At 42.2% G+C, this 243,793-nt stretch overlaps 4 protein-coding genes across 6 annotated transcripts; 1 reads left to right on the top strand and 3 right to left on the bottom strand.

The window, feature by feature from the left end:
* Positions 1–3,114: 3,114 nt before the first annotated feature.
* On the bottom strand, positions 3,115–16,585 carry LOC145342570 (tubulin polymerization-promoting protein family member 3-like). Its single transcript, XM_080188125.1, has 3 exons — positions 16,389–16,585; positions 9,693–9,846; positions 3,115–3,303 (listed from the first exon to the last, which is right to left on the bottom strand). The coding sequence occupies exons 1-3, from the start codon at positions 16,577–16,579 to the stop codon at positions 3,115–3,117; spliced, it is 534 nt and encodes a 177-aa protein (XP_080044251.1). The 5' UTR covers positions 16,580–16,585.
* Positions 16,586–28,286: 11,701 nt separating this feature from the next.
* On the bottom strand, positions 28,287–47,032 carry tppp3 (tubulin polymerization-promoting protein family member 3). The gene is made up of 4 exons (XM_080187095.1): positions 46,926–47,032; positions 37,964–38,171; positions 35,957–36,110; positions 28,287–30,122 (listed from the first exon to the last, which is right to left on the bottom strand). The coding sequence occupies exons 2-4, from the start codon at positions 38,158–38,160 to the stop codon at positions 29,931–29,933; spliced, it is 543 nt and encodes a 180-aa protein (XP_080043221.1). The 5' UTR covers positions 38,161–38,171; positions 46,926–47,032; the 3' UTR covers positions 28,287–29,930.
* A 6,772-nt stretch (positions 47,033–53,804) lies between these two features.
* On the bottom strand, positions 53,805–135,719 carry zdhhc1 (zDHHC palmitoyltransferase 1). 3 transcript variants are annotated; one of them, XM_080187093.1, is made up of 11 exons: positions 135,639–135,719; positions 119,668–119,886; positions 117,650–117,825; positions 115,495–115,596; positions 102,607–102,731; positions 98,599–98,754; positions 94,320–94,432; positions 89,749–89,834; positions 68,356–68,473; positions 61,702–61,801; positions 53,805–55,063 (listed from the first exon to the last, which is right to left on the bottom strand). In XM_080187093.1, the coding sequence occupies exons 2-11, from the start codon at positions 119,884–119,886 to the stop codon at positions 54,555–54,557; spliced, it is 1,704 nt and encodes a 567-aa protein (XP_080043219.1). In that variant the 5' UTR covers positions 135,639–135,719; the 3' UTR covers positions 53,805–54,554. The 3 variants fall into 3 exon arrangements, with proteins under 3 accessions (XP_080043219.1, XP_080043217.1, XP_080043220.1); XM_080187091.1 differs by lacking the exon at positions 135,639–135,719 and adding an exon at positions 135,290–135,629; XM_080187094.1 differs by lacking the exon at positions 135,639–135,719 and adding an exon at positions 135,290–135,629 and having other exon boundaries at positions 68,374–68,473.
* A 19,365-nt stretch (positions 135,720–155,084) lies between these two features.
* Positions 155,085–226,438, top strand: LOC145341979 (11-beta-hydroxysteroid dehydrogenase type 2-like). Its single transcript, XM_080187096.1, has 5 exons — positions 155,085–155,379; positions 159,469–159,681; positions 179,667–179,852; positions 223,337–223,474; positions 225,644–226,438. Exons 1-5 carry the CDS (start codon positions 155,097–155,099, stop codon positions 225,991–225,993), a joined length of 1,170 nt encoding a protein of 389 aa, XP_080043222.1. The 5' UTR covers positions 155,085–155,096; the 3' UTR covers positions 225,994–226,438.
* Positions 226,439–243,793: the final 17,355 nt, after the last annotated feature.

Genomic DNA, 243,793 nt, shown 5'->3' with positions numbered 1-243,793 from the left:
CCCAGTGCTTGCAGCAGTTAAGTTGTTGTGGGGCAGGGGAATCAAAGGGAGCACACTGCTGGAGCGGTGTGATCTTCATGGTCATAATAATTATTACTAATCTGGCGTAAAATTTGGTCTGAAAACACACCGGTGCCATCAGCAGGCAGTATTCCGTTTCTCATGCCAGAACAAATACTCTGCCATTTTTTCAAATTTTCGAATTATGTCCCCTATTTCTAAATACCCCTACAAGTGTAAATACCCTCTCAGTATTCACCACTCTATCAACTCCTCTTGGGGTCTCATCATTTTAATTAACAACCCCTCATAAGTTTGTATTTTATAAGACATATGCGGCCCATGGAGTCTGCTCCGCCATTCAATCATGGCTGATATGCTCCTCATCCCTATTTTCCTGCCTTCCCCCCATAACCCTTCAACCTATTACCAATTAAAAATCTGTCTAACTCCTCACTGTCCCAGCATCTACCTCATTCTTCTAAACTCCAATGGATATAGGCCCAATCTGCTCAACCTTTTCTCATGAGGTAATTCCTTCATCCCAGGAATCAGTCAAGTTCAGGACAACTCAAGTATTTTATAGTCGACATGTAGTAACAGTTGTAACGTAAGAAATGTGGCAGACAATTTTCACACACCAAAGTCCACTAAATGACAATGGGATAATAACTAGATAATTGGTTTTTGTGATGTTGGATGAGGGGTAAATATTTGCCGAAATCTGGCGGTGTCCAGTTCTGACTGAAACCTGGTGTGTACCTCTCTGGATGCACACCCAAGTTTCCAGTCCAGATTTTCTGGCACTCAGTGCACAACGAATCAGAGTGTGTGGTTTTCGCTGTCACTCTGATGGGCAGGGCCTATTAGAGCCAGCAAGGCTGGCTCCACAGAGATTGGGACACTATGTTTAAAAGTAAGAGTGATACCACAGTCAAGTTAAATTGAACTTTAAAAAAATTCTTTCACAGGATGTGGGATGAATTGCCTTTGAGAATGTACTGGTGAGCTGCTTTCTTGAACCACTGTGATCCATATGGTGTAGATACATCCACAGTGCTGTTAGGGAGTTCCAGGATTTTGACCCAGCGACAGTGAAGGAACTGTCTTTGATATAATTCCAAATCAGGATGGTATGTGGCTAGGAGGGAAGCTTGCAGGAGATGGTGTTCCCATGCATCTGTTCAATTCAAGTAAAGCAAGCTGAAAAGAGCTTTACTGGCCGATTGATAAGGTTTATCCTTCTAGATTTGGTGAATGGGATTCAAAATGGTCTTGAACATTTCCCTTGAATTCAGCTTTACTAATATCTGAACCTACAGTTGACAGAATATTTTCTACATTGGGCAAAGGAACAATTTTGAGTTTTTCTAAGAATTTACACCTCACTAAATAATTCAAAGAGAGCGGTCTTGTGGTGCAGCGGCTAGCATCCCTACCTCTGCACCAGAAGCTCTGGGTTCAAGTACCACCATAGGACCTGATGACCAAAGGAAAAAAAGGTGCTTTCATAATGTGGCCAAACAGGTTGCGTGTAACAATCTGCAAGATCTTCCCAACATGTCAATAGCTGGCAATAAGAGTGGGAGAAATGTCAGGAAATGACCATCACCAATAAGAGACACTCTTACCACTGCCCCTTGACATTTAATGGGATTACCATCACTGAATTCCCCCGCTGTCAACATCCTTGGGATTACCATTGATCAGAAATTCAACTGGACTCACCACATAAACGCAATGGCTACAAGAGCAGGTCAGAGGCTAGGAATACTGCGGCAAGTAACTCACTTTCAGACTGCCCAAATCCTATCTGCCATCTACAAGGCACAAGTCAGAAGTGTGATGGATTACTCTGAACTTGACTGGATGGGTACAGTTCCAACAACACTCAAGAAGCTTGATACCATCCAGCACAAAGCAGCCCGCTTGATTGGCACCACATCGACAAACATCCACTCCCTCCAACACCAACACTCTATAGCAGCAGTGTGTACTATCTACAAGATGCACTTCAGCAATTCAGCAAAGATCCTTAGACAGCATGTTACAAACCCACGACCACTTCCATTTAGAAGGATTAGGTCAGCAAGTACATAGGAACACCACCACCTGCAAGTTCCCCTCCAGCCATTCACCATCCTGACTTGGAAATATATCACCATTTTCATGCAGTCGCTGGATCAAAATCCTGGAATTCCCTCCCTAACCCACAGAACATGGACTGCAGCGATTCAAGAAGAAGCTCACTGCCACCTTCCCAAGGACAATTAAGGATGGGCAATAAATACTTGCTAGCCAGTGACACCCATGTCCCACAAATGAATAAAAAAAAGACTCCTGGTCAGCCATGCTTGATGTGGGGTGACACTCCTCAAGCTATAAGCCTCTGGTGACAGACTGGCAGCCTGTTCTGGAATAGCTAACTATGGAGACAGACAGAAGTCTGCCTTACTGCACCACCAGGTGAGGGAAAATAATTTGAATTAATGTATTAGTGTGACAAAAACATCACAAGAGCAAATAACATTTTGAAAACAGGAGGTATGCATTAATGTATTTCACAAACCAATGACTGGGTAAAGGAGAGGAAGCTGTGCTTTACCGAACCTGGAAATGTTTTATGCTGCTATTAAGTATATAAGCAGGAAAGTGCTCCACTCAGCACTTCAGCCTGACCAACATTAATAAAAAACTGTCAACGTAAACTTGCATTTCCTACACGTCTGTACTTGGAACAGTTCATGTTTTAACTCAGTAGATAAATTGCTTGAGAGTAGAACTTTAGAATGGGATGTTTTCTGTCAATAAAGAGTGAACTGGGCATCATTTCATAAGGTCTGTAGTAGGAAATTCTCCTCTCAAATCCAGTTTTGTCTATTCCATATCAATTGAAAAAATACAGCCTGTGGGTGAGTGTAGCGCCGTCGTCAGCCCTTTGTTTCTCACAGTTATGACTCTGTTGCGCTTGTTACATAGAAAGTAGCAGAAATTAAAGTAAAAATACAGATGTAATTTGGTTATTTTATTGAAAACACCGGAGGACCTTGAGCAAATTAACAAAGGGCGATTGAATCATTTACTGACAATGTTCTGGCGAGCATTTTATGTTCGTTATTTTCTCACTTTATCATCGTAGGTTCCAGCTCCTTTGTAATTCCTCACATAACCTGTGTTTTCTGCTATGTCCTCCCTACCACTTATCCCTTTCCCTTTGCCACTTTCATCAAAGCGTTCTTTGTGGGATCCAGTGTACTTAGAGGTGTCTGTGAGTCTTTCAACACCGCCTCCTTTTTGTGCAACCTAAAAGAAGAAATGCTTTATTCGACTTGAAGATACAGGTACAGATAGATATCTGGTCTACTTACAAAATTTGGAGCCGGTCAGTTTTATAACAAACTTGCGTTGCGCTCATATAAGATGCTCTGGATTCAATCATTTCATGACTACAAAGCACTTCAAAAATGAAAATAAATGATTGAAGCAACCATGTGCACTAGAAAGGCAAGATGCCGTCTTGTAATTATGCCAAATACGTCAGGTTTTCAATTTAAGATAACTAGAATTTTTGTAGACATATTGCACAATGGGTAAAATAAAAACTGAAAATGCTGCAAATACTCAGGTCAGCATCTGTCAAAAAGAGACCAGATTTAAACGTAGTATTAGGGTTAGTGAAGGTCAGCCATGGTCATAACGAATGGTGGAGCAGGCTCCAAGGGCCAAACAGCCTGCTCCTGCTTCTATTTTTAATGTTTTGATGGTGATTAAGTATCACCATTGGAGGAAAGGATACTAAAGAGGTCAGAAACAAGATCTGTATTAATAGTCTCCCATAGGCATCAGCAACATGGAAATAAGCATAGAGCCTAAAAGATTGTTACTCAGTCCGACACTTATTTACACAGTTAAACATTACAAGCAAACATCTCCGAACTCAACCACACCATAGTTTCAAGACGTGTTTCATTGTATGTGCTTACATAACTCCAGTTAATGCCCATCACTTGCATTCAATTAATATACAAATAACACACTCCAGTAGTTAGCTTTGCTCTCCTCATAGCTATGCACCAGGTCCTTCCCACTTATGAAATAATGTTGCCACTATGATTGCTATAAACTAAAGGGATCTTGAAGCTGTCCAGATCGCAGGCTTTAGCTTGTTTGAATCTGTACCCAGTTGTGTGGTTGTTGCAGATCTGTGGTCAGACCAATTGTACCTGTCTCATCCTGTTGAGGTGAAATTTAGAAGGCCCATTTGCCACCACAGGCGCAAACTCCATTATTGCTGTTAAATGTCACGAGACAGCCATAACAGGATTTCTGCTAGAGAAATCTCAGTTTGAGATTTTCCCCGCACCAGCCCACTGATGTGATCAGGTTCATGCCTAGAAAGGTTTGCATTGATTTGCATGGATTTAAATGCATTTAAGTATAATTAAACTGCTTTATACCATAGCATCCAGCCCTACTCAATGCTTCATAGAGTGAGAAAGGAGAATCCCTTCTGCTGAATGGAGTGCTGCTGGGATTTGGAAGTACGCCAGGATTTCAAGGGAGATGGAGATTAAAGTGAACAGGCCACCTCAAAGTTTTCACAGTTGACAGACATGAATGAAGATTTTGATTAGCAAGATGCCTGAAATCACCATGACAGGAGTGATGTTCAGGTTTCCCAGGGTTAGAAGGGGCAGTCTAACCACTAGAACCCCATCCTGTGGGAGATGCTGTAGAGAAGGTGGACGCCGTGGAGGGATTGTCCACAGAGTCTCTGTGGGTGGAAGTTCAGAACAAGAAGGGGTCAATCATTTTACTGGGTGTTTTCTATAGGCCGCCCAGTAGTAACAGGGTTGTTGAGGAGCAGATAGGAAAATAGATCCTTGAGAGATATAATAATAACAGAGTTGCCATGATGGGAGACTTTAATTTCCCCAATATTTATAGGAATATCCCTATGGTAAGGGATTTGGATGGGGAGGAGTTTGTTAGGTGTGTTCAGGAGGGTTTCCTAACACAGTATGTGTATAAGCCAACAAGAGGAGAGGCTGTACTTGATCTGGTATTGGGTAATGAACCTGGACAGGTGTCAGATCTCTCGATGGGAGGGCATTTTGGGGATAGTGATCATAACTCTGTCTCCTTTACACTAGCATTGCAGAGAGATAGGATCAGGCAAGCTAGGAGAGTGTTTGTTTGGAGAAAGGGGAAATATGAAGCCATCAGGCAGGAATTTAGAGGCATAAATTGAAAAAAGGTTTTCTCAGGGAAATGTACTGAAGTAAGGTGGCAGATTTTCAAGGAATGTTTGTCTGGAGTTCTGCACGACAATGTTCCGATGAGATATGGAAGTTCTGATAGGCTACAGGAACCGTGATGCATGAAAGTTGTGATGAAACTAGTCAAAAAGAAAAACGTACAAAAGGTTCAGGGAGCTAGGTAGTGTTAGGGATCTAAAGGAGTTTACGGCTTGTAGGAAGGAACTTAAAGAAGGAAATTAGGAGAGCCAGAAGGGGTCATGAGAAGGCCTTGGCAGGTAAGATTAAGGAAAATAATAACTTTTAACTTTTAATAACTGAATAACATTTTTGTTTCTGTCTTCACGGAGGAGGACGTGAATAATTTGCCGGGTGTTAGAGATGGAAAGGTGGTAGAACTGGAGGGTCTTAATGCCATTACTATTACTAGAGAGGGGGTGCTCGACAGACTGGAGGGACTGATTGTGGACAAGTCCCCAGGACCGGATGGAATGCATCCGAGGGTTCTGAAGGAAATGGCGGAGGTGATAGTGGATGCCTTGGTGGTTATTTTCCAGACGTCGCTGGATTCCGGGGAAGTGCCAGAAGATTGGAAAGTGGCTAATGTTACGCCGTTGTTTAAGAAGGGTGCCAGGCAAAAGGCAGGGAATTATAGGCCAGTTAGTTTAACGTCTGTTGTAGGTAAAATGTTAGAATCCGTCATCAAGGAGGAAATAGCAAGGCATCTTGAGAGGAATTGCTTGATAGAGCAGACGCAGCACGGTTTCGTTAAAGGGAAGTCGTGTCTGACAAATTTACTGGAGTTCTATGAGGATGTGTCTAGGGCGGTGGATAGAGGAGAGCCGGTGGATGTGGTCTTTCTGGATTTTCAGAAGGCATTTGACAAGGTACCTCACAGGAGGTTATTGCAGAAGGTCAGGGGACAGGGAGTTGGGGGTAGGGTGTTAGCGTGGATAGAGGACTGGTTGTCAAATAGGAGGCAGAGAGTGGGAGTCAATGGGTGCTATTCGGATTGGCAGATGGTGACTAGTGGAGTGCCTCAGGGGTCGGTGCTGGGGCCTCAGCTATTTACCATTTATATAGATGATCTGGAGGAGGGAACCGAGTGTAGGGTGTCGAAATTTGCTGATGACACCAAGATTGGAGGAAAGGCAAATTGTGCGGAGGGTGTGGAGAGTCTACAGAAGGATCTAGATAGGCTGGGCGAATGGGCCAGGAAATGGCAAATGGAATTTAATGTTGGCAAGTGCGAGGTGATCCACTTTGATAGGAATAATGGTAGGAAGGATTATCACTTACGTGGCGAAAAACTGCAGCAGGCGACAGTGCAGAGGGACCTCGGGGTCCTTGTGCATGAGTCGCAAAAACCCAGCTTGCAGGTGATCAGGAAGGCGAATGGGATGCTGGCCTTCATAGCGAGGGGGATTGAATATAAAAGTAGGGAGGTCTTGCTGCGGCTGTATAGAGCATTGGTGAGGCCGCAGCTGGAGTACTGTGTGCAGTTTTGGGCGCCGTACTTACGCAAGGATTTTTGGCCTTGGAGGGAGTGCAGAGGAGGTTTACTAGGCTGATGCCGGAGTTGAGGGGGTTGAGCTATGAGGAGAGGCTGAATAAACTAGGCTTGTACTCGTTAGAGTTTAGAAGAATGAGGGGAGATCTGATTGAGACGTATAAGATGATGAATGGGATGGATAGGATAGAGGTGGAGAGACTCTTCCCGCTCAGAAAGGACAATAGGACTAGGGGGCACAGCCTCAAGATAAAGGGGGGTGCGGTTTAGAACGGAGTTGAGGAGGAACTTCTTCACTCAAAGGGTGGTGAATCTCTGGAATTCTCTGCCCGTTGAAGTGGTGGAGGCTACCTTGCTAAATATTTTTAAGACACGGGTTGATGGGTTTTTGATAAGAGAGGGGATTAAGGGTTATGGGGAGAGGGCGGGAATGTGGAACTGAGCCACGACAGATCAGCCATGATTTTATTGAATGGCGGGGCAGGCTCGAAGGGCCAGATGGCCTACTCCTGCTCCTATTTCTTATGTTCTTATGTTCTTAAAACCCTAAGGCATTCTACAAGTATGTGAAGAGCAAAAGGATGAGATGTGAAGGAATTGGACCTATAAAATGTGACAGTGGGAACGTTTGTATAGAACCGGTAGAAATAACAGGGGTGCTCAATGAATACTTTACTTCAGTATTCATGGTGGAAAAGGATCTTGGTGGTTATAGTGCAGGCTTGCGGTGGACTGAAAAGCTTGAGTATGTGGACATTAAGAAAGAGGATGTGTTGGAGCTTTTGAATAGCATCAAGATAGATAAGTCGCTGGGACCAGATGGGATGTACCCCAGGTTACTGTGGGAGGTGAGGGAAGAGATTGCACAGCCCCTGGTGATGATCTTTATATCATCAATGGAGACGGGAGAGGTTCCAGAGGATTGGATGATTGCGGATGTGGTTCCTATATTCAAGAAAGCGAGTAGAGATAGCCCAGGAAATTATCGACCGGTGAGTCTAGCCTCAGTGGTTGGTAAGTTGATGGCGAAGATCCTGAAAGACAGGATTTATGAACGTTTAGAGAAGTATCGTGTGATCAAAAGTAGTCAGCAAGGCTTTGTCAAAGGCAGATCGTGCCTTACGAGCCTGGTTGAGTTTTTTGAAAATGTGACTAAACACATTAACAAAGGAAGAGTGGCAGATGTGGTTTATATGGACTTCAGCAAGGCATTCGATAAGGTCCCCCATGCAAGGCTTATTGAGAAAGTGAGGGGGCATGGGATCCAAGGGGACGTTGCTTTGTGGATCCAGAACTGGCTTGCCCACAGAAGGCAGAGAGTGGTGGGAGATGGGTCTTTTTCTGCATGGAGGTCAGTCACCAGTGGAGTGCCTCAGGGATCTGTTCTGGGACTCTTGCTGTTTGTGATTTTTATAAATGACCTGGATGAGGAAGTGGAGGGATGGGTTGGTAAGTTTGCCGATGACACGAATAGTTTGATAGTGGATAGTTTGGAGGGATGTCAGAAGTTGCATTGTGACATAGTTAGGATGCAATTCTGGGCAGAGAAGTGGCAGATGGACTTCAACCCGGGTAAGTGTGCAGTGGTTCATTTTGGTAGGTCAGATGGGATGAAGGAATATAATATGAAGGGCAAGACTCTTAGCAGTGTGGAAGATCAGAAGGATCTTGGGGTCCAGGTTCATAGGACTCTCAAATTGGCTTTGCAAGTAGAGGATGTGGCTCAGAAGGCATATGGTGTACTGGCCTTCATCAATCGAGGAATTGAGTTTAGGAGTCGGGAGATAATGCTGCAGCTGTATAAGACCCTGGTCAGACCCCACAGAGTACTGTGCTCAGTTCTGGTCACCTTATTACACAAAGGATGGAAGCCATTGAAAGGGTGCAGAGGAGATTTACAAGGATGTTGCCTGGATTGGGTGGCATGCCTTATGAGGATAGGTTGAGGGAGCTCAGTCTTTTCTCCTTGGAGAGACTAAGGATGAGAGGTGACCTGATAGACATGTGTAAGAGAGGTATTGATCAGGTGGATTCGCAGAGGCTTTTCCTCAGGGCTGAAATGGCTGCCACAAGAAGACACAAGTTTAGGACGCTGGGGAGTAGGTACAGAGGAGATGTCAGGGGTAAGTTTTTCACTCAGAGGGTGGTCGGTGAGTGGAATCGTCTGCCGATGGTGGTGGTGGAGGCAGATTCGATAGGGTCTTTTGAGAGACTTCCGGATGAGTACATAGGAGTTAGTAGGATTGACGGTTATAGCTAAGCTTAGTAGGTAGAGATATGTTCGGCGCAACTTGTGGGCCAAAGGGCCTGTTTGTGTTGTAGTTTTTCTATGTTCTATGTTCTATGTCAACCTCTTGCCTGCAGCCCAACCCCAGATCTTTGGGTGGATCCTCCCTCTTCAGCCTGGCAGTAGCTGCATTTATCTACTTGATGCCCCTCAAGGTCCAATGCACCAATGTCCACAATGCTCATGGACAGCAACAAAGCCCATCCGGTGCAAATCCCACTGGGGAGGCGGATGAATGGCAGGAGGGCTTTGAATCGGGCTTTAAGCTCACTAATTACATTAAAACGAGCTGTTTGGAATAATCAATGGGTTCCCGCCTGGTCTAGGCAGGAACCTGAGTGGGGGCTGGGGAGGGTGGGGGGATGGTGCAGACGGGGTAAATGATGACAGGATTGACGTCAAAAATCCCAATTTAGCCCCAACACCCCATTCAGCTGGATTCCCACCAGTGGGGAACAGGGTCAGTGAATTCATCATCCACCCCGACCACCACCCCACCACCGGAGTTCAGGAATTTTAGAATAAAGTTTAGCAACCCAATAAAACTGAAGATCCAGTAAGGAAACTGACTGGAATCTCAATGACATTTAAATAAAAATGATGTAATAATTCCAGACCTGAGCTTTGATTTGCTTACCGTCACTCCTGCATTAGTTGGATCTCTCCCAGCAATCAGAGCATAAATTGATGCCAATGCTTCCTCTTGACTTTTGCCTTTAAATCTCTTTGGAGCAAGTTCTGCCAGAGCCATTTTAAACTCTTCAAAGGTAATTACTCGCGCTGACTTGGATCTGAAATTAAAACATGATTAACCCCCTCTATTCAGCTTCTAAGACATCCTGGATACCTTTATTTCTTTTCCACTAGCAGGCAACCTGCATCCTGCAGGTCTGGATTTTAGATTAGAGGTGTTTTCCATGTCTGGATGCTGTCTTGAAATTTGGGAATTCCAGAATTATGGGCTTCCTGAACATCCTTTAGATTTTAACTGCAAGTAGTCTTTAATTTTGTTTTTCTCTATTTTCAGGCCATAACCAGCCTGAATGGAGGCCTAGCGGGCAAGAAATCCTGCACTACAAAGCCACACCTGAGCCTACCTGAGAATAAGTGAGTCTAGTTGTGAGAGATTATGGGGAAGTGTCTGAGAATTCGAATCGGGGGCTAGGAGCCTGATGATGGGGGAAGTGCAGGCAGTTGGCAAAGGCAGTTTGTTAGATCTGGAGCAGACCCTTCACTTCATCCCAGCCCACAAGCAGTGCTGTAAAGGCTTTCCAAATATTGTGCACTTCCTTTTTGAGAGATTTCTTAACATTAGTCCTAAAATTGTTTTAATTATTAAAAACCTGTCACCCCCAAGCTCTACTTCCATAGCTTAATGTAAAGTATTATTCTAATTAATCTTTTTGACTTGCTATTTTGTATACCTTGTTATGACCTAGTTAGGAGGGATAAGCTGACTCCTACCCTAGTCCCTTTCTTGGATTAGTTATATGAGAGAGTTTGAATTTAAATGAAATGTGATATAATCAATTCAGTCTGTATTTAACTGCATACAGTCATGTGTAAGAATTAAGCCAGCCAGATTCCCGGAGTTAACAAGAGGTTTGTTTTATTAATAAAACTCACTTGGGGAAAGATATGGAAAATATTAACAAAAAGGTTTAAAACGTACAGATACGTCCAACCACTCACCAATGCACAAAGCACATACGACTTCCCCAGGCATGCACAAAAAGCAATAAAAACTTCACAGAGTATCAGATATTAAAACATGGCCAAGGAAAGAAGGTAAGGTCAGAAAGATGGCTTGTCCAAATGCTGGAGGTTGACATTCCATGGTGGCTGCTTTTTTTTTATTTACTCTTTTTAATGGAATGTGAACATCGCTGGGAAGGCCAGCACTTGTTGCTCACTCCTAACTGTCCTCGAGTTGAGTGGCTTCCTAGTCCATTTCAGAGGGCAATTAGAAGTCAACCATATTGCTGTGGGTTGTATTCACGTGTAGGCCAGACCAGGAAGGGACAGCAGAATTCCTTCCCTAAAGGACATTTAATGAAGCAGATGAGACTTCACAACAGTTGACAATGGTTTCATCATCACCACTACTGAGACTAGCTGTTTAATTCTAGATTTTTATGAACTGAATTTAAATTCCAGCAGCTACCATGAATATTCTCTGAACTGCTTCCAGTGCACACGGACATGTAGACCAAACTGTCCTCAGTACTCTATGTAGTCTCGCCAATACCCTGTGCAGTTGCAGCAATACTTCCTCACTTTTATGCTCTATTCCCCCCTTGCAATCAAGGCCAGCATTCCATTTGATATTTTCCTAAGTACTTGCTATACCTGCAATGCCAACTTTTTGTGATTAATGTTTGAGGATTTCTCCCTTTAAATAATTTCCCCCCTTAAATAAACTGGAGGAATAGAATGCATTTTGCCCCATTATATTCCATCTCCCAAATTTTTGTCCACTCACTTATCATATCTATGTTCCTTTTGCAAATTCTTTATATCATCCTCCCAACTTGCTTTCCTATCTGTTTTTGTAACATCAGAAAATCTGGCTTCAATACATTAAGTCCCTTCATCCAGATCATTAATATGGATTGTAAATCATTGAGGCTGCTGCACTAATCCCTGTGGCACTCCACTAGTTACAGTTTACCAATTGAAAATGACATATTTATCCCAAACGTGTTTCCTTTTAGCTAAAACATCCATTGCTAATATATTACCCCAACACCTTGAGCTCTTATCTCGTTTAGTTATTTTTTATGTGGCACGTTATTGAACGTCTTTTGTAAATTCCTACATCTACTGGTCCTCCTTTATCCACCCTCCTTGTTGCATCCTCAAAGAATACCAATAAATTTATAAGTACCATTTCCCTCTCTGCCTGACTGACTGACTTATGATTTTCTAAATGTCCTGCTATTCCTTCCTTAATCATAAAATCATACAATGTAGAAGAGGCCCTTTGGCCCATTGAGTGCACTGAAATACAAGAAACACCTGAACTCCCAGCCTCGCTTGCCCTAATGCCAGAAAATCCCACCTGAGGTCAACGAACTTTAACATGGTTCGTGTCCTACCTGCTCTGATTCCTGCGGTGGGAAAATTCTGCCCTATGGACCTGACAACTTCCAGGTACCAGTACTGAAGACTTGTACTCCAGAAATAACTGTACCTCTAGCCAAGCTGCAGCATTGTCATCTAACTGGCAACGTGGGAAGTTGCCCAAAAATGTCCTGACCACTAAAATCACTAAATCCAATCAACCAATTATTGCCTCATCCTTCTACTCTCAATTATCAATAAAGTGATGGAAGGTGTCATCAACAGTGCAAATAAGCAGCAATTATTCAGCATTGACCTGTTCAATGATGCTCAGTTTGAATTCCAACTGAGCCATTCAACTCCTGACCCCATTACAGCCTTGTTCCAAATGTGCACAAAGGAGCTGAGCTGAGGTTGACTGCCCTTGATGTCACAACAGCATTTCACAGAATGTAGACTCAAGGAGCTTTAGGCAAACTGAAGTCAATGAGAATCAGAGGAGTAATTCTTGAGGGTGGAGTCATCCCTAGCACAAAGGAAAATGTTTGTGGTTATTGGAGGCTAATCATCTCAGACCCAGAATATCACAGCTGGAGTGCCTCCAGGCATCATCCTCAGCCTAATCACCTTCAGATGCTTTATCAATAATTGTTCCTCAATCAACTGCAGAAGTGGGAACATCTCTAATAATTGCACAGTGTTGAGTTCGATTTGTAATTCTTCAGATAGTGAAGCACTTCATGTTCATCTGCAGTAAATCATCATAGAAATCCTACAGTGCAGAAGCCTTTTGACCCATCAAGTCTGCGCCAATCACAATCCCACCCAGACCCACCCCCATATCCCTGCATATTTTACTCACTAATCCCTCTAACCTATGCATCTCAGGACTCTAAGGGGAAATTTTAGCATGGCCAATCAACCTAACCTGCACATCTTTGGACTATGGGAGGAAACTGGAGCACCCAGAGGAAACCCATGCAGACACAGGAAGAATGTGCAAACTTCACACAGACAGTGACCAAAGTCAGGAATCGAACCCAGGTCCCTGGAGCTGTGAAGCAGCTCTGCTAACCACTGTGCTGCCGTGCTGCCCGTAAGATCTGGACAACATTCAGGCTTGAGCTGGTAAGTAACAAGTAACATTTGCTTCATACAAGTGTCAGGCAATGACCATCTTGAACAAGAGAGAGTTTAACCATCTCCTGTTCTCATTCAATGGCATTGCCATGATCAAATCCCCTGCCATCAACATCCTGGAGTCATCACAGACCAGAAATCAGCCACATAAATACTTTTGGCTACAGAAGCAGAAGAAGCTGGGGTGAAAACCTGTGGAATTCTGTGGTAAGTGACCAAATCTTTTCTACAAAATTACAATACAGAAATCAAGAGTATGATGGAATACTCCTCCTTTGCCTTGATGAACTCCAATGACCCTCAAGAAGATCAATATCATCCAAGCCAAAGCAGCCCATGTGATTGGTATCTCATCCATCACCTTAAACACCCTGCGTCCACCACCAGCACACAGTGGCAGCAGTGTCTACCATCTGGAGGTTGCACTGCAGCAACTTGCCAAAGGTTTCTTATACATCACCTGCAAAACTCACCAACCTGGGAGGATAGTAGCTCATGGGTACATCACCACCCGCAAGTTCCCATCACGTCACACACCTTCCTAACATCAAATACATCACTTCCTTTATTATTGTCACGTTAAAATCCCTCCCTAATATCATTATTGGAAGTATCTTCACCGCACAAACTGCAGTGGATCAAGAAAGTGACTTAGACCACCTTTTTGGGAATTAGGGATAGCCAATTAATTCTAGCCTTGCCAGCAAGAAAAGCAAAAAGGACATTCAAAATATTGTTGGATGTTCAGCTGGGTGTGTTAAAGCAATAGATGGAAGTGCCGGAAGATTGGAAAACGGCTAATGTTACGCCATTGTTTAAGAAGGGTGCCAGGCAAAAGGCGGGGAATTATAGGCCGGTTAGTTTAACGTCTGTTGTAGGTAAAATGTTAGAATCCGTCATCAAGGAGGAAATAGCGAGGCATCTTGAGGGGAACTGCTTGATAGAGCAGACGCAGCATGGTTTCGTTAAAGGGAAGTCGTGTCTGACAAATTTACTGGAGTTCTATGAGGATGTGTCTAGGGCAGTGGATAGAGGAGAGCCGGTGGATGTGGTCTTTCTTGATTTTCAGAAGGCGTTTGACAAGGTACCTCACAAGAGGTTATTGCAGAAGGTCAGGGGGCATGGAGTTGGGGGTAGGGTGTTAGCGTGGATAGAGGACTGGTTGTCAAATAGGAGGCAGAGAGTGGGGGTCAATGGGTGCTATTCAGATTGGCGGATGGTGACTAGTGGAGTGCCCCAGGGGTCTGTGCTGGGGCCTCAGCTATTTACCATTTATATAGATGATCTGGAGGAGGGAACCGAGTGTAGGGTGTCGAAATTTGCTGATGACACCAAAATTGGTGGAAAGGCAAATTGTGTGGAGGGTGGGGAGAGTCTACAGAAGGATCTAGATAGGCTGGGCGAATGGGCCAGGAAATGGCAAATGGAATTTAATGTTGGCAAGCGCGAGGTGATCCACTTTGGTAGGAATAATGGTAGGAAGGATTATTACTTACGTGGAGAAAAACTGCAGCAGGCGACGGTGCAGAGGGACCTCGGGGTCTTTGTGATGAGTCGCAAAAACCCAGCTCGCAGGTGCAGCAGGTGGTCAGGAAGGCGAATGGGATGCTGGCCTTCATCGCGAGGGGGATTGAATATAAAAGTAGGGAGGTCTTGCTGCGGCTGTATAGGGCATTGGTGAGGCCGCAGCTGGAGTACTGTGTGCAGTTTTGGTCGCCGTACTTATGCAAGGATATTTTGGCCTTGGAGGCAGTGCAGAGGAGGTTTTACTAGGCTGATGCCGGAGTTGAGGGGGTTGAGCTATGAGGAGAGGCTGAATAAATTAGGCTTGTACTCATTAGAGTTTAGAAGAATGAGGGGAGATCTCATTGAGACGTATAAGATGATGAATGGGATGGATAGGATAGAGGTGGAGAGACTCTTCCCGCTCAGAAAGGATAGTAGGACTAGGGGGCACAGCCTCAAGATAAAGGGGGGGCGGTTTAGAACGGAGTTGAGGAGGAACTTCTTCACTCAAAGGGTGGTGAATCTCTGGAATTCTCTGCCCGTTGAAGTGGTGGAGGCTACCTTGCTAAATATTTTTAAGACGCGGGTTGATGGGTTTTTGATAAGTGAGGGGATTAAGGGTTATGGGGAGAGGGCGGGAAAGTGGAACTGAGCCACGACAGATCAGCCATGATCTTATTGAATGGCGGGGCAGGTTCGAAGGGCCTGTTGGCCTACTCCTGCTCCTATTTCTTATGTTCTTATGTAATTTTTTTTATTACTTGTCTTGTTCTTTTCAGATGTGTGACCATGATTGTAAGTATAAAAGTAGTTGGTTCTGTTTTTGGAAGGCAATCATCTCAGTTCCAGGGCATCAGTCAGAGTTCCTCAGGTTATGTCCTAGGCCCAACCATTTTCAGCTGCTTCAACAATGATCTTCCCTCTATCATCTCAGAAAAGGAAATGTTCACTGATGATTGCAGTGTTCAGTACCACTCCCAGCCCCTGAAACAATGAAGCATTCTGTGCCCATATGCAGCAGGACAGACAACTTTCAGACTTGGACTGAAAGTAATATTTGCACCACACAATTGTCAGGCAGTGATTCTCAAACAACAGAGAATCTTATCATCTTGCCTATTGAAGGACAAAGGCAGGAGACACATTGGAACACTATTCTGCAAGTTTTCCTCTAAGTCATCATTCGGACTTGACAATATATTGTCATTCCTTCTTCATCAGTGAAACAAAATCCTGGAACTTCCTATGAAACAGCACTGTCCTGGTGCCTTCACCACATGGACCGCAGCAGTTCAAGAATGCAGCTCACCACCACCTTCTCATGGACAACTGGGGATGGAAAATGAAAACTATCTTTGTCAGCAATGCCCACATCCTTTTGAAAGAATAAAAAGAATGATGGTATAGAACTCTGTCGATTAGATAACTACTGTACTACATCAGTATGTTTGGTGATCTGTATGAAGATAGAACAGTAATCATGATCTTCCTGATAGCCTCACTGGGGCTGGAAATGACCATAACTACATCAATGACTGAGTCACTGAACTGGCTTATAACATTATCTTATATGAAGGCATAAATTAGAAGAAAATCATATTGTTAGTCAATACCTGGTACCTACTTTACTTTTGAAAAGAGAATGTCCACGTCAGTTGAAGTGACTGTTTTGCCATCGATGACTTTGCAATCTTTGCAGATTTTGGACCAGTTTTTCCCATTCATTTCATTGCCAGTGGCACCAGTGTCCCCATGCGTTGCAAACCTTCGAAATGACTCATGCAGAGCTGCCATATCGTTTGATGTTCCTGCCATTTTTGAGGCCCCACAGCTTGCATAAGTTATCCTGCGTTGAATATGAAGAGAGGGTTTAATGTTTAGGCAATGGGTTCCATTGCAAGCTGCGGCGAAGGGCTTGCATATAGCGATTGAAGGTGGTGAGAAATTGTTCTGGCTAATCCATTAACACAACATTAGTGTTTGGTTTAGTCGTATGGTAATAGTCTCACCTTTAATTTAGAAGGTTGTAGGTTGAAGCCCCGTTCTGGAGGCTTGAGGACATAATCAAGTCTGACACTCTTGTGCAATACTGTGGGAGTGAAGTATTGTTGGAGGTACTGTCTTTCAATGAGACATTAACGCAAAGCTGTGTCTGCTCTTTGAGATGGATGCACACTTTTTGACAAAATGGGGTGTTCTCCCTTTAATCTAGCCAACATTTATCCACTAGCATTGACAACAAATGATCCAGCCACTTATTTCATTGCTGCTTGAGGGACATTGCTCAAAAATTACTATATATATATGTACAAGTCTTTCTTTTTTATCTTTTAAAACATTTAATTCATTCATAATTCAGATAATACAATAATATCTGGAGACGACTGTCATTAACAGAACTGGTGGGGACCAGTTATGTGCAGTGTACATCATTTTCATCACAGACTTAATCAAAGCCATGGATAGAAAGAGCTGAAGATGTGAGAGTAGCTGACCATGATATTGAGTCAATGTTCATCTGAGCAAGGCCCCAAGCACATCTGGCTGAGATCAGTGAAGGTCAATGGGAAAACTCTTCAGTTGTTGGAGTTAAACCTGATACACACAGAAATTATTGTGCATGTTGCGGGTAGGACATAGCTCATGTTTCTGCATCATTCGTCTAGCTTTCTGGGTAACTAGCCCAATAACACAAGCATTGTGAAATCATATTTCTTACACATAAATATATTAAAGGAAAGTAATTATTGGGAAATAAAACCGATTCCTACATTAATGTGGCATCTTTACTTTTGATCCCTTGTAGTTCACTGTCGTAGTAGGAATTGTCAAACACTGTCATTTTACGGGTAAAAATACCCATCTTTTAAAACAGTTAAACTGGAATCATTCTTGTTTTGACTACTGTGAGGTTGCTCACCTAATGTCCTATAGTGTCTACCGAAAGGTCCCTTTCTTCCCTCAATGTTTTAAGGTGCAGCATTTATATTGCAAGTACCAGAGTGACCATGGCAACACCTAATATGACATCAAAGTAGTGTAATAAATAAGATGTCCACTGACATCATTGAATTAGATCACATTTCAGTGAAAGCTGATTTGCTGTTACGTATTGCCACCAATGTGATGATCCCTTTTCACGCAGTAATCTCCCACTCTGCATGATTTTGATATAGGTGGCATAGTGGTTAGCACTGCTGCCTCATAGCACTAGGGATCCAGGTTCGATTCCCAGCTTGGGTCACTTGTAGAGTTTGCACATTCTCCCTGTGTCTGTGTGGGTTTCCTCTAGTGCTCTGGTTTCCTCCCACAATCCAAAAATGTGTGGGTTAGGTGGATAGGCCATGCTAAATTGCCCCTTAGTGTCTGAGGGATTAGCAGGGTATTACGGGTATAGGATCTGGGTGGGACTGTGATGGGGGCAGACTGTATGGGCTGAATGGCTTCCTTCTGCACTGTAGGGATTCTATCATCATGAAGGAAACAACTAAGCAGCTAATTTATTAATATGTTATCTGGATGCACACCAGTCATGTCATTAAATCAGTTCACTCAGCAGCAATGAGAAGCTGATGCACTGAAGCCGGTATTATTGTAAATCAGAATGAGTCTTTTTGTTTCAATGACTTTCTAAATGTTATTCCCTAACTTAGCTAATAAACAAACATCCAATTCAGAGATCAGCACTACTGAGCAAGGAGTTTGATGAGGAAAGAATGAACAGCTGAGTTTATTATGAAAAGAGAAGGCTGAAGGGTAACCTAATTGAGATCCTTAACATTATGTTTTAAAAGCATAGAATATAGAACAGTATAGCACAGTACAGGCCCTTTGGCCCTCAATGTTGTGCCAAGCTATGTCCAAACCCAAAATCAAGCTATCCCACTCCCTATCATTCTGGAGTGCTCCTTGTGCCTATCCAATAACCGCTTGAAAGTTTCTAAAGTGTCCGACTTCACTATCACAGCAGGCAGTCCATTCCACACCCCAACCACTCTCTGAGTAAAGAATCTACCTTGGACATCCCTCCTATATCTCCCACCAACCTTACAGTTATGCCCCCTAGTAACAGCTACATCCACCGAGGAAATAGTCTCTGCACGTCCACTCTATCTATTCCCCTCATCATCTTATAAACTTCTATTAAGTTCCCTTTCATCCTCCTCTGCTCTAAAGAGAAAAGCCCCAGCTCCCTCAAGCTTTCCTCATAAGTCCTACCCTCCAAACCAGGCAGCATCCTGGTAAATCTCCTCTGCACCCTCTCCAATGCTTCCATATCCTTCTTATAGTGAGGTGAATAGAACAGCACAGAATATTCCAAATGTGGTCTCTCCAAGGTCCGGTACAGTTGCAGAATAACTCCACGGCTCTTAAACTCAAACCTCCTGTTATTAAACACTAACACACTATAAGCCTTCGTCACAGCTCTATCCACTTGAGTGGCAACCTTCAGAGATCTGTGGATATGAACCCCAAGATCTCTCTGTTCCTCCACATTCCTCAGAACCCTGCCATTGACCCTGTATTCAAGTTTGTCCTACCAAAATGAGTCACCTCGCACTTATCAGGGTTAAACTCCATCTGCCACTTTTCTGCCCAGCTCTGCATCCTATCAATGTCTTTTCGCAGCCTACAAGTGCCCTCCACCTCATCCACTAGTCCACCATTCTTGGTGTCATCAGCAAATTTATTAACACACTCTTCAGCCCCTTCTTCCAAGTCATTGATAAAAATCACAAGTCGCAGAGGACCCAGCACCGATCCATGTGGTACACCGCTGGTAACTGGCCTCCAGTCTGAAAATTTTCCCTCCACCACCATCCTCTGTCTTCTATGAGACAGCCAGTTACTTATCCAATCGGCCAAATTTCCTTCAATCCCACACCTCCTTACTTTCTTCATGAGCCTACCATTGGGAACCTTATCAAACGCCTTACTAAAATCCATGTATATGACATCAACTGCTCTACCTTCGTCTACACACTTAGTTACTTCCTCAAATAATTCAATCAAATTTGTGAGGCAGGACTTACCCCTCACAAAACCGTGCTGACTATCCTGGATTAAACTGCATCTTTCCAAATGGTCATAAATCCTGTCTCTCAGGACCCTTTCCATTAACTTACCGACCACTGAAGTAAGACTAACCGGCCTACAATTACCAGGGTCATTCCTATTTCCTTTCTTGAAGAGATGAACAACATTCGCCACTCTCCAGTTCTCTGGCACAATTCCCGTGGACAGTGAGGACCCAAAGATCAAAGCTAAAGGCTCCGCAATCTCATCCCTTGCCTCTGCTATTTTGACACAGCAGGCACAGAGAGAGAGTTGGGGCCAGAATTCTCTGACCTTGCCCGCAGCTGAGATTCTCTGATCCTGCTGTGGTGAATTGAGATTTGGCTGAGCGTCAAATTCCTGCTGTTAGCGGTGGTAGGCATGAACAGCCAGAAAATTCCAGCCTTCATTAGGCTCAATATGGAGCAAGGGGGGACATTGTGATGCACAACTGCCCTGTTCCTGGCCCCTTTGAGAATGGTAACACTTGAACTTCATGTTGCCTGCTTATCTGCATGATTGTAGCATGCAGCCCAGGGTGGGAGAACTGCTAACTGGCATCTCACATTACCTAGCCTTGGTATCTTAAAGGCAGTCTACCCCTTTTAAGGTGCAGTAATGCTACAACAGACATTTGAACAATCTCACATAAACATTGATAGAAGGTAGAGGATAGAGGCATGAGGCTATTTTGATGCAGTTCTAGAGGTCTTAGTGATGGTGGGTAAAAAGAGGAAATGCATGTTTCATATCAATCATGTTTCTACAGTGGGCCAGGATGTCTGAGGAACGTACCCTGAAAGGGAATGGAAGTGTGTCTGCAAAGACGATAACTTCTGGCGTCTGGTCCTGAGGACTTGGGTGCAGTGCGTATAAAACCTCAATGACCTGACACAGATAATAAAAGTCAGTGAATGAACCTTCCAGGACAACTAATACTTTCCCAAACCATCAACATCTTGCACCATTATCAATCAGGACTCATAGCTGTTGTTATAATCCCCATAGGCACCAATATTTTTTAAAAGTAAGATGCATATTCACACCACTGCACCATCACTTGCTCTAATACTATCAGCCATCAGTAAAAATTCTGGCACTGTCCACTTTGACAGACTTTGACTTGGAAGCAGTACAGTAGAAGGAGAACGTGCCCCTGTCTACATCAGTGGAGATGAAGTAGGAAGGATCAAGAGCTTCAAGTTTTTAGGTGTTTAAATCACCAACAACCTGTCCTGGTTTCCTCTCGCCCATGCCAACACTATAGTGAACAAAGCCCACCAACGCCTCTACTTTCTTAGAAGATGAAGGAAATTTGGCATGTCAGTTATGACTCTCACCAGCCTTTACAGGTGCAACTTAGAAAGCACTCTTTCTGGTTGTATCACAGCTTGGTATGGCTCCTGCTCTGCCCAAGACCGCAAGGAACTACAAAAGATTGGGAGTGTAGCCCAATCCATCACTCAAACCAGCCTACCATCCATTAACTCTGTCTACACTTCCCGCTGCCTCAGTAAAGCAGCCAGCATAACTAAGGACCCCATACACCTCGGACATTGTCTTTTCTATCTTCTTCCATTGGGAAAAAGATACAAAGTCTGAGGTCACATATCAAACGATTCAAGAACAGCTTCTTCCCTGCTGCCACCAGACTTTTGAAAGACATATTTTGCATTAAGTTGATCCTTCTCTACACCCTAGCTATAACTGTAACAGTACATTCTGCACTCTTTCATTTCCTTCTCTATGACTGGTATGCTTTGTCTGCGTAGTACGCAAAAAAAAACTTCTCAATGTCTGCTAATATATGTGACAATAATAAATCAAATCAACCAGCTACAGAAAATTTAACATTTCTTTAACATCTGTAGAATTTGTAACTGTTTTAATAATGTTTGAACTTGAGTTTTACAAAATCTGCTTAAATTGGCTCGTTGTAAGACATAAATTCATTTGGACTGGAAAAAGGTAACCACAAGGGGAGAATTCTTTCTAAATTAACCTGGATATCACCAACTGAGAGGGTTGAATAATGAAGGAGGACCATTCATCACCCTTCATCTGGTAACACAAAACCAACTGGGGTTATCTCATCTGGCATCATAACAAATTAGGGGGACTTTGCCCCAGGGCCAGTCGTAAAAGATGTCACCAGACTACATGGACAAATGTCTTTTATTAAAAAAATATAAATGATCCCTTTACCATTGATTTAAGCAGATTTTCTTGAGTTTAAAAAAAAGGTAAGACTTTTAGTTACTAAAACATTGGAAGAAAATAACAAAATATAGCACACTACATAATAAATGAGAAGTGAATCCAAAAATAAAAGTGAAAAAGATATGTACAAATCAGTCTTTGGCTTGTCCATGAGGGGTAGATTGTGGAACATTGTAACTATTAAGTTGGGTGATTCCAGTAGTGCTGGGTTTGGCAGTTGAGTGTTTGGTTTGGAGATTTTTGGTTCTGCAGGTTAGCTGAAAGGAGTTGTCCTGTTTCCTTTGCAATTGTGATTATACTGAACTTGCTTCCAGCAATCAAAGAGAGAGGGAGAGACAGAAAGAGAGAGAGACTTTTTTAACCTGTAAACGCAGGGATGCCTAGTAGATGTATTTCAGCTCCGACTTTTACAGCATACACTAACACAGTGGAACTAGAACACCAGACTAGCACGAAGAGACCAGGATCCAGTTAATTTTTAACCCCTTTTTCTTGTGTATTCCTGGAAAGGATAAAACACAAACAAGTATTTCATTCAGAGTTGCTTTCTTTCAATTCATGTCACGTCCACAGTCTAGGATGGCACGGTGGCACAGTGGTTAGCACTGCTGCCTGACAGTGCCAGGGACCTGGGTTCAATCCCTGGCTTGGGTCACTTTCTGTGTGGAGTTTCCACATTCTCCCCGTGTCTGTGTGGGTTTCCTCCAGGTGCTCTAGTTTCCTCCCACAGTCCAAAGATGTGTGGATTAACAATGTTAAATTGCTGCTTAATGTCAGGGGGCTAGCTAGAGTAAATACATGGGGTTATGGGGACAGGGCCTGGGTGGGACTGTCTTTGGTACAGATTTGATGGGTGAATGGCCTCCTTCTGCACTGTAGGATTCTATGATGTAACTATGATGCAGGCGACGGTGCAGAGGGACCTTGGGGTCCTTGTGCAAAAACCCAGCTTGCAGGTGCAGCAGGTGGTCAGGAAGGCGAATGGGATGCTGGCCTTCATAGCGAGGGGGATTGAATATAAAAGTAGGGAGGTCTTGCTGCAGCTGTATAGGGCATTGGTGAGGCCGCAGCTGGAGTACTGTGTGCAGTTTTGGGCGCCGCACCTGCGCAAAGATATTTTGGCCTTGGAGGGAGTGCAGAGGAGGTTTACTAGGCTGATACCGGAGTGAGGGGGTTGAGCTATGAGGAGAGGCTGAATAAACTAGGCTTGTACTCGTTAGAGTTTAGAAGAATGAGGGGAGATCTCATTGAGACATACAAGATGATGAATGGGATGGATAGGATAGAGGTGGAAAGACTCTTCCCACTCAAAAAAGACAGTAGGACTAGGGGGCACAGCCTCAAGATAAAAGGGGGGCGGTTTAGAACGGAGTTGAGGAGGAACTTCTTCACTCAAAGGGTGGTGAATCTCTGGAATTCTCTGCCCGTTGAAGTGGTGGAGGCTGCCTCGCTAAATATTTTTAAGACGCGGGTTGATGGGTTTTTGATAGGAGAGGGGATTAAGGGTTATGGGGAGAGGGCAGGAAAGTGGAACTGAGCAGCGACAGATCAGCCATGATCTTATTGAATGGTGGGGCAGGCTCGAAGGGCTGGATGGCCTACTCCTGCTCCTATTTCTTATGTTCTTATGTTCTTATAACTCACAGGAGATGGTTGCTGCAGAGATGGTAATCAGCCTCCATTGTCTCCACAACAGGAAATTACATGTCAGTTTTTGCATTGCTCCTCTTCCTTTGAAGTGTCTTTGTCTGGAAAAATGTGCAATATTCCATTTTCTCTGGATTAGTTGGTCAAGTATAATCCACATTGGAATTTTCCAGCATGTGGTTACTTTACAGTTTCAGTTCTTGCTTATAAAGCACATCTTACTTAAAAGTCAATATGTCCATCAGTAATGCAAGGCTATGATCCGTTGTCATGACACCTTTGACTCAGAAGCAGTACCAGCAGGAAGGAATTTAAGTAAAAAGCTGGAAGGCACAAAGAAGAGGTGCAAAGACGAGTTATGAACAGAGGAGCTGGAGAATGAAGACCTTGAGTGCACAGATGCAAACACAAAGAGCAAGCAGACAGAGACAGAAAGAGGAACATAAGGAATTCCTGTGAGGCAAAGCAGCAAATTGCTGCTTGGGAACCCATGCAGACACAGGGAGAATGTGCAAACTCCACACAGACAGTGACCCAAGTCAGGAATCAAACCTAGATCCCTGGTGCTGTGAGGCAGCAGTGCTAATCACTGTGCCGCCCCTATAACAATGGTGGGATGAGAGAGCATTGGATTTGGGGTGGGGGTAGATTTATTGGTGTGGGGATGATGGAAAGATAATTTGTAGTGGATCGCTAAATAGAATGAAAGATATTTTTACTTGCAGGGTGGATTGGTAGTGGGGAAGAGATATGGATAGACAGAAGCAATAGGTGAAAATGAGCAGATCAGTGGGTCTGCTCATCCTAAAAGGAAATGTTGCGGGGGGGAGGAAAAGGGGTGCACGCACAGAATTGGGGTATCCAATCATGATTGGTAAAATCTAGTGGTGATCGTGGAGCATTAGTGGAGGTCCAAGTCACAGATGTTGTGTTTCTAGCTGCAGTGAAGAGCAAACTTGAAATTTTTCAGGATTTTAATTTGGAGCTATCTGAAGCAGTTACCACTGAATGCGGTGCGATTAAAGTCTGGAGAAATGTTGCAAATGGAACAAACAAGCACAACATTATTAAATATGCTGTACCAGTTCATCAATCAACATAATCCTTGCCCAACAATTCCATGATTTGGGCAGATTTTCTCTGGGGAAGTGAATAGCTGCAAATACATTTAGAATGCCTACAATCAAGAAGGACTCAGCCTTTCAAAACCTATGCTATCACTTATTAAATATATTAATAGAGATATTAAAGATCATCAACCTCAACCATTCATTTTGTTACTTTGCAGGTACTACCTGATCTACTGAGTGTTTCCAGCACTTTGATTCTTATTTCAGGAATATTACAACATGGAATACAGCCTCCCTGTAGAACCTATGATGAAAGATGGAGGCTGAAAGGACCAACACTACCCTGGCCACAGCAGGGGCTGGTTGGGGAAGCAAGAAGCTATAATTGTAAAAAGTGATCAGACTAGTAGGAAGCACATTTGTTTTGCAGTGCTGTGGATGAAGAAGTGGAGGTGGTCGAGATCTTCAAGTTATTAGGTGCTCAGATCATCAACAACCTGTCCTGGTCAACACTATAGTTAAGAAAGCCCCTCAATGCCTCTACATTCTCAGAAGGCTAAGAAAATTCAGCATGTCGGCTATGGCTCTCACCAGTTTTTACAGATGCACCATAGAAAGCTTTTTTTCGGGATGCGTCACAGCTTGGTATGGCTCCGGCTCTGTCCAAGACTGCAAGAAACTACAAAGAATAGTCCATCACGCAAACCAGCCTCCCATCCATTGACTCCATCTACACTTCCCATTGCCTTGGGAAAGCAATCAGCATAATCAAGGACCCCACGCAACCTGGACATATTCTCTTCCACCTTCTTCTGTTGGGAAAAAGATACAAAAGTCTGAAAATGTGTACAAACCTACTCAAGAACAGCTTCTTCTCTGCTGCCATCAGGCTTTTGAATGGTCCTTTCACATATTAAGCTGACCTTTCTCTACACCCTATTGGTAACTGCAACACTATATTCTGTATCTTCTTTTCTTCTCCCCTATGAATAGTATGTTTTTTCTGTATAGTTTGCAAGAAGCAATACATTTCACTGTCTCCCAATATGTGTAATAACGATAAATCAATTCAATAGTATCCCACTCTCTGAGATAGAAACTCTGGGTTCGAGACTCAGCCCTGGAGTTGAGGGCCAAGAAAGATGTGGATGTAACATGGCCAAACAGGTTAAGTATCAACCTGCAAGTCCATCCAATGGCAGGAAGTAAGAGCAGGAGAGATTCCTGATAAGCTACATAGAAAGAATGGAAAGGGTGTTGGAGGCACTACAATCGCTATCAGACATCACTGAACAAGCTCTCTGTCCTAAAAGTCACCTGACTGTGTAAATAGAGAATATATTGTGCAGCAGTGTCAGAAGTGATACCTCATGAGTTTTGCTCCTTTCACTTAGCTACTTAGATGAGATATTGTGCAATCCACAACTGAGTTAACAAATTGAATGAGTTGCAAATCAGTCAAACAGCTTATCAGAGATTTGAGGACTATTATTATTAGTTTGCATAATAATTGGCTGTATTTTCATATTCCCACCATCAAAATTGCTTGTTCAAAAAATTTCTGCGGTTTTATTGGCCGCTATAAACTTTGAATGAAATCAGAGGCTGCTCCACATATTTATTGAATAATTGCATTCTTAATTCAGCATGTGGAAGTAAAAATGTACAGTTAGTGAGCTTGATTGCATGATCTTGAACTCTTAAATCAATTCACTGAACTCTTTACATACGCAAGCACAGCAACTGTCTGTCTGCAAACAGCCATTACCTTGAAACCATGGAAATAGGCAAGATTTTATTAAATGCAGCTGTTTAATAGTTTGTGTGGTGCTGTAGTTTCCATAGAGCTATGCACACAGACATTGCCAACTTACTGCCTGCCGTAGTCATGACCTGGTTGTAGCTAAAACTTTCATTTCCTTTTGGGAGGTTCACCCAAAAGAACTCAATGAATGCTATTCAGTCGTAGCCAGAAAACATGTTGGTTTTATCACTGATCAGTCATAGTTTACAGTTATTTAAGATTATTTTAACTTTGAAGAATATTCCAAGAGTGAAGATAATTTGGTTGCATACCTAAAGTAGCTGTGTTTACTTCCCTCAGCCTGGAGGCATTTGCTGTCTTTTATCATAACCAATTTCCCCATAAATTCCCTGCTGCATACAAAGTGTTGGCAGTGATATTGTGGTGTAAATTTTCACCATTGTGCCGAATAGCAAACCTGTGTTAGGTGCTTTTCTCCAACTGAAAGAGAAAGCAGGTCAAATATCAGGAATCATTTAGTACAAAATAATTTATTGATAGCAACAGTTAATAATAAAGTTAAAAACAGAATATATAGATACAAACTTGAATCACTGTAAATAGCACTGTGGTACTTTTGCACCATGTTAATATTTGGGTACGTTAATAGCTACTTTTATCAGAAATATTGTGAAGATTATTATGGTTAATAAACTGCATGCCATTTTAGCTCATTTCTGTTCATGTTGAATGAAGGAATAGTGATATCATTTATAGTGTACATTGTATTTGGAAAGTCAAACAAAGTTGTATGTAAGACTCTGGGGAACGTTTGTAAAAACTATTAATTGAAATAGTTTGCTCTCATTGCAAGTTTCAGCTTATGATGTGAGGACAATGATAATTTTCAAATGACAAAATCTAGTTAAAATGAGCACACCTTCCCAATCCACAAGTCACATTACTAGATGGGTGATGCCAGATTATGGTGGACTCAGGGATTCTGTATATTAAGTACATTTTGTGAAGAAAACATCCTTGTTTTTTGGTGTTTATTCACCACAATAGGGGTGGAGCCTTGTAACACATGTTCAACTTGTCTAATTCGCAGCACATGGGCCACAATCTAGCCCATCATGCCATTCTATCCAGTCAATGTTTAAGACACAGGGAAGAGCAAGTTAAAGATTCAGCAAGGAGATGCTCCTCCCATAACTGGTTCATTGTCTTCCATGTTTGCTGCTCACAGACTGCAGTGAGCCCTTCGGCAACAAATGCAGGACAGAAACTCTGTGACTGGAGGAGCAACAAATAGTGCAACTCATCCAGCCAAGGCCTGAACATCAGGACAGTCGGCTGGGGAGGAAGTGAGGCTTTCAAGGAGGGGAGGGGAGAAAGAAAGAGAGACAAGACCCCATGCACAAGTCAAGATGGCAGAGACAGTGGATGCAGCAACAGTGGGGAGGAGTCTTGGTACTTTAGCCATCTGAACCTCTTAGCATTTTAATCTTCAAACCACCCACACTCAACAGGCATCAGTGAATGAATGTGAGAGAGAGAGAGAGCGAGAGGGGGGGAGGGAGTGAGCATATGTGTGAGAGAGAGTGAATGTGTATGAGAAAGGAAGTGAGAGAGAATGAGTGAGTGTGTGAATGAGAGAGAGAGAGAGAAAGGAAGAGGGGAAGAGGAAGAGAATAAGAGGGTATATGTGTGTGGGAGAGAAGGAGAAAAGGAGTGTGTGTGTATGAGAGAGAACATAAGCAACAGAGAGGGAACTTGTGTGAGAGTGAGCATGTGTGTGTGTGAGAGAGGGAGAAAAAGAGTGAGAGTGATTGAGCGTGATAGAGGGAGAGTGAAACAGTGTATTGTTGGTGCTAGTGAGCACTCTGAGATTAGGAGTGAGGTAGACATAATCACTTTTGCTCTCTTACACTATAATGATCATCTTTATTAATTGCTCATTTTTAAAATCAATTTATTGCTTTAACTTTTTTTTGATGAGCAAGCTACTTATTTTCTTCATAACCCAATTTAAAAAAAAATCATATTGTGCCAAATCTTATCTTTCCAAAATTTGCTTCTCGGCACCTTGAGTGAAACAAAATTGAAATGTGGCATTGGACGAATAATTGGCACTATTGGTTCTTATGGAGGGTAAACACCGACATGGATGAAATTAGCTGAATGCAATGTTTCAGTGTATTTCTATGGGACTGTTGTATTGAGGAATAATAAAGGGTGGGTTCATTTCATGTAACAACTTGCACAAAACCAAACCTCAACAATGCTGTACTAGATGGAGGGAAAGACTGAAATGCAAAAAACAGTTTGGACTTTACAAATTGATTTTCAAGCATTAAGTCTACTTTTCATTCATTAATCAATAAAACTTTATTATGGCAAAAAAATAGCTGACAATCTGATTACATCATTACCAAATCTTGCAACATACCAAAAGTAGTAATAATAATGCCCCTTAACAAATACTTCTGACATGCACAGGGAATGCACAAGGCAATACCGTTTATTAAAGATAACGGCTGCAAGATCGCAGACCAGTGAACTGTTTTGTGATAATGAATGCCTGACATATCAAGAGGAGATTGCATCAGAAATTGGTAATATGGGTGACACAGTCTTTAGCATTGCTGCCTCACAGTGCCAAGGACCTGGGTTTAATTCTGGCCTCAGATGACTATCTGCATGGAGGCTCCATGTCCTCCCCGTGTCTGTGTGGGTTTCCTCCAGGTGCTCCAGTTTCCTCCCACACTCCAATGATGTGTGGATTAGGTTCATTGGCCTTGCTAAATTGCCCCTTAGTGTCAGGGAGACAAGCAGAATAAATACATAGGGCTTGGATGGGATTGTTTTCAGCACAGGCTCGATTGGCCGAATGGCCTCTTTCTACACTGTAGGGATTCTCTGATTTTTATAATTTCTATGAAATTTTATGCTGTGGTCTTTTTTTCATGTGGTTTAATTAAGAACTCTGCAGTCCAAGGCTAATGTTAAGACAGCTGATTTGTAACAAGTATGTTTAAAATTAAGATATTCTTTCCATACAATGCAAATAGTATGAAATGCTGCTTCCAGTATCATAGAAGTATTTTATCATTGACTTACAGAGTGTAGTGAATACTTTTATGGCTTCTTTAGTTCAGTACTAGAGTGCTGCCTGTATTAAACTGATCAGTATTTTGTTTTGAAACATAGACATTAACCTGGTTATTTTAAATACAATAGCATCTACACAAAAGATGGTAAAATATTTAGCATGATGGAACAACATTTGTACAGGAAAATATATAAAACATTGATTCTGAAATTCAAACTTTAGGTTAAGAAGAGTGACTTAATTTTCTGTGCCTTAAGTAGGATAAGCAAAAGGTTCCCCTTTGCTTACAACCAACCAAGAGAGCACATTTTGAAATTATTTCTCTTTAGCTTTCTCACTGTAAGTCCCAGCACCTTTGTAAGCTCCCACATAGCCTGTATTTTCTGCAATATCTTCTCGGCCAGTCTTCCCTTTGCCTTTGCCATCTTGATCAAAGCGTTCTTTATGGGAGCCGGTATACTTAGAAGCATCCGTTAGTCTGTCAACAGCACCAGCCTTTGTTACTTTCTAGGAAGGAAATATTATTGCATTGAGACAGAAAGGTGCAGTTGATCCAAGTCGTTATTTCTGATTGTAAGTCCAGACTTCACATTTGCTCTTCCTACTGAGTTAAGTGAAACATACAGACAGCCCATTCAAATACAACGTACATTTATATTGCTGCAGAAAAGTCAAAGGACGAGATTCACAACCCGATAAAAACTATTATTGAAAAAATGTAATAAATCAGTTCCATGGAATCACGTGATTTACATGGACAAATGGGATAAGCAACATAAGACCATAAGAAATAGGAGCAGGAGTAGGCCATCTAGCCCTTTGAGTCTGCCCCGCCATTCAATAAGATCATGGCTGATCTGTCGAGGCTCAGTTCCACATTCCTGCCCTCTCCCCATAACCCTTAATCCCCTCGCTTATCAAAAACCCATCAACCCGCGTCTTAAAAATATTTAGTGAGGCAGCCTCCACCACTTCAGCGGGCAGAGAATTCCAGAGATTCACCACCCTTTGAGTGAAGAAGTTCCTCCTCAACTCCGTTCTAAACCGCCCCCCCCCCCCCCCTTTATCTTGAGGCTGTGCCCCCTAGTCCTACTGTCCTTTCTGAACGGGAAGAGTCTCTCCACCTCTATCCTATCCATCCCATTCATCATCTTATATGTCTCAATGAGATCTCCCTTGCGATCTCTCAACGGTTGCCATGGCTTCAATTTTTAATTTTATTTATTCATCCACGGGATCTGGACCTTGCCGAGAAGGTTCTTAGCCAGTCCTGATCATCTTTGGGAAGGTGATGGGGAGCAGCCTTCTTCATCTGCTGCAGTCCCATTGTGCAGTTAGGGAGGGAGTTCCAGCAATATGACCAGGCAGCATTGAAGAAACAACATTGTATTTCTGAGTCAGGGTATCGTGGGACTTGAAGGTGAGACGTTTCCATGCAGTTACTATCCTTGCCCTTTGCGGCAATAGAGGTTGTAGGTTTGAGAGATTCTGGTGGAGAAGCTTTAGTGAATTGCTCAGTGTATCTTGTAGATGAAACACTCTGCAGCCATGATGAGCTGTGATAGAGACAGTGAAGGTTTAAGGTGTTGGGGTGCCACTTAAACAGACTGCTTTCCTCTGGATTAGTATCAAGCTTACTAGGTGTTGGCAGTGCAATTCAATAGGAGCTCCCAAGTACCATCTGGATAATAAGTCAATTTTACGAGAGGTTAATGTCTCTTGCTGTTTTTGATTTAATTTATTACTGTCACATGTATTGGGCTACAGTGAAAAGTAGTGCTCTTGCACGCTTTACAGACAAAACATACTGTTCAGACAGGACATAAGGAAGATGGAAAGGAGAAGATGCAGAATAGAATGTTACAGTCACAGATACGATGTAGAGAAAGATCAGCTTAATATATGGTAGATCCGTTCAAAAGTCTGGTAGCAGGGAAAAAGTTGTTCCTGAGTCATGTAGTGATCTTTGACAGTCACTGCAGATTCAATGGGCTGAATGTTCCCTTTTCTATGTTTCTATGAATCTCATCTAGGAAAAAGCAGTCCACTTGTTTGATATGCCATTCACCAATTTAAACAATCACTTTCTCCACCACTGACACCTCCCATGCACCTGACCAAAGCAATGTACCATGTGAAAACCTATGAGCCAGCCCTTCCTTCTTGTGCCATCTTCTGCCTTTCCAAAGTCAGATTCAGCTCCACTGGACTGCCAGCACCTGGCTCAACCACAATGCATATATTCTTTAAAGGTTGCAGCCTAGCTTTATTTGATGTCAGCTGCTTAGGTGTCCAGCAAATCAACAGTGTGCATAGCACTGGCTGAATGCTGAAATCATTTTTTTTATAAAAAGGTAGCATGAAGCTCATATGCTGCCTGCATTGAGATCCCCACGTTGGTTTTGAAGATATTCACACAGAGGGTGTGAGTGTCTGGAACAAGCTGTCAGAGATAGTATAGAGGAGAATACAATTGTATCTTTTAAAAAACATTTAGATAGTTACATAGGTACGATGGGTATAGAGGGATATGGGCCAAATATGGGCAATTGGGATTAGCTTAGGGGTTTTAAAAAATAAGGCGGCATAGAAACATAGAAAAACTACAGCACAATACAGGCCCTTCAGCCCACAAAGTTGTGCTGAACATGTTCCTACTTAGAGGATTATAGGTAAGCCTAGTAATCCCTAAGTTCCATGTACTTATCTAAAAGTCTCTTAAAAGACCCTATCATAGCCACCCCCACCACCGTTGCCAGCAGCCCATTCTGCACACAAACCACTCTGAGTGAAAAACTTACCCCTAACATCTCTGCACCTACACCCCAGCACCTTAAACCTGTGTCCTCTTGTGGTAACCATTTCAGCCCTGGGAAAAAGTGTCTGACTGTCCACTCGATCAATACCTCTCAACATCTTATACACCTCTATCAGGTCACCCCTCATCCTTCGTCTCTCCAAGGAGAAAAGACTAAGCTCCCTCAATCTATCCTCATAAGGCATGCTCTCTAATCCAGGCAACATCCTTGTAAATCTCCTCTGCACCCTTTCTATGGCTTCTACATCCTTCCTGTAATGAGGTGACCAGAACTGGAATCTGACCAGGGTGCAACATTATCTCTCAACTCCTAAACTCAATTCCTTGATTGATGAAGGCCAGTACACCATACGCCTTCTTAACCACAGCTTCAACCTTCACAGCTGCATTGAGTGTCCTATGAACTCAGACCCCAAGATCCTTCTGATCTACCACACTGCCAAGAGTCCTACCATTAATATTATATTGTCATCCTATTTGACCTGCCAAAATGAACCACTTCACACTTATCTCGGTTGAACTTCATCTGCCAATTCTCCACCCAGTCTTGCATCCTATCAAATGTCTTGCTGCAACTTCTGACATCCTTCCATGCTATTCACAACACCTCCAACCTTTGTGTCATCAGCAAACTTACCAGCCCATCCCTCCACTTCCTCATCCAGGTCATTTATAAAAATCACAAAGAGTAAAGGTCCCAGGAACAGATCCCTGGGGCACTCCACTGGTGACCGACCTCCATGCAGAATATGACCCCTCTATAACCAGTCTTTGCCTTCTGAGGGCAAACCAGTTCTGGATCCACAAAGCTTGTGCTTTGTGGATGTCCCCTTGGATCCCATACCCCCTCACTTTCTCAATAAGCCTTCCATGGGGCACCTTACCAAATGCCTTGCTGAAGTCCATATATACTACATTTACTGCTCTTCATCAATGTGTTTAGTCACATCTTCAAAAAATTCAGTCAGGCTCGTAAGGCATGATCTGCCTTTGACAAAGCCATGCTGACTATTCTTAATCATATTATACCTCTCCAAATGTTCATAAACCCTGCCTCTCAGGATCTTCTCCATCAACTTACCAACCACTGAGGTTAGACTCACTGGTCGATAATTTCAAGGGCTATCTCTACTCACTTTCTTGGATAAAGGAAAATATCCGCAATCCTCCGGAACCTCTCCCGTCTCCACTGATGATGCAAAGATCATCGCCAGAGGCTCTGCAATCTCCTCCCTTGCCTCCCACAGTAGCCTGGGGTACATTCCATCCGGTCCCGGTGACTTATCTAACGATGCTTTTCAAAAGCTCCAACACATCCTCTTTCTTAATATCTACACGCTCAAGCTTTTTAGTCCGCTGCAAGTCTGCACTACAACCACCAAGATCCTTTTCCATAGTGAATACTAAAGTAAAGTATTCATTCTGGTTCCATACAAACTTTCCCACCATCACACTTGATAGGTCCTATTCTTTCACATCTTATCTTCTTGCTCTTCACATACTTGTAAAATGCCTTGGGGTTTTCCTTAATCCTGCCTGCCAAGGCCTTCTCATGACCCCTTCTGGCTCTAATTTCCTTCTTAAGGTCCTTCCTATTAGCCGTATACTCTTCTAGATCCCTTACGTTAGCTAGCTCTCTGAACCTTCTGTAAACTTTTCTTTTCTTCTTGACTAGATTTATTACGGCCTTTGTATACTATGGTTCCTGTAACCTACCATAACTTCCCTGTCTCATTGGAACGTTGCTATGCAGAACTCCAGACAAATATTCCCTGAAAATTTGTCACATTTCTTCCATACATTTCCCTGAGAAAACCTCTTTCCAACTTAAGCCTCCAATTTCCTGCCTGATAGCCTCATAATACCCCTTATTCCAATTAAACAATTTTCCAACTTGTCTGATCCTATCTCTCTCCAATGCTATTGTAAAGGAGATAGAATTATGATCACTATCTCCAAAATGCTCTCCCACTGAGAGATCTGACACCTGACCAGGTTCATTTCCCAACAGCAAATCAAGTAGAGCCTCTCCTCTTGTAGGCTTATCCACATACTGTGTCAAGAAACTCTCTGAACACACCTAACAAACTCCTCCCCATCTAAACTTCTTACCCTAGGGAGATTCCAATCAATATTTGGGAAATTAAAATTTCCCATCACGACAACTCTGTTATTATTACACCTTTCCAGGATCTGCTTCCCAATCCGCTCCTCAACATCCCTGTTACTATTGGGCGGCCTGTAGAAAACACCCAGTAAAGTTACTGACCCCTTCCTGTTCCTAACCTCCACCAACAGAGACTCCGTAGACAATCCCTCCACGGCGTCCATCTTTTCTGCAGCTGTGACACTATCTCTAATCAACAGTGCCACTCCCCCACCTCTTTTGCCTCCCTCCCTGTCCCTTCTGAAACCTGGCACTTGAAGTAACCAGTCCTGTCCCTGAGTCATCCAAGTCTCTGTAATGGCCACCACACCACATTTCCAAGTAGTGATCCACGCTCTAAGCCCATTCACTTTGTTCACAACACTCCTTGCGTTAAAATAGACATATCTCAAACTTTCAGTCTGAGTGCTCGCCTTCTCATGGACAAGTTGGGCCAAAGGGCCTGTTTCCATGCTGTAAATCTCTATGACTCTATGACACAATGGCAGCAGTGTGTACCACCTACATGATGCACAGCAGCAACTCACCAATACGTGTCTGACAGCTCCTTCCAAACTTGCAATCTCTACTACTTAAAAGAACAAGGGCAGCAGACACATGGTAACACCACCACCCGCAAGTTATCTTCCAAGTCCCACACCGTCCTGTCTTGAAACTATATTGCAGTTCCTTCACTGTCGCTGGGTTGCTATGAGGAACTCCAATCCTAATAGCACTGTGGGCATTTCTAAAATACATGGTTTGAGATGGCAGCAAACTACCATCTTCGAGCAATTAGTGATGGACAATAAATGCTGGCTTAGCCAGTGATGTACACATTCCATGACAAAATAAAAAAGTCTGTTTTCAGAAATGGCAAAACAAATTATAAAACTGCTTTGGTGATACACCAACAAGAATAGGGTGAAAGAATGTGTGATTTTCTGTGGCGTGCACTACCTTGTGCAATGCTACTGATGGTGATCTGCAGTTGTTTACATTTATAATCTGCATATGATGTAGCAAATGCAAACTTTCCAACTACTTGATGAGTGACAGGGCAGTGCACTCTAAAGGAATGCAGACTGATTTGATTGAGGTGTTTAAAATTATGACAGGATTAGACTATGTTTGTATAGATAAATTGTCTCAAGCAGGTAGATTGTAAAGAACAAAGGATCATACCTAAATTACCCAAGCATAGAACAAGGTTGTGTATTGGTAGATCCTTCTTTTCCCAGCGCAGTAGTTGAATTGTTCTGGTCCTATCATTTTCATTGGTGCATTCCCAACAACACCCTGTGCCTGACAATTGTTTATCTGTCCAGATATGTGATGTTTCCATCCTTGCCAGTGAATTTGTGCTGATTCACTTACCGTTATGCCAACATTTGCTGGCTCTTTTCCAGCAATCAGCTTGTAGGCTGCCTCAATCGCTTCCTCTTTACTTTTGCCTTTGAATCTTTTGGGGGCGAGCTCTACCAGAGCATTTTTAAACTCTGCAAAGGTGATGACTCGAGCTGTCTTGGCTCTGTGCGTAAATGTAATTAAAATGCTACATTACTGATGAAACAATAGGCAAGGTGAATTCTGCAGCTATTCAACAGTTACAAAGTTCAGTTACAAACAGATAAGCTTCAAGTTTAAATTACTGCAGGATTGTGCCAGGAATAAAATGCAAAGGAATGTGGCTGGTGTTTATCTTTCTGATCTATGTTTTCTTATGTTTACAAGAAACCTGATTAATAAATAATTTAATATTTATTTTACATGCAATGTTCTGCACTTAACACATTGGTAGTATTGCAGACGTAGAACAGATTAACACTGAAAATCATATGCATTAAATCAAAATAATTTTAATTTAATTTTTACATCAAATGATTTCTAAATTTGGTTGGGAAAGGTTTGATGTCTTTGAATTGTGCTGTCTCTCTAGATTGCATTTTCAGCCATTGTTACTTCAGTAGTATTCCAGCAAGGTGAGGTGACAATAGTAAATACTTCTTTCTAATCACCTGAGGGCTCATTTCCATGTGGCATTGCTCCTGTTTGGCAGAAAATTCACTTGATTTTAACTCATGGTAGATTTAAGAGAGACGGTCTCAAAATTACAGCATTGTCATTAATAAGTTACTATACATGTGGGTTGGTATAGCACTCTTTGTCAGAGGAAATTGGATTTACCTTTATATTAACCTGAGACTACAGATTAAATGAACATAACACCTTTCAACCATAATGCACCGAAGGGTTGGAAACTGTGTGGAACCTCTCAGACTGTATACTTGACACAGAATGTGTATTGTATGCATTAATAATATTGCAAATATATTCAGGTACCTCCAGAGTGAAACATGCTATATGGAGACAAGCTGTATTTTATTGCACTTTCTATAATATTCAATGTGAAATGTTTTAGAATGTACTTACACAAATTTTATTAATAAAATATATATTTTGGTTAAAATTAAATAAGTCAGTTTGGTTTTTCAAAAACTTGATCATTCTAAAAATCTGAACAAAAGCAGCAAGTGCTGAAATGCAGAGGTCAGCTATTGCCTCAAAAGAGGTAGGCAGATTAATAGATTGCTGATCAGGGGTGGCACAGTAGTACAGTGATTAGTACTGCAGCTTTACAGTCCCAGAAACTCATGTTTGATTCCCGGCTTGGGTCATTGTGTGGAGTTTGTACGTTCTCCCTGTGTCTGCATGGGTTTCCTCCAGGTGCTCCGCTTTCCTCCCACAGTCTGAAAGACACGCTAGATAAGTGGATTAGCCATGCTAAAATTCTCCCTCTATGTACCCAAACAGTGCTGGAGTGTGGTGGATTAAGGGATTTTCACAGTAACTTCAATGCAGTATTAATGAAAGCCTACTTGTGACACTAATAAATAAGCTTAAACAGTCAATAATCTGGGAGCAAATATTTCACTTTAAGGTCTGAATTAACAGCATTAAATACCTTCTGGTTAAACGCAGATTGGATAAAAATTTGATTTGAGTTGTCACAAATCTTGTATAGCGCATTCACTGATACATGAGGTGACAGAGATAGCCCAGTGTTGTTGAACAATGGGCAGTGGTGGACTTATGAAGTTTGAGTGTTGGATTGAGATAGCTCATACCAATTTACTTAGACTTTTAAAAACGAACCCCTTGACAGAATGCCCAATAAAGCTTTATTTCATTTGTTTGAACTAAATACAAGGGGGTTCAAAATTGAAAGGAAAGTGTTTTGTATTATTCATACTCCATCAAAATTTTACTTGTAGTAATCATGCATTATATTTTTATTTTCTGGACCTTGGATAGTGATTTGATGCCAGATTACTCAATAAGGATTTGCAACGTTTCAAATTAAAATAAATATCTTGTACCTACTTCACTTTTGAAAAGACAATGTCCACATCAGTTGAGGTGACTGCTTTGCCATCAGTGATTTTACAGTCCTTACACAGCTTGGCCCAGTTTTTCCCAGTCATTTCATTACCAGTTGCTTTGGTGTCTCCATATGCTGCAAACTTTTTAAATGATTCCTGCAGAGATTCCATGTTGACTGAGCTTCCTTCTGCCATCATCCAGATTATAGCTAAATAATTGAAATATAAAGGGAAAAGAATAAACTACTGGAAAGTAGGTTTGGGGATCAGTACCCTCCACAATTTAAATTGCCCCAATTTCCAGGACAAATCTTGTCTTCGTTTTAATTAAGATTCTGCCAGAATGTTAACTTGTAAATTTGTTTGGCTGTATAATTAGTTGCATAATCAGCATTGAGATGTCAGTATTAGGGAAATGAAGGTTGAATACTTTGACCATCAGAGCAATATTGAAGAAATCCCAATTAGCAGTGTGGGAGTAGATTTGCATTCTTTATCAATGATTCTTTATCAATTAACCCTTATTCTCTCCACTAATGCTACCACTGATAAGGGGTGCACAGGGACAAGCACTGTGGCTCATCACAGCGCCAGGGACCCTGATTCATTTCTTATTCTCCCCATGACTGTGGGGATTACCACCAAGTGCTTCAGTTTCCTTCCACAGTCCAAAGATGTGCAGTTTAGGTTGACTGGCCATGCTAATTTGCCCCTTAGTGTCAGGGGACCAGCAAGGCAAATATATGGGGTTACAGGGATAGAGCCTGGATGGAATTCTTGTTAGTGCAAGCTTGATGGGCTGAATGGCCAGCTATTGCACTGCAGGATTCTACCTGACCTGCTGTACGTCCAAGATTTTCTGTTTTGATTTCAGATTTCCAGCATCTGCAGTATTTTGCTTTTGCTTCATCGGTAGATTATTCATTTCATTTAACATAATATGCAGAGGGAATATCCCTCCAAAAGAGTTGTATTTGTTTTATTACTTGTTTGTATTTTCTTGCAAAAAAAAACCACATTTATATAAAGCTTTTCATGATCACCAGACATGTGGCAGTGCTTTGTAGCAATGAAGTACTCTTTGAAATGATGTTACCTTTGTAACTTAGGAAATACAATTGCCAATATATGCACAACAAAGTCTCTAAAAGTGACCAGTTAATCTATTTTTGTGATGTTGATTGAGGGATCAATATTGGTCAGGACTGCTTTAGGTCAACAGGAGCAGGCAGATAGAATCCTAGTTTAATGTCTCATTAAAAGACAGTACCTACAAATTTGCCAGACTCCCTTCCTCAGTAATGCAATGGCTTTTATTTGTACTCAAGCACAGAAGTTGGACTTGAACCTGAAATTTATGACAGAGGAACAGGGTGCTACCAACTGAGCCATGGTGACACAGAATGAACAATTATAAAGAAAAAGTATAAAAGTTGGCATGTGATGTTGCAGTTACATAGAACGTTGGTTAGGCCACATCTGGAATACTGCATCCAGTTCTGGTCACCACACTACCGGAAGGACGTGGAAGCTTTGGAGAGAGTGCAGAAAAAGTTTACCAGGATGTTGCGTGGTATGAAGGGTATTAGCTATGAGGTGAGATTGAGTAAACTAGGGTTGTTCTCCCTGGAAAGACGGAGGTTGAGGAGCGACCTAATAGAAGTTTATAAAATTATGAGCTATGAGGAGAGGCTGAATAAACTAGGCTTGTACTCGTTAGAGTTTAGAAGAATGAGGGGAGATCTCATTGAGACGTACAAGATGATGAATGGGATAGATAGGATAGAGGTGGAGAGACTCTTCCCGCTCAGGAAGGATAGTAGGACTAGGGGGCACAGCCTCAAGATAAAGGGGGGGCGGTTTAGAACAGAGTTGAGGAGGAACTTCTTCACTCAAAGGGTGGTGAATCTCTGGAATTCTCTGCCCGTTGAAGTGGTGGAGGCTGCCTCGCTAAATATTTTTAAGACGCGGGTTGATGGGTTTTTGATAGGCAAGGGGATTAAGGGTTAAGGGGAGAGGGCGGGAATGTGGAACTGAGCCACGACAGATCAGCCATGATCTTATTGAATGGCGGGGCAGGCTTGAAGGGCTAGATGGCCTACTCCTGCTCCTATTTCTTATGTTCTTATGAAGGGCATAGATAGGGTGAACAGTTGGAAGCTTTTTCCCAGGTCAAGAAATGACAAACACAAGGGGTCACAAGTTCAAGGTAAGGGGGGCGGGGGGCAAGGTTTGATACAGATGTGCGGGGGACATATTTTACACAGAGGGTGGTGGGGGCCTGGAATGCACTACCAAGTAAGGTGGTAGAGACAGACACGCTAGGATCATTTAAGACTTATTTAGATAGCCACATGAACAGACTGGGTATGGGGGGATACAAACAGATGGTCTAATTAGGAATATATGATCGGTGTAGGTTTGGAGGGCCAAAAGGCCTGTTCCTGTGCTCTATTGTTCTTTGTTCTTTTGTTGCTCTTTGATTGTCACTCCTAATGAACAATACTCAATAGATCTAATTGTGCCACTAAATTGGAAATTTTCAACAAGACTGCATCAGTTCAATTAATTCTACTATTTCAATGAGCTTAGATAGTATACCAGTGTTTAAGACAGCTGTTTACAAAATTGTCTATAATGTGACTACACTTTAACTACAGTCCTTTAAGATTTTAGAGTCACAAAAGTCTATAGCACAGAAAAAGATAAATCTTGTCTGCATTGGACAAAGACAAACCGTCTATTTTAATCCCATTTTCCAGCACATGGTCCATAGCCTTGTATGTTTCAGCTTCACAAATGCACATTTAAATACTTCCTAAATGTTATGAGGGTCTCTGCCTCCACCACCCTTTCAGGCAGTGAGTTCTGGACTCCCACCACCCTTTGGGTAAAAATCTTTATTCCTCACGTTCCCTTTTAACCTCCTGCCCCTTACCTTAAATCTATGCTCCCTTGTCATCGATCCCTCCACCAAGGGGAGAAATTTCTTCCCATCTACTCTATCTATGCCCCTCAATTTTATACATCACAATCATGCCCTCCACAGTTTCCTCTCCTCCAAGGAAAACAAGCCCAGTCAATCCAATCTCCCTTCATAATTAAACTCTCCATCCAGGCAACCTCTTGGTCAATCTCCTCTGCATGCTTTCCAATGCCATCACATCCCTTCTATAATGTGGATTCTCGAACTGCACACAATACTCTAGCTGTGGCTGAATCAACATTTTATATAGTTCCAGCAGAACTTCCCAGCTCTCAAACTCTATGTCACAGTTGGTAAAGTCAAGTATACCAAATTAGTTAGAGGAAATGTTATAAGAACAAATATCTCCTTTTTAAAAATTAAAATTGCAGAAAAAATAGCAGTGCTCTCTGAACGAATAATGGAGCAAATTGGAGAAAAAGAAAGGTCATTATATTGACACACTGCTAAATGGTGGCAGAATATATGAAGCCTTTGTCAGTGGACAACAATAGTTGCAAGCATGAGATGCAACTACCAGCAATGGCGTGGTAGCCAAGACTCAGTAAGCAAGTGAGTTGTGTGGGGACTGTAGCCCACTGCACCGACCATAAAGCTGTCCTGTGTTTCAAAATCTTGTAAGTTATGCATTGTAAAAGGACATTTGACTTTCCTATGCAGGAAATCTGTGTCTGGAGGTGTGACTGGAACTAAGATGCATCCAAGCAAAATGTATGTTGCCAGTACACTGCACAACAGAGAGTGTACCATACACCCAGATAAATACAAACGATAAATACACAAGATTTGAACCTAGATAGACAAGGGAAAAATGCAGAGCAGAAAGATTTTCAACTGGAAAACAAACAGACTTTCCATATTGCGGATCTATGGATTAAGTCAAACTGTTAGAAGCTTTTGTTACTATTTTGCCCAGGTGAATGTGGGTCATATTATTTTTTGGTGTTATCTATTCAAGTTCCAGGACATGTCCTGACCGAGGCAAATTCAAAGATGTACAAAATGTGCCTATTCTCCATGACAAAGGGGACTTGCAGAGATGCCACAGATTTTTCTATCATATGATACCCAACTTTGCTAATAGAGCATCATAACTGTCAAGGAAGGATGTTCCACGTGTACAGTAGGACTCACTTACACTTGCATTGTTAGGAGAAACATGTGTTCTACAATACTAACATGCAAGAATAGAGACAACCTTAGAGGTTGATGCATCTCCAAATGATTAGGGGCATGCATAATGCAACACTAGGCTATCTCTGTCACCTCATGTATCAGTAATCCCTCAACCCACCCTACTTGGTAGTGTATTTAGTTCCAAAAATCTATCAGAAGCGCAATCTAATTATTCAAACATAGCGCATGAGACATTTGCTCTGGTATTTGATATTCACAAGGTTGATCACATACTTATTTGGTAAATGATTCAGTGTGTGGAAACCGACCATAAACCATTGGAAATTATTTGGCGTAAGCCACTGTCAATGGCTTCTGATAAATATACAGGGCTATGACTTTGATGTTCATTACAAACCTGGCAGCAAATTGATTACTTCAGACACATTGAGCACGTTACCCAATCCAAAAAAACTGTGGAAATCTCATTGGACCTATAAGTGTGGACATTGACATAGAAGATGTGCTTAGTATCATTTATGATCAAATTCGATCAATTCAAGAGCAGCTAACTTCAGGAGGAGACAGCAAATAATCCACACCTGAGGGTATTATGAAGAATCATTGTAGAAGGTTGGCCTGACATGATATCAGCAATGGCAGACACTCTTGGATGTTTCTGGCTGTACAGAGATGGACTATGTATTTCAAGAGTATGTGATTCAAAGGAAAATAGGTGGTTGCACCTGAAGTTCTTCGTCAGGACATATTATCACAGTTAGACCAGAACATACGGGCATAGAGCGAACAACGCACCCAGCAAAGTACACTGGCCCAGGTTCAACAACGATATTGAGAAGACATTGAGGATGTGTGCAGCACGCCAGGGGCACCAGCCACATCAATGCAAAGAACAAGGCACATTATATCCTTGGTCTAAAATCGTTATGGGCTTATTCACTATCAATGGCAATGACTTTCTCCTAGTCATTGACTATTTTTCCAAGTTTTCACTCATCAGGCAATTGAAGGAAACCTCAAGTGTGTTTGTGGCAGACATAATGAGTTCAATTTTCAGTGTGTTGGTATGTCTGAAAGGATTATATTGGACAACGGGTCACAGTACACTGGCAGATCTTTTAGGGACAATATTCTAAATGGTGTATACATGACAGCTTCACCACACTATACCAAATCCGGCTGTCTCACTAAGCAAATGATGTACACTGTTAAGTCATTAATCAAAGTGCAGGGAAATAAAACAAAATCTCTGCATTATTACATTTAAGAGCAACACCTTAAACCATGAGCTTACTTTATGGACATCTGTCCATAAAGTATATATTCGGAAGGCAGGTTAGGACAAATTTGCCAGGCCATCATCTGTCCCATTTCTCAGAAATTTCTCAAAAAACAAGAGAAAATGAAGATGATGTGTGACTGACATACAGCTGTGGAATTGCCTGAAGTGCACATAGGACAAAAGGTTAGAATCATACATCCTACAATGGAACTTGGCTATCTACAGAAGTATCTAAAGTGTGTAAAAATCCTGGATCCTATAAAGTAAAACACCAAATGGAATAAACGAAGATGGGCAGACGCCAGCTAAGGCGCACTCTATAACACCTAGCAGTCCAAATGTACCCAGAATACATCCTAAGATGGACTTGGAGGAGTGAAATGGTAGGAGGACCACCATGAAAACCATCAGCACTCTGACAATACACAAGATACCAACACATTTACAGGTCAAGAACACCCAAGATGATAAATCTAGAACTGAGGGAGGGCATACCATTATAACGGCTTGGAGGATTGTTAAACCACCTATATGTTATAAAGACTCTTAAAACTCTTAAATCCTTAAATTCTTGAACAAGAGTATTATTTTTTATGTAAGTAAAAATGTATTTTTAATTATTGGATATAATGTTATCTTGGAATAAAAGGGAATGCAGTGATATTGTGTAAAAGAGAATATGTGAATGAACAAGTAGCCAGGATGTAAATCATGTGATCAGCTGATAATCTTCAGAAAAGCTTACAGTTTAGCTCATGGCATGTGGTGTGAAGGAGTTGCAGTTGTATTTTCCTGTTAATAATAGTGATTGAACTTTTATAGTAAATCTGTCTGCTGAACAATCTGTATCGTATCTTCAAATAAACTGAATCTATGTTTAGTTTACCAATTCCATTGAGACAGGTAAGTTTGTATTAAGCACATATGTTGTATAAATACAACAGTTACCATTGATATCAATCTGAACAGGTGTCAGCTATTCACTTTGGTCAAAGATACTCTTGTGTACTCGTAAATTAGAGGCAAACAAACAAGGAGGTGGCATGGCTAAAAATATTAATGTTTTCGCACTGTCAATAAAGATATTTAAGTATCACCAGTGGCTCAGTTGGTAGTACTCATTGCATTGTGCCTGTTTTTAGGCACAAAAACTTGGTAAAATTGGGTGTGAGGCGAATGGCACCATCCGCACCTGCCTCCATGCCGGTTCCCTCTTTATCAAGGCCTGAAAATGGCTGCAATTGGGACCGCACCCAAAATAGGCACAACACCCATTTAAATTGACTTAATGGGCTGCATGCCCACTTTACCACTGCATTCGCCCATCTGGAATCGACGTGAAACAGACATGCTCCATACAAGTCTGATTTGGGCGCTCCATCAGTGAGGGTAGTGGGGGGAGGGATGGAGGGGGGGAAAAAGATGGGTCCAACTGCTCTCTGCTTGAGATCGGTTGGCGGGGGGGGGGAGGGGGGGGTGGTGTGAGGTGGGTTCGACGGTTCTCTGCTTGAGATCAGAGAGGGGAGGTGAAAGGGGGGTCCGCTACACTCTGCATGTGATCAGTGAAGGACAGAGGGATCCAGAGCCACTCTGCCTGTGATCAGTGGAGGAAAGGAGGTTCGTACTGTCTCTCTGTCGGAGATCAGTAGGATGGGCGGAAGGGGCCCATGGGGGGGGTGGGGTGGCTTGTGCAACATGATTCAGACTCGCTGATATTTCTTCAGGCACCGTGCGTATGGGGGTGCCTCAGAACAGGTCTAAAAGTCAGATCTGAAACACCCAGCACTTAGAATCAAAATGGTAAAATAGGGTCCTCTGAGTCAAAAGGGGTGACCTTATGAAAAAATTTTAAGTTCAGGACGAGCATGAAAATAGGAGAGTTTCTGCTCCATTTTTTGGGCAAGTCCAAATCTGCAATCTGATGCACTCAGTGCATGAAAAATCAGCAAAATCTGTTTCTCACCTGTAGGGGTGGGGGCAGGGCTTAAATTGCTGGCTGAGAGCAGCAGTGGGTGCAATTGCGCAGACGCACATCCCTATGCTCTTGGCCAATCTTACCAGCTCACCCTACCTATCAGGGTGTGATCGTAAGATTGCCCCCAAGGATTATAAGCTAAAGTTCCACTCCAGAACTTGAGCACAAAAATCAAGGCTGATGCTTCAGTGCAGTCCTAAGACAATACTGCACCTTTGCTGTCTTTAGTGTCGGACAATAAATGCCTCATCTACTCTCTCAGATCGATATTAAAAAAAACCTCATGGCACAATTTTGAAGAAAACCAAGACAGTCATTGCCAAAGTCCTGACCAATATGTATCCCTTGATCTCAGCTCCAGGCACTCACCTTCAATTCTGGCCTTCAGTGACTGTCTGCATGGAGTTTGCACGATCTCCCAATATCTGTATGGGTTTCCTCCACAGTCCAAAGATGTGCAAATTAGGTGGATTGCCATGTTAAATTGTCTCTTAGTGTTCCAAGATGTGTAGGTTAGGGGATTAACCATGGTAAAGTATGGGGTTACAGGGATGGTAGTGGTGGAGGGAGAAAAAGGGGCTGGATAAGACCCGATGGGCCAAATGGCCTCTTCTGCGCTGTAGTGATTCTATTATACTTCATTGGTTATAACACGTTTTGAGATGTCCTATGGTCATGAATGCATGACATAAATGTAAACCTTTCTTTTTGAAGAGAATGCTTTATCTTCAGTTTCTATCATCTTTTGCTTTCTTTGCTTGGAGACATGGAAAAGTTTCTAAAAAGATTCTTACTAGTTTTGATTCAATTCAGGTCCATGTAATATTTCAATTTATGTCAACCTGCAGCACTCCTGGCTCTATGTCCAAAAGATTGCGGTTCACAGCCCATTATTACAGCAATAATCTGCATTTATATCACATGATTATTACAACAATAATTAATATTTACCAGCAATGTCAAAAGCACTGTCTTCTGGATTACTTCTTGAACTGCTAGCTCAGGTTAACATAATAGATCTTGTGGGACAATTTTAAGAGTAAGGTGTCCTGTCCTCGATGCTCAATGTGGCCAACATTCCTTCATAGACAAACTGCACCAAATACAGTTGCTTACTATGTTGCATTGGCTATACTGTGAATGGACTTCAAAAGCAGTCCTTTGTTAAAAGTTTATATGTACATGGTATAATGCAAGTTCTAAGTGGAGTTAAAAGCTCTAATATAAACGTCTACTGAAATAATTATGAGTCGTCCCTGGAAACAAATGACTGCAATTCCTCAAATATTTTAGTTTCTGCATGCAATTGAAGGACTTAGGACAAGTGGTTCTTTTGTTGGCTGGAAGATGCACATTATGAAGATAACAATACAGTTTGTACAAAGAGGTGAAAAATAATGCAAATAGGTCATAATTTGCACTATATAACTTGAAATATTTTAGCATATTTAACAGTTCCGGTTAATACATTGAAGTCTGGAAACAAGTTAATGTTGCTTATTTGTTTAATCTGTTTAGACATTCCTCACATATTACAGACATTTAAATTTATCATGTTAAACAGGGAGAAATTAGTACCTTACCTCTGAGTTTCCTCAGCTTTGTTCCGGAAACCTTGTCACAAAGTCCTTCAGTTCCCTTTCTGTAACAAAATGTTCCTTTAAAGAGCTGAAGAGATGTTATTTTCTGTTTTTCCTGTGGCCATAGCAACAAACTGTGTAACATCAGGAGGGCGTGATAAAATAGCACAACACAATAACGGGTCATTAATTATAGCTGTAGTTGCAACAGCTTTGTTTCAATAATAGTTCATGTTAGTTTATAGAAGCTTGTTCAATAATTGTTAAATTCTCTACATGAATAGGTGCAACAATTGTTATAAATAGCAGTGTGGAGGCACTTATCCTTTTTTAAAAAAAGTTAATTTAGTGAACATTTTTACATTCAAATTATCAGGGAATCTATCATTAAATCAGTTTATTCAGGATTTATCCACCCTCTCTCATTAGCTGGAGTAACTTTTTCTTAAAAATAGGTTTAATTGAGAAATCAATGCAATGGGCCAAAGGCCTAATTGCAGGAAACTACCAAAGTTGAAAAAGTACCTGGAAGTCAAAACAAAACTGAAGTGATGATTAAGTGATGCTAAATTTGGGATTTAGAAACTTTTAAGATTACAGGAGTGAGTGAGGAAGGGGAAGAGCTTCATAGTTCTCAGATTCTAGGACAGAATAAGTTACAGAAGGAAAGTAAGTTCAGTTTTCATTTTACACCATTGTTACAATTTGGTTTCTCCTGCTACTTTCTCTCTCAGGAAAGCCTGTGCTTGCTACAATCCAAAGCAAGGCCAATTTTTCATCCATCTCCAGCTCTGCATCAACCCCACCCTCATGTTTCAGTGAAAGTTTGACAGACCTTTTCGTAAGTACCCACTGTGGTTTCCACTGAATCCTACAACTCATCAGAGTTCAGTCAAATTAAATACTCATCAGGAGAGCACCAAGCGAGTCTACTGTCTCAGATTGGCTTGCTCTCCATTGCAAGAGAGACTCCTGGTCAGCCATGCTCGATGTGGAGTGGCACCCCTCAAGCTACAAGCCCCTGGTGATAGACTAGTGATCTGTTCTGGGAATTACTAGCTCTGGAAACAAATGAAAATCTGCCTTAGTGCACAACTAGGTATGGGAAGACAATTGGAATTGTACAATGCAGTGACTGGGAATTGGGGTTGGATTGCACGTGAATGAGAAAACAAAGTAGAAGCAAATCTTTACACGTAGCTAACTTAAATGAATGGAACATGGAATGATATCTCTTTATATGATGGCATGATGGTGATAGAATTTCAAAATCATTGAATTTAGCCCCAGCAAAACTTAAAACAGTTGAGGCAAATTGCATAGATGCCTTTAAGGGAAAGTTGGATAAACACATGGGGAAGAAAGAGGGATATGCTGGGATGAGATGAACGAGGAAGTAGGGTTGTGTGGAGCATAAACAGAGGCATAGACAACTTGAAACAAATGGTCTGTTTCTATGTGTAAAATACTATGTCACTACTATTAAGATCAAATTAAGAGAGAGGTCTCTTTCACATGTCAATATAGCTTAAATCAGTTAAGTATAAATAATTGTTTAAACTCATTGTAGTTTTTTGGATTTTATTATACTCATGTCTCCATGAACAGCAGCACAGGCTGTGATCTGCTTTCAGCCCAGGAGATGTTTCTCTGTAACAATCCACTAGTAATTAGGCTTGATAACCAGCTTACTAAATTTCTTTTCCTTCCTCCCAAAGAGGATGTTGGTTCTAATTCAGAAAATCACTATGTGAGCGATTATGACAGCTCCCCGGTATTTATTGCAATATGCACATCACAGCGTACAGCAAAGTGGTGCAGCTCTCCAGCATTAGAGAATATACCTTGTAATAAATCAGTCTGATCATCAACTGTCATCTAACCTTTAAAGGAATCCTTATTTAAATGAAACTGCTCAATTTAAAATCAAGCAATTTTCAGACATTATAGTGGACATAGGCCCACGGCATAACACTGCCCTTAATTCAGCATTTGGTGACTGAAAATTGCAGTCTCATTGAGAGAATTAACTGGATAGCTGAAGTAGGAAATGGAATTGGAAAATGTCATAACTGCTTTTAAGGGGAAGCTGGATAAAGATGGGAGGAAGGGTAAGTTGATGGAATGAAAATGGGAGGGAGGGTTATGTGGAGCATAGACATCAGCATGGACAAGTTAGGTTGAAAATTCTATTTCTGTGCTGTAAAATACTTTGTCATAACTATAAAACCAAATTAAAAGAGAGCGTAGGAAATGAAAAAAGAAATGGATCACAGTTGAAATAATCTTATCGACTGAGGCCCAGTCATGTTGTGGGAACTTAATTTTGCAACCCAATCCAATGCATTATCAAAGCATGCAACTTACCAAGCAAAACAAATCTCAGGTAATATAGAATATTGGCATTTGTTGCCCATCCTTAATTGCCCTTGAACTGGATGGCTTGTTAGGCTATTTCAGAGGGTAGTTAGAGTCAACCACCTTGCTGTTTGGAAATGCACGTGGGCCAGATTGGGTAAAGACGGCAAATTTTCTTCCCTAAAGGGTGGGTTTCCTCCAGGTGCTCCTATTCCCTTCCGCGGTCCAGAGATGTGCAGGTTGGGTTGATTGGCCATGCTAAATTGACTCTAGTATCAGGGAATATTAGCAGGGTAAATATGTGGGTTATGGGAATAGGGCCTGGGTGGGATTGTAGTCTTGATGGGCTGAATGACCTCTTTCTGCACTACAGGACTTCTATGGATTCTAGTGACCCAGACTTTTTTTTTTAAACAAGGCGATAGTTTCATGGTCACTATTACTGAGAATGGGTTCAATTCCACCAGATGCTGTGGTGGGATTTTAAGCCCAGAGTATTCAGCTCTAGATTATTCATCCAGTGACATTACCACAATGCCATCTATTACAGGTGTGACCCACAAAATGTCAAACCTACCTTAATTTTTCAGATACCGATCAGCCTATTTTGTAATTGTAGCAATTTCCATTTTATAATTTCAAGCTTCCATCATATGTAATTACTGTCTCTACTGGCAACTTTGTATAACAGAACAACCATTAGAGACATTGGCCGGAATTTTACTGCCACATCCACCCCAGAATTGGAGCGGGCATGGCTTGCAGAATGGAATTCTCAGTTGGCCTCGGGCGGAATTTTATGAGCACCGGCAATTGGGCGGGATTTTCTGGCTGCGCTTGCCTCAAAAACAGGAGAATGCTGCCTGAGATCAATAGACCTTTCCACAGTCTGCCCTTCGTCCACCCCAATTCCCGTGGTGGGAAGATTTGCCCCATTATGTTTCAACTAGTGCTTAACTCCACAACAATGTGTATCAAAAAATGCAAGGAACCTTAAAGAAATGTGAGGAGTTTATAAATTACTGATTTTATGCTAGTGTCAAACAAGATCCGCAATTAATTATGTAATATAGCTGGTGCATTTTCATATCAAAATGATGAATTAGTTGAATTTGGCTGTGGTGCTGCATCTATGTATATAAAGCTAACCAAAACTAGGTGGATGATCAAATAGATTCAGCAAAGAGTTCCTTCATGATCATAAGTGTGGAGCTGCTGCCAACAGCTCCTAAATCATGCAAGGTTTAGAGCTTACATAATGTCTGCATTAAAAATCATGCAGCCTTATCCACCAGCAATTTAGACACACCACTTGATTGCTCACAACAAAGGGCCAAAAACTGTTGTTACCAAGGTAGTAGCAAGATGACCACAGAAATAGCAAGGAATTTATGACCCAGTTACTCAACTTTATAAAGCTTACTGGAGACAGCCACATCAACTTGAAAATGCAACATATAGACTTGACTCATATGTATTGTGGAACTTTGTATTGACCGGTCAAAAGAACTCTACTCTTCAAATGGAGATAACAATCTTTAACACCTGAGTTAATAAGCAAATATACATTATTTTGTGTTAAGAAATCAGTGTCAGTGTCAATGAATCCCTGCATCTTGCAACTGATTTTAAAAAAGCCAGTATTAAAAATACTACACTCATCTTGTAAGGATGAGGTGACACACCATGCTGCAGCAAATCAGAACTACCTTAATACATGCTGGGATATTCTGCAAACTGTACAAGCTCAGTTTGGGGAAGTTTTATGTTCGTTACCTCTGCATCTTCTCATGCCAACCTGCCATTTCCATAAGGTATCAATGGCAGTCTAGGATTTTTAAATAAGCTGGCACAAGTACCCTGCTTAAGAGCTCTTGCGTTCAGCATAATTCAGTCTGGCCACTTCCCACAAATAGCATTTCAATTCTCTATTTTACTGGTGTTTGGGAGGATCAGATGGAAGGCGAGACAGGAGGATGTCAGGACCAATTAAATCATTGTCCCTAGAATGCCATACCAAAATGCTGTGTTCACTATCATTAACAACCTCTAATGCTAGGTTTTAAAAACACATTTTGAACTGCGTAGCAGGTTGGCCCACAATTAAAAGAGAAAATACAGATTTAAAGTTTGGAAATAAGCTGTCATCAGTTCTAAGTTTGGTTTGATGGCTGATAGTATTTCAGGTACAGCATGATTGTCGTCTAAGCTGAACAATTTAGGATTAAGCAAAGTATTGGTCTGTTTATGCTCAGTATTAAAAACTCAGTCTACACTGTGCTGTTTTGCTATATTATTTAGCATTATTTTTCATAATTACATTGCCCAAAGAACATTCATTATCCAAGGATATTGTCAGTACAAAGAAAGTACATGGTCCATTCTCACCTCCAATTTTTTTCTGTAGACGTTTGACTTCTTGACTAGTAAGATGCTGCTCAGGTTTTGCTCTGATGAAGTGGTCCAATCCTCACGTGTGACCCTTGATTGTGAGTGACAACAAACTATTCAGTCGCATGGGGGATTCAATAGCTCATTGTTGAATTTGGAAACTCAAAATAGCAGCTGAGAACATGAAATTAAAACATATCCCAGAATGTCAGAAAACATTCTGAAAATTGACTCAATTTTAGATTGAATAAGGAACTTGTAATCCTGTTGCCCGTTACTTTCAGTGTTACTGCAATTAAGAAGTACTCATTTATAAATCATTTTTACTAGACGATTCAAATTATCCATGCAACGAGATATCTCTTTTCAATTGTACCTTACTTGCAATTGAGTTTAAAGCCAGCTCCATAAAAATGTTAATAAACTTGCGCAGTACTCTTGATGAGGAGTCATGAGATACATTATAAAAAGGACAGAGAAAGTTTATAAGGATGATACCAGAAATGGGTGAGTATCCATATCAGGAAAGGATTGAAAAGCTGGGTCTTTTTTCTCTTAAAAAAATTGCTGAGGTGTGAGGAATGTTTCCTGTTGTGGGGAAGAGCATTACTACAGGTCATCAATATAAGATTGTCATCAAAACATTCAGAGGGGGATTCAGTAAAATCCCCAAAGAGTGGAAAGAACATGGGCCTCCCTTACCACAGTGATGTGTAAATATATTTAAGGGAAAACTAGACAAGCAAACGAGGGAGAAGGGAATACATGGTTACGATAGTAGATTTATATTAGAAAAATCAGGAGAAGATACAAATGGAGCAGAAACACTGGCATGGATTGACTGAGCCAAATGGCCTGCTTCTGTGCCACATATCCTCTGTAATCCTATGCATATAATTCTTTCAAATCTTTCATGCCAACAACTATCCACCAGGTTAAAGTCCAACATGTTTATTTGGCATTAGCTTTTGGAATCTCAGGCTCAGGCGAAGGAGCCTGAGACTCTGAAAGCTAGTGCCAAATAAACCTGTCGGACTTTAACCTGGTGTTGTGAGATTTCTTACTGTGCTTACCCCAGTCCAACGCTGGCATCTCCACATCATAAGAACTATCCAAACATGATGGGGCATTAACTATATTTTTACCAATGGTATACAGCAATGGACAGGCAGGCTAACTTTATTTCTGTTTTGCCTTTCTCACTTGCTGTGTGGAAGCTGATGACTTCTCCTCGGCAATTTTGCATAATAAAATGTGCCAAGACACTTCACCGGACTGTAATCACACAAAAGTTTGACAAAGATATTCAGATAGGTAACCAAAACCTTGGTCAAAGGGGTTGGTTTTAAGGAATTTCTTAAAGGAAGAAAGCAAGATGAAGAGTTTTAGGGAAGGAATTCCAGAGCTTAATGTCTATGTAACTGAAGGCATGGCAAACATTGGCAGAACGATGATGAAAATCAGGGATTTGAAAGAGGCAAGAATCGGAGGATCACAGAAATAGTGAAAGTTGACAGGTTGGAGGAGAATGTAGAGATAGAGGGGAACAAAGCCATGGAGGGATTTGAACTCAAGGCTAAGAATTTTAAGATCAAGGTTTTGCCAATTGTGCATTCAATGAAGATCAGCTAGTATAGGGGTGATGGGGAAACGAGGTGTTGTACATGCTAAAATAGAGGCAGTGTTTTGGATAAGCTTAAGTTTATGACAGCTGCAAAGTAAGAAACTGGCCAGAACAGTGGGATGTTTGAAGCTAGTGGCAATAAGGGCTTTCAGGAGTTCAGCAGTAGATGAGATGAAGCAACTGTGGAGACTGGCCACATTACGGAGACAGAAGTAGACAGTCCTGTTGATGGACAGAATATGGGATCAGCTCAGCTGAGAATCAAATAGGACAACAAGGTTGTGAACAGTCTGGCTCGGTCTCAAGCAGCTGCCAGGGAAAGGGACTTTTGACTATGTTTGTGGCAGAACTGAAGTCAATTTCTTCAGTCTTCTCAATAATTAATTTCATACACTGCAGAAAACATACAGGAAGACAGTAGGTGCAATCCATGTTGTGAAAATCTGTAATATACCATTTCAGTAATGCAGATATCCGATAGTAATATCTGAATAAACTTTTAAAAACTATGCAACTTAAAGTGCTTTATTTCAGTACAGAAATAGTACTGTGGTCTTGAAAAGATTAAACAGAAATTACATCTGTAGGGTGACTGGCACTTAAGAGAATAAACCATCGAGTAACATTTTAACAAACCGGACACAATGAAAGTTTAATATCAGATTACCTGTAAAAGAATTTTAAGGCCACAAACAGCAAATTATATGTTTCCAGGAAAATCTATTTAAAGGATCTCCATTAAATTACAAGTTTATAAACTTTTTCCAGATTGTTACAGCCTCCCATCACACAAAATTACATAAATTAAATGGTAGCCAGAATTTTTAAAAAATTGATGTAACATGTCCAAAACATTGCATTGAAACTGTCCCTGAGAAACATAGTTTCATTTCTGGATTGGCCTAATGATTTATATTTAATGCCAAAGAGAATTTATATAAAAATAACAAAACAAAAATATACTAAAACCTCTGTAAGAGGGATATTTTCACAGAACATATCAACCCTCATTTATATATGTATATATAAAAAAGGAAAAAATACTGATTAAATGTTCAAATCCAATGATGTGCCAAAAGTTAAGCCACAATAGATGACCTCTGGATAGAAACTCTTAGCATCAAGTACCTCTTCTTGTGGCTGCCAATCAGCTCACTTTCTTCATTCCCCAAAAATGGATGATGGCTAGGAGCCCAGTTTTAATACTTATGGGTTGAAAGCAATTGAGCATTTCAATAATTAAAAGTAGGTCCTAAGATTCACGCTGATGTTGTGTTTGTTCTTGAGTCCAAGTTATCCCTGGTATGGAGAAAGAACACAGGCAAATCTGGGTACTTTTTACAGGACACCTTCCTTTTTCCAGACTCAGAATGGTCTATTTTAGCTCGAGGACTTTGCAATAGTTCTGGTAATTCCAAGCTCGCAAATCTTTTAGAGTTCTTCCTAATGTTTGGTTGCACTGGAGAGAATGGCTTTGGTCCTTCACCATGGTGCTGTGGTTTGGGAATCAGACTCTGAAGGGAATTTCCAAGGCTGCTCATTGTGCTGTGAAGGATTGTGTTGGTGTAGTCAACCATTGCTGCACTGCCAAGTCTTGTCTGGATCACTGGGATTTCATCCATGGACTCTGCAGAATCAGAATGATACTCAGCTGGAGGGCCTGCGGCCTGCACATGGTTAATGCCATTTAGCATTAAGGGAGGTAGAGTAGCCCTTGGTGGGAAAGCTGGGACGGGGATCATTGCACTCTGGAAAGCAACAGCATGATCTGTGGGATGAAACAAGAAAGTGGAGTTATATAATTAAAGTAACACTAGTCATTACAGAAACTGTACTTATTACTGTAGTTCTTAAAATGCTAAATGACTGCACAGATAAATGATATGAAACTTTGAATATTTGGAACTGTTCTAAAGTTATAGTTTATTTATTAATCACATTAGGCTTACATTCACACTGCAATTAAGTTACTGTGAAAATCCCCTAGTCACCACACTTCAGCACCTATTCGGGTCAATGCACCTAACCAGCACATCTTTCGAGTATGGAGGGAAACTGGATCATCCAGAGGAAACCCAAGCAGACACAGGGAGAAGGTGCAAACTCCACACACTGACCCAAGCCAAGATTTGAACCCAGGTCCGTGGTGCTGAGGCAGTAGTCCTAACCATTGTGCCACCATGCTCAGTCTCGCAGCTGTTTTGCTTTCCGTTTCCTGGTCAGGCTCATGAAATTCAATTTTTATATCTAACCTCCCCGTAGTTACCATTGTCATCTGAACTTGGATATGCACTGAAGTTAGGTTGTAGAAAAGTCTTTCTTCAACTTTATTCCCCTCTCAGCTCAAAAGGCTCCAGAGGTAGAGGTAGGAAACAGGAGATGCGATTACAGGCAAACATTTGGGGAATAACGGCAAAACAAAAAAACTGAAACACCAGAAGAAAATAGTACCAACTCAATCTTGCATAAACTGCTCAATTTCATAAATTTTCTATTATTTCATTGTGAACTTGTATCATCAAACTTGCAATCTATAGCAGCAATTAACTATCATCCAGCTCACTCTTCAAAGCTATTTTACCTTTTATTAATTTGGGCAATTAAGTCTTGTTTGTCTGCCATAATAGAGAGGGACACCCCTCCCCCACCCCCACACACATATAATGTAAAACAAAGGAATGAAACTGAGTCTGATTGAACATAAGAAATAGGAGCAGGAGTAGGCCATCTAGCCCTTCGAGCCTGCCCCGCCATTCAATAAGATCATGGCTGATCTGTCGTGGCTCAGTTCCACATTCCCGCCCTCTCCCCATAACCCTTAATCCCCTCTCTTATCAAAAACCCATCAACCCGCGTCTTAAAAATATTTAGCGAGGCAGCCTCCACCACTTCAATGGGCAGAGAATTCCAGAGATTCACCACCCTTTGAGTGAAGAAGTTCTTCCTCAACTCCGTTCTAAACCGCCCCCCCTTTATCCTGAGGCTGTGCCCCCTAGTCCTACTGTCCTTTCTGAGCAGGAAGAGTCTCTCCACCTCTATCCTATCCATCCCATTCATCATCTTATATGTCTCAATGAGATCTCCCCTCATTCTTCTAAACTCTAATGAGTACAAGCCTAGTTTATTCAGCCTCTCCTCATAGCTCAACCCCCTCAACTCCGGCATCAGCCTAGTAAACCTCCTCTGCACTCCCTCCAAGGCCAAAATATCCTTGCGTAAGTACGGCGCCCAAAACTGCATACAGTACTCCAGCTGCGGCCTCACCAATGCCCTATACAGCCGCAGCAAGACCTCCCTACTTTTATATTCAATCCCCCTCGCTATGAAGGCCAGCATCCCATTCGCCTTCCTGACCACTTGCTGCACCTGCAAGCTGGGTTTTTGCGACTCATGCACAAGGACCCCGAGGTCCCTCTGCACCGTCGCCTGCTGCAGTTTTTCACCACGTAAGTAATAATCCTTCCTACCATTATTCCTACCAAAGTGGACCACCTCGCACTTGCTGACATTAAATTCCATTTGCCAGTTCCTGGCCCATTCGCCCAGCCTATCTAGATCCTTCTGCAGACTCTCCACACCCTCCGCGCAATTTGCCGTTCCACCAATCTTGGTGTCATCAGCAAATTTCGACACCATACACTTGGTTCCCTCCTCCAGATCATCTATATAAATGGTAAATAGCTGAGGCCCCAGCACCGACCCCTGGGGCACTCCACTAGTCACCAACCGCCAATCCGAATAGCACCCATTGACCCCCACTCTCTGCCTCCTATTTGACAACCAATCCTCTATCCACGCTAACACCCTACCCCCAACTCCATGTCCCCTAACCTTCTGCAATAACCTCGTGAGGTACCTTGTCAAATGCCTTCTGAAAATCAAGAAAGACCACATCCACCGGCTGTCCTTTATCCACCGCCCTAGACACATAAGCACATAAGAACATAAGAAATAGGAGCAGGAGTAGGCCATCTGGCCCTTCGAGCCTGCCCCGCCATTCAATAAGATCATGGCTGATCTGTCGTGGCTCAGTTCCACTTTCCCGCCCTCTCTCATAGAACTCCAGTAAGTTTGTCAGTCACGACTTCCCCTTAACAAAACCGTGCTGCGTCTGCTCTATCAAGCAATTCCCCTCAAGATGCCTCGCTATTTCCTGCTTGATGATAGATTCTAACACTTTACCTACAACAGACGTTAAACTAACCGGCCTATAATTCCCTGCCTTTTGCCTGGCACCCTTCTTAAACAACGGCGTAACATTAGCCGTTTTCCAATCTTCCGGCATTTCCCCGCAATCCAGCGACGTCTGGAAAATAACCACCAAGGCATCCACTATCACCTCCGCCATTTCTTTCAGAACCCTCGAACCCTCGGATGCATTCCATCCGGTCCTGGGGACTTGTCCACAATCAGCCCCTCCAGTCTGTCGAGCACCGCCTCTCTAGTAACAATAATGTCATTGAGACCCTCCAGTCCTACCACCTTTCCATCTCTAACACCCAGCAAATTATTCACGTCCTCCTCCATGAAGACCGAAACAAAAATGTTATTCAAGATTGACACTTGTCTCTTTCTTTCTCATTGGGTTGGTTAACATGAACTGTTAAATTTCACAATCACTCACTCTGCTCTAGACCAATTTCAGCCTCCATATATTTGAGAGTCTCTAGATTACGCTATCGATTGCTTATTATGTTGAATGTATTGTTGCTCCCTACCTTCCTCAGTCCTCCCGGTTGTGTGGATTTAAGATTTAAATCACGTTGCACTTGACCAAAGTTATCAGTTCAGTGGTATATCTTTGTCTCCTCTCCATACGGCATATTCTGTTATGAATGTGAAACTTTTGAAGATGTTTTAAACTACCTCCTTTAATTCAAGGTAAAATGAAGCAGTCTGGGGAGGGGAATGATACCTCATACAAAATCTGCTTGGAGACCTGGTGGGGGCGGGGGGGTGTGCAGGGTCGCAGGGGGGTGGCAGGGCCCAGGTCAAATACTATTGAAAGTAGATGTGCAAGTTCTAAATCTGGACATGAAGGATGAGGAAACAGTTGGTCTTATTGCACACTGACTCAGAGTCAGTCAGATAGGGAGATTTGGGGAAGACAACCAAAAACAGGTGCAGCTATACCAAGCAGAAGGAAAAGATTGATTTTGGATTCACCACCTAGTGGAGTGTCGGCAAGAAAGGATTTTCTGTTTGAAAAGCTGAGCTTCTAGACAATTAATGATCAATGAGTTCCTATATGGTGCCTTGTTATTAGAAGTCCATTTGATTATGCTAAAAAGGTTGAGTGAAGGTGTGAGGGTTCCATATTGGTATTTAAAAAAACTAAGTTGTTAATGAGGCAGGCTCAATCAGAGCCCCCCCTACCAGTGTGATATACTGGGACCTGCCCCTTGAACTTCTATGCACCAAGTTCCTAGCAATATGGTGGAGAAAGTGGCTTTTCCCACCTGCTGCCCCACACTGCACAAAAAAAGGTAACGTTCCGCCCAAAGTGTTTGCACTAAAGACGATACAAGACCCTCAGAAGGATGTTGTCAGGACTGGAAAATTGCAGCTACAAGGAAAGCTGGAGTATTTTGGTTCAAACAGAGGGGATTGAGTTATTTGATTTGTACAATGTTGTGCGGGGCCTAGATAGAGTGGATGGGAAGGATCCATTTTCCTGAACAAAATGGATCCTTCCTGTTGATGTCAAACTCAATTTGGGCCTCTTGTGCTTTTCTGCTCCAGTCACCAAACCTGTTCAAAAATAACTGGAGTGGAAATTTCTAGTCATTGTCTTCCATCCTGTGGATGTGCCTGAGCTAATGAAGCCATCTCTGTTGATGGTGCAAACAAACTTGGGGACTCTGCTTTTGAGAGGAAGGATTGTTGCATTTATGATCTTGTGCTGTGAGATATACCCATAATGCATCAGATATGCATAATGAGAATAATAAAGGGGATAATGGGATAATAAAGCAGACAGACAATCTTCATAGGCACAGTTTCCCCAAAAACAATTGGAGCACATATATTGAAAGCAAACTTTGGCAGTTCTGATTTTGGCATTTATTAGCATATGTATTTATAACGTCATCTAGTCTTATGCAGCCATTTGAGTGATCTTAATTATGTTTAGCTTTTCTTGAATTTATGTAAAATATGTTGCACAGGACAAAGGTTTACTTTGAATATAATGGCCAGAATTTTAGCGCCCCGCCTGCCATGCAAATTGGAGCAGGCGAAGGGTGGACCAATGGAAAGGCCCGTTGACCTCGGGCAGGATTTTATGGTTCCCAGACGAGCAAGACTATAAAATCCCGCCCAATGTCTTGAATTGCTTTTAAATGTTAACTTGACTACAAGGTTAAGATTAAACAAGTAGTGCAACCAAAAAATGAACATGGAACAAGGCAAGTTTCAAAAGTGTCATAAGCTCAAGTTAGCTTGATTTTTCCATGTTTATCACAATTTGGTCACTAAGGGGGCAATCTCACCAAAAACAATTCTAAATACAGGATAGGTGTGAAAATGGAAGAGTTTCAGATCCGCTTGTTGAGCGATTTTCAATCTGCTATTTTATGCATTTAGTGCACGAAAAAATAGCAGAAATGATTTCTCATCTGTAAAGGGAGGGGATGGAGCCTAAGTTGCCAGAATGCTGGCTGAGAGCAGCAGAGGGTGTTATGGTGCACGTGCAGCAGAGACCTGTCACACAGCACCCGCACCCCCCCTCCCCCCCCCCCCAATCAAAAGCTACCACAGGGGCCTGGGGTCTATTGGGACATCCCCCACCCACTGGAATGATCTCCCGCCCCTCCTCTGCAATTGCCGGCCCAACACCACCCACCCCCCCATCCCCACGGCCAGCCCTGATCGCCCCCCCTTCCCCCAATGATCCCTCGTGCAGAGTGGCAGTGGGCCCTCCCTCTCCACTGATCACTAGCTCACAGTGCACAGGTCATCCTCTCAACCTCAACTGGCCTTCCACAGTGTTTCCCCCCAGTCGGCCCTACCCCCACCAACAAAGACCCTGCTCCCTTGGCACTGTCCAGTGGGCACTGCCAAAGGGGCACCACCCCCTTGCTTCTGACCCAAAGAGGCCTCAATAACCTCTGGTTCTACTGGTGAGATCATCACAATCAGTCCCCATTGTTGGGGACCAGCTGTAATTCTCACTGGAGAGAACCTCTCCAGGTAAAGCCACAGAGACCAGTGAACCTGGATGATAACATCCTGGGCTCATTAAATCAATGTAAATTTAGATTTAAATAATTTAAATAAATTATTCAGCCTCATGCCGAAAATGGGTGCGGGTTAATCATGCCAGATATCTGGTGCTGGTAAGGACGTGAGACGTGAGAGATCAGGCGCAAACTTGAATTCTCAGTTCTCTCATGATCTTGCTGGCTTGCCTCGCTCATCGGGGCACAACGGTAAGATCACTCCCAAAGTTTTCCTGTATATGCAAAAATTCTAACATTTGAAATACAATACTTTTAACTGCTGTTGTTTTCCCCCTCCACTTCTGAAAATATTGACTTTTACTAAGGCATCAGTGCTAGTAATCCTCCAGTAACTTGTCCAAATGATCATTCCTCATATAGTGAGCTCAGAAAATATCATAGGTGTTTGATTATAGAGAATATCATAATAAAATTGAATTCTCCTCTCATTGACATCCATTTTCCTGCAGAGGTCACTAGATAGAAATCATGATCAGATTTTCCCCTCCTTTACCCAAGCTGGTAAAGGCCAATGGAAGGTAACTCAGCTGAAACCAAGCAAATTAGCACAAGGAGGAAATGAAATAAGACCTTCTGGCTCATATGGCTGGATATTAAAAGTAATCATAATGTCTTATATACCAGGTAAAATACATTGATACACAATATAACAGTAAAAAACGTTTTCACACAAGTGGTTCGGGTCTGGAATGCACTGCCTGTAAATGTGGTGGAGGCAGGCTCAATCAAGACATTCAAGAGCGCATAAGATGATTACTTGAACATAAAACAATATGCAGAGATACAGGGAAAATGCAGGGGAATGGCACGAAACCATAATGCTTGCTTGGACAGCCAGTGCGGACCCAATGGGCCAAATGGCCTCCTTCTGCACTATAACAATTCTGCAATTCTATATGAAACATGATGAGTTAGGTATCTGTATTAATTAAAACAAATCACAACATTTATATTAATTTCATTGTGGTATGTTGACACTAATGACAAAGGTTTTCCCTACTGATATTAATGCATCTTCAAATTATAATAAATATTAAAGTTTAGAAAATTGGGCTGTTGGGAATGTCCAATAGTTTACAAATCCTTAAGTCTACCATATGCATCTCCCAAAAAAAGCACAAAGTTGCTTTAAAGGTTTCCATATCATTTACAAACTAATCCTTACCTGGTTCTGATACAGGAGGAACAGATGACAACTTAATGGTGCTGGATGATGACTTGTCATTAATCATGTCTGCAGGAACTTTGTGTATTCTCTTCTTTTTCTTTAATTACAGAAATATTAGTTACCCATGATTTTAAACCACTTTAAAAGCTGCCCAAAGGAGATGTACATTGTAGTTAGAAATGGAACACAGGTACTCGCATGCAAAACAAACACTATTTTATATATTCTTAAAAATACCATATCAGACCTACTTGAAAAAACAGTGATTTTTGAACCGCCAAGCCGATTTGAAATCATTTCAATAATTCCTGTGATGTTGTATAAGGAACAGGAATTTATTGGCCATGAACTTTACAGCATTGACTATAGCACTCTACAGCTTTAATGCTGCAGCAAGGCAGCTGCTTCATGGATACTTACTGAATGAATATTTTGCTGCTTACCATTAAAACTAATAACTTCCAATATAGTCACAAAAAGCAAAATTCCAAACTTTTTAGCTTTGTCCACCTCTCCCCCAACTGAAATAAATATTGCTGAGCTAAGATAGATAATAAAACAGTGGGTGATTAATAAAATAAGTCATAATTATGGTTGCCATACAGACTGTTACATCAAATCAAGCATCATCATCAATTTAGAACTAATATAATCCAAGCTAATCTTATTCAACTCCCAATTATACTACTCAATGCAAGAAAAAAAGTACCACAGGTCTCTTTCAGCAAACTTAGATCAGGTCAGTATGACGCAAATGAGATTGTTGTTTGGATGCAGAAAAGGTAATTGTTTTGCATGCATAATTTTAATTTAACATCAGTGATGTGTAATTGAGTTACTATTGTGGTTGAATACTATTCAAGATATGGTTTATATTAATCTCATGGCTCGGCATATTCCCTATTCTGCTATTACCATCAAACCAAGGGATTAACCCTGGTTCAATGAAAAGCACAGGAGAGTGTGTCAGGAGCAAAACCAAGCATACCTAAAAATGAAGTGTCAACCTGATGAAGCTACAACACGGAATTGGCCACTGGGACACGATTTATTGGATATCCATATCGCTGTTACAAGGCGATTGTTTCTTGACCTTTTGGCTAAGTCAAGTGCAAGATCAGGTGCAATGCCCTATCTTTCAGCTTGATCTTGTTTGTCCCTCTTGAGGGTCTGACACACCGATCTGTCGGACTTAAACCTGGTGTTGTCAGACTTCTTACTGTGTTTACCCCAGTCCAACGCCGACATCTCCACATCATAGCCACTTCTTGAGGGGGCCATGAATTGGATTCAATTTGAATTTGGTCTTTGAAGCAAGCAAGGAGATGGAATTGGATTTGCTTAGTCCATTCTGCACATTGGTTTTGGAATTTTAAGAACGGAGGAAAAAAATTTGCTTTGTGGCCTTTTGGCTAAGATCAAGTGAGGGGTTACCTGGCAGGCAAGATCATGTGGCAGGGGTGTGTCTCTTGGCCTTTTGGCTAAGTTAAGTGTCAGATCAAACCCAAGATCAGGAGCAAGCTTTTTCTTGTCAGCTTGGGTCTTGTTTATCCCCTCTTGCGGGGACTTTGAAATGGATTCAATTTGAGTTGCTTTTGGAGCAAGCAAGGAGTTGATTTAAGGGTTTGCCTCGTCTGCTCTGTGCACTGGCTTTGTGACTTTAAGAATGGAGTAAACTGTAAAAAAATCTGCAAGTGAAATTTGAAGATATTGACACTGATAACCGGGAGACAGTTGCTGACGGCTGTGACCTCTGGAGGCTGACTGCTTATAAAGGCATTTGAAGAGATGAGCAGAAACGAAAGGCTAAACTGAATGAGAAGAAGGTGCAGAGAAAACAGGGGCTTGTGAATTCTGCAGTCTCTCAGCCCAGTGACCTCCTCTGCAGCAAATGTGGCAGAGACTGTCATACGATACTGAGACTCCTGAGCCAGACAGACTATGCCTAACATTGGAATGTCTGCCACAACGCAAACAACAAAACTATGAGATGGAAGGCTGCCATTTTGATTGTGACTACGATAGTCTTTTAGACTAGACGGGATTGAGGTACTTAAGGAGGAGGTGTTAGCAATTCTTGAGAGGATGAAAATAGATAAGTCCCCTGGGCCGGATGGGATTTACCCTAGGATTCTCTGGGAGGCTAGGGAGGAGACTGCAGAGTCTTTGGCTTTGATCTTCATGTCGTCATTGGCTACAGGTACAGTGCCGGAAGACTGGAGGATAGCAAATGTTGTCCCCTTGTTCAAGAAGGGGAGTAGAGACCATCCTGGGAATTATAGACCAGTGAGCCTTACTTCTGTTGTCGGCAAAGATTTGGAAAGAATTATAAGGGATAGGATTTATTATCATCTAGAGAGAAATAAATTGATTAGGGATAGTCAACATGGTTTTGTGAAGGGTAGGTCGTGCCTCACAAACCTTTGAAAAGGTGACGGGATAGTTTCCTTGAACAGTGTGTGTTGGAGCCGACGAGGGAGCGAGCTATCTTGGATCTGGTATTATGTAATGAGGCGGGTAGAATTAGGGACCTTGCAGTGAAGGATCCTCTTGGGGAGAGTGATCATTGTATGGTGGAGTTTCTGGTGCAGATGGAGGAGGAGAAAGTGGGTTCCCGGACACGCGTCCTTTGTTTGAACAGAGGTGAGTACGGTAGGATGAGAGAAGAATTGGCGAATGTGGACTGGGGGAGCGCGTTGGAAGGTAGGTCTGCTGAGGAGCAGTGGAGGATCTTTAAGGAGATCTTTCTTGATGCTCAGCAGAAATTTATTCCAATGGTCAAAAAGGACCATAGGAGGAGAGGTAATAAGCCGTGGATAACGAAGGAGGTGAAGGAAAGTGTTAAATTAAAAGCGGAAGCGTTTAGAGTAGCTAAGAGTAGTGGGCGAGAAGAGGATTGGGAGAGGTTTAAATGTCAACAAAGATTGACAAAGAATTTGATAAAGAAGGGTAGGAGAAACTATGAAGCTGGGCTAGCGCTTAATATAAAAAAGGATAGCAAGAGTTTTTATAAATATATAAAAAAGGAAGAGGCTGGCTAGGGTGAACGTTGGACCCTTAGAGGATGAGAAGGGGGACATAGTGGTAGTGGATGGGGAAATGGCTGAGGTCTTGAATAACTTTTTTGTTTCAGTCTTCACGGAGGAGGATGTGAATACTTTGCTGGGTGTTAGAGATGGAAAGGTGGTAGGACTGGAGGGTCTCAATGACATTATTGTTACTAGAGAGGCGGTGCTCGACAGACTGGAGGGACTGATTGTGGACAAGTCCCCAGGACCGGATGGAATGCATCCGAGGGTTCTGAAGGAAATGGCGGAGGTGATAGTGGATGCCTTGGTGGTTATTTTCCAAACGTCGCTGGATTCCGGGGAAGTGCCGGAAGATTGGAAAACGGCTAATGTTACGCCGTTGTTTAAGAAGGGTGCCAGGCAAAAGGCAGGGAATTATAGGCCGGTTAGTTTAACGTCTGTTGTAGGTAAAATGTTAGAATCCGTCATCAAGGAGGAAATAGCGAGGCATCTTGAGGGGAATTGCTTGATAGAGCAGACGCAGCACGGTTTCGTTAAGGGGAAGTCGCGTCTGACAAATTTACTGGAGTTCTATGAGGATGTGTCTAGGGCAGTGGATAGAGGAGAGCCGGTGGATGTGGTCTTTCTTGATTTTCAGAAGGCATTCGACAAGGTACCTCACAAGAGGTTATTGCAGAAGGTCAGGGGACATGGAGTTGGGGGTAGGGTGTTAGCGTGGATAGAGGATTGGTTGTCAAATAGGAGGCAGAGAGTGGGGGTCAATGGGTGTTATTCGGATTGGCGGGTGGCGACTAGTGGAGTGCCCCAGGGGTCGGTGCTGGGGCCTCAGCTATTTACCATTTATATAGATGATCTGGAGGAGGGAACCAAGTGTGTGGTGTTGAAATTTGCTGATGACACCAAGATTGGTGGAACGGCAAATTGCGCGGAGGGTGTGGAGAGTCTGCAGAAGAATCTAGATAGGTTGGGCGAATGGGCCAGGAACTGGCAAATGGAATTTAATGTTGGCAAGTACGAGGTGGTCCACTTTCGTAGGAATAATGGAAGGAAGGATTATTACTTACGTGGTGAAAAACTGCAGCAGGCGACGGTGCAGAGGGACCTCGGGGTCCTTGTGCATGAGTCGCAAAAACCCAGCCTGCAGGTGCAGCAGGTGGTCAGGAAGGCTAATGGGATGCTGGCCTTCATAGCGAAGGGGATTGAATATAAAAGTAGGGAGGTCTTGCTGCGGCTGTATAGGGCATTGGTGAGGCCGCAGCTGGAGTACTGTGTGCAGTTTTGGTCGCCGTACTTACGCAAGGATATTTTGGCCTTGGAGGGAGTGCAGAGGAGGTTTACTAGGCTGATGCCGGAGTTGAAGGGGTTGAGCTGTGAGGAGAGGCTGAATAAACTAGGCTTGTACTCGTTAGAGTTTAGAAGAATGAGGGGAGATCTCATTGAGACATATAAGATGATGAATGGGATGGATAGGATAGAGGTGGAGAGACTCTTCCCGCTCAGAAAGGACAGTAGGTCTAGGGGGCACAGCCTCAAGATAGAGGGGGGGGCGGTTTAGAACGGAGTTGAGGAGGAACTTCTTCACTCAAAGGGTGGTGAATCTCTGGAATTCTCTGCCCGTTGAAGTGGTGGAGGCTGCCTCGCTAAATATTTTTAAGACGCGGGTTGATGGGTTTTTGATAAGAGAGGGGATTAAGGGTTATGGGGAGAGGGCGGGAATGTGGAACTGAGCCACGACAGATCAGCCATGATCTTATTGAATGGCGGGGCAGACTCGAAGGGCTAGATGGCCTACTCCTGCTCCTATTTCTTATGTTCTTATGTTCTTATGTGACCAACGAGGTGGATAAGGCTAAGGCAGTTGATGTGGTGTATATGGATTTTAGCAAAGCGTTTGATAAGGTTCCCCATGGTAAGCTACTGCAGAAAATGCAGATGCATGGGATTGAGTGTGATTTAGCAGTTTGGATCAGGCATTGGCTAGCTGATAGAAGACAGAGGGTGGTGGTTGATGGGAAATATTCAACTTGGAGTTCAGTTACTAGTGGTGTACCTCAGGGATCTGTTTTGAGGCCACTGCTGTTTGTCATTTTAATAAATGACCTAGATGAGGGTGTAGAAGGATGGGTTAGTAAATTTGCTGACGACACCAAAGTCGGAGGAGTTGTAGACAGTGAGGACAGATGTTACAGTTTGCAGAGGGACGTAGATAAGCTGCAGAGCTGGGCCGAGAGGTGGCAAATGGAGTTTAATGTGGAAAAGTGTGAGGTGATTCACTTTGGTAAGAGTAACAGAAGTACAGAGTATAGAGCTAGTAGTGTCGACGAGCAGAGAGATCTCGGTATACATGTGCATAGATCCTTGAAAGTTGGCACCCAGGTTGATAAGGTTGTTAAGAAGGTGTACGGTGTGTTAGCTTTTATTGGTAGAGGGATTGAATTTCGGAGCCGTGAGGTCACGTTGCAACTGTACAAAACTCTGGTGCGGCCGCACTTGGAGTATTGCGTACAGTTCTGGTCGCCGCATTATAAGAAAGATGTGGAGGCATTGGAAAGGGTGCAGAGGAGGTTTACCAGGATGTTGCCTGGTATGGTGGGAAGGTCTTATGAGGAAAGACTGAGGGATTTGAGGTTGTTTTCGTTAGAAAGAAGGCTGAGAGGTGACCTAATTGAGGCATACAAGATGATGATCAGAGGGTTAGATAGGGTGGATAGTGAGAGCCTTTTTCCTCGGATGGTGACAGATAGCACGAGGGGACATAGCTTTAAATTAAGGGGTGGTAATTATAGGACGGATGTCAGAGGTAGGTTCTTCACTCAGAGGGTAGTAAGGGCGTGGAATGCCCTGCCTGCAGCAGTTGTGGACTCGCCAACTTTAAAGGGTGTTCAAATGGTCAGTGGATAGGCATATGGATAATATTGGAATAGTTTAGGTTAGAGGGTCATTAGATTGGTTCCACTGGTCGGCGCAACATCGAGGGCCGAAGGGCCTGTACTGCGCTGTAATGTTCTATGTTCTATATGTAATTCTGTTAACTTCTGCTTTTGAAAGAGAGAAAAATTATCAATGCTTAGCTGAGAGCCCAACAAAACAATTCTCAGGCCTCTTGTGCCCTGAAACTTCACAATTCTCAGTGCTGGCTAAACATATCTACCACCATGCGCAGGAACAGCACAGAAAGTCCCCTCCAAGTCACACACCATCCTGACTTGGAACTACATCACCATTCTTTTACTGTTGTTAGAACATTCCAGCTTTGTGGGTGCACCTAGAAATATGGTCTGCAGTAGTTCAAGGAGTCAGTTCACCATCACCTCTCAACAATTAGGCCTTGCCAATGATACTCACATCCCAGGAATAAATAAGAAAAGGTTTCTTATTTATGACTTGACCAATTAAGTTGTTTTCCCTACTTCAAATTGAATGCATCACTTTTACTTAGCAACCTGCAGCTGAAATCATGAACTGATTAAATATAAATGATTGATGTTCCCATGTCTGTCTTAATGATTTGTTCCTTCAATTATCTTAAATGTGGCACCTTCAATTTGGAAAGCAGGTGCTTCAGGTGCACCTGAATTCTTAAATACATGTATTTCAAATTCTGTACATCAAACTCCTTTACCTGCAAAGTCTTCTTTACCTTGGCTTGCTGAAGATGGGAAGAAATTGTAGGCAAAGAATCATCTTCTTGCTTACTACCGGACAATTTCACATCACCATTTTGGTAATGTTCTGGTGCTCTAAATGAAACAGAAGACAGTTAGGCAGTGACAGAAGAATGGAAATATTTGTTGGTGGTGTAGCCTAGAGAGACTGAAAGATTCCGTTACAAAAGTACTGGGGACAATTCTCCCATCTGCTTTTTCAGTGCAACAGGCTGTTAAGACGCTAGTGGCAGCCAACTCGTGCTGGGTGTCTAGGCCTTCATGCATCTCCCAGTGCCAGATTTCCCTCACTTTCAACTCCGTGCTGGAAATCAGCACAGAGCTGCCTAATCGACGCAGCCTCTCATTTAAATATATTTTGAATATTGTATATCATTAGCAGGCTTGGGAATGAAGTCTACAGGCCTGCTAGCCTCTCCCCTCTGCCAGGAGCGGTTCAGTCCAGGAGGGTTTAATATAGCTCCCCATTCGTGGGGAGCTGGGGCCTGACACCACTGCCAAGGTGCCAATGCCAGCCTTGGCCCACTTTGCAAATGGGGCAGGGAAAATCTTGGTACTGCCACCAGGCATGGGCCAAGACGACAGGGCCTCTGGGGCAATTGGTGTGGGGATGGGGCGGTCCCACTCCACTCTGCAGTTGGGATCAATGGAGGAGGGAAGAAGGCCAGTGATTGGGGTGATGGGAAAGGGGTCAGGGGCCCTTACATGTCTGGGCGACCAGCCATCAAGCCGCGAGGCGAGGCAGGACGGCAGCGGGTGTCATACGGCCTGCAATCAAACTGGCCAGCAATTAGGAGGCCAGCAGACTGGCCGATGATAGATCAACACATGCTCAATGGCCAGCTTAGCACTATGCCTCTCCAAGAGGAATGGGCCCAGCCCACTGAATTGCATTGCATGTAGTTGTTGGGTAAAGATGATATCAAATGATGCCCTGCCCATGATTAATTAATCAGTATACCCTATGGATGTCACAGTGGCACAATAGTTAGCACTGCTGCCTCACAGTACCAGGGACATAAGAACATAAGAAATAGGAGCAGGAGTAGGCCATCTAGCTCTTCGAGCCTGTCCCGCCATTCAACAACATCATGGCTGACCTGAAGTGGATCAGTTCCACTTTCCCGCTTTCTCCCCATAACCCTTAATTCCCTTGTCGATCAGAAACCTATCTACCCATGACTTAAATATATTCAGTGAGATAGCCTCCACCACTTCAATGGGCAGAGAAGTTCCCCCTCAATGCCGATCTAAACTGCCCCCCTCTTATTTTGAGGCTGTCCTTTCTAAGCGGGACGAATCTCTCTACCTGTACCCTATCTAGCCCCTTCATTATCTTATATGTCTCTATAAGATCCCCCCTCAGCCTTCTAAACTCTAACGAGTACAGACCCAGTCTATTCAATCTCTCCTCATAGGCTAGCCTCCTCATCTCCGGGATCAGCCTAGTGAACCTTCTCTGCACTCCCTCCAAGGCCAATATATCCTTTCGCAAATGTGGTGACCAAAACTGCACACAGTACTCCAGTTGCAGCCTCACCAGTGCCTTGTACAGTTGCAGCAAGACCTCCTTGCTTTTATATTCTATCCCCCTCACTATGAAGGCCAACATTCCATTCGCCTTCTTGATCACCTGCTGCACCTGCAGATTGGCTTTTTGTGATTTGTGCACAAGGACCCCCAGGTCCCTCTGCACCGTAGCATGCTGCAGCTTTTTGCCCTTTAAATAATAATCCCTCCTGCTATTATTTCTACCAAAGTGGATAACCTCACATTTGCTGACATTATACTCCATCTGCCAGGTCCTTGCCCACTCACTCAGCCTATCCAGATCTCTCTGCAGACTTTCTGCATCTTCCACGCAATTTGCTTTTCCACTCACCTTTGTGTCATCAGCAAATTTCGTTACCCTACACTCAGCTCCCTCCTCCAGATCGTCTATGTAAATGGTAAACAGTTGAGGCCCCAGCACCGATCCCTGCGGCACTCCACTAGTCACCAACTGTCAACCAGAATAGCACCCATTGATTCCAACTCTCTGCTTCCTATTAGACAACCAATCCTCTATCCACGCTAACACCTTACCCCCAACTCCGTGCACCCTAACCTTTTGCAGCAACCTTTTGTGGGGCACCTTATCAAATGCCTTCTGGAAATCTAAAAACACCACATCCACCGGTTCCCCTCTGTCTACCGCACTAGTCACATCCTCATAGAAATCCAATAAATTCGTTAAACACGACTTCCCCTTCATGAATCCGTGCTGCGTCTGCTTGATCAAACCGTTCTTTTCTAGGTGCCTCGCTATTTCTTCTTTGATGACGAATTCTAGCATTTTTCCAAATACGGACGTTAAATTAACCAGCCTATAATGCCCTGCCTTTTGTCTGCTACCTTTTCTAAACAGCGGCATAACATTAGCTGTTTTCCAATCTTCCGGCACTTCCCCAGAGCCCAGCGAATTTTGATAAATAATTACTAAGGCATCAGCTATCACCTCTGCCATTTCTTTCAGACCCTGGGATGCATTCCATCCAGTCCCGGGGATTATCTGTGTGGAGTTTGCACATTCTCCCTATGTCTGCATTGGTTTCCTCCGGGTGCTCCAGTTTCCTCCAAAGATGTGCGGGTTATGTGAATTGTTCATACTAAATTGCCCCTTTGATAGGAGGACTAGCTAGGATAAATACATGGGGTTATTGGGATAGGGCCTACGTGGAATTGTGGTCAGTACAGACTCAATAGGCCAACTGGCCTTCTTCTGCACTGTAGGATTCAATGGTTCTATGTCATATCTCAATTCTACAAAAGGAATGACCACTCATTTCAAGGGCAATTAAAGATGGACAATAAAAGTGATGCTCACATCCCCTGAATGCAAAAAGACATAATTCAGCTTCGCACTATCGCTGTGATACTGGTTAAAATACATTAAAAATAATGTCTATATGAATCAGTCATTCACACCATAATGTTGCAGAGTCCATTCAAATTACAGCAATAAAAAGAAACTTGCATCACATCAGTCTGAACTGGTTTCAAATCTGGTCCCAAAGATAAAAAGGCACAGTTCACTGCACTAAAATGTCCCCAAAGTTTTCTGGATTTTAGAAGAACCATTAAGGATTGTCTTCTATAACCAATATTATTAAAAAATCATAAGTAATTAAAACATGGGTACTTAGTGTGTTTGACATTAATATTTGATGACAATATTTAAAATAACTAATTTGTTAGGTTTTAAACTTGTGATGCCATTGTGTGTGGATACCATGCTAGCTAATTGTAGACATTTTATCGCAACAATCTCAGATCCGAAATTGAATTAAAGTCAAATTCATCACAGTTAAACCTTTAGCTGATTTCCCACTTGATTGAACTTCAAATGATTCAGATCAAGTTGAGAATTTAGATTATTACTATCACAGACTATATCAGTCTATTTGCGGACAATGCCTCTTTCATAACATTGTTACCCCAGTGCCTTTGTTATGAACCTGATAACCTTAAAGCTTTGTGGTCATTTTTTAAAAAAACTGGAGTGGCATGGTGGCACAGTGGCTAGCCTCACAGTGCCAGGGAATCAGGTTCAATTCCTGGCTTGGGTCACTGTTTGTGCGTTCTCCCTGTGTTTTCTCCGGGTGCTCTGGTTTCCTTTCACAGTCTGGTTGGGTGCATTGGTCATGCTAAATTCTCCCTCAGTGTATCTGAACAGACGCTGGAATGTGGTGACTAGGGGATTTTCACAGTATCTTCATTGCAGTGTTAGTGCAAACCTACTTGTGACACTAATACACCTTTGTGATCGTTTTTTTAAACTGATTCCAATTTTTTATTTCCAGATTAGTTCTTAAACCACATTAAAACTCAGGGTTCAGTTAGAAGCTTTTTGGGCAGAAGTACCAAGTCACTTTTTAATTGGGGGAGGACTAACTTAAATGGGTGAAAGCAGGTAAAATTGGAAAAAAAAGATTGGTAGGCAAAATTTAATTGAACAATAGATAATCCAAGGTATGTTCCCAAAACCAGGAAAGCTGGTTTTACAAAGTAAGCCAGAGCTCCATGAATGATGAAAAAGTTAAGAGAGCAAATGTTACATATCTGTCCCTTTTGACTCAGCAGAGAGCCATGCTATAGCAATACATGCTAGGAAGTGATTCAATGCAATGTAATGTGGAAATCCGAGAAGCAATAGGTACGAGAGAGAACACACCGCAATAAAGTTACGTTTGTTTATCGAGTGTTCCGGACTATAATTAAATGCACAACAAAACTGGCATTGAGATAATGGACATTCGCTTGCTATATCACTCATAAGTTGTTGTTTAAGCAAAGTCTGAAAAAGGGAAACTTCTCACACATGCATGCCACTTTGTTGTTTATGGAGAAAATCAGTTGGCTAACATGGACATAATTAAAAGATACTCTGAAAAACAGATTCTAAAGCTGGCTGTAGTAAATGACAGACCAAAGTTCAAATTAATACTGTGATTGCAAAATACACATACAGAAATCTGCATGAGTAAAAATGGTGGGAGGTTTTGGCATTGTTGGAGCTTTTGATGAGAATATGGAGCAGTGGAGCTCTATACTGAGCATTTTGATTATTTTGCACTGGCAAACAAAATAGATGAAGACATGGTGTCCACTTTCCTGAGACCGATGAGAGGTAAACCTTTTAATCTGCTGCACACATTTGTGCAACTTAATAAGCCAGGTACTAAATTAATTATCTAGAGATGAGACTTCTGCCATGCAGACAGTTTGGGGACACTGGGGCTGCTCTCCACAAAGACTGAGAGGAAATTTGACAAAGGTATTCGAAAATTATGAGGTGACTGGTCAGAGCAGACAGAGAAAAACTGTTCCTATTGGTGAAAGGGAAGAGAACTAGAGGATTTAATGTGAACGGAACATTTTTTTTTAAATACAGTGAGTAGTTAAGAAGAGGAATGCACTGCCTGTGAGTGTAGTGGAGGAAAACTCAATTTCAGAAGGAAATTGGATAATTACCTATGAGCAAAAAGTCTGCAGGGTTGCAGTGAAAAGACAGGAGAATGGGATTGGCTGAGTAACTTGGAGACTGGCATGGACAGGATGGGTTGTCCTTCATCTTTACTGTAACCATTCTACAATTCTAATTGTAGCAAATACATTTTGCTTTTGCATATATCAAATAGAGTATAATTACATGCAGATGGAAGGCATTAACTTGGAGTCTAACTTGAGCAGATATAAAGAGAGACTCACTGAAACTTGAGGTGTAGTTGAGTTAGGTGGTGTATGTTTGTAATGTTTTACTCTAAATAAATGTTAAGATTGAGTAAAGATTTGGTGCAGTTTTATACTTCATCAATGGGCTTTATGAAATATAACAGTGATTTTGTTATTGGACTGAAGCCTGAGCTAATAATCTACGGGATCAGAGATCAAATTCACATGTTGCTTTCAGAATTTTAATTTGATTAAAAATATATGGAAATAAAAAGCTGACATCACTAAAGTGGAGTGGCCAAAAGCTTTAAAAATTATCTCGAAAATCTAAGTGTTCACCAATTCCTTTCCAGGAAGGAAACCTGCCATCCAGACAGTTTAGCCTTTACTTTCAAGTAGATAAGTAATCATGTCTGGATGGGGTGCATCCAAAGATGGTGAGGGAAGCAAGGATAGAAATTGTGGGGCCCTGGCCATAATCATCCAATTTTTCATAGATGTGGAGGTGAAGATGAAACAAAACTTAGAAGAGGAATAAACTGTGAGGAAGATAGTGATAGATTTTAGGAGGATGTAGAAAAGCTGGTAATATTGGGGGTATGCAGCAAATAAAATTTTAACACAGAGAAGCGCAAAGTGATTAATATTTACAGGAAGGAAGAGGAGAGGGAATGCAAAATAAAGGATATAATTCTAAAAAGGGGGTGTAGGAAGAGTGAGCACTGTGGATACATGTGTAATTCATTAAAATTGGTAGGGCAGGTTGAGAGTACAGTTAGATTCTGAGGTTTATGAATAGAGGCAAAGTATAAAACTTAAGGAAGTTATAATGCACTTGATAAAACACTCTTTCAGCCCCAATATATTCAAGGGAGGAAATGGCGTTATTCATTGAATTAGAAATCCAGAATCCCAGGATAACACTCTAGGGACCCAGGCTTGAAATCCACCACAGGAGATGCTGAAATTTGAATTCAATAATAAAAAAAATCTGGGATTAAAAGGTACAATGATGATCATGAAACTACTGTCAATTGTTGTACAAACGTATCTAGTCCACTAATGTCCCTTTAGGGAAAGAAATCTGCTGTTCTTACCCAGTCTGACCTATGTGACTCCAGGCCATTCTGAAATGGCCCAGCGAGACATTCAGTTCAAGAGGCAATTAGGGATGGGCAATAAATGCTAATGTCGCCAGCACCTCATGAATGAAGAATAAGAAAGCGTCAAATTCTGGGCATTACACTTTAGAAAGGATACAAAATTATTAGAGAGGGTGCTGAAAAGATGAGGGAATTCAGTTAGATGGATAGATTGGAGATGCTGGGATTTGAACTCCTTAGAATTGATGATTGAGAGAAGATAAAATAGAGATGTCCAAAATCATGAGCGGTGTGGACAGAGTAGATAGGAGGATTCTGTTCCCCTTAGCAGATGGGTCAACAACAAATGGTGGAAGATGGCATATTCCAAAACATCTCCTGTATGCAGAACTTGCAGATGCTTCAATGCTGCTAGATGACAGGCCACAATGGAGGGTTGTGCTACAATAAAAGGAGCCAGAAGAGGCCAAAGAGGTGGCTGAAGGAGAGCAAAGAGCATACTTCACAAATTTCAATCACCACCAAATGGGTTTCATTATCTGACCTCATGATTTATGCCATCTGTAGCAAGCAATGTTGTTGATAATATGATTCTTCAGTGATACACAATGTTGCAGCATAGCAAAGAATTTTAACGACTGGGAGATTACTGGCTTGCCCTACCCATCGATGGGCAGAATGAGCCGATGAAATCGCGAGAGCCAAGAAATCAGGGCCACACCTGATTTCTCGGCTCTCGCGATTTTACGAGAGTTTGATTCCAGCAAGTTCAGCTTCTCGACGGAAGTGGCCGAGAAGCTGAATAATTTATTCAAATGTTAATTTACATCTGTTTAGTGAGCCAGGCCCTGAATTGTCCAGGTTCATTAGTCTTTATGGCCTCATGAGGGCCATGATCGGAGAACAGTCACATTGGCCTCGCCAGTGGAACCGGAGGCCGTTGAGGCACTCCGGAATGGCTGTGGCACCTTGGTTAAGCCCACTAGGAACCTTGGCACTGCTCACCAGGCAGGGCCTATGGGATGGCCCAATCGTGGAGGCTCGCTGCCACTCTGCATCGCAATTGGATCATGGAGGGAGGGAGGGCCTGCTACCACTCAGCATTGTGACTGGATTTGGGCTGGGGTTAGGGGGTGCGGGGGGAGGCCTGACTGGTGGCGGGGGAAAGGAGAGGGTGGCAGGGGCTAGATCGCCATGCAGTGTCTGGCTCATGATCGCCAGGTTGGGGGAATGGGGGGAAAAAGAGTCTGTGAAGCTGGAGCAATAGCAGGGGCCCAACAGCTTTGTCGGTCAGACCCCTGCTGTTGAAATTGTGCATGTGCAGCATCAGAAGTCTGCACATGCTCAGTAGCTTCTTCTGCAGGCTTGCTGGCAAATTAAGCCCAGCCCACTGCCTGCAGCAGCTATAAGCTGTCTTGCCCATATTTTCAATCTCTATGTCCATAAGATTGGGCATGAAAATGGATCAGAAACGCTCCCATTTTCACATTAGCTGGACACTCGGAATCATTGTCATAAAATTCTGCCATAAAATTCGAGAGAGATGGCTGGGAATTGTACTATTGAACTCTTATCCAGAAATGGAGAGGCAACTAATAAAACTACGCGCATAATCAGAATGAGCACTTCACAGTGTTCGTATGCACTAGCTACACACTCAACACCCTCAAATCATAATGCAATTATAGCTTAGGACTCAAGTCTGGTTTAATTCATGAATAACCCGCCATCTTAAAACTCCTATCAGAAAGAATTGTAACTACTCTTGTGCCTCTGGGACTCTATTAGTTTGGAAAGAAACAACATTAGTCATTTTCCAAGTTACGAGCCAAAGTCTGGAAGCAGGGTTGGACACGTGTCTTACAATTGCTTCCTGAACCAATTGTTCATAACTTGCAGAGGAAATAATTAAACATTTGAGAAGGTTAACTATTCTTTTTAATCACTGGACTTCTTGGCCTGCTGTTTAGTTGCCTGACAGCTTAAACGCCAATGGAGTCAGGTTGAAAATGTTATCAAATCCTGACCCCTGCAATTCCCCCACCATACCGCTCCTCTCAAAAACCATATTTTGTATTCAAGCTGGCTTGTTAGCCAAAATTACTGATGGGTAGAATTTCAGCCCCTAGATTTTTGCTTTGTGATTCACAAACAATAAATTGTAAGATTTTTACAAGTCTAATAATATTAACACCAAACTGAACTTACAATATACACAACTAATTTATTTTTCATTTGTGGATTTAGGAGTTGTCCCAAATATTAAGGACTAACATAACTTGTTAAACAGCAAAATGTGAATTTTGGAGCTTGTCTAGCAAACAGCATTTTTAAAAATAATGAATGCTAATAGATGATGGAATCAATCATTTTCATTTGGCTACCCTATAATCACAATCCAGTAATCCTAAATAAATTATAGCAAGGTTCCCTGCAAAATAAAACTCCCATTACACCACCCTGACAATGTCCCTAAGTGCCAAATTCAGAAGAATAACAACTATCCTGTTGACCAGAACTTCTTTGTGTCCTCTCATGTTAAAAATACAAAGCCAGTCACAACTGACAATTGCTAAACACAGTTGCTAAAAGTGGAGGTGGTTAAATGGCTCCATTGCAGCTTGTTAAGCTTCCTGGGCCTGGAAAATTGGAAAATTTTGCTCCTTATTTGCTGAATTTAACACTTTTAGGAAATTGCTTTTTTGCACAAACTACACCTTGAACTTAATGTTTATGAGAGTTTAGGCTAAATCTTGAATAAAAACAGAAAACGCTGGAAATACTCAGCAGGTCAGGCAGGTGAGAGAGAAATAGATTATCTACGATAAAGCTTGAAAAATGGAAGATTTTGGCTTAATGGGAAAGAAAGATAGGGAATTACAGAAGGGAGACAAAAATAAGAGGAAGCAACCTTGATTTTGTCTTCGTTTTCGAATTAGTTTTTTTGTGTGAGAAAATCTGACAGTCAAGAATCAACTGTGTGTGTGTGTGTGTAACAGGTGCTCTTTTTTTGTGTACGCCAACCTGATTTCTCTTGTTTGTGGAACCTCACAATCTATGTGCATGGGAGTGTTTGAATTCTCAGTACATCGGACAATCCACTAATCAATTTCAATAGTCTCCTGCACCTAAAAGCTGGATGTTTCTCATGTAAAATGTTTCAGTGAGTTTGCCAATTTTGTGCCTGGACAGTTGCACCAAATCCACTAGGATTGGCTGGACTCAAGTGCCAGAGGTGAAACATATTGCAATAGTCAATACCTTGTGATATTACATAAGAACGTAAGAAATAGGAGCAGGAGTAGGCCATCAAGCCCCTTGAGCCTGCCCCGCCATTCAATAAGTTCCACTTACCCGCCTGCTCCCCATAACCCTTAATGATCATAAATCTATCTACCTGTGACTTAAACATTTTCAATGAGGTTGCCTCCACCACTTCAAGGGGCAGAGAATTCCAGAGATTCACTACCCTCTGAGTGAAGAAGTTCCTCCTCAACTGACCCCCCCTTATTTTGAGGCTGTGTCCTCTAGTTCTTGTTTCCTTTCTAAGTGGAAAGAATCTAGCCTCTTCATTATCTTATATGTCTCTATAAGATCACCCCTCAGCCTTCTAAATGCCAATGAGTACAGGCCCCATCCACTCAATCTTTCCTCATAACCTAACCCCTCATCTCTGGAGTCAACCTGGCGAACCTTCTCTGTACTCCCTCCAAGGCCAATATATCCTTTCGCAAATAAGGGGACCAAAATTGTACACAGTACTTTAGTTGCGGCCTCACCAGTACCTTGTATAATTTCAGCAAGACCTCCCTGCTTTTATACTCCATCCCCCTTGCGATAAAGGCCAACATTCCATTTGCCTTCTTGATCACCTGCTGCACCTGCAGACTGAGTTTTTGCGATTCATGCACAAGGACCCCCAGATCCCTCTGCACAGTAGCATGTTGTAATTTTTCACCGTTTAAATAATATTCCACTTTACTATTGTTCCTTCCAAAGTGGATAACCTCACACTTGCCAATGTTATACTCCATCTGCCAGATCCTCACCCACTCACTCAGCCTATCCAAATCTCTGCAGACTTTCCACGTCCTCCATGCAATTCGCTTTCCCACTCATCTTCGTGTCATCAGCAAACTTTGTTACTCTACACTCGGTCCCCTCCTCCAGGTCATCTATGTATATGGTAAACAGTTGAGGCCCTAGCACTGATCCCTGCGGCACACCACTAGTCACCAACTGCCAACCAGGAAAGCACCCGCTTATTCCAACTCTCTGCTTCCTATTAGATAGCCAATCCTCAATCCACGCTAACACTTTACCCCCAACTCTGTGTACCCCAATCTTCTGCAGCAACCTTTTGTGAGGCATCTTATCGAACGCCTTCTGGAAATCTAAAATCACCACATCTATTGGCTCCCCTCTCAACTGCACTCATTACATCCTCATAGAAATCCAGTAAATTCATCAAACACGACTTTCCCTTCATGGATCTATGCTGCATCTGCTTGATCAAACCACTCTTCTTCAGGTGTCCTGCTATTTCTTTTTTAATGATGGATTCAAGCATTTTTCCAACTACGGACGTTAAGCTAACCGGCCTGTAGGTAGCCGCCTTTTGTCTACTTCCTTTTTTAAACAGTGGCGTAACAGTAGCTGTTTTCCAATCAGCCGGCACTTCCCCAGAGTCCAGTGAATTTTGATAACTCATTACTAACGCATCTGCTATTACTTCTACCATTTCTTTTAGTACCCTGGGATGCATTCCATCCGGGCCTGGAGACTTGTCTACCTTGAGTCCCATTAGTACCAAGCACTACCTCTTTAGTAACAGTAATCGTTTTAAGGACCTCACCCCCTACAGTCCCTTGACCATTAATGTTCGGTAAGCTATTTGTGCCCTCAACTGTGAGGACTGACACAAAAATCTTGTTTAAGGCCTCAGCCATTTCCTCGTTTCCCATTACTAAATCCCCCTTCTTGTCTTCTAAGGGTCTAACATTTACCTTAGCCACTCTTTTCCTTTCTATATATTTGTAAAAACTTTTACTATCTGTTTTTATATTTTGTGCTAGTTTAGTTTCATAATGCATCTTTCTTTTCTTTATCGCTTTCTTAGACGTTCTTTGTTTTTTTTAAAGTTTTCCCAATCTTCTAATTCCCCACTAGTTTTGGCCACTCTGTATGCATCGGTTTTTAATTTAATACTCTCCTTTATTTCCTTTGTTATCCACAGTTGGTTATCCCTTTTCTTACGTTCCTTCTTTATCACCGGAATTTTTTTTGCTGAGTACTGAGAAAAATCTCCTTAAAAATCCTCCACTGTTCCTCAGCTGTCCTACCAAGTAGTCTGTGCTCCCAGTCCACATTAGCCAATTCCGCCCTCATCCTATTGTACTCCCCTCTGTTCAAGCGGAGGACATTGGTTTGGGACCCTACTTTCTCACCCCCATCTGTATTAGAAATTCAACCATATTGTGATCACTCATCCCAAGAGGATCCCTCACAAGAATATCTTTAATTCTACCTGTCTCGTTACACAGGACCAGATCCAAGATAACTCGCTCCCTCGTAGGTTCTGTAATATACCATTCGAGGAAACTATCCTGACAGCATTCTAAGAACTCTTCCTCAAGTCCACTGTGTCCGACTTGAGTCGACCAATCATTTTTGCATGCATCCATTATTTGCTTATTTATAGCCATCCCCACCTCAAAAGTTATTATTTGGGGGCCTATAGACCACGCCCACCAGTGACTTTCTCCCCTTAGTATTCCTCATCTCCACCCACAATGATTCCACATTTTGCTCCTTAGACCCTATATCGTCTCTCACTACTGCCCTGATGTTTTTTATTAACAGAACTACCTCGCCTCCTTTTCCTTCCTGTGTACCCTTCCTAAATGTCTGATACCCCTGGATATTCAGTTCCCAGTCCCAGTCACCCTGCAATCACGTTTCTGTAATGGTCACTAGATCATTTGTACTGATATGTGCCATCAACTCATTCACTTCTTTACAAAATTTTTACAAGTTGTACTGGAAAACTCAAAGTATGAATGTCATGCCGGAACTCGGTTCGTTAAAAGAAGCAAAACTACTTGCTGAAATTATTCTATTAACTGGAGTGCATTCCAGTTAATAGAACAATTTCAGCAAGTAGTTTTGCTTCCTTTATTTCCACTTGCATCAATGGAATGCTGTTCCTTCTAATATGATACTTTGTCACAAAGGTTCAACTGTTTATTACTGTGCATCACAGGTCAAACTTCGTAAGATGATACAGTTTCAAAGAAGAGAGTAAGGAGAGGAAAGAGCAATTTTTACATCATGTAGATGATTGGATTTGGACAGAAAGTGTGTTTGGAGCCAGATCAAACTCCAGTTTATGTCAGTGAAAGGGGAGCACAACATGAAACTGAAATGCGCCAATTCAACCAAACAATTTCCGTGGCATCATAATTTTCATTTGGATATATTCTATATTAACACAATAGATTCACTCAAAAATAAAATATAAATCATAATAAAAACAGAAAATACTGGAAATACTCAGCAGATCTAGCAACATCGATGTAAATAGAAACAGATTTAATATTTCAGATCTAGGGTTTATTGTCAGAAAGTTCTGTAGAAAAATAGTTGAACTGAAATATGAACTGTTCTCTCTCCTCAGATGTTGCCAGATCTGAACGTCTTCAGCATTTTCTGTTTTAAATTTGCGACTTCCAGCATCGGTGATATTTTACTGTTACATTAAGGTTATTATTATTTAAGAATACATTATTTAAGAATATGCAGTACATTCTGTAGTTAACAATTTTTAACCTATTACAAGTTCTTGTTCAATAATCTAATGACTTTCATTTCGCTATGAGACCCTTCAAAAATCCATATCTGAATACTATCATGCAATGCATCAAGATTTTGAGGTGCCATGCAGCATCTCCCCCAGACAATTCATAATTTACATTCAAGCTTCTGAAATCCAGTTTAGTTTGCTTTTAAACAAAGATAGTGGCTTATCAAAGCAGTAAAAGTAATTATTTATCAATTAGCAAGTCTATCTAACAAATATATACATGATTTTAATAAACATCCTAGTCTAAGGTTTAGATCAGGCTGTGTTTCTACGTATACAGTAACTGAGCAAATTAACAGCACTAGAGAGTTTGACTTCAAGCAAAGCAAGATAATGTATTGGGTGGCACAGTATTTAGCACTGATGCCTCATAGCACCAGGGATCCAGGTTCAATTCCAGCCTCGGGTCACTGTCTGTGTGGAGTTTGCACATTCTCCTTGTGTTTGTGTGGGTTTCCTCCGGGCACTCTGGTTTCCTTCCACAGTCCAAAGATGTGCTGGCTAGGTTGATTGGCCATGATTGTCCCTTAATGTCAAGGGGATTAGGACAATAATATAATGGGTTATGGGGATGGGATCTGGATGGGATTGTTACTGATGCGGGCTTGATGGGCCAAATAGAATCGACAGTGCAGATGGAGGCTATGTATATTGGTGCAAAGAAAAACTTTACACTATAGTCTAAAATAGTACTATTATACTTGACTGCATTCTTCATTATTAACATAAGTAAATTTCTTTTTTTTTAGATAATTTTTTTACTCCGTTCTTAAAGTTACAAGCCAGTGCTCAGAATGGACCAGCAAACCCAAGTCAATTTCTTGTGGCATTTAAAACAGGTAGTCAAGATCAAGTGTAATCTTTAGGTGAAGTGGATTTAAAAGATGGGAAACAATTTTAAATCAGTACATAAAATCAGCTCCCATTTTAAAATTATATATTCTGTCTTCGATTTAATGGAATTTGGAAGCAGAGTTGCAGCGGCAGAGTATTTCTGCAGTGCAGGAAAAGGATCTGAGAGGGACAAAATTGAGGTGTTACAATGATGGAGGAAGTGTAATTACAATGCGGCATGTTCACATAGACACTTCCAATATAAATTATAAAAAAAAGCAATAAATTGACCAAGGAAATGTACATATATTGGAGTTATTTCTAATAAAGTAATTTGTATGCTGATACAGCAGTTTCTGGTTTCGAAATTCAGAAATGGCATTTATTTGCCGCAGTAAGATATTTACTGAAAATGAGAATAAATGTTTTCTGTTTATGACTAATATCTGCCAACACAAATAACATCTGTCATCAGAATAGACTGTTTGGAGTAGATATGAAACATTAACACCAACTGTCCTCAAATTTGAAGATTGATTTTGAGGCTACCCAAATGATTCCACCTAGATCTAAAGACATTTGTTAGCTTGGATTCGATCGTGTGTGGCATCAAGGAATCCCAGTAAAATTGAAGTCAATGGGAATGGGGAGAAAATTCTCCACTGGTAGGAATCATGTCTAGCACAAAATAAATAGATTGCGGTTGTTGGAAGTCAATCATCTCAGTCCAAAGATACAACTACACAAGTTCCTCAGGGGAGCGCACAAGGCCCATCTTTAGCTGCTTCGTCTATGACCATTCTTCCATATTGATCAGTACTATTTGCAATATCCCGAAACGAAAACAGTCCAGGTCCATGTGCAGCAAAACCTGACAATATTCAAACTTGGGCTGATAAATGGCAAGTGATATTCAGTAAGAAGTCTCCCAACACCAGATTAAAATCCAACAGGTTTATTTGGTAGTAAACGCTACTAGCTTTCGGGGTTTGCCCCTTTGTCAGGCGAGTGGGCGTTCTGATCAGAAACAGAGCATATAAAGGCACACACAGTTTTCAGATTAGAATGCAAGTCTTTACAGCTAATCAAGTCTTAAAAGGTGCAGGCAATGTGGAGTGGAGATGGCATTAAGCATAGTTAAAAAGACGTGTAATGTCTCCAGACAGGACAGTAAGTGAGATGTTGCAAGCCCAGGCAAGTCATGGGGGTTACAGATAGTGTGACATGAACACAAGATCCCGGTCAGGGCCGTCCTCGTGTGTGAGAAACTTGGCCATCAGTTTCTGCTCAGTGACTCTGCGCTGTCGTATGTCGTGAAGGCCGCCTTGAAGAACATTTACCCGAAGATCAAAGGCCGAATGCCAGTGACCACTGAAGTGTTTGCCAACAGAAAGGGAAACGTCTTGCCTGGTAATTGTCCAACACACAGATGCCATCATCTCACATGAGAACACCATCCACCAGGTACATGGCACATACTCTTGCAACTCGGCCAACATGGTCTACCTGATATGCTGCAGGAAAGGATGTCCCAAGGCATGGTACATTGGGGAGTCCATGCAGACGCCACGACAACGGATGAGTGAACACCGCTCGACAATTACCAGGCAAGACTGTTCCCTTCCTGTTGGCGAACACTTTAGCCATTACGGGTATTTGGCCTCTGATCTTTGGTTAAACGTTCTCCAAGACGGCCTTCACGACATACGACAGTGCAGAGTTGCTGAGCAGAAACTGATAGCCAAGTTCTGCACACGAGGACGGCCTCAACCGGGATCTTGTGTTCATATCACACTATCTGGAACCCTGTGACTTGCCTGGGCTTGCAACATCTCACTTGCTGTCCTGTCTGGAGACAATACACATCTCTTTAACCTATGCTTAATACTTGATTAGCTGTAAAGACTCGCATTCTAATCAGTATTCTGTAAACTGTGTGTGCCTTTATATGCTGTTTCTGATCAGAACTCCCACTCACCTGACGAAGGTGCAAATCCCAAAAGCTAGTGGCGTTTACTACCAAATAAACCTATTGGACTTCAACCTGGTGTTGAGAGACTTCTTCTTCTGTTTACCCCAGTCCAATACTGGCATCTCCACATCAAGTGATATTCACACAGCCCAGTCCCAGGAAAAAGCCCATCTCCAACAAAACAGAGTCCAACCATACAACTTGACATTCATTGGCATTACCACTGGTGAATCTCCTACTAACAACATTTTGAGGGTCACCATTGAACTAAAATCAAATTGGACCAGCCATGCAAGTACTGTGGCTACAAAAGCAGGTCAGAGACTGGGAATTTTGAGATGAGCAACTGACCTCCGATTCCAAAGCTCCTCCACCATCAACAAGACACAAGACAGGAGAATTTTGGGATGCTTGCCACTTGCCTGGATGAGTGCGGCTTAAGAACCTTGATATCATCTGGAGCAAAGTAAATCACTTGATCGGCATTTCAACCACCAACCTAATTCACTCCCTTCACCAATGCACAGGAACAGCACCATTTACCATATACTATTGCTGGATCAAATTCCTGGAACTCCCTACCCAATGATTGTACCTACACCAAATGGATTGCAGCAGTTCAAGATGGCAGCTCTCCATCACCTTCACATGGGAAATCAGGAATGGGCAATAAATGTTGGCCTAGCCAGTAACACTCTCATTCCATGAAAGAAAAAAAAATAATTTTCTTTAGCTAATATTCAACTATTTTTCTAGCGCAAGCACTCTAATTGGAACCACAGGGCTCCTGATCAGCCAATTCATTTGAAGAAATGACTCAGTAGGGACAGGAGTGATGGTAGCATAGTGGTAACATTGTTGGACTTATAATCCAGAGGCCCAGGTGAATGGTCTGGAGTAGGATGAATTTAAATTTAATTAATAAATCTGGGATATAAAATTAATCTCAATAGTGGTGACTATGACAACTACCATTGATTGTTATAAAAACCTACTTTGTTCACTAATGTCCCTTAGGGCGTTGGTTAGGCCGCATTTGGAGTACTGCATCCAGTTCTGGTCACCTTACTACCGGAAGGACGTGGAGACCCTGGAGAGGGTGCAGAGGAGGTTTACCAGGATGTTGCCTGGCGTGGAAGGACTGAGTTACGAGGAAAGGTTGGAAAAACTGGGGCTCTTCTCCCTAGAAAGACAGAGATTAAGGGGGGATCTGATAGAGGTGTATAAAATAATGAAGGGAATAGATAGAGTCAACAGTGGTAGGCTTTTCCCTAGATTGGGGACAACTATTACGAGAGGTCACGATCTAAGGGTGAGGGGGGAGAAGTATAATTTGGATACTAGAGGAAGGTTTTTCACGCAGAGGGTTGTGGGGATATGGAACGCACTACCAAGTAAGGTGGTGGAAGCAGGCAAGTTGGACTTGTTTAAGGTTTACTTAGATAGCCACATGAGCAAAACAGGGATGGAGGGTTATAGTAGACGGTATTAAAAATGGTCAGAGCCTCGGGACGACACTGGAAATATAGTATTACATGTTAATGTTTTTGTCTCTTTTAATCCACAGGTGTCGGTCCACCTTGGTGTCAAACGAGGGGCATGCACACGGTGGGTCGTGCGTGGGCTGCTCTTGGAGGTTTTGAGAGTGGCCTAGTACTTCGTGTCGCTGTGTGTGCTTAATCCTGGACCAGCAGACGGGCACCACAACAGCTCAGTGACTATCACTGCTAGCTGTGCAGATACATGGATTTGGGCTTGTGTCTGTGGGAGTTTGCGCATTCTCCCTGTGGTTGCATGGGTTTCCTCCGGGTGCTCCGGTTTCCTCCCACGCCCCAAAGATGTGCTCTCAGGCTGATTGGTGTACCAAATTGACCCTACACTATTCTCCCCTGAATCTGGCTACATTAGGGGTACCATTCACATACACACGGGGCAGGGTAGGTGTAGGAAAATGCTTTGTTGAAATGGCGGCGTGGGCTCGTTGGGCTGAAGGGACTGTTTCCTGTGCTGGGTTGTTATTGCCGTTAACTGATCTGGCGTACATGTGGCTCCAGACCCAGAGCAACGCATCAATGTTGTTGATTCCTAATTACCCTCTAAAATTCCTACCAAGCAATTCAGTTTTAGCAATTCAAGATGAACAACAAATGCTGGCCTTGCCAATGACGCCCACATCCCATAAAAGAATAAAGAACTCCAGATGAAGGGTAATGCCAGCTGAAAATCCTTTATATTACCAATTAGACATCGGTTATTCTATAAAAATAATGCAGCTTACATGTTGGTCATGTTGTTGTCTAAACTACATAGGATAAAACAAAAAGTTAATCATTATATTACATGCTGCCATTAAACTAGAATGTTTATGCATATCAGGAACATGTCTGAACCTGCCAATGGCACATAGAGAATGCCGGAAAAAGATAGTGAAAATAAAATCTTTGAATACTTTTAAATACTTTGATAGATTTTTGGCAAGCAGAAGGATGATAAGAAGTAGGTGGCATGCAGGTTTGAGGGCCGTGATATTATTAATGGTGGGACAAGCTTGAGAGGTGATTGGCCTATTCTTTTTTCATATGTTCTCTCCTCCCCAAATGTGGTTATTTCCCTCCCCTGCCCCCCGTCCCCCACCCACCAGCCTTCCACCTTGCACCAAAATGCATGAGATTGAGATCTTCCATGCTTCTGAAATCCACCAGGGCATACCCTCAGCCTTCCAATCACCAGAGCTTCCAAATCCCACTTCATCTTTTTCAGCTTATCCTAGTATCTCACAGCATGGTTGAGAGTTGGGTAGGAAGGCGTGCAAGACTTCAAAGAGACTCAACATTCTTTGTTGAAAATGAAACCAGCAATCATTATATTGGGCATGAAAAATGGATCTTTCTTTCCTGGTTTTAATTCGAAAATAACTGGGCAATGCAGTTCTTCTTCCGATTCGAATGTTTCTCACGTGAGATTTCCAACAGAATCTGTATTTCTTTTAAATGCATTGCCCAGTTATTTTCAAATTAAAACTAGGAAAGAAAGATCCATTTTTCATGCCCAATACAATGATTGCTGGTTTCATTTTCGACAAAGAATGTTGAGTCTTTTTGAAGTCTTGCATGCCTTCCTCCCCAACTCTCAATCATGCTCTGAGATCCTAGGATAAGCTGAAAAAGATGAAGTGGGATGTAGAAGCTCTGGTGATCGGAAGGCTGAGGTATGCCCTGGTGGATTTCAGAAGCATGGAAGATCCAGAGGCTCAATCTCATGCTATTCTGGTGCAAGGTGGAAGGCTGGTGGGTGGAAGATGGGGGCGGGTGAGGGAAATAACCACATTTGTGGAGGAGAGAACATATGAAAAAGGAGTAGGCCATTCACCTCTCAAGCTTGTTCCACCACTTAATAATATCACGGCCCTCAAACCTGCATGCTGCCTACTCCTTATCACCCTTTTGCTTACCAAAAATCTATCAAAGTATTTAAAAGTATTCAAAGATTTTGTTTTCACTACCTTTTAAAGGGAAAAAAGTTCCAAAGACCCATGGGCCTCAAAGAAAACATTTCGCCTCATCTCTGTTTTAAATGAGAAAATCCTTATTTTTAAACAGTTGTAGATTATCACCATAAGAGAAAACATCCTCCCCACATCCACCCTGTCAAGAGCCTCACGATCTTATAGATTTCAATCAAGTTGTCCCTTACTCTAACCCCAGCAGAGACAAGACTCGCTTGTACAATCTTGCCTGATAAGGCAACCCACCGATTCCAAGTATTAGTCTGCTAAACGTTCTCTGAACTATTTCCAATGATTTACATTCTTCCTAATTTGTTTATGATTCATATAAATGTTGAATGAAGGGATGATTGCCAAATTTGTAAGTTGTAAAGAGGACATAGAGGCTGCAAAAAGAAATAGATAGGTTAAATGAGCGGGCAGTGACCTGGCAAATGGGGTACATCGTGGGAAAATGTGAAATTGCTGTACAATTGTGGTCACAGAACTCCAAATGTAGTCTCACAAGTGCCCTGTATTACTGAAGCATAACATCCCTATTTTTGTATTCAATTCTCCTCACAATAAGTAACTACTGTCTACTAGCTTTCCTAGTTACTAGCTTACCTATCACTTTTGTGATAATATGGACTGGGACATCCAGATCCCTCTGCACTTCAGAGCTCTGCAATCGTTTACTATTAATGTATGCTTCTTTTTTATTCTTCTAGCCAAAATGGACAATTTCACAATTTTCCAATTTACACCCCATTTACCAGGTATTTACTTATTCACTTAAATGTATCTATATGACCTCTTTACAACTTACTTTCCTGCTTATCTTTGAGTGATCATCAAATTTGACAATCATCCCCTCATCCAAGTCATTTATGTAAATTGTAAACAGATGAGGTCCAAACACTGATCGCTGTGGCACATCTCATTAATTCTTGCCAGCCTGAAAAAGGAAGCAATTGGATGCAATTAGGAAAAGAGGGATGGTAGTGTTTATTAGTCAACAGAAGAGAGACCAGCGGGATGCATTAAGCCAGTTTTGGGGAAAAAAATTCTAACTGTAGTGTTTTATGAAAAATTAGCTTTAGTGGGAGAGGTTAAAAGGTTAGTCTTCAAGTAAATAAAAATTTGCAACAGACCTAATACTCGCCTGACAGGACAAAATGAATCATATGTGAAAGCATTTGTTCTTTTAACTCAAAGCCAGCATTTGGTATCGGAAGTTGATGCCATTTTCATGAAATATTCCATTCATGATGTCGACCAAAATTAACTAAGTTGGAAAAATATAAAGCACACTTGGAAGTCCACACCATGAATCATTTACATTGCAATGGAATAGAAAACACACAATTTTGGATAGCTTTAAGAATAAAATGTGTACATTAAAAGTCTAATGCCTCACATACCAACCAGTTTCGAAAAAAGAAACCAACTAACGTACAAGATGTGGGTCAACATATGTCCTACTCACCAGAGGACCTCATATTACAGGGAATTTGAATTTAAATTATGCATTAACCTAGCAACATGTTGAATCAATCTAGGAGCAAGAGGCATCATTAGAGTGTTCAAAACATAGGATGATACCACCTCCTGAGAAGCAAACGAATGCACTCCCACAGAACAAGCTAGAGTATTAGCCACCACAATTTCCTCTCATTCTATATGTTATATTACTGACAGTAACAGTGTTTCCTCATTTCTTCTTTTGAATTGTAATTTAGTTGCATATTAATACAAGGATTTTAGTTGATTTGCCTATATAAATGGCAAATTTGCATAGTTGAATATTATACATTTAATATAGCGCTTCCATTAATTGTTTAATTTTATTCGGAAAATAAATTTGTAATGAACACTTACTCCTTTGTCAGTGATGCTGTTAATGAGGTGCTTTTGAACTGAATTCCATTATTTGTGTATCCAAGAGATCCTGCACTTCCAACATTCTGGAAAACATAGAAGTACCCATTTCACATGAGTTTCTGCAACTGTAGTAAAAAAATTTGTTAAAAGGTTTGCTTCTCTCAAAGTTAGCATCACCAGCATCATATTTTATTCTGCCAAATGAGTGTTTCTCTTTATTGATTGCTTCCACAGTTGGAATGCAATTAAATCACCACTAGGAATAAAATGCTTTATTGCTTTAATTTCCTAGATAGATCGGTGGGTAAACATACATCAGGGATTTTTTTTTCCAGTCGTGGGACATGGGTGTCGCTGGCTGGCCAGCATTTATTGCCCATCCCTAGTTGCCCTTGAGAAGTGGTGGTAAGCTACCTTCTTGAATCGCTGCAGTCCATGTACTGTGGGTTAACCCACAATAATGTTAGGGAGGGAATTCCAGGATTTTGACCCAGCAACTGCGAAGGAACGGCGATATATTTCCAAGTCAGGATGGTGAGTGGCTTGGAGGGGAACTTGCAGGTGGTGGTGATCGCATGTATCTGCCACCCTTGTCCTTCTAGATGGAAGTGGTTGTGGGTTCGGAAGGCGCTGACTGAGGATCTTTGGTGAATTACTGCAGTGCATCCTGTAGATGGTACACACTGCTGTTACTATTGAATGTTGATGATCGAGGGATTGAATGTTTGTAGATGTGGTGCCAAGCGGACTGCTTTGTTCTGGATTGTGTCTTGCTTCTTGAGTGCTGTTGGAGCTGCACCAATGTAGGAAAGTGGGGAGTATTCCACCACACTCCTGACTTGTGTCTTGTAGATGGTAGATTGGCTTTGGGGAGTCAGGAGGCGAGTTACTTGCCGCAGTATTCCTAGCCATAATGTTTATGTTGTGAGTCCAGTTGAGTTTCTGGTCAATGGTAACACCAAGGATGTGGGGGATTCAGTGATAGTAACACCATTCTTATTCGTGATGGTCATTGCTTAGACTTCTGTGGCACAAATGTTACTTGTCTTTTGTCAGCCTAAGCCTGGATATTGTCCAGACCTTTCTGCATTTGAACACGGGCTGCTCCAGTATCTGAAGAGACATGAATGGTGCCGAACATTGTGCAACCACTTCTGACCTTATGACAGAGGCAAGGTCATTGATGAAGCAACAGAAGATTGTTGGACCTAGGACACTACTCTGAGGGACTCCTGCAGACAAGTCCTGGAGCTGAGATAACATGCCCTCCACTACCATCTTTCTTTGTACCAGGTATGATTCTAACCGGTGGAGTGTTTGTCCCCGATAACCATTGATTCCAGTTTTGCTAGGGTTGCTTAATGCCACACTGGGTCGAATGTGGCCTTGATGTCAAGGACTGTCACTTTCATCTCTCCTTTAGAATTCAGCTCTTTTGTCCATGTTTGAACCAAGACTGTAATGAGGTCAGGAGCTGAGGGACCCTGGCAAAACCCAAACTGGGTGTCATTGAGCAGGTTATTGCTGAGCAGCTGCTGCTCAATAGCACTGTTGATGACACCATTCCATCACTTTATTGATGGTTGAGAGTTGGTAAAAGAGCAGAAAGATCCCAGATCTCATTTCAGATTACCACATACAATAACCTCTGCTGGAATATCCATATATGTGGGGTGGCTGGTAAGAGCAGAGACAAGTTTGGCTATAATAGGAACTGTGCTGTTACTCAAGTCACTCACTTCAGGAGAGAAGGGGAAATAATGTTGGAATCAAAAGTATCCAATCTTAAACGCTGTTATGCAATATAACTATCAACATTTGAAAATTAAATAGCAAACACATATTGGTACATCATCAAATGCATAAAATAAAAGTATATCAATACCTTTAGCAAATAAAAATATATTTGTCTAGAAAGTTCTGAATTGTTCCAGCAATCAGTCTTTAGGGGAAAGTATTCTAAATTTTTGTAACCTGTTTTGTGAAAAGGTGTTTCCTGGTTTTGCTCCCAAATGACTTGGCTCTAATCGTGAGATCACATGCTTGGTTCTTGATTGTACTACTCAAAGAAACCATTTCTTTGTAGTTACCTTATCAAATCCTGAAAGCATTTTAAACAGCTTGAAAAGATCACCCCTCAAACTCCTAAAATCAAGAAAATATAAGCTAAGTACAAAAACTAAAAACTGCAGATGATGGAAATGTTAAATTAAAAAAGAACACTGGGAAATACTCAGCAGGTCTGGCAGCATCAGGAGGGAGGGACAGAGTTAATGAACTGAAGTTCAGGTAATAAAATTCAAATTAAAAAAAGAGGTCATAACTGCCGGTCATGATAGTAGAGACTCCTTCTCTGGATGGCTAGAAGCTGCTGCTGTGGCATAACAATCATGATGGGTATGGGTGGGAGGAGGGGGAGCCTAGCAGCATGAAGCACAGCACCTTCCTCTTTCCATTAGGAGGCAGTCTGTTTAACTGGCTCTGCTTCGGCCAGAAGATTCCAGTTGCTTCGAAAGTCTCAGAAATCACCTCAATTGGCTATCCATTGCTTGCAAACAGGTGGCCATTCTGCCTCCAAGAAACCTTCTTAAAGATGATTCGAGGGCAGATGTTACGAGAAAACTGATTGTTTTTATGTAAGTCTGCCTGCCCACCTCCTGTTCTGTCCCATCTGGCCTCAAAAAGCCTGCCCATGTCTCAGATCGATGATCTATCATGTTCTTATAATAATCTGCAGTCGATTAGACTTTTTAAAACCTGCATTTATACATTTAAACATTTTCAGATGCCCCCCATTCTCTTAAGAGTCCTATCACTTTGGACAAATTGCCTTTCCAGCTTTACTGAAAATATGCTTCCTCTTTTTAGAATTATACTGTAGCTTCCACCGATCTGTTAACTTGTCTATAACCTTCTGCAGTTTTCCTTAGTTTGCATAGGCTCTCAAAGTAATTACAGCCTGTTCCTCTACCCAAATCATTAAAATAAATGTAAACTCAGGTTTCACCTGAGCACATAAACACTTATTCAAACTGTGGTGTGGTTAAATTGGGAGGTGTTATGTTTGTAATGCTTTATTCCATAAATAAATGTAAAACTGTAACTAATGGCTCCAGTATCATCTTTAATCAAATGGCTTCTGGAATACAACAGTTCTCCCTTGCGTTCTCACCAATATTTAGCCCTCAAAACATTGTAATTAAATCAGATTATCTGGTCACGATTTTATTACTATTTGTGGGGCCTTTCAGTGGACTAATGGCTGCCACATTTCCTACATTACACTACATTTAAAAATACTTTGGTGATTGTATAGCACTTTCGGATGTCCTTTGGTCATGAATGATGCTATGTAATGCAAGTTCTTCCTTCCTTTGCTATTCTTAGAGTCATGTGATTTGATGGGACCAAGGAAAAGGATAGGAGGAAAGGGGAAGATAAAAGATATAGTTTTAAAGTGGGTGTAGGAGCAAGCGGCTTGGAGGTATATGTACACAAATTGCTGAAGATGGAAGGGCAGGTTGAGAAAGTGGTTAAGAGGACATATGGAATTCTTTGCTTTATAAATTGAGGCATAGAGTACAAAAGCAAGAAAATTCTGATGAATCTTTACAAGTTTGGTTTGGCATTAACTGGAGGACTGTACATAATTTTGGGCACCACATAGAAAGTAGAAAAGATTTACAAGAACGGTTCTGGGGTGAGATTTTAGTTAAACTGCAGAAGGTTATAGACAAGTTAACAGATCAGTGGAAGCTGCAGTATAATGCTTATTAGTTAATTAGTTTACCACTGGAAAGGTGAAACTGAGACGATTCTCCTTCTTAATGGGAAAGAAGATTGCAAGAAAATAGACATGTTGAAAATCATGAAGGTCTGGACGACGGTAGGGAGAAACTGTTCCCATTAGCAGAAGGGTCAAGAAACAAAGAGACAGTTTAATGCCATTTGCAAAAAATAAATCAAAGGCAACATAAGAAAAAGCTTTTTTAAAAAACACAGCGAGTGGTTAGGATCTGGAATGCATTGCCTGAATGTGGTGAAGGCAGATTCAATCAAGACTTTCAAAAGGAAGTGAATAATTATCTAAAGAGAAGAGATTGCAGGACTATGGAGAAAAGACTGGGAAGTGGACAATCAGAATAGACAAGATGGGCAGATTGGCCTGCTCCTGTGTCATTTGTACTTTTAGTTAACATTGTTTTATATGCATTAACTATTTTATTTTGAAGTTATTCCAAGTTTGGCTCTTCCACAGCCTCCTCAAATATTCCTATAGCTATCCAATCCATTGCAGAATGGCAAATTATAAACAGCACTTTTGCTATTTGAAATAAAGTGTAAAAATTATTTTCTTCAGCTGTCATCGTCATCTATATTATACTGTAACAAGAGCTGTGGCAATTCACCTCCTTCTTACCCCAAAGAAGGTTTGAAAAAGCACTGTTAGTCCACCATGAATATTTCCAATAATTTGGCCCTGGGAAGTTAACATTCATGCAAAGTGCAAGTTTTGAAGTGTACAAATTATACTTTCTACAAATCACATTAAGCTTAAACCTGTCTACCTGATTGGATTTCAATGGAGATTCCTGTGCCTTTGGATTCTTGGGCGAGACCTTGGACCCTCGCCGATGACGCTGGCGTACAATATATTCGTAAGTGCTTAGCCTGTTCCACACTAAGAAAAGAAAATGACATGTGCACAATCTGCAATTTCTACATTATAAACACAGCATTCAGAAAGGTGAAAAACAGTTCCAAAACTCGTTTGTGATATTAGTGATGGTTTTGAAAGTAAATAAATGAGAAACACATGACTGTGAACTGAAAAATATATCCAGGTAAATATGCTGAAAGACCTTGATATTTTCCCAAAAGAATAAAATAAAAATCTTCACTTTGTAAAACTCAGTGCTAGACACTAAAGAGTTTTTTGAAGTTTGACTTTTACTCCTGGGTGATATGTCAAGAGGTTTTGGATACCTGCACTTCTTTTAGTGTCAATTTTTTAAACTTAATTTTTCAAATCAACAAACAAACTGTTCTTCCCTATTAAACCATACCATTATATGGGTTTCTATCTTCAAAAAGTTCAAATGATTTCTTCTGCAGCAATATTATGTGAACATGCTGGTTACAATTTTTTCAATATGTGGAGATGCCAGCATTGGACTGGAATGGTCACAGTAAGAAGTCTCACAACACCAGGCTAAAGTCCAACAGGTTTGTTTGGAATCACGAGCTTTTGGAGCATTGCTCCTTCATCAGGTGAGTAATCAGCAGCGCTCCTAAAGCACGTGATTCCAAATAAATCTGTTGGATTTTAAGCCTGTTTTAATGAGACTTCTTACAATTTTTCGAATACGTGCTGATCAAAAAGTCTAACACTGCCCACAATTTTAGATTGATTAATGGACTGAAAATCACACAGAACTTGTCTGTGACCATGAAAAGCACCAGTTCAATTCAGTAATAGCACATTTGCTTGTAATACAGAAAGGTTAAGAGTTCAAACCTCACACATAATCTGGACGAGTTCTGCAGTGCAGTGGTGAGGGAGACTTTTGCAATGGCATGTAAAATTGAGGTTGTATCTGCCTGCTGTAGGGAATGCAAATTCTGTGACATTAATCAAAGAGATTTCCAGTTATATAGCTTTGCATTTTTGAGGATGAGGTAGGATTTCGTTCAAATGGGGTGCTTTTCATGGTTAAACTCCCTGCCAACATTCACCACATTTGATGAGGGCACTGGGCATCACAGCACCATTCCTTAGAATGAGATATCTTCAGAAGAAAGTTTAACGATAACTCTTTGTTTCTTGAAAAGATTTCCCATACCCCTCTGAATTGATTAGTTTAATAATGTCTCTATTTGGAAATTTTGCATTTCAATTCATGTATTTATACTGCCCATGACCACTACTATGTGGAAGTTCACGGAAAATCGATACATGGGAACATTACCACCTGCATGTTCCCTTGCAAACCACCTCCCCTGCTCTCTGCCACTGGATCAAAATCCTGGAACTGCCTTCTTAAGCCCCAGCATCAGAGGTGTACCTACACCACCAACAGCTCATCACCATCTTCTTAAGGGTAATTTGGAAAGGGCAATAACCAGCGATGACTCCATCCTATGAATGAAATTTTAAAAATTGGTTCATGGTTATCTTCATGTTCAGTTATTAAACCTTTTGTTTATAAATAATCAACCTCAGAATGAGCATGTGGTTTACAAGCTGGCATTTTATTGATTTGATTTGTTGTCATTATGTATTGGGATACAATGAAAAGTATTGTTTGTTGCACGAAATACAGACAAAGCACGACAGGACTTCATTCACGACCCTTTGTAGTTTCTTGCGGTCTTGGACAAAGTAGCAGCCATAGCAAGCTGTGATATAACGAGAAAGAATGCTTTCTAAGGTGCACCTGTAAAAATTGGTGAGAGTCGTAGCAGACATGCCAAATTTTCTTAGTCTTCTGAGAAAGTAGAGACGTTGGTGGTTTTCTTAACTATAGTGTCAGCTTGAGGGGGACCAAGACAGGTTGTTGGTAATCTGGACACCTAAAAACTTGAAGCTTTCAATCATTTCTACTTTGTGCCCATTGATGTAGACAGGAGTATGTCCTCCACTACACTTCCTGAAGTTAATGGCTATCTCCTTCATTTTGTTGACATTGAAGGAGAGATTATTGTCATCGCACCAGTTCATCAGATTCTCTATCTCATTCCTATGCTCTATCTCGTCATTGTTTGAGATCTAACCCACTATGATGGTGTCATCAGCAAACCTGAAAATCAAGTTGGAGGGGAATTTGGCCACACAGTCATTGGTGTATAAAGGAGTATAGTAAAGGACTGAGGACATAGCCTTGTGGGGCACCAGTGTTGAGAATGATCGTGGATCTGTTGTTGCCTATTCTTACTGATTGCGGTCTGTGGGTTAGGAAGTTCAGGATCCAGTTGCAGAGGGAGGAGCCAAGCCCCAGGCCATGGAGCTTGGAGGTGAGTTTTGTAGGAATCATGGTGTTGAAGGCTGAGTTGTAGTGATTATAAGAGTCTGACGTTGGTGGCTTTGTTATCTAGATGTTCCAAGGTTGGAGGCCAGGGCAATGACGTCTGCTGTGGACCTGTTGCGGTGGTAGACAAACTGTAGTGGATCCAGGCAATCTGGGAAGCCGGAACTGATTTATGCCATGATTGAAATGTTTTTGAAGCATTTCATAATGATGAATGTCAGAGCCAGTATATGATAGGCATTAAGGCACAAAGTCTGGCTTTTCTTTGGTACAAGGATGATGGTCATCTTCTTCAAGCAGATAGGGACCTCAGATTGTTGTAAGCAGATGTTGAAAATATCTGTGAATACCCCTGCCAGCTGGTCTGCACAGCATTTGAGTGCTCATCTGGGTACCCCATCCGGGCCAGTTGCTTTCCATGGGTTGACCTTTGAAAAGGCGTCTGTAATGGTGACCTCAGATAAAAGTTCGTCAAAGGCTTCCCTGCTCTCGCTGACCTCTTGATCAAAATGGGCATTGCCTGTTTGTTCTGAGAGGTTTGATAAACTGAGGGCAGCAAAGAATCAATGGCATTGGCGTGGGACTGGAGTAACAAAGCAAAAGCCACATAAGGATAACAGTTTTTTAAAAAAATCATGTGCGAACTGGTTTTACTTTTCTATATATTTAAAATTCTCTTTCAAATTCTCAAGCTACCATGCATAGATTTGAATTCACATATTTGGATTATTAGTTCAGACTTCTAGCCCAGTAATGTAATTGTTACAACACCACATCCATAAAGTAAATATGCCAAAGTCATACAATTTCCTCCTTCTTCCCCATCAACCCCACAGACAATATGGATAAATCTTATTCAGAAATACCATGCATGTTTTGGAATCTGCAATGCCCAGTCCCTTGAAACAGCACAGAAATGGTAGGAATCAAATTACTGTTTGCTAACACAATAAAGTTCATACTTTAACATGAGTTTTTGTGGTGGCAATGAACAAATTCCTGCTTTAAATGGATTATTGTAAAGTAAATCATAGAAACCCTACAGTACAGAAAGAAGCCATTCAGCCCATCGAATCTGCACCAACCACAATCCCACCCAGACCCTAGCCCCAATATGCCTACATATTTTACCCACTAATCCCTCTCACCCATGCGTCTCAGGACACTAAGGGGCAATTTTAGCATGGCCAATCAACCTAACCCGCACATCTTTAGACTATGGGAGGAAACCAGAGCACCCAGAGAAAACCCACGTAGACACAAGGAGAATGTGCAAACTCCACACAGACAGTGACCCAAGCCAGGAATCAAACACAGGTCTCTGGAGCTGTGAAGCAACAGTGCTAACCACTGTGCTACCGTGCCGCCCTAAAGTAGGATTATCCAGCCTCCCTGTGGCAAATGGTTTAGTTTCAATATTCTAAAAACAGAATTATTTTCTATAATATGTCAAATTAGATAACTAATTAACAGATTTGTGCAACTGTCTGCCACTGAAATTTTATCAAGCCCAATATTCAAAAATAATACCCGAAAGACCCCCCCAATATTTAAAAATAACCATTTAGCAGGTACACAGCACTCTAACTATGGCTGTAACACTACATTCTGCATTCTCTTGTTTCCTTCTCTATGAACAATATGTTTTGTCTGCATAGCATGCAAGAAACAATAATTTTCATGTGACAATAATAATAAATTAATCAGATAAAGTTCAATATCTAATTTAGTGCTTAAAAGAAAATCTGAATTTCTTTAACAGTGCAATAAGAATCCTATTGATAAGATAAATACAGCAAACATCTTATATGTTACTTACTGAGGTAGATGTGGAAGCACAGAAGTTGACCCAAAAGTGACACTGAAATCAGACCTAGTAGAACAGTCATCGCAGACACAATAAGAATGACAGCAGCAGTAGTACGAACAGGGGCATAGGGCAGAAATGCAAACCAGATATCTGTATCATTTATAGCTGTTAAAATTAAAGAAAGGTATAAAATGCTTCATTAATTGTCATTAAACTCCACTGCAATTCTCTCCCAACATGTTTACTTCTTCATAACTTTGGGTCTATTTGCAAAGTTTCGGGACAGTAAAACCTCCACTTACTGCACTCCAATTATCAGTATTTCTGAATATCCATCAAATTTTTTGCAGGACGAAGTATTACAGTAGATGCTGGCTCTCAGATATATTAGTGTCCCTTTTGTAACTTGTGGGCCTAATCTTTGTCTTGGTGGATAAAACAATGCATTGTTTAACTGTGCTGTACTTGCTTCAAAAATCTGATATCTGCTGTTGCTTTCATTTTTGTTTGCCACAATTTTAAAGACTCCATTATCTTCCTATTTCTATTATATACCCAAAGGGATAACAGAATCCATCTCCATCAAAGGGCTTTTGATAATCAAAATCAATGGGATTATTTGGAAATATACAATAAGGAGTATGTTAAACTGATTTAAATCTTTCACCTGGACAACTCAAAGGTTGCATACACGGAATGCAAAAATACTTCTTGACGTTTACCTAAAAACATAAGACTATTCTTAAGTTTTATACCTATACAAATAAAATGCATCAAATTTAGTTAACAACCAAAGATCTGATAATATAGTATTTTCACATCTGTGCACATGGAGGTGCATTAACTCATACTGAGGTTCACATAAACAAAGGCAAAGAATACAAAACCAGTGGAGCCTAATTCAAAGCCAACTTTTGTGAAACAAAATACAAATCATCTCAGAATTCAAATTCAGTGCAGGAAATATTTCCGCATAACTTCAATGCATCATTTGAATTAAGCAATTTCAAATTAAGATTGCATGGTATATACAATTAAGAGTACCTAATCCAGAAACATACAATATAAATAACTATCTTCCTAAACAGAAGAATTTTCAACAAGACAGCATATTTAAGACCTGAGTTACATTGGTGTAGATTAATAAAGAAATTCAAATCCAAGCTAAAGGCAAAATAACATGGACGCTTGAATCTGAGACAAAAACAGTAAATTCTGGAAAATCTCAGCAGGTCTGACAGCATCTGCAGAGGGAGAATAGAACAAACATTGAGTCTGGATTACCCTTCATCTGAGTCTGTACTAACTCTCTGAAGACCATCTTCAGTATATTTGAGATTTGGGTTAAAACATGTTGAAAAGAATGTGACATTATTTCTAACTGCTCAGTATCTAAAGGAAATTTGTAATTTGTTCACAATGGGATGTAAACTTTGGGGGTCCAGGGAACAAGGGATGGATATTTGTCTTTTGTCTATATGACTCTAGTTAAAGAGGTAAGGTGACACCAGATGATCTCTACCCAAGCTAAAGGAAGAGGACCATTTCCAAATAAGGGATTCCAGAATAATAATAAATGGGGATAAAAGTTGGAAAACTGGAATCTTTGCTTTTATTCATATTGTTCTGTGAAGCAGGTTTGTAGGTCTGTGTGTGTGTGGAACCAATTTAAATCAATTGAAGACAGTTTGTGAGGTGTAAGATATCAAAAGAAATGGAAGTGCTAAAGGCATGCATTTTAATGAAGGTATGGTCACATGGATTTCTGTAAGTAAATAAACATTGTGTAGAAATTTGCATTAGGAGATAAGAAAAAGGTTTGGATTGTTACTGGGGGTTAAAAAATTTTACAACTTGGAAACGGTCATAAATACACAAGGAATGGTCATTTTATTTGACCTGAAAGAGGGGCAATAGGGACAACATTTTTTTTTAATTGTGGGAATGTTAAGTTCAAAGAGATATTAAGGGCATGGAATCTAAGATGAAAGAGAAAGGAGGATATTTTAGGAGTGATATTGGGCTTTGTTTGAACTGTGGCGATATGAGACCTCCTGGAGTAGTGCTCCATGTTTAGAGAAGAGCTAGGAAGAAGACATTCCAGCCAAGCCAGAAAAGGAGCTGCTTTTCAGAAAGGGTTTTTTTGATTTGGAAGTTTCTTGAATTTCTACATTAATTTTTGAAACTCTCCTGGAAAAGAGAAGTCCTATGATATGCCTTTCCTACAGACTTGTGGCAATATTACTGCAGCTTTGTACGTAAACATCTACAAGGGAGTACTGCCTAGAGGGTGTTTCACTTGTCAAGTGGAATTCCTTTGTGGAACATTCTGTAATGGAAATTTTGATTACGTTACAGAAATCCTCTCTGCTTAAAACATTCTTTTGTTAATAAATGTTTAAATTTACTGTTTAAACAAAATTCTGACAAGACTTTTGATTTTAAGTTGTGATACATAGATAGAGCAACATCTGCTGGATCATAAACAGATGGCAGTTTTACCATAGCTTCTGTGGTATGATTCTTCTAAGGCACAGTTCAACATCTGAGATAGAAGAGAAAGCCATCAACTTTGCTGGCAACACTAAAGAAGCTAAAGGAATTTGAGGGATAAGAGACTTACATGTTGTTTTCACTGTTTTTTTATTAAGTATATGTAAAACCTTGCTTAATAAATGCTACTTGGGCAGCATGGTGGCAGTGGCAGAGACCTGGGTTAGATTCTAGGCTTGGATCACTGACTGTGTGCAGTCTGCACGTTCTCCCTGTGTCTGCATGGGTTTCCTCTGGGTGCTCCGGTTTCCCCCCACAGGGTGAAAGACGTGCTGGTTAGGTGGATTGGCCACGTTTTCCTCAGTGAACCTGAACAGGCGCTGAAGCGTGTTGATTAGGGGATTTATACAGTAATTTCATTGCAGTGTTAATGTAAGCCTACTTGTGACACTAATATATGAACTTAAAATTTGATTAATGAATAATAGTTATTTGTACCATGTTAGGTCAGGCACAGCTGAGGATCCACCTGTTAGAAATCAAGAATTCAGAATTTACAGATTTTAATCAGAGGGATTTAATTATACCATGAAGCCCTAAAAATCTTGATTTGTGTTCCAATCAATGGTACTTGTTCTCATGAAAGATGTGAGAATTCAAAACAAAATCAGGTGACCTCTTATGAGCATACTTATCAAGAAGCAGAAGAAACAAGTCTCCCAATGTAAAGAAATAATTTCTGTAACTAATGAGCAAAAGGTGATTCACATCAAAAGCAGATAATATACACATTTTTGTTCAAAATATAAACAATGTTTTTCATGAGACCTCAAATGAATAAAAACCTGCTTTTGCTCAGATAAATGTATATTAATGGGTACAATTTAAAAAAAGCTACTTTTCCCATCTGTGACATTTTTAAAATAATCAGAAAATCCAGACATATCTTGCTTTATGATAGCTAATAGCATTTGTAGAAACCCTGATGATTATATAAAAAATGGTATAGCACAGAACCATTTAGCTAATATCAGTCAGTAGAGCTGTAGCGTGTTTATAACTGATCTCAGGGTATTCATTATATACATTAAGGTTAAGTGTATAAGATGGGGTACTCTTTGGATAGCTACTTGTGCATATAAAGAGAAAGTTTTATTGACACTTGTGGTGGATTATAGAGTTCGGAGTATTACACTTTTAATGCCTCACTTGTAAATAAATCTTAAACAAAGATGAACTTCTGGTCTTGTCCTTCACCAACTGGCTGTCAAAAGTCAAACACAGGGTTCAAGGACTAACCAGTTCTCCCACTCTATTTTTTTTGGTGACCTGAGTAAGGAAGTGAGCAAACGGTAGAAAATAGAGAAAGATATTCAACATAGAACCAAACTATTTAAACAACTCTCAAATTGTTCAGACTCTGTTTACATGCAATTAAAATAGGCATTAAAATAACAATACTTGTATAGAGAGTTATAGATCATGTGGATATACTAGAATTGAGATTCTACTAGAGTAACTTACTTTCAAATTTCTGGTTGGTGCGAAGCCTATTTGCATCAACAAAGTATTCAATAAACACAAAGGATGCAATGCAGACAATCGCCAGAATGCCAAGGACAGCAGAGATAACACAGTTCAAGAAATGCCTAGATGAAAAAGCAACAAATTAAACATAATATTGTACAATATGAAGTACATGGAACTACGTCTGCTCATTCATTTACAACAGGATTGCAATGATTCACAAAATTCTAAGAACTCCACTACTCACCAAAACATGTTGATAGTGGTGTTCTGATGTCAAAGACAAATAATTAAAGGGGCAAACCCACTGTATAAAAGATGACTGTTTTTAGCAAAAAAAGAAATAAATTTTATGAAACATCAGGAAATAATACTCATTACGTCGGCACAAATGATGCAAATAGAAATAGGGATGAAGTCCTAAGGAATGATTATAGAGAGCTAGGAAAAAGTTTAAGAAGCAGGACCGAGGGTGGTGACCTTTGGATTACTTTCACTGCCACGTGCTAGTGAGAATTAGTAATATGGCAGATGAATGCACGGCTAAAGAATTGGTACAGGGGTAGGGATTCACATTCTTAGATTACTGGGATTTTTTCTGAAGCAGAGGTGGCCTGTTTAAGAGGATCTGGTTGCATCTGAACTGGACAGGACCAATATCCTGGGAGGCAGATTTGATAGTGCTGCAAGGAAGGGTTTAAACTAGATTGGCTGGGGGGGTGGGATCCTCAGCAGCAGGGAAGCAAATGAGAGGCTGAAAAGAGATGCAGTTCACAGCAACAGCAAGATGAATAAACATGATAGGCAAGAGCATGGCAGGGAGCGAAGAAAACGTGTTGGATTAAATTGCATCTATTTCAATGCAAGAGAGCTGACAAGAAAAGCTGATGAACTCAGGGCATGGATAGGTACGTGGGACTGGGATATTATAGCCATGACTGAAACATGGTAGCTTATTGTTCCAGGATACAGATGCTTTAGGCAGACAGAGCTGGAGGAAAGATAGGAGGGAGAGTTGCATTCTTGATTAAAGGGAGCATCTCGGCAGCAGTCAAATGAAACAACTGAGAGATCATCCAACAAGGCTATGTGGGCGGAACTAAGAAATAAGAAGGGGATGGTGACCTTATTGGAGTTGTACTGTGGGTTCCTAAATAGTTAATGGGAATTCGAAGAATAAATATGCAGGAAGATTGGGGAGACTTGCAGGAGTAATAGGGTTGTCATAGTTCGGGATTTTAATTTTCCTAACAGCCATTGTGTTAATGGATTAGATGGGGTGCAATTTGTTAAGTGTATTCAGGAAAGTTTCCTCAGGCACTTTGTGGAGGGTCCTACTCAGGAAAGGGCAAAACTTGACATCCTCTTGGGAAATAAGGCAGGGCAAGTGACTGAGGTGATGGTGGGGGATTACTTTGGGACCAGTGACTATAGTTCTATTAATTTTAAAATAATTATGGAAAGGGGCAAAACTGGTCCACAGTTGAAAGCTCTAAATTGGGGCAAGGTGAATTTTGATGGAATTAGGAGGGGCTTGCAAGGGTTGACTTCTTTGAGGGCAAAAGGACCTGCAGCAAGTGGAGGCCTTCAAAAGTGAAATTGCTAAAGTTCAGGGTTTTTATGTTCCTGTTAGGGTGAAGGGCAAGTCTGGCAGGAGTAGGGAACCCTGGATGACAAAACACATTGAGGTTTTGGCCAGAAAAAAAATACGTAGGCGTAGCTTAGGTACAAGTAGCTGGAGTCAAGGGATCCCCTAGAGATGTGCAGGGGATACAGGTGTATCTTCAAGAAGGAAATTAGGAGGACAAAAAGGGGGCATGAAGTAGCTTTGGCTGAGAGGATTAAGGTGAATACAAAGGAATTATTTAAGTATATTAAGGGAAAAATAATAATTAGAGAGAAAATAGGACGCCTCAAGGATCAAAGTGAACACACGTAGAACCGCAGGAGATGGGTGAGGTTCTCAATGAATATTTCTCCTCTGTGTTTACCGTAGAGAAAGACGTAAAGACTTGGGAACCTGGGAAAGTTAGTGGCGATATATTGGGGACAGTTCCCATTACAGTAGAGGAGGTGATGGATGTATTAAAACGTATGGAGGTGAGTAAATCTCCTGGCCCTGACCAGATATATCCAATAATACGGTGTGAAGCTGGAGAAGAAATGGCAGGAGCCCTGGCTGAGATATTTGCATACTCATTAACCACGGATGAGTACCAAAAGACTGGAGGATAGCAAATGATGTGCCCTTATTTAAGGAGGGCTGCAAAGAAAAACTTGAGAAACCCGTAAGCCTAACATCTGTGGTGGGTAAATACTGGAGAGGAATCTGAGGGATAAGATATACAGGCATTTGGAAAGACTGGATTTGATTAGGAGCAGTTAGCACTGCTTTGTGCACAGGACATCATGCCTTACAAATTTGTGGAGTTCTTTGATGAAGTGACCAGGAAGGTTGATGAGCGCAGGGGGTAGACATAGTCTATATGGACTTGAGTAAAGCCTTTGTGGACAGAGAAAGAATGGCCACAACAATACTTTAACAACAATAATGGCAATAGTGAGTTTAAAATGGCTTTTCTGATTGAGAGTTAAGCATGCTGGGATTTTTGGTCAACTTGTAATTATAAAACCATATGCAGGTCATAAAGTTGCTCTGATCTGGGAGCTGTGTTGGCCAAATAAGGGAAATTATTTCCATTAATCTAGGCATTGTGGCTTTGATTTATTACTGTTATGTATGGTACATATCAAATAAACTAAGCATTATGGTGTCGTTCAAAAGTAATTTCATTGGATGTGTGAGCCACGTGATCGGTTTCTGGTTACACAGTTGGCTGGACGACAGAGAATCTGCTGGAAATGAGTGGAGGACTGTGAATAAAAGACATGTGCAGCATTTGTTTGCCAGTGATAACTTGGAAGAGACCAACCATCCTAAGAAGACACGTACCCTGAAGAATGCTTCAGAGAAGAAGATAAATTCTACATTAAGGATATATCTTAGTCAAGGTTTTCCTTAACTCAATGGTACCTATTTTCAGTTAAATAGTTAAAGTTGATGTTCAATTCGAGTTAAAGTTCAGTAAAGAGTCTGAGTTGCAATTGTTTGTTTGAGTTGGTACCAGAAGTGTTAAATAAGAAAATTGATGAATTACTGTCCTTGTTTGGCTCATTAAACTGGAATGCTTGGAAAGTGTTTAAATTAAAAGCCGAGTAACATCTTTGGCAAAGTTTCACTAGGTAGGCTGCTTGGAAGTTAAATCACATGGGATTGCGGCAGAGCTGGCAAATTGGATATACAATTGGTTTGATGATAGGAAACAGAGGGTTCCCCCATTGCTGTTTTTATCTATATCAATGATTTGGATGAGAGTGAACAAGGCATGACCAGTAAGTTTGCAGATGACACTAAAATAGGTGGTATTGTAAATTGTGAGTAAGGTTATCAAAAATTACAGCAGGATCTTGATCAATTGGGGAAGGGGGCCAAGGAATGGCAAATGGAGTTCAATACAGATAAGTCTAAGGTGTTGCATTTTGGAAAGTCAAATCAAGCTAGGACTTTCATGGTGAATGGTAGAACCTTAGGGAATATTGTGAAACAGAGGGACCTTGGGAGTTTAGGTGCATAATTTTCTAAAGGTGGAGTTATAGATAAATAGGGCAAAGAAGAAGGCATTTGACAAGATGGCCTTCAGTCAGAGCATCGAGTGTAGAATAAAAACAAATTACTGTGGATGCTAAAATCTGAAACAAAGGGCCAGATTTTACCAATCGGAGGCTAAGTGCCAGATCCGGACATAAAACGGATCTGAGCCCGGAATCCTTGTTCCAGAGCGCCCATAAGCTTTTTCCGGTCTCCGGTCCGGTCTGCGCTGTGGGTGGGGCTTAGCATTGCCGGAATGATTGGAACTCTGAACTGCACATGTGCATTTGAAAAAATCTGAAACAGCGTGCCCGGGATTCTCCCAAGTTCATCCCCCTCCCTCCCCCCCCTGCCAAACCAGAGATCCGTCTGAGCCCGCCCCCTCCTCCGTTAGATGCCAGCGGAAGGCCAGGAAGGTGTTGCAGGATGTCCTACGAGTGCAGTAAGAAGTCTCAAAATACCAGGTTAAACTCCAACAGGACTTTAACCTGGTGTTGTGAGACTCCTTACTGTGTTTACCCCAGTCCAATGCCAGCATCTCCACATCAATGAGTGCAGATCAGAAGGATGGTGGAGGGAGGGCAGCAATCCAGGTAGGTTGGGGGTGTGCTCTGCCGGTGGGGGGTGGTGGGTTGTGTGTGTCTGCCAGGGTGGTTACCAGGGGATCTGCGAAGGGTGTTCGAGGAGGATGGATGGGCTTCAGAGGTTCCCTTGCAGAATAGGAATCCGCTTCGGATTTTTATTCTGCAGGTTGATAACAGCGCGGATCCAAAATGGATTCGAAGACGGTAAAGTGGGGTTTGGCGGTAGAGTTGGGTGCGTGGTTCATTAAAATTGATTTAAATGCATGCTAATCGGCTGCCCGATTAGGGCGTGGACCGGATCTGCGCCCAAATCGGGTGTCGGCAAAAGCGCAATCTGCTCGGTTTCAGGTGCAGATCATGTTACAGGCCCGATGCCCAAATTGACCGCAATTTTGCACCCAAAAACAGGTGTGAATTTTTTTTGGTAAAATTGGGCCCAAAGAGAGAAAATGCTGGAAAATCTCAGCAGATCTGGCAGCATCTATAAGGGAAAAAAAGAGCTGACGTTTCGAGTCCAGATCACCCTTTGTGACTGAGACTTTCCAGTATTTTCTCTTTTTATCGTGGTGTACAGATATTGGAAAGTTATGTTGCAGTTATATGGGACTTTGGTGAGGCCGGATCTGGAGTACTGTGCTCAGTTTTAGTTGTCTTGCTAAAGATGTCATTAAACTGGAGACATTGCAGAAGAGATTTACAAGGATATTGCCAGGATTCAAGGGACTCAGTTATAGGGAGATTGGACAGACTAGGCCTTTTTCCTTTGGAGCGTAGGAGATGGAGGGGTGATCTTATAGAGTTGTATAATATCATGAGAGGCATGGAAAGGGTGAACGTCTTTTTCCCAGGGTTGGGGAATTGAGAACTAGAGGGCATAGGTTTAAATTAAGAAGGGAAAGAATTAGTGGGAACTTGAGGAGCAACATTTTTTTAAAAACACAGATCGTGGTATTAATGTGGAACGAGCTGCAGAAAGAAGTGGTTGAGACAGGGACACTGACAACACTTAAAAGGCATTTGGACAGATACATGGATTGGAAAGGAGATATGGGCCAAATGCAGGCAAATGAGATTAGCTTAGATAGACTTTTTGGTCAGCGTGGACCAGCCTGGGCTGAAGGACTGTCTCCGTGCCGTAGATTGTATGATTATTTTAGAAAGGTCCTGGTTTGAATATTGAGTTATTGAATGTCCCTAGTAGCTTTCAAGATAGAAACTGGATGTCTTCAAAAAAATGTAAATGAGTGATTATCTTCACACAGTTCACTTATTGTAATAATTATATAATTATTGTAAGCCTTCAACTAGTTATTAAGGACAAAATGCTTTACAGCCACAGTATGCAGTACACATCCTTGGTGAGATGCATACATTCAGTACTCTAAAATGAAATAGCATCTAGTAATGGAAATTGAAATGATTAGAGAACTCTACGAAAATGCCTATAATAATGATTTTAGAAAAGATAAATCACTTGCAGTATATTTTGAATTTAACACATGTTTTGCATTAATATCCCCAAGTTATATAGGAGTAAGCCATTCAGCCCTTCGAGCTTGCTCCACCATTCATTTTGATCATAGTCAATCAAAATCAATATCCTGATCCCACCTTCTCCCCATATCCCTTGATCCCTTTAATCACAAGAGCTGTGTCTAATTTCTTCTTGAAATCACACAATGTTTTGGCCTCAACAACTTTCTTTGGTAGTGAATTCCACAGATCTGCCACTCTCGGGGTGAAGAAATTTCTTCTCACCTCCGTCCTAAAAGATTTGCTTCTTATCCTCAAATTATGATCTCTAGTTCTGGACTCCCCCACCATTGGGAACATTCTTTCTGAACCTACCCTGTCTAATTCTGTTAGAACTCTATAAGTTTCTATGAGATCTCGTCTCACTCTACTAAACTCTAATGAAAACAATCCTAATCAACTTAGTCTCTCCTCAAATGACAGATCCGCCATCCCAGAAATCAGTTTGGCAAACCTTAGCTGCACTCCCTCTATAGCAAGGACATCCTTGCTCAGATAAGGACACCAGAACTACATACAATACTCCAGTTGTGCCCTCATCAATGCCCTGTACAATTGCATTAAAGCATCCCTATCCCTATACTCAAATCTTCTTGCTATGATGGCCAACATACCACTTGCCCTCTTGACTTCCAAACTGTATCTGCTTGCTTACTTTCAGAAACTGATGCACAAATACACCAAGGTCTCGCTCTCAATTTACACCCAAATAATAATCTGCCTTCCTATTTTTGCTAAGAAACCTCATATTTATCTATATTATACTGCATCTGCCTGTCCAAATCACACTGAAGCATCTCTGCATCTTCATCATAGCTCATCCTTCCACTCAATTTTGTGTCACCTGCAAATCTGGAGATAATACATTTAGTTCCCTCTTCCAAATCATATGTGAATGGCTGGGGTCCTAGCACTGATCCCTGCAGTACCCCACTAGTCACTGCCTGCCAACTGGAAAAAGACCCATTTATGCCGACTCTTTGTTTCCTATCTGCTCTCAAGGCACTACCCCCAATCCCATGTACTTTAACTTTACATTGTAGTCTGCTACATGAGACCTTGTTGAAGCCTCCTGAAAGTCTAAATTAAACACATTCACTGGCTCTCCTTGTTTCATCCTCAAAGAATTCCAATATAGATTCGTCAAGCACAATTTCCCCATTGTAAATCCATGTTGGCTTTGTCTGATTATATCACTGCTTTCCAAATGCTGAGCTCTGAAATCCTTGACAATGGATCCAGCAACTGACGTTAGGCTTGCTGGTCTATAGTTCCCTGTTTTCTCTTCACCTCTCTTTTTGAGTAACGGGCTTACATTAGCTACCTTCAAATCTGTAGGAACTATTCCAGAGTGCAAAGAATTTTGGAAAACGATCAGTAATGGATCTATTATTTCCAGGGCCACTTCCTTAAATACTCTGGAATGAATATTATCAGGCCTTTGAGATTTATCCACCTTCAATCCCATCAAGTTCCCCAAAACCATTTCTTTACTAGTGTTGATTTTCTTCAGTTCCTCACTAAAACTTGTTTCTCTCAGAATTTCTGGTACATTATTCATGTTTTCCTTTGTGAAGTGAGAAGCAAAGAATGAAGTTAAAGGAATTTGACATATTGCAAAACATGTGGTTCTATTTAGCTCCACATTTATGTCCTTAACGGCAAAGATGCTGAACAAAACAACTGAACCATACCACATGTTCAGAGCAGGTTTTTGACCTGATTCAACAGCATCCAAAGCAGGAAATGGGGTTGACTAATTAAGGTATTGGACTAAACTATAATGGTAACTGGAAAAATTGGGTGAGCTGAAAATCAGTTACATCTGAACTTGGATGTCAGAAAATGTATTGAAATATCCAGTTAGAGGCCATTAAAACATTTCACACCATGTCTATGAGTCCCATGAGCAGTGAAAGGCATTACATAGCTCTGGCTCCCTCCTCTGGCCAAAATTCCAAACTGAGGGGGAAAGACAACTGAGTAACAAATCACACATGCTCAAGCGTTTTAAAATGGCTAATACCTCAGAGATAACAAAGAACAAAGAACAAAATCAGCCTGGGAAACAGGCCCTTCGGCCCAACGAGCCCACGCTGCCATCTCAACTCCATCTCTCTACCCATGACCCCTATCTAATGTTTTATGGCCATCCAGATTGAGGGAAAACTGATTTCGGGACAATTTATTCCTGCCAATCAGCCTAACAGCACATCTTTGGGGTGTGGGAGGAAACCAGAGCACCCGGAGAAAACCCACGCAAGCACGGGGAGAATGCGCAAACTCCCACAGACACCGGCCCAAATCCATGTGTCTGCACAGCAATCAGCGATAGTCACTGAGCTGTCGTCTTGCCCAGAATCTTGTCCAGTTTAGGCACACACTAACGACATGAAGCACTGGGCCAATCTCGAACAACCAAGAGCAGCCCCAGTACGACCCATCGCGTGTATGCCCCTCGTTGGACACGAGGTGGACCGACTTCAAACCTGTCAATGAAAACAGAGAAAAACATTATTATCATACTATACCCATTTACATTTCTAGGGACACCCCAATGCTAATGACCCTTAATTAAAGGTTCTCCTATATCCACCCATCTCCAACTCAGTCATATGCCTGTCTAAGTTACTCTTAAAGGACTCTAGCGTGTTTGCCTCCACCACCTTACTTGGCAGAGCATTCCATACTCCCACTACCCTCTGTGTGAAAAACCTCCCTCTAATATCTGTGTTGTACCTCTCCCCGCTCACCTTAAGTCCATGGCCCCTTGTCCTACGTGATTCTATTATAGGAAATAGCTTACCTCTGTTTACTCTATCCTTCATAATCTTATATACCTCTATTAGATCCCCCCTCAGTTGGCGTCGTTCAAGGGAAAAGCGCCCCAATTTCTTCAATCTTTCCTCATACCCCAGTCCTTCCATACCAGGCAACATCCTGGTAAACCTCCTCTGCACTCTCTCCAGAGTCTCCACGTCCTTCTGGTAGTAAGGCGACCAGAACTGTACGCAGTACTCCAAATGCAGCCTAACCAACGTTCTGTACATCTGCAACATTAGACTCCAGCTCTTATATTCTATACCCCTTCCTATAAAGGCTAACATACCATAGGCTTTCTTCACCACACTCTCCACTTGCACTGCCACCTTCAAAGACTTGTGCACTTGCACCCCCAGGTCTCGCTTCGACTCTATACTCCTTATAGGCTTATCCTTTATCATATAACTTCCCCCTACATTATTCCGGCCAAAATGCATCGCCTCACATTTATCCGGATTGAACTCCATTTGCCACATATCTGCCCAATCAACCAGCCTATCAATATCCCGCTGTGTTGCGAGACACTGCTCCTCACTGCCCGCCAATCCAGCCATCTTGGTGGCATCAGCAAATTTGCTGATCACACCACCTACTCCCCCTTCCAAATCATTTATATACACTACAAAGAGAAGGGGGCCCTACGGCACACCACTAGTGACAGACCTCCACCTGGAAAAAGACCCCTCCACAATTCCTCTCTGACTCCTCTTTGCAAGCCAGTTCTCTACCCATCTAGATACCTGACCACATATCCCATGAGCTTTAATCCTCTGTACCAACCTACCATGAGGGACTTTGTCAAACGCCTTACTGAAATCCATATAGTGTCAAATGAAAATACATAATGTAAAAAATAGACTTCTGCTGAGGATCAAAAAGGAGCCTATATGTGGCAAGAGCAGGGCAAGGAGTAAAACAGAGCTCAAGTGAGCTTGTGATTATCTGGAGATCTTGGGTACATGAGAATAGATTCACAACTTGAAACCTCGGGGAAAACCTTGGATGGAGCAGAAAGACTTGGCCTGGATTAGCTGCTGGGAATAGTTAATACAATCAGAGAAGTCAGGACTAATTTAGAGGAAGTGGCAAAATGTAGAAATCAAAGCAACAATCATGCTGAAGTGATTTGGGAACTGGAGTCAAGTCTGACCAACCAGAAGCTTGGGTTCACTGCTCAATTAGTGGCCACCAGATCAATCAGGTCTCAAAACCAAACAGACGATCAATTGCCGACTCAGATTTTTATACTTTTATCAATGAAGTACCTGCAAAGTTTACATTTTCCTATAGCTGCAAAATCTTCAACATTACATTCCTCTGACAAGTTACTTCTACAAAGAAGCATGATTGTTTTCAATCGTTACACAAATAACATGTAGCTTAGGTACTCAGTTAATATTACCAGTACTACTATTTCATAAAAATGAATGATGCAATAATTAGCCTCATTTTGTTGCTCAACAACCCAGATCTGTGCAAATTCATATACTCTTCACTAGAGTTCATCATAAATTTCAGTGCCCCTACCAAATTTTAGATCGTTTCTTCCAGGTTATACATCCAGATTAAATGTGACTGCCCAGGGTGTTTGATAGAATTAGTTTTACTTCCTACTTATTTTATCTCTGTTTTTGTTAGATATTAAAAATAGAGGGTACGTCAGGTTAAAAAAGAAGTCCAGGAGGGTGGAAGAGAAATTAAAAGCTTCAAATGTTTTTTACTGTAATAAATTAAAAATCAAGGAGAATAATTGGTTTTCCAAGTAACAAATACAAATGGGAGAGCCATGTATAAGAACAAGGAGGTTTAACAACTGAACAAAGTAGGAAGCAAGACAAACAGAGCAGGAAATGAAGTTGACTAATTAAGGTACTGGGTTAAATTGGAAAATTGCATGTCCTGCAATCAGACATATTAACCTTGATGTCTGAAAGAGTCCCCATTATGCAAAGCTCCATAGCAAAAGCATGAAGTTAGACAGGACATCCTAATATTTCTATTGATAGATGACAAGGTTCAAATGTTCCAAAAGCAAAACACAGCTGAAAAATCTGAAATAAAAATAAAACATGCTAGAAATACTCAGCTGGTCAGGCAGCATTTGTGAAGAAAGAAACAGAGCTAACATTTCAGGTTGTGACCTTTCATCAGAACCTTCTGATGATAATAATAAAGCACAATTTTACATTTTGTGCTTTCCACTATTATTCAATGATCAAATGGGCATTTGTATCACGTTCTCTTACCCATACCCAGTAAAATTTTAGTAAAAAGTCTCAAGGTACAGTAAATTCCAAGTGGACTGGCTAAGCACGCTTAAGATTTTGATAAATATAAGTTTCTGATCCTAGGCCAATATTCCTCTCCTGAAAAGTCTGGAACTGGTCTCCCATTTCCTCTGGCAGCTATTTTTACTAACATCCTGATGAAAAATTAATCAACCTGAAATGTTAACTTTGTTTTTCTCTCTACAGATTGTGCTGCCAGAATTTTGTTTTTATTATACATGTTTAGCCCATATGTTAAATGGAAACTCTGAAATTACAAGGAGTCTAAAGTTCATAGAGAAATGTAGTGAGATAGGACTTAGGCCACCAGTTTGCCCAGGCTTTAGCCCTCTGAGACAGATCCTGCACCATTTACATCAAGCTCACAAAGCAAAGTTTCAAGAATTCAAGCTAGTAGCACACCACCTTCCTTCAGGATAAAGATCAGGATATTTTAAGATACACAATCTATTCAAGTTATTGCAGCCAGTTTCCAAACAGTGTTACCACAGGCAGTGGGAGTCTCAGTGAATTGAAAAACATACAAAATGGTAATACACAAATCAAGCCATAGCTTGGTACAACTAAGTATGAATTAATTTACAACATGTAAACCAGGTATCAATCACGATCTGGGGAGTTACCAATATCAGCCTGGGCAATGGCAGCTGTGCTAAATTCTTACTTTCAGGTTTTACAGATCATTCTTATCCAATTTTAAAATGGAGGTTATCTCCCTCATTACACATGCAGCTAACTTGAATTTATTTTTATTGAGAAATAAACCATAAGTGCTAGAATTGGTAAGTTTCACAACAATGTACTAGAACAGAGATTAAACCATGCATTCTGGGCTTCAGAAACAACTTGGAAGGCTTTCATGCTGACACTGCACTCCAGAAGCAGAAACATCTTCCAATCTCCATAGCAAATGTGAGAATCCAAAAATGTATTTCTTTTTAATATGTAGACTCATAATACACATATGCTCTTACACATTATTTTGAGAGAGATCTGGAATCCAACATTCTTGATAATGAGGGAACTGATTCTGTAAAGCCCAGAGATGCCTGGCAAGCTGAAATTCCACTTAAGGATTGAGCACAAGAATCAAGGTCAACACTCCAATGCAATACTGAGGGAAACTTTCTGATGAGACTTCAAATTGAGCCCCCCTTTGTCTTTTCAGCTGTAAGTAAAATAGCCCAAAACATCATTGAAAGGAGGAACAAGGGAGTTACCCTGTTGCCCTGGCCAATACTTATCTCTCAATTAAAATCACAAAAATGAGATATATGGCCACTACATTTTGTGTAAATTGGCTACTGCATTTCTTCCAGGACAACAGTGATAGCACTCAATAAAAGTATTTCATCGCCTGTAAAGACTTTTGGGAAGTCCTGTGATTGTAAAATTTGTTTTGTGAATGCAATTTTTTTAATACAGACGATACACTTAATATACTGAAGTAAAATTAAATGCAATTTGATGTTAGAAACAAGGTTATAGCTTCTATATTGGAGCATAGTGGTTTTGGTACTGGAGCAATCCAGAGACCTACCAAACCATTTATTAAGTTAAATTCCCACCACAGCAGCTGGAAAATTTTATTTCAGTTAATTAAAAAAATTTGGAATAAAAAAAAAACTAGCATCAGTAATAGCGATCAGACTTATTGAAAAGCCCAGCTGACCCTTCAGGGAAGGAAATATGCCACTTCATGCCACCCGACCAACATGGGGTTGACTTACAGCAATGAGTCTTAATGATCCTCCAAAATTGCCTAGCAAACCATTTACTTAAGAGCAATTAGGGATCAATAATAAGCACTAAGTACGCCAGTAATGCCCACATCCCAGGATGAAAACAAAAATTCACATTATTCAATAAAATTATAATATATTGCTGTAACACAGTTTGATTCATTTATCATTCCAAATGAATTTTAATTACAAGTGCATTAAAACATTAGAGCGATTGTGCTATTCTATCAACTAGTGACAAAAACAAAAAAAAAAATCAGACTTACCAGTAATTCCTGCCCCCTACACAATTGTTGAGCCACTTACAATGGTGGTCAAATGCAGCGACACACTTGTTACATTGACTGCAATGCTTTGACTTGAAACCTCTGTGAACCAAATATAATACAAATCTGTGATTAACTACAGATTTTGGATTATAAAAAAATGTGCTTCTGGAGTTTGTTTACAAACAGTCCCTAGTATACTATCAAATGCTGAAATACAAACCAAAGCAATAAAATCACTATAATGTAGTAAAATGTCCGCAGGTGCTTCACAAGAGCAATATGAAATAACATCGGACACAGAGACATACATTAGGGCCAGATAATCAATAACTTGAACAAAGAGGTAGATTTTAAGAAGCACTGGTATATTACTGATCTGACATATTAATGATTACAAACCAATGAAAAGACAATGGAGCAATATATTTCACTTCCCTTTCCTCCCTCCTCCATCAACATGGGCGCTTGAGTCATTAGATAAATATTCAAACTGAAGGATTCAATGAAATTGAACAACAGTGCAGTTACACCCGAGCACTGGTATCTATAAGAACTAGGAGCAAGAGGAGACAAATCAGTCCTGCAAAACTGTCTCAGTCTCAATTCTACTTTTTCTCTTCAATGTTTCATTTACACTGGAATAATTCTTTCCAGTCATTAGGTGAAGTCACAATATTTTACATATTTCCCTACTTCACACTATAAAAAGGACAAATCCCATAACCCTGTTTCACTTTGTTTTTCTAGCATGAGATTCATGAAACATTCCACTTCTTTCACACTTGTTAACTGTTTCATTTATATAACTTTGTTAGTTAATTTATCATATCCTTAAATGCTTTTATTTGCCTTTATTCTGATACCCAGTCCTTCAGAACCCAAGTCCTTCACTGTCAAAATTAACACCTATAGCAGCATCATCAAAGATCAACATTGTGAATTGAAAGGCCAGCCAAAAACTCATCTTGATAAATACCAACAAAGATCCCAGTTTCAGCTGGGAGAAGAGAAAGAAACAGAACTGGACTTTAAAGCAGACATTGCAATGGCAGCAAGTGGAGAAGCCAATGGAATAGTGACACAGGAAACTTATCAACCATTGGGATGTTAATGGAACTTTCAGGACTCAGTCATACTGTACACATTTAATCTGAATTTATATGCAATCTCTGCACCAATCTACTGTGGCATACATGCTTTGCCAATTTGGTAGTAGTGACAAAACCAGTGTCCCAAGGAGGCAATTTGATTTGTTCAACTTACAAAAAATGATTTCTGAAGCAATACTAATGTACCTTGTGAGAATGGCAATTGTGGGGAAGCAGAATTTGTGGAAATAAAATAAAATGCATTCGTTAGTTTACATAATGAAAAAAAATTCACTGGTTTATAAATCTAAACTAGATGTGTAATTGTACTCAAATTTTACAAATAGGTTTTATTTTATTTGCATGGTGGCAAAACCATTGAGGATCCAACCCAGTGGTCCATGCTCATGCAAAGAAGTTGAGCATCTTCCCATCCTGGTATACAATATTGCACTCACTTTATTTGATGTTACCCACATTGTAATGGACTATATCTTTCAACAGCTTAATTATGGTCTGCATATTTTTCTTTAATACAAAAATTAGCTTGGAGGTAAATGCTATCTGCAGTGCTGGGGTAATTAAGGATGTAATAAGGTCATAATAAGGACAATGGCCGGAATTTTAAAGTCGCGCTGCCACGGAAATCTGAGTGGGCGAGGGGGGAACCATGGCAAGGTCCACTGACCTCGGGTGGGATTTTATGGTTTCAGGACGAGCGAGGCTGTAAAATCTTGCCCAATGTCTTTATTACAAACCTCCTCAGCCGCACAGTTATTTTGATATTTGGATCAAAAAGAAACAATTCCTAGAAGTCCTCAATGAAGCTTAATTATTAGTAATTATAATAATTTTTATACCATATTCAAACTGAGGTCAGATCAATAAGATGAAGATTGACCTTCTGCTGGCTTTAAGGGCCAATGCCCAGTTTGACTATCCTCAATTGAGTTTGCAGCGAGTAACATAGGACGTTACTTCATATCATTGTCATATGTTCCTGTCACAGTCAACAAAGAAGAAAAGATTATTCTGTCTGACAGAACGACATTTTAGACACTTACACATCAACTTCACAAAGATAGCAGTGATGATTTTCAATAACATGTTTATGTTTGCTGCGGTCAAACACCGGAATTGGCCTATTATAACGCTTGGCTCGAACGTTCTTATCAGCTGGGTCGATGCTAGCTGAAGTCAGATGAACAACTAGGTGGCAAGTAAACATAACACCCAGCCACTGAAGTATGTTAAGGACAACAATTTCTTAATATTATGGATGGTGATACAATGGTTTATTGTCCATAGCAATTATAGAATAAACAAACTGAAATATTACTATAAAGTGACTATTCTTAATCTTAAAACTGACTGTGTAAAAAATAGATAACACATAGCCACAAATTAAAACACAGGCAAGTTACACCAACTGTCATTTGCACCAAATATCTGGGCAGAATTGCTGGTGAGAGAGAAGGAAAAAGAGTGAGAGACTCACCCTTCCCTTATGCCAACCCACATAATGAGTTGAGGGCGAGCAGGAAAAACACAACCTGACCCTCTCACCCTTAAGTAATACTTAATTGATTGTGAAGTCCTTTTTCATGTCCTTAAGTCATAAAAGGCTTAATAGAAGTTCATCCCTTACAATCCATTAAAGTCAGACATTTTGTACAGTTTTCTTTTGGGATTAAATAGTATATAAATGTATCTAAACTTTGCAAGATGGAATTTCATTTTGTCTTTATACCCAAAACGGTCATAAAGTCAATCCTTGCTCTTCATCACAAACCTTTTAATATATTTTAAGCATCCATCTACCTTGTAAAAAGAGAAAAACACATTGAGTTTCAAAGTTGGATTGGAGCCCAAAATTAGTTGTTTGCCTGCAGTGACAAATGGTAACCGTCAGTCATCTGCAACATGCAGTGAGGATGACCTTGCAGTCCCTTCAATACTTTATGCAGTGCATCATTACATCCATGTCTACACAATTTAATAAAGAATTGCTTTTTATATATTGTATGCATAAAGATTATTGCACACTTACAATGACATTCTTAAATTTAATCACAAATTTGGTAATCATCAATATTATATACGCTGTTTGTGTAATCCTCAATCCTGCTCCTGAACTAGCTTTCATACAGAGGCAACTTGTCAAAGGTGCAATCATTAGGATTTTGGGAAGTTAATAAGGTTAACAGTTAAATCTGAGATTAAAACAAAATAATAGACAAATAACAAGATTAACATGTGTCGAGAGAAATGATTCATCCAGAAACAGGATTAGCAGCACTATACAAATGATAACTTCTGAAAAACAAAGAATGAGAGATGTAGACAGCCAAATCCACAGGTTGAATATCAAAGAGACTGAAACAGTATAACTGCTTGTATGGTCGTTGGGTAATAGTCTTCCACCCAAAGGTCAGACAGGCCAGCTTCATTTAATCTTCAGAGAGGTCTGTTCAATCTAACATTTAGAGCCATAGCTGATTGCAGATATTCTCCTCTGAAGGATACAATTTTGTGTCTTTGTGGCACCAGGAAAAGACTTGTCATCTAAGTGGTATTGTGTGGTAACTATTAGCTGGATTTATCTTAAGAGTTACTAAATTGGATATTGTTTGGGAAAAAGGGTGTATTAGTGAGTTCAGGGAATGTGGGCATATTTTGGGAACAATGGAGAATTTTAGATAAAAGTGTATTTAGTTATTAATGAAGTCAAATGTCATAGTGCATATTAGCCTTTTTTTGTCTTATTTTCTTTTATTTTATTATTTATTAATTGTTTATACAATGACTGGATTGGTTCTTCACTGGATTGTACATTGTTCCTCACATTATTCCAAACAAATATACACTTACTGAGAACTAGTGTTTCAAATTATCCTTCAGGGTTTTGAAGGTAACATCAGCGGGATTCTTAACAGCAACAAAGAATTGAAACAAACAAGATTGCACAATAATGGAGAATGTGCCACCATTTCCTTAAATATGTATGGCACAAATAACTTAGCAATGACAACTTCTGGAATGAGCAGTCCTTAAAGCCTTCTATCTCCATATAAAAAGATACGATGTAGCCAGCAGGTACCCAGTGAGATGGAAGAAGAGGAATAAGTATGCCAAACACAACAATGACAAAGTAGAGGTAGATTATCCAACACATTATCTGATACGGATGCAGCGGCCAACTCCAGCCATTCGTCCTTGAGCGATGATGGGAATCCACTCGTGAAGTATGTATATTCCTCTCTGGGGCAGTTTTATTGCTGCTCTTATTGATGAAATTCATCTGCAAGACAATATTAAAAAGTTACTTAAATAAGCAACATTTTCATCTCAAAATAGGTACAATAGGAATATAGCTAAACATTTTGAACTGCTTCAGTGTAGTGGTTTGATGCGACTGAATGGAGTATAGGCCACTTCAGAAGGCAATTAAGAGCTACATATAGACTGCCAGGCTTTCTTCCCTGAAAGAAATATGCTGATAAAAAGTAAGTAACATTTGAGTCACAGAAATGTTAGGCAATAACCATCATGATCAAGGAACACCAAGATCTCTGTGGTCAACAACACTTTCTAGTTTCTCACCATTTACAAAATATTCTGCATTTCTGTTTTTCTACTAAAATGGATAACTTCACATTCTTATCCTGTACACTCCCCAAAGTCTGTCCGCAATCTACAAGGCACAAGTCAGGAATGTGAAGAAATACTCTCCAGTTGCCTGGAAGAGTATTTACTCCAACAACACTCATGAAGCCTGACACCATCCAGAACAAAAGCAGCCTGCTTGATTGGCACCCTATCCACCAACATAAAACATTCACTCCATCCACCACCAACACAGAATGGCAACTTCTGTAAGATGCACTGCAGCAGCTCACCTTTTGACAGCACTTCAAAACCCATGACTTCTGCCACCAAGAAGGACAAATGCAACAGATGCATGGGAACACCATAACCTGCATGTTCCCCTCCAAGTTGCACAACATCAAACTTTGAACTATATTGCTATTCCTGGATCGAAACCTGAACCCCCTTCCTAACTGTGGGTGTACCTATACTACATGGACTGAAACTGCAGTGGTTCAAGACAGCAATGAGTGCTTGCCTAGTCAGCGTTGATCACATCCCCTGAATGAATGAATAAATAAATCACATTGCTTTGCTACCACCACTAGTTCATCTTCTAAAAGTCCATATTCCTAGCCATGCATCCAACAGGAAAGCACATAAGAGCCCCATCCCCAGAATTACAACACAATGCCCCACGTAAACTAGACTAAGATGGGACATGTACAGATAACTCCAGCCATCAGAAACACGACCAAGTCAATGGGCTATAATGAAGTTATGAACTCTAATGTCAGACTTCCAACTGGTCTGTTTCACGTGCGATATATTGAGGCCTCAACAAAGAAAGTGGAATAGGATGAATCATAACTGTTGAAATTTAATATTGGCAAAACAAGATCCTTAACAAGCAAAAACTGACATCAGGATCACCAGTCCTGATAGAAATCCATGAACCTCAGGTATTAGAATGGCAACCAGGCAAAGCCAACTCCGGCAGCCCACTATTAATAAGAAATAATTAGATGAGAAACAGTGGAATCTCAAAGGAAAATGGGATCAGAAGAAGGTGCAAGAACTAATCTTAAATACAATTTTAGGAAAAAAATATACATAACACTGCACCTGCACAAAGTGACAAATGCCAAGGGAAAGGTTTGCAAATAAACACAGGATGGAAGGGACAAGGAAACAATAACCTAGGCCACACCAATGTATCATCTGATATAGTTTTTGAAATGCATAGATGATTAACTTAAGTGCTGGTCCCTTTAATTCTTTTTGCCTAACCTAAAGGGGCCAACTATGTGCACAGAATATAAGGATGCTGTACAGCTTATGAGGCATCACTGAGGGAGGGTGCAGTAACACAGCTAGGGACACCCCCCTCCTTTATCTGTCGACAGCATGCAAACAACAGCAAGTATATCCAAGCCCTTGCATACACTGCACCAAAGTGACTGAAATTCAAATCATGTCCCCAACTCTCTATCATCTCAATCAATTAGATGGTAGAAAATCTGTGGTTTTTCTGCAAGAAATAATTGCGATCCCTGCAAAGTTCCTCAAATTCACAAAGGACCTAGTAAGCCAAAGAAAGAAAGTCATTTGCTTATCCAAGAGCACAGAAGCATCTATGCTGATTAACAAGCATTTTCTCCACATTTTAGGGATCATCCCCAGAGAGAGTAGGCATTTATCCTGATGAAGAGGCCAATTGACTTTATCACAATACTCAATAGATATGTGTCATGTAAGAACGCTTTTACAGTCTTCACTTCTGAATTACTTTCTCCTTCCTCACATTGGAAAGCACAGCATTAATAGGAGGAGATTCTACTTTCAGTTAAACAAGATCCCAGGGAAAGTTACCGATGCAATCACAATTTATTGACCTACACCATGTAAATGAATGGCAAGTCCAGCAAGCCCATGGGGAAGAGATTTTATTTAAACTCACAGAAAACCAACTCCAGAATTAACTACACATTCTACGCTTTAGAGATATGGGGAGCGGGCAATTCTCTCAGCCCGTTGAGCTGCTCTAGCAGCACAATGGGCCAGGAGGCATTGTTGAAGGTTATTTTGCAGGCTTGCTGCTGGGCACCATGGCTTCCACAAGTCTCCCAGGTGAAGATTTGTGATGTAATCAGCTTCACACAGATTTCAAAATGGAAATAAGAACATAAGAAATAGGAGCAGGAGTAGGCCATCTAGCCCTTTGAGCCTGCCCCGCCATTCAATAAGATCATGGCTGATCTGTCGTGGCTCAGTTCCACATTCCCGCCCTCTCCCCATAACCCTTAATCCCCTCGCTTATCAAAAACCCATCAACCCGCGTCTTAAAAATATTTAGCGAGGCAGCCTCCACCACCTCAACGGGCAGAGAATTCCAGAGATTCACCACCCTTTGAGTGAAGAAGTTCCTCCTCAACTCCGTTCTAAACCGCTCCCCCTTTATCTTGAGGCTGTGCCCCCTAGTCCTACTGTCCTTTCTGAGCGGGAAGAGTCTCTCCATCTCTATCCTATCCATCCCATTCATCATCTTATATGTCTCAATGAGATCTCCCCTCATTCTTCTAAACTCTAATGAGTACAAGCCTAGTTTATTCAGCCTCTCCTCATAGCTCAAACCCCTCAACTCCGGTATCAGCCTAGTAAACCTCCTCTGCACTCCCTCCAAGGCCAAAATATCCTTGCGCAAGTACGGCGACCAAAACTGCACACAGTACTCCAGCTGTGGCCTCACCAATGCCCTTTACAGCCGCAGCAAGACCTCCCTACTTTTATATTCAATCCCCCTCGCTATGAAGGCCAGCATCCCATTAGCCTTCCGGACCACCTGCTGCACCTGCAGGCTGGGTTTTTGCGACTCATCACAAGGACCCCGAGGTCCCTCTGCACCGTTGCCTGCTGCAGTTTTTTGCCAAGTAAGTAATAGTCCTTCCTACCATTATTCCTATCAAAGTGGACCATCTCACACTTGCCAACATTAAATTCCATTTGCCAGTTCCTGGCCCATTCGCCCAGCCTATCTAGATCCCTCTGCAGACTCTCCACACCCTCCGCGCAATTTGCCGTTCCACCAATCTTGGTGTCACCAGCAAATTTCGACACCATACACTCGGTTCCCTCCTCCAGATCATCTATATAAATGGCAAATAGCTGAGGCCCCAGCACCGACCCCTGAGGCACTCCACTAGTCACCAACCGCCAATCCGAATAGCACCCATTAACCCCCACTCTCTGCCTATTTGACAACCAATCCTCTATCCACGCTAACACCCTACCCCCAACTCCATGCCCCCTTACCTTCTGCAATAACCTCTTGTGAGGTACCTTGTCAAACGCCTTCTGAAAATCAAGGAAGACCACATCCACCGGCTCTCCTCTATCCACTGCCCTAGACACATCCTCATAGAACTCCAACAAATTTGTCAGACACAACTTCCCCTTAACGAAACCGTGCTGCGTCTGCTCTATCAGGCAATTCCCCTCAAGATGCCTCGCTATTTCCTCCGTGATGACGGATTCTAACATTTTACCTACAACAGACGTTAAACTAACCGGCCTATAATTCCCTGCCTTTTGCCTGGCTGAGCATTTCCATGTCATTAGCGGGCCTGGGATTGAAGTCTCCAGGCCCATTAGCATTCGCCCCCCCCCCCCCACCCCCCCAAACCAACTGCCATGAGTAGTTAACTCCAGTGGGGTTTGCAACTGCTCCCCACTAAAGTGGGGGAAGGTGGTCAACCACACTGGAGTGAAAAGAGGCCACTGATGTTGGGGATGAGGGTGAGTGCCCCTTGGGCTGTGCCAGCCTGGCCCACCGGCACTGCCCAGGGAGTAGAGCCGGTTACCACTCTGCATTAGGATCACCGGCAGAGGGAGGGAAGGGGAGATCAGGGCTGCCAATCTGGATGGGGTTGGGGTCAGGGCCACCGGGGTGGGGGGTGGTCGGACATCAGGACTTGCCCGGGGGGTCAGGAGGGCAGCAATGGGGGGGGGGGGGGTTGCAGAGCTGGCCAGCGATACGGGGCCACTGCGTATGTGCTGATCTCGATGCATGCACAGTGGCCCGGTCAACTCTATGCTGCCAAATTCGCAGTTGGGAAAAGACCCCACCCCCAGATTTTCAGAGCTGGGGGTGCAGCACTTCCAGATGTGCTGTCTTTCAGATGGAAAGTTATACTGAGACTTGTCTGCCTGCAGCAGCAGACATGTTAGGTTGCACAGCTCTGTTTGACAAGGAACAAGTGAGCTCTCTAGAATCAGGGCTTCTCAAACTATTGGTCGCAAAACGAGATTCTTAGGTGGTGGGCTCTGCAACAACACTGGCTGCCATGGAGTTCTGGCTGAATGTTAACAGCTGCAAGGCTCTTTTACATCCACACTTTTTTAAAATAGTGGGTGTGGTCTAAACAGCCAATGGTAGAGACCCACTTGTTGCCACAAGACCTTAGGAATTAGGTGATGTAGGCCATTCAGCCCCTCATGTCCATTCCATCATTTGATTAGAATGTGGCTGATCTTCCATCTCAACATTATTTTCCCACACTATCCCCAATCCATTGAAATCTTTACTCTCTAGGAACAATCAATCTCTGTCTTGCACGTGTTCAATGACTGGGCCTTCACAACCCTCTGAGGCAGAGAATTCGAAAGACTTACCATCCTTTGACTGAAGAGATTCCTCCTCTTCTGGTCCTAAATGGTCCATCTCTTATTCTGAGACTGTGTCCCCTGTTTCTAGACCCTCCCAGCTAGAAGAAACATTCTTCCTCCATCTAGCCTGTGCTTAAAAACCTTGGGAATACAGGCACAGACTTTTCAATCTCTCCTCATAGGATAATCTCACAACCCAGAAATCTTGTTGCACTCCCTCAATAACAAGCATATCCTTCCTTAGATAAGGAGATCAGAATTGTACTAAAACTTCAGGTGCAGTCTCATCGAGGCCCTATACAATTGCAGCAAGACACCTTTTCTTCTGCACGGAAATCCTTTCATAATGAAGGCCAACCATTTGCTTTCCTATTGCCTGCTGCACCTGCATGCTAGCCTTCAATGACTCATGAACAAGGAACACTCAGATCTCTCTGGACATCAATACTTCCCAATCTCCTACTATTTACAATATACTCTTTTTCCTACCAAATTGGATAACTTTACATTTTTCACCACATTCTGTTCCACTTGCCACGATCTTGCCACTCACATAGCCTGTAAAAATCACCTTGAAGCCTCTTTGCATCCTCCTCACTTTTCACATTCCTACCTAATTTTGTCTCATCTGCAAACTTGGAAATATTGCATTTGGTCCCCACATCCCAATCACTGACATAGATTGTACATAGCTGAGTCCCAATTGTACATGAACAGTTAAAAAGGGTCAGATACAAAAGGAAGAATGCAAAAATCAGCAAATTCTAAAGGCCTGGGAAGGAAAAGCACAGACCATCACCAAAGATGCATTGTACCGCCAAAACCTTTTACCAATTCCTCTTTAGCTATTCAACTCTTATAAGTTTCTTAGAATTATCTTACTTTCCTTCATCTCCTGTTAATGTCACTTTGTTCTTCCAATAATTTGCTGTTCTGATGTTTGTGTTTCTCCCCCTTTCTCTTGTTCAGTTCTTTTTTAAATATTGTTTATCTTTAATATCTTGCAGCCCCAGGAAAATAACTCTTAGACCTGAAACAGTAAGAGACTAACTTATATTTCTCTACAGATGCTGCCTTAACTGCTGAGTATTCTTAACATTTCCGTTTTGTTTTCTAGTTTCCAGCATTTGGTTAAAGAAATTTGCAGACTTTTATGCCAGTGTTCCAGAACACCACACAGTAAACATCTTACCAATGTTTTCCTCTCTCAAGCTACCCAGGGAGTAGTGTAAGTACTGAACTTCTAATTTCAACCAATGACATCCATGTGAGAATACAGTGGTCAAGATTTAGCTGACAAAACAAAGGCGTTCATCATATATAGCAAATCCAACCCAGGGGATGCATTGTTAAAATGGCAAGACCCAAAATTTCTGGCCAACTTGTACTGCTACTGTTAGCTCCAGTTTTGTAGCTCCGAGATAACAGCATTTTGCTGTCTGACTCATCATTGACAAACACTGAGTGTTGTACATTTGCTACACTTGCGAGAACCTCAAGAAACTACAAAAGGTTGTGAATGTAGCCCAGTCCATCCTCCCATCCAGTGACTCAGTCAACACTTCCCACTCCCTTGGCGAAGCAGCCAGTATAATTAAGGACCCCACACATCCCGGATATTTTCTCTTCCGTCTTCTTCTGTCGCGAGAAAAGATACAAAAGTCTGAGGCCACGTACCAAACGACTTAAGAACAGCTTCCTCCCTGCTGCCGTCAGACTTTTGAATGGGCCTACCTCGCACTAAGTTGATCTTTCTGTACACTCTAGCTATGACTGTAACACTACATTCTGCACTCTCGTTTCCTTCTCTATGAATGGCATGCTTTGTCTGTATACTGCACAAGAAACAATATTTTGCACTGTATGTTAATACATGTGACAATAATAAATCAAATCAAAGAAATGAACTAAACTCTCCACAGAAAGTTTAGGTCTTGTCAATTTAAGCATGGGTATGTTTGTAGTAGCATGATAATTAATGCCAAACAATCTCTAGCATTGAAACTCATTTACTACAAATATGAATTCTTATCCCTTCAGGTATTAATCATTGGAGGTGATTTTAAAAATGTAAAAACGTGATATTTTTGAAAAAATGTTTCCTTTTACTTTACTCTTTCAATCCGATCTTTTTTGATCCTAGATCTATTATTAGTGACACATCAATTCTCAAAAGGTGACAGAAAAGCTCCCTGTGAAGTAGCATTCCCCCTCCCTAACTTACTATTTGCACCAAAAGGCAATAGTCATTGTCGGTATATGGACCACTCCATTCAGAATGCTCTCAAAACAGGTTTGAAAGTATCAAATTATTGTTTCACTAAATACATAATTCTGTTTTGGGGACAGACTCAGAGTGAAAACTACTGTTGTCTAAAACAACTTCCACTAAACACAGCCAGCACTCCTTAATATCTGATTTCCTAAAACACTAAAAAACGATTACACATTAAAATAAATAGCTTAGTACTGTGATACTTGTGTTGAAAAAGATGAGAGTATTTACTAAGATATAAAATATTAGGTGAATGTAAATGGAAAACAATAAACATAATGTCATTATCATTAGTGATGCAGAATGCACATATCACATCAAAAATTATAAATACAGGACTTCTCAATGAGCTCAGTGTGATTTCTTAAAAATCAAGTAGATTGTTTAAATAAATGGTAATTTTATAACTTATATAATCTGCAATAGTAGTCATGTCTCTATGACTCAATGCCTTTAAATGTTACAGTTTTATTAAAAATGGCACTTACCTAAATATTTCTGATTTCTAACTTTGAACATTCTTGGCTTTATTTCAGTCTGTTGATAACTTTCCTCAATGGAGTTGAGCATTATTAACATTGTCAGGGATACTGCAAATGAGAAGTTGTGGATCTCTAGACAGTTAAATCAGCAGAACTACTGTCCATCCATCTCTACAGATACACATTCAGGGTTCTCATTGTTATTCAACAACTTCTTCAAACTACTTAGTCTAGCATGGTTTAGCCTGTATACTGAAGTTGACAAACAGATGGAAGAAAAATGTTACTCAATTGTTTTTGCAGAAGTTTAGCTTTTGATTTTTAATTTTAAATCAACTATCTTTATTTAAAAAGTATACTCTCTTGAGATGTAGGTAATGCACACAAGATTGAACTTAGTATGCCTCACTATTGCCTTCTCCTTGAACTGCTGCTGACAGTGCTCCCAAAATTTTAGGATATTGCCCTAATGGTGAAGAAAGAATAATATTTGACTTGGAGGTGATAGGGAGTCCTGAAGGTATGTTTTATTTACTTCCTTGGTAACACAGATTGCAGAGTATAGATATGTTATCAAACTAATATTTAGTAACTTTCTGCAATACACTTGTACAACATATATATTACAGTTAGTGTGCTGGTAATGGAGGGGAAGGTTAGGGTTAAGGGGCAGGGGTAAACTATTGTGGATAGTATCAAGCTTCTTGAAAGTTGCCACAGCAATGAAATGGTACCAAGCAAAGATCAAAGTCACTGCTGGCACCCCACAAAGCTGTGTTCTCAGCCCCCTGTCATTGACTTCAGGAAGCGGGGACAAAGTAGAAAGGGTTCAGAGCTTCAAGATTTTAGGTGTCCAGATCACCAACAACCTGTCCTGGCCTACCCAATGCTGATGCTATGGTTAAGAACGCCCACCAACACCTCTATTTTCTCAGAAGACTAAGGAAATTTGGCATGTCGACCGTGACTCTCACCAACTTTTACAGATACACCGTAGAAAGCATTCTTTCTGATTGTATCATAGCTTGGTATGGCTCCTGCTCTGACCAAGACTGCAAGAAACTGCAAAAGATCATGAATGTAGCCCAATCCATCACGCAAACCAGCCTCCCATCCATTGAATCTGTCTACACTTCCCACTGCCTCAGAAAAGCAGCCAGCATAATTAAGGACACCATGCACCCCAGCCATTCACTCTTCCACCTTCTTCCATTGGGAAGAAGATGCAAAAGTCTGAGGTCCCGTACCAAATAACTCAAGATCATCTTCTTCCCTGCTGCCATCAGACTTTTGAATGGACATACCTCGCACTAAGTTGATTTTTCTCTCTACCCTAGCTATGACTGTAACACTACATTTTGCACGCTCTCATTTTCTTCTCTATGAACGGCATGCTTTGTCTGTATAGCGCACAAGAAACAATACTTTTCACAGTATACTAATACATGAGGCAATAATAAATCAAATCAAATATGCCCATACCACAAACTCCTCACCCTCACCAACAATTCCATCTTCCTTCCTGGCCACTATCTCAGTTTTACTCAGATTTGTGCGACCTGGATATTACATTTGACTCCATGTCCACTTCTGTAACATTGGTCCCTTTGCCCTTTCCTCAGTCATATCATTATCACCGCTTGACTCAACCATTCCAGTGCTCTCTGGGATGCGTTCAAAACTTCTACCTTGGGGTCCATTTTTATTTGCTGAAGCAGGATTTAACTTTCAAAACACTAAGTGCTTTGGGATGTTGCACTACAATAAAAGGTTCTATACGAATGCAAATCAGTATTGCTGTTCTGTGGATGGACAGATGCAACTGCAGCAGTGCATTGTGAGTATTCCTTTACACTCTTGACATAAGCATTTTAAGTAATGCAGTGAAATTGAGGTCTCAGTATCAATGCTCCTGCTAAGCTGTGCAAAATACTTCAGCCTGAAAGGTACCACACAGGTCCTGTTCCATGTTAAATACCATGCATACACAGCCACCCATATCAAAATAAAAGGAAATTTTAAAAGGAACAGTGCTCAGTTGGTGAACAACTTGTCACGGAGTAGCTTTCTCTACTATGTTTATATTTCAGTACTAGTATCCAATGACAAGTTGTAAAAATTGAATTCAATAATAAAGCTGTGAACTTGTAGGCTAGTATCAGAAAAACAAATGACCTTGGGTATTCTTCAGAGAAAGTAACTGCCACCTCTGTTCAGTCAGGCCTCTATATGGCACGAATTCAGCTCTCGGTGAATAACTGTAAATCTTTTAAAACGGTCATTTGTTTGGTGCCTTTCATGATAACATGATGTCCCAAAACAATTAAGTACTTTGGAAGTGCAGTCACTGTTGAAATGTAACAAACACAGCAGCCAATTTGTACACAAACAGCAATGCGATAATTACCAAATAATCTGTTTTTGTGATGTTAATTGAGGGATAAATATTGGCCAGCACCACAGTTATAATTCCGATTCTCTTCAAAATAGTGCCATAAGAGCTTTTACATTCGTCTGAGAGAGCAGATGGAGTCTTGGTTTAAGGACTCATCCGAGTACAGCACCAGTGCCTAGATTTGTGTGTTTTGGTATGGAATTTGAACTGACAGCCTTCTGACTCAAAGGCAAGACTGTTACCCATGGAGTCATGACAGATATAGTCAAAATGTATCCTCTGAAATTGTGAGCAATATAACTGCTTCAAGATGCTTTAAGATATCATCTTCAATCTATTTATATGCAGCTCAGCAAGCAACCTACAAAACATGAAAAGCAAGGTTAGATGTCTGTCCTAAACAACATTCCTGATTTGGGCACCATTTTAAATCCAGTGCTAGCAGTTGGACTTTGATTGAGTTAACATCAGGACCTAACTTTCAACTAAAATGGGAAAAAGACTATCCTCACATTGGTATATTTATTTCAACCACTGCTTGTAATCATAGTGAAGAAAAAGTAAAATGAGAATGATAATAAAGAAGGGATCAGCAGACTCTCAAAGATGGACCTTTTGCACCTGTCTCTAAGGACAATAACGGCAAAGGTATTAAAGTTGGAAGAATACTTGAAAAAGCTAAACATGCCGAAATTATTGAGTTATTTCTGTATTAGTGTTTCTGCCCTAATAAAAAGTGAAATTGGAAATAAATTTTGAATAATCTGCTACTGCTTCTTAAGGTTTCATAAATAAACTAATAGAAGAAGATGCAAAGGTTATTTTGGTGTAGTGGAAGTAAAACCAACCTGATGAACTCACACTAGAGTTTAACAATAGAGCAGTTCAAGTCTTTGGCAAGACGTGGATATTATTACAATTATGTTTACACTTTCAATGCTGTTACTGTTGGAAGATGACCTTCAGGGAACACAGTCTCCGCTGAAAACTAGACATCCATTCCCCATTGGTTTTATCACGTCTATTGTATTGTATTCATTGGCACTTTAAATGGCCGGCACCTAAGCTTTTAAAATATTTTAAACATTGAATTGCTCACAGCCTCGGGACACTTTTGTGCTTTGCAATCGAACTAAAAGTAATTTTGAAGTGCAGTTAATGCTTCAATATAGGAAATATAGCAATCAATTTGTTCACAGTAAGTTTCCATAATGGGCAAATTATAATCTGCAGAAGCTGTTCTTTAGTGATGTTAGTGATGGATAAATATTAGCCATGAAATAATGCTGTGGGACCATTTATGTCCACCTGAGAGGGAAGGAGTACCTTGGTTTAACATATGTTTTGGAAGATGCCACCTCTAATAATACAACACTCCCTCAGTACTGCACCAGTGTCAGTCCAGATGTTTGTGCTCATGTCTCTGGAGTGGAACTTGAACTCATAACTTCCTGACTCTGGAGATGAAAGTCTGCAAAGTGAGTCATGGCTGAGACAAATCACCTAGCTCTGCATTTTATTCTCCCTTGGGCTAAACCAAAATCTTAGTTTGTATGTTAATATGACTCATTACAAATACAAAGCAACCCGAAATGTCTCAAACATACGCAGAAGTGTTAAACCCTGAAATGCACCTTTTGCTTTGTTGTTGATTTCAAAGGTTCAGAACATTTAGTTTCAAAGGTTCAGAATGTTTGGTATGATGTTCTGACAAAAGATCATCTCAATCTGAAACATTACTTCCCAGAAATTCTGCATGACTTGCTGAATATTTTCAACATTTTTTGTTTTTATTATTTTCAGCACCTGTCATATTTTGCTTTTGTGTTGCAGCCATTATATCTTGATTTGCATCTTATTAGAGTTCACAACCATCATTACTACTGGACATAGAAAATCTTAATATAATCAGGATCAATATAGGTTTAAGAAAGTGAGATCATGTTTGACAAACAAATTATTGTTGCAAAATGAGCCATGCTGTCAGAACTTTTCTTTTTGCACAGACACAAGAATGTCAAATTTCAAAGGGAGCTTGTACCGCATTAGAAAAGGGGTGTGATTGGTTGGCTCCAGTTGTTGAGATTGTATCTGGAATACTGTGTATAGTTTTGGTCCCCTTATTTGAGGAAGGATATAGCGGCATTAAAGGTTGTTCAGAGGTGGTTCACTAGATTGATGAGTTGTTGTATGAAGAAAGATTGAGCAGTTTAGGCCAATATTCTCCAGAGTTTAAAACAATGAGAGATTGGATTGACATATAAAAAATATTGACATAGTGAAGAGAGTAGATGTAGAGCTGATGCTTCCTCTAGTGGATAATCTAGAACAAGAGGTCATAATTTTAGGACAAGGGATAGTAGATTTAAAAAACTTCTTCTTTCAAAAGTTTGTAAATCTGTGGAATTCACTACCCCATAGCATGAGACATTGGCTGATTTTGAATTAGTAATGGGTTGAAGGTTTATGGAAAATGGGCAGGAAAGTGGAGTTGAGGCCAAGACATGATTATACTGAATAGTGGAGCAGGCTCAAGAGGCTGAATTGCCTACTCCTGTCCTAGTTCTATTGTCCCCTTTGCTTTTGTTTATTAAACAACATCAGGTTAAAGCCCAACAGATTTATTTGGAATCACAAACTTTTGTAGTGCTGCTCCTTCATCAGGTGATTGGAGGTTAGTTCACAAACACGGCACATAGAGTCATAGAGGTTTACAGCATGGAAATAGACCCTTCGGCCCAACTTGTCCACACTGGCCTTTGTAAGTGTCTATGCTTTTTAAAAGACAAAACTGTACCCGCCTCTACTACTATCTCTGGCAAATTGTTCCAGACACTCACCACCATCTGTGGAAAAATTGCCCCTCTGGACACTTCTGCATCTCTCCCCTCTCCCCTTAAACCTACGCCCTCTAGTTTTAAATTCTCCTACCTTTGGGAAAAGATATTGACTATCTACCTTGTCTATGCCCTTCGTTATTTTATAGATCTCTATAAGGCCACCCCTCAGCCTCCTACGCGCCAGAGAAAAAAGTCCCAATCTATTCAGCTTCTCCTTATAACTCAATCCATCGCAGTAGCATCCTTGTAAATCTTTGCACTCTTTCTAGTTTAATAATATCCTTTCTATAATAGGGTAACCAGAATTGCTCACAGTATTCCAAGTATGACCGTACCAACTTCAACAAGACATCCCAACTCCTGTATTCAGTGTTCTGACCGATGAAATCAAGTATGCTGAATGCCTTCTTCACCACTCTGTCCACCTGTGACTCCACTTTCAAGGAGTTATGAACGTGTACCCCTAGATCTCTTTGTTCTGTAACTCTCCCCAACGCTCTACCATTAACTGAGTAAGTTCCACCCTGGTTCAATCTACCAAAATGCATCACTTCGCATTTGTCAAAATTAAGGTCCATCTGCCATTCGTCAGCCAATTGGCCCAATTGATCAAGATCCCGTTGCGATTGGAGATAACTTTCTTCACTGTCCACTATGCCATCAATCTTGGTGTCATCTGCAAATTTACTAACCATGTCCCCTATATTCTTATCCAAATCATTAATATAAATGACAAATAACAGTGGACCGAGCACTGATCCCTGAGGCACACCACTGGTTACAGGCTTCCAGTTTGAAAAACTCTATACAACCACCCTCTTGCTTCTGTCAAAAAGCCAATTTTGTATCCATTTATTTACCTCACCCTGGATCCTGTGAAACTTAACTTTATGCAACAGCCTACCATGCGGTATCCTGTCAAAAGCCTTGCTAAAGTCCATGTAGACAACATTAACTGCACTGCCCTGCCCTCATCTACTTTCTTGGTTACCCATTTATGGGTAAAGACACAACTGCAAGATAATTACGGATTGGAATGTGAAGAATGGTTCAAATGCGAGTCCTTACAAGTAATCAAGTCTTTACAGGTACAAACAGTGGGTAATCACAGGTTAAAGAGGTGTGAATCATTTCAAGCTAGGACAGTTAGTAGGATTTTGCAAACCCAGGCAGTATGGTTGGAGTTACAAGTAGTGTGACAAGATCCCAGTTCAACCTCGGTTTGCAAAATCCTACTCTAGCCTGGGTTTGCAAAATCCTACTAACCGTCAATGCAGTTGTGTGGTAATCTTTAAATAAGGCAACATATTCCTGATAAATTTGAAAAATAAAATTGAACCATTTTCTCAGCTAAAGGAAGTAGAATATTTGATCTCTTACTGGATATACTGATAAACACTTTCCTATAAACAAAGTGAAATGATGTGGATTAAAAAAAAATTATGAAGGTCTTGGTGTCACTGCAGAAACCAACATTTGTTGGCTATCCCTAATTGCCCTTGAGGATGTGCTGATGAGTTTCCTTTTTGATTGCAGCTAAGTGATTATTTTAGAGGGTACTTATGAGTTAACTACATTTGAATGGATCTAAAATTAAATATAAACAAGAATGGAAGATTCCCTCCCCTAATTCCAAAATGATTGATCAGTTTGATGTTACACTATGTTGTAATAGATACTGTTCCAGGAAGATTTTATTGATAAAGCCATGGTACAAACTCATAAGTAGAGTCAGAGGTTTACAGCATGGAAACAGGCTCTTTGGCCCAACTTGTCCATGTCACCTTTTTTTAAAACCTCGAAGCTAGTATATTTAAACTACAACTGTGTCATCGATTTAAGTGCTAAAATATTTCAACTCTACATATGGGCAAGTTATCTCAGAAAATTTAACCCAAGGTGTAAATCCAAGTCCACAACCCAAACCAACTCCACAGCAAACAGGAGGAAAGTGTCAAACTCTGGAATCAAGTCAAGCCTTGATTCCATATTTAAACTATAAATATAATCTCAACACAAGTGGAAATATGCCATTGTTGTAACATTAATAGTCTTAAGAGATCTCAGCTAACATTAGTGAGTTACTCGTGCACCTCATACAAATCTTTATCATCCATACCATCTGTCACCAAGGAATCATATTTAAAATCCACCCTCCCACAATCCTGAGCCTCTCAGTCTCTTTCTAACTCTCTCTTCCCCTTCGAAATCTTCCACTTCTTCGGCAAGCTTTTGGTCACCTCTCCCAAGAGCATCCTGCATTGGGTCAGCATCCATTTTTGTGATAACACTTCTATGAAGTAAACGTTCTTACTACTCTACATAGAAGCAAGCTGTTTAATACCCAACAGTGGGTATGTCGCAGCACACTCTCCATTCTGTTTTAACACAGGTCACACTTTATCACACCAGCATTACACGGCACGCGAGCTATTTAAATTCACACTGACGGTTAGCACCTGAGTTGATGGTGTGGCACTGCTGCCTTTGCCTTCCTTTGCTGTGGCTCCGGCCTAGCTCTGGCTCGGAGCTCCTTCAGGCAGAAGCCGCTCCATCTGATCGCTGTAAACACGGCGGGGCGAAAACCGTGAAAGCTGGTCTTCACTAACAAGCTACCGGCCCAGGGAGAACTGTGGGGCTTCCCTTGCAGCGGGGTTTAAAAAGCTGCCAATCCCTTCATACTACCTCCCGGTCACAGGCCTGGGTTTAACGGGTGCTCGCAGCTCAGATACTGCTCTTCTTCTGCTGCTGCCGCCGCCCGCTCCACAGGCGGATTATCAGTCACAAAGCGCCCATGGGCACAAGTACCTTTCAGGCAGGGTGAGGGCCTCTCAGCGCGCCGTTGCCCATGGTTACCGCCGCATTCTCCGCTCCGGATCACAATGCTCCCTCTGTCAGCGCACAATGGAATGCGCCGCGCCTGCGCCTCTCCACATTCCCTGTGGATGAAGGGAGAGAGAAACAGGAGGTAACATTTTGTCACACTTACTCATTCCCATCTACGGCACTGTATCCTGCACCCTGTCCTTTCCTTCTTTTAAATTCTGCTCCATATAGCCTGAACCGACAATAATCCCATCCAGGCCCTATCCCTCTAACTCCATACCAGTTTACCCTGCTAATGCCCCTGACCCAATTTACTGATCAACCTAACCTGCGCATTTTTTGGACTGGGTGGAAACCAAAGCACCTGGAGGAAACCCATGCAGACACACAGAGAACGTGCAAACTCCACACAGTCAACCAAAGTTGGAATCAAATCCGGATCCCTGGCACTGTGAGGCCATGATGTGGGGATGCCAGTGTTGGACTGGGGTAAACACAGTAAGAAGTCTCACAACACATGGGAATAACCAAGAAGGTAGTTGAGGGCAGTGCATTTGACGTTGTCTACACGGACTTTAGCAAGGCCTTTGACAAGGTACTGCATGGTAGGTTGTTGCATAAGGTTAAATCTCACGGGATCCAGGCTGAGGTATCGAAATGGATACAAAATTGGCTTTTTGACAGAAACACAGTAAAAAGTCTGACAACACCAGGTTTTAGTCCAAACGATTTATTTGATAATAGACTCACAAGCTTTCGAGGTTTCCCTCTTCGTCAGGTGAATGGAGAGTTCTGGCCTCAGACAGAGCATATAAAGCACAGACAGTTTAGAGATTACTGATTAGAATGCGAATCCTTACACCTAACCTGCTGTTCAAGACCTGAAGTCGCTGACAATGTGAGTGGAAGGAGCACTGATCACAGGTTACAGAGATGTGTATTGTCTCCAGACAGTACAGTAAGTGAGGTTTTGCAAACCTAGGCAAGTCACGGGGGTTACAGATAGTGCGACATGAACCCAAGATCCCTGTTGAGACCGTCCTCATGTGTGCGGAACTTCGCTATCAGTCTCTGTTCAGCGACTCTGCGCTGTCGTGTGTTGTGAAGGCCGCCTTGGAGAATGCTTACCCGAAGGTCAGAGGCTGAATGCCCGTGACCACTGAAGTGTTCGCCAACAGGAAGGGAACAGTCTTGCCTGGTGATTGTTGAGCGATGTTCATTCATCTGTTGTCGTAGCGTCTGCATGGTCTCCCCAATGTACCATGCTTCGGGACATCCTTTCTTGCAACGTATCAGGTAGACAATATTGGCCGAGTTGCAAGAGTATTTACCATGTACCTGGTGGATGGTATTCTCACGTGTGATGATGGTATCTATGTCGATGATCCGGCATGTCTTGCAGAGGTTGCTGTGGCAGGGTTGTGTGGAATTGTGGTCACTGTTCCCCTGAAGACTGGGTAGTTTGCTGCGAACAGTGGTCTGTTTGAGGTTGTGTGGTTGTCTGAAGGCAAGAAGTGGAGGTGTGGGGATAGTCCTGGCGAGATGTTCGTCTTCATTTGACAGAAGCCAGAGGGTGGTTGTATAGAGTTGTTTTTCAAACTGGAGGCCTGTGACCAGTGGTGTGCCTCAGAGATCAGTGCTGGGCCCACTGTTATTTGTCATTTATATTAATGATTTGGATGAGAATATAGGAGGCATGGTTAGGCATGCAGATGACACCAAGATTGGTGGCATATTAGACAGTGAAGAAAATTATCTCCAATTGCAATGGGATCTTGATCAATTGGGCCAGTGGGCTGACAAATGGCAGATGGAGTTTAATTTAGACAAATGTGAGGTGATGCATTTTGGTAGATTGAACCAGGTCAGGACTTACCCAGTTAGTGGTAGAGCGTTGGGGAGAGTTACAGAACAAAGAGATCTAGGGGTACATGTTCATAGCTCCTTGAAAGTGGAGTCACAGGTGGACAGAGTGGTGAAGAAGGCATTCGGCATGCTTGATTTCATTGGTCAGAACATCAAATACAACAGTTGGGATGTCTTGTTGAAGTTGTACAAGACGTTGGTAAAGCCACATTTGGAATACTGTGAACAATTCTGGTCACCCTATTATAGAAAGGATATTATTAAACTAGAAAGAGTGCAGAAAAGATTTACTAGGATGCTACTGGGACTTGATGGATTGAGTTATAAGGAGAGGCTGAATAGACTGAGACTTTTCTCTCTGGAGCATAGGAGGCTGAGGGGTGATCTTATAGAGGTCTATAAATTAATGAGAGGCATAAACAAGGTAGATAGTCAATATCTTTTCCCAAAAGTAGGGAGTCTAAAACTAAGAGGGCATAGGTTTAAGGTGAGAGAGGAGAGATACAAAAGTGTCCAGAGGGGCAATTTTTCATACAGAGGGTGGTGAGTGTCGGGAACAAGCTGCCAGAGGTAGTAGTAGATACTTATGGGTACAATTTTATCTTTTAAAAAGCATTTGGATAGTTACATGGGTACGATGGGTTTGGAAGGATATGGGCCAAATGTGGGCAATTGTGGGGTGTTAAAGAAAAGGTGGCGTGGACAATTTGAGCTGAAGGGCCTGTTTCCATGCTGTAAACCTTTAAGACTATGACTGAGACAGAAGCAAAGTATGAACTTTGTTCCCTATTATGAATTCTCCCATTTCTGACCTATACTTGTTTTTGTCAGTATTTCTTTACATACCTATAGAAACTTTTACAGTCAGTTTTTATGTTTCCCTCTAGTTTACTTTCACACTCTATTTTCCCCTCCTTAATCAGTCCCTTGGTCCTCCTTTGATGAACTTTCAACTGCTCTCAAACCTGACATCTCTTTTTTTTGCCAATTTGTATGTTTCATCTTTGAATCCAAACTATCTCTAATTCGCCTTGTAAGCCATGGTTTCACCACAGTTCCCTTACCACTCTTGCACCAAACAGGGATAAACAACTTCTGGAGTTCACCTATTCATTCCTTAAATGCTTGCCATTGCCTGTCCACTGTCCTTCCTTTCAGTAATGTTTCCCAATCCATCATAGTTACCTTTTTTAGATTCAGGACCCTGGTCTCAGAGTCGACTACCTCACTATCCATCTTGATAAAGAATTTTATCATATTTTCACAGGGTTAATGTAAGCCTACTTATGAAACTAATAAATAAACTTTAAACATGTTATGGTCACTCATCCCCAAGGGTTCTCACACAACTAGATTGTCAACTAATCCTTTCTCATTGCACAATACCCAGTCCAAGATGGCCCATTCCCTTGTGGGTTCCTTAATGTATTGATCCAGAAAACCATCCCGCATATACTCCAGAAGTTCCTCCTCTATTGTGATTAATTTGACTCTCCCAATCTATATGTAGATTAAAGTCACCCAAAATCACAGATGATCCTTTAGCACATGCATTTCTGGCTTCCTGTCTAATGCTACTCCCAACATAACCACAATGATTGATGGTCTGTATAAATGTTTTTTTATCCCTTGGCATTTCTTAATTCAACTGATACAGATTCCATATTGTCTGTGCTAATATCTTTCCTCAGTATCATATCAATATCTTCTTTAATCAACAAAGCAACTCCACCACCTTTACCTTTCTGTTTGTCCTTCCTAAACACTGACTAGCTTTCAATGTTTAGTTCCTGTCCTTGGTCATTTTGGAGCCATGTCTCCCTAATGCCAACTATATCATACCCCTTTACTGGTATTTGCATATCTGCGTAACTAATTCATCCATTTTATTTGGATTGCATCAAAAATTATAGAATTCTAACAGGATTAGGCAGGGTCGATTCAGAAAGTATGTTTCCAATGGTGGGGGAGTCCGGAACTAGGGGCTCATAGTTTGACGATAAGGGATAAACATTTTAGGACTGAGATGAAGAGAAACTCCTTCATCCAGAGAGTGGTGAATCTATGCAATTCACTAACACACAAAGTAGTTGAGACCAAAATGTTGTGTGATTTCAAGAAGGAATTAGATATAGCTCTTTGGGCTAAAAAGATAACGGTATATGGGGGAAGAGAGGATCAGGATATTGAATTTGATGGTCAGCCCTATAATGAATGGATGGAGCAGGTTCGAAGAGCCAAATGGCCTACTCCTGCTCTATTTTCAATGTATGTTTCTATGTGTGAATGGGGTGTCAGGGAGGGATAGTACCTTTGGTGGGGGAACATGTCGCGCCCTTTCAGGGCAGTTTGTCCATCTTTTGTCCCCACCTGGCACTCAGCTGTCCCCACCTGTGGCTCTCCGTAGCTGTTTGCATGTGACAGTGGCCACACCCCGGGCAACGGCCTCGACAAGCCGACTAAACCAGGTGAGGGTAGCCAACGGGTCTCAACCCTCGGTGAGATAGGGAGATGTCTATCGCAGCATGTGAAGACAGAGTCCGGCAGATTGAGCGGATGAGACCTATGGAAGGTCCAACAGTCAAGAAGGTGCTCTCTGCATGCATCGTGGAACGTGAAGAGCAGGAAAAGACACAGAAGATGTCCAGGTCATCCACTGCACCTAGTCCCATCACCAGCCATCTTGACTCTTGTCTTGCCACTGGATCTGGATGGGAATTGGGCTGATGCTGCGCAACTCTCCCTCACTTTAATCCAAATCAAGCGCTAGTTTCGACACATAAGAACATAAGAACATAAGAAATAGGAGCAGGAGTAGGCCATCTAGCCCTTCGAGCCTGCCCCGCCATTCAATAAGATCATGGCTGATCTGTTGTGGCTCAGTTCCACTTTCCCGCCCTCTCCCCATAACCCTTAATCCCCTCTCCTATCAAGAACCCATCAACCCGCTTCTTAAAAATATTTAGCGAGGCAGCCTCCACCACTTCAACGGGCAGAGAATTCCAGAGATTCACCACCCTTTGAGTGAAGAAGTTCCTCCTCAACTCCGTTCTAAACCGCCTCCCCTTTATCTTGAGGCTGTGCCCCCTAGTCCTGCTGTCTTTTTTGAGCGGGAAGAGTCTCTCCACCTCTATCCTATCCATCCCATTCATCATCTTATACGTCTCAATGAGATCTCCCCTCATTCTTCTAAACTCTAACGAGTACAAGCCTAGTTTATTCAGCCTCTCCTCATAGCTCAATCCCCTCAACTCCGGTATCAGCCTAGTAAACCTCCTCTGCACTCCCTCCAGGGCCAAAATATCCTTGCGCAGGTGCGGCGCCCAAAACTGCACACAGTACTCCAGCTGCGGCCTCACCAATGCCCTATACAGCTGCAGCAAGACCTCCCTACTTTTATATTCAATCCCCCTCGCTATGAAGGCCAGCATCCCATTCGCCTTCCTGACCACCTGCTGCACCTGCAAGCTGGGTTTTTGCGACTCATGCACAAGGACCCCGAGGTCCCTCTGCACCGTCGCCTGCTGCAGTTTTTCGCCACGTAAGTAATAGTCCTTCCTACCATTCTTCCTACCAAAGTGGACCACCTCACACTTGCCAACATTAAATTCCATTTGCCATTTCCTGGCCCATTCGCCCAGCCTATCTAGATCCTTCTGCAGACTCTCCACACCCTCCGCACAATTTGCCTTTCCCCCAATCTTGGTGTCATCAGCAAATTTCGACACCCTGCACTCGGTTCCCTCCTCCAGATCATCTATATAAATGGTAAATAGCTGAGGCCCCAGCACCGACCCCTGGGGCACCCCACTAGTCACCAACCGCCAATTCGAATAGCACCCATTGACCCCCACTCTCTGCCTCCTATTTGACAACCAATCCTCTATCCACGCTAACACCCTACCCCCAACTCCATGTCCCCTGACCTTCTGCAATAACCTCTTGTGAGGTACCTTGTCAAACGCCTTCTGAAAATCCAGAAAGACCACATCCACCGGCTCTCCTCTATCCACTGCCCTAGACACATCCTCATAGAACTCCAGTAAATTTGTCAGACACGACTTCCCTTTAATGAAACCGTGTTGCGTCCGCCCTATCAAGCAATTCCCTTCAAGATGCCTCGCAATTTCCTGCTTAATGACGGATTCTAACATTTTACCTACCACAGACGTTAAACTAACCGGCCTATAATTCCCCGCCTTTTGCCTGGCACCCTTCTTAAACAACGGCGTAACATTAGCCGTTTTCCAATCTTCCGGCACTTCCCCGGAATCCAGCGACATCTGGAAAATAACCACCAAGGCATCCACTATCACCTCCGCCATTTCTTTCAGAACCCTCGGATGCATTCCATCCGGTCCTGGGGACTTGTCCACAATCAGCCCCTCCAGTCTGTTGAGCACCACCTCTCTAGTAACAGTAATGTCATTAAGACCCTCCATTCCTACCACCTTTCCATCGCTAACACCCGGCAAATTATTCACGTCCTCCTCCGTGAAGACAGAAACAAAAAAGTTATTCAAGACCTTAGCCATATCCCCATCCCCTACCACTAGCTCCCCTTTCTCATCCTCTAAAGGACCAACGTTCACCCTAGCCAGCCTCTTCCTTTTTATATATTTATAAAAACTCTTGCTATCCTTTTTTATATTAAGTGCTAGCCCAGCCTCATAGCTTCTCCTACCCTCCTTTATCAACTTCTTTGTCAATCTTTGTTGACATTTAAACCTTTCCCAATCCTCTTCTCGCCCACTACTCTTAGCTACTCTAAATTCCTCCGCTTTTAATTTAACACTTTCCTTCACCTCCTTCGTTATCCACGGCTTATTACCTCTCTTCCTACTGTCCTTTTTAACCATCGGAATAAATTTCTGCTGAGCACCAAGAAAGATCTCCTTAAAGATCCTCCACTGCTCCTCAGCAGACCTACCTTCCAACGCGCTCCCCCAGTCCACATTCGCCAATTCTTCTCTCATCCTACCATACTCCCCTCTATTCAAACAAAGGACGCGTGTCCGGGAACCCACTTTCTCCTCCTCCATCTGCACCAGAAACTCCACCATACAATGATCACTCTCTCCAAGAGGATCCTTCACCGCAAGGTCCCTAATTCTACCCGCCTCATTACATAGCACCAGATCCAAGATAGCTCGCTCCCTCGTCGGCTCCAACACACACTGTTCAAGGAAATTATCCCGGCAGCATTCCAGGAACTCCTCCTCGAGCCCACCTCGTCCAACATGGGTCGACCAATCAATATGCAGATTGAAATCTCCCATAACTACTGCCGTCCCATTCCTGCACGCCGCACTTGACACCATCAGCATCAATGTCCTGTTCAACCCTTGATGTCCTGTGGCGATGGGCGAGCGACAAAGCAGCAGGTATGGATACACTAGGAGCTGTAGTCACGGACCTGCACGCAGGCGGCTCAAGTCTAATGGTCGTTTTTCGCTGACTGAAGCAGCAGTGGAACGCAGCGTCCTCTTCAGGAATGCACTGCTCACCTCCGTAGAATGAAGAAGGGCCTGGAAAAGGTGCCCTAAACATTGCCTGCTTCACTAGACCCTGGCCAGTTTACCACGGCTAGCGGGGATCCCATCTTGCGGCCGAATAAACAAAATAAAACACAAGATGACACCACTCACCATTGGCACTTGGAACGTGCGCACACTTTTGGACAACCCTACAGCAGACAGACCAGAGAGAAGAACAGTCTTAGTTGCCAGAGAGCTTGCAAGATAAACTTTGACATTGCAGCCCTGAGCGAAACTCGTCTTGCCAACATAGGTCAGCTGACTGAAACTGGAGGTGGATACACTTCTTTCTGGAGCGGTGGTGGCAGCAACGAGCGTCGTGATGCTGGTGTTGGATTTGCTGTCAGGAATCACCTTGTTCGGAAACTTGATAATCTACCCAAGGGTGTGAATGACCGGCTTATGACATTACAGCTTCCGCTACAGAACAGAAGTCAAGCCACCCTGATCAGCACCTATACCCCCACAATGAACAACCTGGACGAGATGAAAGACAAGTTCTATGAAGAACTAGACGCCCTACTATCAGCAGTGAGCAGAACTGACAAGCTGATATTGCTTGGCGATTTCAATGCAAGAGTAGGGTGTGACTCTGCAATCTGGCAGGGAGTCATGGAGTGGGCAAGTGTAACAGTAATGGCCTACTCTTAATGAAGACCTGTGCAGCACACAACCTCATCACCAACACAATCTTCCGTCTGCCCACCTGTAACAAGACCTCCTGAATGCACACCCGCGGATGCTGGCCTTCATAGCGAGGGGGATTGAATATAAAAGTAGGGAGGTCTTGCTGCAGCTGTATAGGGCATTGGTGAGGCCGCAGCTGGAGTACTGTGTGCAGTTTTGGGCGCCGCACCTGCGCAAGGATATTTTGGCCCTGGAGGGAGTGCAGAGGAGGTTTACTAGGCTGATACCGGAGTTGAGGGGATTGAGCTATGAGGAGAGGCTGAATAAACTAGGCTTGTACTCGTTAGAGTTTAGAAGAATGAGGGGAGATCTCATTGAGACGTATAAGATGATGAATGGGATGGATAGGATAGAGGTGGAGAGACTCTTCCCGCTCAAAAAAGACAGTAGGACTAGGGGGCACAGCCTCAAGATAAAGGGGAGGCGGTTTAGAACGGAGTTGAGGAGGAACTTCTTCACTCAAAGGGTGGTGAATCTCTGGAATTCTCTGCCCGTTGAAGTGGTGGAGGCTGCCTCGCTAAATATTTTTAAGAAGCGGGTTGATGGGTTTTTGATAAGAGAAGGGATTAAGGGTTATGGGGAGAGGGCGGGAAAGTGGAACTGAGCCACGACAGATCAGCCATGATCTTATTGAATGGCGGGGCAGGCTCGAAGGGCTAGATGGCCTACTCCTGCTCCTATTTCTTATGTTCTTATTTCTTATGTTCTTATCTTATCGACTATATCATTGTTAGGAGAAAAGACAGGCAGGATGTCAGAGTGACCAAGGCCATGTGTGGTGCTGACTGCTGGACAGATCACAGGCTCATTGTCTCCAAAATGAGGGTCTGCATCAGACCCAAGAGGCGACCACAAGGAAGCAAGCTTATGAAAAGAATCAATGCGGCCAAGCTAAAGAACCCCAGCATAGCTTCAGCACTGGCTGAAGACTTAGAAATCAAGCTTGCTGACCTACACCTTGCAGGTAGCACTGAGGATGACTGGGAACGCTTCAGGGACTCTATCCATACATCTGCGCTGAAGATGCTCGGGCCCTCTACCCGCAAGCAGCATGATTGGTTCGATGAGAATGATGAGGAGATACAGGCTCTACTTGTTGAAAAGCACCGTCTTCATCGGGCCTGTCAGAACGACCCATCTTCAGCTGCCAAGAAAAATGCTTTTACCAGTGCTCGCAGGACAGCCCAGAATAAACTGCATATGCAAAGCAGATGAAATTCAGGAATATGCTGACAGAAACGACTTGAAACGGTTCTATGAAGCCCTCAACACTCTCTACGGACCTCAATCTCTTGGGAGTTCCCCCTTCCTGAGTACAGATGGTACAACTCTCATTACAGAGAGGGCTCAGATCCTGCAGAGGTGGGCTGAACGGTTTGAAGCCGTCTTCAACCGACATCACCTATTAACGTTGAGGCAATAGACAGGATTCCCCAGGTCGATATCAACAGCGCCATGGATGACCCACCGGTAGTAGCCGAAGTCACGAAAGCTGTCCAGTGGTAAAGCCCCAGGGGCAGATGCCATACCCAGAGAGATCTATAAAGCTGCTGGTCCTGCACTTATCGAGAAGCTCACTGAGTTGTTCCAGTCCTTTTGGAAGCAAGGATCCATTCCTCAGGAACTTAAAGATGCTTCCATCGTACACCTCTAAAAGAGGAAGGGCAATTGGCAAGTATGTGACAACCACCGAGGAATCTTTATCACAGGAAAAACCCTTGCAAGAGTCCTGCTAAATTGTCTGGTCACTCATCTGGAGCTGGGCCTGCTTCCAGAGTCACAGTGTGGCTTCCACAAAGGTCGTGGGAGTACTGACATGATTTTTGTTGCACGCCAACTTCAGGAGAAGTGTCAGGAGCAGAATTGTGAAAGCCTTCGACACTGTAAGCCAACAAGGCATGTGGAGGATCATGTCACGGTTCGGCTGCCTTCCCAATTTCATTCAGAAGGTACACCAGTTCCATGATGGCATGATGGCCAGAGTACTGGATGGCGGAGAATCCTCTGAGGCATTCCCAGTCACCAATGGTGTCAAACAGGGCTGTGTGCTCGCACCCACATTGTTCAGCATGATGTTTACGCCATACTGAATGATGCCTTCCAGGACAGTGTTGCTGGAATCAGCCTCAAGTACAGAGTGGATGGGAAGCACTTCAATCTGAGGAGATTTCAAGCTATTACCAAAGTGAAGGAGACTGTTCTGAGAGATTTCCTCTTTGCCGATGACTGCACCCTGAATGCTGGCTCAGAGCCAGAGATGCAAGTCAGTATGGACAAATTTTCCATGGCTTGTGACAACTTTGGACTCACCATCAACATTAAAAAGACTGAAGTCATGCACCAGCCTGCTCCTCATGCAACGTACACAGAACCCATAATCATAATCAAAACGCAGAAACTACAGGCACTGAACCAGTTCACTTATCTTGGCAGCACCCTGTCCCAAGCAGTGACTATTGATACAAAAGTTAACTGCAGAATAGCAAAGGCAAGTTCTGCTTTTGGTAGACTGCGCTCCACTGTATGGGAATGTTGAGGAATCAGCCCAGCAACAAAACTGAAGGTCTACAGCGCTGCAGTACTCACTACTCTCCTGTACGCCTGTGAAACGTGGTCTGCGTATCAAAGGCATGCAAGACAGCTCAGTCATTTCCACATGACTTGTCTTCGCAGAATATTCTGCATCCGTTGGCAAGACAAATTACCAGACACTGAAGTTCCCTCTAGAGCAAGTCTGCCATCAGTCCACACACTGCTGATGAGAGCGCAGACCCGGTGGGCAGGTCATGTCATCCTTATGTCAGATGAGCGCATACCCAAGCAGCTCCTTTTTGGGGAACTCTCTGCTGGAAGACGCTCGCATGGAGGGTAGAAGAAACGTTTCAAAGCACACTCAAGGCCTCCCTGAAGTCGCTTGACATTGACACGACCACCTGGGACATGGCTAACACGAGGGGACATAGCTTTAAATTAAGGGGTGGTAGTTATAGGACACATGTCAGAGGTAGGTTCTTTATTCAGAGGGTAGTAAGGGCGTGGAATGCCCTGCCTGCAGCAGTTGTGGACTCACCAACTTTAAGGGCGTTCAAATGGTCAGTGGATAGGCATATGGATAGCATTGGAATAGTTTAGGTTAGAGGGTCATTAGATTGGTTCCACTGGTCAGCGCAACATCAAGGGCCGAAGGGCCTGTACTGCGCTGTAATGTTCTATGTTCTATTGGAAACACTGGCACAAAACCGCCCTACAGGGCATTCTTGGCAGTTCTCCACTGATAAGAAGATGTAAGTGTTGCAGCAATTTTAGAATAGCCTGGCTGGAGGCTTTGCTAATCTGAAGCATAAGTCTTTAACAGAATAGCTGGGATGTTGTCAGGCCCATTGCCTTGGCTGTATTCTGTATGTTCAGCTGTTTCTTGATATCATGAAAAATGAATCAAATTGGCTGAAGATTGGTCATTGGTCATTGCCTGACTAATGTTATTTACCATTTATCAGACCAAGCCTGAATGTTGCCTAAGTCTTGCTGGGCACGGACTGCATTATAGAACCATAGACCCACAGAAAATTACAGCTCAAACAGGCCTTTTGGCCCTTCTTGTCAGTGCCAAATCATTTTTTGCCTAGTCCCACTGACCTGCACTTGAATCATATCCCTCCACACCCCTCTCATCCATGAACCCGTCCAAGTTTTTCTTAAATGTTAAAAGTGACCCTGCATTTACCACTTTATCTGGCAGCTCATTCCACTCTCCCACCACTCTCTGCGTGAAGAAGCCCCCCCTAATGTTCCCTTTAAACTTTTCTCCTTTCACCCTTAACCCATGCCCTCTGGTTTCTTTTCTCCCCTAGCCTCAGTGGAAAAAGCCCGCTTGCATTCACTCTATCTATACCCATCAAAATCTTATACACCTCTATCAAATCTCCCCTCGTTCTTCTAAGCTCCAGGGAATAAAGTCCTAACCTGTTCAATCTCTCTCTGTAACTCAGCTTCTCAAGTCCTGGCAACATCCTTGTGAACTTTCTCTGCACTCTTTCAACCTTATTTACATCCTTCCTGTAACTAGGTGACCAAAACTGTACACAATACTCTAATTTCAACCTCACCAATGCCTTATATAACCTTACCATAACAGTCCAACTTTTATACTCGATACTCTGATTTATAAAGGCCAGTGTACCAAAAGCACTCTTTATGACCCTATCCACCTGTGACGTCACTTCTAGGGAATTCTGTATCTGAGGAGATGTGAACGTGCTAAACGTTGTTCATTGATGATTCCAGAGTCTAATCACCAGAAAAGTGGTGGAAGGTGATTTTGAATAATGGTATCAAATAGCACTTGCTCAGCAATAACCTGCTCTCCTCTCAGTTTAGGTTCCACCACAACTTGTATTTATCTAATGCTTTTTAATGTAAGAATGATGAGTCTGGGAAAAGATGTGCAGATAGTTTGAGTCATGTTGAGATCAAAAAGGAGGAGGTATTAGAGTTCTTGAGAAGCATTAAGGTAGAGAAGTCCCCAGGACCTGATAGGATATACCCCAGAATACTGAGAGAGGCAAAGGAGGAAATTGCTGGGGCCTTGAGAGAAATCTTTATATCCTCACTGGCTACAGGGGAGGTCCCAGAGAATTGGATGTTGTTCCTTTGTTTAAGAAGAGTAGCAAGAATAATCCAGGTAATTATAAACCGGTGAGTCTTACATCAGTGATAGGGAAATTATTGGAGAGGATTCTTCAAGACAGGATTTATTCCCACTTGGAAATAAATGGACATATTAATGAGAGGCAACATGGTTTTGTGAAGGGGAGGTCGTATCTCACGAATTTGATTGAGTTTTTTGAGGAAGTGATGAAGATGATTGATGAGGGTAAGACAGTGGATGTTGTCTCCATGGATTTAGGTAAAGCCTTTGACAAGGTCCCTCATGGCAGACTGGTGCAGAAGGTGAAGTCGCAGGGGATCAGAGGTGAGCTGGCAAGGTGGATACAAAACTGGCTCAGTCAAAGAAGACAGAAGGTAGCAGTGGAAAGGTGCGTTTCTGAATGGAGGGCTGTGACAAGTGGCGTTCCTCTGGGATCAGTGCTGGCACCTTTGCTGTTTCTTATATATATATATAAACTAAATATATATAGAGGAAAATGTAACTGGATTGATTAGTAAGTTTGCAGACGACACAAAGGTTGGTGGATTTGCAGATAGCAGTGAGACCATCAGAGGATACAGCAAGATATAGATCGATTGGAGACTTGGGGGGAGAGATGACAGATGGAGTTTAATTCGGACAAATGTGAGGTAATGCATTTTGGAAGGTCTAATACAGATAGGAAGTATACTGTAAATGGCAAAGAGATCTGGGTACACAGGTACACAGGTCACTGAAAGTGGCAATGTAGGTGGAGAAGGTAGTCAAGAAGGCATACAGTGTGCTTGCCTTCATTGGTTGGGGCAAAGAGTTTAAAAATTGGCAAGCCATGTTGCAGCTTTATCGAAGCTCAGTTAGGCCAATCTTGGAATAATAGTGTTCAGTTCTGGTCGCCACACTACCATAAGAATGTAGAGGCTTTGGAGAGGGTACAGAAAAGTTTTACCAGGATGTTGCCTGGTATGGAGGGCATTAGTTATGAGGATAGGTTGGAGAAACTTGGTTTGTTCTCACTGGAATGTTGGCGTTTGAGGGGTGACCTGATGGAAGTCTACAAGATTACGAGAGGCATGGGCAGAGTGAGTAGTCAGAAGCTTTTTCCCAGGGTAGAAGAGTCAATTACTAGGGGGCACGGGTTTAAGGTGCAAGGGAAAAGGTTTAAAGAAGATGTACAAGGCAGATTTTTTACTGGAGAGTAGTGGGTGCCGGGGAGGTAGTGGAAGCAGATACGATAGCGGCTTTTAAGGGATGGCTTGACAAACACATGAATAGGATGGGAATAGATGGATATGATCCCCAGAAGGGTGGGTGGTTTTAGTTAATTCAGGCAGCCTGGTCAGTGTAGGCTTGGAGGGCCAAAGGGCCTATTCCTGTGCTGTAATTTTCTTTGTTCTTTGTAATATCCCAAGGAGCTGCACAGGAGCATTATAAAACAAAGTACGGCACCATAACCACAAAGAAATATTAGGTCAGATGACCAAAAGCTTTGTCAAAGAGATAAGTTGTAAGGAGTGTGTTAGAAGAGGAAAGTGAAGTTGTTGTTCGTCCATTGTTGTCGATAAAGACCTCAACACCATTAGTCATTTTGAGGCTGGATACGGTTTGTCCGAAGATGACTGATCAGGCCAATTAGGGCATGGAATGTCCTGGCACATATTGGACTGACTTGTGTAGACACTGTAGTTGTTGTGCTGGTGGCGCTGGACTTGTGCAGCTCGCGCTCAAGTTGTGCTTCAGCAATGCACCTTGCTTTGTGAGCTTGACAGCCCATTTGAATGAGGCAGCGCCAGGCAGGGCGGTTTTGTGCCAGCATTTCTCAGGTGGTTGTGTCTATGTTAGGCAACTTCAGGGGGGCCTTGAATGTGTCTTTGTAACGTTTCTTCTGCCGTCCATGCGAGCGTTTTCCAGCAGAGAGTTCCCCAAAAAGGAGCTGCATGGGTATGCACTCGTCTGGCATATGGATGACATGACCTGCCCACCGGGTCTGCGCTATCATCTGCAGTGTGTGGACTGATGGTAGACTTGCTCTAGAGAGAACTTCAGTGTCTGATACTTTGTCTTGCCATCTGATGCGTAATGTTCTGTGAAGACAAGTCATGTGAAAATGATTGAGCTGTCTTGCATGCCTTTGGTACACAGTCTATGTTTCATAGGAGGGTAGTGAGTGCCACGGCACTATAGGCCTTCAGTTTTGTTGCTGAGCTGATTCCTTGATGTTCTCATACAGTGAAGCGCAGTCTACCAAAAGCAGAACTTGCCTTTGCTATTCTGCGGTTAACTTATGCATCAATAGTCACTGCTTGGGACAGGGTGCTGCCAAGATAAGTGAACTGGTCCACTGCCTGCAGTTTCTGCCCTTTGATTGTGACTATGGGTTTTGTGTATGGTGTATGAGGAGCAGGCTGGTGCATGACTTCGGTCTTTCTAATGTTGATGGTGAGTCCAAAGTTGTCACAAGCCGTGGAAAATTTGTTCATACTGACTTGCATCTCTGGCTCTGAGCCAGCATACAGAGCACAGTCATCGGCAAAGAGGAAGTCTCTCAGAACAGTCTCCTTCAGTTTGGTAATAGCTTGAAGTCTCCTCAGGTTGAAAAGCTTCCCATCCACTCTGTACTTGAGGCTGATTCCAGCAACACTGTCCTGGAAGGCATCATTCAGCATGGCAGTAAACATCATGCTGAACAGCGTGGGTGCAAGCACACAGCCCTTGGTGACTGGGAATGCCTCAGAGGATTCTCCGCCATTGGTGACTGGGAATGCCTCAGAGGATTCTCCACCATCCAGTACTCTGGCCATCATGCCATCATGAAGCTGGCGTACCATCTGAATGAATTTGGGGGGGGCAGCCAAACTTTGACATGATCCTCCACAGGCCTTGTCGGCTTATAGTATCGAAGGCTTTCGTGAGGTCAACAACGGTTGTATAGAGCTCGCGATTCTGCTCCTGACACTTCTCCTGAAGTTGGCACGCAACAAAAATCATGTCAATAGTCCCACTATCTTTGCGGAAGCCATACTGTGACTCTGGAAGCAGGCCCAGCTCCAGATGAGTGGCCAGACGAATTAGCAGGACTCTTGCAAGAGTTTTTCCTGTGATGGAGAGCAGCGAGATTCCTCGGTGGTTGTCGCATACTTGCTGATTGCCCTTCCTCTTGTAGAGGTGTACAATGGAGGCATCTTTAAGTTCCTGAATGGATCCTTGCTTCCAAAAGGACTGGAACAACTCAGTGAGCTTCTCGACAAGTACAGGACCAGCAGTTTTGTAGATCTCTGCGGGTATGGCATCTGCCCCTGGGGCTTTGCCACTGGATAGCTGGCTGACAACTTTCGTGACTTCGGCTACTACCGGTGGGTCATCCATGGCGCTGTTGATATCGACCTGGGGAATCCTGTCTATTGCCTCAACGTTAATAGGTGATGTCAGTTTAAGACGGCTTCAAACTGTTCAGCCCATCTCTGCAGGATCTAAGCCCTCTCTGTAATGAGAGTTGTACCATCTCTACTCAGGAGGGGGGAGCTCCTGTGAGATTGAGGTCTGTAGAGCTTTTTGAGGGCTTCATAGAACCGTTTCAAGTCATTTCTGTCAGCATATCCCTGTATTTCATCTGCCTTGGTGCTCAGCCAGGCATCCTGCATTTTTCGCAGTTTATTCTGGACTGTCCTGCGAGCACTGGTAAAAGCATTTTTCTTGGCAGCTAATGATGGGTTGTTCTGACAGGCCCGATGAAGATGGTGCTTTTCAACAAGTAGAGCCTGTATCTCCTCATCGTTCTCATCGAACCAGTCATGCTGCTTGTGGGTAGAGAGCCTGAGCAGTGCAGATAAAAGGATAGCATCCCTGAAGTGTTCCCAGTTGTCCTCAGCGCTGCCTGCAAGGTGTAGGTCAGCAAGCTTGATTTCTAAGTCTTCAGCCAGTGCTGAAGCTATGCTGGGGTTCTTTAGATGGATATGGTCCCCGGAAGGGTCGGCAGTTTTAGTTAAGTCAGGCAGCGAGGTCAGTGTAGGCTTGGAGGGCTGAAGGGCCTGTTCCTGTGCTGTAATTTTCTTTGTTCTTTGTCATATCAAAGGAACTGCACAGGAGCATTATAAAACAAAGTATGGCACTAACACCACATAAAGAAATATTAGGTCAGATGACCAAAAGCTTTGTCAAAGAGATAGGTTGTAAGGAGTGTGTTAGAAGAGGAAAGTGAAGTAGAGAGGTGAAGGAGTGGGTATTCAGAATGCAGGGCCTAAGCACCTAAGGTGCCACCAATGGTTGAGCAATTAAAATTGGGGATGCTCAAGAGATCATGATTAGAGGAGCACAATATCTCAGCAGTTTTTCAGGAGATTACAGATATAAGGAAGGACAAGGACATGAAGTATCTGAAGATTGAGAGTGAGAATTTAAAAATCATAATATTATTTGACTGGAAGCCAAAGTAGGCCAGTGAACACAGGACGATATAGTAACAAGACTGATTTAATAACAGGACTTGGTGCGTGTTAACAGAGTTTTAGATGACCTAAAGTTTACGGAGCATAGAATGTGAAAAACCAACCAGTGTGAATGTGAATGAAGGTTTCAGCCACAGATGAGCTGAGACAGGTATGTCAAGGTCATGTGACAGAGGTGGAAGTCCAGGATTTCAGCCAGGACAACTCTACTTCAGAGCTTGTTGTCGTCTTGGTCCAAACACATTTAAGAGCAGAATCCCCGAGCTGTGGTGAGAGTGACATCAAGGCTGCATTTGATAGAGTATGGCATCAAAGAGCTCAGGTAAAATTGAAATCAGTGGGAGTCAGAGAAAACTCTGAACAAGTTGGAATCGCATCTGGCACAAAGAAGATGGTTGCCATTGTTGAAGACAAATCATTTCAGACTTAGGTATTCAGTGCATGTGTTCCTCAGAGTAATGTCCTTGACCAAATCATCTTCATCTGTTTCATCAATGATCTGCTGTCCAGCATAATGTCAGAAATGGGGATGTTTACAATGTTTAGCACCATTTGCAGTCCTTCAGATGAAGGAGCTCACGTGCAGCATGCCCTGGATTTGGCTGGCAAGTGGCAAGCAGCATTTGTGTCACGTAAGTGCTAGGTAATGACCTTCTCCAACAAAAGAGAATTTAATTATTTCCCCTTTATATTTAATGGGATTACCATTATCTAATTCCCTCCCCATCAACATCGTTGAGAATGAACATTTCCAGAAACTTAACTGGGTAAGCTGTACAAATACTGAGGTTATAAGAGCAGGTCAGAGGCTGGGCATTCTACAGCATGTAACTCACCTCCTGCCCCTCCAAAGCTTCAACACAAGGCAATTCCAGAAACTCAACATAGAATCATAGGATCCATACGATGCAGAAGGCCATTTAGCCCATCGAGCCTGTACCAACAACAATCCTACCCAAGCCCTACCCTGCAATCCCATGTATTTACCCTGCTAATCCCCCGACACTAAAGAGCAATTTAACATCATCCAAGTAAAAGGAGCACACATGATTAGAACTCCATCTGCCAGATTTAACACTCAATACCTTACAACTAGTGCATCTTGACTGCACTATGTATCACCTATAATACTACTAAGGATCCTTCGATAATAATTTTCAAAACTATGGCTTCTGCCACCTAGAAGAATAATGGCAGTAGATGCATGGGACTAAAGCTGCCTCTCAAGTTTCCCTCCAACTCTCACACCCATGTTGTCACTCCTCCACTGGTGATGGATTAAGATCTTGGAACTCCCACCTAGCAATGTGCACTACAAAAACTACAGTGGTTCAAGGAAGCAGCTCACCATTACCTTCTCAGGGGCAATTGGGGATGGATAATAAATGATGTCCTTTAGGTACTCACGTCCCGTGAATGTATGAAAACGATAGGATTGTGCAATAGAGATTTAGATGTGCTGAAATTTACGCAGTATGGAGAATGAAAGGTTGGCTGCAATGTCTGATCGACATCCATTGCTATGGCAGACTATCCTCCATCCTGTTTGGATGGCAAGGTCCCCAAGACTCTTCCTGCCTCTTGCTTCCTGCCTGACCATCAGTTTGGCTGTCCATTGGTCAGCTGGAACATGGGAACTTAAGACTATCCTTCTCAATGCTCCCTGACAATTCCAGACCCAAGTTTCCACAGTTTAAGAGCAGACCAGGTCCTCAGATTCTATTGTTTCTGGACTTCAGCTTTTATAAATGTACATAAAAACAAAAGAGGAAACGAAGTGTGGAGACCCTCTGACATTTTTACCGCTCTGTCCACAGATGTTCCCAGAACTCCCGAGTTTAGCCAGCATTTTCTGTTTTTTTTAATTCAGATTCCCAGCATGCGCATTTTGCTTTTATTTATAATTGGGCGCGTTAATTGATGGTGACACAAGCCAAGTACATTCTTCGTTATGTGAACAAAGTAATTCAGGAAGAGTTGCAATCCTCCGGAACTGTCGAAACAATTATGTTTGCCTGGACTGGGAGCGGTAGTACTCAATAAACAGAGCAATATGAGCGACAGCACAAAGACACACTTATGAATAACATTTCTTATGTGTAGTGCATTGTGATCACTGCTGGTGATCGCTGCGCCCTATTATAGTAACTCTGACAACTATTATGGTCGTGTGGACAGAGGGTGGATGTTTACTTGTACTTTGGCTGATTTCGATCTGAATGCTCGGTAGAGGCTGCAGAAAAAGGAATCTGCAGGTGGAATGGAGAACAGCAATAGCTCAGCTCTGGGCCTGTATGGGTTCATCACCGCAACGTTCGGGGTGGCAGTGACCATTCACTTTCAGAGAAGTGAAGCGCGTTTGAACCTAAATCCTTCCACCCGCCTGTCTTTGCTGCTGCTCTTTGCAGGAGGGTCCCTGTTTCACATCTACTTACCGCAGTTACTGGGTCTTGTACTTTTCGCAGTCTGCTGCAGCCTGGTTTATCGATCGATTTGCTCCAACGGAACACTCTCTCCGGAGGGGAAAGCTATTCTAATCACCGGTAAGCATAATCGAGTTGTTCGCAGTCACAGCAATAAAAAGAAACTTGCAGAGCGAACATGGGAGTGGGTAAATAATAAACTATAGTTTGCATAAAGAATACAGTGGGGTCTATGCTATAATTTAGAGTCGTAGAGGTTTACAGCATGGAAACAGCCCTACAGGCCAACTTGTCCAGTCCGCCCTTTTTTTTGAAAACCCCTAAACTGATCCCAGTTGCTCGCGTTTGGCCCATATGGCTATATCCATCGTACCCATGTAACTATCTAAATGCTTTTTAAAAGACGAAATTGTACCAGTATCTACTGCTATCTCTGGCAGTTTGTTCCAGACACTCACCACCCTCTGTGTGAAAAAATTGCCCCTCTGGACACTTTTGTATCTCTCCCCTCGCACCTTAAACCTATGTCCTCTACTTGCGGACACCCCTATCTTTGGGAAAAGATATTGACTATCTAGCTGATCTGTGCCCCTCATTATTTTACAGACCTCTGTAAAGTCACCCCTTAGCCTCCTTTGCTCCAGAGAGAAAAATCCCAGTCTATTCAGCCGCTCCTTGTAACTCAATCCATCAAGTCCCGGTACTTTCCTAGTAAATCTTTTCTGCACTCTTTCTAGTTTAATAATATCCTTTCTATAATAGAACAAAGAACAATACAGCACAGGAAACAGGCCCTTCAGCCCTCCAAGCCTGCACCACTCATGCATCCAACTAGACCATTCGTTTGTATCCCTCCATTCCCAGTCTGTTCATGTGGCTATCCAGATAAGTCTTAAACGATCCCTGTGTGTCCGCCTCTACCACCTTGCTTGGCAGTGCATTCCAAGCCGCACACCCCCTGTGTAAAATACGTCCCTCTGACATCTGTGTTAAACCTTGCACCCCTCACCTTGAACCTGTGACCCCTTGTGTTTGTCACCTCCGACCTGGGAAAAAGTTTCCAACTGTTCACCCTATCTATGCCCTTCATGATTTTGTACACCTCTATTAGGTCGCCCCTCATCCTCCGTCTTTCCAGGGAGAACAACCCCAGTTTACCCAATATCTCCTCATAGTTAAGACCTGGCAACATCCTGGTAAACCTTTTCTGTACTCTCTCCAAAGCCTCCACGTCTTTCCGGTAGTGTGGCGACCAGAACTGGACGCAGTATTCCAAATGCGGCCTTACCAACGTTCTATATAGCTGCAACATCTTATGCCAACTTTTATACTCTATGCCCCATCCTATAAAGACAAGCATGCCATATGCCTTCTTCACCACCCTTTCCACCTGTGCTGCCATCTTTAAGGATCTGTGAACCTGCACACCCAGGTCCCTCTGTGTATCTATATTCCTGATAGTTCTGCCATTTATTGTATAGCTCCCCCCTACGTTACTTCTACCAAAATGCATCACTTCGCACTTATCTAGATTAAATTCCATGTGCCATTTCTCTGCCCAATTTTCCAGCCTATCTATATCCTGCTGTACTCTCTGACAGTGTTCATCGCTATCCGCAAGTCTAGCCATCTTTCTGTCATCTGCAAACTTACTGATCACACCAGTTACACCATTTTCCAAATCATTTATATATATCACAAACAGCAGAAGTCCCAGTACAGAGCCCTGGGGAACACCACTAGTCACAGACCTCCAGCTGGAAAAAGACCCTTCCACAGCTACCCTCTGTCTTCTATGGCCAAGCCAGTTCTCCACCCATCTAGCTAGCTCTCCTTTTATCCCGTGAGATTTAACCTTTTGCACCAACCTGCCATGAGGGACTTTGTCAAATGCTTTACTAAAATCCATATAGACGACATCCACGGCCCTTCCCTCGTCAATTCTTTTTGTCACCTCCTCAAAAAACTCAACCAGATTTGTGAGGATTGACTTCCCTCTTACAAAACCATGCTGTCTATCACTAATGAGATTATTCCGTTCTAAATGTGCATACATCCTATCTCTAAGAATCCTCTCTAACAGTTTCCCTACCATGGATGTCAAGCTCACCGGCCTATAATTACCCGGGTTATCCTTGCTACCCTTCTTAAATAACGGGACCATATTTGCTATCCTCCAATCCTCTGGGACCTCACCTGTGTCCAGTGAAAAGACAGAGATTTCTGTTGGAGGCCCAGCAATTTCATCTCTTGTATCCCTGAGCAGTCTAGGATAGATTCCATCAGGCCCTGGGGATTTGTGACCAGAATTGTACACAGTCTTCCAAGTGTGGCTTTACCAATGTCTTGTATAACTTCAACAAGACATTCTAACTCCTGTATTCAATATTCTGACCGGTGAAACCAAGCATGCCGAATGCCTTCTTCACCACTCTGTCCATCTGTGACTCCATTTTCAAGGAGCTATGAACATGTATCCCTAGATCTCTTTCTTCACTGTCCACTATGTCACTATGAGAGAGTGGGGGGGAGGAGAATGAGAAAGGGGGGGAATGCGAGAGAGAGAGAGATGTCCTTGGGTTTTGAACTAAATAATAAGTTGAATTTAGCCAAGTATTTATCAATATTAATGCTAAATATGAAAAAGTTAAATCCATAGAAGGCAATTTTACCAAAAAAATTCTAAGTGCCTAATGAGCCTGAAAAAGGGAGAAAATCGCGCCTATTTTTTGGGCAAGCTCCCAGACATTATCTTCCAGCACTTAAAAAAAAATCCCAAATGTGATTCTGGCCAGTAGGAGGAGTGGGCGGAGCCTACTCACACCAGGAAGCCGGGTGCTGAGCTGTAGATGTGCTATTGCACAGGCACTCCAATCTCTAGGGAACTGTGTACACAGTGCACTGAGAGATCCGTCATTCCCCCCACCCACCCCAGACCTGGACATTGCTCCCAGCCCTAATTGCCCTCCCTTCTGCTGAGCATTCCCAGCATTTTCTGTTTTTATTTTAAATTATTTTATGGGGAATGATTAGTTTGTAGATGGTAGTATAAGCCATTTCTGGAGGATTGCATTGTTGCCTCTGAGTCAGAAGGTTGCAGGTTTAGGTTGCATTTCAGAAAAACTGAACACAAAATCTAGGCTGACTCTTTGCTGCATTACTAAAGGGGTTGTACTGTTGGAGATATCAGTCAAAACTTTCTGGCTGTTCGCTCCAGGAGGATCTTCCGGTTCCTCTGACAGCAACCGCAGCTTCCCCAGTGGCAGAGGGTACGAACAATGGGAAAACTTGTCATCAGCCAATAGCAACCCACCTCCATGCCATAAACATGCCGTTGGGGGTGGAAAATTCGGCCCATCATCTTTTGGAATGTGATGTAAAATAGTGGGAGGAAGAAATGCATTAACCTAGTTTATATAGAAATATTAACACAAAATGCTGGAACTACTCAGCTGGCCAGAAGAGAGGAAACAAGTTAATGTTTTGGGTCACGGACATGCCCTGTACCCCAATCTTAAGTGGAGTTGGAACCCGCAACCTTCTGACTTGGCTGCAGAACCAAGGTTTGGTGTGTTTTTTGTACTTTTTGCTCTCCCTTGATTCCATGTTTTTTTATTTAGGACTTTCATGATTCCTTTTTCTCCATGATGGACATTGGAAATGAATTCTCTGTGGAGGACTAAAGCCATCTCAACATTTGACTCATTATTTTGTACATATTGGGGATGGAATTTGTGTAGAGTTTGCACATTCTCCTTTTGTCTGTGTGGGTTTCCTCTGGGTGCTCCAGTTTCTTCGCACAGTCCAAGGATGTGTGGCTTAGGTTGATTGGCCATGCTAAATTACCACATAGTATCAGGGGGACTAGCAGGGTAAGTAGTGATAGGGGCTGGGTGGGATTGTGGTTGGTGCAGGCTCGATGGGCCGAAGGGCCTCCTGCACTGTAGGGATTCTACGAATCGAGTTTAGTATCAAATGATCAGCTGCATGAATGGTTTAAGTGTGTGAGCATACAAATTTCTGGCATAGGGAAATGTCTTTTTGTGCTTTGTGATAGATAACAGAAAGTTGTTAAACCAGGGGAGAACATGGTATTGAAACATTTTTTTTCACTTGAAGAAAGTAGCAAGGACTGGATTATCAGGAAACACATTCTGAAATGCCTTTCTTTAGTTACAACTCCAAAAACTTGTTTTCCTCCTTATTTAGGTTGTGACTCAGGCTTTGGTCACATTTTGGCCAAACGTCTGCATTCTCTTGGTTGCCATGTGTTTGCAATGGTGCTTCATAAAGATGGAGATGGTGCACAGGAACTCAAGTCGGTTGGTTCTGATCAACTAACAGTTCTTGAAATGGATATTACAAATTGTGCAATGATCCACAAAGTTCAAAAAGAAGTTGCAAAACAGCTGGAAAACCGGGGTGAGTATGTGTGTTATGCTCCAGCCACCTTTCCTGTTCCATTTTTACTTCACAGTGACAAAACTGTTTCCAAAATTCATAACATTATATTGATTGCAAACCTGAATCTGCAGCCTGAAGAATTAATGGTGATTATTGCAAGTGACAAGATAATTTAAAACTGCATAAAAGAACCAAGTGTAAAGTACCAAGGTTGTAAAGTAGATATTCCAGATGTGATCTCATTAATGCGCATCATTTTGTCACCCCTGTAACTGGAATATTGCAAGGATTGTTGTTGGCGTTATAATTTATTTTTTTAAACACCATTAGGAAAAAATAAAATCTGAAAAAGACAGCTTGGAAGTCTAATAGTTGATGCCAAAACGAGAGAATTTTCACCAGTCATCCCTGCTGAGATTTAAGGGTAATTTAACAATGCTGGCCCCAGAGTGTGCTATTTGGTTCAAGCCAGGGTCTTCTGTAATGTTGTACAGCTAATGATCACAGACTCATTGTCTCCAAAATGAGGCTCCGCATCAGACCCAAGAGGCGACCACAAGGAAGCAAGGTTATGAAAAGAATCAATGCGGCCAAGCTAAAGAACCCCAGCATAACTTCAGCACAGGCTGAAGACTTAGAAATCAAGCTTGCTGACCTGCACCTCACAGGCAGCGCTGAGGACGACTGGGAACTCTTCAGAGACGCTATCCATACATCTGTGCTGAAGACGCTTGGGCCTTCCACCCGCAAGCAGCATGATTGGTTTGATGAGAATGATCAGGAGATACAGGCTCTACTTGTTGAAAAGCAGTGTCTTCATTGGGCCAGTCAGAACGACCCATCTTCAGCTGCCAAGAAAAATGCTTTTACCAATGTTTGCAGGGCAGTCCAGAATAAACTGCGTAAAATGGAGGATGCCTGGCTGAGCGCCAAGGCAGATGAAATACAGGGATATGCTGACAGAAATGACTTGAAACGGTTCTATGAAGCCCTCAACACACTCTATGGACCTCAATCCCTCGGGATTTCCCCCCCTCCTGAGTAGAGATGGTACAACTCTCATTACAGAGAAGGCCCAGATCCTGCAGAGATGGGCTGAACACTTCAGCCCTCAACACTCTCTATGGACCTCAAGCCGTCCTCAACCGACCGTCATCTATTAATGATGAGGCAATAGATAGGATTCCCCAGGTTGATGTCAACAATGCCATGGATGACCCACCGGTTGTAGCCGAAGTCACGAAAGCTGTCAGCCAGCTGTCCAATGGCAAAGCCCCAGGGGCAGATGCCATACCCGCAGAGATCTATAAAGTGCTGGCCCTGCACTTATCGAGAAGCTCACCGAGTTGTTCCAGTCCTTTTGGAAGCAAGGATCCATTCCTCAGGAACTTAAAGATGCCTCCATTGTAAACCTCTACAAGAGGAAGGGCAATTGGCAAGTATGTGACAACCACCGAGGAATTTCGCTGCTCTCCATCACAGGAAAAATTCTCGCAAGGGTCCTGCTAAATTGTCTCGTCACTCATCTGGAGCTGGCCCTGCTTCCAGAATCACAGTGTGGCTTCTGCAAAGGTCATGGGACTATTGACATGATTTTGCTGCGCACCAACTTCAGGAGAAGTGTCAGGAGCAGAATCGCGAGCTCTATACAACCTTTGTTGACCTCGCGAAAGCCTTCAATACTTCAAGCTGACAAGGCCTGCGGAGGATCATGTCAAAGTTCAGCTGTCCTCCCAAATTCATTCAGATGGTTCACCAGCTCCATGATGGCATGATGGCCAGAGTACTGGATGGCGGAGAATCCTCTGAGGCATTCCCAGTCACCAATGGTGTCAAACAGGGCTGTGTGCTCGCACCCACACTGTTCAGCATGATGTTTACTGTCATGCTGAATGATGCTTTCCAGGACAGTGTTGCTGGAATCAGCCTCAAGTACAGAGTGGATGAGAAGCTTTTCAATCTGAGGAGACTTCAAGCTATTACCAAAGTGAAGGAGACTGTTCTGAGAGATTTCCTCTTTGCCGATGACTGCACCCTGAATGCTGGCTCAGAGCCAGAGATGCAAGTCAGTATGGACAAATTTTCCATGGCTTGTGACAACTTTGGACTCACCATCAACATTAAAAAGACCGAAGTCATGCACCAGCCTGCTCCTCATGCATTGTACACAGAACCCATAATCACAATCAAAGGGCAGAAACTACAGGCAGTGGACCAGTTCACTTATCTTGGCAGCACCCTCTCTCAAGCAGTGACTATTGATGCAGAAGTTAACTGCAGAATAGCAAAGGCAAGTTCTGCTTTTGGTAGACTGTGCTCCACTGTACGGGAACGTCAAGGAATCAGCCCAGCAACAAAACTGAAGGTCTATAGTGCCTTGGTGCTCACCACCCTCCTGTATGCCTGTAAAACGTGGACTGTGTATCGAAGGCATGCAAGACAGCTCAATCATTTCCACATGACTTGTCTTTGCAGAATATTACACATCCAATGGCAAGACAAAGTACCAGACACTGAAGTTCTCTCTAGAGCAAGTCTATCATCAGTCCACACACTGCTGATGAGAGCGCAGACCCAGTGGGCAGGTCATGTCATCCATATGTCAGATGAGCGCATACCCAAGCAGTTCCTTTTTGGGGAACTCTCTGCTGGAAAATGCACGTATGGAGGGCAGAAGAAACGTTTCAAAGACACATTCAAGGCTTCTCTGAAGTCGCTTGACATTGACACGACCACCTGGGAAGTGCTGGCACAAAACAGCCCTACCTGGCGCTGCCTCATCCACAAAGGCTGTCAAGCTCATGAAGCAAGGTGTATTGCTGAAGCACAACTTAAGCAATACACAAGTCCAGCGCCACCAGCGCAACAACTACAGTGTCTACACAAGTCTGTCCAATATGTGCCAGGACATTCTGTGCCCGAATTGGCCTGATCAGTCATCTTTGGACACACTGCAACTAGCCTCAAAATGACTAATGGTGTCGAGGTCCTCATCAATGATGATGGACAAACAACTCAACTCACAGCTAATGAGCAAAATGCAATGATAATTTTGCATGAGTCGGAATTAATGGCTTGATCTTTAAAATAATTAGGACAGATTTTTATATTAAACAGGACAGGTTCTTCTTCCTATCCGCCTTTTTGTCTTTCTCCTTGTCTCTGTAATCTCCTTCTGCTCCACGTCCCTACAAGATATTTGTATTTCTCTAACTTCAGCCTCATAAAAGCATCCCTAATTTATAATTGCTGCACCATTGGTGGCCGTGCCTTGTGTTGTCTGTGTTCAAAGCTGTGAAATTTTCTCCCTCAACCTTTCTGACTCTCCTTCCTTCATCAAAACACCTAAAGACTCTTTGACCAGGTTTTTGGCCATCTATCCTAGTGTTGCTTTATAGGTCCTTTATTTTGCTCCAGGGAAGTGATTTGAGATATAAAGAAAATATATAATATAGGTTGTTGTTACTGTTATGGGTTGAATGACACAGTATGATGTTGTTTGGAGCCATTAGTGTTAAGCAACCAATTTACCTTCTTGGCTCTAACTTTCTTTTGTGAATACAAAAGAACAAAATGCTAAAAATCAATCTCATTGGATGTTCCACCATTGTGCCTGTCAATGTACCAGCAATTATATCCTTTGGCAATTAAATTGTTCAGACAATTACATTGTTAAAGACAGGTGATGACCCCAACCTCCAAAAGCATATAAATAGACCCAGTTGGAACAACTGGTGTGGGCAAAGTAAATTGTTACTCAGCTGTTTTGAGAATAAACTTTCTTGAGGGAGAAGACAAGCTTCAGACTTAATTATTTATCATATGCTATTATTGGAATTAACATGGTAGCAGAGGATGAACATTGAGCCTTGCTGATTGATTGCTGTAAAAGAGGTTTTTTGCCTCTACCCTCTGAAGGATAAAGAAGTATACTGCTGCTGACAAATTGAAGTTACTGCATGGTAGAGGGATGATGCAAAATATCAGGCTTTACTTATCCACCAATTTCCTCTGAGGTAGAACCAGATTAACAACAAAAACCGGAGTTGGGATGTGGACATGGGTTACTTCATTACCCAAAAAGAAGCAAAATATACCTCTGGCTCGCAAAGAGCAAAATTAGGAATAAAGTGTCCTCAGAATGAAGTATAAATGATTTGGATAACGAAGTGGGATTGGATCTTCTGTCCCATTTTTTGGATAAATTCTATGAAAAGGATGATTTATTGGTCAGCCTTTGATAGGTTTAGGAAAACAGATGATCAGTGCATGGAGGAATATATCATGGACTTTGCAAATGGTGTAAGGGACTGAAGAGTTTTGAACTTGAGATCCCAGAATTGGTATTGGTATTTAAATGACTTGATTGTGATGCATTTTTCATGTTGACAAACTTTTAGCATGGACAGGGGTTCAATTCTGCAGTAAAAGCTCTCTTTTTAGACTAAATGGTTGCTGCCCTAAAAAAAATTTCTCGGGAGGCAGTCATTTCCAACAATTTTCCCATCGAATGCAGGCAACTTTGTGATAAAGCAAAGGATGGAGGATTCGATGGTGGCTGAGTTTTGAGATTGAAAAAACATTAAACACAGGTTCCAGTACAAAGATGAGGTTATTGATGGGCAGTCTGAAGATGGCCAGATGTTTGACTAATTTAAAGTCGAGACAAACAAAATGTCTAGGATGGCAATTGCAGATGTTTAAAACCTGAGAAATCCATGGGGAATGGTTAATTGATGTTATCGATGTGATTTCAAATATAATTATGTGATGTATTTGCTCACAACGAACGAATCAGACTTTTTGAAATAACGCATGAAACAGGTAATTCTGAGGTAATGATGATGGGGACTGCCATGAAGGAATTGTGTTGGTCTCTGAAAGTTTGAATCCAGTGATGAGTATTTTGATGGCTGATTCGTTCAACTGTGCAGTCTTAGTTAGCAGCTGCACTTTCACAGTATGTGGGGTGAACTGGCGTAACTGCTACCTGGAGTCTCTTGATGAGATAGACCTTTGATATGTTATTGTCACATGTATTGGTATACAGTGAAAAATATTGTTGCTGTACAGACTAAACATAACGTTCATAGAGTACATGGGGAGAAGGAAAGGAGAGAGTGCAGAATATAGGGGCCGATTTTTTCCCCCCAAAAAACTAAGTGCCCAATGGGTAGAAAAATGGGAGACTTTCCTGCCCATTTTTCTGGTGTACTTAATCATTGAATTTCCAGCACTTTGTGCTTTATGGAGACTCCCAGGGAATTCATGCCAGTGTGGGGCTTAATCCCACCTGAGTGACTGGCATCAGCATGCTGAATGGGCTACTGCGCACGCACTGATTTCCAGTAGCGAGATTGCCGCATTAGCACTGGCCCCACCATCGCCTCCCAATGGCCAGCTCCAGTTGCCCCTTCCCTCTCCCACTGATCGCTGTGCAGAGTGCACAATGGTTCCCACACTCCCCACCGCACCAGCAACCGGCCTGCCCCCTCAGGCCCAATGGGCAGTGCCAGAGTGCTGGACTAGCACTGCCAGGTTGGCTGTGACAGGTTGGCATAGCTCAAGGAGTGTCCCCATGCCCCCGACTCCTAAGGGATCCTTAATGGCTGATGGGGGCCAACTTTAATCTCATCTGATGGGAACCTCCCCCGGCCAGGTGGGAAACATGAGTGAGCCCAGACAATACCATCCTCATGTTGCTAATGATACTGAAATGGTGATTTAAATATTGTATTCAACCTCACTGTGATTTCCAGCGCAAGACCTATTACACCATTAAAAAAATGGCCTGGGAAAATTGTGATTGGTTGGACACCAGTTGTAAATCCTGCTACAGCCCCCCCATTAAAATTTCCCAGCCCGCTGTGCAATCATGTTACATCATAACTAGGGTGTAGCGAAAGATCAGCTTAATATGAGATAGGTCCATTAGAAGTCTGATGGCAACAGGGAAAAAGCTGTTCTTGAGTCAGTTGGTTGGTGATCTAGACTTTTGTATGTTTTTCTTGATGGAAGAAGGTGGAAAAGAGTATGACCGAAGTGCATCAGGTCCTTTAGGCTGGCTGCTTTTCCGAGCCAGCAGGAAGTGTAGATGGAGTCAATGGATGGGAGGCTGGTTTGTGTGATGGACTTGGCTATATTCACAATCCTTTGTAGTTTCTTGCAGTCTTGGCCAGAGCAGGAGCCATACCAATCTGTGATATAACCAGAAAGAGTGCTTTCTATGATACGTCTGTAAAAACTGGTGAGAGGCCTAATGGACATGCCAAATTTCCTGAGGAAGTAGAGGTGCTGGTGGACTTTCTTAACTATAGCATCAGAGTGGAGGCTCCAGAACAGGTTATTGGTGATCTGGACACCTAAAAACTTGAAGACCAGCAGAATGTCGAGAAGTATGAAAGCTTAATGTGCTTTAGGATTGGAAATTATGACATGCTAGCATCTTCCAAAAGAGTAGTCTTCCCTTGGAGGATAGCTGGGATCATCCTTTTCTTCAGTACATATGTGGTTTCATAGAATCACCACAGTACAGAAAGAGGCCATTCGGCCCATTGGGTCAGTACCAACCGCATCCCACCCAGGCCCTATTCCTATAACCCCACCCTGCTAATCTCCCTGACAGTAGAGTCAATTTAGCATGGCCAATCAACCTAACTCGCACATCTTTGGATTGTAGGAGGAAACCAGAGCATCAGGAAGAAACCCACACAGATACAGGGAGAAAGTGTTACCTCCACACAGACAGTGACCTGAGGCAGGAATTGAAATCGGGTCCCTGGCGCTGTTAAGGTTGCAGTGCTAACCACTGTGCCACCATGCCATCCCTTTCTAGGCTTCCAGTGACATGCCTCTATTATTAAGCAGATCTTCAATGAAAAATGCACGAATGATATTAGTCATGAAGGGGCAATTTTACCACTGCGTTGCACCCATTTTTGGGCATGAAAACTTAGTAGAGTCGGGCATGAGGCAAGTAATGTGATTCGTGCCCACCTCCATGCCTGTTCCCCCTTTACCAAGACCCAAAAATGGCTGTAATTGGGACTGCATCCAAAATAGGCGCATTGGCCATTTAAATGTATTTGCATGCATTTAAATTAACTTAATGGGCTGCATGCCCAACTTAACTGGCACTTCCCCTTTTACCACCACATTAGCCCATCTGGAATTGGTGTGAAACAAACATACTCCATATAAGCCTGATTTGGGTGCTCCATCAGTGAGGGTTAGCGAAGAGGTAAGTGCTGAGCATCTGACGGCTCTCTGCTTGAGATCGGTTGTGTAGGGTGATGGGGGGAAGGTGGGTCTGCTGCCACTCTGCCTACAATCAATGGGGGTGAAAGAGAGTCTGCTGCTACTCTGCCTGTAATCAGTGTGGGGCAAGGAACGTCTGCTGCCATTCTGCCTGTGATCAGTGGGGGGGTGGGGGGGAGGGCTGCTGCACCTCTGCCTGAGATTGGTGGGGGGAGGAGCCCATGATCGGCCTGGGTGATGGGGAATAACGGGGTCAGTAATGCTGTGTGGGGTGTGGCAATGTCTGTAGGGGTCGGGGGAGGCATTTTCTGGCCTTGGAGGCATGTGGCAGGAGAACAGCATTCTAGCATATTTTTTCTGCACATGCGCAGTTGGAGGCACCAATTGGAGTCTGCAGGGTTTCGGGTTGTGCAGTGTGATTCAGAAGCATTGATATTTTTGCAGGCAGAATGCGTATGGGGGTGCTTCAGGACAGGTCTAAAAATTAGATCTGAAACACTCCCAATTTCAAGTTTGCCCAACACTTAGAATCAAAATGGTAAAATGGGGCCCAAAGAATGACAGAACGATAATATTCAGGAAGATTGTGGATCTACATTTTATTACATTAGGGGCATTACTGACTGAGACTAAGGAACCCAGAAATGTTTTTGTCAAATAATTCAGTAAATCTTGTTAACTTCTGGGAATAAGAATTTGGTGGACAAAAAGAAAATTGCTTGAAAACTGCATGGGCAGTTTATACATCCGGCAACACAAAACCTAAAAGCTTGCGAGATGCTGGAGTGCTTGCTAAAGAATACAGTGACCTTTTTGAGCAAGTCATAGCTCAGTGTGAAATTTGTATAAAATGTAGAAAGACACCACTGTGCCCAGCATGCAACTAGCCAGGGAATGTAATGATGCAGTGACAATAAGTCTTATAAGTATTGGATGAAGATGAGAGTTTTTATTTTACACTGTGCAGATATAGCAACCAGATTTAGCATGTCTTTGTAATACTTGGTAAGGACTATAAGATCATGGAGACATGATTAGGAACACCAACAAAATTCCTGATGATAATGATGGAAAATTCACCAGTGGGGAATTTCATGATGTGAAAATTTGAACTTTGGAGTTACGCACACTGTGGCTGACAGCCCATTCAGTAATGACTTGTGCAAGAGAAACATGCAAAAACCTATTACATAAAGTATTGGCTGATCACAAGATTTGCAATTTCCAATGATACTGACATGGGTAGAACATGCAAAGAATTCTTTGAAAATTGTTGGGGTTTAGATCCTCCCAAAAAAGAGGAGCCAGCGTCCAAGGACGAAACAGATTAATTGGACAGTTTGGTTATGCATTCAAACATGACCTGATGCTAATGACCTGTTTTGCTGCTGAGTACCGTGAAGAAGCGCGCTGCAGTAGAGGAAGTTCTGAGAGCAAACAAAGAATTAAAAAAATTAAATTTTGAGAAATACACGGTCAGTTTACCAGCCTTGACATGCAAATCTTCTAGATGGATATTTCAGCACAGCGGATTTTATGATATCCTTGGTGAGAAAGAATGATAAATGTAGCCCATTGGCTTGGGAGCAAAGAAAATCAAAATGTTCATGAAAAGCAGCTTAGCTGCTGAAGTACTGGCTTTAGTAGAAGCAATAGATATGAGGTCTATTTATCCAAAATTGAGACAGACATGCTATACAAAGGGAAAAGTCAGAAAGATTTGTCCATAGAGTGATAACTATGTTGATAACTAATCCCTGTGGGGATTAAGATTACGATCAAGAACACATGTTAAGAGCAAAACATTCAGAGATCCACTCAGTAATAAGTGTTGCTAAAATAAGGCTATTAATAGATCTGGCTAGCATAAAAGAAATGCTGAGGAAAGGGAGATCTCTAAGATATGTTGGGTTGATACAAGTCACTAATCATCAGACTGTTTTACGAAAAGAAATGCTTGCTCCACAAAATTGCCAAATGTTTTGGTGGAGGTGCATCTTATGTTATAATGGAAAACTAAGGTTTTTTGATTTGTAGTTCTGTGCATATATATAAATGTGGTAAAGCAAATCTGTAAAGGTAAAGCACATTACTTTATTTCCGTTTGTTAAAAAAAACTCCTGAATTTTCTAAAACATTAATTTAGTGGAAAGAGAGGAATCTGTCAATGTGTCAGCAATTGCATCCTTTGACAAATAGATTTTTATGTCAGTTGCATTTTTAAAGACAAGTGACAATCATTGGCTCAATCTCTTTTAGCTGGAACAGTGGGTATAGAGAAGAAGAAGGAGACTGTTACAATGATGAGCTGTTCTGAGAATGAATGTGATTAAGGTTAAATGGAAAATTTAGGCTTAATTTTTCACTATATACTATTATTGGAATTAATAGTGCCCTGATCTGTAAAATAATTTTGAGAATTCCTTCAAAGTGGAGTACCATGAAGAAGCATGCTACAGTAGAGGAAAAATACTTTTTACCAGATAAATTTTGCTATGCAAATTTATTTTAAAAAACACCTTTCATCGTTTCACAGTCCAATTGTATCTTAATGAGAATCAAGGAGGACTGGAAGCTGCTAACTTTGCTGCTTTTTTTTATAAGGCTATTTATTTAAGTCAATATGCCTGCCTTAGGCTAATTGTCATTAGCATCTTTCTGAAAATGTTCAGGAAATCTGGAATCATGCTTATAAAACACTAACAATGTTTCCTAAATACCCATTAGAAAACCTGAAGATTTATATGGTTGCTGAAACACATAATTGAAGCCAAATAACATGAAAGTGAACATTCCCATGGGAATGAAAAGGCATATATTACATTTACTTTGAAATTACAGTTGCTGAGAAGAAAGAACTTCCAAGGATCACAGTTAATTTGTGGTTCATAAAGTTGTTCATAAAATTTGTATTTGGTAATCTTTGGGTTTCATTGTCAAGTTGCCAACATCATTGCAGGACTCAGAAGGGCAGTTGCACAAGGCACAAATTATTAATATTTTACTGACAGACAACCTCCAGGACCAGCTGTTTGGCAGTGTCATTTTCCAGTTACTGTAAAATTGAAAGTAGGTCCAACAAAAAAGGACGCCCAGCAAGTGGATCACTAATAATAAATCCAAAGCCAATAGAACATCCTGTCTCCTGCTGAATGAGATTTTGGCCTCAGTTCTTGGTTTGCATAGAAATCTTCTTGAAAATGAATTGCAACTATAATAGGAAAGCCATAATGAGATCCTTCACTTAAACCATAATTCCATTTTAACAGCATCTTTAATGATGATGGACTCCACAGGCCGAACGGTTTAAGAGCAAACATATAATAATATGTATTCATATATTGTAAACATACAAATATATATTAAATATATTCGCTGAATATATTTAAGTCATGGGTAGATAGGTTTCTGATAGACAAGGGAATTAAGGGTTATGGGGAGAAAGCGGGAAAGTGGAACTGATCCACTTCAGATCAGCCATGATCTTGTTGAATGGCGGGGCAGGCTTGAAGGGCTAGATGGCCTACTCCTGCTCCTATTTCTTATGTTCTTATGTTCAAATAGCCCTTTGTAGTTTTACTTATAATAAGGGGCAGGTTCTGTTCCACAAATGAATATGTTTATAATTCCACAAATTAATACAATTATTAACATTATTTTTGTGCATAAAGACCCCTCCAAGAAAAAATATAGAAACCAAAATACCATTTTATAAAATCCATTGTTTTCAGTTGCTGTTCCAGTCTCTGTTTCCTGGCTAACCATTCTATCCTTTCTCTGACAACAGCCTAGTTAAATCATAACCAGATAAGGTCCATAACCAGATAAGGTTTGATAAGGTCCCCCATGCAAGACTTCTTGGAAAGGTGAGAGAGCATGGGATCCAAGGGGCTGTTGCGTTGTGGATCCAGAACTGGCTTGCCTGCAGAAGTCAGAGAGTGGTTGTGGATGGGTCTTTTTCTGCATGGAGGTCGGTCGCCAGTGGAGTGCCCCAGGGATGTGTTCTAGGACCCTTGCTGTTTGTCATTTTCATAAATGACCTGGATAAGGAAATGGAGGGATGGGTTAGTAAATTTGCCGACGACACGAAGGTTGGTGGTGTTGTGGATAGTCTGGAGGGATGTCAGAAGTTGCAGCAAGACATAGATTGGATGCAAGACTGGGCGGAGAAGTGGCAGATGGACTTCAACGCGGATAAATGTATAGTGGTCCATTTTGGCAGGTCCAATGGGATAAAGGAGTACAATATCAAGGGTAGGACTCTTAACAGTGTTGAGGAGCAGAAGGACCTTGGGGTCTGGGTCCATAAATCCTTAAATTCTTAAATCGGCTTTGCAGGTGGAGGATGTGGTCAAGAAGGCGTATGGTGTACTAGCCTTCATTAATCGAGGGATTGAGATTAGGAGTCGGGAGGTAATGCTGCAACTTTATAAGACCCTTGTCAGACCCCACTTGGAGTACTGTGCACAGTTCTGGTTGCCTTATTACAAGAAGGATGTGGAAGCTATTGAGAGGGTGCAGAGGAGATTTACAAGGATGTTGCCTGGATTGGGTGGCATGCCTTATGAGCATAGATTGAGGGAGCTAGGTCTTTTCTCCCTGGAGAGACGAAGGTTGAGAGGCGACCTGATAGAGGTTTATAAGATGTTGAGAGGTATAGATAGGGTGGATTCTTGGAGGCTATTTCCCAGGGCTGAAATGGTCGCTACGAGAGGACACAGGTTTAAGGTGCTGGGGAGCAGGTACAGAGGAGATGTTAGGGGTAAGTTTTTCACTCAGAGGGTGGTGAGTGAGTGGAATCGGCTGCCGTCAGTGGTGGTATAGGCGAACTTGTTGGGGTCTTTTAAGAGATTTCTGGATGAGTACATGGGATTTAATGGGATTGAGAGTTATAGATAGGCCTGGTAAGTATGGATATTATCAGCACAACTTGTGGGCCGAAGGGCCTGTTTGTGCTGTAGTGTTTTATGTTCTATAACCTTTGTATCAATTTTGACCCTAAAATGAGGTTTCAACCACAAATTTGAGTCATCGTTAAGACTGTGTATTTCCACCTCCATAACTTCACTCCCAGCCTCTGCCCATCTGTTAAAATCCTCATTAGTGCCTTCACTACCACTAGGCTTGACTATTCCAACACAATCCTAATCTGATCTTCTACATTCTACCCTCCATAAACCTGAGGTCATTCATAAACTTGCTGCTGGTGTCTGAAGTCCAGTTCACCTAACATTCCTGTGCTCACTGTATTCCCATTCAAGGTATGGTTGATTTTAAAATTCTCATCCTCGTCTTCAAATTCTTCCATAGCCTTGCATCTCCCGATCGCTGTACCCCACAATCCTCATCTAATTTTCTCGATTCTTCTTGAGCATCGATGATTTTAATCGCTTCACCATTGGTGGCCACACCGTCATTTGCCCAAAGCTTAAGAATTCCTACTCTACACCTCTCTACTTCATTTTTCTCCTTAAAACCTATCTCTGACCAAGCTTTTAGTTGTCTGACCTAATGGCCCAGTTGCTTGTCTTGGGCTGGGGAAATGTGAGTGGAGCCAGTTCTTGACTTCTGAAACCTGAGCCTGCCTCTGAAATTAATCCCTGCCACAGTTATATCTCCAAGAGTTATGAACAGGGAGGTGTTGGGTTTTACAAGACATTATTCAGGAGGTGTGTGGGTGTGGAAGTGGGCTGGTTAGAAGGATCTCTTTTGATCTCGGGGACCATCTCAACATTGATTGCATGTCCCCTAAACCTCGCCCCTCAACCCCTTGAAACAACCCTCGATATCTCTGTGCCACACCCATGTATCCTCCATTGTCACCCACCTGGTATTCACTATGAATAGACCTCAGGTTGTCTTTGAAACGGACATTAACAAATAAATTTGTAATAATCAAATAGGGATACGTCATACAGAAAAATCTCTCATTTGTGAAAGCCTATTCAAAGAAATCCCCTCAAATTGTCTCTTGTAAAAACAAATACATTTGCTTACCACATCAAACTCAGACGAATCTTTAATAATCTCTTTAAAACTTTCAATTGAAATGTGAACACAGATCCCTGCTGAGATAAGTGGCTCTGGAACTTTTGAAATGCAACCATACTTTCATAATGGCCTCAGCTTTAGTAGCACACCCTTGGAAGTGTACACCAAGTCTATTAAAATCGAGAAAAGGGGCAGGTGGTCTTTTTGCCTAAGCTATATAGCGATAGAAAACAGTATTTAATTTGGATTGAATGCATAAGATCCATGGTCAACGTACCTGTTCGGGTCACAGTCCTATGATGAATCACTGCAATTAAAATACATCTGCATTACAATATTTCAGTGACATCTAAAAGTTGTCAAAACGTTTACCTGTCAGAATGTTTCCAACGCCTCAACAAACTTCCTGTAGTTGTTCCAAATTTTACATTCAAATTTCTTGTAAGGCCTACATTGGGACCCCAATCTTCAAAGTAGTACATGCAGGGTTATGTCCAAGGCCTTCCCAACCTGCAAAAAGGTCTCACAAAAATGATGCCGGTCAGGAAAGCACTGCAAATTGGAAAAATCTTAACTTTTTGTCATTCCTGACCCCCATTCCCAACTATATCTCTGGAATATAGATAGCATTTTATGAGAATGATTCTAAGTATCCGACAGGCATGAAAATGGAAGAGTTCCTGATCTGTTTTTTGGGTGAATTTTCATGCCCAATCTTATTCACTTAGTCATTGAAAATATGGGTTTGTCTTTTTCAAAGTTGTACTCACCAAGTTGACGCTAGATCTGATGAAGCATAATAGTGGTACATGGCAATGATAATGAGGAAAGGTAAGATGAGTGACGCTGGAGCTTCCTGGATGTTAAGAATAAGATGAAGCTGAAAATGTGTGACAGACATCAGGTTGATAATGAATTGGGAATCAATATGAACATTGAAAATTCAGAGGGCAAGTGAGAAAGGAAATAGAGGTAAAGAGAGAGCATGAGAAGAGACTAGCTACTGACATGAAAGGAATCCGAACACCTTTGCGAGGTGTATAAATAGTAGATAAGAGTAGTAGTAGGAGGAGTGAGGCTGATTGGAAACAGGCACAAGGGATACTGTACTTTCTAAATAGAGGAATAGAATACAAAAGCAAGAAATCATATTAAACACTGGTTCAGCCTCTACTGCAGTTTTGTGCCTGAAGTAGGGAAAGGGTTAATGAATTTTGACCTAGAATATACCACAAACATAACCCTTCATCATGGCTGATCTTCCCAGGCTTATGTTACTCCTGGCGTTAATATAAATTATTTGTTCATGTCTTACATGCTTTAACTCTCATTTTTATAAAGGCAGATAGTTAAAAGTGACTGTTATTTTGTAGACTTTGCGAATCTTATCTGTTTGTATCAGTTGAACATTATTACACGGATGGTGGATTATGATACCGGCTTTTGACAGCTGCTGATGGCAGATTGCAATACTGGCTTTTAACAGGAAGAGTCCTGCTGGGGCAGCCGCAATCGCACAAGTAACTTCAAAGAAAGGGATGCCGGTACTGCTGCAGAAGGGTTTTGAATCGTGACCGGCTTTAAGACTGTGTCGTGACTGCAGGACTGTAATTTCTGATTAAATCTGGGGCTGAATCACGACGAAGGAAGGAAGACCCGGAGTTCTTTCTTCCTTGGAATTGTAAATTTGTATTGTGATTGACACTAAGACTCATAATGTATAAATGCCCATTTGTGTTTGTGTTCAATGAGAAGTCTGGCAGTCCTTGTTTAGAACCAGTTTCTCTCAAAGTTTTGGAATAAAGCCAGGGCTTTGAAATAAAAGCCACTGTATTTTGACTCACTAACAATCTCAGAGGTATTATTTTACCTACAACAATGCCCTTAAAAGCATTGCTAGCAATCCCTAATTGCAGTTAATCACTGCATGGCAGTGAACCGCACTGCTGTGGACCTGAAGTCATATATAAGTCAGATCAGGTAAGGACAGCGGATTTCCTTCCCTAAAGGACCATAGTGAACCAGATGGGTTTTTACAGCAATTGATAACGGTTTTAGTTATCATTAAACTTTTTAATTCCAGGCTTTTATTGAAGTTCCAATTTCACCATCTGCCGTGGTGAAATTTGAACCCAGGTCCCCAGAGCAGTACCCTGGGTCTTTGGATTTCTAATCCAGTGACAATACCACGATGCCACCGCCTCCTATTCAGAAATTCTGAGCAGCAAACTCCAGGAAGGATTAGAGACAGTGTAGAAAAGATTTATAAGAATAGTTCCAGAGGTGATGGACTTCAATTAACTGGATAGATTAGAGAAACTGGGGTTCTCCTCAGAGAAGAAAAATTGAAAACATGTTAAAGAAGCCATCCTCTATGGACAAGCCCTCCATATACACAGGATCTGCTCAGAAGAGGAGAAACACAACAGACACTGACATACGCCCTTGTAAGAACAGGATGTGGTGCTCGACTCATTGATCGACAGTTCTGACATGCTGCAGTGAAAAACCACACTGACTTTCTCAGAAGACAACATGGAACCTGACCGACAGAGTACCCTTCGTCGTCCAGTATTTTTTTGGAGCGGAGAAGCTACGACATCTTCTTTGGAGCCTTCAACATGCCACCAATGAAGACGAATATCTCGCCAAGGCCATCCCCACACCCCACTACTTGCCTTCAAACAACCGTGCAGCCTCAAATGGACCATTGTTTGCAGCAAACTATCCAGCCTTCAGGAGAACAGCGACCACAACACCACAAGCCTTGCCACAGCAACCTCTGCAAGACATGGTGAATCATTGACATGGATGCCATGATCACATGTGAGAACACCACCCACCAGGTACATAGTACGAACGCATATGACTCAGCCAATGTTGTCTATCTTATACACTGCAGGAAAGGATACCTCGAAGTATGGTACATCGGTGAGACCCATGCAGGTGCAACGACAATGGACGAATGGACACTGCTTGACAATCACCAGACAGGACTATTTCCTTCCTGTCGGGGAACACTTCAGCAATGAACGGCATTCAGCCTCCGATCTTCAGGCGAGCGTTTTCCAAGGCGGCTAGTGAGGGTAAGAGTAGGATGCTCAGGCAGATGAACACATGGCTGAGGAACTGGTGAAGGGGGCAGGGTTTCAGATTTCTAGATCATTGGGACCTCTTCAGGGCCAGGTGGGGCCTGTACAAGAGAGCCAGGTTACACCTGAACTACAAGGGGACCAATATACTTGCAGGGAGGTTTGCTAGTATTATTGGGGAGGGTTTAAACTAGATTTGCAGGGGGATGGGAAACAGAGTGCCAGAGCAGGTAGTAGAGCGGGAATAAAAATAAATTATGTTAATAGTCGATGCAAAATCACAAATAGAAGGGTTGTGTGTGGTTGTAATATTCTTCTGAGCTGTGTCAATTTCAATGCCAGGAGTATTGTGGGGAAGGCAGACAAGTTGAAGACGTGGATTGACATGTGGAATTGTGACATTGTAGTCATTAGTGAAACTTGTCTACAGGAGGGGCAGGACTGGCAGCTCAATGTTCCAGGGTTCTGATGTTTCAGACGTGATAGAGCAGAGGGATGAAGGGTGAGGGGGTGGCATTGCTAGTCAGGGAAAATGTTGCAATGGTGCTCAGGCAGGACACATTAGAGGGCTTGTCTACTGAGGCCGTATGGATGGAGCTGAGAAGCAGGAAAGGTATGACCACATTAATAGGGTTGTATTATAGACCACCCGATAGTCAGGAAGAATTGGAGGAGCAAATCTGCAGAGAGATAGCAGACAAGTGCCAGAAACATAAAGTTGTGATAGTAGGGGATTTTAATTTTCCACATGTAGATTGAGACTCCCATACTGTTAAAGGTCTAGATGGGTTAAAGTTTGTGAACTGTGTTCAGGAAAATTTTCTAAATCAATATGTAGAGGTACAAACTAGAGAGGATGCAATATTAGATCTCCTATTAGGAAATGAGTTAGGGCAAGTGATGGGAGTGTGTGTAGGGGAACACTTTGGTTCCAGTGATCATAACGCCATTAGTTTCAACTTGATCATCGATAAAGATAGGTCTGGTCCTCGCATTGAGATTCTAAACTGGGAAAAGGCCAAATTTGAAGAAATGAAAAAGGATCTCTGGCGCGGATGTGATTGGTAAGTGGAAGGTCTTCAAAGGAGAAATTTTGAGAGTGCAGAGTTTGTGCGTTCCTGTCAGGATTAAAAGCAAAGTGAATAAGAATAAGGAACCTTGGTTCTCAAGGGATATTGCAACTCTGATAAAGAAGAATTGTATGACGTGTATAGGCAACTGGGAACAAATAAGATGCTTGAGGAGTATAAAAAGTGCAAGAAACTATTTAAGAGGGAAATCAGGAGGGCTGAAGGAAGACATGAGGTTGCTTTGGCAGTCAAGGTGAAGGATAATCCTAAGAGCTTCCACAGGTATATTAAGAGCAAAAGGATAGTAAGGGATAAAATTGGTCCTCTTGAAGATCAGAGTGGTTGGCTTTGTATGGAACCAAAAGAAATGAGGGAGATATTAAATGGGATTTTTGCGTCTGTATTTACTAAGAAAACTGGCATGGAGTCTACGGAAATAAGGCAAACAAGTAGGGAGGTCATGGAACCTATACAGATTAAAGGGGAGGAGGTGCTTGCTGTCTTGAGGTAAATCAGAGTCGATAAATCCCCAGGACCGGACAGGGTATTCCCTTGGACCTTGAAGGAGACTAGTGTTGAAATTGCAGGGGCCCTGGCAGATATATTTAAAATGTCAGTGTCCACAGGTGAAGTGCCGGATGATTGGAGGATTGCTCATGTTGTTCCATTGTTTAAAAAAGGCTCAAAAAGTAATCAGGGAAATTATAGGCTGGTAAGTTTGGCGTCAGTAGTAGGTAAATTATTAGAAGGAGTACTAAGAGATAGGATCTACAAATACTTGGATGGACAGGGACTTATTAGAGGGAGTCAGCATGGCTTTGTGCATGGTAGGTCATGTTTAACTTATCTATTAGAGTTTTTCGAGGAGGTTAGCAGGAAAGTGGATGAAAGGAAGGCAGTGGATGTTGTCTACATGGCCTTCAATAAGACCTTTGACAAAGTCCCGCATGGGAGGTTAGTTAGGAAGGTTCAGTAGCTAGATATACATGGAGAGGTAGTAAATTGGATTAGACGTTAGCTCAATGGAAGAAGCCAGCAAGTGGTAGTGGAGGACTGTTTCTCTGAGTGGAGGCCTGTGATTAGTAATGTGCCACAGGGATCAGTGCTGGGTCCATTGTTGTTTGTCATTTATATCAATGATCTGGATGATAATGTGGTAAATTGGATCAGCAAAATTATGATGGGTATAGGTAGAGTGAATGCAAGCAGGCTTTTTCCACTGAGCCTAGGAGAATAAAAAAATCTAAAGGACATGGGTTAAGGGTGAAGGGGGAAAAGTTTAAAGGGAATATTAGGGGGGGCTTCTTCACACAGAGTGGTGGGAGTGTGGAATGAGCTGCCAGATGAAGTGGTAAATGCAGGCTCACTTTTAACATTTAAGAAAAACTTGGACAGGTACATGGATGAGAAGGGTGTGGAGGGATATGGCCCAGGTGTAGGTCAGTGGGGCTTGGCAGAAAAATGGTTTGGCACAGCCAAGAAGGATCAAAAGGCCTGTTTCTGTGTTGTAGTGTTCTATGGTTCTAAGGCAGCCTTCAGTATGCATGACAATGCAAAATCACTAAGCAGAAACTGATAGCTAAATTATGCATGCATGAGGCCTCAACTGAGATTTTAGGTTAATGTCACACCATATGTAACCTTCACCATTTGGCCTGGGCTTGCAAACTCCTATTAACTATCCTGGCTTGATACAATTCACACCTCTTTAACCTGTGATTATCCCTTTTGCCACTCGCATTGTCTGTACCTGTAAAGACTTGATTATCCGTAACGACTCTCATTCCAACCATTATCTTGCAATTGAGCCCTGTTTGTGAACCCAACTCTTCACTCACCCGATGAAGGAGCAGTGCTCCAAATGCTTGTGATACCAAATAAACCTGTTGGACTTTAACCTGGTGTTGTGAAACTTCTTACTGTGCCTATCCCAGTCCAATGCCATCTCCATATCAAGAAAAATTGAGGGAAGTTTGATAAAGGCATTCAAAATCCTTAAGGATCTGGATAGAATATATAGGTAAAACTATCACTGCTGCTATGAAACACAGTTCTGTAGCTTTAAAATCTACTTATTGGTGCCATAAGTAGGCTTACATTAACACTGCAGTGAAGTCACTGTGAAAATCCCCTAGTCGCCACACTCTGACACCTCTTCGGATACACTGAGGGGGAATTTAGCATGGTCAATGCACCTAACCAGCACGTCTTTTCAGACTATGGGAGGAAACTGGAGCAGCCGGTGGAAACCCATGCAGAGATGGAGAGAACATGCAGGCTGCACACAGACTGTGACTCAAACGGGGAATCAAACCCAGGTCCCTGGTGGTAACCACTGTGATACCATGTGCTCTCATAATAATATAGTGAAGGACCTCATCATAGTAAGTACATGGGATGCATTTGAAATGGTCAATTTTGAACCTACTTAGCATAAGGCTTGGAATAAACTTCACTTTTTCAAAAAGAAAATGCTTTTAAAGCATCATGTAACTTAAAAAGGATCATATTTACATTTTTATATTTTTAATTGGGTGTTCTTAATATCTATGGAAAATCCTATCAAAAGTGAATTGTTTTTCTCTTTTTCTAGGACTCTTTGCATTAGTTAATAATGCTGGCGTCATAACCCACATTGGTGACGCAGAAATCATCCCAACAGATGCTTATAAACGATGTATGGAAGTCAATTTCTTTGGAACAGTTGAAGTTACTAAAACATTTTTACCCTTGATTCGTCGAGCAAAAGGAAGAATTGTTAATATTTCTAGTCCCTCAGGTACGTTCACTGTCAACCTGTTATGCATGTAAATAAAAGCAAAATACAGCAGATGCTGGAAATCTGAAATAACAAGGAAGTGTTGGAAATACGAAGCAGGTCTGGCAACATCTGTGGAGAGGGAAAGAGTTAACTTTTCAAGTTGTAGGTCTCTTTTTTGGAATTGAAGGTAGAAATTTGACAGGTTTTATGCCATTGAGAGGGGGAGGGGAGGAAGAAAAAAGTGGGAATGTTTGGGATATGGTTTAGGGTGGGAGAGATCAAATGACAAAATGTCATGGAACCAAAATCAAAGGGAGTATTATTATTAGTAAAGAGACAAAGCGTTTACCCAGGGTGAGTGTCAGTGTCAGACTAACGAAGCTATCCAAAAGCAAAAACACGTAAAACAAGGTTTATATTGGCACATGGTTAAAAAAAATCGAAATGAGTTCATGGACTGATCGGCATTGAGGTCAAAAGATTGTAAATTGGGAAATGAGGTGCTGTTCCAGAAAGCAATCACCCAATCTGTGTTTGTTCGCCCTAACATGAAGGAGATTATATGTGAGCAGCGAATACAGTCAACTAAATTGAAAGAAGTAAAAGTACATTGTTGTTACACCTTGTAAAAGTGTTTACCGCCTTGGGGGGGGTGAGGAGAGAGGAGGTAATTGGACAGCTGGTTTTACAGCTCCTGCTACTGTCTGTAACTGCTCCCTTAAGTATTTCTGTAAGCAATCAATGTGAATTGCCTCAATAGAAGGAAAAAGGGTAGCTCCTATGTGCAGAACAATAATGATTTTTAACAAGAACAGAGGATGCTGGAAAATCTCAGCAGGTCTGCCAGCACCTTTTGGGAGGGAAACAGTCTTTTGATTCTTTGCCAGAACTGAAGGAGGGGACGGTGTGTTAGAACTGTGGAAACTGCAACAAGAAGAAGCAGCTTTAGGACAAAAGACAGATGGCCTGATGGTCTGAGGGGGGGAAGGAGTTTAAAGCATTGAAAATTTTAAAGCAAAGTTTATTTATTAACCAATCAGGCTTACATTAACACTGCAATGAAGTTACTGTGAAATTCCCTTAGTCGCCATGCTACGGCGCCTGTTCAGGTCAATGCACCTAACTAGGACATCTTTCAGACTGTGGGAGGAAATCGGAGCACCTGGAGGAGAGAACGTGCAAACTTCACACAGACAGTGACCAAGCTGGGAATCAAACCCAGGTCTCTGGCGCTATGAGGCAACAGTGCAAACCACTGTGCCACCATGTATACATGTATGGGATATTTAAAAAAAATAGAGGGTGGAGGGTTAAGATGGAGTAGAATGGCAAAAATCTAAAGTTGTTGAACTCAGTGTTGGGTCCTGAGGACTGTAACATGCCTAATCGGAAGATGAAATGCTGCTTCTCCAGTTTGTGTTGAGTTTCACTGGAACATTGCAGCAGGCCAAGGACAGAGTTGTGGGCATAGAAGCAAAGTGCTGAGTCAAAATGGCAAACAACAGGAAGGCTGGGGTCATTCTTGCAGACTAAGCGAAGGAGTTCCGTAAAGCAATCACCCAGTCTGTATTTAGTCTCCACAGTTTAAAGGCAACCGCATTGCGAGCACTGGATACAAATTGAAGGAAGTGTGAGTAAAACTGCTTAACATGAAAGGAGTATTTGGGGTCTTGAATGGTGAGGAGATAAATGGGCAGGTGTTGCACCTTCTGCGATTGTAATGGAAGGTGCCATGGAAAGGGGGTGAGGTGTCACAGAGAGAGCAGTCCCTGTATGGGGGGAGTGTGTGGTGAGGGGAAGGTGTGTTTCTTGCAGCATCATCCTGAGTTGGCACAAGTGTTAAGAGGATGATCCTTTGAATGTAGCAGCAAGTGGAATGAAAACTGAGGACAAGGGGGACCCTATCATGGCTCTGAGAGGGAAGGGAAGGGGTGAGGGCATACATACAGGAAATGGATCAAAGCTGGTTGAGTGCCCTGTTAACCACAGTTTGGAGAGAATCGGTTAAGGAAAGACATAGACGTGTGAGAAGCACCATTTCTGAAGGTGACATCATTAGAACAGATGTGATGGATATGGAGAAACTTGGAGAAGGGGTGGAGTCCTTACAGGAAGGAAGGTGTGGAGAGCTGTAGTCGAGGTAGCTGTGGAAGTCTGTGAATTTGTAATGAACATTGGTGATCAGTCTATCACCAGAAATGGAGACAGATTGGTCAAGAAAAGGAAGGGAAGTGTCAGAGATGGACCATGTGAATGTGAGAGAGGGGTGGAAATTGGAAGTAAAATTGGTACATATTTCTAGGTATGTTCAAGAGCGTGAAGTGGCACCAATATCGTCATCAATGCAATGGAGAAAGAATTGCAGGAGCAGACTTGTGTAGGACTGGAATAATCCACATAACTCAAAAAAGATGAGCATAACTGGGACCAAGTACCATTGCCCATAGTTTATCTCCTTTTTAGCTTACTCACCCTAACTTACTCACCTTACCAGTAACTACCAGTTGGCACATGAACTATCCTTTCCCCTTTGACCGGGATTTTTTTTAAAGTTAGTTAGTTTGTAATGAAGTTATTGTAAAAATCTCCTAGTCGCCACACTCTGGCATTTGTTTGGGTGCAATGAGGGAGAGTTTAGCATGGCCAATGTGCATAACCAGCACGTCTTTCAGACTGTGGGAGGAAACCGGAGCGCTTGGAGGAAACCCACACAGACATAGGGAGAAGGTGCAGACTCCATACAGCAGATGACTCGAGGTCACAGTGCCAACCACTATGCCACCATGCTGCCCTATGTAGCCTATTCCTACCCAGTGACTCACCAGTGTGCAGCCTTTAACTTTCATGCTGTTCAGCTGGTAGCTACTGATGTTAGATCATGTGATGGTGCTTCTTTTATCAGTTGCACACACTCTTCCTCCCTGGACTGCGCAGACTGGACAGCTATGTGGCAGTCTTTGAGTATTTAAAAGCAAAATTCAGAAGGGAAGGGAACTGGGGTGTAATGGAAGAGGTCCAAGGTCACTTCACCTGCAGCCTTCACATCATGCCAGGTGGAAGGCTGAGGGTGAAATGGGAGTTGTGAAAGGCAGAAGGCAGTGATATAACATTATTCTGAATGCATTCAGCAGATGCTACAGAATCTGTTCTAGCCATCTCCATGATGTGCACCACCATTCCCTCCGAGAGACGGGGAATGCAGGCTTACTAACTGTTTTCCATTGGTTCAGCTCTGCTGCTTTCTACTATGGGTGACCTTATCCTGCAAGAGAGAGGGCAGAATGTCAGTGATTGTGCTGCACTGTGTTTGGGTGATGTGCCTCTCCCAGCTGAATAGCTGGAGGTATATCTAAACAGCAGGAAGTGGTATGAGTTTGGCATCATTGGTGGATGTAGGAGGGTGAGGTGGAATATCAAGTTATTAGGCTTGAGTCCTGACTGCTGGGGACTACCAAAGGAGTGTGAAGAGTGCAGTGTCAGAGCTTGGTAGAGCGGCGATGTAGATGTTGTAATGGGAAATGGACATCAATGAGTAGGTCAGCAATTTTTGCCTTTTCCTGATTGGCTTTGAATAGGTGTTGGGGCATCTTTTTTAACAGTTTGTGGGGTATAGATACATACAGCTACCATACTGCCAAGTCCTCGGGTCTAGATGCCAGGCACTGCTCCCATTCAGTTTGGAGAGTTAGCTTTGAAGGCCTGTTATCCCCAGACAGAAATATGATCCTTTTGTTGTGGGCTTTGCTGTCAACCTTTTAATTGATCACAACTTTACCCTTTGAGTAATCAGACAAGTCACATAGTTCTCTTAAACAGCTGTTTTAATACAAGCTATAGCAAGGACACTGGGAAGCTACAGTTCACATCCCTGTAGCTTGCCAGAGTGACGTATTCCAAGATACAAAGGCAATTAAACTTTTCAAACTCAATTACAAGTGATTAGCATAAACCAATCATCATCCCTTTATGCTTGCTTCATTATAATATCAAATCAGCACAAAAACTTCATAGTATGGCTCGTTTCTGTGGATCCCTCCCATTTTCCAGCTACAAATGTCTGATTTATGTGCTTTGCCAGACTAATGGCCTTGGTGTTTGTCTGTGAAGATTCTTATAAGAAGACCTTTGTTTTTCAGCCTGTGAGATTTTTAAACTTGTATGAATGACTAATAACCCTTTCAGTTTTCCTTCTGTCAACCTCCATCAACATGGCTTCTAGCACTGCATTGTTGAACTTCGGAGCTCCCTCACTTCCCGAATGTTCCACTTGTGCAGTTCCTATTTGCAGTTAGCAGCAGCCTCCTTCCAAGAATACAGTTTACCTTTTAAGACAGACAGACTGCCTTTAAGAGGAGAAAGTGATCAGTAACTTGTTGGCCACCCGCTATACACTTAGCCAACCAGCAACATGGAACTCACTTGGCCCTCCACAGCCATCAATTAAATAAGGTTTAAACACTCGCAACCTAAATGAGAATGGACAGAACATTAATTGTGACCCTGTGACTGAAAATGGGTCATAAGTCTATTATTCAAACTCGAACTGTAAATGAAGCCTTAACTGAAAATGTTCTGTAATTTGAACAAAGTAGAAATAAAAATGTAATAGAGGTGTATACTAAAAAACTTAATTTTAAACGTCAATCTAGCAAAATTTAAGACTGAAGAGTAATAAAAGAGGATTATATTTGATTATGTTTCACCAAATAATGAATTCTTAGTAGGCACGGCCACAGTCACAAAAGAAAGATAAGAGATAATGATGTCCACAGCTATAAGGTTCCAACTTAACCTTTAGTCAGGCTACATCTGCCACCAGTCAGTCTCAGAGGCCAAAATCAGGGTATTTTGCAGAACAGCAGCAAAAGCTTGGAATTATTTAACTGTTTTGAGCCTCTGAACACCATCTTCAGCTGACATTCTTACAGCAGTGACCGTACAGTACAGCACATTAAGGATAGAGTTTAAGGTAAAGAGTTGGATTCAGAGACAGATTGTTTCTGCTGTTTCAGTTGCTAATGGATATGTATCTGCAAATAATAGAATTTCTCATATGCTGAACGGGTTAATAGTTTATCCACTGTGAATATGTAGAAAGCTTTGTTTTTAGCGATTTCTATGTTAGTAGAGAAACATTTCAATTAAAGCCTTCAATTATAAGCCTCAGGAAGAAAATAGTCTATTTTTCCGACTCAGCAGTTTTTCTGTGGCTTAGTTCTAAACTGCAATCCTGACAGATGGCCCAGGGGCTCTGGCACCTTATGCTGCCAAACTATCTGTCTGAAAATTCCATATAACAAGGGCACAAATGCTGGCCTGTACTCCTTCCAGTTCAGAAACTTCCAAATTCTTCCAAACAGGTCATTAAATCACAAGCTGATATTTCTGTTCCAGTTTATATGAGAGGTCTGGAAGATCTTTTGAAGAATCCTGAATTGCTATTTCCAAGAAGTCTCTTAGCTGAAACTTTATTGAATGCTGCGTGCAACACTACATATTGTGCTAGAAAATCTTTGATGAGAAGAAGGATTGCAGCTATTCCTCATAACATCCTTCACAAATGCCTAGTGGTTAGCACTGCTGCTTCACTGCACCAGGAACCTAGGTTCACTTCCAGCCTTAGGTCACTGTCTGTGTGGAGTTTGCATGCTCTCCCTGTGTCTGTATGGGTTTCCTCCAGGTGTTCCAGTTTCCTCCTACAGTCTGAAGATGTGCAGGAGAGATGGATTGGCCATGCTAAATTGCTCCTTTGTGTTCAAAGGTTAGGTGGATTAGCCATGCCAAATGCACGGGGTTATGGGGATAAAGCAGGGGTGGGACTGGGTAAGATCCTCTTTAGGAAAGTCAATGCAGACTCGATGGGCTGAATGGTCTCCATGTGCACTATTGGGCTTCTATAAGGAAAGCATTGATTAATGCCCTGCTACAACTTCTAGTTGTGTATCTCTGCTGCCTGTGCTTTAGTTAGGTTAACTTTGATGATGTATGGGGAAAGAGGAGCAGAGGATTGGTGTACTTTGACCTTCATACCAAAACATTGATTATAGTACTCAAATAAATTCCTATCTTGGTGAATGAAGGAGTCCTCACACATCTTTCCTTTTGTTAGAGGAGACTTTTTAGAGAAAAATGATGAGCTTTTTAAAAACCATGATACAACTGTTTATAAGTTCTTTACCATGCCTGCAGATTGAGTTCCACTCTTTATGAATTGTGCCGTGGCAGAAGCTTTCCTGAATTCCACCTTCTTCCACTTTCAAGATCTTGTCCTTGTGTAGACAGGATGTAGAGAACCCTGACTCAAGTTTTCTCAGCACCAGACAGTTTTACAGATTTCCAATAATTACTGAGGAAACTCATGTTTATTTTCTTATACCTTTCAGAATCCAGGATTCTTCTGTTCTCCCATAGTGAAGAATGGAGATTTGGCTGAGTGCCAAATTTTCTGTTCTCACTGGCAGTGGTGGTGAGGTGAATGAGATTGGCGAATTCCGGCCAAAGTCTTTGGTTAGGTTGCTTTGAGGAGTGAAAATAAAAATAGCAGTCTAGACCTGGTTATCAACAATTGTCTAAATAATCACCTTGTAGGAGTTTTTTTTAAGTTTAAAATGCAGGAATATCATGACCTGCAGCTTGCAATTCCACATGACATGGAAACTAAAGGATACCTCAAGTGCAACATCCACAGTGATAATGGGAGACCTTAACTACCGTAATATTGAATGTATGTGTCCTGCACAGTGAGGAAGGTGGTATCGTTGGATCTAGTCACAGAAAATTAAGTGGGTTAAATAAAGAATGCCATAGGAATGGTGGTCATGATATTAGAATTAGTTACGGAGAAGGAAAAGAATCAACCTAGAATAACATTCCCACCTGTAAACACCACAGAAAGGAATATACTGCTTCGGTTTAACTTTTACTTGGTACCTTCACATGATTCTTGCTTTTGAAATGTAAATGCAAGATTTTAAAAATCCTTCAAAAAACTACCAGAAGTTTGTATTGTTTGGTTATGAGAGAGAGAGACTGGTGAACAAAACTCAGGGGAGATATACTAATTTTTTTAGATAGGATCCCTACAATACAGAAGGAGGCCATTCAGCCCATCAAGTCTGCACTGACCACAATCCCATCCAGTCCTTATCACCGTAACCCCACATATTTACCCTGCAAATCCCCTGACAGTAGGGTCAATTTAGCATAGTCAGTCAACCTAACCCACACATCTTTGGAGTGGGAGGAAACTGGAGCACCCAGAGAAACCTATGCAGACACAGGGAAGATGGGCAAACTCCACACAGACAGTGACCCAAGGTTGGAACTGAACCCGGGTCCCTGGTGCTCTAAGGCAGCCTTACTAACCATTGTGCCACTGTGCCGCTCAATGTTTGGGAGTGGGGGTTATGAAGAATATGGAAATACTTTGGCAATCTTTAACAAGAGATATTGCCTTTAAATATGGATAAAGGTGCATTTGGAATAATTCCCTGTAGCCTTGAATTTTCGTGGAAAAATGCAACATTTATGAATCAGCATTCAGAAACACCAAAGCCATTGTGATTGATAATTTACTTCCTTGGCTTTCTGGAAAGCTGTGAGAAGAATTGCCGACTGGATGGCAGATATCAGATATCAATGTAAATATACGTACTGGAATTTCTCAGCTGTGTTGCACTTTCCCAGCAGCCAAGTTCTTGAAACTTATAATGCAAATTATGGAAATGGTACTTAAGTGTGACTGAGAATTGGTTTGGAAATTATTGCGGTCTGGTCATTATAAGTTAACATTGTTTCCAAACAGCTTGCACGTTGCTTGGTAACAATCCTGTTATTTGACTTTTTTTCAAAGAAGTTACAGTTGTTCCATTTTAATTGAATCTGCTCTCGTTGGATCACTGTCATTTGTTAAGAATCTTACATTAAATCGTGATAATTAATCATCTGTTAACACCCAACAATCTACCTCATCTTTTCTATCTTCACACTGAAGTGTTAAAATCTGCCAGCTATAATTATGGAAGAGTTTAAAATGAATTGCTTTTTAAATCAGTCAGGAAACACTCCACGGCAACTGCTAATGCCGTACAATAATCAGTTGAATCATCTTTCTTTATGTATCCATTAATCATAATTTTCAACTTCTAAAACAAAGGCCTGCAAAACTCAAAGTACAAAGAGCATTTTTGTAATGAATTAAATCATATTTTACAAATAATCCTCCTCACTGTATCATTAAAACTTAATTTATTTAAAATACTTTTAAATACTTTTCAAGAATGTTCGAATGTATTTACAACCATAATAAAATACTCAAGGGTATGTCTTCATCTCATGAGCCAGAATGTTATGTGCAAAGTTCAGGCACTTCAGTCTGGAAGTGTATAAAGTTGTGTGAGAAGGTCTTGTCCTGATATCTTTGCTTCCTTGCATGATATTTTGGTTAGCAGCCGCATATACGGGTTGCAAGTTCATTTGTGCCAAAAAACAAGAAGGCAGTTTTAATTAATCAAACAGCAATTGGCTGGGATTTTACCCTGCGTGTCTGCCATTACAGTTGGTGGCTGGGCCTATTGGCAAGGCGGCCTTTATATTTAAGCTATCACCTTGATTCAGGGTTGTGTGAAAGATCAAGGCATAAATTAAATTAACAAATGTATCTGAGGCCTGAGGTCTGTGCATGATTGAGCTGCTTAGACAATTTTGTGCTGATATTTAACTTTTACAGTTCAGCAACTTGCTCAGACAGCTCTGCGGCAACTGTGCCCCTGAGGGAGCACATTGGAAGTGCCAGTCCACACTCTTTTCTCAGTGCCCACCCTCTACCTGCCCCCCCCTGACAGTGTTCAGCCTTTCGCAGAGTGTGTTTCAGGCTGGATGTGGCTAATTGGCCTGGCAGCGTGAAATTGCGCTCCGGAGCAAACCACAGCCAGGAACGTGTTTTTGCGCACTTCCAGGTCTGCCAAATGCACGTGACCAATGGGTGAAAATTGAGGCCATAATATCTTTAGGGGCAGACTTCACTGGCAGTGAACTGCATTCTCACAGATCCTGTCAATGTTGAAAGGCAGCAAGAATTGCTGGTTCTTGCTACAGCTAGCGAACAAGATAAATTCATATTTTTCTGTAAAGTTGGACTCCACTTCACTACTGGCCACACTATCTGCGCCAAAATATTTAAATAGAGTAAATAAAGAAACTTGCCAATGGATTGAAAGTATGGAACTCCTGAGAACTATTTGTTCACTCCTTTTGGGCTTCTAAATAAGCAAAGAGGAGAACTCTGGCACTGTCAGAAAAGTTTGATATACCTCAAAAGGGGAGACAGTGGTATTGTCTTTGGACTAGTAATCCAGAGACCCTGGGTAATACTTTGGGGATCTGTGTTCAAATCTCACCATGCCAGATGGTGAAATTTGAATTCAATGAAAATCTGGAATTAAAAGTCTAATGATGACTGTGAAACCATTGTCAATTGTTCACTAATGTCCTTTAGGGAAGAAAATCTGCCATCCTTATCCAGTCTGGCTCACAGCAATATGGTTGACTCTCAGTTGCCCTCTGAAGTGATCTAGCAAATCATTCAATTGGAAGGCAAGGAGGGATGGGGAGTAAACACTGGCTCAGCCACTGATGCCCACATCCCTTGAATGAGTAACAAAAACCACCAGTAGTCATTTGACTTGGACCTGGTGCAGCAATAGTTATTCACATGGGAATCAGCACCACAAAGACAGCCCAACATAGGAGGGCACTTGTCAGGCTGCACGCGAACTACAGGGAACATCGCCTCTGCAAATGAGGTGGCTTTGATCAGACATTGCTAGGAATGGATGCATGCATGTCCATGTTTCTGAGATATGATGTAACTTCTTCTTATTGATTTTGACAGCATTGACGACTGAAATGATTACATTTCTGTTGTCCATTGTGCCATTGGAAATTGAATTGTCTTCCATTTATGCCCATTGAATATTGCTGCTGACAATCCTTGGTAAATTGGACAAGGAAGATGCTGTGTCATAAAATAAAGCATTTACAATTTTACTGACCCTGGCTAGTATACCGGGTCACAGCTGCTATAGCCTATGGAAGAATCTAGAAGTGTAAATGTCACTGCAATCCTCACTTTCTGTGTGGAATCTGTTCTGTGTGGAATCTGCACATTCTCCCCGTGGATTTCCTCTGAGTGCTCTGTTTTCCTTCCACTGTCCAAAGGTGTGCTGGTTAGCTGGATTGGCTATGCTAAATTCTCCCTTTGTGTATCAGAACGGTGCTGGAGTGTGGTGACTAGGGGATTTTCATAGTAGTTTTGTTGCAGTGTTAATGTAAGCCTACTTGTGACTAATAAATAAACTTTACTTTTTTTTACTGCCAACATTAAAACAATCCTTTTGGTTGATCATGTGTCCAGAAAGATATGGTAGTTTTGTGAATATGGATGTGATTTTCTCAACCCGCTACTCTGCTCAAGTACAGGAATAATTAATGATCTCACAGTTGCGGATCTTCTCAGAAGGAACATTCACTGTATGGTTGAATTTAAAATCCAATACCAGTGTCTTGTGCTTAAACAAAGAAGACTATAATGGGATGAGGGAAGAAGGAGTTGATTGAGGTAGACTGGGAGCAAAGACTTTATGGTGGAGCAATTGAGGAATAATGGAGGACTTTCAAAGCAATTTTTCACAGTGCTCAGAAAAAATACATACTAGTGAAAAGGAAGGACTGTAGGAAAATAGATTATCAGCCATGGATAGCTGAGGAAATAAAGAAGGGTATCAAATTGAAAGATAATGCATACAAAGTGGCAAAGATTATTGGGAAACTAGAGGATTGGGAAATCTTTAAAGGTTAACAGAAAGCCATGAAAAAAACTATAAAGAAAAGTGAGATTATGAGAGTAAACTAGCTCATAATATAAAAACGGATAATAAAAGCTTCTACAAATATATAAAACGAAAAAGAATGGGTAAAGTAAACATTAGTCCTTTAGAGGATGAGTAGAGGGATTTAATAATGGAAATGACTGAGTCATTGAACAGGTCTTTTCTGTCAGTCTTCACAGTAGAAACAAAAAAAATCGATGACAAGGAGGCTATGGCATGTGAGGACCTAGAAATGATCAGTATCACGAAAGAGGTAATATTGGGCAAGCTAATGGGGGCTATAGGTAGACAAGTCTCCTGGCTCTGATGGAATGCATCCCAGGATACTAAAAGCGGTGGCGGGGAAATAGCAAATGCGCTCGTGGTAATTTACCAAAATTCACTGGGCTCTGCAGGATCCCGCAGATTAGAAAACAGCAAATGTGACCATATAAAAAGGGAGGTAGACAAAAGGTGATTAATTATAGGCCCATTAGCTTAACTTCTGTAGTGGGGAAAATGCTTGAATCTATGATCAAGGAAGAAACAGCAAGACGTCTGGATAGAAATTGTCCCATTGGACAGACATAGCATGGGTTCGTGAAAGGCAGGTCTTGTTTAACCAGTTACTGGAATTCTTAGAGGACATTACGAACGCGGTGGACAATAGAGAACTGGTGGATGTGGTGTATCTGAGTATCCAGAAGGCATTTGACAAGGTGCTGCACAAAAGGCTGTTGCATAAAATAAAGGTGCATTGTGTTATGGGTAATGTACTAGCATGAATAGAGGATTGGTTAACTAACAGAAAGCAAAGAGTGGGGATAAATGGATGTTTTTCTGGTTGGCAATCAGTGACTAGTAGTGTGCCTCAGGAATCAGTGGTGGGACCACAGTTGTTTACGGTGAACATAGATGAGTTGGAGACTAAGTATAGTGTAGTTTGAAGATGACACTGAGATGAGTGATAGAGCAAAGTATGCAGAGAACAATGAAAGTCTGCAGAGGGATAATGGAGTACAATGTTGGTATCTGTGAAGTCATCCATTTTGGTAGGAATAACAGCAAAATGGACTGTTACTTAAATGGTAAAAAATTGCAGCATGCTGCTGTGCAAAGGGACTTGGGTGTCCTTGTGCATGAATTGCAAAAAGTTGATTTGCAGGTGTGGCAGGGAAGTAAGAAGGCAGATGGAATTTTGTCTTTAATTTCTAGAGGAATAGAGTTTAAAAACAGGGAGATTATGTTGCAGCTGTATAAGGTGCTGATGAGGCCACACCTGGAGTACTATGTACACCTTTGATCTGCTTACCACATTGGGGATGGTGCAAAGGAGATTCACTAGGTTGATTCCGGAGTTAAGAGGATTGGTTCATGAGGGGAGATTGAGCAGACTGGAATTATACTCATTGGAATTTAGAAGAATGAGGAGGGATTTTATAGAAACATATAAAATTATAATGGGAATGGATAAGATAGAAGCAGGGAGGTTGTTTGCACTAGCGGGTGAAACTAGAACTAGGGGGCAGGGCCTCAAAGTAGGGGGGAGCAGATTTAGGACTGAGTTGAGGGGGAACTTCTTCACACAAAGAGTTGTGAATCTGTGAAGCAATTGAGGCTAGTACTCAATTAGTACTCCAGGTGTGGCCTCACCAGCACCTTATACAGCTGCAACATATCCTCCCTGTTTTTAAACTCTATTCCTCTAGAAATGAAAGACACAATTCCGTCTGCCTTCTTACTTCGCTGCCGCACCTGCAAATCAACTTTTTGCGATTGAGGCTACCTCATTGGATAGAAACATAGAACAGTACAGCACAGTACAGGCCCTTCGGCCCTCAATGTTGTGCTCAGCTATGTCCAAACCCAGGATCAAGCTATCCCACTCCCTATCATTCTGGTGTGCTCCATGAGTCTATTTAACAACCATTTGAAAGTTTCTAAAGTGTCCAACTCCACTATCACAGCGGGCAGTGCCTTCCACACCCCAACCACTCTCTGAGTAAACAATTTACCTCAGACATCATGAACCTTACAGTAACAGCTATATCCACCGAGGAAATAGTCTCTGAATGTCCACTCTATCTATCCCGCTTGTCATCTTATGAACTTCTATTAAGTCGCCTCTCATCCTCGTCCGCTCTAAAGAGAAAAGCCCCATCTCCCTCAACCTTTCCTCATAAGACCTACCCTCCAAACCAGGCAGCATCCTGGTAAATCTCCTCTGCACTCTCTCCAGTGCTTCTTATAGTGAGGTGACCAGAACTGCACACAATATTCCAAATGTGGTCTCACTAAGGTCCTGTGTAGTTGCAGTATAACCCCACGACTCTTAAACACAATCCCCTGTTAATAAATGCTAACACACTATAAGCCTTCTTCACAGCTCTATCCACTTGAGTGGTAACCTTCAGAGATCTATGGATATGAACCCCAAGATCTCTCTGTTCCTCCACATTCCTCAGAACCCTGCCATTGACCCTGTAATCCACATTTAAGTTTGTCCTTCCAAAATGAATCACCCGCACTTATCGGGGTTAAACTCCATCTGCTGCCCAGCTCTGCATCCTATCAATGTCTTTTTGCAGCCTACAAAAGCCCTCATTCACTATTCCAACCTTGGTGTCATTGGCAAATTTACTAACCCACCCTCCAGCCCCCTCTTTCAAGTCATTGATAAAAATCACAAATAGCAGAAGACCCAGCACTGATTCCTGTGGTACACCACTGGTAACTGGCCTCCAGTTTGAAAATTTTCCTTCCACCACCACCCTCTGTCTTCTATGAGATACAGTAAGAAGTCTCATAACACCAGGTTAAAGTCCAAAAGGTTTATTTGGTAGCAAACGCCACTAGCTTTCAGGGCTTTTCCCCTTCGTCAGGTGAGTGGCAAAAAGCCCTGAAAGCTAGTGGCGTTTGCTATCAAATAAACCTGTTGGACTTTAACCTTGTGTTGTGAGATTTCTTACTGTATTTACTCCAGTCCAATGCCAGCATCTCCACATCATAACTTTCTATGAGATAGCCAGTTACTTATTCAATCCGCCAAACTTCCTCACACCTCCTTACTTTCTTCATGAGCCTACCATGGGGAACCTTATCAAACGCCTTACTAAAATCCATGTATGCGACATCAACTGCTCTACCTTCATCTACACACTTCAGTTATCGCCTCAAACAATTCAATCAGATTTGTGAGGCAAGACTTACCCCTCATGAATCCGTGCTGACTATCCCAGATTAATCTGCATCTTTCCAAATGGTCATAAAACCTATCCCTCAGGACCTTTTCCATTAATTTACTGACCACCGAAGTAAGACTAACTGGCCTATAATTACCAGGGTCATTCCTATTTCCTTTCTTGAAGAGAGGAACAACATTTGCCACTCTCCAGTCCTCTGGTACAATCCCCGTGAGGACCCAAAGATCAAAGCTAAAGGCTCCACAATCTCATCCCTTGCCTCCCAAAGTATCCTAGGAGATACCCCATCTGGCCCAGGGGACTTATCGACCCTCGGGTTTTTCAAAATTGCTAATACATCTTCCCTCAGAACATCTACCTCTTCCATCCTATCAGCCTGTATCACACACACATCCTCAAAAACATGGCCCCTCTCCTTAGTGAACACTGAAGAAAAGTATTCATTCAATGCCTCACCTATCTCTTCTGACTCCATGCACAAGTTCCCATTACTATCCTTGACCGGCTCCATACTGACCCTGGTCATTCTTTTATTTCTCACATAAGAGTAAAAAGCCTTGGGGTTTTCCTTGATCTGACCCATGAGGACTTCTCATGCCTCCTCCTAGCTCTCCGAAGTCTTTTTTTTAGCTCATTCCTTGCTACCTTGTAATCCTCAAGCGACCCAACTGAACCTTGTTTTCTCATCCTTACATAGGCTTCCTTTTTCTTCTTGACAAGACATTCAGCCTCCTTTGTGAACCATGGTTCCCCTACTCAGCCATTTCCTCCCTGCCTGACAGGGCCATATCTATCAAGGACACACAGTATTTGTTCTTTGAACAAGCTCCACTTTTCATTTGTGCCTTTACCTGACAGTTTCTGTTCCCATCTTATGCTCTCTAATTCTTGCCTAATCGCATCATAATTACCCCACCCCAATTATAAACCTTGCCCTGTCATGTGACCCTATCCCTCTCCACTGTAATAATGAAAGACACTGAATTGTGGTCACTATCTCCAAAGTGATCTCCCACAAACAAATCTAACACTTGGCCCGGTTCATTACCCAGTACCAAGTCCAATGTCGCCCCACCTCTTGTCAGCTTATCCATATATTCTATCAGGAAACCCTCCTGCACACACTGTAAAAAAGTGCCCCATCCGAACTGTTCGACCTACAAAGGTTCCAATCAATATTTGGAAAATTAAAGTCACCCATGATGACTACCCTTTACCTCCACACCTATCCATAATCTGCTTTGCCATTTCCTCCTCCACATCTCTATTACTATTTGGAGGCCTATAGAAAACTCCTAACAATGTGACCGCTCCTTTCCTATTTTTAACTTCAGCCCATATTACTTCAGTAGGCAGCTCCCACTCGAAATGCTTCTCAGCAGCCGTTAAATTATCCTTGATTAACAATGCTACTCCTCCATCTCTTTTACTGCTTTCCCTACTTTTACTGAAACATCTATACCCCGGAACTGCCAACAACCATTCCTGTCCTTGTTCTAACCCGTAATGGCCACATCATAGTCCCAAATGCCAATCCATGTTCCAAGTTCACCTGACCTTATTCCGGATGTTTTTAAGGCAAAGATAGATTTTTGAACAATAACGGAATTAAGGGTTATGGTGAACAGGCAGGTGAGTGGTGCTAAGTCCATGAAAAGATCAGCCATGATCTTGGGTGAGATCCTAAATGAATATTTCTCATCAATATTTACTGTTGAGAAAAGCATGGAAGTTAGGGAGCTTGGAGAAATGAATAGTGATGTCTTGAGGAGTGTACATATTACAGAGAAGGAGGTGCTGGAAGTTTTAAAGTGCATCAAGGTAGATAAATCCCTGGGACCTGATGAAGTGTATCCCAAAACATTGTGAGAGGCTAGGGAGGAAATTGCGGGTTCCCTAGCCGAGATATTTGAATCATCGATAGTAACGGGTGAGGGAGGTGCCTGAAGATTGGAGAGTGGCAAATGTTGTGCCTTTGTTTAAAAAGGGCTGCAGGGGAAAGCCTGGGAACTACAGGCCAGTGAGCCTTACATCTGTGGTGGGTAAATTGTTGGAAGGTATTTTGAGGGACAAGATCTAAGTACTGATTAGGGACAGTCAGCATGGCTTTGTGAGTGGAAAATCACAAATTTGATTGAGTTTTTTGAAGGGGTAACAAAGAAGGTAGATGAGGGCAGTGTAGTTGATGTTATCTACATGGATTTTAGCAAGGCCTTTGACAAGGTACTGCATGGTAGGTTGTTGCATAAGGTTAAACCTCACTAGATCCAGGGTGAGGTATCTAAATGGATACAAAATTAGCTTCTGTTGGATGGTTGTACAGAGTTGTTTTTCACACCGTAGACCTGTGACCATATTAATGGTTTGCATGAGAATTTAGGAAGCATGGTTAGTAACTTTGCAGATGACACCAAAATTGATGGTATAGTGGACAGTGAAGAAAGTTATCTCCAATTGCAACGAGATCTTGATCAATTGGGCCAGTGGACTAGCAAATGGCAGGTGGAGTTTAATTTAGATAAATGCAAAGTGATGCATTTTGGTAGATTGAACCAGGGCAGGACTTACTCAGTTAATGGTAAGGTGTTGGGGAGAGTTACAGAACTAAGAGATCTAGGGGCACATGTTCATAGCTCCTTGAAAGTGGAGTCACAGATGGACAGAGTGGTGAAGAAGGCATTCGCATGCTTGGTTTCATTGGTCAGACCATTGAATACAGGAGTTGAAATGTCTTGTTGAAGTTGTACAAGACATTGGTAGGGCTACAGTTGGAATATTGTGTGCAATTCTGGTCACCCTATTATAGAAAGGATATTATTAAACCAGAAAGAGTGCAGAAAAGATTTACTAGAAAGCTACTGAGACTTAATGGATTGAGTTATAAGGAGAGGCTGGATAGACTGAGACTTTTTACACTGGAGCGTAGGAAGCTGAGGGATGATCTTATAGACGTCTGTAAAATAATGAAGGGCATAGACAAGGTAGATAGTCAATATCTTTTCCCAAAGGTAGGGAGTCTAAAACTAGAGGGCATTGGTTTAAGGTGAGAGGGGAAAAATACAGAAGTGTTCAGAGGGGCAATGTTTTTCACACAGAGGGTGGTGAATGTCTGAAACAAGCTGTCAGAGGTAGTAGTAGAGGCGGGTACAATTTTGTCTTTTGAAAAGCATTTAGACAGGTACGATGAGTATAGAGGGAAATGGGCCATATGCGGGCAATTGGGTTTAACTTAGGGGTTTTAAAATAAAAGAACGGCATGGACAAGTTAGGCCAAAGGGCCTGTTTCCATGCTGTAAACCTCTATGACTATTGAATGGGGTCAGATGCCCTACTCCTGCTCCTAGTTCTTATGATGTCGGTGATGAGGGTGGGGGGGCTGGTGGTAGGCTACTGAGCATACACCGATGTCCCACCTGACAGATTGCCACATATGCAGTGACCTGCTAAGTGTGATGATGCCAGCCTTTCAAGTGCCATGATCACAAGGTCATGGGATTCCAAATGCAGGAAATGCTTCCTTTTCTTTCCTCGGAGCTGGTAGAGGTCTGTGAGTGTCTTCATTTAATATGTGTCTTTGTAGTGCTGTCATTATTCCCACGATCTTGACAGGTTAGTGATCAGGTCTCAGTGACATGCCAAGCTACAATGATGTCAAAACATAGCAAATAGGAGGAGTAGTAGGCTATTCAGCCCTTCAATCCTGCTCCACCATTCTATATGATCATGGTTGATCATCTAATTTAGTAACCTGTTCCTGCTTTCCCCCATATTCTTTGATACCCTTTGCCCCAAGAGCGATATCTAACTCCTTCTTGAAAACATACAATGTTTTGGCCTCCATTTCTGTGGTAGAGAATTCCACAGGTCTCTTACTCTCTTGGTGAAGAAATTTCTCCTCATCTCAATCTTAAATGGTCTACCCTGTGTCCTTGCACTGTGACCCCTGGTTCTGGCCTCCTCTACCATCGGGGACATTCTTGCACTGACCCTGTCTAGTCCTGTTAGAATTTTATTAGTTTCTATGAGGTCCCCCCAAATATAAACCTAACCAACTCGATCTCTCCTTACATGTTAGTCCTGCCATCCTAGGAGTCAGTCTGGTAAATCTTTGCTGCACTCCTTCAAGAGCAAAAACATCCTTCCTCAGATAAGGAGACTAAAACTGTGCACACTATTCCAGTGCTCTTGCATTCAGAATTTGACTGCCCCTCAAGTACGGTTCAATAGGCCTCCCTCAGCATCACTGTGTCCATATGCATCAGAATTCTGTCCACTCAATGATTGCCATGTGTTCTTTAATATCATTGGTGAATTGTAGGTGCAGTTGTTGCTTAAGTACATGAGTACAGGTGTAGCCACTCCAAGGCCCTGTATAATTGCATCAAGATATCCGTGCTTCTGTACTTGAATCCTCTTGATGTGAAGGTCAACATATCATTTGCCTCCTTCATACTCTGCTGGACCTGATTGCATACTTCCAGCAACTGGTCTACAAGGCTCCCAGGTCTCTTTGCACATTCCTGTCTTTCAATCTATAGCCCTTCAGATAATAATTCACCTTTCTGTTTTTGCAACCAAAATAGAAAACCTCATATTTATCCACATTATACTGCATCTACCATGCATTTGCCCACCCACTTAATTTGTCCACATCACACTGAAAGATCTCTGCATCCTCCTCACAGCTCACCCAGCTTTGTGTCATCTGCAAATTTGAAGATATTACATTTAGTTCCCTTATCTAACTCATTAATATACATAATGAATAGCTGGGGTCCTTGCACTGGTTCCTGCGGTACTCCACTAATCACTGTCTGCCAGTGGACAAAGACTCATTTATTCCTACTCTTTCTCTTCTGTCTGCCTACCAGTTTTCTATCCATCTTAATACACTACCACAATCCCATGTGTTTTAATTTTACACATTAACCTCTTATGTGGGACCATGTTGAAAGCCTTCTGAAAGTCCAAATCAACCACATTCACTGGTTCCCCATCATCAAGTCTACTAGTTATATCTTTGAAGAATTCCAGTAGATTTGTCAAGCATGATTTCCCTTTCATAAATCCTTGCTGACTCTGTCACTGTTTTCCAAGTAGTCTGCTATTAAATCTTTTAAAATGGGTTTGAGCGTTTTCCCCACTACTGATGTCAGGCTGACTGGTCTATAATTCCCTGTTTTCTCTCTACTTCCCTTTTTAAATAATTGAGTTACATTAGCTATTCTCCAATCCATAGAAACTATTCTAGACTCTACAGAATCTTGGAAGATGATCACTAACACATCCACTGTTTCTCAGGCCGTGTCCTTAAGTGCTATGGGATGTTAAGTCCTGGGGACATATTGGCCATCAATTTCCCCAACACCATTTCCTGACTAATACTGATTTCTTTCAGTTCCTCGCTCTTATTAAACCCTGTGTTCCTTAACATTTCTGGTATATTATTTGTGTCCTCCAAAATATGTATTTAGTTGGTCAACTATTTTTTTGTTTCCCTTTATAAATTCCCCTGATTCTGAATGTATGGAACTATATTTGTCTTTACAAATCTTCTCTTCACACACCTATAGAAACTTTTACATTCAGTTTTTATATTCCCTACAAGTTTACTCTCGTATTCTATTTTCCCCTTCTCAATCAATCCCTTGGTCCTCCTTTGCTGAATTCTAAACTGCTCCCAATCCTCATGTCTGCTGTTTTTTCTGGCCAGTTTGTATGCCTCTTCCTTGAATCCTCATACTATCCCTAACTTCTTTTGCAAGTCATGGTTTGGCCACTTTTCCCGTTTTATTTTTGAGCCAGGCAAGAATGAATAATTGTTGAAGTTTACCCATACTGTCTTTGAATATTTGCCATTCAAGTAATATTCCCAATCCATCATAGCCATCTCACACCTCATCATCATAATTTTGTTTATTTAGATTCGGGACTGTAGCCTCCGAATCAACTACTTAACTGTCCAACTTGATGAAGAATTCTATATTATGGTCACTCTTCCCCAAGGAGTCTCGCACAACTAGATTGCCAAATATATATTTCTCATTAAACAATACCCAGTCTAGGATGACCTGTTCTCCAGTTGGTCCCTCAACATATTGGTCCAGAAACCCAAACCATATACACTCAAAGAATTGTTCCACCCTGCTATTTTTACTAGTCTGATTTGTCCAATCTATATGCAGGCTAGAATCACCCATAATTACAGATGCTGCTTTAGCATATGCGTCTCTAATTTACTGTTTAATGCCATCACCAACATTACCACTCTAATATTGGGATCCTTATACAACCCCCACTAACGACTTTTGCCCTTGGTGTTTCTCAGCTCTACCCATACAGATTCTACATCAGAGTTAATATCCTTCCTCAGATTGTGTTAATTTGCTCTTTAATCAGCAATGCAACTCCACTACCTTTTCCTTTTTGTCTGTCTTTACTCAATACTGAATACCCCTGGATGTTCAATTCCCATCCCTGATCACCCTGCAGCCATCTCTCTGCAATGCTAACTATTTCATACCCATTTACATTTATTTGCACAATTAATTCATCCACTTTATTGTGAATTCTCCATGCATTAAGGGACAAAGTCTTAAGGCTTATCTTTTTAACAATCCTTCTCCTGTTCCCATTATTTTTTACAATGGCCCTGCTTGATTCCACCTTAGTTTCTCTGCATGTCACTTTTCTTATTCACTTTTTTGTCTTTTGTTCTTTCTCTTGTTTCCCCCTCCTCTGACTCCTTGCATAGGTTCCCATTCCTTTGCTACTTTATTTTTAACCCCCCTCCGCCCAATCCCTCTAGAAACCACACTCCTTAGGTCATCATTCCTGGTCCTGCCCAGGTGCAATCCATTCAGTTTGTATTTGTCCCACTTCCCCCAGAACCAATCCCAATGTGCCAGAAATCTGAAACCACCACCACCACCACCTTGCACCATCCCTTCAGCCATGCATTCATCCAATAAATCCTGCTTTTTCAGCTCTGACTATTAGGTGGCGCTGGTAGTAACCCTAAGATCACTATCTTTAAGGTCCTACTTTTCAGCTTACAGCTGCCCCACCAGAATGTCCTGTAGCTGCTGTGAGACATATATGGCCCCAGTGCCAGGGAGGTAACATACCATCCTAGAGTCTCGTTTGTGACCACCTGTCTATTCCCTTACAATTGAATCCCCAATAACAATTGCATCCCACACGTTTTACTCCTGTCCCATGCAGCAGAGCCAACTGTGGTGCAATAAGTTTGGCTTCTGCTGCTTTCCCCTGAGAGCACAGTAAGAAGTCTCACAACACCAGGTTAAAGTCCAACAGGTTTATTTGGTAGCACAAGCTTTCAGAATGCTGCTCCTTCATCAGGTGAGTGGGAGTTCTGTTCACAAACAGGGCATATGAAGGCACAAACTCAATTTACAAAATAGTGGTTGGAATGTGAGCCTTTACAGGTAATCAAGTCTTAAAGGTACAGACAATGTGAGTGGAGAGAGGGTTAAGCACAGATTAAAGAGATGTGTATTGTCTCCAGCCAGGACAGCTAGTGAGATTTTGCAAGCCCAGGCAAATTGTGGGGGTTACAGATAGTGTGACATGAACCCAAGATCCTGGTTGAAGCCGTCCTTGTGGCAGAACTTGGCTATCAGTCTCTGCTCAGCGACTCTGCGTTGTGTGTTGTGAAGGCTGCCTTGGAGAACGCTTAACCAAAGATCAAAGGCTGAATGCCCGTGACTGCTGAAGTGTTCCCCAGCAGGAAAAGAACACTCCTGTGCTAGGACCACAGCTATTCACAATGTATATTAATGAGTTAGATAAGGGAACTAGATGTAATATCTCCAAATTTGCATGTGACACAAAGCTGGGTGGGAAGGTGAACTTGAGGATGCAGAGATCTTTCTGTTTGTCTGCCTGCCACTGAAAGCTACAAGATGTTTTATTCTGAGCACATGCGAGAGAATGGAGGAAATGTGAGTGAGACTTAACACCTGAGAGTATTACGCCACTCACCTTGCCTGTTGAGTTTCTGCATCCTCTTGGTGCGCTGTCTCCATGTTGAAGAGACCAGATTCCTGTTGCTAACTTACTGAATCATTTCTATCCATGCCTATTTGTTTGAGAGGTTGTTCTGTTCTTCCCATGCTGGGAAAGATGACGTCACTCAAGCTCCTCAGATCCTGCAGCATGATTTGGTGATTCACAAGTTAATAAGTGCAACTGTACACACTGGTAGCAGGAAGACTTGTGGAGAGTGCAATCCACTCCAAACTCTACTCGGCTGAACACAAATGGTGAATCCAGTGTGACAAAATTTCCCTGCACTTCTAACTATCTTCAACTGATCACCTTTGGTTACTATATGAAAGCAAAGTACTGGAACCTGAAACAAAACAGAAAATGCTGGAAACTCTGAGAAGACCTGATTACATCTGTGGAGAGGGAACGAAGCTGCATTGACTCTATTCTCTCTATAGATGCTGTCAGACCTGCTGAGATTTTCCAGCCTTTTCTGTTTTTGATCTTTTGACTCTACCAATCTACTCAACAGAGGAAAACAGAACAAGTAGGGAAGAACATCTCAAAATGCCTTATAATTTTGAATGTCTCTATTCAGTCTCCCCTAATATTCTCTGCTGTAAGGAGAACAAAACCCACTTGACCAATTTCTTCATATAACTGATGTCCTGATTAAACCTTCTGTACTCACTGGCTTTAGCATCCTTCCAAAGTGTGATGCCCACACGTGCACACAGCATTCCAGCAGTGGCTTAACCAAGGTCACTGTTTTTATATTCAGTGCTCCTCTTTTCAAAGCCAAGAATCTTTACTTTCTCAACCACCTTCTTAACTAGTTGTGTAACCTTCAAAGATTTGTAATCTATACTCCCAAGCCCCCCTGTTCTTGCATTGACCATCCCCCCCAGAATTGTTTTGATTATACTGTCTATTCAATCTGTTTTCATACTTACCTGTGTTAAATTACATCTGCCTTGTGTTTTGCCATCTTCTCCTTGTGAGAAACACGGCTCACAGTCAAAAAAATTTAGTCGAGTCAAGTTCCGAAGGAGCAAGATATTTTTAACATTCTTGCAAGACCGCATGTCCAAAAAATAGGCACGCCTTACATTGAGTTTAAGCAAGCATTTTATACTATTTTACAAGCATATTAATCAATTACAATATGTTGTTCTCCCCTAATTGGTGGTCTCTGTCCTATTAGTGAGTTGTCATGCCCCTATTGGCTCATGGTGCCCCATGTTCCTGTCCCCTCTACTCCCCTTCTAACCACGTTTCTTGTTATCGCAATTTATTCAATATTCTTACTTGATTAGTTCTCCCATCTGTCTTAACTAAAACTATTTAACATGTCCAGTTCAGACCAGCTGTAATCAATCTTCTGCTAACTTAATTACCGATGTCCCGACTATCTCAGTTTCCTTCTATGGTGTACAGATATATGTGTCAACAGCACCTTTACCTGTTGTTCACAATTCCCCCTTTTTCTTTTAGCTTGCTGTTAACGCATTCATTGCAACTTCTCACATTTCAAATTTCTGGAGCATCTTTTCCACTGTTTTATCCATTTCATCATCCAGTTCTTTCCCTATTTCTAATAAGTTCATTCGTTCCCCATGGTCTACTACAGACATTTTCTTGGTTATTGTTGTTTCAATAAGCTGTTGGACTAGTCCCCTCACACAGGGGATTATGCAACACCCCACCGTTACCAGTACCCCGGCCACTATTATTAAGGAGGTCAGTACTGACACCACCACTCCTTTCCACTTTCCAAACCAGGACTCCAACCAGTCAGTGAATACGTTGTTAACCCCAGAGTTTTCTGCTATCTCTTCAGCTAAGGTCATTAGTCCTTGTAAGGCTCGGGTTATAGAGCCATCCGGGGCCGTATTGTTTGGGATGAAGGTTCAATGCTTTCCCCCCAATATTACACACACCCCTCCTTTCTCTGCTAGCATCATATCCAAGGCCATCTTATTTTCCCATGCCATTCTACTAGTGGCGTCTAGTTCCGTCAACCCCCGGACAGCATCCCTGGTATAGTTAATGAATCTCTGTTGGTTATAATATATATAATTTATCCAATCCACGTTCTTATTTACTGTCACCCACCAAAACAAGGACTCAAATCCAGCCGCAATCTGATTCCTGGCTTTGAATTCATCCGGGACTCCCCGAGGCACTCCTACGGGATCCAGGTATATCTTTTCATCAAAAGAAGTTCCTATTGCTGACCTTTTGTTCTTCCTGATTGTTTTGGATCCTTCAAATGCCAGGGTAAATGGTATAGCCAATTGGACAATTGCACATGTACCCTTCCACCGGTGGGGGGCAGAGTTGGTCTTAGTACCCTTCCTCCACAATACCACATAAATCTGCCCTGGGGATGTTCAGTGATGAATAGTTCCCTCCCGTCCCGTTCTCCGTAATGCTCCTGATCTCTAAGCATGATTCCAACTCCCCCATACTAACCCTGCCCCTTGTCTGTTCACACATGAGGTGTGATTTACAACCATAGCGAGAAACTGAGGGGGAGTCTTTAAGTTCTTTTCTTTCACGGGAGGGAACATTAGAGACAGGGATGTGCAGTTTGAGTTGCCCCATGCTCCCTTTTCTTGATACAGGGCCAACATGCACTCCATACCTCTTCTGTCGCGTTTCCATCCCAGGGGGAAGGGTACTATTTGAGCTACCGGCCTCCCAGATGCACAGGCGTAGCAATTGCTTTTATTTAAGCTTTTTACAGTGTATTTGACCCATTCTACCCAGGCAATGGTCTCCTCATGTCCAGTCTCTGTTTCAAGGGTCTGTCTTTGAGGGACCTTCTCCTTCTGGTCGGGTGATTTCAAATTTTTATCTACATAGATTCGGAAACAACATTTCAATTCACTATCTTTTCCTCCCTCCTTTACCCTGATTCCAAATACTGCCTGATGCAACTGTTAGTCCCTGGTCCAGTTACCCGTAAAGAAGGGTCCACCGGCTAGGGAGTACTGGGAGAGGTTCTTAGGATCTAAGACTGGACCTCTTATTTCTTCAGTCCAATTGGTCCCTTTTACGGTTATATATATGGGATTGCATTTCTTGCCTAGGCATTCTGGTCCTGGCCGCATACGTTTCTGATGAAGGGATATTATGGTAGGGAGTGTACCCCAAGGATGCTCTCCGTCTGCATAAAATTGTAAGGATTCAACCGAATATTTTTGCTGGCTCACCAAATCCCCACATACTACCAGGGAACACAGGTCAGTCTCTACCACCTGTGGTGTAGGGAGATCCAAAACCGTGACTGAGCTCATAGTGTTCCCCTGTTCTGTTTCTAACTCATCTGGATCATAACCCATACTTGCAAGAACTGGGGACAAGAGGAAGGAGAGTATTACCAAAATTATCTCTTTCATTCTATCTCTTTTCCCGTTACCTTTTAGGGGAGAACCTAACTCAAAACAGTTCTTTTCCAGTGTTCCCGCCGCTATTAACAATTGGTTACTTAGAGTCTTTTAAACTTCAGCTTCAAAGGTTCTTCAGCAGGTTCGACCGTCCACGCATTAGAGTCGTCTGGGGGTTTTACCGGTCCCTTAATTCTGGTGTGATGTATCCACCCCTTTTCAGCAGTCCTGATCGCTGTCTCAGTTGTTAGGAGTACTTGATATGGTCCCTCCCATTCCGGTTGCAGCTTAGTTTCTTTCCAGGACTTTACCAGGACCCAGTCTCCTGGTCGGATCGTATGTACCGTGAAGTCGAGGAGTGGCATCTGTGACAACAATCCTTGTTTCCTAAGGAAGGATATAGAGGAGGACGGACCCAGTATATATTTCTTTACAAATTGATCATTCATTTCAGGGACTGGTAACTCCCCGGCTGCTCCCATATACAGCAGTCCGAACATTATTTCATAGGGGGATAAACCCAAATCTTTTCGGGGAGCTGTGTGAATACGCAGAAGTGCTATTGGTAAGCATTTGGTCCAAGGAAGTTTCATTTCTACTATTAGCTTAGATAAATGTTTTTTTAAGGGTCTGGCAGACCCAATCCTCATCCGGACCGTACTTTGGCCAGAAGACGGACGGACTTCGGATTGGTTCCTTTACCCAAACAAAACAACAATATTTAATCATAGTCTTCTTGTTTTTATCCTTAGTGCTAGTGTTATAATCCCAATCTTCCAACATCCGTCCCAAAGGACTTTCTGGAGGGATGTTCCCAGGGGCCCCACCCTTCTTCCGTGGTTTCCCGGCACCTTTCCCTGGCCTGGGGGACTTAATCTGACTCCCCCCGCCTCCCATGGTTTACCTACCACAACCCGGTCGTCAAGGCAATACTTAAAAGTCAATTTTCTTACCTTGGTTCATGCACGACGTTGCCCGACCACGACAGTGCCTATCGTTTCCCCCTTACTCGTTCGGAACGACCTTCCTAGGATTCTCAACAGTCCGCTGGCGGAGAGGCCCACCGACGAGTACTTGGGACCGTTCAAAGGAGGAACGGGACGTGTCTTCCCAGTCGTCGCCGGTGACAGCCCCACCAGGGATGTTAGGATCCCGGATGAGCCCCCAATTGTGAGAAATGCAGCTCACAGTCAAAAAAATTTAGTCGAGTCAAGTTCTGAAGGAGCAAGATGTTTTGTTTAACGTTCTTGCAAGACCGGGTGTCCAAAAAATAGGCACACCTTACATTGAGTTTAAGCAAGCATTTTATACTATTTTACAAGCATATTAATCAACTACAATATGTTGTTCTCCCCTAATTGGTGGTCTCTGTCCTATTAGTGAGTTGTCATTCCCCTATTGGCTCATGGTGCCCCACGTTCCCGTCCCCTCTGCTCCCCTTCTAACCACGTTACTTGTTATCGCAAGAGTACATATTATAGTGTTTGTTCAATATTCTTACTTGATTAGTTCTCCCATCTGTCTTATCTAAAACTATTTTTTTGGGCGCCGCACCTGCGCAAGGATATTTTGGCCTTGGAGGGAGTGCAGAGGAGGTTTACTAGGCTGATACCGGAGTTGAGGGGGTTGAGCTATGAGGAGAGGCTGAATAAACTAGGCTTGTACTCGTTAGAGTTTAGAAGAATGAGGGGAGATCTCATTGAGACGTATAAGATGATGAATGGGATGGATAGGATAGAGGTGGAGAGACTCTTCCCGCTCAAAAAAGACAGTAGGACTAGGGGGCACAGCCTCAAGATAAAGGGGAGGCGGTTTAGAACGGAGTTGAGGAGGAACTTCTTCACTCAAAGGGTGGTGAATCTCTGGAATTCTCTGCCCGTTGAAGTGGTGGAGGCTGCCTCGCTAAATATTTTTAAGAAGCGGGTTGATGGGTTCTTGATAAGAGAGGGGATTAAGGGTTATGGGGAGAGGGCGGGAAAGTGGAACTGAGCCACGACAGATCAGCCATGATCTTATTGAATGGCGGGGCAGGCTCGAAGGGCTAGATGGCCTACTCCTGCTCCTATTTCTTATGTTCTTATGTTCTAACTATTTAACATGTCCAGTTCAGACCGGCTGTAATCAATCTTCTGCTAACTTAATTACCGATGTCCCGACTATCTCAGTGTCCTTCTATGATGTACAGACATATGTGTTAACAGCACCTTTACCTGTTGTTCACATCCTGAAGTCTGCTACTAATCTGCTCACTGTTCACTACATTGCCAACTTTAGCATCTTTAGCATCCAAAAAACTTCTAAATTATGCTCCCTATGCCCAAGTCCAGATATTTACATGTGAATCAAACAAATACTGAGCCTTTGAGATCCCCATTACATAATTTTCTCCAATCAGAAAAGTATCCATTTACCACTATTCTCGACTTCCTTTCCCTTAGGCAATTATGTACTGCAGCAACACAAGACAGCTCCTCGTTACTATCTCCGCCTGTCTTGCGGGAGACCAGGGTTCAATTCCCCAACAGGGATTTATGAAGTTTGCTGGACCATAGGGTGTCTTTTAGGGGTGGCACGGTGACATAGTGGTTAGCACTGCTGCCCCACAGTGCCAGCGACCAGGACTCGATTCCTGGCTTGCATCCCTGTCTGTACGGAGTCTAAATATTCTCTCCATGTCTGCGTGGGTTTCCTCTGGATACTCTGGTTTTCTCCCACAATCTTAAAGATGTGCTAGTTTAGGTACATTGGCCATGCTAAATTCTCCCTCAGTGTACCCGACTAGGCACCGGAGTGTGGCGACTAGGGGATTTTCACTGTAACTTTTTTGCAGTGTTAATGTAAGCCTACTTGTGACACTAAAAAATAAACTTTAAAAGAAAACTTTAAACAAAGTTACCATCATCCCTTTAATACCATTTGCTTCTGCTTTCTTGATTAAATCTTTCAAGTGGTACTTTACAAGATATCTTTCGAAAGTACATATTTATAATACCTACTTTTGTACCTTCATAATCCCTGATTCTTCAAAGAATTCAATCAGGTTATTCAGAAATGACGTGCCTTTAATGACACTCATTAACCCATGCCTGGCAGGGGTTTTCACCACCACTCATGATAGGTTCCTCCCTAGCGACATCAACCAAGCAGGAAGGGGATATCACTTGTCTTGTATGAGCTAGTCCTTCATTCTGTTTCTTGGTAGGAAGATACTTGGATTGCCCCAACATTAAAGTGCTAAGGAGTCTGGCACACAGTAGTTGCACAACAGCTATCTATTAATGGAATGAATTCACTTGCGGTTGATAAAACCTCCTGATTGATCTGGTGGCCCTTAGATGTGTACATGTATGCAATCAATGGCACCTTGTAACGGTGGGAAGCTAACTGCTCGATCGTTCTGGTTATTGTCACTGCAGGGCAATTCAGATAGATTGGCACCCTGGCAAACAGCCCATGACCATATAGTTGACTGAGAAACCTTCTGGCCTTCCACAGCAGGAGGATCTTCCAGTCCCACCGACAGTGCACCTCTGCCACAGGTTTCATGCTGACGAGGAGTGCATTCATTGGCAGGACTGAAAGATCCTGCCACCGGCCACAGGTGGGCTGCCTTGAGAGGAATCACATGGTGGGTTGCGTGGAAAATCCTGCCCTCTGACTCTGTTGGTGCAGAAGAATTTGAACTATAAGATGCTTCTGCTGCTCGAGGGCCTCCTTTGGTCTCTGCAGCTTTGACAGCCTTCCTGCTGTCTTTAATTGGACGCTGAGCCCACCCTCTGGCCTCTAATCAGACAGTTAGGGGAGTGTTGAGTTGAATGACTGCTGCCCACGCCATGTGAGGTTGTTTGACCCTAGTGTCAGGGTCCTGAACCAAAAGGCTAAATTCTGCGCCTGATCACGATACGGCTGTATGTCGGCTGGGTTTCACATGTTTATAGACTCTGTCTTATGTCTGCTACTGAGCAACTGAGACTGTTTATTTGCAACAACACCTACAGCTGGGTCAAATCAAAAAATGCTATCCTGATTATGATCTTGAGTGCTTTTACTTTTCTTTTTTTATTTCAAACCTGAGGCAGATGATGTATGTGTGTATTTGAATTGTTTCTTGGGCTATGCAGTTTAGTTATCCAGTCTGTTGGCAGTAAAGTTCCTCGATGAGATAACAGATCTCTTCCCCACAAGGGGAAAGCTGTTCCTTTCTGATTAATTGTGACAGTATAATTACTCGGAATGCTGTTTGACAAGGCACCTCACAAGAGGTTATTGCAGAAGGTCAGAGGACATGGAGTTGGGGGTAGGGTGTTAGCGTGGATAGAGGACTGGTTGTCAAATAGGAGGCAGAGAGTGGGGGTCAATGGGTGCTATTCGGATTGGCGGATGGTGACTAGTGGAGTGCCCCAGGGGTCGGTGCTGGGGCCTCAGCTATTTACCATTTATATAGATGATCTGGAGGAGGGAACCGAGTGTAGGGTGTCGAAATTTGCTGATGACACCAAAATTGGTGAAAAGGCAAATTGTGCGGAGGGTGGGGAGAGTCTACAGAAGGATCTAGATAGGCTGGGCGAATGGGCCAGGAAATGGCAAATGGAATTTAATGTTGGCAAGTGCGAGGTGGTCCACTTTGGTAGGAATAATGGTAGGAAGGATCATTACTTACATGGAGAAAAACTGCAGCAGGCGATGGTGCAGAGGGACCTCGGGGTCCTTGTGCATGAGTCGCAAAAACCCAGCTTGCAGGTGCAGCAGGTGGTCAGGAAGGCGAATGGGATGCTGGCCTTCATAGCGAGGGGGATTGAATATAAAAGTAGGGAGGTCTTGCTGCGGCTGTATAGGGCATTGGTGAGGCCGCAGCTGGAGTACAGTGTGCAGTTTTGGTGCCGTACTTACGCAAGGATATTTTGGCCTTGGAGGGAGTGCAGAGGAGGTTTACTAGGCTGATGCCGGAGTTGAGGGGGTTGAGCTATGAGGAGAGGCTGAATAAATTAGGCTTGTACTTGTTAGAGTTTAGAAGAATGAGGGGAGATCTCATTGAGACATATAAGATGATGAATGGGATGGATAGGATAGAGGTGGAGAGACTCTTCCCGCTCAGAAAGGATAGCAGGACTAGGGGGCACAGCCTCAAGATAAAGGGGGGGTGGTTTAGAACAGAGTTGAGGAGGAACTTCTTCACTCAAAGGGTGGTGAATCTCTGGAATTCTCTGCCCATTGAAGTGGTGGAGGCTACCTCGCTAAATATTTTTAAGACGCGGGTTGATGGGTTTTTGATAAGAGAGGGGATTAAGGGTTATGGGGAGAGGGCGGGAAAGTGGAACTGAGCCACGACAGATCAGCCATGATCTTATTGAATGGCAGGGCAGGCTCGAAGGGCTAGTTGGCCTACTCCTGCTCCTATTTCTTATGTTCTTATCTTCTTATGCAGTTACGGTCAGCAGGCTCCAAATTTCCTGCATGTCTGTCTGGAGAATTGGAATTAGTCACCGTTTCAACTACAGCTGTGAGACTTTGTTGTGAAGGGAAAAATTGACTACCAAGATCTAATGAAACCAGCTGTTACTGAACAAACCTTCCGATTAAAATCAGTCATCAAAAACTTATTGATTTGCTATCCCCAATGGCTCAAATTGATAAATGCATTAGCCAATGTGGTCATTGAGCTATGGGCAGGATTTTCCGCCCGTGCATGCCCGAAAACCAGGAACTCCTGCCCGAGGTCAATGAATCTTTAAATGATCTGCCGAATTTTCTGTCCCACAGTTCCCGCAGCGGGTGGGACAGGAAATTTCCGGCCAACATCTTGCCTTCATATAGTGCCTTTGACATGGTAAAATGTCACAAGGCATTTCACAGGAGGGTTATCAGACATTTCACACATTGAATCCCTACAGTGCAGAAAAAGGCCATTCAGCTCATCAAGTCTGCAATGACTCTGAATGAGCACCCCATTCAGCCCTCCTCTCCACACTATCCCTGTAACCCCGTGCATTTACCAGGGCTAATCCACCTACTTACACATCTTTGGACACTAAGGGGCAACAAGGTTGGACTGTGGGAGGAAACTGGAGCACCCACAGGAAACCCATGCAGACACAGGGAAAATGTACTAACTCCACATAGGCCAGTGCCAACTACTGTACTACCGTGCCACCATGAGATACTGAAACAGATAACCAAAGGCTTGATCAAGGGGAATTGTCAAGGAGGAGAGAGCAGTTAAAAAGGCAGGATTAGGATGAAGTTTCAAAGCTTGGGACCTCTACCCTGAATAAGTATCAGGGAATCAGGGATATATAAGAGTTTGCATTGCTTTTAAAAGATCACCCAGGTTTGCTCCTTCCTGCTAAGTATCAGTTCCTTTGGTAGGAGTGGTGCTTATATGTAAGCTAACACTTTCACAGGATGACTTTTACGTGGTAGGCAGAGCCAGTTAATTCCTCTGCAGCTTATAACTGTTTCACTTCAAACAAAATTGCCACCTTCTTAAAACAAAAAACCTTTAATTTCGGTGCACTTTGTGGCTGTGGAATATATTGAGCTATGTTGCATGAAAGCACTTGAAGCTATAGTGGGATGGTTTAGTGGAATATTGCGCTTCTCCAGGGCTGCCGTTTGGTTTGTGAGGTCAGTTGTGACAAATTATGCTGTCAAGCGGTTAAAAGTTGATGATTGCACAATTTTCTGCTGACAGATGTCTAATGAAAGGGCAGTAACACAGCTGGCATGTGGAGATGTGCTTCTGTGCAGTGGAAAGAGCTTGCTGGGACTTGGTGCTAAATCACATTTTGCTGCCCTGAGGAATCTGATAGGAAGATGGCTTTCCAAATTGCTTTGCTGATTGGTTGCACTGGGCAGCCCAATATCTAGGGCTCCTCGGACAGCTTTGGTTCTGCTCAGAGTTAGTAACCTCATTTAATTCTGAGGGCTTTTTCTTGGGTTCAACTGTCAGTTGAAATGTTTGGCTCATGTCCAAAAATGTGAGTGGATCATTAGGCTCTTAGCACAGAAATCTTTACATTGCTTGTACAAGAAAAATAATTTGTTAATTCCCAGATTATTAAGTTTGCGGATGGCATAAAGGTTGCTGGAGTTGTGGGTAGTGATGAGGACCATCAGAGGATACAACAGGATATAGCTTGGTTGGAGACTTGGGCGGAGAGATGACAGATGGGGTTTAATCCAGACAAATGTGAGGTAATGCATTTTGGAAGGTCTAATATAAATAGGAAATATGCAGTAAATGGCAGAACCCTTAAGAATATTGATAGGCAAGGGAATCTGGGTGTACTTGTACACAGGTCAGTGCAAGTGGCAACGCAGGTGGAGAAGATGGTCAAGAAGGCATACAGCATGCTTGCATTCATCGGCTGGGGCATTGAGTTTAAAAATTGTCAAGTCATGTTGCAGTTTTATAGAATCTTAGTTAGGCTGCACTTGGAACATAGCGTTCAATTCTGGTCGCCATACTACCAGGAGGATGTGGAGGCTTTGATGAGGGTACAGAAAAGATTTACCAGGATGTTGCCTGGTATAGAGAGCATTAGCTGTGAGAAAAGGTTGGAGAAATTTAGTTTGTTCTCACTGGAACAATGGAGGTTGAGAGGTGATCTGATAGAAGTTATGAGACGTATGGGCAAAATGGATAATCAGAAACTTTTCCCCAGGGTGGAAGAGTCAGTTACTAGGGGGCATAAGTTTAAGGTGCAAAGGGCCAAGTTTAAAGGAGATTACACTGAGGTTGTGGGTGCTTGGAACTTGCTGCTGGGGGAGATAGTGGAAGCGGATACAATACTGACCTTTAAAGGGTGTCTTGACAAATACATGAATAGGATGGGAATGGAGAGATATGGTCCTCGGAAGGGTAGGGGGTTTTAGTTGAGCATGGTCATTGCAGGCTTGGAGGGCGAAGGGCCTGTTCCTTTGCTGTAATTTTCCTTTTTCTTTATAGAGAATGAGTATCACACTTGGCATGTGAATCATCTGTTGATTTTTTTTTGATTATATTTACAAAACCAGTTAAGGTTTTGCCAGCTCCATTGCATTTCATTTTGCTGACAATATCCCAGTCCAGTGCACAACATTTTCTAGTTTTGGCATCTATAGTTATGGAGATGATGGTCTTTCGTTTAGTAGTTTTGCTGTAAGGAAGTGGATTACATTGGACATAGTGTAAGTTTAAATTGGATTATTTCTGCACACAATCTTATAGGAAAGTATTACTTCATTCCCTGGGATCAAGCATCAAATCAAACCCAAATTCAGATACAATGCCTTTTCTTGTCAGCTTGGATTTAGTTCATTCCTCTTGGAGGGCCATAAATTGGATTCTATTTGAATTTAGTTTTGGAGCAAGTAAGGAATAGATTGGGATATGCCTGGTCTGCTCTGCACATTGGCTTTGCAATTTAAAGAATGGAGTACAAATTTTAAAAAAGTCATTCTCTCAGCATGAAGTCTTGCCCTCAGAGATACTTTCGACAGATACTTTCACCAAACATCCATTTCAACAGCCCAGAAAACTAGGTACAACCCATGTCTGAGTTTCCAATTCGTAACCCGGGGTGATGAGAAGTCCAAACAAGAAGCACAAAATCGAAAGGTTATTCCTTAAAATGTGAGTTTTAGTCCAATGAAGTCTTGCCCTCAAAGATATTTTTGACAGATACTTTCACCAAACGTCCATTTCAACAACCCAGAGCAGGAGACTCTTAACAGGCTAGGACTCTCCAGGCCTCCAAGTATTTTTGAAGTGAATTCCTATTAAAAATATTGCCCCGGGATCTTCTGTATGCAGCTGAGAGGGAAAACGGCTTGAGCCGAGAGATGACACCTCCAACAGTGCAGCACTCCCTCAGCACGGCACAGAAGGGTAAGCTTCAGTTTGTGTGTGCAAGTGTCTGGAGTGGGATTTGAACCCACAATCTATTTTTCAGAGGCAACAGTGCTACTGCTGAGTCCCAGCTCCCCATACTGCCAGAACCCACCGAGAACTTTAAAGGTGAGCTGGCTCTGGCTAATTCACTAGCCTTGGCACTAGTTTCATCAGACTTTCCACACATTCAATGGGTTTTCTTTTAGGTTTAGTGACTGCAGTGAGCAGATTGGTTATGTTATTTTAATAGTTGTAGCATTGTGCAATCCTGGCATCACCCAATCAATCTGCAGCCAGTCACAACTTCATTTCATTCCCACACTGGCTATCTTTGTGGCCACTGAGGTTGCTGAAGTCAAACCAATTTGAATTTCAGCTACTGGAGTCAGCCCGTTGGCAGAATTCACCCTCCAAAATTGGAATCCTCTGAAGTTAGGCTGGCTTTTGAATTGTATGCTGCGACAAAGAAAGGAATAATTTATGGGGTGAGAGTGTAGTATGTTTGGTGGCATTGATGCAGGCCGTTTTAACTGTCAGGTCTTCTTTTAACTTTTCAATTCAGCCACCTGAAGTTGTCAGGAATAATATAACTTGTTGAGTAGGCATTGAAAATTGTGTTGCAGTAGGCAGGTCCAAGGTGATTACGACTGAGAGGAGGAGACTGGAAGCCTACAGATTTCTTACAGAGCCCAGAGCTGGAGTTACTTTACTGCACCCTGAATTTTGAAGGTTTAATGAAGCCCTTGTCCACTTGTATCTCAACATCACCTCAGTGCTCACTGAACAGTATTCTTTGTCAGCTCAGCAATGTTTAGAATTTAAAATTCCCATTTCAAATCCCTCTCAATCTACCTTTCAACCCTATAACTCACACTTGACACCTCCCTAAGCAGCAAAACTTCCAATTCTGGAATTTTACCCATTCTCAATTTTAATCTTTTTTTGCCAATAATATCTTTCATGCATAACCCATATAAAAGCTACTCCAATATCCCTCAGCATGTAGTCCTAGATCCTGGAATGTGCCAGTCTGAAATATTTGATCGTGGACAACTCTCTGTGCTGGAAATCCAACAAGTTTTGGGCTACCAAAGAACATCTTTCACTGGCTTGATGATCTTCCAGCTGCAGTTGATATTTGTCTTGGTGTGCGTCCCTTAGAACAGCTGGAAAACATGGAGTTCTGCATCACACAGCTGCTTGGGATAAACCTCGGGAAACCACCAGCATCTCTTTCCAAACCTCCTTGGCAAAAGCTCATTCCAGAACAGGGTGAACAATGGTCTCAAGGGCAGTGTGTGGATGGGCAGAGACTCTGGGCATGTAGGAAGGATCTGATGGGAAGGACCTTTCTTGCCACCAGCTAAACTAAGTCTTGGTGCTTATTTGAAAGTGCTGGTGATGAGGCAATCTGCCAAAATGACTGACGGTCTGCTCAGTGAACCATCCAACAGGATTCACCATCTCCTTTTCCCATAGGACCTTAAGGGTGTTACGTGCAGAGCATTGCCCCATGGACTTGTGGTCAAAGGTCTCTGCATAAACATTTCCCCAAGGACAGGTACAGCATGGTCTAATTACTTGGATTGTTCTGTGCCAATGTGGCCAGACCCATCTTTCACAACAGTGGGAACAGGTAGAACCTCAGCATATTGTGACGACTGAGTTTGTGTACTGAAGATCTTCATGCAGCTTATTGCAGCTGCACACAAACATGGCCATCAGGATGGAGGTGATGTTAGGTCTGTTTTTTTCCCTTTTTATCTAGAAGTTCGTGCATTGTGTCCCTGTGAACACATTCTATTTTTGTCTTCCTGGTAAATGGCTTAGGTGATCGCCACAGCACAGGAGTGAGGAATGGGCCAGACCTGCAGCAACACCAAGAGTGGCCCACACTTGATGACCCATAATGGAGTCACTGCTACATGCCCAGTATTTATTTGACCCTGGACACTCATTCCTTCCAGCTTCTAATGCATTCCCCAGCCCCTCTATCATATCCTCACCTTCCATCAGTCTGACCTTTTATTATTCATTCGCGTGACATGGGCGACATTGGTTGGCCAACATTTTGTGCCCGAGGGCAGTTGAAAGTCAACCACGTTGCTGTGGGTCTGCAGTCACGTATAGGTCAGACTAGATGAGGATGGCAGATTTCCTTCCTTAAAGAACCAGATGGGACCAATCGACAATGGTCATCAGTGGATTCTTAATTCCAGTTACATTTTATTGAATTCAAATTCCACCTTCTGCTGTGATGGGATTCGAATCCGGGTACCCAAAATTATCGGAGTTTCTGGATTAATGGTCTATTGATAATACCATAGGCCATCACCTACCAATCACAGTGAAAGGGACAAAGCATTCCCAATTTTACTCATTCCACCATTGGCCCTAACCTTTGGAGTTCCCTCCCTAGCCCTCTCCACCTCTCTCTGTCTTCTTTAATACGCCCTTTAAGACTTATCTCTTTTGAGGAAGCAGTTAGTCACATGACGTACATGTGGCTCGATATTAAAATTTGTTTGCTATTGCTGTCTTTGGAGGTAGTGTTGACTGGGATTCTCCTGGCCCTAGATGCAACAGCCAGTCGCGAGTCTCCCAAGCACTTTTTCTTTAAGCACAATCAACTCCATGCCATAAATTGGTGCAGAGCTGATTATTATACAGAAATGTCATTGAAATTGACATTTCCATATGATTATCAGGCCCGGGACTGTATTCTCTGACTGGCTCCACCACAAACCACCCCCCAACAGGGTGGGGCATTCTGTGGTCAGGGCCTATGAGGGGGGTGGGGGGGAAGTGATCATTGGTGAGGTGGGGATCTGCTGCCACTCTGCAAGTTCAATCAGTGGAAAAGGGAGGGAGGGAAGAGGGCGATTGGAGCTGGCCATCGGTGGGGAAGGTCAGGGCTAACAGTCGCGGGGAGGTGGGGTCAGGGCTGGCCATCGGAGTGGGGTGGTTGGGTGTGGCCACCAGGGGGAGGGAAAATTGGGGCTGGCCGGGGGGTTGGATCCAGTAGGTCAGTGACCTTGGGAGGGGGTGGTGGAGATTGGGGCTGGCCAGGAGAGGGGTGGGGGGGTTGATCCAGTAGGCCAGCGACCTCAGGAGAGGGGTGTGGCGTGGATCAGGAAAGCCAGTAATGGGGGTTGAGGGGTGGCAGGAGATCATTGCTTGGGAGACCAGCGGGGGCTAGTGAGCGTGTGCCTGTGGTAGGTACACCGACAAAACAGGTGGGAAATGCTCCCATTTTTCCATCCTTTGGGTACTTTGTTTTGTTTTGAGAGAATCCTGACCATTGTGTTAAAGGTGCTTACATTGTCTCACATGATTCCTGAAACCCAGGAGTTAAAATGCTGGCTGTCAGGAGATAGTGGTAAATTGGTAATGTCACTGAATTAGTAATCCAGAGGCTGCCAGGCTACTGCTCTGGGGACATGTTGAATTTCCACTGTGGCAGCTGGTGGAATTTAATTTCAACAAAGTAATAAATTCAATTAATTAGAAAACATCAGGAATTGAATTGAAATCAGTAATGGTAGCCATGAAATTATCATTATTGGTTGTATGAACCAGTTTGGTTCACTAATGTCCTTTTTGGGGAAGTAAATATTCCATCCTTATCTGTCTGGCTTACGTGTAACTTCAGAACCACAGCAACATGATTAACTCTTAACTGTTCTCAAGAGCAGTTAGGAACGGGCAGAAAATGCTGGCCTTTTCAGTAAAGCCCATCCTCCTTCCCAATGAATGAGTTTTAAAAAAGGACTTAGCACTTAAATGGAAGGAAATGCTTTGCCCATAGTTTAACCCCAACATGGCCCATTCACATGAGGTAAGGGAGACTTATTATCTCGTCCCTGAATAATAACAAATGTAGTTAGCACAAAAAGTAAAATTGGCCTCCACTTGAAATCTCATTTCAAATGCCATCTGTTTTTGTGATTTTGCTGTACGTTAAGATGTGTCCAATTTATTAATTTGGATTATATTATTCATCTTGCTTTTTATCCCCAAACACCTCACAATACCAAATACAAATTATATTTTTACAAGGCCAAAAGCAAAGGAACTGCTCCAAGTTTGGGATCTTGAGTGGTCCTACAATTGGCATTAAATCATCTTGTTAAAAGCCATTTAAAATGTTGACATTTGCTTATTGAAAGTTGATAGTGTTGACATTCAGAATGATCTTGGCCTTTGGGCTACAACAATTTATTACTTTTGAAATACACATAGCTGATGTGCCAATTTTATTGGGGAATTAAAATATTTCACCTATTAAAGTCCCTTTTCCTACCCTTCATGTTAAATTTAGTCACTTAATAGAACTGTCCAACTTTTTTAAAAAATTCTTGACTACTTCTAGATGAACATTATGTGCCCACACAAGCAGTTACCCAAATTCACATCTGCACTGCAATGACACCTTAATACTTTTGACTGTTAAATATTAGGTTCCATTAAATAAATGGTTTCTGTAAGAGCATGGCACTCCTCTGGTAACATTAAGACTCTTGAAGCTTCATTTGAGAAAAAGAAATCAAGTACAGGGTATTGCAGCCCATGGACTGCCTGGGCAGAGCTCTAGCCTTTACATGTTGACTACATGGCTGCCCAATCACGCCACTCTCTGGGGTGATCATTCACTCTCAATTCTCATTGGTCCCTCAAGACGGATGATCCTTTTTTCTCTGCTGTTTTAGACAGACACGACAATCATTGTAGTTACCTATTTGATATCAGAACTTCATGATCTTACAGAGGAGCACAGGATCAGCAATTGTTATTGCAGCCCATCTGACCAGAGTCAGTGTCCAAACAGTACTGACCAATCTCATGCATCAGTCTTTGTCATTAGGTGCTGTTGACATTGCCCCTATTACCCACCCTGGTCATTCACCCGAGTATTCATCAACATTTGCATTATGTAGTGGCATGATGAAAATATTTAAGGAGACAGTTCCAGTTAGTTAGTTACAAACTGAAAAATATGTTGATGCATTTAAAGGAAAGCTAGAGAAGTCTATGAAAGAGAGACAAATGGAAGGATCTTGTGTAGGGGATTAGATGAAGTAGAGTGAGAATTAGCTCATAGAAAGCTTACATATCAGCATAGACCAGTTGGGCTGAACAGTTTGTTCTGTGTGATAAATTCCATGTAATCCTATATGGTAAAAGGCAGAGGCAAAGTAGAATAGGGTGGAGAGGGGATTGGGTCACAAGGCTGGAGGAAGGTGTGGGTTAAGATGGGCTAAGACCAGTGAAGGACTTGTAGACAGAGATAAGGATATTTAATTCAGTGCATTGGTGACAGAGCACCAGTAGATGTCAGCGAGGAGTTGCGTGTTGGAGAAGTAGGACTTGTACAAATTGGAGTTTGTGTCTGAATACAGGAGGCCAGGGAGGGAATAGTGGTGGTGGGATTCAGGTGACACAAATATAAATCAGGGTGTCAGCAACAGTGGAGCCAAGACCATCTTAGTGCCAGGTATTTATGGAGTTTGGGGCCGGTCAAAAATATCTGCTGCGAAATTGCTGTCAAATCTAAATTTTGCTTGTTTGTGCTGTTACAAGGCTCTTTGTTTTTGAAAATATGATTTTTCATCTTTCAACTCACTGGACTTTCTGCAACTTGAATCGAATCAGGCAAACTGCTTCAAAATGCAAGGCCACATTCAGAAAAGAATGTGAGAAACAAACAAATCACCTCAGGGGAATGTGAAGAGAGACATTTCCTATCATATAGGCACTCATCGAAACTTTTAACTGCCTCTGCAAGAGACATTAAAAATGTAAAGTACTGTATTTTGAAATACAGGCTGCCACAGATAGACCCAGCCAAAACCGCCTGAAATACTTCACCCACTGTGTATCTCCAAGGCAAGGCTGCTAGTTGCTAAAGAGAGACTGTAAATGAGACAGTGTCCAGAAAACCTTCAGTGGAGGAAACAAGCTGAGGGCTGATCACTCTCTCTATCTCTCTTTTTTTGGAATAAATCTATCAATCAGTTTGAGAAGCCAAATCTACCAGAAACCTATCAGTGAATTGAAATCTCAAGCAAACCAGCTGACCAAAATTGGAAGGTTGTTGAAGATCTTCAACAATGTTGAAGATCTACACCTCAAGGACAATCAAAGGACCCCACTTAATTGTATATTCTGATATATGTATATGTGTGTGCGCATAACATGTGTGCATGTTAAGGGGAAGTCGTGTCTGACAAATTTACTTGAGTTCTATGAGGATGTGTCTAGGGCGGTGGATAGAGGAGAGCCGGTGGATGTGGTCTTTCTTGATTTTCAGAAGGCATTTGACAAGGTACCTCACAAGCGGTTATTGCAGAAGGTCAGGGGACATGGAGTTGGGGGTAGGGTGTTAGCGTGGATAGAGGACTGGTTGTCAAATAGGAGGAAGAGAGTGGGGGTCAATGGGTGCTATTCGGATTGGCAGTTGGTGACTAGTGGAGTGCCTCAGGGGTCGGTGCTGGGGCCTCAGCTATTTACCATTTATATAGATGATCTGGAGGAGGGAACCGAGTGTATGGTGTCAAAATTTGCTGATGACAAAAAGATTGGTGGAAAGGCAAATTGTGCGGAGGGTGTGGAGAGTCTGCAGAAGGATCTAGATAGGCTGGGCGAATGGGCCAGGAACTGGCAAATGGAATTTAATGTTGGCAAGTGCGAGGTGGTCCACTTTGGTAGGAATAATTGTTGGAAGGACTATTACTTTCGTGGAGAAAAACTACAGCAGGCGGCGGTGCAGAGGGACCTCGGGGTCCTTGTGCATGAGTTGCAAAAACCCAGCTTGCAGGTGCAGCAGGTGGTCAGGAAGGCGAATGGGATGCTGGCCTTCATAGCGAGGGGGATTAAATATAAAAGTAGGGAGGTCTTGCTGCAGCTGTATAGGGCATTGGTGAGACCGCAGCTGGAGTACTGTGTGCAGTTTTGGGCGCCGTACTTACGCAAGGATATTTTGGCCTTGGAGGGAGTGCAGAGGAGGTTTACTAGGCTGATGCTGGAGTTGAGGGGGTTGAGCTATGAGGAGAGGCTGAATAAACTAGGCTTGTACTTGTTAGAGTTTAGAAGAACGAGGGGAGATGTCATTGAGACGTATAAGATGATGAATGGGATGGATAGGATAGAGGTGGAGAGACTCTTCCTGCTCAGAAAGGACAGTAGGACTAGGGGGCACAGCCTCAAGATAAAGGGGGGGCGGTTTAGAACAGAGTTGAGGAGGAACTTCTTCACTCAAAGGGTGGTGAACCTCTGGAATTCTCTGCCTGTTGAAGTGGTGGAGGCTACCTCGCTAAATATTTTTAAGACGCGGGTTGATGGGTTTTTGATAAGAGAGGGGATTAAGGGTTATGGGGAGAGGGCGGGAATGTGGAACTGAGCCACGACAGATCAGCCATGATCTTATTGAATGGCGGGGCAGGCTCGAAGGGCTAGATGGCCTACTCCTGCTCCTATTTCTTATGTTCTTATGTGCATGCTCATGTGCGCGTGTGTCCTAATGACTGCATGAGGGCTGAATGACCTTGATTTTATTTTTCAGGTTTTGAGTGAATAAATTTGATCTTCCTTTGACTCATCCTTATTGCACACAGCTTCAAGAATTAAATGCATTCTGATTTGGGAAAAGCATTTTCTCGTAAAGAGAAGCTTAAATCCTTACTGTGACCAATTTAGGAAGTTAAATAGAAGGGAGCCAGTTCACCCCTCCTCAGTCAGAACAGTTTATATGTGTCTTACTGTCACTGAAAGATATAAAAACGAAGACTTGTCTTAAACAGTGTTTCTCTAAAGCACCCGATGTGTCAGAGTGCTTTTTGAAGTGTCATTGTTGTAATGTAGGAAGTACAGCAGCTAATATGTGCACAGCAAACTCCCAAAGCAGAGGTGTGTAAATGATCAGATATTCTATTTTGGGATGTTGTTTGAAGGATAAATATTTGCCTGGACAAAGGGAAGAAGAATATTTGGCCTCAGTGATAACTGTCCCATTCTTTGAAATAGTACTATTGGATCATTTACATCCACCCGAGCAGGCAGACTAAGCCTCGGTTTAAGGTCTCGTCTGAAAGATGACACCTCTGATAGTGCAGCACTCCCTCATTACTGCACTGGAATTTCAGCCTTAATTGATGTAGTCATGCCCTGGAGCGGGACTTGAACTTTCTGAGCCAAAAGCAGAAGAACTGCCAACGGAAACGTAGCTGGCACATATACCAGAAAATCATTGGTGTAAATTTCATTGACATTGAAGCAATTCTCCAATGTGTGATGGCTATAGGTAAGGATTGTTACTGTCAGTGTAAATTCAGATCCAGCCATGTGGTTCCGTCATGCTTTCAGCAAACTCTCACCTCAGGAACTGACTGGTAAGTATCATGAATACCACAAGGCCTTTGTAAAACTCCAGAAAACTGACCAGCAGCATGAAACTGTCCTTCTCTATGGGGAGTTGCACTAAAGAGTATTGCTGCAATTTCAACCATGGCAAAGTGAATACCAGTGCAAAGAGAAAGTTTCAGGTTAATAGATGTTGTACTGGAGGCACTAGTGATGGGTGGTGGGCAGTAGATTGGCAAGGGGTTAGGAGGCTCAGGAGAATTCACACTCGGGTTGAGAAGTTGCCTGATGTTCCGGCAGTGCTGCTAGTATGCAGCAGGGGTACCTCAACACCATTTTACAGAAGATCAATGACAAGGTGAGAATATGTTTAGAATCCACCCATCCCCCACTCCACCCCACCCTGCCCCAGAATATCCAGTAGCACAAAATGGCTGAGGAGTGAGTGGAGAAGTTAAATGGCTGGTCGCCACGAGATTGACAGTAACATAGCTTTGTAATTTATTTGAAAAAATACGGTAGCCCAGTCTTTATTTATTACCAACAGAAGAGTTGATTAGTCCAAAGCATAAATATAAAAGCAATATATAGTGGTATAACAAAACACACTCACATTAAATTGGGAGAGCTGCACTAAGAAATAATGTTCAATATCAAAAGAAGTAAGAAGATTCTAATGCATCCAACAATCGCTCCGTCTCACTCAGTCCCCATTTGTTGATGATTCTTGGATTCATTTGAGAATGAATTAAATGCATACATGCCTTGCTAATGATCTCCTAACTGACCCGGTTCACAGGAGAACTGCCATTCGGATCCATGTCAGCATATGGAACATCCAAAGCAGCCCTGGAGTTTTTTTCTGATATTTTGCGTCAAGAGATGAAAGCTTGGGAAGTACAAGTATCCATCATCCAACCTGGTGCCACCAAAACGGGTAAGACGCTCTGAGTTTATTTAGAACAACATATGGAGTTAATAATAAATTGTATTCACAAAGTGTCCAGAACATCATAAATACAGTATCCCAAGGTATTTCACATAGGAGTAAATGGGCACTGAGACACTTGTAAAAAAAAATTAAAGGGAATTATCAAGAGCACATTCATGATGAAGAGACTTTTAAAGATATCCTGATAAAGGTGTGAGGGGAGGTGGTTGCAGACATATGGCTGTGGTGATTGCAAGCTTACACCAGTGGAGGTGGTGAGCAGGACTGTGAAGGAAGACTGAATTAGAGAAAGGTGAAACCTTAAAGGAATTTCTAAACAAGTAAGAATATTTTGAATTCAGTATACTGATGGAGGGAGTGTCAGTGGCAGTCAGGTAAAACACCAGTAAACCAAAATACAGGTGGTGGGTGAGTATGTGTTTGTAATGGAGCTTGAAAAACCTTTTGAGCAAGAGTTTGAAGAAGCATGAGTCAGAGGTAAGAGGATGGAGTTGTCTCTGGAGCCAAATAAAATGCTATGATTCTCCCAATATTTAATTTCATCCAATTAAATATTGAGAAAACTGAAGCCATTGTCTTGGTTCCAGCTCCAATGTCTGTTCCCTAGTTACCGACAACATCCCTTTCCTTGATAGCTGTCTGAACAAGACTAAACTGTTCGCAACCTTGATGCCACTTTTGACTGAGTGATTAACTTCTGATCACATTTCCATGGCAACAACAAGGCCGAACTTTACCTCTGGCTCAACTTATCTGCTGTTAAAACCCTCTTTTATGCCAGTATTACCTCTTGACTATTCCAATACACTCCTGGCTGGCCTCTGACATTCTAACCTCTGTAAACATGAGATCATCCAACATTATGCTGATGATGTCCTTTCCTATACTAGGTCCTGTTCACCTATCTCTGAGCTCACTGATTCTACACTGGCTTCCAGCCAAGTAACATCTTGATTTTAAAATTCTCCTCCTTGTTTTCAGATCTCTCTATATCTTTGTCCCTCCTATCTTTGTAATTCACTGTGGCTCCAAGACCATCCAAGTGATTGTCTGTGCTCACCTAATTCTGACATCTTGAATATTTTTGATTTTAATTCCTCCACAATTGGTGGCCATGCCTTTACTTGCCTAGGTCCTAATTTCCTCCCCACACTTCTTTGACTATCCACCTCTCTTAGATCCTCCTTAAAATGTACATTTTTGGCCAACCTTTTGGCCATCTGTCCTAAAATTGCCTTGCGTGGCTTGGTGTCCAATTTTGATTTATAAAACTCATATGAAGCTCCTCGAGATGCTTTATTGCATTAAAGATGTTAGATAAACATAACTTGTTGTTGGAAAAAGTTCTGCCTCATCCATGACTTGAGGTGGATCATGACTGGAGGTTGCTATTGGAGGTTGCTACCTCAATACAATGCACAAATGAGGCAGGAGAAGGCAAAACTAAAACTTCAGAAACAATAGAGATGAAAGTACAAGAACAGCAACTGTTTTAAAATAATAGCTACACAGGGGCAAGTCAGAATGGAGCCAAGTGGGACAACCCCACAAGGTAGAACATGGAGAAGAAGTGGCAGTTGCCAACAAAGCTATTGGCCATGTCGAACATGGCATCAAAGTAAGGCATAAATAATGAGAATGTCATTGGTGATTTTGACTGGAGTGCCTTCATGGTATGTGCAGGTAACAAGCTGGATTGAAAGGTTTTGAAAATTGAATCTTGGGATAAGTGGCGTTGAATAGATTGAATATGCTCAGAGACCTTAGAGATGACACGGGTGGTAAAGGCTGTGAGAATGGGCAATTTGAAAGGACATTGAATGATGCCTGTGCAAAGTGGTGGGCACTGGGGCAGGAAGGGGTAGTTGGGGAACAAATGATCAAGTATCTACCTAAATTAATAATATAGATATAAATTGCTCCAAAAATCCTTAAAAATCAAAGGGAGCTTAGCTCTGCGTACAATAAGGCACCAATAAAGAAAGGCTATCTTGTTTAGGTTTGCTTGCTTGGATGACCAGTACTATGTCCAGATTTGCTCAATTCATCACTGAATTTGTTCTTCAGAAGTTATGCACGTGTAAAATCCCAGTTGTTAACTGACAAAAGACAAGTTAGAGAATGTCAATTTTTTTTCACATTTTGTGTTTAAAGCTCAAGTTGGGAATGTCAACATCTGGGAGCAACAACATAAAAAACTCAAGGATGGCCTCACTCCAGAACTTCTACATGACTATGGAGAAGATTACATTGATGAAATAAAGCAAAAGATCATGGTAATTGGTCCTTCATTCCGACAGCAAGTAGGCCCAGTAATCGACACAATTGTCACTGCTTTGTTCGCACAAAACCCAAAGCCCAGATACACCACTGAGTTTGTGATCGATGTGCTAAAAACTCTGTATTATTATTTGCCTTCTTTGGTCACTGATACTGTTCTTAATCAGGTTTTTATTGCACACAGGCTCTTGCCAAATGGTGCAAAAAAGGATAACTTCAACTAATAGAACATACCTTACAGTGTCAGGGACCCAGTTTCAATTCCGGCCACGGGTCACTGTCTGTGTGGAGTTTGCACATTCTCCCCGTATCTATGTGGGTTTCTTCCGGGTGCTCCGGTTTTCTCTCACAGTCCAAAGATGTGTGGATTAGGTCAATTGGCCATTCGAATTAGCCCTCAGTGTCAGGGGGATTAGCAGGGTAAATATGTGTTGTTACAGGAATAGGGCCTGGGTGGGATTGTATTCGATGCAGATTCGATGAGCCAAATGGCCTTGTTCTGCAGGGATTCTATGATTCTAATGTGTGTAGTCTGCATATTCTATGGAACGCTTTTAAATTGTTAAATTTGTATTTTGCCATTTTACTAGTGATGGTCAGTAGAATAGTTTATGTTATGCTGAATATTAATGTTAAATGTAAATAACTTTGTACCAAATAAAAGTGGAAAATAAGAACATAAGAAATAGGAGCAGGAGTAGGCCATCTAGCCCTTCGAGCCTGCCCCGCCATTCAATAAGATCATGGCTGATCTGTCGTGGCTCAGTTCCACTTTCCCGCCCTTTCCCCATAACCCTTAACCCCCTGTCTTATCAAAAACCCATCAACCCGCTTCTTAAAAATATTTAACGAGGTAGCCTCCACCACTTCAACGGGCAGAGAATTCCAGAGATTCACCGCCCTTTGAGTGAAGAAGTTCTTCCTCAAGAACTTCAGGAAAATAAGTCAGTATGTGCTGAAAGTGAATAGTGATGCTTCATAAAAGCAATTTGAGGTCACTGGTACTGTTTCTGTGCATTATGAAAAGGATGAACAAATGTGGTGGCACAAGTTCCTCTTCGCTTCGAATTGGCTGTTAGTGTCAGGGGGATTAGGATTAGCAGGGTAAATACGTGTTGTTACGGGAATAAGGCCTGTGTGGGATTGTGTTCGGTGCAGACGTGATGGACCAAATGGCCTCATTCTGCAGGGATTCTATGATCCTAATGTGTGTAGTCTGCATATTCTATGTAATGCTTTTAAATTGTTAAATTTGTACTTTTGTCATTTTACTGGTGATGATCAGTAGAATAGTTTCATGTTATGCTGAATATTAATGTTAAATGTAAGTAACTTTGTATCAAATGAAAGTGGAAAGTAAGTTAGTATGTGCTAGTAGTGAATAGTGATGCTTCATAAAAGCAATTTGAGGTCACTGGCACTGATTCTGTGCATTATGAAAAGGGTAAGCAAATGTGGTGGCACAAGTTCCTTCTTCGCTTCATTCCTGGATAGAACAGAAAACACAACAAAGTGGTGACCCAGTGGGTGGCATTTTCTGACTGTGCGCACCCCAAGACCAGAAAGCGTTCCTTCTGGTTGTATCACAGCTTGGTATGGTTCCTACTCAATCCAAGACTGCAAGAAACTACAAAGGATTGTGAACGAAGCCCAGTCCATCACTCAAACCAGCCTGCCACCCATAGACACTGTCTACACTTCCTGCTGCCTTGGAAAAGCAGCCAGCATAATTAAGGACCCCACACATCCACCTTCTTTTGTTAGGAGAAAGATACAGAAGTCTAAGGTCACATACCAATCGACTCAAGAACAGCTTCTTCCCTGCTGCTATCAGACTATTGAATGGACCTACCTTGCACTCAGTTGATCTTTCTCTACACCCTAGCTATGACTATAACATTCTGCACTCTCTTTCCTTCTCTGTTAAATAGTATGCTTTGTCTGCATAGTGCGCAAGAAATAATACTTTTCATTGTATACCAATGCATGTGACAATAATAAATCAAATCAAAGAAAACCCCGCCCAAGGTCAACAGACCTTTACATGGTCCATCCTCTGCCTGCTACGATTTGCGTGGTGAGCGGGATGGAAAATTCCCCCCACTATCTCGGGTCTCCATTCACAATGGACTGAGATGACCTGGAATTCCTGAGGTTGTGGCACTGGGCTTGTGTTAGAAGTAGCCACATAATGAAAGTAATGAGGTGGGACAGGATATTCACAATCTTCATTTTCTCATCAGCTCATTTTTGGCCACTCCAGTGGATGGATGGCTGACGAAAATTGGTGACGGGGCTTGAACTGGCTCTTTAGGGTAACCCAAAGATGCAAGAGAACAAATAGATCCATTCTGACAAGATAACTGTCGGATCTTGCTGTGGTCGCTAGTTGACAGCGGGTCTTGGGTGCTTGGTTTCATGACCCAGCCTGCCAGTGGGTAAAAAGAATCCCAGCCCTTGAACAGGATTGAGCTTCCCTTTGAGACTTCCAGACAGCTGGCATTCTCCTGGCTTACTCCCCTGATACTGCTCTGGGGGAAACTATACTCCCAAACCTGCTGGAACACTATTCGGACAAAGCTAAAAAGCCTAACCACAGAGTCACATTTCATTATGCTTTTGGACATGTTTGTATGCGACTTGTATCCAAATTGACCTTTATGTAGATGTTTCTTAGCATTGGTTGTTGACCAGCGCTGAGCCTTAACCTTTTCACCAAGGTTTCCCAATAAAAATAAGCAATAATATAAATCAATTCCTGTGCATTAATCTTGCTTTATTCTATTAAATTTAGCTGGTTTGAAAACAAAGCTTTGTGAGCACACTGCCTTCAGTATTTCTAGGCTTATCTGTGATTAGAATGGATTTGGCTACATTACAAATCAGGCTTTATTGTAGAACATGAAGATATAAAGATTAAAAATATCCCACTTTGGAAAAAAAATCAAAGGCTAACTATAAATGTTTATAACAATCCCCCAGGCTCTTTGTGAACTATTCTTTTACAAGTTATTGTTACACACAGACAGTTTGATGGTGAATAAAAATTATGGAGTCTAGACCTAAAAAGTGCTGGCAGCAGAACCTTTATTTTGGCTACCACAGAAACTACTCCCAGTGCTCCAGTAACTTGTCATAACAGGATCAGCAAGAAGCGGGAAAAAGCTGCCTGTGATAGCAGATGGCACCTATGGTCTACTCATATATATAAACACAGTAGTACCTGCTCATAGAAGTGGAACTGTGTCTGAGGAGGCTTAGCAATGAGATATAACAGAGATGTGCCTTTCTGAAGACCCCTACACAACACAGAACATCAATACTGCATTACAGTAGCCATAACAATCATGGTGAGCCTTCAATCCTAAGCATTATGCTTTGAGGGAGAAATGGAGCTAGTTTGATGGCTACAGTTATACCAGAGAGGGGGATGAAGTGTTATCCAGGAGAGCCAATAATGTCCTGGCTTTCAGTATGGCCAACTCCAGCAATGAATGAGCAACACCATTTGGAAAAATTACTGTCTGTTCCAGAATCAGAGGGCCATGTTTGGGTTCAAGGCATAAGTCTCTACCATCAAATATTTTATAAATAAATTTCAGCATAGGTAGAATATACAACCAGCAGCACAGAATCAAGCAGTGCAGTGTCTGATATTCTGGAGGATGCTTTCATTTTGATGCTTTCTGCACTTCCTTTTTGTGAGGGGTAAAAGACTGGTGCCAAGGAGGCAAAAACCTCCTGGTCAAATACAAATGGAAGCGGAAAACAGGTGTGATAATGTTACAACTAGGGTTACTAAACATTAGTATCTCGAAACAGTACCTCTGATGATGAAATCATTAGGGACTGTGTGGATAATTCCACCCCACCTCCTGCTCCAATTCCTCCAGATTTCCAGAATAAATTGACTGCCTGTGCAAAACCATCACACAGCAGAAGATGAAAATGACAATGGAAATAGGTGATATCAGCAACTTCGGAAGGAACACTGGTATGGCAGGTAACAAAATCCTTCCAGGATATGATGACCTTTGATCTAGAGGCAGTACAAGGACAAAAAACTGGAACCAAGGGGGGAAAAGATATTGTTCACTGAAGTTAAAGAAAGAGGCAGAGAGAAGTTCCCAGTTAAAGAAAGAGCTGAAAGCTGTAGACCTGGTAAAGTTGGCTAGGGAGAAGACAAACATCTGAAGTAGTCCTAAGGTTGCTAAACCCTAATACACCTATGAAAGAGTGGTGTTCTATTAGTGTAGTTAAATACCTGAGAAATTGTGTGGAAATGCACATGGAAATCCATGGCAGAGGAGTACTGAAAGGATAGTTTGAAATCCTGGATATGGATCCTTGGTGGGGGCACCTGCAAGAAAGCCTTGTGTGGGAGATTTCAAATTATATTAATCAAAAATGGTGATTGAAACATTCATGAGAAAGTCGGAATTTCAGTGAGAGTTGGCTCACAATGTGACAAGCTTCTGATTCACAGAGATTGAATTGGGTGGCATCTGGCACTTGGTTTCAGAGATTGGTGTGTCTGATCACGGTTTATCTGTGGGTTTACATGGACTGTGTACTTAGAACATTAGCATTTAGGATATTTTGCAACTTATGTAATCCTTACAAATCTGTATACAACTATAAAGGTGTCATGGAGTGAGGATGTGGTGTATTATGGTTAATCTTTTCTTGTTTAATATATATTTTATTCTTTCGTCACAGGAAGTCCTGTGATTCTATTCATCCACATCTCCAAACAAAAAACTACGGTCTGTTGATCCAGAGTTCCATTCTGAGACCCGACTGTCAGCTGGGGTCTTAAAAATGGAATTTGTAATTGTTTGTAAGAAAGTAAGAAGGACTCTTAAGAGTTTACATCAATTGTAAGAGAATCAACTGTATATTTATTGGATAAGAACTACTGAACCATTACTTGGCAATCCTTGATCTGGATTCAATACCAACAGGAGGGGAATTAAGAAATAAGCCCTGTGCCTGACAGACACAATGGAGAGCACCAGAGACAATTAAGAGCTACATGCAGAGGAGTGGGAGGTTCAAAACATATAGCAGATACAAAGAGAATGTAGACGGAGACAGGGAGAGGAACACTGAAACAAGTCAGCCTTAAAAGAGGTTAATTTATCTACTTAGCAGGAAAAGAGAAATAAACTATTGGAAGCAATGTGTGAGCTAGCTAAAAAGATCTAGGGTGCTATTCTCCCAAAAAAGTTCTAACTGCTGAATTTTTGGGAAAACTGATGTAATTCATTTTTTTTCACAATGAGAGTTCAGAGGCGTGCAGTGCAGAGGTCACAATCGTGAATATCGTTAAAGCTCGGTGGTGGGGCATGAGCCTATTCATGCCAGAGTCTATGACAGTTCCAGAACTCTGCGCATGCATAATGGTCAGATTGCACTTTGCTGACCAGCTCGATTGCTGGCCAACCCAGAACCCCTACATGCTCCCTCTCCCAACACCCCCATGGCCCAATCGCAGCTCCCATGAGCATTTCTGGGCTAGTCCTGATCCCTCTCCCATCCAGAAGTGCCCCAGCCACCCCCCCACAGTGATGATCTGCCCCAACAGATTCCCCCCGCATGGGAGGCATCTCCCTGGCAGATCACCATTCCCAGCCCACTGGTCTCCCTCCAGCCCTGATCAATCTCAATGCATAATGGCAGCAGGATTCCCCCACCCAATTAATCACCACCTAGGCCTCGCCCCTTTGGCGCTGTCCCTGGTGAATAGTGCCAAGTTGCCTCCTGGATATGGGCACTTTGCTCCTTGGGCAGTGCCAAGGGGCACAGGCTGCCACTGTCAGGGTGTCCATATCCAGGGGTACCACTCCCCACTGTCTGACCCCCTGGGGGGCTCCAATTGCTCCACCCCCCCTTCATTCCGGTGGGGGGGGGGGTCACCCTGCTAGTTGTCTGAAAGTGGGGAGCTACTCAAAACCCTGCCAGAGTGAAATTGGGGCTAGGAGAGATGCCAGTGGGCCAGGAGACTTCAGCCCTGGACCTGATAATCACATTTAAATAAGATTAAAAACAGATTAAAATGACATACCTGCTGTTCCTGCCAGTTTCCAGCGTGGTCCGGATATCCGGCGTTGGGAGATGCATGCGCATTAGGAACGCGTGCATGAATTCTGTGAATCAGCCGACACACGATTCTCCTGGCCCGCCACACTAAAAAATTAACATGGCGGGATGGGAGAATCACCCCCCTAATACCTGAAAAATTGTGTGAATAAGGTGTGCTGACATATAAATGAAAAACTAAGCTTTGTTGGATAGGAGGGTTATTTTGGCATGAACATATGTAAGAATGTGCAAAGAAAGTTGAGGGTGCAAAGTACATCTTGTTACATAATGACCATTCATGTTAAGTTCAGAAAGTTGTTTGGAAAACAGAAGTAATTTTCAGGATTTATATTTGTATGGGTAATCATTAGAAATAAAGTATAAATTTAGGTGAGTTTAATTTAGTGTTTCTGTGCCTGAAAGGGACCTATAGTTAGATTCATGCTGGGCAAAGGTGTTTGTATATGGGGAGGGTGGTTTCAATTCTACGTGGGATTCTGCTATGCTTAGAGAGGGCTAGATCATGAAGAATAAATAAATGACATTAGTGTGTGCTTAGCAACAGGAGGCCCACTTCTCAGAGGGGAAAACTTTCCTTTGTTCTTTACTTCTAACTAGAAGTCAGGGCAATTGGAGACAGATTACTGAGGAGTGAGGAGCTCTTTACCAAGAGAAACTAGACAGCACAAGAGAGTTAAAAACGGCAGACTTCCTAAGAAACAAAATACAGTCCAGACAACCAGACAACTGGGACATAAAGAAGGTTTCAGATGACAGAAGTTAAACGAATAGAGACCAAGATAGTGTTCAGAAGAATTCGAGGAACAGTGAATAAAGTGTCCTAAGTTAAAGCATTAACTAGATTAAAAAGTGGGGAGCAGAGCTCAGAGGTAGCTAAAACATTTGATGTAACTTTAATAAAAGTATGGGAATTGAAAATTAACCCATTTGTGACCATTTGGAAAGCAGTCAAGATGAGGAAATCCTAAAGGGGTTGGTGAAAACTCATGGAGTGGATTTAATGCTAAAAGCAGAGTGGAAGCTTCATTTAAAAGTCTGAAAAAACGGGGGGATGATTCTCTCAAAATAATACCAAGTGCCAAATTTGCATAAAAACTGGAGTAATCTCCCTTGGTGTTTTAGTGCGAATTTTAAAAATGAATTTCCCACTCATTGTGGACTGCAGCGTGCCCTAGCGAGATTCATGTTGAAAAATCAGTGGGTGATGCCTCTTCCTGCTGGAGAGGCTGGCAGCATAGTGCTGAGCAGGCCACTGTGCATATGCTGATCTGTCAGCACTGAGATCTGTGGATGTGCAGTAGCCCTGCACTGCCATACTCCTGATTGCTGGCCAGTTCGATTGCTGTCAAACCCCATCATTGGCTTATTGACCCTCCCACCTCCCAATTGCTGCTCCCATGGCCCCACCCTCCCCCAGCCTGGCAGTCCCAATGTCTGGTGAGCAGTGCGTAGGTGCCCCTTTGGCATTCCCCGGGGGCACCCCTTTATCTCCAATCTCCTGGGGAGGAGCCTCCATGGTCTCTATTCTTTCCAGCGGGGTTGAGCCGTTAATTTCCCATTACCGGGGACCTATTGTAAACCCCGCTAGAATGAACCACTCCTGATGGGGTAGGGTGGGGGGGAGGAGGTGGCGAGATACGCGAGCAGGCCTGAGGATTTCAGTCCCGCTAATGGGATTAAAATTCAGATTTTAATATTTAAATCAGCTCCATGCTGATTTCTGGCACGGTGTTAACTACTCCAAAAAACTTGCAGCTGGAGACGTGTGGAAGCCATGGCGCCCAGCAGGGGAGCCTGCTAAATGCTGATTTCTCCCGGCCTGTTGTGCTGGTATAGCAGTGCAGCAAGCTGGATTCCAGAATGCTACCTGTAATGGAAAGCATTATTATGAGCTAAGATTTTAAAGCATGTTTTGGGAGAGGAGTTTGGAAATTCTCTTGTGACAATCATCTGGGGGGATTCTGAGGAGAAATCCTCAGACACACACTTGGTTCAGAGCGGAGGGTGTATTTGATCACAGACAATCTGATTTAATAAAGGACTTTGTGTGTTAATGAGATCATTGTAGCTTCAACTGTACTTTGCCATCTGTATTAATCTTAAATCTGTGTGTGGTTGTTAAACTAAAGGGGGAGTAAAGGAGTGTTGTATTATGATTCAGTTTTTTCATGTAAAAACTAATTCGTGTCCTGTGACTCTCATTCCTCCATGTTTGATTAAAAAAGTGCAAGTCAGGGTCTTTTAAGCAAGGATTCCATTTTGGGATCTTCCTATCCAGTATAACATCAACTGGGATTGTAATAAAGTACTTTAAGATAGTGTAAAGGAGAAGTAATTATACGTGGTACTTTTCATTAGCGAAATGTTTTCCTGTCTTGGCCAGCTGGGTGAGATCACTAAAGCTCCTTTGGCATTAAGCATGTAAAGAAATCCTAGGCTTATATAAGAACATAAGAAATAGGAGCAGGAGTAGGCCATCTAGCCCTTCGAGCCTGCCCCGCCATTCAATAAGATCATGGCTGATCTGTCATGGCTCAGTTCCACATTCCCGCCCTCTCCCCATAACCCTTAATCCCCTCGCTTATCAAAAACCCATCAACCCGCATCTTAAAAATATTTAGCGAGGCAGCCTCCACCACCTCAACGGGCAGAGAATTCCAGAGATTCACCACCCTTTGAGTGAAGAAGTTCCTCCTCAACTCCGTTCTAAACTGTCCCCCCCTTTATCTTGAGGCTGTGCCCCCTAGTCCTACTGTCCTTTCTGAGCAGGAAGAGTCTCTCCACCTCTATCCTATCCATCCCATTCAACATCTTATATGTCTCAATGAGATCTCCCCTCATTCTTCTAAACTCTAACGAGTACAAGCCTAGTTTATTCAGCCTCTCCTCATAGCTCAACTCCCTCAACTCCGGTATCAGCCTAGTAAACCTCCTCTGCACTCCCTCCAAGGCCAAAATATCCTTGCGTAAGTACGGCGACCAAAACTGCACACAGTACTCCAGCTGCGGCCTCACCAATGCCCTATACAGCTGCAGCAAGACCTCCCTACTTTTATATTCAATCCCCCTCGCTATGAAGGCCAGCATCCCATTAGCCTTCCTGACCACCTGCTGCACCTGCAGGCTGGGTTTTTGCGACTCATGCACAAGGACCCCGGGGTCCCTCTGCACCGTCGCCTGCTGCAGTTTTTCGCCACGTAAGTAATAGTCCTTCCTACCATTATTCCTACCAAAGTGGACCACCTCGCACTTGCCAACATTAAATTCCATTTGCCATTTCCTGACCCATTCGCCCAGCCTATCTAGATCCTTCTGCAGACTCTCCACACCCTCCGCGCAATTTGCCATTCCACCAATCTTGGTGTCATCAGCAAATTTCGACACCATACACTCGGTTCCCTCCTCCAGATCATCTATATAAATGGGAAGTAGCTGAGGCCCCAGCACCGACCCCTGGGGCACTCCACTAGTCACCAACCGCCAATCCGAATAGCACCCATTGACCCCCACTCTCTGCCTCCTATTTGACAACCAATCCTCTATCCACGCTAACACCCTACCCCCAACTCCATGCCCCCTTACCTTCTGCAATAACCTCTTGTGAGGTACCTTGTCAAACGCCTTCTGAAAATCAAGAAAGACCACATCCACCGGCTCTCCTCTATCCACCGCCCTAGACACATCCTCATAGAACTCCAATAAATTTGTCAGACACGACTTCCCTTTAACGAAACCGTGCTGCGTCTGCTCTATCAAGCAATTGCCCTCAAGATGCCTCGCTATTTCCTCCTTGATGATGGATTCTAACATTTTACCTACAACAGACGTTAAACTAACTGGCCTATAATTCCCTGCCTTTTGCCTGGCACCCTTCTTAAACAACGGCGTAACATTAGCCGTTTTCCAATCTTCCGGCACTTCCCCGGAATCCAGCGACGTTTGGAAAATAACCACCAAGGCATCCACTATCACCTCCGCCATTTCTTTCATATACATGCATATAATTAGTATCTGGCTTGACCTCATATGATTTAAGGTTTTTGAATGTATTTTTACTCATAAATGTTTTGTGGATTTGTACTACAGTTAAAAATAATGAAATGATTAAAATTGTTCATTCTCAGGATAGTTCAGAGTTTAATGTGTCCGGATACATATTAGATGCAAGTTCAGGATGTGTGATTCTTACATGTTGACTTTTGGTGTATACAGTGGGCCTAGGATAGTGCTGGGAAGCCAAGATGATAAATTCATTGGCACCTGATATTTTATAGGAATTTCCTGATTCTCAGGGTCTTATTCACAATAACTATGTTCAGAATCATCTCAGATTGTGTAAGTGACAAGAGGTGTATAAAGAACTTGAGCTTTTCTTCACAGTTTCTGGAGTCAAGTTTTAAAAGATAGAAGTTATGCCTTTATGCAGAAGAAAAAAGAGGTAAGAACATTTATTTCCTGATATTTCTACTGCTTAGACCATTGCTTGCACCAAACACACGGGCGCACACAATAAATAGATTGTGTTCTATCCATATTTGATGGCAAATACATGCATTCATTAGTTGCCATCAGCTCTGATTCTCAATTGTCTGCTGTGGCTCTTGGGGATCATATGATGCTTGGTACCTAAGAAGACCCACTTCCTCTAGTTCCGGTACTCCATGAGAATTTCAATGGATGTGTCCAATCAAATGACCATATTCTGACATCCTGCATTCCTTACAGAATGGGCTTCGTGCATGCCTGAGTGTTAATCCCAGGTTGGGTCTGTTGCCATATTTTTGATGAGTTCCTGTGGTATTGTCATCAACATTTTACTATTTGGGGAGTTTGGGGCAAAGGGAGGGTGGGACATGGCAAGTATTTCAGGAATCTGATACCTATCGCTGAAAGAGCCAACTAACCTCCCAGAATGTGTGGCTGATTCCAATAAGTGTGTGGAAGCCTGCCGCTATGGAAGCTTAATATGTCAGTTTCTCAATGCAGTTCATTAAGTTTCCTAAGTGTTGTAGGTTGACCTATATGGAAATGTGGGATAGCATGTATTTTCCACATTTAAGGAATAAAATTTTTTTTATATTGATCATTAAAATTTAAGTTGTTGCCACAAAATTGAATGTAGGATTTAGACCCCAGGGTCTCTCTTTGGTTTATTAATTGTTATCTCCCTTGGTAACACATTCTGCTGGTTTAGCAGAGAACTCAATGTTCTTTGGCCTTCTTAACTTGGCTTTATTACAAGCATTGAATCCTTGATCCTTGTTTGTGATCCCAGGACTTTGCCAAGGCATTTTTAAATGTTTAACTGTTGCACATGACTGATTGTCTCTGGTAGGGAGCGTTGCTATTAAATTCTTGCGCTTGCTGTCAGTGGGCTGAAACTGCTAAACAAAGAGCATTTGTTTTGGCATCAACAGGGACCTCAGTGCGTCTCACTGATCAGGACTGCCTTTCGTTCTTCAGTGTAAAGGTTGGTGCTGTGTAATCAATCATTTTCAATATGGTTTACAGATAACCTACAAATAATGCTGAGGTTTGCTGGCTGACCAATTGAGTCCTCCCTGTCAAGAACACAGATTACTACCTGAATGGCTGTAAATTGGGAGAGGAGAGTGTGTAGCGGGACCTGGGTGTTCTTGTGCACCAGCTGCTGAAGGTAAGCATGCAGGTGCAGCAGGCAATAAAGAAGACAAATGGCATGTCGGCCTTCATTGCGAGTGGTTTTGAGTACAGGAGCAGGGATGTGTTACAATTATACAGAGCCTTGGTGAGGCCACACCTAGAATATTGTGCGCAGTTTTGGTCTCCTTTTCTGAGGAAGGATGTTCTTGCTCTCAAGGGAACGCAGCGAAGGTTTACCAGGGTGATTCCGGGGATGGCGGGACAGATGTATGGGGAGAGACTGACAAGGTTAGGATTGTTTTCGTAGCAGTTCAGACGAATAAGGAGGGATCTCATAGAGACTTATAAAATTCTTAGAGGAGTAGACAGGGTAGATGCAGGGAAGATGTTCCCAAAGATCACTCATCTTTTCCCTGGAAAACAAACACATTAGAGGAATAGGATAGGTGTTTTCCATGACTGCTGGTAACTGGGTTGTGATCCCTACAATGACAGAACTGTAAGGGTTGCAAAACCTTTTCAATGAAAGCCTGACTCAAAGAGGGAAGATCTCAGGCCATGGACAATTGCCCTTGAACTGAGTGGCTTGCAGAGGACAGCTGATAGTCAACCACTCTAATGTGGCTCTGGAGTCACATGTAAGCCAGACCAGGTAAGATGGCAGATTCCTTTCCCTAAAGCACATTGGTGAACTAGATGCATGTTTCCAACAATCAACAATGATTTTGTGGTCACCCGTAGATTCTTAGTTCCAGATTTTTCTTATTGAATTCAAATTGTGCCATCTGCCATGGCGTGCCCAGAACATTAGCTGAGTTTCTGGATTAATAGTCTTGAATGTTCCTATCTTCCTGTACTCTCAGGAATAAGTACTGTCTCTCTCTGGAAGCCTCAGCTGCTGCATAGCATACTGGAGATAGATCTCAGAAGGTGAAGTTTCTTCAATTTTGAAGAAGTGCATAGCTGCATCAATCCCTGTTGCATTGAGGATGGGAAAGGTATTGAATATCTGAGATTTGAACAAATCTAGAAGTTGGGAGGAAGAGTGGCAAAATTCTCTAGACATTGAAGAAATCTGACTTCCCCACTGCACTACTTCCACTTTCTGTTGGTAGTGGTAACATTATCACACTTGCTTCAGTGCAAGGCTGTTGTAGGCAAGGGGATGTAGGCAAGTGTCAGCACAAAAAAAAGCTGCACCATTTTCCAGGATTGAACTGAGATGAAATTCCTGTGTAAGTCTCTTCAGCTGTAGAAACTCTGTCATTTTGGCCTCTGCTTTTGCACTGAAGGATGACTTTAGTGGAAGAGTGCCTTACTGACGAGATTGAAGTGTGGATGTCAAACCACTTTCACACAAACTAATAAGCTCTACCTTTGCTCCAGCAACACATAGATGCTCTCAGTATTCGCTCACACCACATGACCAAAAGTGGCAGTTCTCCAACCTTTTCCTTGAAGACCTGTACCATCTGAGTCTTGCAGTTTAGTTCTTGATGGCTGGATGTCCACTGTTTTGAGCCATTTCCAATGGTCAGCCACTGTGACACTGGCTCCAGTATCAAGTTTGAACTCTGTTCTAAAGCCTTTAACTTCTAAAGCAATGACCAAGACATTTGTTCTTGATCCTTTTGCTTTTCTTAGGAAATCTATGCTCTAATTTCTTCCCAATTTCCTGGAGTGTCAACTTTTCATAGACATTTTCTTGCTTTCTTCCTTTAATTGTGCATTTAGATTTGCAGAAATGCTTGAAACATTCTGCCTTTCTGTATTGAAAACACTGCTCTCCTGCTGGGTGATCTTGCCTTTTGTTGCTGTTTGTTAGCTCCACAGCGCAGGCATTTTAAAATGGCTGCTGCAGGGTTTCCCAATCTTTCCCCTGTTTGGGGGGCATTTGATTGGATTCAGCTACGCTTTTGGGCATATGTGACTAAGAAACTCAACTGAAACCTTGATAATTCCAAAGGTTATATTTATCATTGCTGCCGGAATTCAGCCTGTTTAGTGCGTTGAAGCACTCGTTTGAGTGATAGGTCATCCTTTGTCTGCAAAAAATATGAAAAAATAGAACAACAATGTGGTCACAGCAAATGAGTTCATGTTTCCATGTACCATACCTGCAAAAACTGGTGAGATTATACAAACCTTGTTGCGGGGTTCCCTGGAGGCTAGATATTGCCAAAACTTCAACCAATATAAAGACTCATGAAAGCCAGTGTTTCTTTTTTAACCAGCAATCAAAAGGAGAGATAACATTGGTTAGTTCAATGCCTCTCTAAAGGAAAGGCTCTGAAATTTCCAATATAACTCTGAAATTACAATGTTTCAAACAAACAATTATACATTTGTCAAATCAAATGTTCCTGCCTTCCATTAGTTATGATCAAATCATCTTCAATATAAATCAATCATTAATAACACTTGATGCATACTTAAGCCAATTGCATTCTACCCACTGGCATCGTGGGATTTCATTGGTCCTTAGAATCAGAATGCTTCCTTCCCCTATTGCTGATGTTTCTTCCTCTGTTGCCTAGTAACGCCTGATAGTTAGCTGCAAAGGTCATAGTTAAGGTTCCCACTAACTCCTGCTATGTCACTGGCCAAAGAAGACAGAAGTACATTCTCATGCCTGAGAAAGGACCTGTCTTATCTGGATAGTGTGAAAACCTCTATTCATAAGTAGCCCTGAGAATCTTACTGCGAGCAACTTTCACTGATGAAAACTTGCACATTCTGAGGTTTCATTGTTTTCAAAGAATGTGGTTCTGTCTGCTAAGGCTTCATCCCATCATCCCTTGGTGGAGCCTGCTCTTGGCTAAAGTGTACAATTACTTATATAAAATACAGTTAATACATTCAAAATGTCAATATACATGTTTAAATCAGAAATACTCATTCAAACCTCACTCTTATGTACCTTTATGTAGGCAGGTTCCCTGTTAAACTGTTAGTCTGGTCTGAGGTCACTTCACTTAGTCCTAGCGTTTTATTAGTGAATTAAATCCATAATTAGTTAAAATTTCTCTAACCTACTGCAATTTTCTGTTCAACAGCTCTGTAAGGAATTAATTGATTCCTTACAGTATGAATTGAATGATTTTGGGATGGTTTTTAAATCTGCAGCGGTCTATTCTATACTCTATTTATGGAGGACATTGTCAGAATACAGAATGCATATAGGAACAGACTATCCCAGCACTCCTGCTCTTTGACATGCAAACCCAGTGCTGCTTGATATCCCCCCACAACTCCCAACAATGACCTCTCTGGACCTTTGAGCTTTGCAAGCGGCTGTGGAAGGTGCAGTGACTGACTGAAGCTTATCTCACTGCTGATTCTCAATTTGCCTCTTGCCAAGATAAAGCTTCTCATTTCTTCTTTGAAGAAGTCTTCTTCTGATTTCTCCCTGTGGTGTTTTGTCATTGTTAGTTTGAGGTCACCATACCTGCTACCATGTTTTGTGGTTCAGTTTGCAATTTAAACACTATTTGGATCTTTCTTCAAATAACTTGTGGTCTGATCTGGATTGGAAAAGTTCCCTGCTGCTTATGAGTCAATTAGTTCTAAAACTCTTTCTTTTAGATGAAAGTATATTCTAAACTTCTAGGTAATGTATATCTCTAATACAGAATGTTCCATCTTTCTTCTTAGCTTCTTGCTGCCGACTGCCAGCATCAGTGTTACATTATGATAACATCACCATCTCATTACCATAACTATTAGTTAATTATTGTCCTCTGCTGTTCTTTATATGTCTCCAAACCTCTATTTATGGACCACTATTGCAGAGGCTCACTTAGCAACTGCTCCAATAGGTTAGGTGGATTGGCATGCCAAATTATCCCATAAAGTCCCATAAAGTGTAGGTTCACCTTTACTTTCTCAGGAGGCTAAGGAAATTTGGTATGTCCATCATGACTCTCATCAACTTTTACAGAGGCCCCATAGAATATTGGTAAACATTCTAAATAAGAAACCCAGAGACATTTACAATGTGTGCATGACAATGCTCATTGATCTTGTATGTGGCTAGTTTGGTTCTGCCAAGTTTGATTCTGTCTGTTGTATCACTATGAAAGCAGCTTCCTCCTTCCGTGACTTGGACGGAATGTACAGTAAGACACAGTAATGTATTGGATCTAAACGCAATTTTAGACTGAAAACTAGTAGAAAAATGCTGATGCGAGAATAGTGTTTCGAAATTATATTGGTGTCTTGAGCATAGTCCAATCTCCACTTAATAATTCAGCAACTCAGTAATGGGAGGTATAGAAAAAAGTAATTGTACAACTCTCTGTTGCAACACACTTGCTGAAAAGAGCTGAAGACAGTAGAAAGTAGGATGAGATTTATACTGTTGTGGGCGGCATGGTGGCACAGCGATTAGCACTGCTGTCTCGCAGCGCCAGGGACCTGGGTTCAATTCGAGCCTCAGGTCACTGTCTGTGTCGAGTTTACATGTTCTCTCCGTGTCTGTATGGGTTTTCTCTGGATGGTCTGGTTTCCTCCCACACTCCAAAGATATGTGGAATAGATTAATTGGCCATGCTAAATTCCCTTTAGTGTTTGGGGGACTAGCAAAGTAAATACATGGCATTAAAGGGATAGGGCCTGGGTGAGATTGCTGTCGGTGTAGGCTCAATGGGCCAAGTCGCCTTCTCCTGCACTGCAGGGTTCTATGAGTCTATTCTATGATTCTAAGAGAAGGCAGGGAAGCTGGATAGTGAGCCAGCAGTTGGTGGAGATGAGACAGATTGGCACAAACAAGCTCAACACAAAAGCTCTTTGCTTGAGACTGGCATTCATGCAAGTTACTTTCTTCCAGTGAATTATTGAACATTCACTTGATGCTTTTCACCCAATTTGTATCTCCCCAGACATCCAAGACCACAGTCTAAACTTACTATTGCTCCAAATGTAAAATAAACATAACTTCCCTGAATTCAATCTTCCAGTAATCTTGGAGTATTTCTTGTCTCAGACTGCTGAAAAGCCCTGCCTTCACTCTCTAATGCACACACACACTGAAGTCTCCCCCATCTTTCTCTGTGACTCTTTGTCACTTGACCACTGGTACTAGGCAACAGCCTAATTTTTCTACTTTGTGCTTTTTTTTTAACCAACATCACTAAATTTCTAATCCCTTTTTAATCCACCTTTTAACTTCAAGAATTTTAAAACCTCGTTTAAATTGTGTTAGTATATAAACAAACCGAAAAGACTAATCTTTCAGCAACAGGTCCACCCAGATTTCTAAGCACCAAAGCTTATACCAAACTTACATGAAACTGAAACTTCTTTTACTGTACTTAACGCATAAGTGTATATGTGACATATTCAACTTTAACTTGTTCCAAACACCTGTACTGCTTTCAAAAAGATAAGTCATTCCGTGACTGCAAAAAATCAGTGCTTCTTCTAAGATTCTCATGATAATTCAGTCACAAATTAATTTGTCTTTCAGGGTTCTGTACTCACAATTTTCTATCAATTGAGATAAACATAGCTAATAAATAAAAGAATCCGTGTCCTTTCCTTGTTTTTGGGTGCACCTATTAAATTGTGCTCTCCGTAATGGTGTTTTTCTGAAGATTTAAGTAAATATCATTAGGGTTTGATAACTTCATCAAATGATGCCATGTCTTTGTTTATACCCTGCCTAACCCTAATCGTGTTGTAGACATTAGTACCTCTGGTGTATATTAAGGTACTGACTTGCCCCTTGCTAGACTCAAACTACAGTGTAACAGAACTGTAACATCCCATTACAATGAAGTAGCAGACTCTGTATAAGACTGTTTAACTTATGTAGAGTCTGTTACTTCATTGAGAAACTTCATTCTTCCATCTGGTAATCAGTACGTAATGGAATCCTTCATCGTGCAGTTTTTAACAAAATCATCTGGACGTGTATGACATGCTGGATTTCTCTGTTGAAGAATGATTTCCTGTATTATTAGAAGGGATGGAGGCCAGCGCGGTAGAGGTGGGAGGCAATCACTAAAGAAGTAATATGCAGGAAGTATTTCCCCAGGACATAGTTCCACGTCGCAAAATACCTAATAGTTTGTCATGAATTAAGGCAAGATTTGGTCTCACAAGCACACTTTTCAATAATTGCAGCACTACCAGTGTCACAATCTCAACATTACTGGATCCATCTAACTACAGTATAAACTGGCATTCCGACCACATGCATGATTGCATTCTTCACTAGAATTTCTCACACCCCAGGTGCATCTCACACATCTCCAATCATGTGAGGCATTACACAAACTCAAACACTCACCAACA

The sequence above is a fragment of the Carcharhinus amblyrhynchos genome, chromosome 4 (genome assembly GCF_965287045.1).
Source record: "Carcharhinus amblyrhynchos chromosome 4, sCarAmb.v2.hapA, whole genome shotgun sequence".
NCBI classification, from domain to species: domain Eukaryota; kingdom Metazoa; phylum Chordata; class Chondrichthyes; order Carcharhiniformes; family Carcharhinidae; genus Carcharhinus; species Carcharhinus amblyrhynchos.
This window is presented reverse-complemented; position numbering and strand designations above follow the sequence as displayed.

Excerpts from the sequence above, each read along its gene's own strand:
- LOC145342570 (XM_080188125.1), bottom strand. The coding sequence starts at position 16,579 with ATGGCAGGAACATCAAACGATATGGCAGCTCTGCATGAGTCATTTCGA. Across the intron at positions 9,847-16,388 it reads ATTCTCTTTTCAAAAGTAAA|ATCCAAGTCAGCGCGAGTAA; the intron begins GTAGGTACCAGG and ends TTTTAATTTCAG. Across the intron at positions 3,304-9,692 it reads CAACTAATGCAGGAGTGACG|GTTGCACAAAAAGGAGGCGG; the intron begins GTAAGCAAATCA and ends TTCTTCTTTTAG.
- tppp3 (XM_080187095.1), bottom strand. The coding sequence starts at position 38,160 with ATGATGGCAGAAGGAAGCTCAGTCAACATGGAATCTCTGCAGGAATCA. Across the intron at positions 36,111-37,963 it reads ATTGTCTTTTCAAAAGTGAA|AGCCAAGACAGCTCGAGTCA; the intron begins GTAGGTACAAGA and ends ATTTACGCACAG. Across the intron at positions 30,123-35,956 it reads CAGCAAATGTTGGCATAACG|AAAGTAACAAAGGCTGGTGC; the intron begins GTAAGTGAATCA and ends TTTCCTTCCTAG.
- zdhhc1 (XM_080187093.1), bottom strand. The coding sequence starts at position 119,886 with ATGAATTTCATCAATAAGAGCAGCAATAAAACTGCCCCAGAGAGGAAT. Across the intron at positions 89,835-94,319 it reads CTCCATTGAAATCCAATCAG|AATGTTGGAAGTGCAGGATC; the intron begins GTAGACAGGTTT and ends TATGTTTTCCAG. Across the intron at positions 61,802-68,355 it reads AGGTAAAGAAGACTTTGCAG|AAAAAGAAGAGAATACACAA; the intron begins GTAAAGGAGTTT and ends CTGTAATTAAAG.
- LOC145341979 (XM_080187096.1), top strand. The coding sequence starts at position 155,097 with ATGGAGAACAGCAATAGCTCAGCTCTGGGCCTGTATGGGTTCATCACC. Across the intron at positions 155,380-159,468 it reads GAAAGCTATTCTAATCACCG|GTTGTGACTCAGGCTTTGGT; the intron begins GTAAGCATAATC and ends CTCCTTATTTAG. Across the intron at positions 223,475-225,643 it reads ACCTGGTGCCACCAAAACGG|CTCAAGTTGGGAATGTCAAC; the intron begins GTAAGACGCTCT and ends TTGTGTTTAAAG.